Source organism: Phyllopteryx taeniolatus, chromosome 19 (assembly GCF_024500385.1).
Source record: "Phyllopteryx taeniolatus isolate TA_2022b chromosome 19, UOR_Ptae_1.2, whole genome shotgun sequence".
Taxonomy (NCBI): domain Eukaryota; kingdom Metazoa; phylum Chordata; class Actinopteri; order Syngnathiformes; family Syngnathidae; genus Phyllopteryx; species Phyllopteryx taeniolatus.
This window is the reverse complement of record NC_084520.1, coordinates 12,230,376-12,500,691: the sequence shown is the minus strand read 5'-3', so window position 1 is coordinate 12,500,691 and position 270,316 is coordinate 12,230,376. Positions and strand designations below refer to the sequence as shown.

General features: G+C 41.1%; 13 protein-coding genes and 2 long non-coding RNA genes across 39 annotated transcripts; 11 read left to right on the top strand and 4 right to left on the bottom strand.

Moving 5' to 3' along the window:
• Window positions 1-18,650: 18,650 nt before the first annotated feature.
• nog2 (noggin 2) lies at window positions 18,651-21,047 on the top strand. The gene has a single exon (XM_061756897.1). It carries the CDS (start codon window positions 19,679-19,681, stop codon window positions 20,309-20,311), a length of 633 nt encoding a protein of 210 aa, XP_061612881.1. The 5' UTR covers window positions 18,651-19,678; the 3' UTR covers window positions 20,312-21,047.
• Window positions 21,048-31,146: 10,099 nt separating this feature from the next.
• LOC133469303 (protein PFC0760c-like) lies at window positions 31,147-35,852 on the top strand. Of its 2 annotated transcripts, XM_061756197.1 has the most exons (4): window positions 31,147-31,823; window positions 31,934-33,251; window positions 34,784-34,828; window positions 34,931-35,852. In XM_061756197.1, the coding sequence occupies exons 1-2, from the start codon at window positions 31,784-31,786 to the stop codon at window positions 33,241-33,243; spliced, it is 1,350 nt and encodes a 449-aa protein (XP_061612181.1). In that variant the 5' UTR covers window positions 31,147-31,783; the 3' UTR covers window positions 33,244-33,251; window positions 34,784-34,828; window positions 34,931-35,852. The 2 variants fall into 2 exon arrangements, with proteins under 2 accessions (XP_061612181.1, XP_061612180.1); XM_061756196.1 differs by having other exon boundaries at window positions 31,934-34,828.
• A 9,043-nt stretch (window positions 35,853-44,895) lies between these two features.
• ntn2 (netrin 2) lies at window positions 44,896-93,824 on the top strand. Of its 2 annotated transcripts, none has more exons than XM_061756436.1 (7): window positions 44,896-45,034; window positions 61,168-62,432; window positions 73,468-73,656; window positions 78,818-78,967; window positions 82,547-82,600; window positions 88,151-88,225; window positions 88,300-93,824. In XM_061756436.1, exons 2-7 carry the CDS (start codon window positions 61,379-61,381, stop codon window positions 88,683-88,685), a joined length of 1,908 nt encoding a protein of 635 aa, XP_061612420.1. In that variant the 5' UTR covers window positions 44,896-45,034; window positions 61,168-61,378; the 3' UTR covers window positions 88,686-93,824. The 2 variants fall into 2 exon arrangements, with proteins under 2 accessions (XP_061612420.1, XP_061612419.1); XM_061756435.1 differs by lacking the exon at window positions 44,896-45,034 and adding an exon at window positions 46,945-47,162.
• Window positions 93,825-106,705: 12,881 nt separating this feature from the next.
• Window positions 106,706-108,890, top strand: LOC133469718 (uncharacterized). 2 transcript variants are annotated; one of them, XR_009785768.1, is made up of 4 exons: window positions 106,706-106,856; window positions 108,088-108,211; window positions 108,331-108,362; window positions 108,537-108,890. It is a non-coding gene; the product is annotated as an uncharacterized LOC133469718 (long non-coding RNA). The 2 variants fall into 2 exon arrangements; XR_009785767.1 differs by lacking the exon at window positions 106,706-106,856 and having other exon boundaries at window positions 107,627-108,211.
• Window positions 108,891-121,076: 12,186 nt separating this feature from the next.
• tbc1d24 (TBC1 domain family, member 24) lies at window positions 121,077-154,799 on the top strand. 6 transcript variants are annotated; one of them, XM_061756623.1, is made up of 9 exons: window positions 121,077-121,175; window positions 129,872-130,068; window positions 141,964-142,000; window positions 147,827-148,901; window positions 150,733-150,891; window positions 151,266-151,329; window positions 151,414-151,509; window positions 152,209-152,455; window positions 153,645-154,799. In XM_061756623.1, exons 4-9 carry the CDS (start codon window positions 147,916-147,918, stop codon window positions 153,797-153,799), a joined length of 1,707 nt encoding a protein of 568 aa, XP_061612607.1. In that variant the 5' UTR covers window positions 121,077-121,175; window positions 129,872-130,068; window positions 141,964-142,000; window positions 147,827-147,915; the 3' UTR covers window positions 153,800-154,799. The 6 variants fall into 6 exon arrangements, with proteins under 6 accessions (XP_061612607.1, XP_061612606.1, XP_061612608.1 ...); XM_061756622.1 differs by lacking the exons at window positions 121,077-121,175; window positions 129,872-130,068; window positions 141,964-142,000 and adding an exon at window positions 145,563-145,720; XM_061756624.1 differs by lacking the exons at window positions 121,077-121,175; window positions 129,872-130,068; window positions 141,964-142,000 and adding an exon at window positions 145,629-145,901.
• Window positions 128,616-142,427, bottom strand: LOC133469475 (alpha-1,6-mannosylglycoprotein 6-beta-N-acetylglucosaminyltransferase B-like). The gene is made up of 18 exons (XM_061756620.1): window positions 142,402-142,427; window positions 141,245-141,363; window positions 141,046-141,163; window positions 140,328-140,467; window positions 139,351-139,358; window positions 136,953-137,009; window positions 136,619-136,792; window positions 136,313-136,480; window positions 135,894-136,063; window positions 135,671-135,802; window positions 134,785-134,918; window positions 133,218-133,342; window positions 132,884-133,039; window positions 132,378-132,524; window positions 132,194-132,310; window positions 131,168-131,242; window positions 130,755-130,915; window positions 128,616-130,035 (listed from the first exon to the last, which is right to left on the bottom strand). Exons 1-18 carry the CDS (start codon window positions 142,425-142,427, stop codon window positions 129,828-129,830), a joined length of 2,235 nt encoding a protein of 744 aa, XP_061612604.1. The 3' UTR covers window positions 128,616-129,827.
• A 3,011-nt stretch (window positions 154,800-157,810) lies between the features above and the next one.
• On the top strand, window positions 157,811-164,788 carry atp6v0cb (ATPase H+ transporting V0 subunit cb). Its single transcript, XM_061755069.1, has 3 exons — window positions 157,811-158,089; window positions 162,678-162,861; window positions 163,801-164,788. Exons 1-3 carry the CDS (start codon window positions 158,017-158,019, stop codon window positions 164,003-164,005), a joined length of 462 nt encoding a protein of 153 aa, XP_061611053.1. The 5' UTR covers window positions 157,811-158,016; the 3' UTR covers window positions 164,006-164,788.
• A 993-nt stretch (window positions 164,789-165,781) lies between these two features.
• On the bottom strand, window positions 165,782-168,474 carry nubp2 (nucleotide binding protein 2 (MinD homolog, E. coli)). The gene is made up of 7 exons (XM_061755067.1): window positions 168,327-168,474; window positions 167,675-167,793; window positions 167,063-167,261; window positions 166,646-166,803; window positions 166,435-166,545; window positions 166,296-166,365; window positions 165,782-166,174 (listed from the first exon to the last, which is right to left on the bottom strand). Exons 1-7 carry the CDS (start codon window positions 168,340-168,342, stop codon window positions 166,035-166,037), a joined length of 813 nt encoding a protein of 270 aa, XP_061611051.1. The 5' UTR covers window positions 168,343-168,474; the 3' UTR covers window positions 165,782-166,034.
• spsb3b (splA/ryanodine receptor domain and SOCS box containing 3b) lies at window positions 167,685-176,313 on the top strand. Of its 2 annotated transcripts, none has more exons than XM_061755064.1 (8): window positions 167,685-167,827; window positions 168,676-168,900; window positions 171,293-171,431; window positions 172,047-172,230; window positions 172,657-172,844; window positions 174,081-174,183; window positions 174,563-174,688; window positions 175,433-176,313. In XM_061755064.1, exons 2-8 carry the CDS (start codon window positions 168,857-168,859, stop codon window positions 175,903-175,905), a joined length of 1,257 nt encoding a protein of 418 aa, XP_061611048.1. In that variant the 5' UTR covers window positions 167,685-167,827; window positions 168,676-168,856; the 3' UTR covers window positions 175,906-176,313. The 2 variants fall into 2 exon arrangements, with proteins under 2 accessions (XP_061611048.1, XP_061611049.1); XM_061755065.1 differs by having other exon boundaries at window positions 167,687-167,827; window positions 175,506-176,313.
• Window positions 176,298-180,489, bottom strand: LOC133468863 (probable crossover junction endonuclease EME2). Its single transcript, XM_061755066.1, has 8 exons — window positions 179,976-180,489; window positions 179,627-179,748; window positions 179,379-179,474; window positions 178,400-178,524; window positions 178,171-178,240; window positions 177,976-178,091; window positions 177,433-177,625; window positions 176,298-176,670 (listed from the first exon to the last, which is right to left on the bottom strand). The coding sequence occupies exons 1-8, from the start codon at window positions 180,334-180,336 to the stop codon at window positions 176,515-176,517; spliced, it is 1,239 nt and encodes a 412-aa protein (XP_061611050.1). The 5' UTR covers window positions 180,337-180,489; the 3' UTR covers window positions 176,298-176,514.
• mfsd1l (major facilitator superfamily domain containing 1-like) lies at window positions 180,490-190,310 on the top strand. Its single transcript, XM_061755063.1, has 13 exons — window positions 180,490-181,089; window positions 181,833-181,933; window positions 182,034-182,128; window positions 183,091-183,146; window positions 184,495-184,638; window positions 185,246-185,404; window positions 185,477-185,592; window positions 186,160-186,260; window positions 186,359-186,470; window positions 186,824-186,961; window positions 188,670-188,809; window positions 188,876-188,987; window positions 189,618-190,310. The coding sequence occupies exons 1-13, from the start codon at window positions 181,068-181,070 to the stop codon at window positions 189,765-189,767; spliced, it is 1,446 nt and encodes a 481-aa protein (XP_061611047.1). The 5' UTR covers window positions 180,490-181,067; the 3' UTR covers window positions 189,768-190,310.
• Window positions 190,311-192,783: 2,473 nt separating this feature from the next.
• On the top strand, window positions 192,784-210,894 carry LOC133468860 (actin-binding LIM protein 1-like). 5 transcript variants are annotated; one of them, XM_061755062.1, is made up of 20 exons: window positions 192,786-193,173; window positions 198,025-198,150; window positions 200,343-200,526; window positions 201,650-201,759; window positions 202,421-202,547; window positions 202,840-202,933; window positions 203,350-203,437; window positions 203,505-203,563; window positions 205,175-205,252; window positions 205,858-206,028; window positions 206,221-206,250; window positions 206,338-206,458; window positions 206,630-206,644; window positions 207,164-207,211; window positions 207,577-207,635; window positions 208,310-208,355; window positions 208,442-208,449; window positions 208,698-208,772; window positions 209,615-209,695; window positions 210,174-210,894. In XM_061755062.1, the coding sequence occupies exons 1-20, from the start codon at window positions 192,870-192,872 to the stop codon at window positions 210,285-210,287; spliced, it is 1,938 nt and encodes a 645-aa protein (XP_061611046.1). In that variant the 5' UTR covers window positions 192,786-192,869; the 3' UTR covers window positions 210,288-210,894. The 5 variants fall into 5 exon arrangements, 1 of the variants encoding a protein (XP_061611046.1); XR_009785575.1 differs by lacking the exon at window positions 208,698-208,772 and having other exon boundaries at window positions 206,573-206,644; window positions 208,442-208,538; window positions 210,174-210,208; XR_009785574.1 differs by having other exon boundaries at window positions 206,573-206,644; window positions 208,442-209,695; window positions 210,174-210,241.
• LOC133468866 (uncharacterized) lies at window positions 194,062-196,859 on the top strand. Its single transcript, XR_009785578.1, has 2 exons — window positions 194,062-194,273; window positions 196,478-196,859. It is a non-coding gene; the product is annotated as an uncharacterized LOC133468866 (long non-coding RNA).
• A 2,455-nt stretch (window positions 210,895-213,349) lies between the features above and the next one.
• si:ch73-103b11.2 (centrosome-associated protein CEP250) lies at window positions 213,350-261,184 on the top strand. 12 transcript variants are annotated; one of them, XR_009785583.1, is made up of 27 exons: window positions 213,352-214,046; window positions 218,644-218,721; window positions 221,072-221,137; window positions 233,495-233,646; window positions 234,006-234,090; window positions 235,069-235,122; window positions 237,070-237,373; window positions 237,894-238,434; window positions 241,275-241,416; window positions 241,519-241,638; window positions 242,949-243,005; window positions 243,112-243,180; window positions 243,256-243,345; window positions 246,537-246,646; window positions 246,788-246,826; window positions 247,713-248,445; window positions 249,179-249,295; window positions 250,017-253,715; window positions 254,367-254,514; window positions 254,670-254,775; window positions 255,529-255,688; window positions 255,768-255,875; window positions 255,961-256,047; window positions 257,115-257,277; window positions 257,677-257,762; window positions 257,939-258,024; window positions 259,910-261,184. XR_009785583.1 is itself a non-coding variant. In XM_061755217.1 (27 exons), exons 2-27 carry the CDS (start codon window positions 213,927-213,929, stop codon window positions 259,979-259,981), a joined length of 7,506 nt encoding a protein of 2,501 aa, XP_061611201.1. In that variant the 5' UTR covers window positions 213,352-213,761; window positions 213,897-213,926; the 3' UTR covers window positions 259,982-261,184. The 12 variants fall into 12 exon arrangements, 10 of the variants coding, with proteins under 10 accessions (XP_061611208.1, XP_061611201.1, XP_061611204.1 ...); XR_009785584.1 differs by having other exon boundaries at window positions 257,939-258,028; XM_061755217.1 differs by lacking the exon at window positions 257,939-258,024 and having other exon boundaries at window positions 213,352-213,761; window positions 213,897-214,046.
• Window positions 261,185-262,807: 1,623 nt separating this feature from the next.
• Window positions 262,808-270,008, bottom strand: prr35 (proline rich 35). The gene is made up of 4 exons (XM_061755228.1): window positions 269,882-270,008; window positions 268,984-269,037; window positions 265,270-266,752; window positions 262,808-265,042 (listed from the first exon to the last, which is right to left on the bottom strand). The coding sequence occupies exons 3-4, from the start codon at window positions 266,583-266,585 to the stop codon at window positions 264,277-264,279; spliced, it is 2,082 nt and encodes a 693-aa protein (XP_061611212.1). The 5' UTR covers window positions 266,586-266,752; window positions 268,984-269,037; window positions 269,882-270,008; the 3' UTR covers window positions 262,808-264,276.
• Window positions 270,009-270,316: the final 308 nt, after the last annotated feature.

Below are 270,316 nucleotides of genomic sequence, written 5' to 3'. Positions count from 1 at the left end.
TTGGCCGCACGGTCGATGAAAAGCGAATGGCAGGCAGCTGAAATGCGAAGCTACGAATGACCGCATGGATGCGTCAGCATTGACATAGGCCGTGTTCGGAATTGCTCACATTTCCTGCTTCCTAATCGCCGAACAGTGCTGCCTTGACTTATGATGTTTAATTCGTTCCCTGAACAAGCTCTGAATTTCCTTTTGAAAATCAATCAATTTGACTGATATGAGTATTTGAATTATTTGCAGTTGTTTATTTAAATGGTAATAATTGTTTCTAGGGGAAAAAAAATACTCAAAAGTAAACTAAAAGGAAGTTTTCTGAAGATGCTAATTACATTTTTGGATATATAGGATTTTTCTCCTATTGCTTAATATATATTTTCTATGAAAATGCATCTTAGTGTCTTCAGAGTTCCTTTTTTCGGTTCTTTTACAAATGATCCGTCTTTGCCACTCAAGCTGTCTTTCCCGCTTACGCCACTGGAGAGAGAGCTTCCTTATGTTGTTGCAATACGCTAGAGGGATCTGAGCTGAAGTGCCAGGATGAGGCAGCCATTTTACATTTACACAATAGCAGACAGCAAAATAAATGGTTATTTCTGACATATGCATGATTTTGTGAAAGTGTTGGAAATTGGTTTAATGAGTAGTTACAGTTATCGTTTGTCTTTACCATTATGCACTTTTGTCTTTACCATCATGCAAGAAGTGTATTTTAGTGGGCCACCACCATTTGCTTATGAAACCAAGGTGGCAAATTTAAAACAAAAAACAAAAACAAAAACATTGAAATTCTTATTTTTTGTGTGTCTTTGCTGTTATTTGAAAATGATCCATATAAACCCTGACAAGCAGTATGAAAAATAGATGGATGGACATATTTCTTAATTTTTTTTGTCATTATGAGACGACTCCTTGCACATGCACGACGCAGCGTGCATGTCTTTGCCGCACAGGCCCGCTACGCTGGAGTGTGTTAAAATGTTGATCCCAGGCCAGAGTCCTTAGCTGGCCAGCTTGCTTTCAGCAGGCTCATATCACAGCGCTCGTTTTCTCAGCTCCTGAGCAAATAAAATGTCGCATGCTTCCCTGTCAACAGACCCTACACACACACACACCACTGCACAAAGACGTGTAAATGCACATGTGTAGCAGGAGGAAGATTTTACAAGATTTGTCTTGTATCAAGGCAAAGGCAAACACACTATCTGAGGCAGCTTATCAAAGACACACACACAGCGGTCCTTCCCGACACACTGCGCCTTTAAGAGCAGCCCGTTGCTGTTTATTGACAGTAACTTAAGAATTGTACTGGAATTCTGGCACCTCCTAATTTTAAACCTTCTGACTCCCGAAGGACCCGGGCTAAATATAACCGCCTGGCATATATCTGAGCAGCTATAAAGCAAACCTTCTAAATAATAAAAAAAAAAAAAAAGGCCTTGAATAGTGTCATTCATGCCAGTCAAGGGAAGCATGCTCAGTTCAATGACTCATCACAATACACGCAGTATCAAAAAAGAAAAAAACAGAGACTGCAGGGACATGAATTTTAGTCAGCAATTACAGTACTGTACATGTAGTTGGAAAATGAATGCACGACTCTGTGGCTTCATGGTGTATCAGCAGCCAAAATATTTAGGTTCACCTGTGCAAACTAACGTGAAGGATATCAAAAGTTTTGAACAAAGATTATGCTAAATCTTGCTCAAAGGTATCAATGTTACAGCATCACAATGCTGTAGATGTAACAGCCAATCAAAAATACACAAGCTTTCAGACAAAAAAATAAATACATTTCTGGTTTACAGTTAATTAATGGGGTGACGCAGCCTCTTAAAATATCCAGTCTCTCCTTTATTCTCACCCACTTCCTCTCTTTGTGGAAACCTGCTTCTTCCTTGACAATAGCACCATGTTTCTATGGTTCAATAAAAGTAATACAGTACAATATACTGTATGTGGCGCCTCCAAACAGGATGCAACAAAGTTTTTCGTTGCAGCGCATCGGTAGATTTGTAGGGATTAATTGCTCAATGTGCGCGTGCGTCATCTTTTCCCACGATAGTCCACACCAGTTGAGTTCGCTCACGTCGCGCGGTGTGCGGCGGGCCGTAAACCTCCGAGTTCAGCTCAAAAAACAGAAAACTGGGAGTTGAAAAACAAAAATGTTGCATTTGTTTCTGTTGCAGTTCAACATTGAACTACTTTTCTTGACTACTGATTTTCAATAACTAGTTGTGCATCAATTTGTTGCGTGTATGTAATATGATGAGGTGATTCTACATTTACATGGTTAAACATCATAACAGCCATTTGAAACAAAGCATAACGTCATTGTGGCCCGTGACAAAAATGACACCCCTTTAAAAACACAGTAAAACAGATTGTTTAAAAAAAAAAAAAAAAAAAGAAGAAAAGTGGATTATCAGTCTGTGCAGGTGTACCTCATGGAATGTCCGATGAGTGTACACTTTCATGGAAAGTGCAGTGGGGCAAACCTCTCCATCTGCGTTGCACCTTCCAGCACGTGAGAGTGCAAATAGCATCGATATTGTAAATTTACTGTAGTTTAAATTTTACAGTATGGCTTCTTGGTGTTAAAACGACATTCCTTCACATACGGATCACCTGTTTCGCTCCCACATGTGACCCCGCCCTTTACCCTAACCTCGCTCTATCCTGCCTACCGCCGTCTGATTCCAGCCTGGTACTTACTGGCAGATTTGCGAGGCATATTTGTACGTGAGTGATGGCGTGCGTGTGTGTGTGTGTGTGTGTGTGTGTGTGTGTGTGTGCACTGGGTGGGAAAAGTGAAGGCTGCCACTGCGGCATCACTCATTTCTCTGCCCTCCCTCGCTCCCTCCCCAGGACCCATAAACCCTTAAAGCACCTATAAAACACTTGGCGAGGCCTTTTTGAAGTTTTTATGAAGATCTGGCTTCATTGTTCCCAAGAGATGAGCCCCGCTCCGCTGGCGCCTCCGAGCTTTCTGGAAGTGCCAGTGAATTCAGGAGGGGGGAGGGGGGCGGTTGGTCGGCTTGGGTGCGGGTCCCAGGGAAAGAGGGGATGGGGGGTGGGCACCGTGGAGCCTGTATTTTTATGTCCCACTGTGCATGTGTGTGCGTCAGGCGAGCAGATGAGCTGCAGATGCGACGTCAACAACAGTGACAACTTTATTTTCTGCCGCCAGAATCTTTGCCCCCTTAGGTTATTTTCTTTTTCTTTTTTTTTTTTACGTTTAAGACGGCTTTAATGAAATGAACGCAGGTTGTAACGAAAGCACGTGTTCCAACGCGACCGTGCATGTGTTGCTCAATGTGGGTGTCTGCGTATGCCTTTTGTGTGCGTTCGCAGACGACGGGGCCAGCAGGTTGCGTGGTTTGTTGTTTGAAGTGGGGCTCTGTTGTTCTCATAGAGCTAAATGAATGGAGCCGGACCCCCCTCCATCTGTCTGATCCAGCGGCACCGGGCCCTCCCTCCCAAATCCCGGCTCCGACAACCTGACGCACTGGCCCCCTCAAAGGAACAGTTGGCAAACGGGACGGCACATTAAACGGGCCGACGAGAAGGAGTGTGTGTGCGTGCGTGCGTGTGTGTGTTTGTATGCGTGCGTGCGTGCGTGCGTGCGTGTGTAGGCGACCTGATGGAAGTGTGTACCGATATCTGTGGCTGTGACTTTGACCGTGCCCTTCAACATCCTCAATGTCAGAAAGGTGCGTGAAGTCCCCAATGAAACTTCTAAGGAGCGACGCGAGCCGTCCCGCGACAGTGCTCGACATTCTCGCCTCAGTTTTGGCACGTTACGGTTTGGGACGCTCCTCGGTTTCACGATGCAATTCTGTTCTTACGATACAGCCTTACAGTGGTAGCTTGACTTTAATTCGTCAAGTCACTCAATCAATTATCAAATCAGTTTTCCCTGTTGACATGAAATGCCTTTCATTCCTTCCAGCCACCCAAAAAACACCACAACAAAACACTATCGTATAAAAAACGGCAACATGGTTTTGTTAAGTATAATTACTGTACATACTGTAGTATTCATTTGTTGGATGTGTGGCTTTAAGAGGTGTGGCCTAGTGAGTGGTGGATTTGGGATAGCTGGTTAGGCTGCGTGAGCGTCTGGGCGCGAGTTGCGGCTCACAGCAGCTCCTTGCGAGCTTTCTCCTTTCATATTTGTGTGTTCGACTGTCCCGTTCAATAAACGGCTGAAAGTGCATTGGCGACTGTGGGTCTCACGTACGAAGGGATTACAGTACCTTAATTGTTCCTTTTTTAAACATTTTTACTTCACTCAAGCAGCGGCGTGTCTGAAGCTCGCTCGTAAATACAATTTGGGCTCGCGAGCAAGCGACAGCTTGTAACCCAACGACTCGTAAGCTGGAGTGCGACTGTAACTTACAGTAGTAGCAGTAGTCGTATTTGTATGAAAAACTCGGGCATGAATGTCTCCTTAGCTTAACTCCTGTGGCTGGCTTTGGACACTGGAAGGGAGTCAAGACGAGACAACAGTCATTGGTCGAACCGATGACCCCGCATGTGACCTCCTCTGGTTTGTGTGTGAACCACTAATGTGTAAATAATGTCACGTGATCCTTCTTTCCTTCTCTCTTTGCATTTCGTGTTTAAAAAGGTGCCTTTTGTTTGCCCAGTACGTTTCTATTTGCCCCACCTTTTAGGTCCCCACTGTGGTTAGTACGCAAATGGAAGGTTTCAGAAAAAGGGGATAAAGATCAATGATTGTGGTACCATTCGCAAACGGTACATGCATCTTATACCCCAGTTGCTCTTTACAATATGGCGAGGACAGAATCAGCGTTCTCATATTGTTCATCTAAAAACAGCCTGAACTTGATTACCGAGACCAAGGAGGTTTTCGCCCGCTTTCACGTGATCCCGTAAAAACTACTACAAATTTCCGTAACAGTTTTTGCAAGGGTAGGGCATGGATCCAAGTGGAGCCCGTTCGATTTTGGTGGCGACTAGTCCAGGATGTATGCCACTTCTCGCTCCAAGTCAGCTGGGATAGTTTTCCACTTCACGGTAGAGAACCTGGACAGATGAGTTTTTAGCCACTTGCAGGAGGTTGTTGCAGTATCGCACGTCTTTTTATGGGATAACGCTGAAGAAGTGACACTTTGCTACAATGTAGTCAGTGTACAGCTTATATAACAGTATAAAATGACTGTCCCTTCAAAATGACTCAATACACAGCCATTAATGTCGAAACTGCTGGCAACCAAAGTGAGTACACCCCTATGTGAAAATGTCCACAATGTCAATATTGAGATGCCACCATTATTTTCTAGCACGAACTTAACCCTCTTGGGCATGAAGTTCCCCAGAGCTTCACAGATGTTGGTGCTGATCTAATTTGGGGTTGTAAATTTCATTAGATAGTCTGAATTCATTAGAATCTCAAGAAGGACAGCAGGAGAAGAGAGAGGAAGTCTTTCTTCATTCTTACAATGAAAGAGTTTGGACAGTTTGGAGCTGTAAACAGAAGTCTGTTAGCGGGAGCAAAACCGGAACGCTACATTCTGCGATTGACAGGTCTCATACACACACGCACACATCCATATTAACCCTAAACCGAGACCGCTTTGTGCAAAAGATGATGTCATGTCTTCTGAAAACATGCAGGGGTGGCGGCGTCGGGGGGTTTAAAGGGGGGATTCCTTTGGTACTTTCAAGTTTGCAGGGGGAGCCTTGGACCACGGCAGGATAGACGGTACCAGAGCAAGAGGCTCAACGCCTTCATCCGCACCGCCCCACATCACCCCACCCCGGCAAGCAGTCACATTAGGCACGCTCCGGCCACGCCATCAAAGGCCTGCCTCTCACACACGCACGCACACACACACAGAAAAACGCGTGCACGCAAACAGTTGCTTCACAAGTCAATGCAGGAGCCCACAGACAGCCTGACACAAGTTAAACAAGCATGTTCACACCCGGCCCCAAATAAACGCGTGCCTAAAAATAACAACACATAGCGCCAGTTCAAACACACACACTTCAACCCCCCCCCCCCCCCCCCCTCCGGCTGTGTTATTGTTTTGAAAATATGATTGCGGTGACGGATGGGGTGGGGAGAGAAGGGGACTCAGGCAAAAGGGGGCGAGTGGCAGGGCCCCTCCATTGTCCCCGAGCAGTGTGAGGCTGTGTCCATAGCTATAGAAACTGGGGCCACACTGGGAAGGCATGCTTTCATCTCCACCGCAGGCTCACCGCTGGCAATAAGGGGTCAAATAAATCCCCCTGGATGCAGTAAGGGGCCGTTGTGGGGCTTATACACACACGGAGCATGGTTACTGATAGATGGAGAAATTGGTATATAGCAGTGATTCTGGAAGGAGGAGGTGGGGATTCCCGGGACCCCCTCATAGTCCTCACATACAGTGACTAGCATGTGTACGCCTGAAATGCAATCAGAAATAAAACATTGACAGTGTCAGGCTGTCAGCATCAAATCTAGCTGCTAACCGGCACTGTATTTCCACATTTGAATCAATGACTGCAAAATTAGTGATGTGATTTATTTATTTTGTTAGTTTTTTTAGTCACAGTTACTTGAATTATGACTTTACCGCTGTTTTACTTTATATTAGTGATAGAGTATGACATTCTGTACAAATCTGGGTTACGCCGTAAACTTAGGATCCACAGTACAGTGAAATATGTAAAGTGCATTCCAGGTCGGATTTAACTTTTATTTGGATAATATAATTCTGACAACTATGTGTGAGAAATAGTTGTTAGTTTGGATCATTTAACATTGTTATGTTCATCCTCATTTTTTTTTTTATATATAAAGAGGCTCTTTGAACATTGTACGCAAGTGTAGTTATGGTTTTGGAAACATATGATATAAAGGGCTATTTTTGAAGTGCATTATCTTGTTCTTGTATAAAATTGATTTGTGGCTTGGCAACAATGGGAAAATGTGAGCAATACAAGCAATTATGTTGATGTTCATTCTGTTCTGGTCAATACTTGGTCATTTGTTGTACTACTTGAAGTTCTGGGATGTGGTTGAAAAACGGAATTGGGAAGAATCTTGAGCGAAAGTGTCCTTCATCTGATCAGGGAAAATACTGTACATCACTTGACCTGCATGTTAAAATTGATGCATGTCGCATCTCGCTAGTTATTAGATTTGAATGTTATAATGTTGTGTGCTTACTGTTCACGCTTTCCAAAATGTTCGCCGAGCCTTAGGTGGCATACGCGGTGCACCTCCGATGAAATGGACTTTGTGGTGCCTAATCAACCTCATAGAATAGTTGCTAGATTCATTTCAAATGGTTTTCCTTATGGGGACCTGATGTTTGGTCCCTATACCGCAAGGGAGCCGCATGACTTGACTGAAAACAGTTCTATTGTATGTCGCCCTATGATGAATACAAACAAGACACTTTTGCGCGCATACAAGCCAGCACGGCATGGAGATTTAGCCGGATGGCCCGGTAAACAGGACAGATAAACAGCATCCGGAGCCAGCAGGATCACTAATTTCAACACACAGAGCGTTTTTATGTTATGATCTCGGTGCGTCCAAAAGGACGCATTTTTTGCGTACGGTCGTATACGGCAGACGCACGCGTGGGGGGCGGGGGGGGGGGGTATCTTCTGGACAATAGCCAGCCGGCCCATTACAATGTATAGTGCAGAGGAAGAGGAGAAGAAGCGAAGAGGGGAGGAGAGGAGAGAGGGAGAAGGTCGGCAGCACCGCCGCATGCCACAGACAGACTGACGATACTTGTACTGGGCTCCACACCAGGAACCTGGCTGTAATTACACCACACACACACTGTTACCAGACAGACTGAGGTTCTTGAAGTGTGTCTTTATGCCTTTTAATCTGACCACACTTTTTGACTGCTCACCATAAATAACATCCTCTTTATCGCAGACACTTACCTAAGTACTTTAAGAAAGCCAGCGTGAGAATACCGTATCACAGGGCTTCTCAAAACGTTTTGCTTCCAAGGGCGCCTTACACGCGAGAGTTCATCATAATAATCCTCCTGTCATTTAAACAGAACTAGAATTTGTGCCCCTAAATGCCATCAAAATTTAAAAAGTTTAATTTTTGAGGGGGAGGAAATGTTGTAATAAATAATTTTGTAGAGGGACAATGTGTATTTTTATATAGGTGTAATATTACGATATAGTCAAAATTTAGTGAGAGGAGATGTGAAGAGTTCAAAGGCAAAAGCAGACATTTTTGGTTATTTGTCCAAAATGTTTTTTTTAATTGTTTCTGGTTCCGGGTTAAAGAAGCAATTTAAAACAAAATCAATTTCCCCACAATCAAACCAAACAAAGAGCAAATTCATACTTGCATATACACAAAAACAGTAATATAATGCTCATTTCACATGTGCATACATCAGTGTTGTGTTTCCATGATTTTGCAGCCAGAAAGTGGCGGAAAAATCAGAAAAGCACATTTAAGGGAAGGCAAAATAAACTATGAGTGAGGGTGTGCTTAAAGTAAATAAAGAAAACCCTTGGCTAAGGTTAAGGAATGATTGTGGTTTTGATTAATAAAAAAGGCAAATATTTCATGGCAGGTCTGCGGCCCAGATAGCCGGCATGCACGAAGATCTGACCACCCATCTCCCCGTCGCCCTCCATCCCTCCTCCGGATCTCCGCATGCTCACGTGATGAAACGTGAACAAACTTGGATTGACAATAATAGTCTCTTATTAGAATCAATGATGCTTCAGTGATTTTGTACCAAAAGTGCAAAACTGGTTTGGGTTAACGACAGGATGGGTTGATTGGTTGGTTGGTTGGATCTCATGGATTCGATGAATGCAGAGCGAAAGATTGGATGGATGGACGGACGGACGGACGGACTTTTGTAATTGTAACTGACCGAAAAGTCCCAACAATCAAATATTTATTCGGATTTTCTACAAAATGAAAGCACTGACTTTTGTATTTTTCTTTATAATTAATTCTAAAAAGATTGTTTTCCAATTAATAAATTTGATTAAAACAATATGGAATTAAGATTCTAATTAACCACAAAATAGTCCAGGTAGTTCCTAACACTTGGTAAAATTTCATATTAAATGTGTGATTTTTTTTTTTTTTTTTTTTTTTTTTTTTTTATAAACATATATTTCACATCAGTTTGAACACAAAATAATCTGAAATTGCATCCTTGTATGAACTTTTTTGTTTTGTTTTATGGGCGGTATCGATGAACAGGGCCCAAGGGTCCAGCGGCGTGTCAATAGTCATATTCATAGCACAAACATAGATTTCCCAATTTTCTTTTGTGAATGGACACGCTTGTTCTGGGAGCTCTCGACTGACCAAATCCAAGGTTAAATAAGGTCAACAAGGTTATTGGCACAAACCACAATTGTGATTCTGTTTGCCTTCTAGACTGACACCAACGCAGATCTCTGGTATCAATAGCTCCTTGTTGATCTACTTCGCTCTCTCTCAGTCTCGCTCTGTCTCTCTCTTTCTGTCCGGGACTTGTGAAAGTTATTGGAGTGTGAATGCGTTTAACAGCCTGTGTCTGCCTCCTGCCTCATAGGTCTCTTTTGTGTCCCGCTCCGTCGAGGTTTCCACTTCAGCCGCTTCTGTCGGGGATTGACAATGTCAAATTCGATCGATTGGTCAGAATTTCAGGGAAGAAATTTTGAAGGATCAACTTCTGTAACTACCACGTGTACCCCTAAATGCCATAGGAATTGAAGTTGCCTACTTGGGAGGAAAATAATGTTAAGAGACAAATTCATATCTTTTAGAGAAAATGTTGACAGGATAAGACTTCTTATTTTTCAAGACCTGCCATAACATTATGATTTAAGTAAAAGTTTCATTCGGTAAAAAGTCATATTGTACCAAGTGAATTTTAAAAACACATTATCCTCGTAATATTATGCCTTTTATTCTGGGGGGGGGCATGAATATATTCTTGAATAAATACACCCTTTGTTCTAGAATAAAAATAGGACTTTATCCCTGTAATGACATGTTTTTGATGTTCAGATTCCATGCACTGAAAAAATATTCATGCAAGGATGTTTGTTTTGTGATGATACTTTACAATTTAGTTCAGTATCAACTGCCTTTATGCAACTGCTGCCCCCCAACCACACACATTTCGCTTTGTGTCATAGCAAAGTGATATCAAATATTAGAGAGAGGAACAAGGTCTGCTTGGAGGGGGTTACATACAATGCATTTTACAATCTAGAAAATAGGACTATTCCCGAAAAAATACACTTTTTGCTCACGGAAAAATAGGATTTATTCCTGTAATAATACACAATCATATCAGAGCTTTCAATTCGCCAAAATATGCCCCATATAAGTGTACTTTTTGAATGATACGACATCCTAATTTATTGAAAATCATTTTCCCCACCATCTACTTTAGGGTCCGCGAGCCCCAGTTTGAGAAGCGCTGCTTTAGGTTATCGCCAATGTGTGATCCAACATGCTGTCAGCAAATGGGATATTTTCATGGAGTACGACAGGTGGGTGAGAATGGGTGTTCCCCGTTCCCACCGAGTTCCCATTAAAAAGAAAAGACGCATTAATCCTTCATTGAGACATAAGCAGCTTGAGGTCTGAGGGAGGCTTTTTTTTTTTTTTTTTTTAATTTTATTTCCAGAGTTCTGACTTAACCGCACTTTAGTACCCTTAAGTCTGTCCAATTTCTCATGACTTCATTACTCCTCTTCAGTGTTTAATGCGTACCTCATCCCAAATCTTTCTTCCCCCTCGGCCAGCGAGAGAAAGGCAGACGCTGGTGTTTGCTCGTGGCTCCGGGGGCTTGTGGCTCGCGATTAGCAAACCAGTATGAGTCAACATCTGCTACATCCCTTAGACAAACTATCTATCGGCGCACACTCGGCCTGTTGTCAGACCGCCGCGGTGTCCCGTCCGGTTCCCGAGCCCAGCGGCACCCCCCTGTGCAGCGGTGCGCGCTCACATGTTAGCGAGATATTTCCCAAAGGCTTCCCAGTTCTGCTGGCACCACGGCAAGCCGTCGCTGTCTCGGCCTCCCGCGTGCGCCGCTAACAGAGGGCCAGCGGTTGGTAGTAACAAAGTACGCAGTTGAGCTCTTGATTGATTGAGATCTAACAGTGACACGGAGGAACATGTTTTAAAGATTATTAAAGTATGAAAGATGACGACAACAGATGCGTGGGGAATGCGTTGTCCTGTGCTAGCCTAAGAACCAACAGCTTCTGCCGTACAGAAATTCTGTGGGAAAAAAACCCCACATAGGTTAAGGTGGGGTTTAGTTGTTATTTATCATTAGTTAATGTAGCAATTTTTGTTACTCACATCACACCGTTAGCAAAGCTATGGAAACAAGTTTTGATAGCATAAAATTCAAGCCAACGCTAGCTTGCTACCGTTTTAAAAACAACCAAATGAAATATGTAACAAGATTCACCGCCCCCCCCCCCTTTCATTCAGTACGAACACTATATAAGATAAAGAATGAGGGAAACTATTTTATTTTATGTTATCGAAAAGGGTCTTGTATATATATATATAATTGACTGTAAGAATTACTTGTTTACTTCAATACAGAGTAAGGGTTGAACAACTACAGATTTTGGTGGGCTGGTTTTCTTGTAAAGGCATATTTCAACAGTTTCAGTTTTCTGTTTCTATTCCACGTGCTTTTACTGTATTTGAGGATAGACTTACATAATTCGGGTCTCATTTTTGGTGAAATATTTCCATACGCTTGCCCTATTGTAGGCCTACAGTCATATGGCGTATTGTGATGTTGGTTGGTGCGTGAAGTTCTTGTTACCACACAGGTGTTGCCCCCGTGCATTATTGGACAATATTTTGGCGACGAAGATGGAGCTTCACTTCACGCCCCTGCCCTTGTTCGTCACCGCCAGTCCCGTGGTCCCGCTGGTATGAATATTTTAAAACTAGCGGCGATGGGAATAGCCAAAGCTAGTGAGGCTAACCATTATTCTCATCCAGCAGCAGCTTATTTTCATACTCTGTGATTCACACAGACATATGAAGACGTACCGTATGTGTCGCCTTGTTGCCCGGACAAGTCGACTTCAAGCTAAACGGCGATGTGGAGTAGTAAAATTGTCTCATCGACGATTCAACCCCTATTTCAGAGTCTGTACTTGTTTTACCAAAGCACTGGAGTTGAATCAATGCTTCAACTTCAACTTTGTCTTTTTTTTCCATCAGTACTGTATCTGTACTTCTACTTCAGAACAAAATGTGAGTACTTATTCTTTTCTGGAGAGGGCCAAAGGGCACCGGGGTCCGGCGCTCCACCTATTTGCTTGCTCAGGACCCTGGGAGGTGGCTTTCGTTGACGATGGGGCCCACTGCATCTTTGTGACCCGCGGTTCTCATTTGGCAGTGTCACGTACACGACAATGTGTTTAATGTGGTTTAACAGGCTCCCAGCCTTAAACAGAACCACCTCAATCCGCATGCCGCCGCAGACTCGCAAAGACGCCATCACCGAATTTCCTTCGCTTTGTTTTTGTTACGCAGTGCCAGTCTGTGAAGTATCTTGGCTCCAGACTCAACAGAACACACATGCTGCGGCCAGGGGCGGGCAAAGGCAACATCTGTTGCGGTCAGCGGCTGTGGGCGAACGCTTTCGTTTGGACACGATGGCCTGCGGCAGCACAATGGCTTAGCGGTCGCACGGAATGCCGGCACTTGCGGTCGGGGTTTACCTAGCTTGCCCTCGTCATTCACCAGACTACACTTTAATTAGCTGTAAAAGGCACTTATTGCATTGTCCTGATACAAATGAGACTGTGGCATTTACAGTAACTTTTTCCCCCCCTTTTAATTGCAGTGTACCTCTCAGATAAGAGCTACTGGATTAGAGTGAACACGCACAATAATGGACCTCATAGGACCACTTTTTGTACTTCTAAGTAACTCTTTTCCACTACCCAAAATCAACGGGGGCACTCAGCAACATTATCAGAAGCACTGACCAACATTTACAACCTAAATTCTAACATTTGTTTCATGAAATTGTATTCATTATTTTCCCAATGGTCTGTTCTCTTCCTTTCATAGAGTTTCTCTCGACTGCACTACTTCCAGTACGACTATGCGATGCTCCTTGTAATCAGATTTCAGCCTCTGTGTGCTGGCATTTCAAATGAATATGCCCGGGGCCTTCAGAATTAGAAGTGCTAGCCGAACTGATGAGCGATGACGTAAATACGCATAGGCTTGCGATTGGCTGTAAAGGAGATGACGCTACCTGCAGTAAAATTTCAATGGCACTTGTCAGTTTCTAAAATAAAACTTTTACATAGGAGTAGCTTGGTTTTGCAGGGTTAGGTAATATAATACCGAACGAAAACGTAATGGGAATTCTGCGAGCAGACGTGGCTTCATATTCATCTCAATGGTGCTTGTTGGGTTTTTTTGCGTTTGAACTCCACTAATCCCCCCAAAAATGAGTTGACTGAATGGGATAAGTGCAACTGAGTTCAACCTCTCAATAAACAGTGATCTCCAGGAGCATTTCATATTTCAGTCATGGCAAACATTTAAATAACACTTGATATCCTCAGCAATCCTGATTTGTCTCAAGTTGTCGTCGAAAGATGTTTGGGCACTGCTAGCATCTTTCCTTTTCTCACCCTTTTGCTTTCTATCTCTCTGTCTTGCTCGCTCTTCCCCTTTTGGCCGCTGTGCCACTGTGGAGACGGCAACAGTGACTCTATTGTGAACGATGGGAATTGGGCAACAGGCCAATGATGTCATCCTGCCATCGGGAAGACCAGCGGTAACGCCCTCCTGGCGTTTCGGAATGCACTATTTTTTCCTGTTGTTTTCCGGAAGGCGGTGATCAATTTAATTCCACCCTCATCACTCGGTGCTCCAGGGCGAGGGGTGAGGGGGGGGGGCGTGATGAGTAAAGGGATGGGGGGGGGGGGGGGGCACCCTCTTTGCTCCTTCAAAGCGGGATGCGACCACTGAAAGAACATGGCGAGGCTCGTTTTTTGTTGTTGTTTTATTTTCATTTTGTGAGATGTGAGTAATGGAATGCCGTGAGGTCACACCAGTTCGTAGTCGCCGGGTATCATTACAGAAGAAAAGCGGCAATTCATCAAGCAAAAGGGCGAATGGCCCACAAAACACTAATAGTCCTTCACTCAGAGTACAACCCTTCCGGCCAAAAGTAGATAATTGCTTTGTGCGCGTATACCTAATAAAGAACAAAGAGCGCTTATTGCTGATTAAATTAAAAGTAACAATATGAAGTCATTTGGCCTTAAACTAACTGCTAATTCTTTTTGGAGAATAGCTTGCCATGACAAAACCGAAAAAAACTATTTTAGTGCTTTAAGGACACTTCTTGTAATTTTTCAACACTTTGTAGCGCAACAAAACGATCGACGGCAGTTAAAATATATCATGTTATAATGTGAAATGATGTTAGCATTCGGCATCTTTTGGCATGCACAGTCAGTAGATTTTGAAGCTCTGAACAGTGGTGTAAACCGTGGAACGGTAACGGTCTGTGGAACATTTGGGCACAGGCTACACAGACAGACTTGCTCATCAGAGTCTGAAAAAAGATTGATTTGGGAAATCAGGTCCAACGGCTCTCTGTCAAACCGCTTGTCTCGGTCAAGTGATAAGGTAGTAAAAAAGTAACCCCACAAGCTAGCAAAAATGAGTAAAAAAGAAACAAAAGTAACACACTTTGGGTGACATTGTCTCCCATAACCGCAAGATGGGACCGGCTTGTTGAAAAGAAACAAGCGCAGGGCATCCAATGATTCCAACAACTACGTTCAGCTTCACAGTAAATTGTATTTTTAATCATTTTTTTGTCAGTAAATTTTGTTTGTTTGCCAGTCTGTCAAAATGCTGCTGTCTCTACCCAGATGTTGAGTTAATTCCTTCACATTTGCTTGGTTAATAGTACAAACTGGTACGTTTGTTCACTTTGTGTATCATGATGAACACGTCGTGTAGAATAGAGAGATTATCATTTTTCCCAACCTTTAAAAAACTGCAACTAAATGCGTCATTTGCAGGTAGAATGTTTTGTATTCAATTCGCACGCACACTGATCTCCCAAGTGATTGATTGCTCGTGAAATCTTAAGTGAAAATAAAAAGGACAACGCAAGTGCGCAAGCCAACGGAGCCGTCTAAGATGTGATTACTGGGAGTCGCAACTTGACGTTTTCCCCCATCACAACAGCATGGAAACTAAACAAACGATGCCATGCTTTGGAGACGATTGCATCAGGCTCGCGGAGGTCTTTCAATGAGTTGGACAAGCGTTTTAATCGCCTCCTTGTCATCGTAAAAAAATGGAAGACTTTGATGCTGTTTACTGGCTATTTCGCAAAAAAATAAAAAAATAAATAAATTAGGAGGAGACAAATATGTAGAAGGGGCTTCAAAAGTAGCGTTAACGGGAGACAGATTTTTGACATGCTTCCGAGCCATCTGCTTTGGGTTATAGCTCCGAGACGAAAATGGGGAGAGAGAGAAAAGAACTGAAGGAGGACTGGAGAACATGGCGAGGGCGATGGGGGGAATAGTGAGAATGCAATATTGACAGGCAATAGTGGAAGGATATTTCTTTGTGCTCTGACCCCTTTTTTTATGCTTGGAATTGTTGCGGTACGGGGGAGAAAGATGAAGAATTCCACCGCTGCCACAATACAGAAATATAGAAAAACGACTTGTGTTCCTGAATTTATAACAACAAAATCCTTCGAAAATATTTGTTTGTGCAGCACAGGAGAAGTTAGGAGACGTGATGATTTAAAGATAGATTGAACTATTTTCCATTAAGCACAGTAGAATTCCTTATCTTCTCATCTGGCATTCCCTCAAAGTGTTTTTTTCCCCCGTTTTTGTTTTTTTTTGCTGTTTATGTGACTCCTCCAAGCTGTCAGTCTCCCTCCCACGGCCCTGTGCCATTCTACCAATCCCCAGTGGGCATAGCCAGCCAGTCTGGCCAGGCCTGCCCCTTGCTGTGCCCCCGTGCTGCATAAGCCCCTGCCTGGACCTTGGGTAGAGCCCTTTGTATGGAGCCATAGGGGTGTTACTGTGTGTTTGTGTATGTGTTATGTGTGTGTAGCATTCACAAGCAAAGGGGAGAAGGGGGTCCTATCTGTGCCTAAGGGCTGCCCCACCTCCCCTCCAACGCACCCTCACCATGCGCCCTATTGAGACCTAAGGGAGCGTGAACAATCACTGCAAAACCAAAGAGCTAAGTCCTCTTGTTATACAAGCCCAATTTTCGGCGAACCTAACCCGCCGGCCTCCCACCCCCGCCGACCGGCAGCCCGGCCCCGCTCGTCAGAGTTTGACGGGCTTCGTTAAAGCGAGCCGGGCTCCTTTTATGGTCTTATTTAATTAGCCATTCCACAGTAAACTGCCATCCGCCCGGCACCAACACTGACCCCCCCCCCCCCCCAAACCCCCACCCCGATTCTCCTCCTCTTCGTCACCTTGTCTCCCAATTCTCCACAATCACTTTATCATAGTTTTTTTGTTCAATTTCAATTGGCAATCAGAAATTTGAAAAAGATATGCAAATGTGACGAAGTAAAAGAAGTTTGCCGCCACAATCAGTCTGCACCACGACCCTTCAAATGATCCAACAGTCATATTCTATCAAGGACAAACATGTTCGAAGCATTATCGTAATGGGTTTCAAATCACTTCTACAACACCGTTATTTTCGGTTCAGTGATACTCAACGAACAATGTGTATATGTCATGCTTGTGGTACGGACTGATTGTAGCGCTTAAGTCCACCGCACGATGTGATTTGAAATTTGAATCACAAGGGGTACGTCCTTGCAACGTCGCAGACGTAACGGCCAATCAAAAATGCCTTGTTCATATCACTATCTTTCACAAATTGCATTTCCAGGGCCGAAGCCAGATGTAGTTTGCAGCCGCCAAGACTACCGTTATAATATTATATATCTTGTTTTACAATAATAACTCTATAATTTCATATGTACCTGTGTCTAAAAAGCGAAGCATGGAGAGTCTCTGTTGCCGAAATGCGCAAAGGGTTTCACCACGAAAATAGTTTTTGAGTATGACGCGAGATCTAGCCGCCCGCCACCAATACAGTATATACAGTAGACATATACAGTGGAAGCCTGATCATGAATAGAAAAAAGCAGTGAATATTTAATGTACCCTGAATGTACGATATTGGGTAAAAAAACAAAAAACAAAAAAAAAGATGCAAATAAGCAGCGGTTTCCATAACTAATGAGGGATAGGTTCCAGAAAATTGGCATCTGTGCAAGGGTCAATCGCAAGGTGTGCGGGTGTGAGTCACTGACTGTAATTTGTCACCATTGTCCAGTTCAGTAACAAACTTCAGGTGAACGTAAATAATTACATATTCCAATCAAATTCATACCATGCCTTTTTTTTTTTTTTTTTTTTTTAATCTGAGTCTTAACTTGAAATAGAGAAGAAAAAAAAAATCACACATTTTTCATTTTGTGTTAGATTGCAAACTACAACAATTTCTTTTGAATTTCTGGACAGAACCAATGATACACAGATCCTCCACAGCAGTCTCCTGTCCCCTCGCTCACTGTGAGTTTCGCTGAGGAAGGGGGCGTGCCAGCGGCCCCCATGGGGTGGGCTCGCTTGCTCCGCGGACATCCTAAGGAGGCAAGACAATGCACGCGTCCTGCCCTACAGTAACCGGCTCAGCCCGCCTGTCCCCGTTGCCCGCTGAGCCGTCTACCCTAGCACCCTGATCATGGACCGCATGACCACAGAGACGCATGCAGAGAGGGGTAATCAGGAATTTCCTCAATGTCCTGAAACTCCGACAGCATGCAGGTTTTAGAATTACAGTGCATACAAACTCAAGGACACCACACGTCTGCTCTCTCGCTTAATAACTTTGATGTCACTTAATTGATCTGTAGCCAAAAATGTACCACTCAGAGCACTCTAGTCCAGAGTAGCAAGGATCAGGCAACATGCAGACTCTGCTGGATGAACGCCCTCTAGTGACCGATCCAAAAGACAGACGCACTAATTGAGAAAGAAAACTCATAATATTCAAAATGAAATAAATAGTCCAAAAAAAAAAAAAATATGTATTCATATTGGCCTCGTGTGATCTATGTACGGTGGCATGTTTTCAAGTGCAACAGGGCCTATAAATGAGTGCTTCGCATGGGAAAAATTCCCTTTAGTTATTCCTGGCCATTTATAGCCCTTAATTATGCGCCTATTTTGTGACCCCCGAGTTCAACGGGGCCAATTCCTGTGTAGACCCAAATCCTGATGAACAAAGGTGGAATGTGATGCCCCCTATTTTTTTCCCCCTCCTCTCCTAAACGTTTCCCATCCATCCCGAGCTCAACTGGTTGTATAGACAGCGTATTGAAACAATTAGTGCATCTCACTCACTCGCAAGGAGAGGAGAGGAGAGGAGAGTGGCTGCCGATGGAGTTCAATAAAAAGTGAAGCTCGAATCAATCTTTATAGTCCAAAAAATGTTCGCGTTAGGACCCAGTTGGGTCTGTGATTGTGGCTGACATTTTCCACGTTGCGAGGGGAGGGGTCGGTGCAGGGAGGGAGGGGGCGGCCCAAAGGGGGCACTGTCAATCAGTGAGAGTGGCCGAGGGTGGGCAGGCCCCTCTGACACTTTGTAACGTCGGAGGGGGATATTTAACTTGGGACCGAGCACCCACTCGCTTCCAGACACGCTCACCCACGCACCGTGTGCGCTTCCACTAACTCTTCTTTCTCACTCTCGCTCTCTTTTTGCTCTTTTTTTCTCTCTCGCTCTCTCTCTTCCTCTCTCTCTCTCTCTCTCTGTCTCTCTCTCTCTCTCTCTCTCTCTCTCTCTCTCTCTCGCTCCCCTGCTGCATACTCACGCACTCGCTCCTCCAGCAAGGAGCCACTCAAGTTGGGGAGCTTCTTGTGGCAGCCACCGGAGCAGAAGGAGAAGCAGGATTTTTTTTGTCTGCAGACCTTCCAGCACATTTTGGGGACTCTCTCGCCATGCGTGAGAAGGAGCTTCTCTGCGTGGGCACAACGCATTGAAAGGGAACTCGCAACTCTTTTTTTTTTTTCTTTCTTTTCTTCTTATTACATGGAATAATAAGAGCCTGAGAAAATAAGCTATTTGGAGCATTCTCTGGGGAGCTAAATGGCCTTTTGACGTGAGACACTTTCTGGAATACTACAACTTGTCTTCTTTCAAAAGAAATAATAAGCAAGTGCGTGGAGCGTGTCCTCCCCTCGAGTGTTCGAGGGCACGTTTGTGCGTAAAGAGGCAGCCCCCGCCGCCCCCGCCCCCATTGCCGGGCACCTTTTTCGGAAGCAGCCCGTCTGTTTCCGTGCAGCGCTGTCATCCAGTGTGACTGTTTCACCGTGGCTTCGGGTCGTCCCAGTGGTAACCATGACAACCGAGAGGAGCCCAAAGTGAATCCAAGAGGGGGAAGCTGCGGCGTCATCTTCTCGATTGAACACTTTTGTGGGGGGTTATTTTTAAAGAAGGCTGACGCACCCCTGGCCACCGGCAGGCTGCGAAGTGGTCTATTTAAAGTGTCGCCCGTGAGTGAACTTGTCAAATATATGAAGCGTCAGGCTTGCTCCTCTTGAGTAGAAGTGTCATTTACTGTGCGTAAAAGTCCCGAGAGGAACCATGGGCAGCTCTCACCCCCCAGTGCTCCTCTACATGCTGCTGTGCGTCCACGTCGGAGTGGGCCAGCACTTCCTCCGCCTCCGTCCATCCCCCAGCGACCACCTGCCCGTGCCCGACCTCAAGGAGGACCCCGACCCGGATTACGACCCCCGGGAGCAGGACTTGTCCGAGAGGACTCTGAGGAAAAAGCTGGGCAGCCACTTTGACCCCAACTTCATGTCCATCGGCCCGCCGGTGCTCAGCAACCACTCGGCGCCAGACTTCAAGCTGCAGGGGCCCATGCCCAACGAGATCAAGAAGCTGGAACTGACCGAGACCCCCTACGGCAAGCGCGTCAAGGTGGGCAAGAAGGCGCGCAGGAAATTCCTCCAGTGGCTGTGGACCTACACGCACTGTCCCGTGGTGTACACCTGGAAGGATTTGGGGGTGAGGTTCTGGCCGCGCTACATTAAGGAGAGCAACTGCTTCTCGGAGCGCTCCTGTTCATTCCCGGAGGGGATGTCTTGCAAACCCGTCAAGTCCATCAACAAGATTTTCCTGCGGTGGTACTGCCAAGGCTTTTTAAGACAAAAATACTGTACGTGGATACAGGTGCAGTACCCCATCATCTCAGAGTGCAAGTGTTCGTGCTGATCCCCGACGCGCTGCTGGGGGCTGTGTGGAGTGGACTGGTTTCTATTGCACTGTTAACTCTCTACAGAGGTGGGCACCATAGCAAATCTATTTTTTTATATAGCATTTTAAAGTGAAATACCAACATTGTACATATTTAAGAGGAATGCAGCTATTTTTTCTAATTGAACCAGGACCATATTTTATTGTCAACCCTGAGACGCTTTGGGTGGAAGGGGGCGGGGACAGCAGCACTTCATATGGAAGAGCTTTTTTTTTTTTTTTTTTCCCCCCCCCCCTAAGAGACATTGATGATGCATATGCTACACTTCTCCAAGAGGTGAACTCTTTTTTTTTTCCAACTGACTGTTATTTCACTGCAATGCTGCCTAGAGTTTTTTTGTATAATATTATCAATATTAAGTTGTAAAAAAAAAAAAAAAACCAAACAAAAAAATCACAGAAGTTGAGGTTAAAGATTATATATAAAGGCGTGAACTCAGCTTTTTTTTTCTTTTGGGAATACATAGTATTGTAGAAATAAACAAATCTGTACGTTTTATTTATTTTAACGATTGTGAGTATAGAACATAAGGACAGAGAATAGAGTATACCAGAAAAAAAAATATGGGAGATGTCTACTTGAATTATCAAAAAAAAAAAAAAAAAAGACACAAAAAATAAACAACTGAAAACAGCATCCAAGTGTACATGTTCTGGTCACATTTCTAGCAATAAAGTCTATGTTTTCATCATGCATGTGCTATAGTGTATGTCGAAATATGAACATGCTCATCCACGCTCCAGGGATTTCTGCGTGGACTGCCTGACACTCCACACACAGTGAATGAGGAAAGTTTGTGGTTTACTATGCTGTGTGATGCGCATAGCTTGACTACCACAAGCAGAACTGGCATGCATTTGTCTCAACCAGAAGGGAGTAGAAAGAGGGGAGGGGGAGTTGTATGACGAGGAAGAATGGGTGGTGGAGGGGGGGATCATGCACATTTACCCCCCCCCCTCCTATGTCCGTGCTGCCGAGGTGTTAACATAATGGCTCAAATATGATGCAGACGTTTCAAACGGTGTCTGTCTGCAGGCGCTGGACGCCGCACACAAGTTCCACTGAGGTATTTGGAGACCGGCGCCTATTCTAGTCTGACCACCCTGCACTGAGAGGGGGGGGGGGGGCTTAGGGGAGAGGGAGAGGGGAGAGAAAAACAAAACCCATAAAACATTGCTCAACTGTTTTATTACTTTTAATAGCCAAACATGAAAGAGATATAGCCCAATTCTGGATTCAAATGACTCACGTGTTTGTTTGTTTTAGTCCTAGCGATGCAATCATAGCTTGAAATAGACGCGTGACTAAGTCAGCTTTCAAAGTGCTACACGCCAATTACGTGCATAAAAATGCGCATTTGCGGGCTCGATTTGACACTTGCCGCCCAGCCATTGTGACAGGAGCCACTGAGGGGATTTGGTAAGCAGAGGAGGCTGGGAAGAGGGACGGCAGCATGCCAGTTTAAAAAAAAAAAAAAAAAAAAAAAAAGGGTGGGGGGCTGCTTTCCTTACTGTCAGCTTCTTTCTTGATGATGTCTCGGGGTTTTTTCGAAAGTGCGTCTCTGACTCGACGGCGCCACTCAGCCGCCCCCTCTCGACTGCGCAGAATGAAGCACTTTGGGAAACAGTAACCCTTTCAGCCTCTGCCCGGAGAGTATTTTAGAAGCGTGTGAAAGGCAATACGCCGCCCTGGCTCCAGCCACTGAGGTGCGCACCTTTTAGTCGCAAGAGGACCCCCCCCACCCCAGCCCCCCGGCTGCCTGTCCCATCGGGTCCTCCTCCCGAGTGGGGGTCTGAGGTGATCCCTGGGAGAACCAGCAACATGGTGAACAATCCAGTGTCACATTATTGACTCAATTAAGCCAACTTGGAATTAAATTTAGGTACACCTGCACAAGCTATGATCCCATAAAAGAGAAAGTGCTACACCGCAAAAAGTACAATATGTGATGATATTGAGTCATGGCACTGAAACAAAGTCAAACTAATAAAGAGCTGGCTTTTCCACCTCAAAATCCAGCCGTAAATTAATCCCAACCTAGAATTACATATAAATGTTAAGAATTTATGGAGATTAGAGACATGGGAGAAAAAAAAAAAAAAAAAGGAAAAAAAAGCTCCTCAGTTATATGCGTAGTGCGCGGCTTATTTGTCACAGCCGAAGACGGATCCAATCCTCAGCTATTAAGAGACGCCTGTCTTCACTTTGCGGAAACATGCCGACGTGGCCTAATTTACGACTTCGCGCCATTCGCTGAGGCTTAAACGCTCATTGGAAAATAACGACGCAAATGCGTTGAAAAGAACCACATCACAAGAAACACTGTCGTCTTCTTTGTGCATGGGAGCATGATACGGGTTTAAGATGGATTGAGGTTCACTTGGGACAGATTTGATTTGCACCGTCATATGAGCAAACATAAGGCCAAAGGTCACTTCTTCATCTTCCATGTCAGTGCTAATTCATGGAAATCATGCGCTACAAAATGTATCGCCCGCCCAGGCCGAGCACACTAACGCACAGCGCGGAGAGTAAACGGTGCGATAAAATATTACAGTTGTCCTGTCACCGTTTTATCTGATAACTGTTGCTGTTCTCAAGAAGCAGTCTCGTATTTCTTTGTACTCACTCTATTTTGTATTTAACACACAAGTAACATGGCATTCGATGTGTAGAACCACCTGACTCTACGTTCTTCTTCATCTCTTCTATTCCTTTGACATAGTGCCCCCTAGTGTTCCGACTGAGACACCACATAACTGAAATGCCTTGTGTTGCAGGCCACATTTAAGCGAAATGCGTGGTAAGACTGTTAAGAAAACATGCAGTTGGATGTTAAAAGGTCAGTAATGACAAGTTGTTACTCTAAAAGTTGTTTTTGAGCAATATTTGAACAAAACATTTTATCCAATAATTGCAAGACTTAATCAACTATCAGTACTATGTGAGGGGGGGGGGGGGGGGGGGGGGGGGGAAAGTGGTATAGGTGCACCCCTTAAAAAAAAATAAAAAAATGTTTTTGTTTTTTTTAAATGCGCAAAAGCACACTGACATACACACCAACGCAGACAGAGACGGAGACGAGGCTGCGTGGCTGTAACTAAGGCCCAAACCCCATGGTGGTAAAAGCCAGTGAGTCAGCAGAGTTGAGGTTATTGATGATGACAGGGTATTAGATGGAGCACTGAAGGGGAGTGGTGAGTGGATCTCTCTCTCACTCACACACACACACACACACACATTAGTGGTCTGACTGATGGAATGTTGGGTATCATCTGGTGTGTGTATGTGTCAAATATTAGTTCGCACTTATGAGAGCCAAAAAGCAAGGCGCAGGCCAAATTGAAATATGGACAAAATTGAGACACATTTATCAATCAGTCAGTCAATTAAGGGTTGTACAAGACCCCTTAACTATTAACTCTTCAGATAATAAGCAAGTCCACGCTCAGGTGCAACATCACAAACGTAACTCCACATTTTGTTCGGGGAGGCGAACTGGACAAGTGTCCCAAAACATTTGCAAATATAGAACTGTTATAGTCAGCCACTGCACCGCAACCATCCAATTTGACTTCATTGGTTGAAAATGTTATTTACGCCAATGACAGCAACATTTAGTGACGGGTAGACCAATCAAATGCTCTTAAACTGGATGGGAAAAACTGTTTGAGTGAATTGAGACGAGGTCCGCATTATTTTCAGATCGTGAGCTCCCGTTCATCACGAGTTCCAAAAACACCCACGATAGAGACTGTATAAAGCAAAAAAATATATATATTGTGTTCAAGCCTTAAAATACCACTCCTACATGAAAATGTATTAAAAATATATGTTTGAAAATAAACATTTTTGAAGACAAAAAATGGCATGCATGCAATTTATAGAAAATACGAAATGTAAGAAAAAAAAAATTGTTTAAGCTTGAAAATGGCCCTCCCACAAGCTGTAATCAAATCGAAACTTTAAATTTAAGCAGTTTCTAAACATAATTCAAAAATAAATAAAAACCAAGACCTATAGGTGAACAGTAATATATTGGTTTATTATATGTACGTGTTAAAACGCACCTTTTCAACCCATTCAAACGTATTTGAACATCCCAAACATTTACAAGCACCAAATGAAAATAGAAATATGCATTAGTGGTGCACCGATACATTTTCAGACCAGGTACAAGTACTTAGTAGTTGCCGATACAAAGTACCAAAACTTGATTATGCTATTATGTCTTGCAATTTTGAAGAAAAGGTTTTATTTTAATCACATAAAAACAAACTTTTCTTGAACATGGCATAAGTTTCAACAACTCATCATGACTAATATTTTAACCCTGAACACTTAAGTGATGATGTCATCCGTGTTTTGTTTACTTTAAAGTGTCTCCACAAGGTATATTTCAGGCTGGTAAAAGTGGTATCAGTGTCTTAGTATCGTAGCACGTTTTTCAAGTCCGAGCACTATTACAAACATACAGTATGAGCTTAGTAATAGTCAAATATAAACCAAAAGTGATAAAAGGATTTTATAGTTCAAGGCTTAAGAAGACCCCTACCAAAGACACTGCAATCAAATTTACACTTTAGAAATACAAATCTCACCGCAAAAAAAAAAGAAAAAGTACTCTTAACAGGAAACTTTGCTATATAGCGCGACCGCGATATGTGAAACACAATATAAAAGGGAACGTACTGAATATATTTTTTTGTTACATTTTTCTTTGGTAGTGTGCCATGCTTTTCTCATGTAAAATATGTGCCTTAGCTAAATAAAGGTTGGGAAATGTACTGCATGTGCAGTGCCAGTTTGTAGTTTTCTTACAGATCTGTTGGACTCTTCCTGGCGTGAGCTTCCAAGCACCACAAGGCAGCGATTGGTCAGTAAGACTAAAAGTCTATCAAGTTTACGTCTGCGAGTTCTTTTGTGAATGTTCTAAAAGCTCTTCTTTGTTGTCTCTTCCAGTGCTTTGATGCTGATCCAGGATCAGGAGCCCAGCATGATCTCAACACATCCATCATGTCCATGACTTGACCTGGATTTCAGTCTCAGTGGGCACGGGATTTATGACATGCCGTGACATCAACACGGCGGCCATGTTGGCCGCTGCACAACAGGTGACTGCGGTCGAAATAACAGGCGATGGAAATCGAACCCCCCAGTCATCACCATCAAGCAGGGCTTAGGACAATTAAGCAGACGGGCAGGAAATGCGTGCGATGCCGCGAGGACGTTCGACACGCTGTCTTGGTTTCCCCGACTCTGGTTGACACTTAGTTTAGGAGATCATTTATTACATGTGGCAAAGTGCGGCAGCTCACTGGAGAGTGCAACACATTCTTCAGTGGCTGAAGAGCGTAATGCAGCAAATGTACTGTAAAGGCTCTTCCACAGGATTAAAAAAAAAAAAAATACAAGACCTATGTCATAAACTCATGCGTGTGTAACGCTAATACTGCTCACACTTCCGTATTAATTTCACAAAATCTTGTGCTTTGTGATGGTGTTGAGTAGTCTGTTTGGCGCACATGCAATCATATTGAGAATAAATACAGTGGCCAACCAAAATTTCCTTCAATTAAACCACCAAAAAAACTAAACAAAACAAAAACAAGCTTATTGTTTTTGGCAGTAAAGAGGATTGCTGTTAGTAAATATCTAGAGTCACTCATTAAAACCAAAGACAAGCGTCCCAAACCTTGGTGTGCTGATTGATTCTGATTTGACTTTCAGCAGTTTTATCAAATCTGCTGAAAGTCAAATTCAGCAGATTTGACTTTCAGCAGATTGTTAAAATGTTTCTTCTACTAGCTAAAGAACACATCCACAATGAAGACTTGGATGTTCCAAGCAGACCAGGCGATGCTAATGCCTGCTTTTATCTCCAGTAGACTTGGTTATTGTAATGGTCTTCTAACTGGACTCCCAAAATAGCAATCGTCAATCTTTGTCAACTGTGGGCCTGTGAAGCCCTTTGACACTCTTTTGTGATGAAGGACTATACAAACTTGACTTGGCTATTAGGCCCATTATATAATCACTTTCAATAATATATTTTCATGATTATAGAAATAGTACAAATATGACCATACACTGTATTTACTACATGAAAATGCAACATCTTAATCATAGTCACTGAATAACTATACTGATTTAATGTATTGCGAAAGCACTCAAGTATAAGGCCATACTGTAAATAGAGTTGTGGGTGGCATGGCACTAACATGGTCGAGGAAATACAAAAAAAGAAAAAAAATCCTTAGTTCTGTTTCCATGGCAACGCCAGTAAGTGGCGCAAAGTTACAAGCAGTCCCGCTACATCAATGTTTTATAATCGTTAGCAAGCACTGCATTTTCCTTGTTTTTTTAAATCATGAATACGTCTAAAATAATTACTCATTTATGATAGTATTATTCATGGAGAACATTTAACTGCTGCGGTGCCACATATATAGCTAAAAATCAGCATTAAACTGTACACTATACACACACACACACACACAGTCTTGTATACTTCCTCACACAAACACCGAAAGTACCATGAGGGGAGCATAAATACATTATATAATAATAATTTGGTTCTTGGTCATCATAAGGATGTTGTGTTTAATTTCCTTAATTGACCACTTGACTTAAATATCCCTGCATCAATATACATGTTGGAATTTTCCCTCTAATTGGACCATACATTTTCAATAGCCATCTTCCTGACGACACACACACACACACACACACACACATCTCCCCCTCACAGCGTGTCCAGTGGCTGTCTCCGAGTACCCCTCTGTGCGTCTAGATGGCATGCTGAGAATGTTTACTTTCGCCACAGTGTGTATTTACAGAGCCTAATAGTTTTTAGGCCGCGATGGCGCCTTGCTTCGTAACGTGTGTACAACCCCGAGAGTCCTAAATCACGCACACACAGACAACATACATCAGCCCCGCTGAACAACGAATCAAACTTGTGCTATTTGGAGGTGGTTGTAATGATGCCAGGCGATGAGTGTCAAAATGTGGCGTTGGAGCGTCTGTGATGGGAAATAATGGCCCTGACGGCTTCATAAATACGGCAAAGGCCAGAGGGCGAGAGTGTAAGTGCACTCAGGGCTGGCGATGAATGGATACACGACGTCTTAAAAGGTGACATGAGGAACGGTGAAATTACTCATTGTGACAGTCCCTGACGGTGGTGTTTACAGTACATGGGGCACCAACCAGCTAGGAAGGCTGCATAACAGGAAAACTGTGCTCAAAGAACACGTGTACCGGTAATTCAATGTTAGATCGAAAACATATTTAGTTATGTCGTAGTGGTTCCGGTGGGCGGATGGTTAGCACATCTGCTTCAGTTCTGAGGTTGGGAATTCAAATCCAGGTTTGTGCCTTTGCCTGGGTTTTCTGCGGGTACTGACTTCAGAATTTCCCCAAAGTCCCACATGAATGCCTCGTGCACTTTACCGATTTTGCATTGCAAGTTTCTCGAAACACGATCTGTTCTTGACAAACCATGCAGCAGAAGGTGATGAAAATACCGAACTGCTATAGCAGGCGTTCGCGCAAAGCTAGGTAAAGACGGTACTATGCGTTGCAGCAGTATGATGACCAAAATTCTTCTCAAACTGGTCCTGAACTGCAGTTGGGGAGAGAGAAACTGAATGAAATGCTTACAGAAAGGTCAAAGCATAAGCTGTCAAATGATGACGGCCTCACATCTGTATGAATGATACCTGAAACGAAATAGAAAATAGCAAGTCCATAGTGACCGTTGGGACTATTCAGTCACGAGAATGTGCATTTTCATCTCTTCAAACCTTTGGGGACTATTAGTGCGTGAAACCAAAGAAACACTTCCTTTTCAATGGTGTTATTTTCCCCACTGCCGATCGGTGACTGCCTTCCCAGGACTACAGTGTTCAGTTTTTATATACGCACACACACACAAAAACTAACAAATAGCTTCACAGTTCCATTCGATTTACGAAACGAATGTCAGGTTTCTCATTTAAACACAAGATGCAGTAAAACATCACGCGGCGGTGTAACTGTCCTTTAACTGGCTGATTTGTCAGCGCTTCGTTCAGCTAATTGAAACAGCAGAACAGGCATTGAGTGCTGAATGGCTCTCAGCACACAATGAGGCCAAAGGAACAAAACAGGTGAAAATAACATGAGCGCATGACTTGGGCTGCTGAACCTGATGTTCCGACGCCTGCCTGTCTGTCGTATTCAGCCGAGGTGCTCTATTCACACCAAGGGACCCGGGGGACGCCGCCTCGGGGTTATGGACGCGTTTGTGTGTAAGAGGGGAGGGAACGCGCACAGCGAACAGCAGAGAATGCTTGGTGATGGGTTACCAAAAACAGAGCACCCAAGGGGACAATGGGACCCAGGAAATTCCTGACATAACCCCAACACACCGGAGAGGAAGTGGAAAAGGGGATTTATTGGTGTCACCCCCCCCGCCCCCTGCTTCCACAGGAGAAGGGGGTACCTCTTTTGTCCCCTCCGGCATTGGAGATGGACTGAAACGAGGCGCCTTGCACTCTTCGCAACACCTAATCACTCTTTGAAAGAAGAACCGCCAATTAGGGAATGGCCATATATGGCTTTTCAAGGTTTGGGCCATGCTGAAGTGTTGTTTGTGAGGCCTGAATGGAAAGATCGGGGTTTCGTTGACCCCATGGGAACGTCAATTCATTTTGGAAGAAAGTAAAGTTGAAGAACAAGACAATTGTCTAGAGAATTTTCAATAGTTTTAACCAAGAATGACGTTAGTTTGATCCATGTAAGCACGCGACAAAGCATAAATGTCCCATACATCCTAAACGAATTAGATTTTCCTATAGACACTCATTAAGCTCATTCCGTCTTTTTTTTTTTTTTTTTAAACCAAATGGAAGGAGTGGTTTAGTGTTGCATTCTAATTACTGACCTACACTGCCTGAGCCCATCTACACCTTGTGCAAACTATATTGAAGGTAAATACGCGGAAATGACCATTGGCAAGAAAGCGAGTGACAAAGAAAACCTTTTCACTATTAAGATACTTGAGACCTCACAGAAAACATAAGTACCAAATGTTAAAGCCTGCACTCGAGGCTGTTGATTTCAAAAATACTATTTTAATTACTTAAGCTCTATTTAAAAGAAAAACTCTTATTGGCAATTATTAGCCTTGGATTGAGGAATGTTTTTCTTTTTTTTTTTTTATTATTTTAATGGTTAACACACAACAGGAATGTGCTTCAGATGTACAAATCATAATCATCATCATCAAGTGTTTAGTGTGAAATAAAGTCTCATAAATGAATCACCCATTTATTATTCCAGATTCGTCCATAGTTGCAGGAATTTTGAATGGGTTCTATATAGTGAATGAAGCCAAAAGGGCAAACTAAACCAACACTGCCATCCAGTGGCAAATAGGCTTCTGTAGTCAACACATAATTCATGTGTTTATCAAGCTGTTCTACTTGGAATGTCAATGACGAGACGTGGGAGTTTTGTTCGGTTAGAATACTCATTGTTGCTCGTACTATACAGACAACATGGAAGAAGTGGGAATGATTGATTAATTCCAGGAACATTTTAAGAAGTTTGTATCAGAACAGAACTTTGCGAGTGTGTTACATATGTGAATCACTAATGTGATCTGATTCCATTTAGACATATTGAAAGTACAAAAAAAAGGGCCATTGCCCTAAACAGTAAAGGTATGTTTTTGGCTTCAATCTGTTTAATGTCACTCCCAGTGGCATTAAAAAACAAAGACTTACATGTTGCATATTTAAAACAACCACTTATAATTGCCTTAAAGTCTACTAGCGTCATGCTAACTCATAATGGGAAACGCCGTAGAAAGGCTTACGACTAGCATCTATATAGCGTGGTCATAATGCTAGCAACGGATATTTGAACACAGTGGAGCAACGCGTATAGCCAGACAATATAACCATACTCACAGGCATATATTCTTTATCCTCTGCGATGGACGATTAATAGTACTGCAGTATACTGAGTCACTTAATTGTGGAACTCTTCTTATTTTATAGCTGTATTATACTGCCCCCGGTGGCACAGTGTTTGAAGTTACGAGCGTGGTCAAGGAACAAATTAAGCTCATATTTTAAGGTACCACTGTAAAAAAAAAAAAAAAAAGTTACAGATTACATACTGCCCTTTTCTCCTCTCAATTGATTACTATTACCATTGACCTCTATTTCAATACTGAAAGCGGCAGTACCTGTACAATGATGCCAATATTGAACATAATGGTGCCCATAGTAAAGCTAGACAATTCCAACATTAAAGACGACGATATTAATGACGCGATATAAAATAATTAAAATTCACAGAAAATTACAACTGTGAAGACGTTGACATGAATAATAAAGACAACATTCTGAATAAAACCTCAATGATGCCAATAGAGACAATTTTAAAGAGACCAATATTGTATTGTTATAATACCAGAATTTATGATAATGCCAGTAATACCAGGATTGAAGAAAGTCAGCAAAAGCCAAAGAGCCTGGACCATACATGGTGAAAACTGTCAAATGTGAGATTAGTAGTTGTATCGCATGGTCGAGATGCCAACTTTCAATGTGACATCACACTCAAACATGTAATTATGTAAACGTCATGAAGTGTTTCGTTCAAAGCAATTTGATGGCAAGAAGCGATGATGTCACAGAGCAATAAAGCCGCCAGTGTTATTCCCACATACTGCTGGACTTCCCCTTCCCCGCCCCCACCCCCGCCCACCTGCAATGAACGGTGCTTGAAGTTGATATCTTTATGGCATAGCTTCACTTTAATTTCACAGCGTGCAACCCATTCCCTTCAGTCCACATCAGCATGACAAGGACTAAAATGCTGCCGAAGTTGCAAAAGAAGCCTCTATGTTACCGTCAACTACTAACAGCTTATTAAAGTGTCATTTTTCACGCCGCTTCCCCAAAGTTAAGGTAAGCTGATCCAACCACACGTTAAGCTTATGTCGCAAACACTCCTAATGACATATTGAAAAGTGATGTCATTGCCCGGGATGACATATGGTTTTGGGAGGCAGGGCCAAAATCTTTTACATTTCAAGAACATTGAATTTCTTTAGAAGCCAATCACAAGTTGAATATTTTGTTTATCGTGTGTGCTCGTTTTCTAAACCTTGCAATAAAAAGTCAACACCTTCCAGCTATCAAAAAATACACATGGTAAAAAAAAAACTGCAATAACACATAGGGGGGAAAAATATTTTGATTGTAAGAAACAATATAAATGTGAAAAAAGGTGTCATTTTAAATATAATTAATTTAAAAGAATTTTATAACCACTTTACCAGTCATCGCTAAATAAATTGTCCTCAGAAACATATCACCATAGTAAATTCCCATGTCTTATTTACTGACATTATCTTTATTGTAGACAAAATGGAAGGACAAGGGGACGGACGGCACAACGGTCCAAATTGTAAGTACTTGACATTTGGTTTCATCATTGGTCTCTGTTTGGGTAAAACTGACTTCTGTATGATTCTATGCTGATGATAATATCATCTACGCATGTCAACTGTGTTGCAGGCTACCGTATTCCACTGCCAATAGGAAACGGCGCACGGAATATGGAAACCCTTGGGCTAAGGGTTTTCATTTTAAATCAGGAGATCATCTTTTCCATACACGCCATGATAAGGCCACCCGATAATGACGTCATCGACAACGACGGCAACAACGAAGACAACGACGAGGACGACTATATTGAAGACAACGAGGACGATAACGATGACGAGGAACAGATCGATGACGACAATAACATCGAAGACAATGATCAGGAAGAAAACATCGAGGATAATGAGAATATTGAAGACGACGAAGAGGACGTTACCGAAGACAGCGACGGCGATGCCGACGTTGAAGACAACGACGCCGAAATGGAAGAGCATCACGAATACCACGCAGACAACAACAATATGAACGACATGCACATGAATGACGAGAATGCCGTGCTCCTCTTCAGAATCCGCGTAAGGCCGCTGCAACACGGCGACGTATTTGACGACATTTTCCTTGAATTGCGTTTGGTGAACAACGACGACTTTGACGAGATCGACAACAACGAAGACCAAAACGGCGAAGTCAACGAGGAGAACATCGAGGACGACCAGAATATTGATGAAGACGACGGTTTTGAAAATGTCGTCAATGCCGTCAATAATACAGACGATGAAGACAACAATTGTAATAACAATGAAGATCCTGAAGAGAATGACTGTAATAACGATGAAGGTTTTGAAGACTTTGACAATGAAATCGAAAATATTGAAGGTCGTAGTGTCATTGGCAATGTTGTCAATGAAAAGAGTAAACATTTCCACCCTGGAGTCTACCAAGACTTGGACGATCCTTTGCCAGGACCGTCAAGGGAGAGGTCTATAGAGGATGAAGATGATGAGACGAGCAGGGGCAAACAATTCCAGTGGTGGGATGATTGCAATTCGGACAGTTTTTCTGATAACATTCATGAAGACGATGACTACCACCGCTGTTGTACAGCCAAGCAAAGGTCAAGCGACGACGTAGATTCACAAGACGACAGATGGGGGAAAAAAACGCGGAAAAAAAACTTCATATCAAAATCGGAAGACGAGGACTTTGCCTTTTGTTCGAGTGATCATGATGCAGACGAGGACCTCCCGCCTGAATCCTCGAGGAAGAGGCCGCGAGGAGAAGGAGGACATCCGTCCGAAACAGGAAGACGGGAGAAGCGTTTTCGACACAGCAACACCTCCGGTAGCGACTTGGATGAAGTCCAACCAGATGTTCGGCCTGGATCGTCCTCAAACAGGTTGAGAGACAATCAAGATGAAGAAACTAAGGACAGCGAGAAATAATTCACGAGGTAGGGATGATAATTCATTAACTGATGATGGAGAATTCCGCCGATTGTTCGGAATAGTTGATTGGATCGTGTCTCGACGCAATTGAGGCGAAATGAAGTGCACTGCCTGACGGCAACCAGCAGAGGCGCTGTTGATTCAGTCTCGACTCGTTTGCTGGCTTAAGAGGAGCAGCATGACGTCCGCTGAGCTATATTCACACGATGGCACAACTCCAGGCAGCATTATTGTGCTGCTCTACAACAATGACACTGAAACAGGAGTTCAGAACATTCAGAGATTTAATTAAAACTAGAATCAAAACGAATAGGTAGTTGAATATGCATGTCTTGTACATGTTTATTCTTGATTACCCCTGCCAAGGGAATTAATGAATTATTGTGCACTGGTGGAGGATTACGATGTATATCTAAATCCAGATTTTGCTTTTTTTTTTTTTTTTCTACATTTTCCTAATGTAAGGAAAGTGCCACAGAATGTTTTCATCATTTCTGCAGATAAGACAACATAGTACTGATAGTTTTACTTGTAAAATGGTCATTGTGAAATTAATCCCAATATAACATTTGTACACATTATATCCAGTCAAAGCGAAAACTATTTTCCTCTTTTATGATCAGACTTGTAAACTAGTTTAAGAACAGTTAAGCAAACTGAAATAGCGACATCATACACATACGCACACGGTCATGTGTTGATGACATAAATTGCTTTGTTCAAAGCACCTGGAAAGGAGGTAACAAAAGATGTGGCGATGACACAGAGCATTAAAGCCAACATTGTTTTCCTGCATGCACTGAGCACCAGTTTTTGGTCCCAAAAAAATGTTAATGTTTGAAGTGTGTTTTTTTTACAAGTAAACAATCCCGAAAGTTCACCCCTAAATTGTTTAGTCACCTGAATGTTTTTGCTGTATACAAACTACAATTTTTCAGAGAAGGTCCCTGAAGTAAAGGTATGTCTACACAAAGCATCATTTAGAATAGCAGATTAATTGGGGAACGCATGAGTTCAGAATGATAGTTAATGGGATTCTTCTTTGGTGTCTTAACAAATTACAATCAAATATTGATCATTTTTGGTATTTTGTCAGTAACTTGTTGTGGATGTAGGATTAGATTTCTTTAGATAGGGCATGTGTTGAAATATTCAGAAAGTCCAAATTTGAGACTTTTAAAACTTGATATTTGATTTTACACCTTTTTCGTTACATTTTAGTAGGACTTTAAAAAAAATAATAATAATAATATAACATTGAAAATTATAGAGACTTACACTTTTGGACAATAATATTTTGAGATTATCATTGTCTTTGGTATCTTTGCTTATCTAGGAGACATTATGTGCTACTCTTGCCTAACAGTAAGGCACGTGGCCTTATTTCCAACGGTGGTATTTAATTACAATTAATAATTCTAACAGTAAATAAACACCTGTATTTTGGATTTGAATTAACTGTTATTTCATATGCACAGTTGAGACCCATGTCAACAATGAGGAAGACGTTTTATTATTGATTTTGGATTCCTTTTAGACAAAATGGAAGGACAAGGCGATGGATGGCACAATGGCCCGAGTAGTAAGTTCATGATTTCAAGCATGTTTCCCAGCAGCTATTTAGGGTCAAACTCGTTCTTTTCGATATTAACAGTTGCATCATCTATGTCTCAATGAATTTCAGGTTACCATATTCCGCTGCTTATAGGAAACAGACCACCCAACGACGACCCTAACATGGAGTACATTGTCGTACTTGATTTTATCGTGAATCAAGAGATTATCTTTGTGAACGAGGCGGAACCGTGGCCAAACGATGACATTGACATGAATGTCGATGAGAATGAAGAAAACATTGACATTATCATTGACAGTGACAATCAGTTGGAAGCAGCTGTTGGGGCTGAGGTTGAGATAGGTGTCATTCGAAGCGCGGAGGAAGAAGACCCTCTGCTCGGCTTGTCGAGGAATATCTGTAAAGATGATTATGAGGAGGAGGAGGAAGAGGAGGAAGACAGCAGCAGTTTCCGGTGGTGGGATGAGTTCGATGGCAACAGTTCTGACGGCAGTGCTGAGCAAGACGTCACTGATGTCGAAGCCCCACTAATGCTACAAACGCAGGCCAACGTGTATGTCATGAGCCTAAGCGGGCATCTGGCGCACAGCTCGGGCATCATTGTCTTGGCCGAGGGGGAGAGACCGTCAAAGGAGGGGGACGGTTTCTGGGACCAAGACATGGTGGACGACCCCCTGACCACACCGTCCGCAGAAAAATTCAAAGAAAACCACGAAGAACGAAATAGCAGCATCATGAACTGATTGAAAGGATGAGATTAAATTCATTGCAAACTGATGGATGCTTATGATGACTTTGAGCACAGTCATATAGTTCAACTATGTCCAGTGCTGTTTTTTCACCATCCAAATAAAATGCCCGTCATCGGCTGTGATCAATTTTTTTGCCTCTAACCGAGCGGAAAAAGAAACTAAAGCTGGAATATTGTTGGGTGGGATATTCAAAATCTGTCATATTGTTCTAGATATTGAAAGACCCTGTAAAGTTTGCATCAGCGGTTATCCTGCACAATTGTGAAGTGCAGTTAGCTATTTAGCCATGCCTACAACCCGATAAAATGCATCTTCCCTTCGGATAGTCCGCTACCGTGGACGCTTTAGAGTGCCTCGTTGTCAGCCATGAGTGCGCGCGTTTCACAGTGAGAAAGGCGGAGGTAGGAGGGGACAAGGGGAAAAAAGAAATCCGGCTTGGCAGACTGGGGGTTCTGCGCAGGTGTGGCCAATTTAGAGGGCCTCGTTTCGCTACCGCCTGGTGGGATATATTCCAACTGCCAGAAGCTTTAAGCGGAAATATGTTTGCGGTTCAAATTTTTTAAAAATGATTCTCACATTGTGTTAAAAGCCAAGGAATACAAATGGGTTTTTGAGCGGGTTTTAAAAATGGATAGAAGGGAGACGGGGGGGGGGGGGGAACCCACAGTACACCACCAATCAAAAGTGGCACGAAAAGTATACATACTTATAAACTTAAATAATAATGAGTACACAGGTTAATTGTACCTTCTTCTGCTAACTGACATCCATCATTCTAGAAAGGGTTACAAAGTCAGATATAAAGCTTTAGGACTCCAGCGAACCATAGTGAGAGCCATTATCCGCAAATGGACAAAGCATGGAACAGCGGTGAACCTTCTCAGGAGTGGCCGGCCTACAAAAATTACCCCAAGAGCACAGCGGTGACTCTTCCAAGAGGTCTTAAAGGAACCCAGGACAACATCTAAGAACTGCAGGTTTCCTGTGCCTCTATCAAGGTCAGTGTTCATGACTTTGAAATAAAGAAGAGACTGGGCACACACGGCATCCATGGCAGCATTCCAAGATGAAAACCACTGCTGACCAAAAAAGAATATACAGGTTTGTCTTATTTTTCCAAAAACAGAACAAAAAAAATCTGAATGACTCCCAAGACTTGGCAGTGCATAATATATATATATATATCCATCCATCCATCCATCCATCCATCCATCCATCCCCGTGCTTGCGTGGGTTTTCTCCGGGCACTCCGGTTTCCTCCCACATCCCAAAAACATGCATTAATTGGTGACTCTAAATTGCCCGTAGGTGTGACTGTGAGTGCGAATGGTTGTCTGTTTGTATGTGCCCTGCGATTGGCTGGCAACCAGTACAGGGTGTACCCCGCCTCTCGCCCGTAGATAGCTGGGATAGGCTCCGGCACGCTCGCGACCCTAGTGAGGAGAAGCGGCTCAGAAAATGGATGGATGGATATATGTATATATATATATAAATATATATATATATATATATATATATATATATATACATACACACACTGGGTGATTGAAAAGTAACTATTTTAAAATATTTATTCATATGTTGTAATAGTTTTCTCATTTTTTTTGTGTATGTTCCATGATTAAAGGAGCAAGTCAATTCTACCAAACCAACGACTCTGGAAGAATTTGAAGGACGAATACGAGAAGTTATGTCTTCCATCCCACAAGAGTTTCGTGTGAAATCAGTTAATGCGGTTCCCAGGCGGCTTGAAAAACCGGTGGCTCATGCTGGCGCCCATATCGAATTTTCAATAAAACTCAATGCTTCACACTTTCTTCTCATGTTCATTTCTTGTAAGAATTATAGTACAGAAATAAATTACAAGTACCTAAAAATAGGGAGTGACTTTTCAAACACCCGGTATAGATAGATAGATAGATAGATAGATAGATGAGACAAAAGTTGAACTTGTTTGAAGGTGTGTGTGTGTGTGTCTTGTTACATAGGGAATAACGGTATTTTAGAAAAAAAAATATGCCAACAGTCAAACATGGTAGTGGTAGTGTGATGGTCTGGGGCTGCTTCTACTTCAGCACCTGGACGACTTGCTATGATTGATGGAACCGTTAATTCTGCTCTCTACCATAAAATCCAAAAGGAGAATGTTCGACCATCATTTGGTGATCTCAAGCTGAAAGGTTCTTGGGTTCTGCAGCAGGACAACGATCCAGAACACAGCAATCAATTTCTGAATGGCTTGAGAAAAACTAAAACAAAAAAAGCTTTTGCAGTGGGCTAGTCAAAGTCCGGACTTTCATCTGATTGAAATGCTGTGGTCTGACCTTAAAAAGGACTGTTCTTGCTCAATGCCCCCCGTTGCTTAATTCAAACAATTCTGCAAGGAAGAGTGGGCCATATCTCTCCACAGATATGAGAAAGACTCATTGCCAGCTATAGAAAATCCTTGATTTCAGTTGTTGATGCTGAGGGTGCCGCAACCCGTCATTAGGTTGAGGGGGCAATTACTTTTCACAGTCAGGTAGGTTTGAATATTTTTTTTTCTCCTAAATATATCCAAAATAAATCACCATTTGAAAATTTTTTTTTTATATTGGGTTATCTCATATATATATATATATATATATATATATATGATGTTTGAAGATCTTACACATCAAAGTGGGCAAACTATCCGCCAAAAACATACAAATTTAAGGAGGGAGCAGATACTTCTTCAAAGCACTGCAAATGAACAATAATACATTATTTGTTGTAAATACTTTTTGAACCATTAAAGTCACATTGGATAATTTCACACCAAATGATCTCTCACAGCTTCCTCGGTCGGATATCTCGGCATGGCCGCTGCAACGAAAGCGACATCACATCAAATATTACGTATCATCACAATGATGTAATCACGTGCAATGTCATCAAGTGCTTTGGTCAAAGCACGTCCTATTAAATTTGTAGATACATGTTGCCATGACACAAAGCCACAACTGTTGTTTCTCCATGCACTGCTGGAGGAGCATTTTTTCCCCCCATCATCTTTTGTTTGAAATGCATGTCTTTGCATGGACACGACAATGAAACGCTCTCCACCTGTGATAGCAGAGTTTACTTTGATGTCACAACACGTTTAATTCAGGTCAGCATGATCAGGACTCAAATATTGCAGAAATTAAGCTGCTATTTTACACACCAATTCCCTGATAAAAGGTAAGCCTCCACTCAATTAATCATTTCAAACAATGATACCCAGCTGCTGTAATGTGCCGTGAGAGATCAACTCTTACTTGTAACAAGCGGGGGGAAACGGCCAGAAAGTTCAGTTGAAGCTTAGTTAAAAATGTTGACAAGTTGAAAGATGACAACAAACATACTGAATTAACCACCGACCTGACCTACATTACAAATCAGCGCTCATCTTGCTATGATAAAAGGACTGAGGTTATAATTGCAAAAGTGCCAAATTTCAAAGTATGTGAAATTGTAATACAACTAATTTATGGATGTCTTTTAGGCAAAATGGATGGACAAGGGGACGGATGGCACAATGGTCCAAATAGTAAGTTGTTTGACTTTTGATTTCAAACTGATTTTTGTATGAACTGCAATAGTAATAATACATATATGACAATGTTGTCGCAGGTGTCCGTTTGCCATTACCAAGAGGTCTCCGCCCACCAAACGATGAACCAAACATGGAGTTCATTGCCGTCCTCGATTTTATTGTTAATCAAGAGATCATCTTTGTGAATGAGCCCGAGCAATGGGATCTGGATGACAATAATCAGAATAATAATCCAATTCATATCAATAATGTGAATATGGAAGACAATAATGTCCTTAATGGACAGAATGTTGACAATGCAATTGTCAATCAACCACATTATGCTGTTGTTGAGCTTCAAATGGAAGCCAATCAGCGTATGGAAGCAGTAGAGCCTTTGTCTGAGCAATCACAGGACCATTCTAGAAACGATCACGAATATGATGAAGTTAGAATCAGTGAGCGTATAAGGAGGTCGTCCACTGTAGATGATACCTCTGATAGCAACACAGAACCTCGGCCGGGACCATCCTGGCAGGGGTCTGAAGATGAGGACGAGGATGAAGACGGAACGAGGCGCGACAGGCATTCCCCGTGGTGGCACGGCCTTCATCAGAGAGGTTCTGACAGTAGCACAGACTTTGATATTTATGAAGTAAATCCTCTACTTGGTGGATCAAACCAAAGCTTGGATTCGAAAGAGGAGAATGGAGAAATGGAATCAAAATCCTCGGGAGAGTTTTCCGCAATAGCTAAATGTACGGACGACCTTGCTCAAAGCATCATGAACAGTGATCCTGCTGAAGAAGTATCTGATTCTGAGGAGAGGTTAAAAGACTTTCTCGAACAAGAGACAGAGCACGAACCACCGCTCGTGCCGTTCAGGAAGAGTTTGAGAGGTAAAGCCAAACACCAGATTGAAAGAGGAAGCAGCAAGCGTTTCCAGTGGTGCCACGGATGTGACAATAACAGCTCTGAGAAAATCACAGACCAAGACAATCCTGAAGAAAACTCTCTGGCTCGTGGTTCTCACAAAAGTTCAAGAGATGACTTGGATTCAGATGAAACAACATTAGGACTCTGCAATGACTTTCCTGAAATCCTCGTACATGACTGCGAGCTTTCTCAAAGCATCAGAACTAGTTATATGTCTGAGAAAGAAGGAGTGTCTTCTGATGAAGACCCACAGCCTGGACCGTCCAGCCGCATGTCAAGAGACGAGACCGGACACCACTTTGAGATGATGAGCACCAAGCGTCTGCAGTGGTTGCACAAATTTTGCGCTAACAGTTCGGATACGGACGTGGAAGACACTGAGGGGGTCGCTGTGTCTGGAGCATCAAGGAAGAGGTGTGGAGAAGACGACGAAGAAGAAACTGAAACAAGAATCAGCAAACGTTTCCGGGTGGGGTACCATCGTAATCCTGATGATGTCAGTGATGGAAGTGAAGCTGAAGAAGACTGGAATGGATTGAAAGAAAAACTGGATTCCCATGATCCTAAAGGGAAGAAAATGTTAAGGTGGCAAGCCGACTTTTCTGAAAGACGCAAATGTAATTCTATTCCTTCTCACTGCGCCGTAAATGGTTCCCAGGAATTTGCTGCTAGTTGCAGTGACCAAGAGGCAGAGGATGACCCTCGGCCAGCACCAACCAAGGAGAGCTTGTTCCAACTTGAAAGTGTGAAAGATTTCCAGGTGAAGCACGGATGTCACCACAGCAGCTCTGATAGTGCCGACTCAGACGCTGCTGAAGCTGAACCTCTGAAATCAAGCCTGCGGGACAACCTGGCCCTGCTAAGTTTAAGCAGCCATCTTTCTCACAGCAAACAGAAAACAGTCAGGTTCCAGGAGGAAACAACTTCCCAAGAAAGTGATCAAGAGGCAGAAGAAGACCCGACACAAACGCAATCTCATGAGACCTTGAGTAAGGATGGAAACGGTCACAATGAGCGACAATGACTTCAGGATTAAAAAAATGTCATCCAAAGCGGATGCTAAAGGCGATCACACCATACTACAGATAAATGTAGTTAATCTATCAAATATTTAAATGGGAAAAGGTTAGATATCATTGCTAGCCAATTAAAAGCATGCATTCCTCCATTCTGTTGGGATCAAAGGGTTAGGAGATGCATGCTTTTCATTGGGCAGCAGCAATATGTGTAATGTGATTTTTTTTAAATTGATTTGGTCACTCTGTTATTGTGATCTGAAATAGATCTGACACTATGCAAATCTGTGTTTTGTCATTTGTGTGTACACAATACACATCCTCATTCAAAAGTTGACCACCAAGCAAGCATGTCTTTAATTATAAGTATTCTTTTTTAATTCATGGCTGATGGGCCACCATTCAAAGTGACATCACCCACAAAATATATACATCATCCCAATGATGTAATCATGTGTGATGACATGAAGTGTTTTGTTCAAAGCCTTTTGACTTCATGTTCTATGTTGCTGTGACACAGAAACAACCACGTCCTGTTACATGTACTACTAATTTCATATTGATAGCAAAATTAGGAATATATTTCACTCAGCATGATAACAACTAAAGCCCGCGAAGGAAATCTTCATATCACCAACTTCAGATTGCTTTGTAAACTGCAATTTTACAGACCTGTGCCCTGAAGTTAAGGTAAGTCAGTCACAACACAAAGAAACTAAATGATTGACACCCTTTTCATTGTCAGTATTTTTATTTCTGTTAAGCATTTTGTTTTATCTTGTCCTTAAACCTGATATGATAACAAATGTGCTGTATTTAACAATAGACGAGATTGTAATTGAATTTATTTGCCAATTATTATTATTATTTTTTTTTAATTTAGAATTCCTTTGGACGAAATGGAAGGACGGGGAGATGGCCGGTGCTTTGGTACTTGAGATTTGTTTTGCCATTTAGGTAAAACTGATTCAGTTTCAGTTGCATAGTTATAACGCCATTAACGCATCTTGAACTTGTTGCAGGCTACCGTATTCCGCTGGACTTGGGTAGAGGGGAACCAAATTTAAGATTTCGTCGATTCTGTATTTCCTTGCACAGTAATGAAATTTCCTTCATAATTGCGGCCGTGCCAAGGCAACCTCCTAACGAAAGTGACAACAATGACGATGAGGTCAATCTTGAAGACGTCGACGATGAGCCAAACACAGAAGACAATGACCGCGAGGCCAATATTGAAGACAATGATGACGACGTAGCTGAAGACAGTGACAGTGAGAACGATATCGGAGACGGCGACGGTGGTGAAAACAACGAAGACGGCGACAGCCAAAATGAAGACAGTGACAGTGATTTGATACTTGACAATGACGAACTGGACTATTTTAATGACCTTAATGACCAGTATGCATGGATCCGCTTCATTTGGCAGGTATGGCCATTTTCATGTGGCAATATATTTGAAGAAATTGTGTTTGAATTCCGGGGTATACGCGAAGAAGATTTGGCTATTCGTGATTATGATATCATCCAAGGAAATGTTGAAGATAATGACAATAATGCCAACGATCTGAATAACGAAGGCAGTGACAATGCTGATGTTGAGGAAGTAGCCAACGACAATGAAGTAGAAGTTGGCGTCAACCAAGCTTCGGCGCAAGTAGATGAGCCCCCTTTGCCTTTGCCTTTACCGACCATAGCAAACGTCAGATCGAAAGTTGAGGAAATCGATGAGGAAGCATTCCGATGGTGGCATGAGTTTGATTACAACTTTTCCGAGTGTACTGGCATAGATGTTGATGAAGATGATCTTCCAACTGCTGGATGTGAGAAAAAGTCACGAGATAACACGCAAGATGCAAAGAGAGAGAAAAAGTCAGGACTTCAGGTGGACTTGAACAATGAGCTGGATGGGGGCATCGGAAACAGCGATTTGGTTGAGGAGGAAGAGGCTTCAGAGGAAGGCGAGTTGGTCTCTTGCTTGAGTGAACTAGAGGCAGAGGTAGACCCTTTACCGGGACAATCCAGGAAGAGGTCAAGAGACGAGGCCGGACTCGACCAAGAAACGAGTAACAAACGTTCCTGTCGACGTTCTGAATGTGATGTTAAGACTTCTGACGGCAGTGCCGAAGACTCGCTTTCTCGTGGAGCTCCAAAAAGATCGTGAGATTAATTGCAGACCAAAACCTGCACAGTCCTCAGCTGTTGAGAGCACAATGTTGACAATAGTAGGGATGGAATACAATTTGCAAAAAATCAGTTTCTTGTAGTCCTCTCCCCCTCAATTTATAATGACCTGGCTGACTCTCATTGTTTTGTTTCTTTTAGTAAATTTTAAACGTGCAGTAAAAACATTTACAATATAAATATCACATACTGAAACTTTCACATACTGAAAGTCGTTTTTCCTACTGCCGTAGTCTTGTAGTTTCTTTTTGGCTTCGTACATTAGTTGTCCTCGTTTGATGTGATACAATAGCTGAATTACCATCTGATAGATTTGATTTAGAAAAATCAAATGACATGATTTGATTTCATTCATTTATTTATTTGCAAATCTGCAAGACAGTGAGTGCTGCTCTGGAATATCCAGTATGTCGAACCAAACTTTTAGTTATATTTTTCCAGGTTGCCGCTTGGTTCTCTATTTTCAGAAACCACACATTGAGTTCAAATAAGAACTCCCAAGCGCTTGCAGCTGGCAGCACTTTGAGATAATGATGCTGAATTCCACACAAATGAAGGGTCCAAATACCATACCTGTACACATGCATTCAATAGCAATCAGTTTAGTTGTTTTTTTTCCCCCCTTATGGCTTGATCACACATGTAGACACCAAGAAAAGAAGCTAAATTCTCACCACCATGGTCTTTTATCAAATGTTAACAGCAAATCCCCCAAAAATTATCCCGCAGCAATTCACCACTGTTACCATCCAGTTCCAAAACATCAGTCAAGTTCATGCTCGTTATTTCTAAATGTATACAAGAAATTATTAGGATAAGAAAAAATTAGAATGTTGAGAAAATTCAATGGAATGTAAATTAAATGTATGATTTTTTTTTAATGGATGCTGACCTCTTAAAAAGAACAAAACAAAATTGTCATATGCATGAAATGGGGAAAAATATTTAAAAAGTATTTATTTATTAATAATGAAAAAAATCGGTCCATCTTTATTCAATGTGAGTATTTGGTTCGTTCACATCATGCCAACTTCATTTTTTTTCAATGATGGGAAGCCTTTGGCTGTCTGATTTCAATTAGGGATATAATGAATGACCAAAAATGTAATTTGGAATGTTTTGGGTCGCTTATCTCTCTTTTTACATTGATGACGTGAGTTTGGAGGTGAGAGTTGTTGAGACGTGTGGCCAGCAGAGAGCGTCCATTCCCCGTTGAAAAGAAAAGCAACTCCTGGTCTTGTCGAGCTCAGCAATGGGCACAGGTGGAAGAAAAGCCTAAATGTACACTCAAGTAACAGTACTGTTACTTTAAAATAATAGAACTCAAGTAAAAGTGAAGTGTAAAGAATTCAAATAATTCCAACAAGACCGAGAATATGCCTCTTGAAAGTTCTTGTAGGCTGAAATGCTGACATTTTAGGCAGGGGACATACGGTAGCTGTTCTTTGTTGTACTCCGTCCTCCGTTATTTAAAAAAAAAATACAAATAGCGAGCAAAACAAAAAAAAAAAAATACTCCAGTAAAATGTATATTGCATTAAAACTACCCTGCCAAGTACAATTAATTCAAAAAGTTACTTGAGTAAATGTAGCTTGTGAGTACACACGCCTGCCAATGGGGGTGCCTAAAAGGAAGAAGAAGAAGAAGAAGAAGCGGGGGGAAAAATCCACAGAAGCTGCCATGAATTGTCTGACTGTGTGGGGGGTCTTCCATCTTGGAAAACAACGACCACCACCACCACCACTCACTCACTCGGGCTCCAAGTGTAAGAAGCTGGAATCCCATGTGAGTGTTTCTTCGACATTCCTTTTTGTGACAGTCACTTTGACCTTTCTCACGCCTAATTGAAGAGTTGATTTACATAAAGCAACCGCCGTGTCCCTTTGTGTCTCTCCCAATGCGTTTTTTTTTTTTTTTTTAACTCCATGGCGCGTGAGACAACCATGTCATTTGTCCTTTTTTTTTCCATGTTGCAAGAAACAATCAATTGAGCGTATGTTCATGTATTTATGTTATTTTAGGCCCGCTTTACAACACATTAAGAGACAAATGTAATGACAACGTAAATTGCTAGCAATTTAAAACACATCCGGGACATTTCACAACACATTTTCCGATTGAAGGGTGTCAAATAATTTAGGGGAGCGTGATTGGCGTGTCCGAGTCAGCTGGGAGTCTTGACTAATGAGCAGCTGATTGGCTCCAGACGTGTGGGCGGAGTCTGTCTGTAATTAGACCGCCGCTTTGAACCCATTGGCTGCTTGAATGACACAAGGCGAGCCCTCGGCCCAATCACAATGAGGGCCCTGTTCCCATCGGAGGATGCTACAGTGGCTTCAACAGGAATGTTGATCAGCTTAGAGGGATTTTTAATGCTGTAGGCAAGAAATACGGGGAAGTGGGTGTAATCCACACTATGAGCTCATTATTGGACTCCGAGGTAACCTTTTGAACTAATAAAATAAAAAAATAAAAAGTGTAAAAGCAATAGATTTACTCTGATTATATATAACACTTTTTCCAGGACTTAGAAGGTCCAGATGAAACATGGAAAAAAAGTGAAAAGCTGTTTTGTGCACCTAACTGTGTGTACAGTTCTTGTTTTCCCATATATTACAACAAAACCGGGCATATGCAGACATTTTGAAGGGCAAGTGCTCAAGCCCAAAAAAGGGCACCCATTGCCAAAATTATTCATGCAATAAGAAAAAGCATTAATATATATTTAAATCAATGTACAATATTACAGTCTATCTATATTAGAGAGGGGAAGTAAAAATAAACAACTTGGATAAATGGGATGTGGGTGTTCAGAATTAAACAATCACAATTAAACTCATGTTAAGTCGGAGTCCACACACAACTGTCACAATTTAAAGTGCCTCTGATTAACCCCCAATAAATATCAGCTGTTCAGGCTTCTCGTTACATTTTTCTAATCACATCTTACCACGCACGCCATCATCTGCAGAGAGCCTCCTCAGCATTAGAGGGTCTCATTGCATATATAATTGGAATTGATGACACAGAGGGTCATTTTTATTTTTCCAAATATTGATGAATGAAGACAATAATGGGCTGCAGGGAAAAGTGTACTTTTTCATTGCTTTTTCATCCATGTGCTTGATCACCACTTGGGGTCTATGTGTCCACGTGCCTGAACAAAATGCAATGTAAATGAACGAAAGTTCCTATAGAAGTGCAGTAAATAAAGTCATTTGGCCTTAGAAATGCACAAACACAAATATATTATGAATAACAGCCATCTCAATCATCACAAAATCCCTCTCTCTTTCTTTCTCTCCATCAACATGTTCAATGTTAAGTTCTCCTTACGACCTCCATATGTCAGGGACGAGTGCGTAAAAGCTGCAGAGGTATGTGTTGTAAAAAGTGAGAGCAGTTGTGTGGCGTTTGAGGTGGGAAAACAGGAGATTGATGCAATCGGTCGTTTTGGTTTTGGGTGGGTTTTTTTCGGGGGGGGGGGGGGTTGTAGCTTCTTCGCAACACTTTAATTAGTGTGCAATCAAGTTGAACACGGACAAAATGCATGTAGTGTGTAATTGGAATATTTGGTTCCCCTCCCCTTTGCACACACATACACACACACACACACACACACACCCGTCACTCCCTCCTCTCCCGCACACATGCTTGGAGAAAATGTGTGTTTGATTTGAATGGGGAGTAGCCTACTCCGGGCTCACTTTACAACATATGGAAGACTGCTCGCTTCTCAGTTGGGTCGAGGTGCGCATGAGAGAGAGGTGGTCCACATTTTCACGTGCCACGCCGTTCCCTTTAACGCTCTAAAACAAAACCAAGAAAGTCGCCTGTGAGAGAGATTTAAGGGACAGTTTTTGACTCAAGGACATCCTAAAGGCTAATTTGTGGAGCAAATACGGCTTGCCCGGTAAGTTTAATATGATTATTTATTATTTCAGCAAGCGTGTTTGCATGCAGTAGGAAATGACAGGTTACATGAACCTGTAATTAGTTTTAAATAAAGCCAGTGGCTGTCAGGACCTTATTATAAGCTGAGCTTGTGTATAGTGCGCGCACATTCACAGACAGGTGTCATTCTCAGCATTTGGGGAGGGGGGGGGGGTTGGGTAGCAGCAGAAAGAAGTCTGCATGAACTGCGCGAGAGGAGGTGGAAGCTTAAGGGGCGATTCCGAGCCAAGGGTGCATGCCAAAGCAAGCAACGCGGCTCGGCTGCCTTCTTCCTTCAACATGCGTGTGTCACTCCCAATATTTTCCCAGCTCGTACTCCATCTCCACCTGAAAAGCATTCTCTCCACAAGAAATGACATTGTAAAATTGCAAACGCGACACCGATGTTTTTACACTGTAAATAACTTGAGTTTATTTGAAAAATATGAACAAAACTAAGTAATGGAAGATATAGACTTCAGAGAGTTCATGGAGCTCAACATTTTAAGTAATTGCAATTATTATAGATGATCTTGAATTAAATAAATGTAATATAGGTGAAGTGGATTTAATTCAATTGAGTGAATTTCACTTAGAATGTTTTGTACAGCTAATGATTCCAAAAACTAATTCTCAATTTCATTTTTTTAAAGTGCATGCCGACATGGAATGTTTCCAACAAATAATTCTACTATTTTGATTTTTGTTTTACACCAAGTACCACCAAAAAAGTACTTTGCTCTCCAAGTAGCACTATAATGAGCAGCTTTCAAATAGTAGGCGTAGTAGTGTTCATAAAAAAAAATAATAATAATAATATTTAATATTGTAAGCCGCTGTAACATATGCAGTTTGGACATAAACACTGTGCTTAAATAAAAGTGATTAATAATGATTCAATTAAAATGTATTGCAGAAAAAAGTTGGACCTAATTAAATGTTTTAATAGACGTAGTTCTTAAAGATTGAATTAAAATGTATAAAAAAGTTAAATACAACTGAACTGCACTTGGGCAGCGGTTCTTCCGCATACCACTAGAGGGTGCTCGTGTACCACTAGTGGTACTTGTACCACACTTTCAGATCACTTCTCTAAGTGATTAAATTAGATAAAGACAAATTTAAAAATGTACATTTACACATTAGCATTAAATCCTGCCATCATTATCTTGATTATCGTAAAGTTTTTTGTTTACATACCTGTCCATTTTCTTTAGCTAATAATGAGCCTTATGAAGAATATTAGTGTCGATTCTGCATTGAGCCACTGTACCCCTATTCATGATAGTGTACATGTCGTTACTACATAGAACTAAAGTTGAAGTAAAAATGGACAAATTAGACCACTGTATAGAATGTGCAAAATCAGAAGATGAAATCAGAGTACACGTTTAACACCAGTGCCTTATTCAGACATTATACTATCAAAAAAATGCACATCATTGTATTTGCATTGGTATATCTTGGTGCCTTAAATGCACTGCTTTAGTACCATGAACATGTTTGAATCTTGGGAATTTAGCTGTATATCTTGGGTACTGGAAAAAGTCCAATAACTAGTCCTTTAGTGTGACTTGCTTGACTCCTATTGTACCTCCATTCGAGACTGTTTTGTGTTTTCTACGGCGCTTTAAGCGATTAACTCTTGAGTGTAATATCAAACCCTCTCAAACGATGAGCTCCACCCCCTCGAAGCTCACACAGTCTGCTCTCAAACGAGTCCGGAGCTGAAAGCGACAGTCCCGTCCAGCTCTTCTTATCTTAAATGCTTCAATGGCCTTAAAGTATGCACCTATTGCCCCTTGAAACAGTGTCAGCCACTTGACCTACTTCTCACCACGAACGACTGGATTCAATCCACCCAAGGAATCTCGGAATTTGAATCGGTCAAGGATGTGAGCAATGTTTGAACACAAAGCATCACTTGTGTGTGTGTGTTTGGCAATGAATCGTCATTATTTAATTGCAGTGCGCTGGGTCTCTACCATGAACAAAAACAGGAGAAAGTAGAGCCAGGAGCAGCTGCAGCCACATGATGTGTGCAAGCTAATCCAAGGCAACACTCTGCAGATTTTGGTCACTGTGTTGCGTATGCATGTGTGCTGGGGGTCAGAAGGGTGCTTGCATTGGCATTTGGCATTTTGGAGAACACAAAAACTGAAGCAGATCAATCGGAACAGTTTGAGTAACGTGGACCAGCCCAATTTTGTTTCTTCTTTGGCTTCGACGGCTCACTCGTGCAATCAGTTGTTTGTTCATTTTTAATGCCTAAAACTATCTTTCCACTTCTTAACACCTTGATTTTTTTCCTCCCACATTTTGCATACAGTAAATAGGCAATCTTTTTTTTTATCTGAACAATCACAATTCTAGCCACCAGCTACCTAACCCTTTCTTAATACAGTATGTTAAGCACTAACTTTAAATTCAAACGTGTCTATTTTCACTCAACAGAGAACGCCTTGAAGATGCTCTTTAGTTACTGTTATGTCACATGTTGCCTTAATGTAAGCCTTAAGGACAAATATGAATTCAAATTTGAATTACATTTATTAGTGCGCAGACCTCTACCAAGGCTGAACAATCTTTCCTGTACCTGATTTGTTTGTCATTTAGATTTCACAGCGAAATGGAAAATTGGTGGCTCGCAAACAGTGATGAATATAAACTTGGTAGGGGTAAAAATTCAAACTTAGCCCACAATAGAACACCTGTTTGTACAGTTTATTTGATTTGATTTGATTTTATTATTATTGTAAATAACTAATCTGCATCTGCACTAGATCTGACATGGAATATTTGTTAGTTCCTTGAATGTAAAAAAAAAAATAATAATAAATAAATACATCTGTTATGGCTAATAGATAGATAGTTCATGTGTGGCGCATAGTGGATAGAAAACTAGAATGACACTAAATTGAGCACAGACCAAAAACATAAGCACAACACTTTTGTTTTCACATTTTAGGGTGGCCTTTTATTGTGGGCAGCCCAGGGCATACCAGTGCAATATCATGCTGTCTAATCAGCATCTTGATACGGCACCCGTGTGAGGTGGGTGGCTTATCTCGGCAAAGGGGAAGTGCTCACTAACAAAGATTTAGCCAGATTTGTGAACAATATATGAGAAAAAGGCATTTTGAAATCTATTGAATCTCTTGAAAAATGGGAGCAAAAACAAAAGTGTTGCGTTTATATTTGTGTTCAGTGTCTATTCATTCATTTTTTCACAGAGGAATGAAGGCATGTTCTGGTCGAGAGCTTCACCGAATGCAATGTTGGGCTTCCTTGGACCGCACACCACCTCTTTACACATTTTTATGCAAATTGCTTGGTCACAGACAGTGATGAAACCAACCTTGGACGAGGTAAAAATCAAAGTTTAGTCGACAAAAAGAACACTGTTTGGATGTTTGTTTCTTTTTTAACTAGTGAATTCCAAGGATGTATGTTACAAGCTGATCCGACATGGACTAATTGTTCGTTCCTTGAGGACAAAAAAAACCAACAAGACATTGATGGCCAAATGATATTTCATGTGTGGAGTGCAGTGGATGGAACTGGAATGTGAAACTCATTCATAGGCTTGTAAGTTAGAAGTGAAAGTAAAGTCTTGACTTAAGTGGTTGTGCTTGTGTGTGTGTGTGTGTGTGTGTTTGCGTGTGGTGTGCATGCTTATGCCCTCACCTTGCCTGCTAAAGTGTTAAAATACCTGCCGTCCGTCGGCGTGACACTCAAGATGTGTCTGGCAGCGGGAAGACGATGCGCGGGCAAATATCGGCATGCTTCATCCTGCCTGCTCCCCGCGTCCCGCTTGGCCTGCATGCATGTGTCGGCCACACGTTTCCTCCAGGTGTTTGTGGCTGTGTGTGTGGGTGTGGGTGTGTGTGGGGGGGGGGGGTTGTGGTCTGGAGCATGTGTGCGTGTGCCCACCAACCACCTTGTTCATGTGAACATCTCGGATTGAATCTTAAACTATTCTATATATTATAGATATATGTTATATAGTATTTGTTTGAGAATGTAGTCTTATTTTTTTCTTTTTCTTTTCCAGAATAAAAGGCTTAACACCATGAGAATAATGTTGTTTTTGAAATTCCCTTAAAAAATGAAAACAATGAAATTTTCCCTTGTTTAACTTTGACTTGAATAGTATGACTTTTTTTTTCTCGAGAAAATATACAACTTTGTTCTCGTAATACATACATCTTTTTACACTACAAAATAATGTACATCTTTGTTTTTATAAAGATTGTGGCTGTTTTCTTGAAAAAAAAAATCTAACTTTAGTTTCATTTTATTTTCTGAAAACTATGAATTTCTTATCATCATAGCGCAACTTGTTCTTCGAAAATGGGCAACGCTTTAGTTGCTATGGTAATTTTGGGTACACTAGGTAGTTATGTTTAATTTGCGTTAGGATTATAACAGGGTTCTCGGAAAAAAACTAATTTCTCCCCTGGAAGGGGTTCTTGGACCCAAAAACTTTGAGAAGCCCTCATCTAAATATCGCGGCGGGAGCTTTAGCATCCTTAATAAAATGTGCTTCCATGATTTAACAAGGGCCACGCAACCGTCCAAGAATTCCAAACATTTGATTAACTTATTTTGTGAGCTCAAAGCGGAATCATTGCTCCTGACTACATGTTGCTCTTGAGCAATAAAGGAAAAAAGAAGACACTATTAAGTCGATTTTTGGGGGTGGGAAAAGGCTGCAGACTTTAACCTACAAAGTGTTTTAAAAGCGTGCTCACCTCTAATTTCCTTAAATCCTTCCATGCTTCGAAAGAAACCACTTCCTCTCATAGCCATGAACACCTAACTTGTCCAACATCCAAACTCACTGCTCCAAATTTTCCCACGCATTTAAAAGAGAAAACATTAAGCACCAGTAAGAAATAATCATGTACCTTCTCTTTTTTTGTGTGTTTTTGGCAAAAAGGCACAAACGTTTTGCATGTTAGTGCTTCTTTTATTAATTTGATGAATGACTCACTTTAGGCCCACCGCACACCGAACGCAATTGAACTGCGCAATCGCAAACAATTACAGTGAGCGTACACACATATTAACAGAAAAACAACCCCGGGTGTTGTGATTGTGAAATGTTTTGAGACTCCATCTGTACTGGACTATATTGTTTTTTTATTGAACCACAAACAACATGGCACGATTGTCAAAGAAGAAGCGAATTGGTCTCCGTAACTGAATTATAATACAAAGAGAGGAAACAGGCAAGAAATGAAGGAAAGTGTCTTGATATTTGAGAGACTGTTGGCATCGATAGCACTCGTGCATTTCGGTGACAAAAATTCTCCATGCTTCGCTTTTTAGCCAGCGGCATAATTGAAATTATAAATGTGAAGTATTATTGTAAAACTGAGTTGAAAACTAGTAACTACAACCAGCACGACAGTTTAGTTGTGTTCAGCCACGTCGCTCAGTGTGCGGTGGGCCTTAAGGATGTGAAAGCGAACATTGTCAAAAACTAAATGAGTGAAGCTAATGATTGTATATGTTAACTAACAAAACTGCGGCACGGTGGACGACAGCCTCACAGTTTTGAGGATCAGGGTTCAATTCCCGGCCCCGCCTGTGCGGAGTTTGCATCTTCTCCCCGTGCCTGCGTGGGTTTTCTCCGGGCACTCCGGTTTCCTCCCACATCCCAAAAACATGCATGGTAGGTTAATTGTAGACTCTAAATTGCCCGTAGGTGTGAATGTGAGTGAAAAGGGTTGTTTGTTTATATGTGCCCTGCGATTGGCTGGCGACCAGTTCAGGGTGTACCCCGCCTCCTGCCCGATGATAGCCGGGATAGGCTCAAAGTTCAAACATTGTTCACAACTCTTGAGTGGTGTCCAAGCCAGTCCACCAATGATAACAGACTGCAAAAATGGCTTGAGAATGACTTTGAGACTTCTCTTCGGATTACAAGCCAGTGTAGCATCACAAAGATTAAGTTACATCTTTGTAAGTTAAGAGAACTTTATGACCCTAAAGCAAATTCATGTTTCTTACCTCCCTTATTAGTAGTGTCGAGTAAAATCTGGGGGAAATTATGTTTAAAACACAGTATAGTAAGCTGTCATTGTTCCCCACTCCTTCATATAGTTCTGGCCAATTAACCCTTTTTAACCCTTCCGTCTAGCAGCTCAACTAATGCCTCAGACTCTTACCCTTCCTCATGTTTGTATGCCCTCCTCCTCCTTTACCCTACCATTTTCTCACCAAAACACTGACCTCACTGTACACCAGTAGACACAGAAAAACACGCTGTAGCTTGGCCTATAAACAATTTTGTCTGCTTTTGTGCAAAGGCTGTGAGAACTACCTTGACCTCGTTATACACCTGAAACCTTCTCTCCTTAAAGGTTCGACGCTGGATGGGATTGTGTTGATCTTGAGACCCTTGCTTGGAGTCTCGGCCAGAACCTGATACATTGTTTTGTGGGGCGTTCAACTTCAGCGTCTCATTTTCTTAGATGAGGAGATAGCAGCGATGGGATCGAGTCATATATGTGAAATTTGAAAGGAAGTCTCAAGTCTAAACCTTGACGTTTCAACTCTCAGGTTACTGTGGCAAAAATCAAACAAGTTGAATCCCCACTAAAGTTGAGTGAATATTTCTTAGTCACACATTAGCCACTTTGCGCTTAGAATCTATACTTGCTAGCTGTACTAACACATTCACAATCACATAGCTTTTTAAAACCAGTCGCCGTATCCGCCGTATGCTTTATTGTCTTCTCAATTAAAAGCACCACCAACTCAGCTATCGTGAGTTCACTTGTCAAGTTAATGTAGCTTACCTGCTTTTGGGGATTTTATACTGGGTTCAAATCTAAGTCAAGTCAGGTCTCATGAATATCAAATCAAATTCAAGTTGAGTCTTGCATAAGTTCTAAACAAGGAAGTCCCAAGTCCTAAAATTATAAATTTAAGCCATATGACTCAAGTCAAGTGCATTGCATTTTATTTTTATTTTTTTAGTGTGTGACTACTTTAAGTAATACTGTTAGTATATCATTATAATGGCAATTTGCATGACAGCTCAAAAATGAAATGTTCTGTTTGAAACCTCCAGGCATGCTTCCATGCCCCCTTCCTTCCCAGAGTAGACATGAGCAGGGTTTCAAAATTTGTCAGTGATCCCTCGACTAATGACGCCCTCAGCTGGGAAAGTCCACCCCCTCCTGCCCTGAACTCCCCACACCCCACTCACCTCGCTCCCAATCTCTGTCTCAGACACACACACGCTTACGCAAACACGAGGATTGTCGTCACCGCTGTGGAGATGGCCGTCATCAAGCAGGCCACTGATATCTGACCTCTGTTACCTGAGGCCTGTCAGTCATGTTGATTCATATGGACAGGTTTATTTGCCCTACTCTCTCTGTGTGTGCGTGCATGTATTTGTGTGTCTGGGTGTGTGCGTGTTGCATACAAGGCCTTTTCCTAGACCTCCATTGCTGAACAAAGATACGGTGCAACCTCTAAAGTCGAAATGAAGTCATGCATTTCGGAATTAAAATACTAACTTAAATGTTCCTAAAAATAAGCTTTATGAGTCACACAAAAGTCACAAGATCCAAGAGTGATCATATAAGTCATATGAGTCATATAAGATTTGTGAAGATCATCTAAGGATTAATTGTGCGTTTTGCCAATACTCTTTTTTTTTTTTTTTTTTTTTTTTTTTTAAATCTTTGATAATCTTATTTTTGTCCTATTACAATGAAGGCCCCGTCTATTCACAATTCACTATTCACAGTTCGCTATTCACAAACTCATTTGTTTTTTTTTCAGTTCAGCTATTTGCTTTTAAAAAAAAAAAAAAAACTCCTATTGCTGTTTTTTTGTGTGTGTGTGCTCTTTCTGTAACTCCCTAAAATCCCTCAGGATGATACCCAAGCCCTGGTTAATGAAGAATTAGTAATTGGTGTCAACAAAGTTTATTGAAGTGATACATCTCGATTGAAGGACTAATATCTTTTCTTTTTTTTCTTTTTTTTCAAGTTTAGCCTGGGTTGTTAGTGGCGAGCCTTTGTCGCATTTATGTTTTGCTATATGCGCACTTCTGGGGTATTTTCTTTTAAAATCAAATCATCTGTAAGCCATAGGGTAATGTTATAATACATGTTTGAAATGATATTAAAGTGTTTTGAGATCATAGTTTGTGGTGTATATATGATTGAATCATTATATGCAATTTTATCAATTTTGGGGGTGTCAATTACTAGCATTTTTCGCTACTCACAGCAGGGCTTGTTACAGGTCCCATATTTTACCAAACCAACTTTTTATAGTATTTGAGATGCAATATTGTCTCTATGGTGCCTCAGTAAACATGTGAAATATGAATTAATATCGTCCACGCGTTCCTGAAATCAGGTCATTCGAATTTCACAAGCTTATTTACGTCACTAGCGAAGATCTCCGTCTACCTCTCCGCTCCCAAGCCAGCGCTGTCAGCAAAACAAATAAATGTGCTCTCGCAAGTGAGTCTTCTACACGGAGGCAACCAATCAGAGGAAAGGGGGCAGTCTTTGCCAAATATGGACAAAACTGGGTTGAACAGAAGTAGCTGTCAGAGGGGCTTTTTCTGGACACTTGTATGACAAAACCAAGGTGTTTATCAAAATGAAATTGACACTTATATACTAAGTCCATATTAGAGAGTCACACTATGGAGGTCTAAATAGCCAAAATATGGGACCTTTAATTAAAAAAATTGCACTGTATTGTATAAAAACACAATGAAAGAGAATGTGAAGAAATAAACTGGTTTTGTAAGCGTACTGTAGTATTTGTGTGCTGGATGCGTGGCTCTAAGGGGCGTCGCCTAATGGATGACATCACAAGCTGGGTGTGACTTGTGTCCTACAGCTGTTCCTTATGAGGGAGCTCATTTTGTATTTGTGTTTTTGACTGTTTGTCCCATTCAATAAGCAGCTGAAAGTGCATCGGCGACTACTATTACTGTAGTTTTCATACAGTCCATCTTTTCGCATTTCTCGTGACAATGGAGGTGACTCCGTCGTCAGCATTGTTTAAAAACAAAAAAAAGCCTCAGTAGTTATAGAAAGCTGCTAATAACCCCACCAGGGATTACTGTACAGCAGACTGGAGGTACAGCAGGGCACCATATCGGGCCTCCACTCACTATTATATGAGAGAGGACCTCCCTTTGCGCACCATCTTCGAGAGGGTCAACCCGACCAGCGTGAGAGGCTCCCGCTTGGGATACAAAGCGGCTCAGCTGTCCCGCTCCTATTCCCCCCCGCCAACCCCCCATCAAAAAAAAAAACGCAACCTGGAGCCCTCCACTATACACCCAAGCCAAATAAAGCCTCTCAGCGACTTCTGTTTTCCTAATCTGTGAACTCTGACTGAGGCGCCCATGCTTGAAAGGGAGACAACTCAACATGGGATGATCTCCCAGTGACAGGGAGAAGCTGAAAAAACGAATCCCGGAATGTTTCTGCTGAAACCACAAGACCACCCTGTCGTCCTCCCGTTCTTGTCCTTCCCGCTCCCTTCCACCTCACCCCGCCTCTTTTTAATCTCATTTCCCTTCCCTTTTGCCCTACATCATCTACCTTGACTAATTGGTTGGCACCGGATGATTAAAACTATCAACCGTGTTCCAGTTGCCAAATTGCCTGAGTGCTCTTTGTGGCAATGCACAACTTGGATGTGGAAAACCTGATATTCTTATCATATTTTATCAGATGCCTAATGGCCAAATGAATCAACACCGCGCTAGTTTATACACTAAGGGTTGAAGTGCAATTCCATTGCCATCAATACATAGAGGAATGTTACACTGGCAACAAGCAATGCAGTATGTATTTACATTTGCACTCCTTTTTTTGTAACATGGTTTGCTAGATTTGATTATGTTTGTATAGATTTTTGTTTTCGATTTTGCAGCCTTATACAATGGACTATGCAACCAATTACTATGAAAACTATTCACTAATGGGCTAAAACCGATGGGGATAAAACAAAGGTTCTTTTTCAAATTCAAATCCTTATCAATTGCTCTTAGAAAAAAAAAACAGTCTTCAGAACAGGCCGTCATGGTGACTAAAAAGCCGGCCAATGGCGTGACAGTTTGTGGAGAAATTCCGTCCCAGTCTGTGGAAGAATGCATACAAAAGGTAATGAAAGACATTTTAAGATCCCCAAATACTGTACATATAAGCCTTAAAACTATTCTTTTTTTGGTTTCTTTTTTGCTTGCAGTTTATTAAAGACGCCAGCGTTAAAGTCCATTCAAATATTTTCTCAAATATTTTCTCAAAACAGTTTCAGCATCAACCACATCTAATAAAAAAAAATCCAAAAAAAACAATGCATGAGCACACCATCAGTGTTGAATGCTGAGGGGTTTTTTTTTATGTTGAGACACATTGTTAGTATTACAAATGTCAGCCATCTAGACCACATTGGCGAGCAAGAATATTGATCTTAAAAGATTACATGAAACCTGTGGTTTTTATTATGATATGGGAGATGTCATGAGGATTTTATTAAAAAGAAAAAAAAGCTAGCATCCCCTCCAGAGAGTGTGCTTTGTCACTGTTCCCACTCTGTTCCACCACCCGCTCATCTCCCAGGCCGCGCCATATTTAGTCATTCCAGGCACTGACACGCACCGTCGCAGTCATCCACCTTAATCTGTCTCCCTTCAGTGTCTCTCTCCATCCATCCATATTTTTATGCCCTAGTCACCTTCCTCCTGTCGCTGTCTCCCTCCTATTGCGTCCATTAATCTCTGTCTGCGCTCACCCTCCATGTCTGCGCACTGACTCTCCGTGTGATTATGTCTTTACTTTTAGCATCTTCCAGGCTCATCTCATTTACTCTCCCGGAGTTGTTAAATCTGGAAGCTTTTAACAACTTTTCCTACTTCCTTCTACCTCCCGTGTCTTCATTCCATCTCTGCAAACTTTCAACCACCTTTCTCCCCTCTCCAATCCTCTGCTTGCTTTTTTTTCTTGGATGAACTTGCTGCTATTGGAAGCTGGGCCCGCATGCTAATGATTTGCTAATTCCATCAGTCGTCCCAATGTGTCCTCCCTGCGGTACTGAGGCTTTTTGATGGAGTGCCTTGGCTGATGAACTCTCTCCACTTCAACCTCCTCCTACTCGGACACATATGCAATTGATCGATGTCCCATTCCCTCTCTAATCATTTATGGGCAGCCTCCTTCCTTAAAATCCATTTTTTATACAATGATTGCAACAGCAGGGGATGTTCCTTTTCAGTAATGTTTGCATGCCTTTCATTTCTTTGGGAAGAATCTTTTTTTTTGCTTTTTAAAGCTGATTCAAAAGCATGGCACGAAAGGGGATATGAACTCAATGATCCACTGCAACTGTGTCCAAACGTCTGCCTTTACAAAATAAATGCTGTTGACGTTGGTTTACTAATTTAGCAAAATGTTAGAAATGCCTCGCAGTATGAGCAGTGAGGTTCTTCAATAACAGGAATAAACAAACTTGCATACCCTGTAAAGTGAATTTGGATATTTGGTTTTAAATACATTATACGTTGCTGAAAACATATACAAAGACTGAGAACTATGTAGTCCTCAGTTGAGCAGATAAACACTGCAGGGTTTTTTTTTGGGTGGGGGGTATAGGGGGGGCAAAACACTGCAATATAAGAACTTGCGCGCCTTCATTTGCATCAGCAGTTATCCACCAAACTTGCAACGTGCAGTTAGCTAGTTAGCGATGCCTATACTACGAAAATGCATTTTCCCTTCGGATAGTCGGCTCCACTTCAGAGCGCCTCGTTGTCAGCCGTGAGTGCATGCACATAATAGAGAGAGAGGGGAAAGAGCGATGGTGGAGGAAAAAAAACATTTGACAGCCTGCATGTAGACAGGGGCTTCTTCACGCTGGCGTGGCCCCTTTAGAGTGCCTCGTTGTCAGCCGTGAGTGCACGCACATCACGAAGAGAAAGGCAAATGAGAATTGGGGGGGGGGAAGTCTGACGTGACGGCCCGGTGGGATATATTCCAGCCAACGGAGGCTTGAAACAAATGTAGTGATTTGTTGGCATAAGAAAGATGCTAGGCGAAGTAGCACCCCTTTTTCCAAGTAGTGGAATTCGTATTTGCTTAACAGTTGAGCGAGGCATGTTTTTGTTTTTAATTCATTCAAATTTGGCAGGGTTTTTAGAGACTTTAAATACATGCTTCTCTGAAAATGTCAAAATGAACATGATCATCTTTGTAAAGGAGAAATAATTGTTGTATTGAATGTCATTCGATTACACGAGGGTACCTAATGTGTTGGCCATTATATTCAAGCCAGGAATTTGGACACGGATTCTTGCACCATCCCAAGAGTTACAAATGATCCCATGATCCACATTTTCGAATACGCTTTCACATTGATGCACATTTTCGAATGAGTGTAATATTACCTTTCACACACCATAAGCAGCATTAATATATCCTATTTTCTTCCTACGTTGGGTAATTTTACTCTCTTTTAACACTAAGTCTTCACTTGAAGTGAGGCCAAATAGTGTGCAGATGAGTGCTTCCTTTTGGCAGTGCACTCATTTTTTGTTTTGTTTTTGAAGGGTTGCAATCCTTGGACCCTTCACACATAGGAAGAACAAAACTTTTGTCTTTCCGACTGCCCTTAAATCCATCTGTCTGCTTTCTGCGCTTGACTGAAGTGGATACAGAGGCCACCTTTTGTCCTTTCCCGATGAAGAGGGATGCTGTTGTATGAGGGAGAGAGTGCGGGCAGAAGGAGGTGGCGGCTGTGATTCATTGTAATTTAATAAATAGCGCACAAAGAGGGATGTGGTTCCCTTCTCAAAACCCCTTCAGCTGTCAGTTTTCAAATGAGGCACCTCTAGATTTGACACCCAGGGAAGGAAAAGGGGGATTAGGGAAGGAAAAGCCCCAGGCCTTATTCATCCCCTTTTCTGTCTTCCACCCCCCAATAGCTTTCTCACCCTGAACGCCTTGAAGATTTCTTTGGGACCAAGGGGCCCCTTGTCTATCTAAGGGCGTAGAAATGATGTCACTCAGGTACCAATCAATGAGGATTGAAAGCAAATCCTAAACAGTTATCACTTGTGGTGTATTCGCTTGTCATTGAATGATCCTAATGCTGCATTCTCCTCAATTAACCAAATATAGTGTCATGATTGTTTATCACCAATCCACGTTGAAGAACACCCTAAAATACACACCTTCAAAATAGTTTCTGCTCTTCGGCAATCATGTCTGTTTTGCTTTTTAAGCACTGAGTTTACATCTATCCGACGCAGCACACCATGACCAGGGATTTTGGGCTGCCATGCTACCGAAGCATGACCACAAGGTTATGCTGGTTTTGACACCAGTGGAAGAACAGAATGAGTGACCAGCATAGCAATTCAGGATCAAGGCACTAATATGATTCTATAAATGGTCACTTACTCTCTTTTTGGACAACCTTTCTGTCTAAGTTGTGGCTTTGACTTTTTTTTTTTTAGCAAAAAATAAATGTATAGTTAATTAGTTAGTAACTCACATACTTTGTGGAAGTAGGAGTTGCGGCTCAAGAAATTCCTTTTCCTCTTCATTGTTGGAGTCCAACGTCATAACTAACTGCGGACCTGACGGTCAGTTGCGACCGTAATAAGGAAAAGTGGGATGGAAAATGGATGGATGGGCGGATGGATGGATGGGCTGGATGGGCTGTTCGAGTGCAGTTTGGACTTCAGGTGAAAAAATGTTAGTGTTGCAGCTCTTTGTATTGCATATTGCCACAAGCTACAGGACTCGGGTGAAACTACGTGGCTCAACGTGTCAGAATTTTTGGTCAAAGGAGTCACACAGACATGTTTGTGATTGCTCAGCCTTGGCAGAGGCCTGCGCTTGACTGACTGATCTTTTAGTTATTTCCTTTTGTGGTAACAATATAAGTTTGACACTGACCTCTGTGTTTGTATCTGTCTCCTGCAGGAAGGGCCTTACGTGAAGGGTCACCGAGCACTGACAATCTCCTTCCTCTGGGCTGCAATTAAGCACGGCTAGAGAGATTTTAGTGAGAAGTCCGACACGTCTGCACGCACTCTCGCCGCTCGCATTTACTCACACTACTTCTCTGGTAGATTTGCACAGATTTACAGCTGAAGAAGCGTCCATTCATAGGTAGCCAGGCCCTCGGAGCAGAATGAGGGAACCCTGGTCGTACCTGCTGTGCTTGTGCCTCCTGGTGAGCTCAGCGTCCTCACACAGTGCCAACAACCCCTTCGCGGGGCAGCAGACCCCGGCGGACCCTTGCTACGACGACACCGGTGCGGCCCGCCGCTGCATACCCGAGTTTATCAACGCCGCCTTCGGCAAAGAGGTGACAGTGTCCAGCGTGTGCGGCCGGCCGCCGTCCCGTTCGTGCAGCGTGTTGGAGCGCGGCGATGACCGGCCGTCGGTGCGGACGTGCCAAATCTGCGACGCCGCCGACCCCCGTCGCTCCCACCCGGCTTCCTACCTCACCGATCTCAACTCGGCTCACAACTTGACTTGCTGGCAGTCGGAGAACCTCAACACCTCTCCGTACAATGTGACTCTAACTCTTTCCCTAGGTAAAAAGTTTGAAATCACTTATGTAAGCTTGCAGTTCTGCTCACCCAGACCTGAGTCACTAGCCATCTACAAGAGCATGGACTACGGCAAAACATGGATGCCCTACCAGTTCTACTCATCACAATGTCGACGCGTGTACAATCGGCCCAACAAAGCCACTATTACAAAACAGAATGAACAGGAGGCTCTGTGTACTGACGGCCACACTGACCTCTACCCACTCTCTGGAGGACTCATTGCGTTCAGCACCTTAGATGGACGACCGTCCGGCAAAGACTTTGACAACAGCCCGGTCCTTCAGGACTGGGTGACCGTCACTGATATCCGTGTGGTCTTCAGTCGGCCCCAGCAGTCGCGGGAGCTGGGACTGCCTGCCGGGAGCAACGGCGGAGGAGGGAGGGACGAAGACCCCGTGCCGGTCACCTCCACTCTGCCGGTGTACTTTTACGCAGCGGGGGACTTCCAGGTAGGCGGAAGATGCAAGTGCAACGGCCACGGATCACGCTGCCTGAAAGACAAGGAGGCCAAGCTGGTTTGCGACTGCAAGCACAACACGGAAGGGCCCGAATGTGACCGCTGTAAGCCCTTTCACTACGACCGGCCGTGGCAGAGGGCCAGCGCCCGCGAGGCCAACGAGTGTCTGCGTAAGTACGTTTTTCTCTTTAGGTTTCAATGAACTAAAAACAAATAGTCAGCGAGATAATCGCTTGTACGTGAACACTCACAAACTCATGCGGACCAGTGTAAAGTGAATAAATATGCCCGAATGCAGTGGCTCCCAACTACTGTGGCGAAATCATCCAATTTGTCTGAAAATGTATTACTTTCAAATAACTTTTTTCATCTGTCTATGCCACCGACATATAGTGACAGTCTCAGCTCTAAGTAAGTCTTCAGATTTGTTTGCTTAGCATGTGCAATGCTAAGCAAACAAGCGATTAAAGTAAAGCCCTTCCCCATCATGCAAAGAGTACACTTTGGTATCCAAGTGGAAAGAACATTTTATAAGTCTGTTTCATACAGGGTGTCCATTGTCTCCTCACAATTAGATTTGAACAAAAACAAATGATAGGTCCAACCTCAAATATCTATCCATCCATCCACCATTATCAACACCGCTTAACCTGGTTAGACTTTCACTCTTGAGGTGACATACTGCCACACGGATCCCGCAGAGCGAGGAAAAGGTGGAGTTCGGTGAATTCTCAGACATTTCAAGCGTCCAAGAGAGTTTATAGCATTGTTCCCATGCTATTTTCAACACTTTAAATGAGTTGATAATGCATAAAAACAGCAGACAAAGTGAGGATAGATAAATACCATACCATTGACCATACTTGGACATACAGGGTTTCCGCCCGACAGCGATGATATATGAAAAAGGGATAGGTTTGTAATGGCGTGCAACGTCTAAATAACTTAGAAACAACAACAACAGAAAACAGCAGATGTGGTTATGTTTTTGCAGCTTTTGGTAGCTGCCTGTTTGAGCTGGTAAACGTGGCGACGTCTTTCAAAACGCAGAGAATCCATCACTCGCCTGCTTTTCCCATCAGGCATGCGAATTAAGTGCGCCTCTTCAGGGAAACGGTCATGTTTTCTGGAAATGTCTAAATAGTAGATGACAAGTACTCAGCTCACTGGCACTCAGCGACAGCTAAATCATCCAAGTCATCATGCGACTGAGCAGTGTTTACGCTCTGGAAGCTTGCCACGTCAAATTGTTATTCTTATTTATGTGCCAATGTCTGTTAATGTAATTGTATAGCCCTTATGCAATTATGTTGATACGCTTTTTCGATTGACTCGCTTTTTCATGTGTGTAAATTTCATATTAGATTCGTACACCTGTTTTAAATACAAACAGACATTCAGTGAAATTTAATTCAGGTCAATTTTGCCTGTCATAAAAATGTGGAAGCGTGGCAAAGTAATACCGAATTAGTAAGCGCTGTCCCCATTTTCACCTCTGCCTTCTGATGAAGTCAAATTGCAGCCAGAAAGTGTGTGTGGGGGTTGGTGGAATGAAGTAAAACATTTGCAAAACAGTGTATATTTTTTTTAACATGTTGTAATTGCTCAGTGAGCTGGCCTGAGATCATATTTAACAATGCCAGATCTGTTGAAGGGTGACCGGGAGTGACAAAACCAAAACCAAAGCGAAGAATCCAACTCTCATTCATGCTAGCAATACCTTACCCTCTGCACCTTCTCTTACTCAATACGTGTTCTTCTGCAACAATATCCTGTAAATCCCTCTGTGCTTTCTCCAACGTGCCTCTGCATACGCCCTCTTTTAAATGTCCCCGTAGCGCTTTCCGAAATGTTACACCCGCTTCCTGTAGGTCTCTTCTCTGTGGGATGTACAACGTATATATGTCAACTTTATTTCTGGTCCCGAACAGCCCCGCTGCACCGTCCAACTCCGATGACCTAATCCCGGTGTTGATCGCGGGCCAATTAAAGCTCGCTGCACGCTATACCTTCTTTCACCAGGACACGCCAGAAAGTCAGGCCCAGATGTGTGAAATGTGAGGTTCAAAACAGTTATTCGGCTAGGACCTGTTCCAAATGATCCTCAGGGAACTTTAAAAAACCTTTAGTGTGTACTATGTCATCCAAAAAGCCCCTATATGCCCCATGTTGATTTCTTTGTGTGTTGTTTTCTGCAGAAAAAAATGGCTGCAGTGTGATAACTGGAAAGTGTTTAAACAGGACAAATGTGTTAAAAGGGGGGGCAAGTTACAGAGCGGGGAAGTCCCTTAGGTGTCACTGGAACCCAAACTGGGGCCTGAGGGTGTTTTGAGTGGAAGGGAAGGTCTGAAGAGAGCAGGGCGTAGGGTTGTGATCATTTTGCAGGGTGCTGACATGGTTAAGCTGACGACGAGATGTTGTAGGATGTCATGGAATATGAGCAGGGCTCGTGTGTAGACAAATGAGCAATTCTCACTTTGCTGGGCACAAAAAACAATGTGTCGACCACATTTAAGTTCTCGCCTCCCTGGAAAAAAATGGCAACAAAAACTGCAATGTGTATTTTAACAAGACAACTAGCACTCTTTGATATTTTACTTTATACAAACATACAGTAATGACATATTTAAATAAAATGTACAGTATTAAACTGCTTTGCCACATTTTTTTACATTGTGCTGCTCTGACTGGCATGCATGCTTTGGCATACCCAATTAATTGTCGTAAAAAACATGGCCTGCTATGATGCTGTGATTGGCTCTTGGCCTTAAATAATGCTGGTGTGATGACTGACAGTTCCAATGTGGTCACCTTGCATTGTTAAGCATGACACCATTTTAAGTTACTCAGGAGTTGTTTAAAAAAATAAATAAAAAATCAATGTTATACAGTTTGGAGACAAACTAACTTCATGTGTGGGGATCATTTAAATGGATTGTTGGCTACTGTCTGCCCTGTAATGTTAAGAAAGCAAAACCTTACGATGATGTTTAGTTTTGCCTCGCAAGTAGAGTCTGGACTCTTCTTTAGACTCATTGGCTGCCTCTACTAGTTTCTGGATCCCCACGCTAGAGGTTAGCGAGAACAATCTGTTCGTATTGATGAAGACGTGATGGAAAAAGCTGCGATTTATCTGCAAAGTGGAGAAGGAGAGAATGAGGAAACAGATGCAACGGTTCTGTTTGGTTGCTGCTTGTGATTGAGTATTGTTGTTTTTGCTGGCATGGTCCACGCCGGAATGTAAATACAGTTTGTTGACTTTAAAATTAAGTCTGCTAAAAGAGACTGTATAGGATGAGAGGCCTCTTGTGGAGTCATGTGACACGGGCCCACGATGATTTATGGTCGCGTAGTTGCCTCCAGTGTTGGTGGCAGGCAGCAAATTATTCTCCAGTCCTTCCTCTACCTCATTTGGAGCACAGGAATTGCAGCTCAGGGATGCTCCACGGCCAGAGCCAGGCACCATCCATCGCTAATGGAGCTTAGCTTAGCCAGATCCCACTGTGTTACACTGGTATGCATTCATAGCACTAACGCTGCGGGTCATTTACAGGCTGCTTGAATCCGTGGGGTTTATTTTTCAAGATTGCAGGTGAGCTGAGGTTGGCAGTAGAGCAGAGGGCGTGACGCTGAATATTTTATTATAGTACATCTGAATTATTGCGCTTGGCAAGCCATCACCGATATGCTGGTCTGGTTTTGCGCACTTTCAAATCAAATCAGTCGAATAAATAAGTACTCAGTGCAGACACGCATTACACATGAATACATGTCATCACCTGAAGGAAATACCCTCTATTTTTTATACTGCTAAAAAAAAAAAGTTCGTACGGGTTATGGAATGGATTCTTAACTCACTTAAAATAGTGTGTTTTATTAAAGGAGAAGTAGAGAATATTTTGTTTGGTTTTGTTTGTTTTTTTAAACTAAGTCTATTTTGGGGTTGGCACAGTCAACAAGTGGTGAGCATGTCCTTCGATGTCATTGTGAGTGTGATTGGCTGTTTAATGCCCTGCGACTGGACGTCATCCCGGCGCCACACTCTCCAGGCAAGACTCATCTAGTCACGCTAACTCCAACTCACAATCGCTGTTACATAAGCGCAATAGTTGCATTAAGGGTTGATTTGTAGGTCATGCCTGGAGAATGAGACAATGACGTAATAATTTTATTTTTTTTAAAACGTGACTATTGTTGTGTGACCGTCTCGGAGGCTGAAAGGAATCAATAAGCAGAATCGTCAGGCAAGCGAACAAACAGTTCCTAGGACTCAACTAGCGTTGAAAAAGAAGTGGTTTTTGATTCCCATCCCTGTCCGCAACCCTAATGAGAATACGTGGTATTAAAAAATGGATAGATGGTACTATTTTGGGACCTTTTGGTGTGCTCAGCCTGAGCTTCTTTGGAAACTATTAGCAGGAATTAAGGAGACATTGACAGACAGGTTCCTGAGGGAAAAGCAGTATGATACAACAGAAGCGTTTGTGTGTGTTTGTGCAATCGAGAGATGAAGAGGCCAGCCAAGAGGAACCCAGCTCGGAATAATCTCAGATGTACACAGCGCTGTGGAAACCCCGAGGACCACATAGTCATTTCATCAGTCTCTGGCCTCTGACAAGGGGCAGATGGTTCTTTGATGCTGATTAGAATTTCAAAATAGGCCCTCCATCCTTTCACTGCGTTTTTTTGTTGGGTTTTTTTTTCCCCACTGCACTTCTACCAGCCGAGGGCAAGTCGAGGTCATTCTGTGTTCCACTTGTAGAGCACATTCGTCAAGACACTCATGATTTGAAAAATGACTTCACTGCACAAATGGAAGCGGAGCAAAAGTTAAAACATGTCACTTCATCTCCGTTGTAACACAAGGAAAGAGCACACTGCGTTGGATTCTCTTCAAATGGAACGTGCAATTTTCAAACGTCTGTCGCCTGAGGGCAACATGGTATAAAAGACTGATGAGATACCAAATTTAGAAGGGGAAGAGAGCAGGGCTGCTTTGATAGCACTGCCCCAATGTGTCATTATCCTACTTTCACTAATCGACTTGAAGACCCCACCCCCGTAACTCCCATGCCGCTGGAGGCTAACAAGAGCTCATCACATCAATTACTTACAGGACCAAACTCTAAAACGAGCAGGATTATGTATTTTTGTGCATTGAGGAGGTGCATGTTCGTGAAAAGAAACCAGTTGTGCTTTTGAATAATTAAACAGCCGAAGAATTTTGTTGTAAAATCAACCTTCCTGTGCAATTACGCCTACCCCACTAAAGAGAAACTTAAGCGCCTTTATTTGCACCAGCGGTTATCCCGCGCAATTGTGGTGTGCAGTTAGCTCGCTAGCTATGCTCGCACCTCGAAAAGGCATCTTCCCTTCAGATAATCCACTGGTGTGGCATCTTTTAGAGCGCCTCATTGTTGGCCACAAGTGCACGCATGTCACGCAGAGAAAGACGGCGGGGGATGATCATTATTATTTATTTATTTTAAAAAATATTTTTAGAGTCAAGCTGGACAGCCACCGGCACGGTGACTGACTGGTTAGCACATCTGTTTCACAGTTCTGGGGACCGGGGTTCAAATCCCGGCCCTGCCTGTGTGGAGTTGGCATGTTTTCCCCGTGCCTGGGTAGGTTTTCTCCGGGCACTCCGGTTTCCTCCCACATCCCCAAAACATGCGTGGTAGGTTGATTGATCGGTTCAGGGTTCTACCCCGCCTCCCGCCCGAAGAAAGCTGGGATAGGCTCCAGCAGCCCGCAACCCTAGTGAGGATAAGCGGTAAAAGAAAATGGATGGATGGATGGAAGCTTGACAGCCAGCGTGTGGAACAGGGCTTCGGGCTGGCGTTGCCGCTTTAGAGTGCCTCATTGTCAGCCGTGAGTGCACGCATGTCGTCACAGAGAGAAGACGGAATAGCAAAGGTGGGAACGGGACAAAAAGCCCAACATGACACCCAGGTTGCAGCAGTTGTATTTGATTGACAGTTGAGCGGGGCATGGTTTCAGCAGACACGGCCACAGCAGTTGAGAGTGGCGCTATCGAATTGAAGCCTTTTAATATATTTGGTGACTTAATCATTTAAATTTGGCAGGGTTGTTAACAACACTCTTTGTGGTGTGTCAAATTTAAAAGACATTTATTTTCACTTTCAGGGACTTTAAAATAGCCAAAAACCAAAGGGCATATTTTTTTTCCTGTTTTTACTTAAAAAATTACTTTGCCAGCAGTGATGTCGCTTTACTGGTTAAGGCAAGGTTTGACCTGTTTGATTGACAGTCTTCCCATCAAGTAATTATAACGGGGTGAAGTAATGTTAATTGTCTTAATATGTGGTGCCCACACTGCTCTATCAAGTCACACGCCCACACCTGGTAGCAATCAACCTGACTTTCCCACCAGTGGCTTTTTCTATCAACTACCCCCTTCGGCTGAAATCAGACCCGCTTGCTTTTGTCGTTGAAATCTTGCAGTTTTTCTTCTTTTCAATATTGTTGCAAGCCTGCGGGCTCTGTTAACTGAGGAACGATGCGGTTTCCAGCCAACACGCTCGTGTTGTTGGTGGCTGCGAGAATTGAGGCTGTTAAGAGAGAACATGAGTGCAGGACTGTTCCATGAACTCTTCTGTCTTTACTTTTAATGAAATTGTGTCTGCCTGTTTGCGACTGAGACATCAAGCCCCTCTGTATTAATGTGCTTCAATTGTTTTTGACACATTGAGTGTATTTGTCTGTTGGTGTACAGCATGTGACTACAATTGTGGAAGTTGCATGAACACAAGTATGGGACGGTGTGTACTGTGTAGATCAACCAATTCTTGTCCTCTGTACAGAGCAGCTAAAGGTCCAATTTGTGAGGAGGCTATACCTCATATCTTGTATTGTATGAGTCGCTCCACATAGACTGCACCTTACCAGAAGTGGGACAAAGGCACATATGTGCAAGTCATAAGTCTCAAGTCTTAACCTTCAAGTTTCAAGCAAGTTCTAAACTATGCGGCAAAATTCAAGCAATTCAAGTTGAGTGAGTCAAGTCGGTTTTTTGGGGGGGAATAAGCGAGTCGTCATACAATCTTGCTCACTCACAACATACGGTATATTTGCACCAGAGCCACTTTGCACTCAGTAGCTGGACTCACAGTATGTTAGTTAGCTGCACTAGCAAATTCCAAATCCAATTGAAAATCAATCCAGGGACAGAAAAAATAAATAAAATGGCATTGAAAAAACAAAACAAAACTGTCAGTATGGAAACACATTTATAGACTTGCATTTGCATACCAGAACACGTGGTGACACTATAAGATCATCAGGCCATTTTAGTCCACAGAAAGAAAGAAAACAAAACTGTACAAATCTCTCATTACATAATTATTTGAATAATGTATTCAAGTACACGGGTTTTCTATATTTTGATCAGCGTTAGGCTATCCAAAACACTGATGTTTGTGTATCATGTGTTTCATGTCATTTGACCCTCCCCCCGCCCGTCCATGGATACATTTCCAATACATTCATATTTAGTGTGTGTGCGTGCGTGCTTGTGTGTGTTTCACCACACTGTGCCGATGCCATGGCTCCAACAAGGAGGTAATTAACCGGGTGTTCCCCCTGGTGTCCTGAGCAGGTGGCTGGAGCAGCCAGGCGCAGTTCACATATACACGCACATGCACATGCACACGCATGCACACACAACGAAAGCCAGTTTGGCCAGCCAGAGCGACATAGGGTGTGCTGCAGCATGTCTGGATCACAGCCCGGGCCTAGAAGGGAAAGATGGCGGTCAGAGAGTGGCCCTCCACTCTTCGAGGACCAATATGAGTCATTGGATTTTGGGGGGAGTTCCACATGCGTCCAAAATCAATTGGCTGTGCATACCACCTTGGCTTTGGTTGAGGTGAAGGAAAAATGAGGTTGGATTTATCCCTAACATATGGGCAGGGAAGAGCGCGGCTGTCTGGTCCACAAACACACTTGCGTTTTATTTGTTGAGAGTTGTCGTCAACAGGCCGATTTGTCACATAGAATCCCTGACAGAAGACTTTGTGAGCTGGAAAAAAAAGAAAACTGCGCTGTTCTTGAGTCAATATGTTACCTGGCGTGTTCCCTCTATTTAAAGCGCTTTCTCGATCGTTAACTCAGTAACATGTGCGGAGGAGGATGTTGGCTTCCTGTTGACTGAAGCAGTAAATCTGTCACACAATAACTCCAATTTGTTGCTCTTTATCTTAATGACATATAGTTATTTTCTTCTCACGTACTAAAAATGATTTGTCGTCGGTCTGTTTGCCAACCACAGCTTGTTTGTTGTGTGATTTCCTAGACAACATGCGGGGCATTTTTTACACTTCTCAACATTGGGCTTCATGCAAGAGGATCTTTATATATATATAGATATATAGATAGATAGATATATATTTGCTACATTTGGAAAATATGTAAGCTTTATACAATGAAACGTGGTCTTCCAAAAGCTTAAGTTAGGTGTCAGGGTTGTCCAAGTTTCAGGTTGGGGGGTGTCCGTGTGTATTTTTGTGCTAGTCAAAAACAAGTTTCCAGGATCCTTTGACAACTCCAGCTCAGGAGGTGAATTGTACAACAGAGGTGCCTTGAGGTACGAGTGACACAAGATTTGTGGGGTTTTTTTGGTGGCAGTGACTTGTCTCACTTCACAACAAGCGGCAGTTTGGCAGATTTAATTAGTAAATATTCTTCCAAAAAGAGTTTTCAAGCCACTCTCAGCGGAAGGTTACTGTCAAACTAAACATAAAACAAAGAGAATTACTCATTTCGTATTTCAAACAAACACACAGCCTCCACTAGCTTGATGCTAACATAGAATGGGGAAACTCCATAGCCACATGCTAACAATCAGCATCTATATTGAATTGTCACCCTTTAAGTAAACTATATCTGAACACAAATGGTTCATCAATACATGTAGACACAGGTGGCCAAGGCGCACACACCAGAATGAGCAGTACAATGTGCAATTAAGGATAAAGTGTGACTAAAACAAAGTCAATTTAATGATGTCATTACTGTGTTTTTATGAAGTATAATATTGTGGAGTGCTAATTTTCTCATTAAAACACATTATAAAGTGTTTTTTGGGGGGTGGGGGGGGTGGATTAATGGCATTTCCATTCATTTCAACGGGGAACGATTGTTTGAGGTATGTGTCTTGAGTTGCGAGCGTGTTCAAGTAACAAATTAAACTTGTATCTCAAGGCACCAATGTACATCACACGCAGTCAATGTTTTTGCATTATTACAGTCTTATAATTCTGCAAATAAGCTGTGACAAGCATCCCCGGCAACATATGTTAAAACACTCAAAAGGTTGGATTCATTACAATCTCCACATTTGAACGTGCCTCTCTGTTGGACGATACTGTTGCTTCACAGCAGTAAATCAACAAGATGCCGTAAGACGGCCGTCAGTCCTTCAGCTGCGCCCAAAACGTAATCCATCACTTTCATGTTCTACGACAAGGTGTTAATGGTCCCACATGCTCGCAGCTGTATGTGTATTTGAGATGGCAAAAACAGAATCCTACCGTGTTTTCTTCGTCGTTGCATGCATGATCGACATTCACATTCTCCACTTGCCTTATGGCCTCGATCGTGTTGGACGGAGCACCCCCAGGATCAGCAGCAGCAACTTGGCGCAATCCGTACCACCTCAGAATTGATTAATATTTGAGACTCTATTTGATTCGCGTCTGAATTCCAAACAAATTGGGCGGCATAGTAACCAGATGGAATTGGGAAACAGTCTGGGAATGTGCTTCCCCCTCCTTTTTTTCCAGGATCTGGGTTCGGGAAAAAACACAGCCGCATTTCCCTAGCCTGGTGACAGATTTCCTTTTCGAAGTGTGGATATCATGTACAGCTCTCGTGATTGCAGCAACACTATTTAGTAATTGTACCTTTAAAATAACAGCTTAAAAAACACTTTGATGGAACATTGGCTTGTTGTCTGGAGAATGGATTCGCTGACATTGCCATGGCAACCCTAGATCGGCATTTCCTCACCTATATTAAGCCAAAGCACATATTTTAAATTCGAAAAATCTCACGTCATACCACAAAACAAAATGTCACAAAAATTATACAATGGTACCCCCACTTACGAGTTTTTTAAGAGACGAGCCGTCGGTCAGCTGAAATATTCACAGGCATATATTATTTATCCTCTGTGAAAAAACATTAATATCACTGCAGCGTACTAAGCAGTTCTGACCGTCTTCTTATAGGAAGATAAACAAAGATGCAGTACATTATTTGTAGTAAATAAATCATAGCCTTTGGACCAATGAAGGGAAACATGATCATTGCGAACTTGATTACTTACTAAAATGATCGAAAGACGATAAATACATGATGTTATAACGCACAAATGTATATTTACCTTGTCAGGAGCTGATGTTTCAATGCGAATGTGTTCTGTTAATTTGAAGCATATACATCCATTGGCTTGGCATGAAGTTATGACAGTGGATTTATAGTAAAGTACAGACACTAAGGGGAGCCAAAGAACATAAAAAAACAAAAACAATTATTCCTTAGAGCTACTTTACCTCACTCAGGTCCTAAATCTAACTCTGCAACATAAACAAGACTAGCAGGCTTCGTAATAGGCTTTAATCTGAAATGTAAGACGAACCTTTTAAAGTTAGGAAGGCAACCTCAGTGATCCAGTCAGATTTTCAGTTTTAACTGAAAGAGCGCCTCACGTCTCATGTCCCATTATATCCTGGCTCACCTCATCTAGTAGCTCAAACGTCTTCCTTTATCTGAACCCGTTTTCCTTTAATAGGCCTTGGGAGCCTTTACTCATCAGTGACTCGCGGGATTAACGTGTCTCTTCTGCAGTGATTAATAACTTTTGGACCGAAGGAAGCCGGATTCATAAATTATGAAAGGGAGAAATGAGCGCTGCAAATATTATTTTGATGGATGAGGTCCAGAGCTGCAGCCAAGCTCGGAGCAGTAATTTAGTTGTAAACACTGACTCTTCCGAAAGCCTTCCTCACTTATACATAGTGGGGATGTAAGCATATATGAACAATATATCGTATAACGCGTCCAGAAATTCTTTTGACTTTTTCCACATATCTCAACTGTACGGAAGTAAATCTGAATGGTTTTGTCCAATTTATCGCTGTCATCTACTTACAACCTCATTAACCTGCTGTCCGTCTGCAGCGTGTAACTGCAATCTGCACGCCCGCCGCTGTCGCTTCAACATGGAGCTGTACAAGCTCTCCGGGAGGAAGAGCGGCGGCGTTTGCATGAACTGCCGCCACAACACCGCCGGCCGCCACTGCCACTACTGCAAGGAGGGCTTTTATCGAGACATGGCGCGAGCCATCACTCACCGCAGGGCTTGCAAAGGTAAGCCCTCCCATTATGCGCTGCATTAGCGTGGATTTGCTTGTGGCTGACAGGAATGTGTGATACTGTGGAGAATTGGTGTAATGTCTTTCTATTTTCAATTAGCAATCAAAAATGAAAAAGTGATTGTTTGTTTTTTTAAAGGCAAAACATATCACTACATAAACTTGCTGCTGCACCAAAGTGTCACTGGTTAGCCTCAATGCTACCAGAAACATAGTTTTGAGATGTGTTCCCCCTGTGAACATTGTTCCCTCATCTTTCATTTCCCGCAATATCTGGCTTTAACATTCTCTCTCTCACACACACACACACTCAATCCTCGTGACTGTGTAATTGTGTTTTATCAAAGCGAAGTAATGAGGACGTAAACAATGTATCGCCCTCTTTTTTTTTTCTTCCCATCTGTCCCAGATGTGACGGATATTAAAGCCTAAAACACTGAACGTCTTGCTCCATGACTGATCACAGCAATACCTCATACCCTTGCTTGCCCCCCTTGCTCCAATTTGAGTGTAAAACCTCTGTCTTTTCCCCTCGGCTGACCGTATTTTATTTTCTCCTATTGCCATATGTCTGGGTAAAATAGAGGTGAAAGGTGCGGTATGCTTGAGTGGGGTGAGTGTCACATCTGAAGTGGAATTACGACAATAAAGTACAGGTGTCTCCAAAATGGGGGGGGGGGCTAAAGAGGCAGCGTCTGTTACTAATCAGACCTGCTTTGTAAATGAGCGTCTATAACCGATTTGAGTGGGGGGATTAACCCACTGACAAACCAATTCTTGCCTCCGTCGCCACAATTTACCTCCCACGAACACATACTACCCAAATCAACCTACAGAGGATCCTGTAGCACTGATGGATTCCTGTCGTGGATTTAAAAAATGTCAGCAATGTGAAAGAAAAATCCCAATCAAGCCCAGCTGCTTCAAAACGAGGTCTTAAAAATACAAAAGAGTTATGTGTGAATCCAAGCCTTTGGCATACAGCTGTCATTCTATTGGCCACAAGAAACAATTAATAAAAGACAAATGTCTGTGTGAAGAACCACACAGGCAATAAAACCACATTGGTCACAATTATCTGTAACATCAGTCTTGATATACAATATGCTGTCAGAGATCACTGTGGGAAGAAATCTCATTCTTCAAGGCCTGTTGGGCAATAATGTCAGCATTTCTAACGAAGTTTCATTGAGTAGATTTTGTGTAGTTGAAGTGAAGTTTTGTCAATGTACCAACTCCGAGGTGGGTGGCTATACTGGAATTCAATTCATCAATCACAAAATTGCAGAAACCTGCGTGACATTCGCCAATGAGCTGTACCTGCAAAAGAGGAAATAACTGTCTGCAACGTTCCAAACAAACCTTGGAAGGTGATCAGACAAACGGTCAAATATATTACAGGTCAATCTGATCAATAAACTGCAGAGCCTAGCCCGACAAACCATGATATACTGAAGAAAGACAACCTTTCCTGTCATAGCCTGTGTTTTAGTTTCGAGGATATTTAGTTTTGTTTCATGTTTTCCGGTGTCCCATCTTGTTCATGTCTTGTGTGCTCGTTTGGTTATTGTCTCCAACTTCTCGTCAGCCCTCTACCTTGTGTCAACCAATCAGCTGCCTCCAGCCACTCGTGCCTTGTCCAGGTGTTCCTCATTGTCTCGTCAGTTTTCTTGTATTTAGTTCCCTGGTTCCTTTCAGTCCTTGTGGGTTCATTGTCATATGTCGATTGGCATCTGTTGTCATGTCTCCTTAGACCCATCATGTTTCTGTAGCGGTTAGTTCTTTGTTCTCTGGTGTTTCTTTGTTACTTTGTGTTTAGATTTTGGACTTTTTTTAATTTCACTTTTTGCCTCGATGCTCCTTGGTTGCCTTTTTTGATTTTATAACTAAATCCTTTTTTGAGATGCTTCCCTGCACTTTTTTCCCTCAACCTTTTTGCCTCCAACACCTCGAAGACCTAATACTGACACTTTTCATCGAAGAAAAGCCTTTTTAACATATTTTATGCAATCACATGCCTCACTTCGGACTGGAAGGAACATTCTTCCGCTTTGTGGTCTGCAGTTCAGGCATTGTAACAGAGTTGTTTACGGGAAATGTATCAAAGTAAAAATTGCCAGAAATCTAAATAACAAAGTAAAGTATAGATACGTGAAAATTATACTAAGTTATATTACAAGATTGGTTTTGTTTAAGTGACGTCTAAACCACAGTCCATCTCCATCCCCTTGATCCAAATAGCTACAACCGGTGGAAGGTGTATTTGCGATGGATGTACTCCATTTTACATACTCTACATCAACAGTATCCTCCAGGTGTCTTGAAACGTTTCTTGGTTGGTTGTGCATTTAAAGTTTACCCGCCATCCTCGTATAACACTTAGAAGCCCCGTTTTGAGTTTTTTTTCTTCATTCCCGATGGACATGTCCTGTGAAACCATTCAAGCATTGCATTGTCGGGATGAAGTCGTAAAACAAGAAGAGTGGCGAGAGCGTCTTAATGTGGCCCGTAACAGAGGACAAACATCCACTATTTGCACACGAGGGGCTCTGATCAGATAAACAAATGCCCGTTAAAAGGACTACAAATCCCAAGGCAATGTCTGTCACAGCTGCATTTGCACAGGCTTGAAAAGTCATCAGCATCTGAGGACTTTTTACTGCTTTTTAACTGGCCCGAGCCCCCCCCCCCCCCCCCCCCCCCCCCGCTCATAAAACTTCAGGGGAAAAAAATGTTTGAGGAGAAAGGGAGGGGGCAGAGTTTGACACCCCCACCCCCACCGTCCTGATCACCCTTACGACCTGCTCATATTTGCCAGGTTGTTTACTGAACACGGTGGACAAAGACTATAAACTCTGATGTCTTAACAATCTGAGTTTGTTTTGTTTAGAAGGTCTGCTCTCACTCATGTTCTTGTTCCTCCTCTAACTGGACGACTTGATGCTGTTCACTCACCAGCCAGCAAGTAGTGACGTCCATTTGCCACTCTTGCGTCCTGGCGGGCCCACAGACCCCAAACACCACATCAAATCGAAGGGTGTCTGCCGATTTAACGCAGGCGAAATCATTCCATAGGGTCAATCCAAGAAGGATTAGCTGTCGAATTCTTGATCAAGAACTTCAAAGATTCTTTATCATATGACAAATGATAAGTCACAGGCTCTTTTTAAATGATGTTCATATTCATAGCTATGTGTAAGTGGTCCAATCTGCTGGATTTCATTACCACAAATGAGGGCAGAACTCCAGGAATGCCAGAAATGTTGCTGCACCTGGTGATGTTGCCTCTGGCCGATGAATTAGGAGACACGGTTGGCACGGAGTGGCAAGGACCATCTTTTCTTTACAGCAGAAAGTCTTCCTGACTTGACCCTTGTGTCATGCGCCACCATATTTCTCTGCGGGTCAGTCGCTTAACCCATGCCATCAAAGCCCGACTGTTCCGGGTGAGCCGACGTGACCTGAATGGCGGGGATTTTGCACGGACTCTGAGGGCGTCAGATTTACGTCCGCTTCAAACGGACCACGAGCGCTTTGACACCTGTGGACTGGACTGGCCTTGCCCAGAAAAGGAGAGCGCATTTCTGAGGATCTAAGCTGTAGTTAATCCTCCACTGGCAGATCTTTCTTGGGTCAGTTTCAGCCTTTTAAAAGCTCCAGCCAACAGGTGGGCCCTCGTACGCCGCTCTGCTCTAGTGGCTCAAAAATGTCCGGTGCAAATAAACACATTCACACTTCCATCAAGTCACGGAAAGAAAGCGTGACGTGTTAGCAGCTGCCTGGCAAGCCTCGGAAAAAAAGTGGAGGGTTCCAGGGTTTTCTATGTCTGAGTCATTTTGTCTTTTCTAATCTTTTCTTGGTAAGGTCGACCTTTTCTAACTGTTCTGTTTGACAATAAGAGGTATGGCACACTCGTTATTAGGACTAGAAAGAAAAAGCAGGGACTAAAAGTGAAAGCCAAGGCAGTCAGTCAATCCCCACTTGGAATTCAAATGCTGTGTTTTTGTCATTGGTAAATAATCCATTTGATTGACTACAAATAAATAGTTTGCTCAATTTGGATCATTGTAAAGTCACATAATTGCACAAAAAATATTTAACTTTGTGGTCTGGTGGGACCAAAGAAGATCCCATAAAATGTTCTTTTTGCTTCTGTTAACATTGTGCCATTTCTTTAATATTTCCAAACTTAACGTGTAAATCTTAAAAATACAAGCAAATGCTAGAGGGTTCAGAATAGGATGGTTCACCTTTGGGCTTGGGGTTTACTTGGTGGTACATTATTTCAGTTGTCTTTCTTGCCCAAACATTTATAGGGCTTTAAAGCCAACCCAACATGGGTGCAGTTGGTTTACAAAGCACTCAATCAAAATGATCGCAGAAGGTTTAGATTCACTGTTGTTTACTCTTCTGAACACACCGGAAGTTCTCTTTGGAAGTCGCTCTGTCTCTCCCTCTCTTTCTCATCCTGAAATTCGCTGGTTCCATCCTGCATTCACCGCGATCCCTATGAACCGAGTGAACATCCTGTGTAACTAACTATAAGTGAATTGGACAAACATGTATTTAATAGCTCTTTAAACCAAAACCCATGTGAGAACAAGCTTACCAAGAGTTTTTGCTTGTTTATGTTGGCATTCGCCCAGGGTTTGCAACACTTTCGAGAAGTGATGTGTCACCAGACAGGCTCCAGAACAATCATCCCAGATGCAGACTGAGTCGCCTTACCCTTTTGCACTTATTTTTTACCTACCCTCTCACTTTGTTTGCTTTTTTTAAGTCAGGTTGATCTGCCGCGGCCACATGCTAGGACATTAGTTCGCTTCACAAATATGAATTAGTTTTCGAATCAGATGAGAAATGTGGAAGGATTGGACTGACAAAAAAAGTGGGTGGAATATTACAAATAAAGAATTTCGGTGCAGAATAATGTGCTCTTCAGGATTCACACGTGATACCTCTCTGACAGTGTCAGTGTCGCCTGAGCATTATCGTTAAGGAACGCGGCTATTTTTCATCTCGAATTGCATCTGAATATGTATGTGGGTGCTAGAAAGAATATAGGTGGCATCCAGTATGTGTTTCAGAAATCAATTCTAACTTCATTATCTCTGTTCTCCCAATTATCCCAACCAAATTACCCCCCACCCCCTCAGCCTGTGACTGCCACCCTGTGGGAGCAGCGGGTAAGACGTGCAACCAGACCACAGGTCAGTGCCCCTGCAAGGACGGCGTCACCGGCATCACCTGCAATCGCTGCGCCAAAGGCTACCAGCAGAGCCGATCCCCCGTCGCCCCCTGCATCAGTGAGTAAATGCACAAACGCGCTCGGCCCGCTAGTGGTTCAATTTCAGCTCGGAGCACATTATCTAATAAAAGATGCAATAGCCAGGAAAAGTTGTAACCTAAAGTAAAAGCAGCATTCGCTAAAGTCACGGATATTAGCGGACTTAATTTAAAGCACACGTCTCAAGTAGCCTCAAGTCACTTTTGGGCTTCTTACCGGCCAAGCCAATGTACATGTGTCTTGTGGGATTGGGCAGCCGCAGAAAATGCCACGATAATTTCATAAAGGAAAGACCAAAACATATGTGAGGATGTGCGCCAAGCTGATGCAAAGTCGTGATAAAGCGCAACGTGATCGTGGCTGAGAGCTCACTGAAAACTTCAAGTGAAGAGAGTCGTTTTTCAGGTGGAGAACTCTACAAAACGCAACATTGTGTGGTGGTTTTCCAGCTACATGGAAACATATTACTACAGTATTGCCTAGAGCAGGCATGCCCAAAGTCCGGCCCGCGGGCCAAATCCGGCCCGTGTCCAAATTTCCTCCGGCCCGAAGCATCATGTCATAAAATCAATAATATGTGGCCCTCCAGCACAGTTTACCTCAGTAAACAATACACACATACCAAAAAAAAGTCGTTTTATTTTGCCCATTTCTAAAATGGCAACTGAAACTAAAAAGAGGAAAGTTGACATCGAGGGCCGCCGTGTCCAGGAGGAGTGGATTTTTTCACTGACATACGAAACAACTGTGTCTGCCTAATTTGCCAAGTGACTGTGGCTGTTTTCAAAGAATTTAATATTAAGACGAAACATGCTAACTACGACAAGCTAACGCCGAACGAACGCGCCAAAAAACTGAAGCCACTGGATTTGGATGTGTTTTGATAGCACAGCAGCGCTTTTTCACAAGAGCCCGTGACTCAAATGAAAAGTCTACAAAGGCGAGCTACAAGTCTCAATGAATTGATTTTCTTGTGATGATCAAACCACATTTTTGGCAAATTTCTGTCATCTGATGTGACTATAGTATAGTCACATCAGATGACAGAAATTAGTACAGTCACTATACTATTCTTTGTCAAAATGCACTGGGATGTGATTTGTTAAAACAAAATCAATAAAGAAAAATGTCAGTCAACTTTCATAAAATAGTTCATTTGTATTTAATTTGTTATTATTTTAACCTTTAACTATCCTGGTAATGCAATCGAAAACAGATTCTCATTTGAAATATCAACCTAGCTGCAGACAGCACAGTGATATAGTTACATATTTACATGTTCATTTACAATGGTAATAGTTCGAGGAATGTCAGGCCGAATGATCGGCCCCCATATATTTTCATCTGACCAAATCTGGCCCTCTTTGCAAAAAGTTTGGACACGCCTGGCCTAGAGGCTTCTTCCGCCATTTTTCCTAGGATTGCTGCATGACAATATGAAAAGCCAATCAAGGTTAACAGGCTAATTTCTTACACAGGTTCAGTTGCTTAAGTTAGTTGATGATGGCAAGCCACTTCCGGTTTCAGGAGGATAGCAGTATCGTACCACTTTTGATTCTGGGGCTGTGCAAACTTAATGATGACATTCCTACATTCTGAAATTATGTACAGTGAACACTTGCTATTCTCAGGAGGTAGGGACCAAGACAAAAATAAAAATGTTCTCACCATTACGCTGAATGTAGTTGGGTAATTAGCGAAAGCCTTGCACTTGTTTCTCTTCAGAAAACCGGCCCACCAAATGTCTTCCTTCAGTCTGCACTCTGGTGGTTATGCCACAAAATTCTCGAGAATTTTGTGGTGAAGGGCAAGCAGACTGTACCAGGCGCACAAACTCTCTTAGAAACGACCTTTGTCGATGCAACATCACGCTGCGCCATGCCGCACGGCGCCACGTGGTGCCACATGGTGCAGTGTTGTTTCTCTCGCATTGCAGCTCCGGAGCAGATGGCCAACAGGCGAGGAGAAAGAACTATGATCATGGATGGCAGACCCCGACCATTTGTGTGCCACTGAACCGTCCAGGGACCAAAAGGAACTGTTTGTATGCGTGTGTATTAGGCACATGCATAAATTTAGGCTTATTGAAAACTTTGTGTGTGACAATATGGCCTCATGGGGAGCATCTTTGCTCCTGTTGAGCCCCAAAACAGAAGACGAGGTTGTTAAGCAGCCAATTAGTATTTTAGATGGCAGCATCGCTGATCACACTGATCCTCTCATTGTGTTTCACAAGATGTGGTGGAGTCAAATTAGCCACCAGAAATCCCCCCCCCGCCCCCCCTCATTCCCCCCACCACCACCTCCTTTTTAATATGCTGTAATGACCTTATTTGCTGTCATCCATGATTTTAATACTGATTTATAACAGTTCCTTGTGAGTCAAAACGGCCTTCGAAGAGCAACATGTGACACTGGCTTGGTTTGGAGCGTCTAATCACATCCAATCAAACGTCCGCAGCTAAAGAACTGTTTACAGTTGTTGTTAGTCGTTATTTTGGAATGTTGCATATAATTGGAAGAGGTCCTCGAGGGGTTCCATGAGGCTCTTTTGGGAGAGCCAGAGGACTGGAAGGGTGGGGGGGGGGGGGGGGGATTGAGGGCTGCATCTGTCTCAAGTTGATCCAAAACCAAATTGCCTCCTTGCCATCTGTCCATCTGTCTGTGCATGCTTGTGGTAGATTACACGATGTTGACTTTGCCAAACAACAGAAGAAGATGAGCTGTACCAAATATGGGATTTTACATGATCTGGATTGGATTCTTTTTGTCACATCTATTTTTTTACTGTTCTTTGTACGTCAAAGGAGCAAAACCATGCCATCGGTTCATTGTTACAATGCAGTTTCTTTAAACCTGTTTCCCTTTCATCGTCTTGGTTAATCTGTGTATTTTTATGTTTTGACCAGACTTGGATAGTCTCTCTTCCCGCCTCATACAATCAGGGTCCACAATATTAAGTACACCTGCACTGTTGTACGAGACCCAGCTATATCAATACTTCTGCCTTGAAGATAACTTTGCAAAGTTTACATCAGTGATTCCCAACCAGTGTCGCACCACATTAGTGTGCTGCGGTCTGAAATTATGATTTATTTTGTGCAAATATTCTATCTATCTATGACAGTCACATATCGTGACAGGCAGGATTATTAAATGCTTTACCATGTCAATCTGCTCAGGGGCTTCAGAATCAGGAGTCCTGTTCCACGTAACTTAAACTGTCAGTTAACTAAGATTGGGCCTAAACAATTAGATTTCAAATTTGTCATCATTCATCAGTATTTTTCTGTCTTCTGATTGGTCGATCAGAGCAAATCTTGTTACAGCCAACTTTGACAAGGAATGCACGTTTGTAGCAATCTGCACACATTAATACATTTAATAGTCAGCATCTCTAGGGGATATGATGTATTTTATTTCATCGTTTTGTTTTATCATGTTATTAAATTATTGATTCTGAACTGCTCCAGCTGACGTACATATCTTCAATCTCACCTGGTAATGTCATTCTGTTTGCCTGCTGACTGACAGCATCACTGAAAGGTGAGGATTTATGTTTCAGCAGAGAACCAAACGTTTTCCTTGTCTGTTTCAGAGATCCCCGTGGCGAACCCCACAGCTGTGGTGAGCAGCACAGAGGAGCCAGCAGGTTGGTGTACACTCGGTTGCACCCCGCCCCTCCACTACTTCACGAGAGGAACAAAATATATATATATTTTTTTCATATTTCTGGGCTCCAGTTTGAAGGTGTGGAATAAATATTAATGGAGGGTGGGGCGCCTCCTTTTTGAAGTGATTTGGCCCAGACAATTTTTTTCCCCCCTTTGTCTCGAAATCCCCAAGTCCTCGGCCAAGTTTCTTTGACCTCGAGCCCGGAGGCGCTCAAAGCATCGCCGCAGCTCCAATGACAAGGCCGGCCAACAAGCAGCAGAGGTGATTGGTTACAGCGTACGTGGTAGATAAAGTGGAAGGAAGCGTTTTGAGGCGTGAAAAGACTTTTGGCAACCGACTTGGGAGGAAATTGGTTCAGTTTCTCCCTTGAACCCCCCAAATTCTCCGCTCGAATACCCTTATTTTCCCTTCTTGATTCATGTTGATTTGGAAATGTTATTGATTTAATGGGCATAGGTTCCAATGTGGAAGGTTTTGTTTTTTCTTCTTCCTCAGTTTTCATTGAAAACGAGCAGTGGTACAAATCAATATTGGATACATCTTGTCATTCCATAAAAGACAACAACATGCTCTTGTCTAACAGTTCAAAAGGTTGATGATGATTTGTAATAAAAATACAGTGCAATCTCTGAGATCAAACTAAATACATTCTACTCACTGTGAGTCCTTATACAATGATGCATTAATTACTGTAGATATGACAAACAGATATAAAGTGATGCAAGAGTCATCAAGTCAGAGTCTCAGGGCTAGTTTACAAATGTGGATGCGGATCTACTCACTGGGCGCATCCAGGATTGTATCTGCCAAAACGAGCAAAATTGTCACGCAGTTCATTTTGTGTGTTCTTGAAGGAGTATATGCAAATAGTGAATTTAGCACGCGCAATGGGATTTATAAAACCTAAGACGAATTGCGCTGGCTGATTTTGCGTCTTTAGATACCGTGACTGAAAGGCGGTTGCAAACCAGCATGCTAAGCGATGTCAAATGCAAAATGGGAGACGGCACGAAGACCTTTTCAGTAAATATTTTTCAAATGCCAGAAACAAAAATATTCAGAACATATCGTCTATTAAGCAATGCATTTTGGAGCTTTTCAAAGGGCAAACTTGGAGCTAGTCACAAGAAGGAGTCATGCCATATCCCCTATGACAAAACTCCTTTCAACTCTGACTTTCTTTGTATCTGGGTCATTTCAGCACACTGACACCATTGGTGCTGGCCTTTTCCCAGAACAGTTTTTTCAGCATACTGTCCTAACTTTTAAATGCAATGTTATACAGGATTGGTTGAGGACTCTGATTGCCCTTTGGTGTGAATGTGTGCGCGAATGGTTGTTTGTTTATATGTGCCCTGCGATTGGCTGGCGACCGGTTCAGGGTGTACCCCGCCTCTCGCCCAAAGATAGCTGCGATAGGCTCTAGCACGCCCGCGACCCTAGTGAGAATAAGCGGTACAGAAAATGGATGGTTATACAGGATGGGCACTCGGGACGACATTTGCGGTGCTGTACCAAATTTTCTAAAGTGAAAACCATCAGAGCTACCGAAAGCGTAAAACCCTCTTTTACAGGCAGATGTCTCCACTACTTTTACATCTGTTGCTAACAGCATGTGCAAACTGCTCCAGAGAGTGAACATGCAATTTAGCGCTTGCTATTTGGGATCTTATCAAATAAGGCCTTAAGAGTTCTAACCGAAATAACTATGTGCTTCCATAACTGAATTGGAAACTGTAATCTCAAATGAACTGTAGAAAAACAACAATCACACAATAACATTGCATTGCTGTCTTCAGTCTCCTACATGGCCTACAGTCTCAGTATAAATTGCCATTGATTTTTCAGGATGTTCTTAAATAAGTTTTCATTTCCCCTTGAGTTTTTCAACATATCACAATTGAGCAATCAAAGTCTTTTGTGTTGTTTGCTGCCTCCCTGGGAAAATGTTCAAAATCCCATAGGCAATTCTCCTCAGGCACTCGAAAATACGCCATCCGTGTCTTTCTCTCTCTCCTTCAACTTGACTGTCCGAAATGTTGGTTTTGTGTGGAAGGGGAGGAGGATGCAATTTGTCCTTGTCGTAGCAGAGAAAAGGCTTCAAGGGGGCAAAAACATCGAAGCCCTCAGCCAATTGTGCATGTTTTCACTGGGTCAGTGGCCGATTTATTGATTTTTTTCTTTTCGCGAGAGCTTTTCCAGGTGAAAAGTGGCTCCTCATGGGAAAACGCGCTCTTGCTGTTCCCCTGCCAACGTTTCACCACCAATACCTCGGGGCCAACCGCAGTATACCTCGCATTATACAAGAAGCAACGCGCACATATTTGGCGTCGCTGTAATGAAATCCATGCACATCTCATACAAATGCATGCCTGTCACAGTTGCAGGCACACGTTCATGATAATGAGCTGCATATGAAACCACAAGTTCACCTATAATGAAAAGACTTTTCGAATGCTAAGATTTTGAAAGCAACAGTTGGGAATTTCTTCAGACCTTGTGTCTTCAAAATAATTTGCAATGAATTATTATGTTGTATCATTAAAAGAAAAAGAACAACAATTTGCATAGCTACATATGGGGACCAGCGTGCCAATAAAACAGATTTAATAAAGCAATTACTCCTCTCTTTGTAAGTTTAGGCCAATTAAAAGATCTGTTTGTGCCGTATTACATAAATCTGCCGTCCATCCATCCATTTTCTGAGCCGCTTATCCTCACAAGGCTCGCGGGAGTGCTGGAGCCTAACCCAGCTATCAACGGGCAGGAGGCCGGGTACACCCTGAACTGGTTGCCAGTCAATCGCAGATATATTTTCTTTATAACATTAAACACATGTTTTTTGCTTTAAAATATATGAACTTATCATAAAATTTGCGAACTTTTCCTCGAAAATCCTTTTGAATTCCTATGAAATTTAGGGGTACAGGTAGTCATGTTTAATTATCATTAATATTTAGGAAAATGTGCAGTCTAAGAACCATGTAGTAGTGAATTGCGAAGATATAGCGTTACACTGTTTTTCACCATTATTTATTTTTGGGGGGGGGTGGCTAAAACAGCACCCACGCAGTGACGCAGTTGGACATCCAACATGAGTCGTGGCCGCTTTCAGAGTGTCTCGTTGTTGGCCATGAGTGTGTGCAAGTCATAGAGCAAAGGCGGAAGAGCGAGGGGGGCTGAAAAAAGTCTCACTTGACAGCAAGCGTGTGGACCGGGGCGTCACACGGGTGTGGCCGCTTTAGAGTGCGTTTAAAAGCCTGGTGACCCAGCGGACTATACTCTATTCCAATTACCGGGAGCGGAAGCATAAGAAAAATGCCAGCTTAAGCAGCATTCATTTTTCCAGGTCGAAGTAGTGGTGTTTGATTGACAGTTGAGCAGGGCGTGGAAACACCATTCCAACATAGTTATTAAAGGTCTTTTTTTTTTCCCCCTTCCCTTTCTTTTCTCTCCTCTCCTCTATGTGCCTTATAAAATCTCCTGCTCATTGATAGACAGCCAAACCTGCCGAACATTTTTATGACTTCCTTGGTCTTCTGTTCCTTCCTGAACGCCTTCATTTGCTGCATCCATCTTTCCTCCCTACACCCAAAAAAAGAAAAACGATGCAACACCCTCACTCGCATGCAATTCGGGTGTTTTGTATGTGGTCACTTTTGAGTGATTTACTTTGGTAGGCGACGTGACTGGCTGGCTTTCCTTACAAAACCAGTGAGACCACAAGGACCCGGTCCAGTTTACCAGCATGCGGGTTCTCCGTTTCGTACTCTCGACATTCCAAGCAGGCAGCACAGTCAGTTTCCCGTGTCCCCTCAAGATGCCTGACTTCAAATGTGGGAAATGATTTTTGAATCGCCTTTTATCTTGCCACTCATCATTGTCAGGGGTCTTTTTTTAAAACCGCAAATACAATAATTCAGCATTGTTTCACATTTACAAAGTGATAGTGCTCATCTGTTTTGAATAGTTCATATAATCTCCCACCTCCTCCCTCTTTTCATCATCATGCAACAATTTGAATTTTGATCAAAATCAAACATAGAGAGGAGATGTGCGTTCCCTCCAGCTTGCCTGAGGGCTCTCCATATAAAATGAAATGATTGGCATTTTTTTCAATGCAGCTTTCAGGATGAGAAACTTGGTGGGAAGCGTGCATTTCCATTGTAGATTTACGAGCAGGATGACCGAGGCAAAGAAAAGTTTTTAATATGTATCTGGCCAATGTGTGGTCTCGGGCTTCGCACAGGCACCCAAGGCCCACTCGCCCCATCCAAGCACGACCTGCTTCCACCTCGCTCTGTCTTTTCTCAACAACCTAGAAAACATGTCAAGCTTAACACTTTGAGTCCTCTGCTATGGTTCACCTGCCTTTCAGCACTGCTTTTTGTCCATGTCAGATGTTGTTTTTCTTCCACACAAAATAGCCACGCTAATCTTAACATCATCGTTGGACTCCTTGCCATGTAATCCAATATGAGCTCTTTAAATTAATTTGTGTTTGGAAATGACATGCTTGCCATTATCTAATGAGAAAGAGCCAGAAACAAAGGAAGTTTTCTCTCAAATTAAAAATAACAACTGCTGGTTTTCACTTGAATCAGCACATTTGCCCTCAATTTATTAGTTCCGTCCTTGGCTTACTCCACAACTCCAGGTTCATGAGAATGTGACCTTTTGTATGTGTTGAGAGATATTAGATGATGCAGGTCATTTTCATAGAATATCTTTCCATTTTGGCAGTCAGGTACCTCGACGTATGAGTGACCCGACATCAGTTTTTCTAGATACAAGCCATCGCTCGGCCGATTTTCTGCTTTGATTCGCGAGTCGCTGGCGGCAAACTTTACAGCAAGCTGCAGTTTGACAGATAGTGACCAAATCTTCAAAAGAGGCCAAGTGCGTTCTAGGAGCTGTTTATTGCCGCTCTCAGTGGAAGATTACTGTGAAACTCATCATAAAACAAAGGGAAATACATGTGGTGTTTTTAACCAAACTGCATAACTTTGCCTTAAAAAAGACGAGTGGCTTTATACTAGCACTTAATGGGAAACGCCATTGGAAACTAGCATCGATACTGCGGTAGTTGTCAACCTTTCAACAGCTTATATTTGAACACAAAGGGCAGCAACACATGCAGACAGACAATACAACAATAATCATATATTCTTCATCCTCAGCGAATAACGACTATTACTGCAGGTCGGTTGCGACAGTCGTCTTCTGCGTTTTGTCATCAAATTTATGTGTAGCCGATATGTATGCGTTGCACAAATTGTTTAACTGTTCACATTGTATTTAATTACTTTTTCTTCTAAAGTACAAAATTATACAGTGCTATTTTTCTTTTTTTTTTTTTTTTTAAAAATGTGAAAAACATGTTAATGTGGGTCAAAGTTTCAAATGCTAAAACCTCAGAAGTATTTGACTTTAGAGCCTCCACGATCTAAATTGAGCCTTTTGTTGTTGTTGAGCTTTAATATATATATTTTTTTCTTTTTCTTTTTTATTCATGGTGTTTTTGTAGACTGTGAGTCCTACTGCAAACCGGTGAAGGGCAACCTGAAGATCAACATGAAGAAATACTGCAAAAAGGATTATGGTAAGAGTTCACTATCGTAATGTAATGTAGCAGTGGCATTGTTGACCTGAGGTTGTTGTCGAATGTGTCCTCAGCGGTGCAAGTGAACGTGCTGGACATGGAGACGGTCGGTGACTGGGCCAAATTTTCTGTCAACGTCATGTCAGTGTACAAGAGTCGAGGCGAGCCCTTAAAGCGAGGGGACAACATCCTTTGGGTGCACATGAAGGACCTGGCCTGCAAGTGTCCTAAGATCCAGATGAGCAAGCGCTTCCTGGTTATGGGCGGCAGTGACGGTGGGACGAGCCCGGGGGCGGCGCCTGGGGTCGGACCCGGCGGGGGAACCTCCAACCCGGGGGCGGAACGCGCGGGCCTGCTGGCTGATAAGAACAGCCTGGTGATCCAGTGGAGGGACGTTTGGACGAGACGACTGAGGAAGTTCCAGCGCAAAGAGAAGAAGGGGAAGTGCGGCAAAGCGTGATGGGGGAGTGCCGCGGAAACCTACCTCTTCCTCCACCTCCATGAACCCTGACCCAGTCCCTTCCATCACGGGAACGCTGCACATTACCAAGACTGCATGTACCCTACCAGTTTTAAGGACCACATATTGTGTATAATGTATAATTATTTTCCTTTTTATTTTTTTGTAATGTCACGTCTTTCTCGTCCTATGGTTTGCCTTAAAAAGGGACCGTTAAAAAGGGTATGAAGTGTAGACAAAAGCAGACAGCGTTCCCGCCATCGGTGATGACTGGCGCCAACCAACCGCTCCGTTTCCAACCACTACTCCTTCAAAAAGTCTTCCCAAAGGATTTTTAGAAGCAGCAATGAAGTCCAAGGAATCATCTCCAGTCGCAATGGGGTTGTTCAACCTTTTTTGGGTACCAGACATCAGCAGGAACTTCTTTGAATCGGGATTTTTTTTTTTTTTGGTAATACACTCTCTGGAATTTTCCACAAAAAACTTGCTGCTGCCACAAGACCGGACTCACGCAAGCTCACTGCTTATTTTCTTTTCCCGTTATCTCATCCAACTATATACTCTTGTCATAGCATCTGAGCATTCTGTTGGCATACGTGGGTCACATTTCTGAGGGTATTTTCGCACCTCTCCCTGGCTGGACCCTCTCATCGAAGGGTTAACATGCATGACACGTTGCTTTGGCGGGAAGAAGGACAACTGGTTAGTATTTCAGAAGGACACCACTCGACGGTGGTCTTGAGCGCATTCGTTTCTGATGTGTCATGTGACTGGCAGAATTTAATTACGTCAAAAGTGGGCTAAACGAGCCGACTATTTAGTCTGAATGAACGAGGCCGGAACGTTTTTAGCGTACTGTATTGTGACATGAGACTATCGCAATTCATTCCTCGTGTGTTTTGTCATGTTTGCGTTTTCGTGGTTTGTGCCGGTCCATCGAGCCCCTCACAGTGAGACGCTCAAGAACCAAACCAATGCGAGCACCTCCCAACTTATCTCCCCTGTCATCCTTTGCCAAATGAGCACAGTGGGGTTTTTAAATTTAATTAAGAGACTATGAAAGTCAGATTTGAAAATAAAATGTCTGGTAGCTCTCCAGCTTTTTATCCGCCTTTCATTCTGCACGTTGCAGTCTACAGTATAAGATAAACAAAAGTTTGAATCTGAGGTCCATGCTGACAGGCATGTCTTGAAAGTTAGCGGTTGTTTGGCTTCGGCCGAGGCTGCGTGTTTGGCTTGTCCTTCCTCCAAAAGACTCTCTCCTCTGCTGCGTATCAGCCAAGCGCCAGCCGAGCCCCCCCGAGCCATTTTTGCGTGTTGTGTATTGAGTGTCTTAGATAAGTGACAGCGCAGATCGAGGCTGCCAAATCTCCTGAGTGGCGCACTGTACTCCGCACTGTAAGCGCTCGTTTTCCTCTCCGAGAATGTACGTCAAACTGTGAAGGACTCACTCTAATGTATTGATTGTGTTAGGTCGCCCTAAGAACTTGGCTTCTTAATGTTTGATCCAAAAACAAACGTAACCAAAATAAGTTCCTGTCAACAATTGATGACTTCACAGCATCATGCCCAGGGCTCCAATGACAATTACAGTCGAACCTCCACATAGGAAATATAATGTAACGTGAAGGAATCCGTTCACAAAACATTAATTTGCTGTACAGATGATGCTGTAGGTAACATTTTAACATTCATGTCATACAAGTGTAAAGACGAGATAAAGTTGCTGTAACGTGACAATAAATGTCTTCTAAATTTGACAAAGCACTGAGAAGAGTGTTTTTAACAACCCTGCCAAATGTTATTGCTGGAAAAAAAAAACAACATACCAAGTATAAAAATGAGGCTTCAAAATGGATGCTATTTTGTCTAGCAACTTTCTTAATGCATGCGCATCCCTATATGTTTGAGCCCCAAAAATGTATCTGCTGAAAGCCTCTAGTGGATGAAAAATATCCTGAGAAAAGAGGCCGTGGCCAGCAGCTAGCTAGCGAGCTAACAGACTTTCGGGGCTCCTCTCGCCTGACGGACGGGCGGCGGGCTCGTCCTCGGCGTCACGTCCTTCCTTAGGAATTTCAATAACGATGCCAAGCTGTTCTGTAAATTGTGGCATTCAGGGAAGAGGCAGTTTCGGCGTGTTGGCATAGCTAGCTAGCTAACTGTGAGTAATTCGCAATTGCGCTGGATAACTGATGCGAACGAATGCACTCCAGTTCTTATATAGTACCGGAAAACCAAAGTGCATCACTGGACACCATTTTAGCCACGCCCAAAACAATCAGGAAAACTGAAATGGTGAGGAACATTTTAACGGTATTTCTCCACAATTCAGTACTGCGTAGTTCTCAGTCCTTGCACGTTTTCAGCAATCATCTTTAAACATGTATAATGTGTTCAGAAACAAATCTCTGAATTCGCTCTACAGGGTCAGTACGATAAAAGTCAAAGAAATTAAAATGACTTGGCCATTCAAGGCACCTGACAGACACGTAACGCACAAGAAAATCAATTGTCTGCAAGCTTCTCTGGTCATTCACATGCTAGTCTTACCCATTTATGTTGGCTTGTGATGGATAGATACATTTTTTGATGTAATTGATTGCCAACATTCCCCCCCAAAAATGCCTGTTAGGTTAATTGAAGACTCTCCATTGTCCATAGGTTTGAATGTGAGTGTGAATGGTTGTTTGTCTGTTTGTGCCCTGACATTGACTGCCGACAAGTCCAGCGATAGGCTTCATCTCACCTGCAACTCTAATGAGGATAAGTGGTATAGAAATAGATGATTGAATGGTTATCATCACACTTTTGCAATCACTGTTATATGCATCACACACACACACACAAAGCCAAAGAAAAATAGAAAAAAAAAACAGTTGTTGAGTTAATTCTTTAGATGCTCATTGACCTGAAGGCAATCATGCGTCATGTGATTTTTGATACGTGCAACTTTGGAGGTTCCACTGTAATTGCAGTTTCGTACAAACGGTAACTTGTTTGTATTTCTACTAATAACTGGTTAAGCAGAGCTATTTTACTCTGTATCTGGAGCTCATTTCGCAACAATATGACTGTGCCATATTTTGGCATCTCTCTTCACGTCTCTCTGGCTCTCGCTCAAGTGCCCACCCTGAACGTTGACGCGAAGATAAGAGTGTGCCAGATGTTTTCTCGTCTTTTTAGTCAGCCTCATAGGGAGAGCCGCCCTGTTGTTTTTCATTAACAAGGCCCAAAGCTTGGCAAAAGAAGCCAGCCACTTTCGTGCTTTTGCTTTGTTTCTTCTGCCACTGCTTTTTATAGCATTCACAGGTGTGTGTATGTGTGTGAGAATAGGTTCGTGTGTGTGTCTAATTATTCAACGCAAGTAAACAAGTGATATGCACATCACGCTCTGCGCCCTCATTGCTTTTTGTGCTCCAATTAGACGCTTTTGAAGCTATTTTGTATGTACGCTCACTAGCCGCAACATTACAGCGGGTACACTTGCACAATCTAATGTACAGGTGTCAAACTCAAGGCCCGGGGGACAGATCCGACCCACCACATATTTTTATGTGGCCCACGAAAGCAAGTCACGTGCATCAACTTCCATGATTATTGCTAAAATTTGCAGCAAAATAAAAAATTGTTATATGTAATTAAAAAAAAAATGTATTGTTTACCAAACCCCTTTTTTTACAGTAACTTGAGCAATAGTTGAACAAACTGTTACTGTATCCTTGGCTTCTGATTTTAAAACTATTTATCCATCAATTTATTGTGTATAAATTAGGTGCATAAACATTTATATGGTTTCACAGTCATACTGGCCCTCTTAGGAAATCTGTATTTGGCCTGTGACAAAAATGAGTTTGACACACTTGAGTGAGATTCAGTAGAAGAGGTGTCGCAAAGGTAGAATTTTTCAACACTTCTCAATAAAGAGATTTATTTTATTATTTTCAACAATTTAAAATGGATCATTACTGTTTAAAAAAAAGAACTGACAATGTGTGGACAGATCACTATTACTGATTCATGGAAAAATATTTAATTGATTGATAAAATGTTACCTAAAACATCATCTGTACAGTATTTGGACGTGCAAGTTTTGCACCCCACCGCAGCGAAACATGAAATTGCCCCTGCATTTGATTGTGGTAAAATACTGTATATTATATTAATAAAATGTAATTTTAAATCAGAAGTCATGGAAAATAGTAGTAGCAATAATCATGGCAAAACAAAAATTATAGTACATAACTTATCCAATTTACATTAAAAAACTGATTTGGTGAAAATAAATGCTTGTAAAACCAGTTGAAGTGAAGAAGAATTGCAATTTGGGTGCACATTTTTTGCCAACATGGAAAAAAAGTTCAAGAAGTATGAAGTAGACACAGGATTGGTTTTAGTGAGCCATATAAAATGATCGGGCGGCCCTTGAGTTTGCTTTTCACAGTATCACAAACTATTGGAGAATTAGCATCTAAATATTAGAAACCACTCTATGTGATTTATTTTTAAAGCACTGCAAACTACAACCACAATTATTAAATCAATCGAAAAGGCTGAAATTATCTTCCAAAAGCAGATTTGTGCAGGTGTACCGAATAAAGTATCCTCCTTGTTTTCCTCCCATTTTACCCACTTGTCATGCTGTAAATATGCGGCGGGCTGCCGTCTTCTGTTGCATCACGTGAGGCGTCACCTTATGACTGGCGTCCATGTATTGTACAAACAAACGTGATGATGTTTCACGGATGCCGAAAGCAGAAACATGTGCTTTTGTCATCGCTGCCTGGAGATGTTTCACATGGTACGCAGAATGTATTCCTTTAAGCTTCTACGACAAGCGCCCTATTGTAAATAACTCTGGGCGTAAAGATGACTAAGTAGTATGTGACACAGGGATGGTTGGACCCTTTGATTCCACCCGTGGAAGTACAGATGGGAATGGACCCCACCTCTTTCTGTTATATGAATGTCTGGAATAATGGCTCACTCATTCCATGAAGTATCCACGGCCTTTTGTTTTGGTGCATAGCCTGCTCCTTACTTCTATAACCAAGTCTTCCTTGTACTTTTTTCCCCTTGAGGCAATGAACCACTGAGTTTTTCATTTAAATGAAACAAAAAATAAATTATTAGTTAATGAGCTGTGTGCCTTGTTGATGGTCTGTCTCGTTAATAGCGGGCTGCGGAAATTAACATGAATACGGCTTTCCCGTAGGAAAGTATGCTCGCGAGTGCATCGGGCGGCGCTCCAGCGTTTCCTCTCACTGGGGATCGACTGGAAGGGAATGAGGGATAGAGTAGCTCCCCTCCTCTGTGAACGGAGCAAGACCAAAAGCTCTGTAAATAAACTTTGAGGCACACCAGTGTGCTTCACCTCTGTGGAAACCTAACCCTCCAATCAAAGTCTGGTCCAAAGCAGGAAGGTTTTTTTTTTTTTTTTTATCCCCTTGTATTTCACTCTGTCACCTATGTGGTCGTCGCTCCCCAAATTCCCAATTTCTATCCAAACAAAATCCTCCTCCTGCTGGAAAGCAACCATCTATCATTCAAATCCCCCCTTGGCCTAAGCTACCAAGTCTTGTCTGGATGTTTGTATACCTTAACCATCAAACGCATCTGTCTTGGACATCCTGTCCGCCATGTACTTGTTGTGCCAGCTTCTTTAACCGGTCAACATTTTTAACTTAATGGACAGTGCTTTATGGTCCTATGAGGGAGTCAGTGACAGGAACAGATTGTTAGAGATTGGACAGATAGCACCTGCATGCATTCAGTATTAGTGCTGTTCAGGGATTTTCCCACAAATCGGGTCACGTTGGTTGAAAAAACTTATTTTGTCTATTGTGGTTTTTTTACCCGCAGTTTAGTGTACAGTGTATGTGAATATTATGGCAAAACAGTGATTCTGGGGAGGAGTCAAGTTTTTAAATTGGGTGTGGAAATTATTGAAATGAAGTGACAGTAAATTTAACATTTGACCCACCACAGAAAAAAAAAAAAGTTTTGTTCAGAACCCTGCCAAATTTGAATGATTAAAAAAAATTGCAAAGCACTTAGAATGAGGCTTCAAAATTGCAAAAAAATCAAACTATGCTCTCAAACGCTGTGCGCATGTCCGCTAAATGCACGAAACCACACCCCACTGACAAATGGATGCTACTTGGTCTAGCATCTTTCCTATGCCTGCACTTAACTACATCTTTAAGCTGCAAAAATATATCTGCTTAAAGCCTCTGTTGACTGCGGTATATCTCACTGGGTCGCCATGCGGCTTTCCACGAGAGGCGCTAGCTTTGCGTTGAGCGCAACTGTCGCTGTCCCAGACGCTGATGTCACTCTGGAACTAATTATCTGAATGTACGAAAATGTGAATACATACTTGGCAGAAGGGGCGCCGTAAGGGGGAGAAAAGTGATGAAAATTCCAAAGGTCCTTGAAAATAGTATTCTCGACTCGCGGCATTGAAGTGAAATGTTTTTTCAAGCGGCCTAAAATTCCTGGCCGTGCCCCAGCTCGGCACACACGGCAAGTTATGTCTGAACGGCACCGGCAAATGAATCTTGGCTATACACAAAAGAAAAAAGTTACAAAATGTATATAAAACTGAAATAATGATGATCTCGTGCGGTGGTAATGTGGTGATCAGTGGTGGGGCAGCACCCTAGTGCCCTCTATTGACAAGCTGCCACTGATTTTTGTTGTTGTTGTTGTTGGAGTGAATAAAAACGAATTTTGGGACCAATTAACCAAATTTTACGTTTTCTTTTTTTCATTTTGCAAGATGACTCCCAACTAGAAAAGTATGAAAAACATTTGGAAAAAACATCACTGCCAAGCCTTTCAAACTTGGCACTGATTTCCTTTTTTTTTTTAAAAGAACAAAGTAAAACATAATGATAAAATGCGGTCCGGTGATTTATACAAAAGCTCAGGAAGTGGGTGTTAGTGTGTTTCTTTGACGGTGACACAGTGTAGCAGAGCTGGTATCTGGAAAGCGGCGAGCTGTTTTGAGGCTTTGGAAAAGTGGCCAAAGACGGTCCATTCTTCTCCACATTCTTCTTCCAGCACTCGCCGAATGCGCTTTCATAAGCTGCCAGCGCAGCTTCATTGGCTTTAAATGGAGCCTCATTACCACTCGGCTTTAAAGTTCAACAGCCTTTTCCAGCATAAGGTCTATTGTGTGTAAGTATACGTGCGTGTGTATAGGCCGTGCACTGTAAGTTTTTTATTTTTTTTTATTTTACGATCGCTCCCACTTGGTTTATTTCTTTATTCTCTTAGTTTTTTTCCCCCAGGGAGAGGTGTCTACATGTGTGAATATGTGGATACCTCAGCGAGCATGAGCGTGTGTGTGTTTGTATGTGTGTGTGGTTCACCACACATAGAGCCTCCCTCCCCTTTGAAAACCGCAAAAAATTGTGGCAAGAAATCTTTGTGAGGCTGCATCATAAATATTCAGCGCTGAAGGTCTGATCTGGAGCGCTCGTTTTTGGGCCGCATGTCTTCGCTGTGAGTGAAAGCAGCTGTCGTGTGAGGAGACAAAACTCCCTATGGATGTGAGCGTGCGTGACAATAGCCACACCTCTGCTCACACATCTGCCATGCTTCCATCTTTCCATTTGACAAAAGCATATTCCAGAATGCATGATAGCGACACCCATGTGTTTTCTCTGGCAGCGGCGGGCCATGCGTTTTGTACCTGGGCCTTTAGTGGGGACTTACCCAACTTAATACAAATCTTAATATTGCGTCATGAATATAGATACGGTCGATACTATACAAAAAACGTAATCAAAACAGCACGCAACTGGGACAGTTTTGAAGGAATCAATGTTGACGGTGGAACCTTAGTTTTTGTGCTTAATCCATTCTAGAAAGTGTGACTGAAAACAAATCGTACGAAATCCAAAGCAATTTTACCCGCAAGAAAAAATGTAAATCCAATTCATCTATTACAGACTTCCAAAAATCTTAATAAATAGATGATATAAGGATTACTGTAATTAAAGTTTTCCATATTGAAAAAAGTGACTATTGAAGGGGAACAACAACTCTCCCGGTCTACTCGGCAACACTTGGACAATTTTGGAGTAACAGTGGCATAAGTTCCTGTTAAAAGTCAGGCCTTTAAAATACAAGCTTAGCACACTTTCTTTGGTCCCATGGTGGCTGATTTAGCAGTTGCACTCAAGCTAGTTTGTGCTTGTTTATTGAGTGACACTGAATGACAACCGGTGCATCCTTTGACCATCTACAACTTGTCAGAAAAGTTCTATTTCAGTGATTTCTTGATTGAACAGGTCTGGAGATTATCAGGCTTGGGTGTGATCAGTGAAAATGAGCTCAGCTTTCCCCAAAATGTGATTAGCCCGTTAAATCATAGCATATGCTCTTTATCCTGTGCAAAGAATGACTATTATTACTACGGCTTATTGAGGAGTGACCTTCTCCTTGTATATCCGTATGTCAGCACAATGTCCATTGAATTGAAGCAAAAAATGTGGCAGTCTTTGCATTCCATTCAGTTAATTAATAGTACAATAGTAGAGAGTGATATTTGTTTGAATACAAAAATGATTTTAAAAATATGTCATTTTTTTGTGAGGCTGGACGGATGAATCAATATTCCGTAATACGTCCCCATCAATGTTGCAGTTTTGCAAAACTGTAAACATCGAAACAAAAGTCAAGTTATAAATTTAAAGTTAATTTTACACAATTACCTATGTAACATTTTAAGAGATAATCAGACAAGATCTAACGGTGGTATTGATATTTGTTTGCGCCGAATTATTTAGTGCCTGACCCGTCCCCGTCTTTGTCATAAAAAGCCTCAAAGTTAGAACGTACAGCCATGGAAAAAGCCACCTTTGACCTCCCAGCCCAGGCCGTACTGTATCATACTGTGCCGTTCTGACCCTGTCCTCTTCAAACCCCATCTGTTTCCGTTTAGCGCCAGCTTCCCCACCTTTTGCGCTGATCTCCGGTCCGCATTAACCGCCCTAATTTGTCTGCCAAAGCCCGGCTCTGATTGCTACCATGTGATGTCGTGTGAAAGGTGAGGTGATGCCTACTTATCTGTGCAGACGGACAGCTCGGGAAGGTCAGCACAGGCGAGGGTGACAAGGGTTCAGGTGGGGGCAAACCAAAAAGCCATGAGAAAGTGAAATATGGAGACCACATGACAGCATGGACATGGGGGGTGGGGGTGACTTGATGGTTTTTGCGAAAGCTGAAGAGTTTTTCCTTTGGGATTTCATCTGGCTCCACTTGTCCACCAAGACCTTTCCAGTTACGTTTCAACGTCTTCAGGCCCGGCAATAAAAGATATCCACTTCTTCCAATTCAACTTTTCTTTACAGGCTTCTTCTCCAGAGAAAGACCAGAAAACCTTCCTCATGCTAAGAGGGAATTGTGGTGTTTGTTTGCAAATCTAAGTGATGTCATGCTACGGTTTTAGGTGCTTTATACAGTCCTGCGGTGCTTTTCATCTGAACGCTGAAAGCTCAGGCAACCAACTAAACACCAGGTATTAATGATAAAATTTACAGCTTAACACCATGAATTTGGAAGAAAAGTTAACCACAATTTTGCAGTAAAGTCCCTCTATTGGCTTTCTCCACAGGTTGTATTATGGCAGTGCTCATTTTGTTTCTACCAGGATGGACAATCCAACTGCAGGATATCATGCCTTGCAATCACTGAATTCAGAGGTAATCCAGGATAATCACACTTTTAAATGTTGACAAACACTAAAGACAGTACAAAAGACTGACTTAATATGTTAAATATATTGTATTATGTGTGAGGTGTGTTTCAGCTGTAGCATGAAGGTGAAAAGTGTGCTTGTGTGCGTGTGGTAACACATAATGACAGCCAATCAAAATTCGCCATTATTAAAGGGAGAATATGCAGTTTTCTAATTGTTAGCAAGATTTCAATGAAGTCACATTTCAGTCGGTTCGTAAAGGATTGACAGAGTATTTGGTCAGAAATCGGATCAATGAGCAGTTTCGATAATGGAATTAGGAATCGCTAAAGTCTTATCCCTAAATATTAGAGACACGACATCTAAGGGCATCTGTCATAAAACCTACAAAAATGGTAATGACTTGAAATTTGAAGCTCAATGGACTTGACTAGCACTATGGGGCTTTCTTGTTCTTCAATTTCTAATTTGGCAATTTGCAGCCAAAACCGCTGCTGCATTTCGTATGAATGCTCCGAATGCAAGTGCTAGTAAGAGGTGTGGTGCGGCGTTAAGAGAGCACAACACTTTCTAAGGGAGCCGAGGCCCACATTCCCTCCAAGCCTCCTCCAGGGGAGAAGTTGTGGACAAGTGAAGCCCTTGTGTCAGCCGGGCAAAGAAACACGACTCGGGCTTCTAGTTTCAACAACAGCCGCACCTGTGAAAATACGGGTGCCGTATCCACGTATCAAACCAAATAAACTCACCTTGGCGTCGAGCGAGCGCACGCTCTGATGACAGGTGCCACTCGGCGGCCGAAACCGGTTGGCCAGTAAAACGCCCTGCTGGCACACTGCTTTTTTTGAACTTATAGAGGAGCTTTATGTGCGGAGTGACTGCGCCATGCCAACTGGTTGGGCAGTGCCAAATTACTGGTCTACATGGCAGAACTACTGAGCAATAAATGTTGGGAACCAGTAATTTTTAATAACACATTCCAAAGAGGGTATGTCACAGCTTAGCGGGCCAAACAGCACCCAAGCAGTAAAATCTGCGGAAACTTGACTTCCTGCACTCTGCTTCTGTTTCCTGTGCAGCAAGGCCTCAAGCCAAGCTCGAGCCAGGGCAGAACAAGCACTGGCAGCATGTGAGCCATCGCAGTTTATTTACTGGCAACAGAACCTCAGCGCATCGGTACCAATGCTGAGGGAGGTGGGAGTAAAGGTGGGAGTAAGCCGCATGTGGAAGTCCAAAGTAAGTCTCAATTCCTAACCTTTCAAGTTTCAAGCAAGTCCCAAGTTGTTGTTTTTTTTTTGTTTGTTTTTTGAGAAGTCGTAGCAAGGGGAGGGAAGGTACCTCATCATGCAGACATGTACTGCAAAAGCCATCGAGAAGTTGACCTGAAACCTTTTGTGTACCTCATGTACTGTACATCTGGGAAGATTAACTGCGCAGCCTTGAATGTTTGACATACATCATAATGTTCAAGTGAAGCCGTTTGAAGCTGTTTTTACAATGCATATGCTTAATCTTTACTCTTGTTTTCCACTGTCAAAGGACACCCACCGGACTCTTCTTTAAGTTCACCTGCCGCACATCAAATACTAGCGCTCTGTCAAAAATGTTGCTTTGACAACGGTAATGGTGTTTAGTTTTGGTATTTTGTATGTCTAGTCCGTTAAGCTAATTATTGAGGTTGTAGTTGCAGTTGCGGGGCTGACATGTTTACCTCCACCAAGGAAAGTTTGGATTCCGTGGTTTGAAAGGTTTTAAAGCGGGCACACTCACATTCGGTCATGTTGTTAGGTACATTTGCACATCTAAATATGTTTGTAATTGCAGTTGTGACAGAACTGCAATGGATCTGACAGCGAGGAATTTGTTACTGTAGCAACATGACAAATATTACAACCATATTACTTTATAATACAGTGCAGTTGTAAAACCAAGATAATTAACATGTTTTTTTTTTTTTTTTTCCTCTCAAGCGGGATAGTTTTGCTTGGAATGTGGCGCTCAGACCACAACACAAGTGCAATGTGGCTCTCTGTCGCCGCCATTCTTTCATTTTATTCCCTGGAGAGGTCATAAGGCTAAAAGAACTCTTTTGTCTGATTAATGGTGTTTGCTTCACTTGCGTATTTGCTGCCTGGCGTTGATGAATCCCAGTGTCCTCGTAAAGTACAAGCGCGCACAAGTTGTTTCTAAATGGCAATTGTTAACAGCTCGGTGGTCTCCATAAACGCGTATCAACTCAGATTGTGAACAAAAACAAGGCAGATTTAAAAAGTGACAGTGACTGAGCTATAAAGATGTCATATCCAGGTCCTCAACATGAAGCTTAGTTCATTTGACCTGCTTTTGGTTAGCTAAACTGTGACGTTAGCGTAACTTACCTGTCTTTGTTGGTTTTATAGTGGCGGATGTAGTTGTTGTGTCTCTTACCTTTGAGTTGCAAACCTTGCATGTTGCCCTTATGTTTTTTGTTTTTGTTTTTCCAGTTTTATCAAAAACATAATCCTTGAATCTAAATGAAATAATCTTCGGCACTCCCTCCATGATACTTGCTTCACAAAGTGGTCGCTGCACTCCGCATCGTCGCACACTGCCAGTTTTGCACGCACTACACTAAAATAAACTATATCTGATCTCAATAATATAATTATTTAGGTCATGTTTAACTTATTGTTAACAAATAATAATAAAAACAAAACACTGAAAGTTCAAATATGACTAGGCAACTGCTATTAGGTTAAGAAAATGTGTACACGCAAGGCTTGTCAAGTTATGTAGTTTAAGTCTAAGCCAAGTCATGTCTTATGAATACCTAATCAAGGTCAAGTTGAATCATTCATTAGTTTTGCAGTAGCTTCGCAAATCCCAAGTCCTAAAATTGGCGGCTTAAATTTGACTCAAGTCAAGTCATATGACTCAAGTCCCCACAACGTATTTAGCTTACTAACAACTGGCTATTCTTAAGGGTGAAATTTGCCCAAAAATATATATATATAGCTGGGCTAGGCTCCAGCAGCCCGCGACCCTAGTGACGATAAGCGGTAAAGAAAATGGATGGATGGATATATATATATATATATATATATATATATATATATATATATATATAATGTATGTTCCACTAGATGGCAGAAGGGACAATAAACCAGTGCATCCACCTGTTGTCATTTGTTAAACAATAACAACTTAGTGTTCATCTAAAGGGGTCCATCTGTATGTATATATATATATATATATATCATTAATTAATTAATTAATTATATTATTATATATTATTATTATTATTATATTATTAAGAATTAAATCTAAGCAATACCTTAAGTAAGTGACCAATATGACAACACATTTTTGGCTAATATTAATAATGTTAAAGCTGTTATTAATGATCCTAATTATGAACCAAAAGGTTTGTGGCAGGTCTTGAAAGCTTCTCACTCCATTTTGCTTATTTATTTATTCATCTTTCACACATGTTGGTTTGTGGTGCGCACAGCAGCACGGAACGACACATTCCACAGCTCCATTCGGACGTGTTGAGGTCCGACGCAACTAACACCAATCCTCCAATCAGCACTGCGGTCAGCACTTTTCAGCAGCGCTCGGTGACACCTACTGTGGACTTGGACTGACTATTGACCTCTTACCCCCAAAATACGGGACGTAAACTGTTGTCTCCAGGTAATATTCAGATCATTTGAAACAGATTTCTAGCTTGATTTATTCATTTTTTGCTTGTATATTCAAGTTATTGACAAGCTTCAGTACACCTGCACAGCCTAATGATCAACTCCATGAGCTGTATCTAAAATCTAAAATTAGCTTTATTTTCTTTTATCTCATTAAAATGTGCAGGGAATACTTCCTTGCCAGAGGTAAATCAATCTACAGTATTTGCTAGAAGTTGCAGCTGTGTACACTTCCAAAGTGAGGCATGTGCAGCATCAACATCTGGAGGTGAGATGTTGCGAGTTCCCCTGAGTCAGCATGTGATGGCTTCCTGTCAGCTCCCAAAGTGGTCCATGGCTGGTTTTTTTGCCACATGTGTGCCAAGGCTTCAACATCTCTCACAGCTGCTTTCTCACGTCCGTCTCCTCCTCGGCTTCAGGCCAGCGCGAAGATTCCTCACGCTTGCTTTTTGCCTGTTTGTCTTGACACCTTTTCACATGCGTGTCTACCCTGCAGCTTTTCTCCCACGAAGTCAGCACCCCCGCCTCAGATAAGAAACCCATCGTAAACAGTCGAAACCACGCTATACACAACTAAATCTACTTGTTTAACTGCAGTTTATAGTGGTGCCGTACCTCGACATACGAATGACCCGACTTGCAAGTTTTTCAAGATACAAGCCATTGCTCGGCTGATTTTCAGTCTTCAGTTGGGAGCAAAACATTTTTGTTCTTCACAGTTTTTATTTCCTGTCAAACTAAACAAAAAGAATTACATGAACAATTTAAACGAGCTTTGCATTAAAGCTGCTCAGCTTAACACTAACAAATAATGCAAAACACCCTAGGCACCATAGACATAGATAACAAAACTAGTATCCATGTCGCAGTAACCTTTAAATTACTCATATTTCAACAAAACATTTTTTTTTAGGTTCAAGCCAAAAAATACAATACCCCTCACACACGCTATAAACATGTGTAAAGTTATTAAAACACACTTACTTTAAACAATGTCTGCTCAGTTGTAACACACAACAAATTAATTTGCAGGGATAAAATGTATAGAAACTGTATTTACAAAATTGAAAACATTAGTTTGTTGATTCAGTCAAGTCACTTGTCCTCATTATTTTCTTCCTTATTGTTTTCAAACAATCAAGTCAGCATCTGCTATATGATTAAACATAACTGCTCTATGATTTATTTATTTATTGGCCTATGGGGCAGTTGTGATTGAGCCCCTTGGATTCTGCCTAGCAACAAGTGACCAAGGATGACCAGACAAAAGAATCAAAGCAATTTATTTACATTATTGCGTCTGCTGGATAGTTAACATTTTATTCCAGCTGAAGCTCACATTATTTTTTCCTTACCTTTTCTCTATATGACATTGACGTGGGACGATTTTATTACTTGATTCATGAAAAAAAAAGAAAACAAATTATTTACAATCCATGATTTCATATCATCCAATGTATTTCTGTAGTTGCTTGATTGCTTTAACTGTATCTACGCTAAAACAGTATTGTTGCATGACCCCGGACACAAGATGTATGGAGGTTTTCTCATAACACACAACTCTTAGAGACCCTATGTACTGTGTTTATTGTGCTGTAATTCCAATGTGCTTACATTCTACTGAACAGGCCCGTGGAATCCACATTGTGCAAGTGTTCTCACGACGAGTTGGAAATCATACGCAAAGGTAAGCACCACATTAGGGAGAGTTTGGAGTGTTGCATATTTTTTGTAGGTGCCAATCTATACGGCTTATTGCCCTGCCGGTTTTCTTTTCATTACTCTACCTGCGGGCTGAACCCCCGCTATCACAATAAGCTTTATTTTTATCGACGTGTCCAGACGGAAGCGGCATTCCTGGGAATTAGGCTCAATTTCATTTGGCCTCCAGTGTTTTTTGTTTTGAATACTCCCATAACTGCACCCCCTGATTGCTTTGTATAGCGCACATTATCTCCACCCGATATCAGATATTGTTGCCCCACATTCAAGTTTATTTATTCAATTTGTTTTCTGAAGTATTGCATTTCAGTTATTATTCACTGACCTCAGAATTGAACCACAACCTACACTGAAAATGTATGTTTTTTTTCATAGTACAGAAGAATAACAAAAAGTTGCCAGTAAAGCATGTCACTTTGTATTTGCCTGCAAAATTACCTGCACATTTTATTAGTGTTTTATCATCCATGCTTTGAGGTCAGGGGTGATGTTGACCTTGCACTATACAGCAACCCCACCGCCGCCCTCCCAAACTTCACTTTTAGTCTCCATATAAGAGCGACCTGCCTGTAATTATCTGGCGATTACCCCTTTATTATGAGCAAGCTTTATAGAGTCTAAAGGCACTTCCTGCTTCTCGACCCCCTGAAAAAAAAATCCTACAATAAATAGCCACCTCTGCCGAATCGCAGCAAGATGCTAGCCAATCAAAGCGCTGGCCCCACTGTTGGTTTTTTGGGGGGTTCATACGGAATGAGTTATAAAAATATGAGCACTTCATTTGCCACATTGATAGGCTTCTATATCGTGCGTGATGCGCATTTTTGCTTGGTTACAGAGTAGCGAAAGTCATCTAGAGCAGTGGTTCTCAAACTGGAGTACCCGGAATCCCCCCGGGTCAGTGGCTTGAAACTTGAAAAAAAGAACTCCAGGTCTACATCACAGACAAAAGCTGTGAGCCAGCAAACTTTTAGAGAGATTGTCCAGATGGTTAAGCATTTTAGTCCCAACTCTGTGTCGACTGATTCCAAGCCACCCTGGATGACAACAGGTGCACCCGCAGTAAAATCCATACTAAACCACCATGTTGCCCAGGATAGTTCCCAGTGTATTCGTTGTTGCACGCCGTTGTTGCCGACTGAAAGGTCCCCAAATCACACCGACAGCGGTGGGAAGAGCTGTGAACTTTGTGAATGGGAGAATGAAAAAGGGAAAATCCATTACGTGCAGCTTTGCCAATTGTAGGGCCAAATATTCAACCCATCAAAAATTTCAATCCTCATATAACTGGGCTGTTTTTTGGGCTGAAATGTACAAGAAAGTTTGGAAGCTTGCTCGCGAGTGAGCACAGGTGGCGTACAAAAAGGAAAGTGCAGGGAACAAGTATTTTTACAAGCTCCAAAAATCGAAATGTGTGCATTGCGTGCCTCGTTGTGGCTTGTTTTTCCCAACCCATTAAAAGCAGGCCAGTTTGCGGAGAAATGTGTGAGGCTGAAAGGTTTATGTGGTGTTCCCCCAAAAGAAAACTGACTTCCACTGGCAAAAGAATGGTTTGTTGAAACATTGGCACTTTGGAGTTCAGTCAGAAACAATCTTCTTTCCACACATGGCGTCAAATGTCTCACAATGTTCCAAGCGTCCTCCCATGTCGCCAAACATGCTGCCTGTTCTCCACTTGACTCCGGGAGTCCATTGGAGTGAGAAGTTCAATATTTACGTGCCCTAATCGCTGCCCCTTAAAGCTCCTCGGGTTCTTTTACCTGTCCAGTGTTTTGCGGTGTGTATAAAAAGTCTGCACACCCCTGTTCAAATTCCAGGTTTTTGTGATTAAAAAAAAAGATAAGACCAAGAAAAATCATTTCGCAACCTTTTCCGACATTGTGACCTACAACCTGTACACAAGCAAATAAACAACTAGTGTGGTTGCACAAGTGTGCACACCCTCTTTTGGCTGTGTTCAGAATTAATTGATGAATTAAATCACTTTCACAAACAAACTCATGTTAAATGGGAGTCAGCACACACCTTCCACCATTTAGACTGCCTCTCTGATGAACTCCAAATACATTTCAGATATTCTAATGGGCTTTTATTTACATGTTATTTTCTATTCCTAAATTTTGTGGTAAAACTGCATACTGTTTGAACTGTTCATGGTTCCCTCCTCATTGACTAAGGCCCCTGTTCCAAGCTGAAGAAAAACAAATTTAGGCCGATTTTGTCGTGGTCCAGCTGCTAGAAAGAGGAAGAAGAAGAAAAAAGTCCGGAAAAGCCTACTAGAACATCTGAAATAGATTTGGAGTTAAACAGACTGACTCCCATTTAACATGAGTTTGAATGTGTTTGGTTCGTCCTTGTTATAAGAGCAACGTGTTCCCATAGCTTTGCTAACATTCTGAACTAAATAAATAGCAAAAAAAAAAAAAGCCAAATTAAGTCGTATAATTAAGACTATATTTATTCTACCTTGGTAGCTAGCTATCTGTCTGTCTGTCATTTATCTATCTATCTATCTATCTAGGTAGGTAGCTCGCTATCAAGCTACCTAGCACTATAGCAATCTATCCATCCATATCCAAGCCTCAGAACTGTGAGGCAAACATGCCAACCACTGGGCCACTTGCTTGTTCTAACCCTAACCTGAAAATATTTTACTCAACATCAACGTTAGATTGTACACACCAGTGAGGTGCTTCCATTTAATTTTGAAAATAAAGTAGATTAGAATAATTCCATCACTCTTTGTGCTTCTGAATGTACCAAAACAGGTGTTCACATTCCTTCACCCTCCTCGCCATTACTTTTTATTCTCACACCCGCTCCCTTCCTTTTATTTAATTGTAGATATAAAAATGTCCAAATGTTGCCGCTTTGATGCAGAAGGGCATTCCTGGCATCTCTTAGATGTCGGTGCGGCTTTGTGGTAATCCAAGCCCTCTTGAAAGCATTTTCCTGGGGAAAAAAAAAAGAGGGCAGCCTGCTACGGACGGGGCAGTGGGGAACACCTGCAGCTCTGGAGCAGCAGCGACTACAGATGCCTCTTGGACAACATTCAACACCAGGGTAGAAGCACACACACATACACACACATGCGCTGACACTTGCGTTTACACAGATGAACGCTCGCTAGCCCTGGCCTCCACATCCACGTGTGTGGCAGAGGTTGGAGGAAGTCACATACAGTATGTGCAAGTCATAAGTAAGTCTCTAGTCTTAGCGTTCAAGTTTCAAGGAAGTCCCAAGTTACTGTGACAAAAATCAAACCAGTTTAGTCGAGTCCCCACAAATTTCAAGCAAGTCATTACTTGGGTTAAGCAAGTCATAAGTCAAGTCATAAAATCCTGCTCAGTCACAACTCGCTCATTAACTTGCATTAGTGAACACATTTATAATCAAATTTTTTGACGGTCCTACCAGTGTCTGTATTGTTTATTACTTTTTTTTGGTCTTCTCAATTAAACACATAACCAACCAACATGAAGCTTAGTATGTTTGATGAGCTATCGGTCAAATAAAGTAGGGCAAGTCAAATCATTTCTTTGGTTAAACAAGTCATCATAAGTCTAGTCTTACAATCACTCAATCATTATAGCAGAGGTGGGAGTTCATATATATGACAGTCATGACGACGTCTCAACCTTTAGGTTTCAAAAAAGTCCCAAGTGGCAAAAATCAAAGTCAGGTGACTGGAGTCCTCCAAATCTGATGGTATTCCACTCTGCTTTTCCCCCTTCAGTTAATTCCATGATGAGAGAAGCATGGTGAAAATTGGGACAGTTATTTCCACAAAACCCTATCATCAATTTGTCTCTCGTTGTTAAAATTAGCTGTAATTGGCCAAATTGTGGTCAATCGTGATTGCCAACCACGCAGAAAGGAGTAGGGTGTCCCTTCACGACAGGATCACATAGTTGGCGATTGTGCGCTCTTTGCCTAGTATTTGATAAACTGATTGAATGAAAATAGGACAAATGATGCACAAGCAGGGTTTGCAGTGGACTGGAAAGCTTTAAGGGTAGGACTTCAGAAGTGTTTTTTTTTTCAGACAGACAGACAGACTGATTGACTGACTGACTGGGCTATTCTTCAAATTTCCTCCACATCAAGATTTCTATCTGCACCAATTTGTCACAGCTTGACACAATTGTCCATTTCAAATCAGTTTATCATTTGATCTGTTGGAGCCCATCAGGAGAGGCGCGAGTGCATCACAGAATGACCGTCTTTAAGCATACATGGTGACATTTGAAGTGACAAAGCACTCCAAGCAAGTGTGAAACCAGATTCCTTCTAGGGGCCCCATCAACTGTCACTCTGAGCCGGAGATGATTGACTCAGCGGGCACTTTCTCCATTTGGAACATGGTATTCGTTACAAACACGGGCGTGTCAACCTTGAAGAGAATGGGACAACCAGAGGTGGGACACTCGAGTCACATGACCTGACTCAAGTCAGACTTAAGTCACCAATTTTGCTTGACTTGCTTGGCTAAAACTTGTGAAAGATTCGACTTAACTTTGACTTGCATCTTTTCCAGACACCAGTCCGGGAACTTTTCTGACACACCTCGTAAGTCACCGCCATCAACCAAACATGCTGAACAAAAACTCTGTTGGCCAGGTTGTGACTTAGTGGAGAAGGTTCCAGGGCAGCTTAGGTCAACCAGGACACATGGCTGCCCTGGGAAGAATTTGTATTAAATTCATCCCTACCTCCATCCCACCTCCTTGAAATTGTTTCCAGGCCGCTGCCATCACAATGCTGTCAACTGCTTCTCTCTTCTTTGGATTCTCCAATCACACACAATTCCATCCTCATTCCTTCTCTCCGCCTTGAGTCTTCACTTACACAAACAACTAGAAAAAAGGGGGGCAGGGGCAGGGGGTTCTGTCTGAGCGATGCAGTGTGGATGTATGAGCGCACGGCCTTGTTCTTGAACCGCCGTGAAACGTTGCCCCTCCAAAAAGGCAGCACTCGCCATAATTCCACTGTGACTGAAACTATGTCTCGTGATTTCGTGCATGCTTAGCTGAGGTAATCAATCTCTTTGAAGTAGTGGCCTGTCTCATTTGGAAACCAAATAAATGGACAATTTCACTGAGTTGTTTGACATCAGGTTTAACTGAATGTGGAAAATGGAGTGTGATTTCAGCTTCCTTTGCACATTTACTTCAACGTCCCCAAGTCTATCCAAGTGCTTCTTTGCATGCAGTATCCCCTCAAAACTCGAACGTTTTGACAATTAAACTATTCGGGATTTGCCGAGAAGAATACGTCAAAACAAGATTCCACTACCAGAACTAAATGGGGCGAGTCTAATAAAATAAAAGTTACTTGAGTGTTACTATGGAGCCTGTCACAAGGGTATCATAGACGAGTGATTCACAACCACTGTGCTGAAATTTGCTGATTTCACTTAATTATTCTGAAATAGATTATTTATTTATGACAAAAAAATATTATGTGTTCATCTATTTATGTCAGTGACGTAGAGTCTCAGGCAGAGCATTCAAAAATAACTTTGGATCATGAAACCACATGCTGCTTCACCATCTCTAAAGACAGACATACTTATCTGATCCAGTGTAGCACCTTTGTTAAATTTCCATTTTAGTGTTACTTTTATAGAGCACTCAGTTTTTTTAGGCAACAAAATCTCATTGGCATATGAGCAAGTTTGTCTGGAGCAGCACGTTGGTTAAGTGGTTGGCACGTCTGCCTCACAGTTCTGAGGATCAGTGTTTGAATCTTGTTTTTTTTCTGATGTGAAAGACGTGCCTTGGCTCAACAAATGTTAGGGGAAAACTGGTTTAGACAGATCCTACCTGTATTTAAAAGTGAAATGAAAGGGAAAGTTCCATCCCTGTAATCCTGTAATGGATTTATTCTGTTTGTAATATTTCCTGAATTTGAAATGAATTGTGTTCAATTTACGAGGGTCATTTTCTATGGATCGAAGGTTCTAGCTGTCATATTTATAGCCCACAGCTTTAGACATGAGTTCTAATGCGGCTCTGGAGAGGAAGTCTCCTTAGAGTTGTGGTCCTAGGTCATGGTTCTGGGTCCCAGCTGTGAACGCTTTGATGGTCGGTTAAGTTCTTACGTCAAAAAAAAGAAAAACTCTCGGGCCAAAGGGGCAAGGCTGCATATGTGTGAGGGGGAAGGTGGGAGAGTGAGAGCAGTCAAATTGCCACCCGGAGATCTGGAGATGCTGTGCGTGGCAAGGCCCGATACTGAGGAGGGTGGAGGTCAATGAGAAGCAAATGTCGTCCCATTGTGCCGGTTGTCTCAGCAGAGCGCTTGACGTGACCCAGAACATATCGCTATCAATAACCATCATCCATCTGAAAAAGTAAGACAAGCTTTTCAAGGAGCATCCCAACTCACTATTGTCCCTGTAATGATATCCCATTGTTGACAGTGGATGACCCGCTCTGCCGTGACCCGCACTTGGCTTTCAAAGATGTCCCAGAAGTGGACAGGAGGTCCTAATGAAAACCAATTACCAGAACGGAGAAATTTAAGGATGTGTTTTTCCCTTAGAGGTGTGAAAACATGAAGTGTTAGGAAATGTTCCATAGATGGATGGATGGATGGATGGGTGGGCAGGTGGGTGGTTGAAAAATCTTTCAAAAGATTTCCAAGGATGACTAGTTGGTGCCTTGAGAAAACACAAGGGCTTGAAAAAAGGGAGGGCAAGAAAACAAAAGAACATTCCAGAGGCGATAAAAGTACCCACACATTGTACTTAAACATTACGTACTATTCATTTTCCATAGTATGCCAAGAATATCCTCATCTATACCAAATAATGAACTACAGATTGTAGCCTGTCTGACATTATTATGTAAATGATTAAACCTTAATATTTTTTTCGGAGTAAATGGAAACATTATTTATTTTATTACCCCACAATATTTTTTTTTCAAATGTTGCTACGTCGCAGGTACTTGACTTACTTTGTTTAGTATGTATTGTATTTTTTTTCTCTCTCTTTTATTGTTTTGAGATTCCCCCATGTACCTTATTAACCAACAGGTCCAACAGGAACCTGTGCAAATGTTTCAGGCTCCCCTTTGAACAGTGTTAGTACTCCCCCATTAAAAATGCACACATTTATGGCATGCAGTTTCACAGTTTCAAGATTACCACCCTGTTCCTTGATTTAACACACACCATTTTAGTAGACATGGGTCAAATTGGACCCAGAAAAGCCTCAGTGTACATGAGCTTTGAAGCACCTGTATAAAAAAATGATGAATAATTTAAATTTTACATATTTTGGGTCACTTTGGGAAATGTCATGCAATTCCAGGACGAATGAATGACCTTGATGATATTTGTATTGATGTCAAATGTCAGACAGGGTAAAATTTGACCCGAACTGTATGTAGGTAGGAAGGTTAAAAAAAATGGTTTTCTTTTTTTTTTTTTAAAAGCAATAGCGGTGTTAAAGAAGTAGGAATGGAGCTCGGAGATTAGTGAAGAGACACAAGAGAATGGGGAAAAAAGGGATGCAGATGGAGCGAAGGAGTACATCCATGCACGGTGGATTAAAAGCACATGTGCTCGCCGGAGGTGAGGACACCACCGCAACACATGCGAGGAACAAATGGCGTCACTTGGCCCCACCGGGGACCACACGCCGCACGCTTGTTTCCACACGTTGTTTGCCCATGCTAGCTTTCATCTCTTCTCACAACTTTTCACGTCTCATCTTTTTTCACTTGTTTTGAAAAAAAAACAAATTAAAGTAGAAAAATATTATTTTTCATCCCTATCTTCCCTTTTAACTTCAGTCTGCTGATAGAACAATGCTTTGGTGAGCTATGAGTGGATGCTTCCAGAAGATACCTGTATGGCTGGAGAATCATTGCGACAAAGTGTTTGGGATGCCAAGGATGTTGTGGAGAACCAGGTACACAATTATGATTTTTGTATTCATCCAAATATTCTTGTCAAATACACACTGAATATCTTTAGTTCAAGTTTAAAATTGAATTTAATCTCATATAATATTCTGAAACAAATATATGAATTAAAATATACATGTATTTTCTTTTTCAAAAATATTTAATTTCATTCAATTTTCTGATTCAGATATGTGAAGTTCCAATAAACATTTATTTTCGCTGCCAAAATATTTATGAAATAACATTTTCTGATTTCAAATATCGGAAATTAATACATAGATGTACTTACATTTAAATTAATCTAAACATCAAAACATTCTACATTAAAGAGAAACAATTAAAATATATAAATACAGTAATTTACATCCAGTTTCTCGTTCTAGAATATTACATTTTGGACACCCCCAAAAAAATTTCTAAATCACTTTTCTGCTTTCAAATATATGAAATGAGAGCGAAAGAGCTGAAATATTGGGGACTTGGGGGTGCGAGACAGCCATGCTATGGGAAAGTGTTTTGGGGAAACCAAATTAAGGGGAAGAAAGGCTGGACACAAAGGCCTTTGAAAGAGGCAGACAGCTCCCTTGACGCGGGCCTTAAAAGAGATGCTGCTGCTCATGCCAAGGGGGAAACAACTTAGGAAAGAGAGATGGAAAGGAAGAAAGGAGGGAGGGCAAAGGAAAGTCAGGACTAGCATCAGAGAACTAAACTGCAATGAAAATCTTTGGATGTCATAAAAGGCAGTCAACAAGTGCAGCTCTATATTTTAATATCCTGTATGCATGCATGGAGTATACAGCATGACTGCATATATGCAATATGGCAGTGATTCTCACTGTGCATGCATAATATTAGTGTCTTGAACGTTTTTTGTTTGATACAGTACATTTTGTAGGTACACTCCAGTTGTATTTAACTTGTAATTACAACACACATTTAATCTTTTAGACGTGTTTGTATAGAAACATATGTTTAGGTACATTTTTAGTTAACTTTGATATGCAATACAATTGGATTTCACCATTATTTTAAGATACAGTTTTTTTTATTTTCCTATATCCAAGCACAGTGTTGATATTGTAACTGTGCATAACATTAGAGTTTCTGAAAAAAAAATTTAAACCAATACAGTACAGTTGTATTTAACTTTACAACCCCAATTCCAATGAAGTTGGGACATTGTGTTAAACATAAATAAAAACAGAATACAATGATTTGCAAATCATGTTCGACCTATATTAAATAGAATACACTACAAAGACAAGATATTTAATTTTCAAACTGATCAACATATTTGTTTTTTGCAAATAATCATTAACTTAGAATTTTATGGCTGCAACACGTTCCAAAAAAGCTGGGACAGGGTCATGTTTACCACTGTGTTACATCACCTTTTCTTTTAACAACATTCAATAAACGTTTGGGAACTGAGGACACTAATTGTTGAAGCTTTGTAGGTGGAATTCTTTCCAATTCTTGCTTGATGTACAGCTTCAGCTGTTCAACAGTCCGGGGTCTCCGTTGTCGTATTTTACGCTTCAAAATGCGACACACATTTTCAATGGGAGACAGGTCTGGACTGCAGGCAGGCCAGTCTTGTACCCGCACTCTTTTACTACGAAGCCACGCTGTTGTAACACGTGCAGAATGCGGTTTGGCATTGTCTTGCTGAAATAAGCAGGGGCGTCCATGAAAAAGACGTTGCTTGGATGGCAGCATATGTTTCTCCAAAACCTGTATGTACCTTTCAACATTAATGGTGCCTTCACAGATGTGTAAGTTACCCATGCCATTGGCACTAACACAGCCCCATACCATCACAGATGCTGGCTTTTGAACGTTGCGTCCATAACGGTCCGGATGGTTCTTTTACTCTTTGGCCCGGAGGACACAAGGTCCACAATTTCCAAAAACAATTTGAAATGTGGACTCGTCGGACCACAGAACACTTTTCCACTTTGCATCAGTCTATCTTAGATGAGCTCGGGCCCAGAGAAGCCGGCGGCATTTCTGGGTGTTGTTGATAAATGGCTTTTGCTTTGCATAGTAGAGTTTCAAGTTGCACTTACGGATGTAGCGCCAAACTGTATTTACTGACATTGGTTTTCTGAAGTGTTCCTAAGCCCAGTAAATAATATAACTACTTGTGTCTGTGTTTTTCTATTTAGATGCATGTGGACCATGAAATCCATTAATAATCTTTTCAGTGATATCAGTTTCAAAATATGCAGATTAATTTTCATGACGATTGTCTTGGAATTGGAATGTCCCTCAGTCAAAATAAAAATAAAGGGCGATTACAACGCATTTGTGGGGATAAACAAAATATACCCATCCAAATGACGTAGTTCTATTTCTAATATTTCTTGAACACATTAAAAATACCAACAAGGAAGAAAAAATACTGTTTTTGTAGTTGTAAGATCCCAAATAGCAAATATAAAATCATATCCTGTATGTATGAATTGTGGAAGTACACAAGACTTAAATGACTCAAGTCTGATGAAAAAGATCAAAACTTTGCATTGTAGTCATGGAGTCCCAAGATGTGGTGCGCACACCTCCACGGGGGGGCGTGACATTAAAAGTAAGTCAAAAGTAATGGTGGTCTGGTATGATAATTATACATGTTTATATAGTGAAACTTTGAAGTGGTGTTTCAATTAAACGTACATGGGAGAGTGTGTTGTTGATTTTTGTTTTTATTAGTTTGTCTCATGATTAATTGATTAAACATGGTGCCTTTGTTGGCTAGCCTTTTTTTCTTCTATGTACTATTACTGTAAGCCAACATTGTGCACTTTGAACATTAGGACTGAGCTATAAGTAAGTAAAAAACTGTATTTAAATAATGATTAAATGAAAATGTATTGCACATAAAAGTAAAATAAAAACTGTACAAAATAATTGTTTAAAAACTAAAGATTAAATGCAAATGTAACGAACTTAAAAGTTAAATACAACCGAACTGTACTATGGCAGCAATTCCGTAGCATGTAGTTGTTAAACTATTAGTTTAAAGGAGTTGCGAGGAATTGTAAACATCCGATTTACACGACAACAAAATGCTATTTCTCATGCGCCTCATCTCTATGATGCAAGTGGGCTGATCTTATTCCTTCTATTTGACCCCCACCCCCCACCCACCCCCACGCATTAAATCCACATTGGACTCTGTCTCATCCTCACACAAACAAACACACCCACTTTTTCTCCCTTCTTCCTTCTGTGTCCCGCTCTTCCATGAAATCGATTTCAGGTCCTTTTTTCTCCCATCAGAGAGCAAGACACTTTTCTGTGCCAGCCTCGGAATTACGCTCATCCGCCCCTCCACTTCTCATCTTCTGCGTCTGTTCTACAATCCTTCAGTGCTCATTCTGAATCATCTCTTCCGTCTTCTCTGTCAAGTCGTTCCTATTGGCAGGAGTCTCCCACTTTCCACTGTAAATCAGTTTTCATTTTTTTTTTTATATGACACTTTCAATCAAATTATCCCAATTATTAAATCAGTAAGACATGAAATTGTGGGTTGTAATTGAATAAAGCCTCTAAAATGCAAAATCTCTAAGGCAACCTTTGGAAAAGTTGTCAAACTCAAGGCCCAGGGCCCAGATCCGGTCCCATGCTATCATTTAAGTAGCCCACTAAGGCAAATAAAGTGTCTACTTCATGTTTCTTTCTAAATGGATTTGTTCTTTTCATTTTCGCAATTTTTTCTTCACTTGAATTGGTTTTACAAGCATTTATTTTCACCAAATCCCTTCTTAGCATAAATACTTGAAAACAAAAAATATTTGCTTGCAACTGTTTTGAATTCAATTGGTTGTTAAAAAATATACAACACTCCGATGCAGGGGCAATTGTGCATGTGTAATAATATGATGAGGTGACCATACTGTATTTTTATACGGTTTTCATATATTCAGTTTCATACAACCATTGTTCAGAAAATGAACAGAAATAGGCAAGTACATTGGTATTTTTCATAGGTAACAAAAAGTTAAAAATGACTGTGAGCTGGACATGTTAACCACTAGGAGACCATAAACATATATTTAAAAAATGTTTCAGTGCTTTGCTGAATAGTTAGTGGGAATTACCTATAGTATACCATTATTAATTATTAATAACAATTGCAATACAAATATAAAAAAAATATTTATAATGTAAAATAATATGAAATTATTATTTTAGTTAATTATTATATATTTATAGACAAATATTTGCATTTTTCTTTTATAATATTAAGCACTGTAAAAAATTACATTCCATGAAGCATTTAACTTTTGGTGTTTTCACCATTTTTCATTTTCTGCAATGACAATATTTTGTATTTGGAATTTGGGAGATGTGTTATCAGTAGTTTATCAAATATAACAAAAATGTCCATTTTACTCAAGCATATCTACCGGTATTAATAGTAAAATCTGAGTAAATGATCATTTTGTAGTGGTCTCTTCATTTTTTACCAGAATTTTACCAAATAAAATACATCATTTTTGAGTCAAAAACAAAATAATATGGATGAAACTTGAAATGTAATTATTATAGTAGCCCACAGTTTCATTGTTTCAGTTTAGGAGTTTGAGAATCCCTGCTCTAAAGCTAAAAAAAACACTTTATAATGGTATAATATTAACTATGAACAGAAATCAGAACTGGAACCCAAGTGAAATAACTTGGTTGATTCGCAGAATAAGTGGCCGAAGTGAAAGCAGTTGTAAAAAAAAAAACTTTTTTTTTTTTAAAGCACAAGTTAAAAAAGCCAAGTGGGTTTGTGAGGTTGCTGCAGAGCGCTGGGGCCCCGACGCCAAAGGCCCGTCTCTTGCTTTTAGCCTTGACCTGGGAATTACTACCAGACCTCAGCCCAACTATCCCAGCCTGCAATGGAGCCTTGTTACGCTCTCTAAGTCAGTGATGTAATCAGCCATTCAAATTTGAATACCAGGTGTAACCAAAGAGGTGGTGCTATATTCTGAGGCTTCCATTGGCGTGTGTATGCACTGATTAACTCGTTAAAGTCTTTGAGAGGTTCAATTGAGAGAGACAGGAATACGGCGAGTAGTTAAAGTGGGATGTCATAAAAGTCTAGATGACAGGTTCCAGATTCTTACAGGATGAAGAAGAATTTTCCAGATTTGACAAAGTTGCAGAAAAGCACGAAAACTGTCCTCGTAAATTACAATCAGGAAAGAATGAGAGTTGATGCTTTCCATATGATGAACGGTAGGTGGAAATAACACTACATAGACTCAAGTATTTGGAATAGGGTTTACAGATCCTAGGATAGCTCAGTGTTGTATGAGGAATATGTTTATTCTATTCACTCATCAGTTGTTCAATGCAAGAAATTGTTTTTAATCAATGAGAAGCAACACAAATTCCATAGAACGAGTAAATGTTTTCCCCACATTCTCCAGATTAAAGATTAAAGGGCAAAATCCCAAGAAGCAAACTCAGCAATGTTGTTTACATAGTGCAGTGTAATGAGGAGTATAATGACCTCTACATTGGAGAGACTAAGCAGCTGCTGCACAGGCTCATGGCGCAACATCGATGGGAGGCTTCTTTGGGTCCAGAAACCGTGGTTAATTTGCATCTCAAGAATACGGTACATTTCTTCGAGGACAACAATGTGCAAATTTTGGATAGGGAGGACCGCTTGAAAGAGGTGTAAAAGAAGTCCTCTATGTTAAACTGGAAAAGCCATCTCTAAACAGAAAAGGAGGTTTGAGGCATGACCTATCGTCTGCCTATAGCAATGTCCTGACATCTGTCCCTCCAAATTACGCCTCATTCAATGGGAAGAGTGGCCCTGTTTTGCCACAAGACGAGTAAACAACTGATTGTTTGCAGGACGGTCATTTCGATAACCACACTCAGCAACATCAACAACACCCTATTGTTGACTAACACCAGGGAACACATCCACCATGGAATAAATACAGGGACTCCACATCGAAAAGTTTAAGGTGAAACGTCTTCAAAAAACAAGAACAGGCCATTTGCCTCAAGTCAACCTTTGCGGCTCTCCAGATTAAATTTCCATTGAATGGCTATATCTTGGACTTCATTCAGATACACCTCGTAATCAATAATTTATCGAATCAATCAGAAGTTGCGCTACAACCCCTTAATCATCATGATTTTGGACAATTCTATGGTTCCAACTTTGGGCAATTTTCTATTCCAGTCTCCGCAATCTCCGTAAAGGCATGCTTGCATGAATTTAGTGTGGAAAATGCCCATCAAACCCCTTTGGGATGAACTCCTGTAGAATGGACCTGGTAAATGTTTTTCTGTATAAATGGACAAAAATTCCCACAGAGACTCTCCAACATCTTATAAAAAAGTCTTTCCAGACAAGTAGGAAGCTTTTATGGTTGCAAATGGGAGAAACAGCTCGATAATCGTCTCCATGTACCGGTAGGATACTACAATACTATCATATTGCATCCGTAACTATTGCATCATTAAGGCCACTGGAAAATATTAAGTTTCACTTAATTGGTCTCAAAATGATTATTCATTTAATACAAATAATATATCTTAGTGTAGTTATCTATGTCAGTGACATTTAGTGACGGGCAATGCACTTCCACTAGATGGCAGAAGGTGGAATGAACCTGCGTGTCCACTTTTTATTATTCATACAACAGAATAAAAGCTTTTGTTCAACTAAACACGTCCAGATTCACACTGAGTAAGTCAATTTGTTAATAAATTGAAACGAGATCGTCGTCATTCCAGTATTGAGTCGTACCTTGACCTCACTGATGTTCCTAACTGGACTTACTTCCACATCAAATCAATTTTCCCCATCAAAATTAATTGAAAAACATTAATCTGTTCACCCCCAAACCCCCGCCCAAAAAAATAAATAAATGTTTTGATTTGTTTTTAATCAAGAGAATGTAAATAAATAGTTTATCTAAGTGTAGTTACTGTATGTACTGCATTATCTACTGTACTGTAGTAGTACAAAAAAAAGTTGGTGTTTAGTGGGGGACTGGAACGGATTAATGGCATTTTCATTTGTTTTGATGGGGAACGCTGATTTCAGATACAAGTGGATCACTGTATATGCTTTTTGTGACATTTTTTTGTTTGGGGATGTGCTGTAAGAATTTTCAAATGTAAAATATATGCCTTGGCTCAGAAAAGGTTGGTGAAACACTGGTCCAGTAGTAACAAAACAGATATTTGCTCATTATTAGTTGATGACAGAAGATCATCAAGAAGTGTGTTATAGTTTCATTGCTATGAATGAAAGCTCATTCAATCTTCTCATCTGATTTCAAATCCCCAAATTACCCTCAAGTGACACAAGCTGAAGGCAAGATGGACATAGCACAGCTTATATTGCTGTCATTGCCCCAGGTGATGCCCACCACTCTTCCCTAATCCGCACTGACAGGGTTTTCATCATGTGGGAAGGTGGGAATGATGGAGGACTACTGGGAATCAGGACAAGTAGAGCAAAGGGAGGGGGAACGTTCCTCTTCTCGCTCCCCAGTGGCGGTGTACATCTTGTAGCCTCAGCCGGGGCCACCAAGGCCCCCATTGTGCCGGTTATCACCAAGTGGTGAGTGACGGCGCCTCAGCCTCCTGCTCCCGAGAGAGGGAACAGCTTCAGGTAGTACGGGATTGGAATGTTCCCAGGTGAGAATGCATGAGAATGGAAGAGGGAAGGAAATTACGAGGGCGGTGTAGCAGCATCTGTAGCGGTCTCACAGGTGCAGCGCAGGAGGAATGTGCTTTCTGTAGTGTGGAAGAGCAATAAAAACTTTAAAGTGTAATTTCTCTGGAAACTGCATAACAGTGCTGAAGTGGAAGGAGGAGGTATTTGTGTAAAATGTCAGCATTTATTTGGGAATGTTGATGTGAAAAATGTGGAGTAATTAAAGGTAGTTCCAAAGATGTCCTGGATGAGGTGAACACTTTCAAGTTGGAATGGTTTGAATCGGTCGAGAAATGTGGAAGGAGGTCAACGTTTAAAATGTCTGCATTAATTTGGGAATGCTGACATTGAACATTTTGAATAATGAAAAGTTTGGGAATTTGTGAAATGAGAAGAATAGTTCTCAAGATGTTCTAAATTAGCTGAATATTTCGAATGGGTGGAATTGGTCAAGAATGTGGAAGGAGGAGGTAAAAATGCAAAATATCTTTTAATTTGGGAATTTTATTGTGAAACTTAGGGAAGTTGGGGCATGTCATAGATACTCTCCAAGAAGTTGTTAATGAGCTGCAGATTGGGCTTTTTTTTTTTTTTAATCGATAGAGAAATGTGGAAGGAGGAGGTCAACATGTAAAATGCCTGCATTAATTTGGGAATGTCGACATGAAAAATGTGGAATAATTACGAATTTGGGGAGTGTGAAAAATCGTTCATAAGATGTCCTTAATAAGCTGAAAATTTTGAAGTTGGAATAGTTTGAATCGGGTGAGAAATGCGGAAGGAGGCGGTAAATATGTAAAATATGTCTTCATTTGGGAATTTTACTGTGAAAATTGGATAATTTGGGGAATGTGACAAATATTTCCATAGATGTTGGATCGAAGAAATGTGGAAGGATTGGAAAGACAAAAACGTGGGTGGAATTATTGTGTAAAAATAAAGAATTTGGTGCCGAATAACAATGTGGGGATAGTCAGGATCCCTCTCATTATCTTTCCAGTTTATGTTCTCTAATTTAACAATTAGCTGATGTCATCAATCTAGCAGGGCTGCTCTGCGATGATGTCATCTCCTACCTCAATTTGGCATGTTTAAACACAAATGACACACATTTTTCGATGATGAGCAGACGGCATTAGGCGTTGCAACCGCATCCTTATCGCCGTTGATCTCCCCTTCCGCTCCTTCTCGAACCTTCTCCCATGCCCTCGTCATCCTCGACACACCTGTGTGTTCAATAGCAGCTCTCTCGTGTCTGTCTACAGAGATACCAGCATCACAAACATCACACACACACACATTCCTTGACTTTCCAGCTGCCTGTGCACCTGGGCTGGCTGCTGTCATCACCATGGTAACCGGCCTACAGCTGCCTGTGTCACTATCATCCCCCTCATCTTTTTCTTTTTTGATTGGCAGCGGGAGACAAATAACAGCGAATTGTATGTAGAGAATGAAGGGAAGCTAACAAAAAACATTACAGTAAACCCTTGCTTATTCGCAGTCCACTATTCACAAATTGTGTTAAACCACTATTATGTAGATTTATAAGCAATCTTTTTTTATGGGTTTTTACAGTTATACAGTCAGCACTCAATTAACAAACGTGAATTGAGAACCTTCAAGTGTAGTACCAAGTTGTGCCACAACATGCCGGGCAGCACTGAGGTCTGCAGGAATAGAAGTGGTGTAATTAAGAGCAAAAAGAAGAAGCACTGCACTCTTAACACTAACCTCCACTAATAGTCCTTGTTCACAGTTCACGCAGAGCAGGGAGAATATATAGCTGTGAGTATCGTTGTCTGCCTTGTTTATAATATGTTGCTGCTCTGTGCGTGTGTCTCAAATTAGCACTTGGTTGAAGGTTTATATACAGTACATCTATGCTAATTTCCGTTAGCCTGTCCATAGCATTTTGCATCGTAAAATCACTTTAAGCTACACTGAAAAAAATAAACACTGCATGAGCTCAAGAAAAAACGTAAGTAGTCTATCACATTTAATATTTTAGCTTTGATTCAGTGAAAATTATTCATTTAGTGTATACTTTTTTCTTTTTTTCTTTTATGTAAACCGTCTTTGAATGTTGGAACACACATTACAAGTGTTAGCCAAAACGTTAGCTCTTGCCAACTTAACTTAGTTTAAAAACACTGCAGTGAGGCTCAGCGCTCATACACATTCACACACTTATAAATGTGTCAGACGAGGCACAGGCTCTTACCTTTTATTTGGAGAACTGTGCAAGCAAGAGAATGAGACCAGGCTCTATAGAAGAGTTTAAAAAGTGTGTTTCAGTAAGTTTGTTTGTGTTTTGATGCATTTAAACTTGAATGAAGGGATAGAACTATTCAAGATGTTTTTTTTTTTTTTTGGTATTATCTACCTATATTGCAGGTTCTCACCTATTGCAGGTGGGTGTGGAACATATCTGAAGAAATGTATTATTCTGTTGTATGAATGGCAACAAGTGGGTACATGCAGGTTAATTGTCCCTTTTGTTCTGCCTGTCACTACATATCGCTTATTTACTGGAGTAAATAAATTCTAATTTTCTTTCTAAGTTGTCTGCCTTTCACCCAGTCAAGTCAGCAGGGAACGGCTCTAGCTCCCCTGACCCTCAACAGGAAAATGAGGGTTGGGAGGGACAAAGGAAGGAAAGAGTATTTTATTTATATTCTGAACACTTCACCTAATTAGGAGAAATCCACTGGCCTAGAGTGGCGTTTCATAGAACCACCTCAGCAATAATGCCAGTCAAGCTCTTTATTTATTTATTTATTTATTTTTTAATACCCGCAAATGAAAAAAAATAGTAGCTCAATTTTCCCATTGTGTTTTCTTTTTGTGCTCATTTCCAATTTAAATATTCCTGTTTTGACTCACAGCAACTGTCCAGAAGGCATTAAAGTCAAAATCCAACACACACTAGCTTTGCGTTAGAAGTCCTGGGGAGGACCACCTTCCTAGTAGCAACTTTTTCCTTCAGTTTGTCATCCAACTCTGACGGGCTTTTACAGCATGTCAAAGTGACATCGCTGTTAATCATTTCGCTAATGAAATCTGCTCAGATGGCGTGCATGTATAATAAAATCCACATGAAGAAAAAAAGTGCATGACCACCCAGATTAAAACATCGGGCCGTGTTATTCCGTCTTAATACCAGAAAAAAAAGACCTCATTCTCTCCTTTTTAAAAGGTCATTATCAGACGCGGGGTCGGGGGAACAAGACTTTTAAAGACCCCCTGCATGGGCGGCTTTAATTACATCAGAGGAAGTGGCAGCCACCCTGCTCGGCTGTTCCATCCCATGACTCTGACTGAAAGCAGAAATGCCGTTTATATCTTTTAATGCGCCCGTGCACGCTAGCAGTGGTTCAGCATATGTGCAGGCATGTCTGCAGCGCCTCTTAAGTAGAGAGGACATCAAAAGGTGGGCTTTATGCCCCACCCCCCACCACCACCACCCCACTGCACACCCCATTGCCACTCCTCACTATAAATGCCACCCCAAAAGGAGCCATTTATGGGACAATAAGAGTGGATTTATGGGCCTCTAGTAAATGAAGGCAGTTTAGAGGTGTGGGATGAAAGATGACAAAAGCTATCGTGGGAGGAAAGTTGCACAGCGTTTTGTTACAATTGCCTCCTCCATCCTGGAGATCAGGGTTGGGAGAAGCCACATGTGGCCCCCCCGGGCACTCCCAATATATTTAACATGTATTTAGTATGGTTTTTTTGTTAGTTTGTATTCATTTATTTAATGAATTAAATGGTTAATGTAGCTATTTGAACCCAAAACAATTTTATATTCACATTTAACTAGACTTTACGCCGATCTGATCGGTGTGATCGGTATCGGCCGATAATTAGCACTTTATGCTGATCGGCTCATTGATCTGCTCCGCACAAGACATTTAACTCTGCGTCGCCGTTATGTATGAATCCAAAAGCGAGTTTATTTTTAGCCTTGTTACCTGTCTTGTGGCGCAGTACTGTAACTATCTGACGGCCAATAACGTTTTTTTCAATCTTGTCGGTTAAAAACATGTCATTGGTGTGGGAATAGTTTGCGGTGTCTCAGACAAACAACACGTAAGTTATTTGCAGTCTGTGCACAACTGAAGTACGTCATGGGGAACGTCATCTAAATGCTTCAACACAAATTTGATCGGGCACCTGAAGAATGTACACAAGAAGGAGCATGGCGCGTTCAAACAATGCAGCGTGGGAAAAAAAAAACAAAAAGAAAAGCTAAATGGACGCAAACTCTGGACAACACACGTCCATAAAGCTGGGACAGTGAGAAAGTTAGAGTAAGCATGTCATTAACAGTATTTATTAAAGTAATTTAATTGCAAAAAAGTAATTTAATTACAGTAAGTTAGCACCCATTATTTCTGTCATGTTGTAATGTTGATCTGACCTAAATTTATGTCAGTGGCCAATCCTTGAATGCCCCCTAGAGGTCATTGATGTTTTAACTTTTGTCTCAAATGCATAGAGAATAATAATTTTGAGAATAATTTTGAGCTGGGATGGGCTCCAGCACGCCCGCGGCCCTAGTGAGGACAAGCGGTACGGAAAATGGATGGATACAGGACTCAGTATACAGTACACAAGTATATACAATAAATGAACAAGTCATGTCAAGGGACACATTGCTTCATCTTGTGATCGGATCGGTGATCGGTTATCGTTTTTTTAAACTTGCTGATCGGTGATCGGTCCCAAAATTCCTGATCGTCATCATTTAACAAATTACAACTAAATTAATTGTAAATAATAAAATTTTAAAATGAGAATGAATTATTATCCTATTATTAGGATAAACTACTTTATGTACATTTTAACTTTTTTTTTTTTATGTGTGAAAGTCAAGTCTATCTTTGTTTTGCAAAATTAAACTTTTTTCGGTGTGGCTCCAAAACTACAAATCTAATCTTCAAGAAACCATGCATGTTCTTCCATCCATTTATATTCTATTCAGTTTATCCTGCCTATTATGATGGATAGCCAGTCAATCTGCAGATTCATTAAAAAAAAAAAAAATTCCCAACCTTTATTGAGCCTCACCAAAGGCACACATTTTAAATTGCCAACAGACAAAAATGTCACAAAAATATGAGATACTGAATTCTCTATCCATTCATTTTCGGGGGTGGGGGTGCGCTGGAGCACCCTGGACTGGTCACCTTCAATCAGTATAGGAGTTCTTTTGCGCTCCTTTCTCCCTCATGTTCTCACCCATTCTTCTCTTTGTTTTATTGATTCTTATTAACTGTCTTTAATAGTTACCAAGTATTAAGGCCGGCCTCTGTGGCTTTCAGAGGCGCTGTCGGCATGCCAGGCGTTTGTTGTCGGCATTTTATTGGCTTCCAGCGCGGAGCTTTTTAGTTGTTCGATGCAATCTTGGCACGTCACTAACGGGTTTTAATAAAGGCAGCTGCTTTTTATGGTAGTTAAAAACACTCTCTTCCCTCACTGTCTCCTTTTAGGAAGTGCATTGTTTAAAGAACAGACAGGAAGTCACTCAGCTTTTGTCCTATAGTCAGCATTTCTCTTTTATTGCTATTGTGTGATTGTTGTACATCTTATCCCAGTCAATTTAAGAGCATGCGCCAGCATTGCCATTACTCCATAGATATGAACAAAATGTGCGGTTGAATTTCATTTTATTTTTAGTTTAACAAAAAATTTTTTTGGGTGAGGCTGGAACAGATTAATGATATTTCAAAGGTGAAAGATTAATTGCAAGGTACCACTTACAAATTTTAAATAATAAAATTTCAAACCCCACATTTAAAGGAAATAACCAAAAAGTGTGAATAAAAAATGTTCAAATGTCCAAATTCTAATAAAATATAAAAACAAAAATGTAAAAAAACATCTAATAAAATAGTAAAAAGAGGACAAATTTAAGTATATTAGAAAAGTACAAATTCTAATAAATGGTTAAAAATTGAACCGTTCAAGCAAAATAGTAAAGATGCAAAAGAAATAGAGTACAATTTTTCTTTTACTATTTTATTAGAATTTTGACTATCTATGGAGAAATGGAATGGATTCCACAATAACTTAATCTTTAGTTTTTTTTGTTTTTTTTTTTTTGTTTGTTTTTTGTCCGTCAACCAATCAGACAATCCCGCTCAAGCACCATTGTCCTGTTGGTCTAGTTGGAGATCTTTCATTTTTCTTGGCCGTGAAGTCTGACCTTGCCACCACATTCCAGTTCATAAAGGTAAAGGAAAATTCATCCCTTTGAGGCTTGAAGAGTTCCTTTCCCGCATGTAAAATTCACATTATTGAACCTCGACCAGAGCGTGAACATTCCACGATGTCTGTCAGCGTGTGACCCCAGTTCGTGTTTCCTTTTCGGGTTGCTCCATCAATCATCTCTTATTTTCACACCGTCTAATGGTTATTTCAACATGGAAGAGGTGGCATGCAGCTGGCACTTCAAGAGCAAGCATGGCTATGAGTGCCCCATTCAAGCAAAAGGAGACCATCGGTTGGTTATGGGTCTGCAGGATGGGGTAGGAAGGTCCATTTTAGTCGACTGATGGGCAGAATGAAGATATTTTATTCGTTTGATACCGGTCCCAAGAGGACAGTTTGGAGAGTTACTGCTTGAGTTTGTCATTTGAGTTGTGCGCATGAATTTATGCCATCATCTCAAGAGCTGCATTTTGACACCTTTTTATGTTCTGTAAAAGAGGTGGGCAAAGTTTTGTGCAAAGAACCCAAATGAATTGACCACAATCCACCAAAGTCATCAGAAACATTGTTTACACGGGCCCTTTCAATCCCAGTGACATCATCCACTTTTGCAGCACGGCCCGATCCCGCAGCGACAACATATTCCGGTCACACGGAGCGCATCGGAGTGAAAACCTTCTCCCTTTTTGCCAATAAACGTCAGCCAGCGGGTCAATTCCGAGAAACGCCTCTCATCCGTTCCAGTTTGAAACAGCCACATTTGTTGACGCCACATTGGCTAACACAGCTGCAGCATATATCAATCACTTAAAGGGTTTATTAGGGCCTGGATCTTGGGCCTTAGTCCTTATCATTTGTTTCTTTAATGAGCAGTGAATGATAACCCATTCACGCTTCAAAGTTGCTAATTCACGCTTGAGTATTTTTGAGTGCGCCACATTGCTGCATATATGCTTTAGCTTCAATGCTTGTTGGTATAAACCAGGGGTGGGCAAACTTGTGTTCAAGGGCCACATTTGAATTTTAAAATGGACAGATGGGTCAGGTCATTCATATACTGTAGATGAGCTTAATAAAAACAGTTAAACCAGTTTGTAAAATAGTTTATTTTAATAATAAATTAATACTTAACTGTAATTCATTCTTGTGTTTGTACTTTGCATTGTACAGTTTGTCTATGTATTTATTTGTATTTTCTTTTTTTATGTTTTGTTTTACTCTGCTGTATGGGGAAAAGAGAATGTTCTCCATTGCCTTGACTGGACAAATAAAGGTTAAATAAAAATAAATTCTCCTTTGTTGGCTGCATTCCTTATAATTAACCAAGTATCGAATAAATTGTTAAATTTCTATGGATTTTCTTTATTTTGCTAAAAACAATTGTCTATATAAAATCAATTAACCAAAATTCGAATTGATCAACCAATTAAAAAATGTGTATATTGTTGTTTTTTGCAATTGTTCATTTTAATTTATTTTTAAGAATTCGATTTTAATTACAAAATAGTATTTTATTCTTTATTTATTGTTATTCTGTTGTTTTATTTTATATTTTATGTTCAGTCTTTATAAGGTAAAGTACTGTTTTTGTTTTTTTAAATTAAATAAATTTATTATTTATTGTGATACATGAATTAGAATTAATACATTTTAACTATCCAATTTTGGGGAACAGACTACAAAATCAGTGAAGCAAACATTACTTTTCATTATCTAAATATCCATCCATTTTCTGAGCCGCTTCTCCTCACTAGGGTCGCGGGCGTGCTGGAGCCTATCCCAGCTATCATCGGGCAGGAGGCGGGGTACACCCTGAACTGGTTTCCAGGGCACATACAAACAAACAACCATTCGCACTCACATTCACACCTACGGGCAATTTGGAGTTGTCAATTCAGAATCAGAATCAGAATCATCTTTATTTGCCAAGTATGTCCAAAACACACAAGGAATTTGTCTCCGGTAGTTGGAGCCGCTCTAGTACAACAGACAGTCAATTTACAGAACACTTTGGAGACATAAAGACATTAACAAAAAACAACAACAAACAACAATTGTGCAAAAAGATGCAGAGTCCTCAGTTCGAATGGCTAATATCGCAATAGTCCGGTGCAATGACCATTGTGCAAAGGGCACTGAGACTTCAAGGAGTGTATGCGGTTTAAAGTGACGAGTAGTGCGATAATCTGGGACAATGGTTGTGCAAATGTTACAGATACTCCTCAATTAACCTACCATGCATGTTTTTGGGATGTGGGAGGAAAGCGGAGTGCCCGGAGAAAACCCACGCAGGCCACCGTGCCGCCATTATCTAAATACTCTGGGCCTAATTAAAGAACAGTGGTCCATATGTGGCCCCCGAGCCATACTTTGCCCACACCTGGTATAAACCTAAAACCGAGCCTTTAAAAGTGTAATTTCTTGTCATGTGAGTCAAGAAAACATCATTAATCCTGCCTATAGTGACAGAATGTGTTTGAAAGACAAACAGTGTGGGCCAGCCTCCGCTCATGGGGACTATGAAGTTAAACAAAGCCAAACAGTTGGGAAGTGGCGGTTTATATGACGATATAATCACGCTCATATGGCAGTGACCACCCAAAGGCACCCAGAGGTTATCCATGATTCACTGCGATAATGAGCCTCATCACTTAGGCTGTCACACTATCTCCTAAGAGGCCCTGGCCCATCATTTACATCCCACAAGGAATCAAGGAACCATGCAAATGTGACCCGTATGATCCATTTCTAGTTGTGTGTGATCCAGAACCCCAAAAGAGGGGCTTCACTTTCAGCGTAATTAAGAGACAGTGAAATAGAGACGAGTTTAATAGATGAATCCATCATCCTTCCATCAAGTACGAGCAGATAATGATTTTGTTAGTTGAAGAAGATGGCCAATTATCCTGACTGCACAGCAAAAACTGGGCTTAAAAAACAAGGGGGTAACGTTATGAAATAAAGAGTAGTCTCCTTCATTTAACTCATTCATTCCCAGTTAACATGGATATTTGACCTCTCACAACATGAGTGGCAGTGAATGAAAATTGTCTGCTAATAGAACATGAAATTTTGACTTGGCAAAATTACTTAAAACAAGTAAACAGTTGCCCTTAAAGCAACACAGCGATTTCTTTAAAGTAGTGTATTTATTCGACTTACACCCATAGAATTATGGTACAGTGGCATCTTGATTTAAGCTTAATTTGTTCTGTGAGCACACTCGTAGCCATTAATCCGTTCCAGCCCCACATTAGACTCATTTTGGTGTGCACACCTTGGCCAACAAGGGGCAGTATAATAGACACAAACAAAGAAGAGTTTCACAACTAAGTGACTGACTAAGCTGCAGTCATGGCCTTTTTTTTGCAGAGAATAAATGTTGCTATCATTTGTGATCAAATATCTGTTGCTTAAATGTGTGTTAGCATTAAGCTAGCAGACATTCCTAAGGCAAAGGTGTGTGGTTGCTTAAAAGACACAAAGTGTAATTCTCTTTGTTTTATGTTTAGTATGACAAACATCAACTGAAAGTTGAAGCCTCTTTTTTCTTTTTTTTTCTTTTTTGAAGACTGTAGTAGGGTCACTCACAAGTCAAGGTAGCACTCCGTTTCTTATTTTAAGCTAAACTTTACTCATAACCGGTAACAAAAAACTCAATAAGATGTTATAATACCTTATCAAGCTCTTTCAGGGAAAAATGGTGGAAGTGAAATAATCTTACACACAAAAAAAAAATGGTCAGAGGAAACATCTTGGCAGACAAAGAAGAACAAGCATATTTTGTCTTGATTTGAGATCTTTAAGCTTGGTTAGAGTTTAGTTCTTTGCAGTATATAGTGTTGTAGGCCTGGGTACATTTGCATCTCATGAAGGCACAAGAACCAAAATGCATGATAATTGGACACAGCATCTGTTAACTTCCTGTTGTCCAATTTAGCAGTGATTACCATGAGAGATTCCTGTGGGAAATTATCAAATTTCACCTAATTGCTCCCAATTATATTTACTACAATATATGTATCTTTGTTCGTCTTTCTATGCCAGCTACGAATAGTGACAAGCAGAACAATAAGATGCTGTTCCACTTGGTGGCAGAAGGTGCATAATTAACCGGTGTAGCCACTTTTAATGACATTTTTGTTTGGTGATGTGCCGTGACAATTTTCCAATGTAAAATAATATGTATATTAGCTCAGTAAATGTTGGGTAAAAACTGTTCTACAAGTCCGGGATTGAGTCAGGACTGAGTGCCACCTGTCCAGGTTGGTAAATTCTGCACGGACACAGGCGGCGGTGAGAAGGGTCTGAGCCGGCACAGCTGAACAACAGCGGTTCCTGCTGGAGGCGACAGTGTCGACCCCACGGTGTGTAAGCGGGGAAGATGTGATTGACTTCCTTGGTCATGCTGGAACAACCGATTGCAAGCCTGCAAAATTGGAAAGAATGTGACCGACTTTAAGTAAGTAATATCCCGGCAAAAATGTAATACAGTGGTCCCTGTTAATTTATTTCATGACCACAGTCATGGGAAGCATGTTTTAAGGCTTGAACTATAAATCGATTGTTTTAATTTTTCATTATATTTTGTATTTTCTATACACTTATTTTATGCTTTAAATTCTTGTTTGTTTGTGTGGTCTAATACATTTGCAAAAACATTTACAACATTTAAAAAGTGTGTTTTATTATGTTTAAATGTGTTTAAAGCATGTGGGGAAGGTTATTTTAAGCTCCTAAACTTTTTAAAAAATGATTTTGAATATTTTACAGTTGAGCACTGTACAGATTTGAAAGGTATGTATGGGGCGGTGTGGCCCAGACGGTAAGTGTATGCCCTGCAACCGGAGGGTTGGCGGTTTGTATTCCCGCCCGTGCGCATGTTGTTGTTCTTTCCCTGGTAAAGACACTTAACCCACATTGCCTACGAATGAATGTGGTTGGATTTTTGGTGGTGGTCGGAGGGGCCGTAGGCACAGAATGGCAGCCACGCTTCTGTCAGACTACCCCAGGGCACAAATAGCTTACCACCACCAGGGTGTGACTAAGGAGTGAATCCATGAAATTGTAAAGCGTCTTTGAGTGCCTAGAAAAGCGCTATATATGTGTAATACATTATTATTGCACATAATAAGGTTCATCTCTCACCTTGCGAACACGTCGGGATTGTTGAGGTGGTGAAACTGCGAGGGTTCACACACCAGCGAGGCGCGCTTACACACGCTTACACATGACTGACCGAGGGGACCCATGTGCAGCCTTAGCACACTTTCGGGAGGCCACGTGGCGACTGATGGAGTGCAGAAACTCTGGAGGGAGAAAGTTCATAAAAATCGGATTATTAATGATATGTAAACATTTCAGTTGAATATAGTTTTAATGAATGCTGGGACTCATTTATCCTGCTCATCTAAAAAGAAATGTACATATATTTTGAAGTATTTTATTATAATTTTTCATTGTCATTATTTATTTAAGGTAACTCAGTTGAGCGGTAGGTCACCGTCCTAACTCCCTCTATTGACCAGCTATGGCAGCTATATGTAGCGAAGCGCATTTACCTGCTGAGTGATATAATGATGAACCCGGTCCAGCATTCCCTCACAAGAGAACTCTCGAGGAGTTAGAGGCTTCACCTGCAAATGTACAACTGCCTTAGTTGTTGGCTTTTTAATATGAATCAAATTGGTGGGGCACTACCACTTAGGTATGCTATTCAGCTGCAGACCAAAATAAAAATACCAAAAAAAAGGGTATACAAACTTTATGGCTCCAGATACCCCCTAAAAGGGAGTTTTTTTTTTTTTTGCATAACAAATTAATATTGTTTTAGAGAAAAAAAAGTTGTAATGTTGAATGTATATAGTCTTATTTTTTTCAAGAAAAAGTCGTAAGATGACATTTTGTCGAGGTAAAAAGTCTTAATTTTATAAGAATAAAGTTTTATTTCTCCAAAATATAGGCTGAATATTATATATATTATTGTTAAGTAGTTCACTTTAATGATTAAGTAGTTAATTTTAATGAGAATAATTGATCAATTTAATCATTTTAAAATATTTGAAATATTTTAGAAAATGTCATATACATTATCTACATAATGTATATTATCATTAATCATAATTAAAATTAACAAATGTATGTAGAAAAGTGTTATTGGATTATTTACTATTAATAAATCAACCAAATATATGAGATAAATTATGTAAAAAAAAAAAAATGAATAGTTTAACCAATTTGAGGGTCAATAGAATAATAAATAAATGCATCCCCTATTACAGGACTCTTGATTATATACTATAAATGTTCAGTGGCAAAATGCGCTTTTACAAAAAAGTAGTGTTAATAATGCTCGGTTTAGAATTTAATATTTGTTCATCTTTAGAATTCCATTGCAACCTATTAAGAAGTGTTTCATATGTTGGTTTCCTTATTTAGCTCCATGATCTGATCTCTTGGTTGGATGTCATTAGATTGCACCTCATGAAGTTTGGTTTCCTTATTTAGCTCCATCACCTGATCTCTTGGTTGGACGTCATTAGATTGCACCAAATGAAGTAAGTGTGCATCAATACAATCAGGCTTACCTCCGTGCGTAGAATTTCTTTGACTGCTGCCCGTACTTGCGTCTTGTTGGTCACATCCACAGTCCACACGTGAGGTCTGCCAATGGATTTTTCAGCGTACGGGTGCTGGGAGGAGATCTGTGACCGAAGTTAATCACTGCTATTAAATCTAAAATTAATATGAACTATTTACTCTAATATTTACCTTTCTAGTTGTGGGTTTTCCTTTGTAGAAGTTGTTATTGTCTGAGGAGTGAGGCGGGTTCAGCCGTGGCTGTAGGAAGACGCAACCAAGAGCAATGGCCTCGATGGGAGCTGGACCCTCATAGGGGAAACCGAGACCTACGAAAACCTGATGGGGGCAGTATTTAAAAGGATTCTATAAATCCAGTTCTTTAATCTAACAATAATCATATGAAACATTATCCAACATAAAAATCGTGGCTATTGAAAATGCTGAGTGGCTAGTACCTCTGGGAAACCACTAGCCACAGTGGCTGGTGAGCAAAAAAGTTAATGTCAAGCCCTTTAAGACTTTTTTGTCATTAGGGGCTGTTGTTTGTTTGAGCCCTACGATTGACTGGCAACCAGTGTACCCTGCCTGTCATCCCAAAGTCAGCTAGGATACGCTCCAGCTCACTTGGGAGTCTGACGATAAGCGCTATGGAAAATGAATGAATGAATGGAAGTTGTGATGCGTTCGTGTCTGACCTTAGCTCTGCGGAGGAGTCTCAGGAAGTGTCGCTGAGAGAGCAGGCCGTGGTTTCTTACGAAGCTGGGTAAGGTGGAGACGTGTCCGGGTGGCTGGTAGACAGTGGCATGGGTCTCCAGCTCTTCGCTGATCACCTTGACATACTCTGAAAGTCCCTAAAATATTCACACACAAGTACAGATACTTGTGTTAAAACAAAAAAAGACTGGTAAAAGTAGAAGCACTGATACGACTCGTTCAGTATAAATGTACAGAATCTGAAATGTACAAAAGTACAATTTAATTACTTGCAATACCACTGTTTACATGCATGAAACTTCTACTTGACGTTACCTGCCACATGTATTCCTGTTTGCCATAGATGACGGCAATCTTCTCCTTCCTGTTGAGGTCGGACTCCTGCGCCCTCACTGCATCCTCACTTACAAAGCCCAGGAAGGAGTTATCAGGTGTATGCGCTACATCCAAAAAGACACATATTACTAAAAAAAATTTGATGATTTAAATGGATGAAACTGCAGATGAATAACATTAAAACGCTAGCCATGCCATATTCACGTTGTGTGTTAAAATAACAACTGTTGGAGGAAATGAGAGCTCTCCACAAATAAGAAGTCCACCGCTGACTGTTTGGATAGGCAGCTGCCCTCCGACACACTGAGCGAGGTGTGAGGGATGAGTATTTACCTAAGAGATGCAGGAATGTGCCAGGATAGGTGTAAGTGCCATTTTAGTTTAAAAAACATTTGTGGTGTGTGGGCTTTTGTGTCCGTGCAGAACAGCAGCAGAGTTGAGCTTTTTACACATACATTTATCGCCGCTAAACAAAAACAACTCAAGCACCTACAGTATCTTCTATCTTTTATTCTATCTTTATTTGCAATCTGATACTCTTCATCCCCTTGGCTCACTATACAAATGAAAGGGGCAGGGGTGGGCAAAGTATGGTTCAAGGGCCACACATGGCCCACTCTGTACTTTTTTTCAAGGCACTATATCGCTCTCTCTGTCCTCCTCCGGCAGGACAAATAAACACGTTCCCGGCGGAGGAATGAAGAGCGGCTCTCATCTCGGCGCATCCAGCCTTAGTCCATCCGCCGGCAGGACGGGAAATGTGACAGGGAGAGGTGTTTGAAAGTTCTGTCTGGGCCGGCAGTTTATTTAACCTGGCTATTAATCCTCACAAGGAGAACACCTTAAAAGTATGTGAGAGATCATCATGGATAAATACAATCGTGTATCATGTTTCATTAGGCTTTTATTTAATGCGGAGAGTAAAAGGCTTCGATAAGGGGTGGGCAAACATTTGTGCTCAATTAGATTTTTTTAAACAGATGAACCCCATCATTATTAGATGACGTTTAAATTATAATAAAAAAAATGTGTAAAATTTAAAATGTGTAAAATAGTTAAATATAATAAAATAATTCGTCAATTGTTTATTGTAATGCAATAAAATGTACTTAGAATTCATTATAATTGATGAATTTATTAATTATAATGTAAATAAATCTAAGAAATATATATAAAATATAAATACATTTTAATTAACCAATTTATTTGAAAGAAAATTGAAAAATTAATTATTGCAACAAATATTACAGGACTCCTGATTTTGTAAATGCTCAGTGAGGGGGATTCAAGAACTAAGTGTGCTATTTGTAGATCATGGACCACTTTAGATTACAATTGCATGTTTCAATTAAAATAAACTTCAGCTTTACAGATGCCATGTCTTCACTGCAGCTGGCACGCATCTATGTATGGCGTCTGTTTGACGTGCGACGCTAATAAATGAGGCATATTAAATACTCTTACGCAGTAAGGCATGATCCTAAACAATGTTTATACAATAAAAATATAGAAATAATGCATGCACTATTGATCATACAACACTCACGGAACATGGTCATGTACTGCAGAGGTTGGAGGCCCCAGCTACCCCAAAGTGTTTTAAATCCATGGGGCTGAGCATAACTGCCCAAGTTAAAGGCTGGTTCAGTGCCAAACGAGTCCAGAATTCTGAAGCGGCACCTATAGAACAAATTTGCAAAGTTAATGTTAAAATTGGACAGAACCTACATATATATGATCAGAAACCATGCATGTCATAGGAGAGTTATTCCCAACCACTGTGCTGCGGGAAATTATCCAATTTCACTTAAGTGGTCCGAAAATTATTATTTAATTACTACGCATAATGTATCTTTGTTCATCTACCGATCCCTGCGATGTATAGTGACAGGCAGAACAAATAAATGCTCTTCCACTAGATGGCAGAACACAGTTAAACTGTGTATCCACCGTTTGCTATTCATACAGCAAAATAATTCCTTTGTGTTCAACTAAACAGGACCAGATTTCACACTAAGTACATTTGTAAGTCAGTTGAGGCGACATCCTGATTACTTTAGTATATATTCTTTTTGTTACATTTTTGTTTGGTGGTGTGCCGTGAGCTCTTGTGCCAATAGAGGTTGGGAGAAACTGCTAGGAGATCTTCAGATTTTCTCATGCCTTCTAGTGCACAAGTGGATGAAAGCACTGAAGAGAAGTGTAGTTGCTCTACCTAGTGGTGAAGCTGGTAAATTACAGTTTCTTCAATGCAATTCAAATGCAAATTTGAATCAGAATGAACCAAAAATGACGACAAAGGGTCACCGGTGTGCCGGACCCTATCCCATCTGATTTTGGCTGAGAGTCGGGGTACACACTCAACTAGTTGCCAGCCAGTCGCAGACATTTCCAATAATATTACATTAACAAAAATTATTACTTAGACTCACTGGTAATATTGGAAAGCCAGTCCCATGGCCCCTCGAAGGTGAGCAAGACCGTGATAGTCAGTATAGATGAGGTCAAACGACAAGGGACCCTTGATCGGACAGCTGCCTCGGCCAGGAGCAGCACCTATAAGTCTGGAGCGTTCTCAACAAAGTCAGTCGATTCGGATCATTTTTGCACCAAAGCTACTACCTAAATTATATCTCTCAGATAGGGGTTGCCCACCTGTGGAGGTGATACTGCGAAGTGGTGAGGCTCACATTGTGGCCCAGTATGGTCAAACAGGCACTAAGGTCTGCCCACTGAACCAGCTCTCCAAGAGGACCACCTCTTTCCAGCATAGCTTCAAAATGTTGGCCTGCACCCCCAGCGAGAGCGCCGGGATAAAGCAGTACCTACAGGTCCAGAGAAAAACTGCATAAAATTTACCAAAGAAAACCAAAATAGTAAGCTTAAATACAGTACAGAGCTTCACTTTTTTGACATTTTGTGTCACAATTCCATTACGGGGCATTGTGTGTAGAATTTTAAGAGAAAAAAACATCCGTTTTGTTATGTTAAAGCTGTAATATAACAAAATGTGAAAAAGTGAAGAACTGTGAGTACTTTCCAGATACACATGTAAATAAATTGCGAGTTCTAACCCTCATGAGAGATGAATGTGTCTTGTTGTTTTGCTGTCTCATCGTGAGAGCAGCCTGTCTCCAGCACTCTGACATCATTTCCACTCTGGAGCGCATGAATCTGACTGCAGGGCCGCTGCTGTTGTTGATGACTTCATAGAGTGAACTCATGCTTGTGCGTATCGCCGCCTGTGTAAGAAAGTGGTGTGAGCATGCAAGTGCAAGTCCAGTCTCATGAATACAAAGTCAAGTCGACTGTCGACTTAAGTCTGACTCAAGTTATGTCACTCAAGTTCCCCACCTCTGCTACTTTGTAATACTTGATACCTTCTTTGTGTCGGGCTGAGCTCTCTGATGCCAAGTGGGAGTAGAGTGGTTCCGGCCAGGTTGAGGGGGGCAGAAGTTCTCTATTTGGCTGAGGTAAGTTAGTATGGAGCAGGCGGTGCCATCCACGTCGTAAAAGGCATAGCAGGGGTCTGACTGCCATTTGGCCTGCAAGAACTACAACATAAATGATAAATGATAGTATGTTTAGGAACAACACAAGTCTTTATAAAGCAGTTTTACAATAGGATAACATTAACTAAACTTATGCAAATACTGTATTGAAGTTGCACCTAGTGCAGTGCACCATGAAAGTTCTACAAAAATACTTTCTCACCGCAACTTTCTCTGCACACACTGGATATGCAGTATCCACGGGCACCACACACGTCTCCTTGGGCTCTATGAGAATTAATTACATATGAATTTACTGGACTCTTCATTGGATACATCTGCACAGTCTAAGGGGAGGGGGGGGGGGGGTCAATACAGTGTGTGTGTGTGTTTAATAGAATTTAAGAGTACAGGCAGTGTGTAGACTTCCCATAAGCCACACCCACCCCACAACAAGCTCTTGCCAATGTCAATTATATGTAACTAACACCCACATACACACCCACCTGATCCACCTGCGTCCTACCAAATTATTATTATTTTTTTTTTTATATACAATGCTGGCCCTTGCCAAAATAAACACTCCTTTGCTGTGTAAAACAACCTAGTAAAAGGCAAAAAGAGGGGATAAGAAAAACAACAGGTATAGCCATACCCTTAAGAACAGCAAACGGCGCATGGTAGAGGTGAAAAAGCTCCATTTTCAAAAATATGAGTGGGCAAGTTTTATGAAAACGCTAATGCGTACTTCATGAGTCATATTTTATGGGCGCAAGGCAGGTGTCGGTAAAGTTCGGGCTAGGGCAGGGGCAACATTTGGCCCACTGAGCAGGTATTCAATCAGAGTCCTGTAGTAATGTTTGCGTTAATTGTGCCATTTGTATCCCTAATATTGGCTAGTTAAAATGTATTTGTTCATTTTTATTCATTAAATTGACATTTCTTTAATATCAATTTAATAATTAGTTTTATTTATTTATTCCTTAATCGATTTATTGTCAGTAAAAACTATATACAGTGGACCCTCTCATTTGCAGTTTTGCTTCCGCGATATCACCAATTTGTGGAATTTTTGGGAATCTATACCCCGTTATCGGTATTTTTTTAACCTAGTCCCCTGCTTATTTGCAGAAACCCCCGTTTATTCATGCATTGATGGGTTTTTTGCTTTTTTTATTTTCATGGCAATTATAAGGCAGCGTCAATTATTCACTGACTGACTTAATGTGAAATACATAAGTAAAATTTTAAAAATTACACATTTCACATGTATGCATTTAAATTCAATTGTTACTCTCTTTGTTGTATTAAAAAATCTTAATTCTAATTGCATTAATTAGAAGTAACACAATTGAAAAATAAGAATGAATTATGATTTTATGACTTTTAACTATTTCACATATTTTACATATCGCTGGTGTTGGGCCGAAACTTCCTAAGTCCAATTCGGTAGATTTCTTATTTTTTCACAAATCAATACTATTGGTCAGTCCCCATGTGCGTATGTTATTTTCATAAATTATTGACCAATCTTAAATCTTGAAAATGTCTTTCTGTCATTGATGATGCAATGGTAATGGTTCGGTTTTTTTGGTTTCTTGTAAAGTGATGGTTTTGGAGATGCAAGGCTTCTGCCCAACACCAGCAGTATCACATTTTCACTTGATGATGAATGACCTGGCCCCATCTGTTTATTTTAAAAATCAAATGTGCCCCTTGAGCGCATAGGTTTGTCCACCCCTGGTGTAAGGGGAGACGAGGTGTGTGTTTTTGTTTTGTGCATGCGGGTGGCTTGCGTGCACTGTAAGCGTGTCGACAAGCGTGTCTGTGTGGCCCAGCTTTCATGAATTGTTCAAACAAGGAGGTGAGAGTGCACCCGCACATCTCCATGGCCAACACACACACATTGCATGCCAACTATGGTGTGCGTAACCTAATTCTCACCTGACACCTCTCAGGTGGGTCGTGGTGGGTGTTGTTAAAGTTCTATTCAAAGGACTTCATTCCCCTTAACACCCTGCACTCGTTGCCCTTTAACCAGCATCCCCTTGCATTCACATCCATTATCACAGCTTGTTAATTTGGCCCTGTGGGTAACCTCTCTAGCACTGAAGACTTTGAACTGAGGTTTTGGCTCACAATGACACACTCCAGGGTGACCGCAAAGGCGCTAGCAATTGGCCAATTAGTCAATTAGAACTGGAGCAAACCACAAACTCTGATGTGAGCAAGTGTTGCTTTTAGGAGCTTATATGGTTGAAATTAAGGATTGGCCAAGCAGGATCTTTATCTAGCAGCAACATCTGAGCAATTTGCCAGTCACTTCTTATACAGTAGATATAAAAAGTCTACACACCCCTGTTCTAATGCCAGGTTGTTGTGACGTTAAAACAAATGAAACCGAGATCAATCATTTCAAAACTTTTGACACCAGTAATGTGGCCTATAAACTGTGCAACTCATCCATCCAGCCATCCATTTCCTGAACCGCTTATCCTCACAAGGGTCGCGGGAGTGCTGCAGCCTATCACAGCCATCATCGGGCAGCAGGCGGGGTACACCCTCAACCGGTAGCCAGCCAATCGCAGGGCACACATAAACAAACAACCATTCACACTCACATTCACACCTACGGGCAATTTAGAGTCTTCAATTAACCTACCGTGCATGTTTTTGGGATGTGGGAGGAAACCGCAATGCCCAGAGAAAACACACGCTGGCACGGGGAGAACATGCAAACTACACACAGGAGGGGCTGGAGATTGAACCCCGGTCCTCAGAACTGTGAGGCAGACGCTCTAACCAGTAGTACACCGTGCCGCCTGTGCAACTCAATTAAATGTTTTTTAAATATCTTTTCATTAGGGGAAATTAAAAATGAACAACTGAAATAATGTGGTTGCACAAGTGTGCACACCCACTTAACTGGGATGTTGCCTGTGTTCAGCATTAACCCATCACATTTATACACATTTTGAGTGTGAGTCAGGAAACCTGTCACCATTAAAAGTGCCTTTGATTAACCTCAAATAATTGTTTTATTTTTATTTTTTGCTTTGTAGCAGAAGCCTGAAGGTTTCATACGCACACTGACTGCTATTTTGAACTGTTCATAATTCCCTCTGCTTTGTGTAAGGCCTGGTGCCTTTCAACTGAAGCAAAACAGCCCCAAAGCATGATGCTGCTGCTACCATGCTTAATTGTAGATATAACAGTTCAAGTCTTCTGGTGAGGCTTTACCACAAGGTTTAAGCGCATGTTTATGGGACTTTCTGACCATTCTTCCAGAAGCGCTTTTGTGAGTTCCTGCAGTGATGTGGGACGAGAGGGTCTTGCTCTGAGTCTCCGCTCTAATTCATGAGTGAGGTCAGGACTCTTTGCAGGACAGTCCAGTTCATCCACAGAAAACTCTTTCATAGTTGTCTTTATGGACCTTGCTTTGTGCACTGGTGCACAGTCATGTTGGGACAGGAAGGGGCCATCCCCAAATTCTTCCCACAAAGTTGGGAACATGTAATTCTCCAAAATCTTTTGGTATGCTGAAGCATTCAGAGTTCCTTTCTCTGGAAATAAAAGGCCAATATTTTTGTTCAAATACCTGTGTGCTTTCCTTGATTCTCACGTGTCGGCGGGGTGTGAGGCTGGCGCTGATGATGATTGAACTGGTCCAGTCTCTGGGAAACCCTGTTCAGCTCCTTCTCCACCAAGCGGGCCAAGCCTTGCTGGTCCTGTCTAAAGCTGGCAAACCAAGATCAATCGATGATCGCAATCAAAATCATGCATATTAACATATACCCCTTATATTGTATCCATATTTATATATCTCAATTTGTGCTTATTTTTCAAATGTGACTGCAGCATGTCTTTACATTATTTTAATGTCTATAGTCTCTTTAACGTTTCAATGTACAATACATAGAACTATTATACAAGTATGCATATCAGCAGTTTAATACACGCTACATACTATTGGGTGTATTATAATTGATCATTATATTATTATATATCACTTTTAACAGTATACTTCCCACGATGCAGTAATTGTACAAATATTACTATAGCATAATCAGATAATATTAATTACCACATACCAAGATGAGACATCGTTTTTTTTTTTCAGGTTTGACTAGATTCACATTTCTTTTAAGTCCTTCTCAATGCTGGTTTTTATTTATATTTGTACTTTGTGGGTTGTTTCTATTTATTGCTTCTATCTAGCTGTCTGTCTGTCTATGATGTGTATAATTTATAGTTTTATGCGTGCTATACGTATTCCAAACCTTATTATTCCAGTATTCCAGGTGTTGTATTAGTACCTCTGCAGAAGCATATGGAGATCCTCTGAGGTCCTCTTAGCATCTCGCTCTCTGCTCAGCCTCTGCACTTGAGTACTAAGAGCCTCTAAGCGAAGAGCCAGCCTGCGAAAACCCAGACCTGAAAATAACATTACACACATCTACATGTAGTGTCACACCACTATGATCATGTTTAAGATTGTTTCTTGGTTTTTTTTACCCCGATCCTCAGCAGGGGACCTCCCAACAGGGTCATCTTTGGATATTTCCAGTGGCACCCAGAGGCTCTGCAGCAGTAGCGAGAAGGCAGACAGACCCAGGCAGAGCACCAAGCAACCACTAGAGGGTGCAATAGACATGGGGAAATGAGCTATTTAGTATTTTTTTGCCCAGTGACCACCTTATGACTCCAAACATTCCTATCTCAAATCATATTTCCCCACTGAAATGAAAGGAAATTCCATTGATCTGTTCAAACCCCACAAAAATGTTTTTTAAACAAGAAAAATAGCACTCTACAGTATTATGCTGGCTAAAAACATGCAGTAATAGCATAATTAAATAGAATGTAAATGTGCATCATGATTTCATGGTTCAATGCCCATTGACATTGTGCTCACACCAATTAAATAGAATGTAAATGTGCATCATGATTTCATGGTTCAATGCCCATTGACATTGTGCTCACACCTACTAAGTGACTCAGTAAGCTACTGTAATGTCTTTTCACAGAGGTTAAAAGATATATGCCTGTGAGTATTGTTATTGTCATGTCTACATGTGTTGCTACACCATTTGTGTCCAATTATCTGTCGCTTATTAGACCATCTTTGGCATTTTGCATTGCTTGTTAGCGTTAAGCTAGCGGACATTTGTAAATTACGTGTTTTGATAAAATACACAACACATAATTCTCCTTGTTTTATGTTTGCATTGCAGGGAGGTGGAGTCTAGCCAAGATGACTTCAGGAGAAAGGTGCACTACACCGTAGACTGGTCCCCAGTCAGTCATTGGGCACATATAGAGACAGACAACCTTATCTACACACACTCACACTGTCACTGAGTGGAAAATTAACCCACGCTGCCTGCACCAAAGTCAGACATACAACACCATCAGTGACTAAAGATTAATCAAATATATTTTTTTAAGAATAAGTGTTACCCGATGACAGCTGGGATAGGCTCCAGCACGCCCGCGACCCTAGTGAGGAGAAGCGGCTCAGAAAATGGATGGATGGATGGTTTTAAATTACAAATGTCAAAGAAATTCTTGATGCATGTGCGTAACAAGTCATTCAGCTATAGTAATAGTCCACAGCTAAATCTGTTGCATCTGAAAACTGTGACTGTTAATCTGATGATGCTCAGTCTTACCTGCGTGGTCGCAGTGCAACACGCATGACCTCTTTTTTGTTGTCGTCGTTGTCGCAGCTGTCGGATCTCACTGCCAAACACAGAATGAATCAAACTGTACAACATGGTGAGTAATCATTGTGCAACACTGGCTCTGCCGTAATATCGTTTTAGACTCAAATTGTAATTGAATTATATATTTGGGTAATGCAAAAGTCATCATGTCTGGCCAATAATGTGGCCTTAGGTGTTTGCGCAGAAGGTTCAGCAAGCTGATATAATACTGAAGCCATGTCACCACTGTGGGATGCACACTATATAGAATCTATATAGTCTATCTATCTATATTATAGATGTCAACAATTGTGTTAAAATAGACAAGGCATATGCAGACACTCCTCACCTCCTGATATCTTCTTACCCACTGCCAGGCTCCATCAGGCCTGTTTAGAAAACAAACTTTTTAAAAGGCTTTTTAAAAAGAAAAGAAATGAAGTCTAGGCTGAAAACTCCTTTTTTGTCTGCTTTCGCTCTTTACATCCTTCTGTTTCTGCGCCCTTTCTGTCTCGCGACCCATGGGTGGGCATCCTGTGGTTGCCATGGTAACTTGACTCCCCTTTTTTAAGGAAAACAATACCCACGGTGGCGCCGGGGCCATTCACGGACACAATGGAACCCACGCTATAGGGTGACAGAGTTTCTTTTTAGGACTGCTAGACACACACAAGCTTGGGCTGTAAATGGATGCCACAATGCTTATTTAAATTGCTGTGTATGTGTACATACACTTTAGTATTTAAAAAAATTTTACAGACAGAAAATACTCATCCAAACAACCAAGATAGTGATGTGAGAAATGTGGGAATGGAAACATTTATTTCAGGAGAGGTTTACTTTAGTGGTAAATAAAGAGACTGAACCAGCACTAAAACAGCAGAGGTAATTCCTCTTAATCCCAATTGTAACTGTAATAAATTGTGCCTTATTTAATACCATAATATCCCTCCAAAATATTTGACACCATAAAAAATGGCTGGGCTGGATTAATGGCATTTCCATTCAATTAAATGAGGAAGGATGAATTAAGATACAAGTGTTTTGAGTTGCGAGGATGGCCACGGAATGAATTAGATTCCTATCTTAAGGCACCTCTTAAAAGTAAAACAAACAAAAAAAACCTGCTACATAGTGTAATTATACTGTAAATGTCTGGCAATTGGCATATCTGCCATTTGGAAAACACAAGTTGGATTGAAAATTGTTCTGTATTGTGTTTGTTGTTGTTTTTTGTATTACTGCCTCTATGTGATAATTCTCACTGTCATTCAGCATGTCATGGAAATGGCGGTACATTTGAACAGCGCAGTAAAGCAAACACTGTTTATCCATCCAAACAGGACTTTCCAGCTCAACTGTGCCAGAAATAGAAAGTGTTAAAATATACTGTCTATCATGACTACAAATAACAGATCACTTCTGAGCCCATTTGTCACACCTTTCCTTCTTGGAATTAAGCAGCAGTACGTATGCTGAACTCTGATTGGCTGAGCGCACCAACTCATGTAAGTCAATTGAGGTAAAGCTGTTGAGCTAATGAGGAAACAATGAATAAACTGTATTTTAAACACAGGGTTCCAAAAGAGTTCAATACTTTGTGGCCACTAAAGATCTTCAACAAAAGCTTAAACGCCATCCATATCCATATTTTGGTTTTGTGTTTGTGCACCCCTTCATGAAACTGTGCACGCAGTGATGTCACGCGATGTGTGGGAGCGCAAAGATTTGACGACCATAAACCTCCATAAGCTAGGCCCTGAAGGCTTACTGGCTTTAGACCCATCTGTCTCTCGCTTTCCCTCACACACATACACGTGCACAATCATGGCATTTTGCCACAAATGCCTAGTAATTCATGTACATACTGTACTCCGATGCGATCCCAGTCATCTGGTTGCACTGCACAAGTCTCACTGTCATCCAAATTGAAATATTTTATAAATCTGACATTACGTGGCATGTAGAATTATATTGTCTTCAACCAACAACCTTCTCATGCTACATCGATCAGCATAAGCCTTTTAGAGTAGGTGGAAGCTGTGGACACAAAAGAAGCCTCAGTCGTAGTAGTAGTAGTTGTTGTTGTAGTATAGTAGAAAGTGTAGTTGGTGGTTAGGAAACAGCCAAATCCATCTCGGGCCCAATTTTTCCTGCTCTGTTTTAAAAGGCCGACCATGCGATAGAAATAAAAAGTATCCACACCCATGTTCAAATACCAGGTTTTTGTGATATAAAAAAAAAAGAGAAAAATGTGTGATGATGGGTCACTTCCATTTAACATGAGTTTAAATTTAATTGGTTCATTCAGAACACAGCCCCATCTTATTTATAAGAGCGTGTGCACAGTTGTGCAACCGCATTATTTCAGTTGTTTATTTCTACTTGCCCTCTCGAAAACATTTCAAAACAAATTCAAATGAGTTGCACAGTTTATAATTCAAATTAATGGTGCTTTTGAAATGGTCTGTGTTCTATTACGTTTTATTAACCTCTTAGTTCCCAAAATACGCACAAATTTTGGTCGATCTGCTTTCTTAATTTTCTGCCTCAAATGACTGAAACACTCAGCAACAAATAATCAAAATAATGCCATTTGAACAGGGGGGTGAAGAATTTTTTATAACCACTTGATTTGACAAACATCTGTAGTTCAGGACACTGTAACACGATAGGATAGGTTCCAGCTGTGGAAAATGGATGGCTTGATATAACATATGTATGCATTTAAAGTTTTTGTCCAGATGAGATACCCAGAGCCTTTGAAGTACTGTACTGTATTAGAAAATGAATTACATAATATATTTGTGTCTCAGAGAGACAACATGACTGGAAGAAAAAGAAATAAAAGTTGTTGTAAAAGGCACGCAGGTTTTCCACAATTTAATCATCAGTAATAAGTGTCATGTGTTGGGCGGCTGTGTCTTGGTGCTGACTTTGACCACAGCACAAAGGAAGGTTTTGTTTCCCTGTTAGGGTGCTTGCTGTCCAACTGTCATCCACTTTGACAGTCTGGATGTAAACAAGTAGCCTGTATGTGTTGCATTATGCGTGGGAAAAAAATACTAATAGTGTGTATATGATCTTGGGAGAAAGAGGAGAGGGATTTTAGTCTTAACGTTAAGAAAATATGTCTATTTTTAATCAGTTCATTTGAGCTGTTGTGCTTGCCGTGCAGCAGCAAATTGAGTTTGCGGCTGAGCCGCTTTGGAGCAAATGCGCATGCGCGAGGCGACTTCCCCTCTTGAATGCCGCTTGACGTCTCAAGACATCTCTCCCTCTCCAGGTAGGAGCAACATCTGCATTGTTTTTCGCACCAAGACACGCTCTCACTCACTTTTGGCGATCTAAGGAAGCGTACCTGCTCCTTTTTGACAAAGGCGTTGAGATGTCCACGCGTTGCTTTCTCACCAGTTCACAGTGAAAAGGAGAAAAGACGACTGCCCTGCAAATTTATGCGGAGGTAGGTGAGATTTATGCTAGCCCATGGCAAACCGTTAGCCGACGTTTTTTGGTTTTTTTTCTCACGAAGTTATTTTAATTGATGTCTGTCGAGTTGGACTGTTTGTGCCTATGTGATTCGTAGGTAGCTGTTTGTTTTTAAATGGTGGGAGATTGTGTCAGTGGGACATGGGCAGCTGGCGGCTAGGTCATGCTAACAATGCTAACTTGGCGAGAATGAATGGGAGAGGTTGAGACAGATTTGTTTGCATTTCTTTTCGATGCACCTTGTGAATTTACTTTGCCTACCTCTCTGAGGATCACGTTTATGTTTGCCTCAATTATTGTTTTCAATGCATTTGCAGCTGCATGTTGGTAGAACGAGGTGGCAGACACTTTGACTTTTTGCAGGACACAAAGATTATTGAGGTCAGATTATCATAAAAGAAGCCTGTAATTATGCTCTGAGATTATTTCTCCATAGACCTAGATGAACTCGTGCAAGTGAGAGGTTTGTAAGTGCGAGAGGTAATACTTTACATGCCATTCTAAGAAATCTGAGGTATAAATTTATCTGCCGGATAAATGACGTGTTGAGGTGTTTTAGCAAATCTATACACTTCTGCTTCAATCGTTGAAAATGTATATTTGTATTCCATCCATCCATGGATTTTCTGAGCCGCTTCTCCTCACTAGGGTCGCGGGCGTGCTGGAGCCTATCCCAGCTATCATCGGGCAGGAGGCGGGGTACACCCTGAACTGGTTTTCCAGCCAATCGCAGGGCGCATACAAACAAACAACCATTCTCACTCACATTCACACCTACGGGCAATTTAGAGTTGTCAATTAACCTACCACGCATGTTTTGGGGATGTGGGAGGAAACCGGAGAAAACCCACGCAGGCACGGGGTGAACATGCAAACTCCACACCGGCGGAGCCGAGGATTGAACCCCAGTCCTCAGAACTGTGAGGCAGACGCTCTAACCAGTCGTCCACTGTGCCGCCTATATTTGTATTATTATTACTATTATAATAAGTTGTCATTTGTATATATGAGGCATATTTAATTACAAGTTGACCCCCTTGACTGCAGATTCACATTAGCCTAAAGTCTCCCTTGCCTTTCTTTACATACAATTGATATGCTGTGTGGATAGATGTTTTTGGGAATTGGATCATGGGGAAAATATGCTATTTAAGTGGATAAAATGCTAGAAATTAGTTAAATCAGGATCAGTGTGTGCAGAGATTAACTATGAGTGAGTCGCAAATGTTCTGTGTGTCTGACTGTTGTGTAAAATGAGCACTTTGAAAAGAGTGTTTATGAAGACACACCTTTTTCAGTATGTTGCAACTGATCTTTGGACATGCTCTTTAGCCCTCCATGTGACACGCACTAAACCAGTGTTAAATAATCTTCTTTGAGTATGCCACTTTTAGAACCTTTTGGCCAAATGTCGTTCACACTTCTGGAAAGTCTTACGTTAACATGAGCTTGGCTGATTAAGATGTTTTGTTGACCAGCGAGTCCGGTGAGAACTTGCATTCCCGTCACGTCACAGATTTACTTGATCTAGTTTTCAGATGTTTTTCAGCTCTGAAGAGATAATGGATTGGATCATGCTGTTTCATAGCAAACATTTACTGTGACCAGCCAGTACTGAGAAGCAAAGGGAAAAAAAATCTTTTAACACAAATCTATTCTGTTTTATGAATGGCAAGAGGTGGATACCGAGGTATCTTCTGCCATCAAGTGGGAGGGCTTTTAATTGTTCTGCTTGTCACGATACGTGGCTGCCATAGATAGAGGAACAAAGATACATTATTTCTGCTAAATGGAAAATAATTCTAGGACAGGCACAGTGGTTGGGAATGTCCGCATTATTTTATGCCTAATTCTTTCCTCAAAATGTCTGCTAATTTCTCCCTTTTTCCTGTTATCTTTGCAGTGACAGTCATGGGCTGTTCAGTAGAATAGGCCAGTGATTAGTTGTGTGGAGGAGTAATACTGTCAGAGAGCCCCATTCAGTTTCCCACCATGGCTGAAGAGGACTATGCCACCTTTGTGGACACGAACCAGATGGGGGATCTGGCGAAGAGCAGCGGGCCCACCAAGGTAGACTGCAAGGACCTGAGAGAGTTTAAGCAGATGGCTCGTCAGGGTTACTGGGCCAAGAATCACAAACTTCGGGCGCAAGTGTACCAGCAGCTGATCAAAACCATCCCCTGTCGCACGGTGACGCCCGATGCAGAAGTCTATCGAGACCTCATGGGAAGTGAGGTCACTAAGAAGCCGTCCTCCAACATCCCGCTGCCTGACTTTGTGGACGGGAGCCCCGTGCCGCGCTACTGCCTGAAGGCCGATGCAGTTGGCTCCGCCCACCGCATAATCAGCTGCCTGTCTGGTCAGTTTCCTGATATTTCCCACTGCCCCTCCCTCCCAGCCATCACTTCTTTGCTCCTGCACTTTAGCGGCGACGAGGCTCAGTGTTTCGAGCACGTGAGCCGCATACTCGCTTGTAACGAGCCGGGAAAACGGCTCTTGGATCAGACCTTTCTAGCCTATGAGTCGGGCTGCATGACTTTCGGGGATCTGGCCACCAAGTACTGTGCGCCAGCTCATAAACTGATCGTGGCCACGGCCCAGGATGTTCTGGAGGTCTACTCGGACTGGCAGCGCTGGGTGCTCGGCGACTTGCCCTTCAGCCACATAGTCCGCGTCATGGATGTCTACCTGGTGGAGGGCTACAAGATTCTGTACCGCATGGCCATTGCTTTACTCAAGTTCTACCGGAAGCACAAGGCGGGAGCCGCAGGGGCGCAAGCCGACCAGCAGCAGGATTCCGGGAAAGTCAGGTCGGACATTCAGGCTTTCGTCAAAGGAATCGCTTCGGTGGTCACGCCTGATAAGCTGCTGGAGAAGGCCTTCTCCATTCGCCTGCTGAGCCGCAAGGAGATCACTTTGTTGCAGCTCACCAATGAGAAGTCCCTTCAACAAAAGGGCATCACTGTCAAGCAGAAGAGGTAGAATTAATGCATTTCATCAATCAAAAATGCACTAAAACGTCACTGCAGTAAACCCGTTTATCGCGTGGGATACATTCCTGACCCACCCGCAAGAGTTGAAAATCTGCGATATTGCGAGTTAGTTATTTTTAATTAGTTTTACTCTTCCCACACACTATAAACACATTTAAATTTATTAATTCACACTTAACCTAATTAAACACACTTTTTAAAAAAAGAAAAGGCAACGCGTGCTTGCTTCAAGCTTTTTATTTGTCACTCACAGTTGACGTTAACTGTAAAACTGACTGAAACAAAGGATAATTAAAAATATATTTAAACACCGTAATGTTCAACCATACCATATAATTTCATTTTATGAGTGTCGGCTATTGCTACCATATAATGTGAAACCCCATAGATGGGCTAACGGAAATTTAATGCACGGGGGGTGGGCCGGAAACACTAATAGGTGAGTTTGTTAACTGCGAATACGGAGGGTTTCGCTATATTTATTTATTTTTTTGTCCCCATGAGATGGTTTCTCTTGTATCTTTGTCTCACTTTCTGTCCTTGTTTCCTCATTTGTTTTTTGCAACGTTCTTCCATCAATCTTCCATCTCATCTTCACTCTCTTCCACTTTTGGTTCAGATTTAGGTGGGTTCTCGCCTATCATCTATGATCTCCATTCATTGCTTTCCATTTTATGCCACAATTGTAGATATATGGATAAAAGTGTTGCCACCACCCGGTGATTACACCTACAGAAACTTCAGTAAAACTAGAAGAAAATCTAGCCAATCCTGCATTTGTCAGCTACAACAAATCAAATCTACTCTGCTTTGTTGTATGGCAAACATGTTTGATTGGCTTGAGTTGAGGACTCCATTCAAGTTCTTTAATATCAACCTCCTTGTTTCCCAAACTGTACCCACAAAGTTGGAATAAAAGTGTCCAAAATGTTTTAGAATGAATAATTCAGAAATAAGTAATTTAGCCCAACACCAAATTGGCCGTTTAGGTGTCGCAATACTTTTGTCCATATACTGTAGTCCAGTGCTTCCAGGCTTTATTGATCCAAGGCACATATATTTTAGAAAGAACACACAGCACACCACCAAACAAAAATGTCACACATTTATTTACTGAAAATGATGCTGATGTCTCAATTTACTAAAATAATTTACTGGTTGTGAAATCTGGGGCTGTTTAGTTGAACACAAAGCTGATAGTTAATTGTTTGCTTGTCACAATAAATTGCTGGCATATACAGATAAACAAAGATGTTATTTGAATTAAATAATCATCAATCAGACCGTCCATCCATCCATTTTCTGAGCCGCTTATCCTCACAAGGGTCGCGGGAGTGCTGGAGCCTATCCCAGCTATCATCGGCCCTGAACTGGTCGCCAGCCAATCGCAGGGCACACATAAACAAACAACCATTAGCACTCACATTCACACCTACGGGCAATTTAGAGTCTTCAATTAACCTACCACGCATGTTTTTGGGATGTGGGAGGAAACCGGAGTGCCCGGAGAAAACCCACGCAGGCACGGGGAGAACATGCAAACTCCACACAGGCGGGGTCGGGGATTGACCCCGCTCCTCAGAACTGTGAGGCAGACGCTCTAATCAGTCGCCCACCGTGCCGCACTCAATCAGACCGATTAAGTTAAATTGGATAGTTTCTCACACCCGGCAGTCTCTCACGACATATTATATTAATGTGCCTTGGCACAATTGCTGGGAATCACTGCTGTACTGTCTATTCAAACCACTCACCAACCTTAGAAGTGGATGATTAACCATCCCTTCCTGTGTGTTTCTTCCTGCGGCATCTCCAGGAGGAACGTACAGCTGGCACTTAACCCGGACACTTTCTCCTCTGAGATTGTCAGCGCTAAGGAGATGCGGGACATCTGGTCGTGGATTCCCGAGCGCTTTGCCTTGTGCCAACCGCAGCTCCTCTTCACCACCTCCACACATGGCTGCAGCCTCAACAGGTACTGTACATTCTACTTGTTTTAGTATTTATTCTTCAAACGACTTTTCACTTTTACTCCCTAATTGAGAAAATGGGTATTTGTAATTTCTATTCCCTATTTTATCAATGTAGTCTTCTTACTTTTTTAATTTATCCAAATGGGTTTTGAATGTAATTGACAGTGCAAATTAATATTTTGTACTCAAGTACGTTTCAGAGACCTTTTTACTTTAACTACACGCGTTGAATCAGTTATTCTATAGTAAACTACGGTCAGTCTTTTGTTCAACCCGAGCCACCCTAGTTGACAAGCATGTGTGCCTTGAATTAATTTTGTGTTGAATGTACATTGGATTCTTTGCAGCAAGTTAACTGTGGAACTTCTTCACCCAGATTCTACGAGCATTGTGAAGGCTACGAGCCCACGCTGCTCCTTATCCGAACCACAGACGGAGATGTAAGGCAGCAAATTTAAAAACAAATGTCAAACATGATTAAGGATGGAGCCTAATGAATCATGACAACACTCGTTTGGGCTCAGGTATGCGGAGCCTTCCTGTCTACTGATTGGGAAGAACGCAAGAGGGGAGGCAACAAGCTAAGTTTCTTTGGCACAGGGGAGTGCTTCGTCTTCAGGGTTAGTTGAGTTTTTTTAATTTATATTTATGTTTTTTTTTTTTTTCTGGTGCTTCATATTATATCGCCAATAAAAAAGCTTTCATTCACTGCGTTATCGCATTATAGCCAGCAGAGGATGCTGTTCACTCTAATTTCACATGCTCTTGAGTTCAGCGTCATTCGCTTCAATTTGCAGAACCAATTTACCATGTTGTCATGTTGAAAAAAAAACAAAAAAACTAACTAACCAGTCTGTGTGGTGCGTAGGTGAGTTTCCTGCGCTGATAATAGAAATGAGATATCTTCTATGTGTGAATTATTTGCTTGCCACTGATCTCTGCACAAAACACTCATCGTACGCACACATGTTCAAGCACGGTGTGATCCGAAACTGCTGTAACCTTATCCAGATGTAATTCGTCGGGTCGTAAGTTCGTAACATGACACCAAAGTAGAGGGACTGAACTGATGTCAGGAATTGGCAACCTAAAGATGATGTGTACAGCGAACGTGTGGTTTATTTTACTTTTCCTCTAGTTATGGCTAGGTTATTTATTTGTTATATTGATTTAATTAAATGTTTTTGCATTTTCTGCTTCCGTAATTCAAAGCGCATCCTCGCTGACTACATGGCAGTTTAGGATCTCATGAGTCGTGCAGGTGTTTCTAGTGCAGTGTCCGGTTAATGCCTGACCGAATCCTAATTGTTTGTTGTCAGCTGAAGCCGGAGATGGAGCGCTATGAGTGGGTGGTGATCCGCCACCCAGAATTAGCCTCCGCCGTCAAGACTCAGGGTCAGGAGGATGCGGAACCCTCCGAGGGCCAAAACTCTGTCGTAAGTAGTTTGCAGCAGACAGAGAAGGCGGCCGGTGAGCTGTCACCCTTCCTGTCCGCCCGCCACTTCAACCTCAACTCAAGGAACACTTCCATGTTCATGGCTGGGAACTTTGACTCTATCATCATAGGTAAGTGGCAGAAAGAACACTCTTTGATGCAGTGATTTCCAATCATTGTGAGCAATGATCCAATTTCACCTAGTGACATGTAGTGACAGGCAGAACAGTTCAATGCTTATCCACTAGATGACAGAAGGTACAGTTAACCTGCATATCCACCTGTTTCCATACATACAACAAGGTAATAGCTCTGTGTTCAGCTAAACAAGCCCAGATTAACATGTAGTGGTCTCATTTAATTTAAGACTAAGTCCAAGTTTAGGCCACTATCAAGAAAAGTGCAACAAAGACTAACTGAAAAACTAAGATAAGTAGGTCTCAGAGTAGTCTAAATCCAAGACTAATCTCAAAGTAATCTAAATCCAAAACTAAATCCAAGACCATGTCTGAAAGTAATCTACTCAACACCCAAGTGTAAGAGTAGTTAAACTAAGTCCAGTTCTACAGTAGTCTAAATCCAACACTAGTCTATTTCTAAAAGTAATCTAAGTAGGTCTCAGACTAGTATAAATCCAAGAGTAAGTCTAAAATTAATTTTAGCCAATCAAATCCAAGGCGAAGTGTAAGAGTAGTCAAACTAAGTCTACGGCTACAGTAGTCATAGGTTAAGACTAGTCTAAATCCAAGGTTAAGTCTCAGAGAAATCTAAAAAGGTTGGGTCCAAGATTTAATTAGGTCCAAGACTTAATTAGTGTAAAAGTATTAAAACTAAGGCTATGTTTTGGCTTTTTGTTTTTTGCCCATATGAGACATGTACCTGATATTTTTGTGTCAATGTGAACAGTATAACAGTATAATTCCGATTTTTCCCCCACCGACCCCCAAATCCAACGTAGGCCTCTTTCGTATGTGGCTATAAATCAGATCCAATCTGACTGCAGTCTCACACTCAGGTGGCGCTCATCTGACCTATATGTCACGAAAAGGCGAAAAAAATCACAATTGTTTGACAAAACAGACAAAAACAAGCCTACTAAAATGTTTCACTATCACTATTTTCACTCCTTATTGTCTTAAAAAAAAAAAAAAAAAAAAAAAAAACATCCAAACTTTAAATCATCAAAAATTATAGCAGAATATGTAGTAGTTCAATGAGGAAGTGCCATTACCTCATATGTGACCAAAATGTGGGCGGGCCAAAATCTTGCTGAAAAATAAATATTTCTGAAATACCACCAACTCTGCGTTCCCTGGTCAGGTGGCGGTGAAGGCAACGCTCTGTACATTGACTCAGAGCTGAACCACGGGCGCACCGGCTGCTGCACCACGTTCGACAACCTGCCACTGTGTGCCGAGAGCTTCCAAGTGGCCCTGCTGGAAACGTGGGGCTTCCAGGATGCCATGGCCACATAATGCTACGTCCACTTTAAACAACCCAACAGCGTGAAGCGTTTAATCTAACGCACATTACTCACAAAAAGTTGGAGATATTCAGCTTTCGGGTAAAATTTCATATGAACCTAAAATGCACTATAACGTTTAGAGGTGAAACTAATTCGGCCTTCTCTAAACATCTGAATGCACGTCCAACTTTAGGTGAAAACATTTCCTGCAAAATACAGCCGTCCTGCAAATTAACTCTTGATTGTATTTATGGACCTTATTTCATCATGAACAAAATGTCATGTTTTTCAGTTTTGTCTATTTTTATGTATAAATGTTCATAACTAGCCTGATAATGTGTACAGTTTCATGTCATGTCGTCTGTGTTGCATTCATATCCATACTGAGGAGCAATTAAATTTGTAAATCTGAATGTAAATTTGTTTTTATGTGAAGTTGTTCATTTCAAGACTACCAAATTCACACTAAAACTAAGTGCAGTCCTAAAGAAACATCAGTGACCACATCTGATGTTGCTGGTATATTGTTCCTGAAATATGTGCCGCCATAAAGTGTTTTTAAATCTTGGATAAACAGGATTCAAATGTGATAATAATAAGTGGATTTGTTAGCTGAAGTTTTGGTCATATAGCTGTACGAGCTCTAACGAAATTAATGTGATTTGTGCTTGTGACTAGTATCTGTGATGCATTTCAGTGTTGCCATTTTGCACTATGTTTATGCCAGAGCTGCCAAGTGAGTGACAGCTAAGCAGGCCATTTTTTTTTTTTTTTTTTTTTTTTTTTTAAATAAATAAAGGAATGTGAATTGTGAGAAATGCTTATGTGGTTGAAAAGTAATGGTGGCTCTCGTGTTTTACCATTTGAGTTTTCCGTCCTCTAATGACAATGGTAACAAAAAGTCCAGAATAGTGGTCACTTTGGCAATATGTTCTCCCACTTATGCAACCTTTTGATATTTGTACATCTGTATGGTTAAATGTGTATTAAAAGGTCAAGAGTGTAATACATGTGATAATGCGGCTCTATCCTTTCATCGACTCATGTCTTGACTTTTTTCTTTACTTCATTCACCTACGCCAGATGTGTTTTAATGTCAGCTGACCTTGAATTTAAACCTCTAATTCCATCTCCTTGTGTGTGTCGTCGTCGGCGCCCCCCCCCCCCCCCACTAATGAATCATTCTCTAGGTTGCTACTCCAATTTTATTTCCTTTAACACCAGAGATAATCTTTGTTGGTGCAGTCAGTTGCTATTTAATTCAATGATGCTTGTAAATTCTTTTAAATGCACTTAAAAGTTCATAAAAATAGATACATGAGGGAAAGAAATAACTCACATATACCTCTATTTTTGTTGTATTTTGAGGAAGTGTCTGTCTAAACTGCATGACTGGAATTTTTTTCCACAGACATCCACACCTATTTGTAATATACAGTTATTTAGTTAGTTATTTATTTTAAAATGAGTTTTTTTTTTTTTTTTTTTTTTTTTTAAATCTGTTTGACCTCAGTTGAAAAATCAGCCATTGTTTTGGTAGACACTGTGTAGTATTAAATGTGGGTTTTAAAGCATTCATATTGTAAATCATTGTTAAAACAGCCAATCCATTTGGAGTGGGTGTTGCAGCGTAATGCCTGCCCGCAAGATGTAATATCTCGGATGGCAAAGTGGCACAGTAATTCCCTCTTTACGATAAGTGCCGTTGACTTCAGCCTGCCAAGGCTGCACTGTTTGTTCATTGAGGATTCTGCTAATCACATGTGCTTTCTATATTTAGCCTGCTGCTTTGGGGTTTGGTCAGGAGCATCACTTGAAGACCACGCTTTCCAGCCCCTGCAATAAGATGCTTATGTCTTAACCCTGTACTGTGACAGGCCTCTTTTCCACCAGCCCCCCTTTTTAAAAGAAAAAATTAAGCAGACTATAGGAGACAATCTAATAGGATGTTTCAATGTTTCTGTCATGTGAGGGGGGGAAACATGTTGCATTTAGAGTAGCAATGTGACCTCATCATGGCCTTGTGAGAATTTGTCACATTTCCCCTTTACAGAGGCTCTCAACAAGGACAATGATACTACAAATGTCAGCTTGTCTGTCTATACCTGATTGTTGTAACTTAACATTGTCACCCAAATGTAATTTTGTAGGATACTGGTTGAAAAAGCCACTTAAGGCTTAAGGCCTGTGGTGGCGGTATAGAAATGACATCACGTGTGAAGGCGCTTCAGTGTTACACAGAGGGGGAGGGGGGCCTTCTCTAGTGCTGACTGGACTGCGGAGGAGGAAGGATGGAGGATGAGGAGGCGCAGGGAGCGCACCAGCGATTTCTGACGCACACACTAGCTCCCCATCCCCTCACGTGCCTGGAGGAGCGGGGATTTCTCAGCAGCCACCCCCCTCTCATGCACTCCACCATGCACACACTGCCTCAAATTTTCTCACTCCTGTGCCCCATGTTGCAGCATGTCACAGCTCACCGGAAAGCACCCGCTGCTGCACTGTAGGGTCATGGTGCAAAATGCTGGAATAGGTGTGAACACATGCAATGTAGTGACACAGATACTCTCTCATTGAGCACAGCCAATGGTGCCTTGAGATATGAGTGATTGGACTTGCGTGTTTTTCGAGACGCGAGCTTTCGTTCGGACGATTTATTTTTGCTTTGACTTGCGAGCAGAAATTTGAGATATGAGCGCTGAATAGTAGCAGTGAACTCAACTCACTTCACAACAAGCAGCACTTTGAAAAAGAGACTTTAAGCTGTTTAATGCCACTCCCACTTTAAGCTTACTGTCAAACACAAAGAGAAGTTAAAACAACCACATAACTTTGCCTTAAAGTCTGCTAACTTGATGCTAACACAATGGGAAACGACATGGACGGACTAATGAAAAGCATCTTTGTGGCAGTGTTATAATACTTTAAGCAATGGCTATTTGAACACAAATGATGCAGCAGCACATTTAGGCACTTTATAATATTGTACTTTATAAAAAACAGAGTAATAACATCGTCAAATAGAATGTAAAGAATTAAACAGCTTGTGCATTATGCTTTAATGCTTGAACTCAATTCATCGTGACGCTCCTTCTGGTGTTCCTGCCTTGGCCAACGGGGGTGCAGTATAATACAGGCATACAGACACAAATGAAGAAGAGTCACCACTACTCTCAGTGATTCAGTAATCTACAATAATAGTCATTTTTCACAGATGATATTGTATGTCTACTTGTGTTGCTCCACCGTTTGTGTTAAAATATCAGTTCATTAAATGGCATTAAATCCTATGTAACCTACTTACAATGTTCATAAGTGTAGGCTGTTTTTTGGTTCAGATTATGAGTTTTTTTAAGACACTACAAACTATCAAGTGCATTGCATTATTCGGTTGTTAAATGATATGCCAATAAAAATGTTAAACAAATAAAATTACAGTATGTGTTTATAAGACACTGCAAACACAGACATTAAATCCTGCATAACATACTTTCAGTGTTTGGTAGTATGTTTTTTTTTTAGATTTCATTTTTAGGTCTTTATAAGACTGCCAAATCAGTGTCATTGCATGAATAGCTTCTTTACAGGGCTATACCGATGAAGGCGTTAAATCATGCATAACATAATTCCAATGTTTGTTTTTTTCGTTCTCATTATGTGCTTATAAGACACTGCAAACTAAGAATATAATGCATTAATATCGGCGTTAAATCCTTGAATCCTGCTGCTGCTGCCTCCAAAGGGTCACTATACATCAAAAGGGAGCCTGCAGCGGACTATACCAATTCCACTCCTTTATAGGGGTGACCTTCAAGAAATGAGTGACGAAAATCAGCAATTTACACAAAATAAAATAAAGCTTTTCGTATAATTTTTACGTCAAAGCTGTTTATAGTATTTTAATATAGAAGAGTAGCTTAATTGTCAATGTTCGCTAAATGTAAACATAAATAGCCGTGTTTGATGGCTTCTACGCTGGTCAGGTGATATTTTCCGCTTCGCCATTTTGTGCCTCTGCGCCGGGTATTTATCGCAAGAGTCGTGACTGAGTCGTTACACCATAGACTGCTAGCTTAGGTACAAACATCTCCCCTTCCCTTCGTCATCAGCCTCAAACCCGAGCTTGCGGGCTTTTGCCTGGGATCCCTTTTGTCACTCGACGTCGTCAACTCCCACATTTTTTTTTTAGTTATTATTATTATTTAAATATATATCTTGTGTGGAACAATGTCGACCGAAGGTCCCGAATACTCTCCGTTCTTCGCAGTGATGGGTGCCTCTGCGGCGATGGTGTTTAGCGGTAATTATCACTCAATCTTTTCTTTATTTCGTTTTTTAAAATTTTATATTATTCTTCTTAACAAAATGGCGACTTTTTTTTATGTCATTATACGCCAACAGTTTCGAGCAAGTTCTTTCAAAATGACAAACCCTAAGTTGGCCATGAAGCTACCTCGCAAATGTCGTTGTTGATTCCTTAATTCTTCTTATAAATTCATTTCTTTGCTTTCGGTTTAGTCCTTTAGTCGTTTTATCACATTATTACATGCTCCAACACGACAGGCATTTGAGCTAAGAGTGCTAAAGCTAACGTCCACTAACTTAGCCTCAACCTGAGCCAGACAGACAGATACTTCATTAAAATAAATTCTCAGAGCAGCAGTATTCACATATTTGAACACAAGTACTAATAATGTACTACAACCAACAAAGTAGAAAATGGGATCAAGACTGACACACAGACTGACCAAAAATAAACGTGTGAGATTATAATAATGGTCTCGCTAAACAGAAGTTTCAAATTGGGTCTTATTAATTACATTTGTATTCTAGTAGTAGTGTTACTTGCTACATATACCAAAAAGAGTACAGGATTGCTTGAACTGCAGCCCATCTTTTATCTTAAATATGCACAATTGCAGCATAGTTTGTGTTATGTATCAATGTAGATGATACGCTGGATATCGTTCAATAGAAGTATATCTAAAATACAATCTGGCCATGAAGTCTGTTTTTTTTTCTTCTGTCGGACTGGAATCAATCTGAAAAGGAACCTATTTCATCAACAAGTGTAGTGTGATTAAAAACCTTCATCATCATAAAGTATGTAATGTAACAACTGTCATTTCTTTTGCAAACGCTTAGGAACTGTGCTCAGAGGGGTAACTTCCTTATTGTTCAAAGGAATGATACCAAGTCACATGACAATCACATGACGAGCCTTCTGACTGCACTGGCCGTCTGACTGGTCTTCTGAAATGTCGATATAAACGCATACCTTAGTACTACGTCTCTGAACGTGACTTAATAATGACTTAAAATATATTTGAATATGTAAGATCAACCTACTAGAGCTTTAGGCTGGCTCATGTATGCTGTTTGGTGTTTTATAGGTTGTTTTATTTTCTGCTGATGGATCCGATCCCTCCCTTTTTTAAAATTAATTTATTTATTTATTTCAACCCCCCAAGGATATTATTGACACAACAAGAGGCTGCATGGCTCTTCGGACTAGTTATTAAACCTCAAGGTAGTGTTAGTGTTCGGCATGGTGAATGACTGGATAGAGTGTCTGCCTCACACTTCTGAGGACCGGGGTTCAATCCCCGGCCCCGCCTGTGTGGAGTTTGCATGTTCTCCCTGTGGGTTTTCTCAGGGCACTCCGGTTTCCTCCCTCCCACATCCCAAAAACATGCTTGGTAGGTTAATTGACAACTCTAAATTGCCCATAGGTGTGAATGTGAGTGCAAATGGTTGTTTGTTTGTATGTACCCTGCGATTGGCTGGCAACCAGTTCAGGGTGTACCCCGCCTCCTGCCCGATAATAGCTGGGATAGGCTCCAGAACGCCCGCGACCCTAGGAGAAGCGGCTCAGAAAATGGATGGATAGATGCTACAAGATGGCAGCAAAGCACTTAAAACTGAGAGGATCATAAAGCACCAACAGCATACATTTAGCCTGTACGCAATCATGAACGCATGTTGCATACAACAACAGTATTGAGTAGTTAAATTATTCAAAACAAAAAAACAAACAACCTTCGCATGAGGCCCATCAATAGTATCAGCTAACATCCTAGCCTAAATGACACTCTAGCCCAAACTGATGTGACATCACATATCAGTAAATAAATATGCACACTAGCATTTTACACAAACATTATTAAATCATTGAACTCACCTTTTGGCATCTACACAAAATAATACATTGTGAAGAAAGAAATTCTGAATGTTTTGAACTTGTCTTTTCATGCCAATATTGTATTGAGCAGAATACACTAGTAATCAACTCCACACAGTTGCCAGAATAATTGATGATCTTCACGACTGATCCCGATATTGGACCAGTATTTCCTTGTCTCCCTCCTCTGCAGAACAGTCTAATCTACTACGCCTGAGCATTTTGCTTTCAACATCTTTTGTTGCTCTGACATCACAAGACGTCACTGGAGCTTCTCATCAAACAAATCATTAGTAGGGAGGAAAAAAAATGTAAAAGCTTTTAGCCAGATCTGAGTGGATTAGGAATAAAATCTAGGGGTTTTCGGTACACACCGCACCAGCTGCAGGAGCTGCCACACATGACATATTTCATAGTCTGAATTGAATGCTTATGTTTGAGGACTCCATTGTGTCTTGTCACGCTCTACTGATGATGACGCACACGCCCAGAAATAATGGAGTTGCTACTGGATAATGTTACTTGATCTTATTTATTACCTTGTTGGGTAATAATGGATATCGGAGCACTGTGGTACCTGGATTTATCCATCCATTTTCAACACCGCTTATCCTGGTTAGGGTCGCAGGGTGCTGGAGCCTATCGCAGCTGACTTCAGGCGAAAGGCAGACTACACCCTGAACTGGTCGCCAGTCAGTTGCAGGGCACATATAGACACGGACATTTAATTTATCCCATGAACCAAGTTCATAAACAGCAAAACGTGCCTTTGAAGTGCATATATTGTTGTCCACTTGATCACAATCCTAACATTCCACTCTTTATCTGTGGTTTTGAGTGTGTGTGGCTTGGTGGTGGGGCCTGGCCTGGTGAGTGACATGGAAGTCGGCAAATGGGAGTGTAGATTAATCATTTTAGCGGTAGAAAAGTCAAAGTACCACTATATAAGCTTTTATAGCTTCTGTTTTGAAATGAACATGTACATCAGGGAAGTTGTTGGTAGTGTTTTTATTCTTGGCCCAAAGTGCTCAGTTCTGCTCCAGTTCAACAATGATTTAACCTTGTATTGACCAAATCAGTCATATAACTTGGCGGATGCCTCTGTGTGCACAGTTAAGTGATTGCCCCGTGTCTATATCCATTTCCCAGAAAGCCTCACTGCTAATCATTACATGGCGCTGCGCAGTCCACCATTGTCTCTCAACACATTGCCACGAGAAATTAGTTAAGAGAGCATCCCAAAGATGTCTCTTGAGGCCTTTCAGATGCTATTAAGAGTTCTGCGAAGAACACTGTGCACATCTGTGTCTTTTGGTCACAGGCCGAGTATACAATTTGGTGTGTATTGATTAATAGAAAGACGTGCTTGACTGAAGAAGATGGAAAGCATAGTAATCTTCATCTTACGATGCTGTTAAGCCTCACCTGGGAGTCATTTCACAACCTGTTTAGCCAAATTCTCACCAGCTCTGTTTGGTTGCTAATTTTGAATCTATGTAATTGTCCTTCTCTTGTGCTTGCACATGTATGTGTGGCATTGTGGTATTTTCTGTGTCAAAGTCTGACTCTACACTGATGGCGAATAAGCTGTTTACTTGCTGCCCAAAAAGCGAAATGAAAGGTTTGAAGCTGCCAAGTCAAGGGCTGAATTTAAATCCAATTGAGATGCTGTGGAATGATTGATTTTTTCCTTTTACAGCAAGTTCATGCTCAAACTGTCAAGGGGGGAAAATGTTAACCCTTTAGTAGACGAGACAAGCCAAGCACTTTAGGAATAATCAGAGATACAATTTAATAAAAACTAGCATGCAAGGAGACATTTCAAATACAACCTGATGGCTGCTTTCTAAGAAGTATCTGCCCATTTCTACTTTGGCGAGGCCATCTATACACATGAATGAGCTGTTATCATCTGCCTCATGCAACTAGCACCCCCAACCACAGACATCTGGCTTTGTCACGCAGCAAAGTGGAAATGAAATATCAAAGAGAGAGAGGAATAAGGTTTATTTTCTTATCCTTGCACTAAAACAAAAGATTATATGAAGTGATGATTAACATGGAATACATTTTATAAGTGAAAATAAAAAAAAAACCTCCAATATAACTGAGCTAAAACAATTCTGCAAAGAAGCCTGGGCCAACATTTCTCCTCATTGATAGCAGACTCATCACTAGTTATCGCAAACGCTTGATTTCAGTTATTGCTGGCGAGGGTGGTACAACCAGTTACTACATTCAGGGGGGCATTTAGCTTTTCATGCTGGGCCAGATAGGTTTGGATTTTTTTCAACCTTCTAAATTCATTTAGAAACTGCATTTTTTTATTTACTTGGGCTTTCTTTGTCAAATAAATAAAATTGGTGTGATGATCTGAAGCATTTGTGGTAAATATGCCCCCCCAAAAAATCATTCATCACAAAAGGGGTAAGTAGTTTTTCACAGCAATGTACTTGCCGTCTTCTCACATCGGCTTCTATTCAATATTGAATGTATAATTAATTAAACCATTTCAGAAAGAGGGACTTAAAGTGAAGTGTAGAAAAGTGTTTCTGTTTAAATGGAAGCAGATATTCCCCAGTGTCAGCATATTGGACTTTTAGGAGGAACTGAAAGTGTCATGACTATTTTACATCTGTTTTTATTCATGCGTGATGTCCAGTCTGTGCAAATCTAACCCGTCTCGTTCCGTCCTCTCCTCCGACAGCTTTGGGAGCGGCCTACGGCACGGCCAAGAGCGGCACGGGCATCGCCGCCATGTCTGTGATGAGGCCGGAGCTCATCATGAAGTCCATCATCCCCGTGGTCATGGCTGGTATCATCGCCATTTATGGCCTCGTTGTAGCGGTGCTCATTGCCAACAACATTACAGAGCGGGTCAGCCTTTACAAGTGAGTTGGCTTCCACCACGCTCCTTACATTCTTTTTTTGTAGTGCTGTGCCATATGGACAAAACTTTATATCCTGATAACTACTGTGTGTGTGTGTACATATATCCCGGACCTGAAATGAATAGCAGTTTTTGCTTACCTTTTCTCCATTTATTTGATGGTTGCAAGACCGGCGGAGCATCCATAAAAGACAGAATGTCCAATGTTTGGGATTATTTCACACTTTTATTTAATGAAAAAAACTAAAGTCCAATGTGTACAACCACATGTATACAATTGCCAACACATAAGGCAATATATCACTGTTAGATCATTTAATATAGCCTATCATCACTAGCTAGAATGTATTTTAATGCCCCTGCAAGTGGTCAAAAATATACAGTGATACCAGTGCACTTTCAGTCGCTTTATTGAACAAAACTGTAAGAAAACAAACGAGTAGTAAGCACATTTATTCATGAGCTGCCGGTGACCACAACGGATTCAGTTACTCAACAGGCAGTCAACTCTTTACAATCATCCGTTGGCGCCCACATCACTCACCAGGCCAAGTCACGACTTTTATAACCATACAAACGTCACAATACTACGATGTGATAATAGCGCCTCCAAATGGCCAAAAATAATAACGGCACCTTACACTCTGTTGTTTAAGAATGCAAAATCTATTTTTCCAAATAATCGATGGAATATTCAATTTTAAAAATATTCATATTATTATTTGTGTGTGTGTGTGTGTATATATATATATATATATATACATATGTGTGTCTGTGTAATTATTTTTTTGCACACCACAGTAACTTTTGGTTGAAACTTAAAGGTTAAGACTTGAGACTTATAATTTACACATGTGCGACTTACTCCTAACCTCTGCTAATCGAACACAATTTATATTTCATCATGTGCTGACCAAGACTTTCTGTCCCCGTGTTCAAGGAGCTTCCTCCACCTGGGAGCCGGCCTGAGCGTGGGCCTGAGCGGGCTGGCGGCCGGCTTCGCTATCGGCATAGTGGGCGACGCGGGTGTGAGGGGCACGGCTCAGCAGCCGCGGCTTTTCGTGGGCATGATCCTCATCTTGATTTTCGCTGAGGTCTTGGGTCTCTATGGGCTCATCGTCGCCCTCATTCTTTCCACGAAATAAATGCACCCCGGCAGCACATTTCCACTACAAGATATGTCCTACATGTCGCTGCTAGACATGGGGTGTAAATTCTGTGCGTGGGTGTGGGGGGACATTTGTAAAATTTCCGCAAAACAAAGTGAAAGATGTTAAAAAAAATAAATAAATATTAAAATGGCTCCATGATAGGGTCTCGTCTCAACAATGTGTACAAATTCGATAGTTGACTTGTAAATGCGCAATGTAGTGATTCGTCTGTCGTGTGTGTATATGCGTGTGTGTGTTTCAAAACAATTGTATGATAGAGATACCACCCCCCACCCCCACTTATTTGGGGTCTGCAGCTCTGGTCTTGGAGAGCTGACCAAAGGGCCGCACAGCTTTTTGTTCTCCTGCAGGATTGCATTCATCTTGAGGATCTGTTTGTAAAATGGACTTCTTCCTCTCCACTGATTTTAGTTATAAGAAATTGTCCATTAAACTGTTGAAATGCATCAAGTCTTTTAACTTTCCAGGATATATATTTACATATACACATCATGTATACACAGACTTATAGATATTGCTATCGATAAGTTAAATGCACTATGGGTTGATTGTGCTAAGTGGTTGGAAGTCTTCTGGATGTAATTGTCGGTTTCCTCATTGAAGACTGCCCGGACCGTGTCGCTTTCGGGCCCGGAGTTGTCGTGTGTAGCTGTATTCTAATCATGACCGCAAAAATTCTCAATGTTTTCCTGTAGAACTGCTATTTGCATTAAAGGTTTGTGCGTGTGCCCAGTGTCGGGTCTCAAACGCTCCCCATCTGCTCGTCGTCGCCCCCTCATCTGTGGCTGTACCTTGTCTTTTCCTCACATTCCAGCTGTTTAAGTCCTGCATGGATTTTTCAAAAGTGTTTTGTTACTGTTTGATTATTGAGCCGGAGGGTTTCAGAAGACTTATTCCAGCTCAAAACCTCTCTGACTTGTTTATCACAATCGAGCCACTGAGAGCTAGAGTGGGCTAACTTCATTCTGGTCATTTTGCAGGAGAGTGGTTATAAGTTTTATAGCTGCAATAAAATGTGGGTTATTTAGATAAGAATTCATTTTTCGATTTGAAAAAAGTTTTGCACATTTGTGGTCTAAGTCAAACCTATCTATTTATTTCATCACATTCACTTATACTAACATGCAGATGCACTGACACCCAAGCAAAAGAAAATGTACTTTCTAAGTCTTAATTTTTTAGTCTCACCTTCTGGGATGTGTTTGCGGGAGGTGAACCCTAGTTTCATGAGCAAGGCCATCTTAGAAACTGGAGTTGACCCAGTTGCACTGATGAATAAGAAAAAGTGTTGAGTGCAATAAGGGACTGCCCCCTAAGTGTCAAAATTTGAACAAAACCTTGACTTTGACCAATATGAAAGAGAGGTATTTTCTCTATTCATTCTGCACTTAACTAAAAAAAAAAAAAAAAATGAAAGAAATTGAGTTAGCCCATTCTAGTTCTCTGTTGCTCAATCGGTCCAGGTCGACTGAATGAAATCATTGGAAGCATGAAGTCCAATTCAGTTGTGGTGTAACCTTTTGACAATTTGACCTAAAGTAGGTTTCCTGAAACTACTCCTGATCAGTTTACTGACACGTCAACCTTACAATCCTGTATTACCACTGCTATTATCCTAATGTGTCGACATGAGTGTTTCCACAAGCAAATTAAAGATTCCATCTTAGATTTGAGTGGCTTCCCGTCAACGGCAATCAGTTACGCCTCTTCCACCTTTCCTGACTTATGCTGAAAAGATGACAAATAGAATTGTGTTGTTTAAACATAGTGATCATCACCTTTAGAATTCAAATTTATATTCACTCACAAGAAAATGAACACTGAACTAAGAAATACTCCTTGCCGGATATTATGGGCAACATGACTACAGTCAGAAACGGCTTAATAACTAATACATTTCATGTTTAGATTTCTTAGGAACACTGACATGAACGTGTCTGCAAAATACTTCCTTTTGTTGTAGTGGTCCCTTTTGTACTTTATATTTTTTACACTTTGTCATTCAGGCAGTTAAGAGGTTGTCGAGGAGAGTTTTTGTAATGCCGCTAATGGCACTGAAGGTGGCGCTGTCCGGGAATGACTTGAGGAAGTCTTTGCCTTGCTCGACACTGGCGCTCAACTGAGGATCCAAGGGCACAGAACCTGGATGAGAGACAACATCAGTTACTTATGACAAACTATTAGTTTCTCACTGGACCATTACTTATATAGTTTTAACTATTTTGAAAATTAAATTACGCACCGATTTTTTTAATAAACTCACCGAGGAAAGATGATCCTGTAAGTTTGGCCAACTCCTCACCACCGCCTTTGGAAAATATATTGCTGCATTCCTGAAAAGAGGGCATATTATTCAAAATAGATTAAAGCAAGCAGTGACAAAAGGACGAAGTTCCACTCACTGAGCAGTGCGGGCAAACAAAGCCACTCATGTTTTCTACAATGCCGAGGATGCGCACTCCCGTTTTCTTGCAGAAAGTCGCCTCTCTCCTGACATCGCCCGTGGAAACCGCCTGAAAGATAACCCAAGGGGATTTTAAGAAACTAGTTTTAAAAGTCTAAATTCAACTTTCCACAGAGGAACCGCTGAAGCTCTCTGTTGTTTTCTTGTACCTGGGGTGTGGTGACCAAAATAGCCCCGTCCACTACTTTGTGCTTCTTGAGGTTCTCCAATATGGCCAAATGCTCGTCAGATGTCCCTGGCGGCGTGTCCACCAGCAGCACGTCCAGCTCTCCCCACGCCACGTCTGACACAAACTGAGCAATCATCGCTGAGAGGAACAAAAAAGAGGACGATGAGTCTCAGAGAGGGTTCCTACACACAACATTATGTACTTTTACCAGACCATAAATATATACCAGACTTTATGAAAAAAATATCTGATAATTATATTACTGTTTTTTGTGCTCAGATCAAGGCCAAATGGTTTTATTTTTTCAATTTCTGATACTTTTCCAGACTAGGAAATGTATAGAACCAAATTCCCTACTTTTCCATACAGTGTAGAAACTCTGGTAGATGTACGCCACCTGTTTTCTTGGGTCCCCTCCACACCACGGCTTCATCCGGGTCGTCCAGCAGGAAGCCGATGGACATGAGCGCGAGGTTTTTCTCCGCGTCGGCGTAGACGGGCACCCAGCCCGAGTCGCACTGGTGCACGTCTGGACGACCCACGCTCAGCATGCGCGGGATACTGGGCCCACACAGGTCTACGTCCAGGATGCCAACCTGATGGAACACAAAACTAAAGTGTAAATTATCTTTACCCATCTCCTTCCTTCTCTCATTCCTCGCTTACTTCCTTCAACTACTTCTTTCCTATCATCCTTCCTCGCTACCTTCTGCCCCTTCCTTGCTGCCTTCTTTCCATCATTCTTCTTCCCTTCCTTCCATCCATATTACATCCTTCCTCACTTCATCTTTTGTTCGTTCATTGCTCCTATTCTTCCATTTAGTATTCCTTCTTTTTTTCATCCCTTTCATTCTTTGCTCTCTTTCCCTTCCATTAATTTAAAACAGTGCACACCTACTTTGGGCCCGCCTTGTGTACATAATATATTGGAAAAATACAAATAATACAACTAAAGGACCCCAAACAAGCTGTGATTTATTTGCCCAATGATTTATGAAGTATCACTGGCCTTTTTCCCAGCATGCCTCAGTGCCAGAGCAAGCTCGGCAGTGATGGTACTCTTCCCCACACCTCCTTTTCCGGACAGAACCAAGATGACATGCTGCACTTGGGACAGGCTGCTGCTATCTAGGAAGAAAGGAAAAACACCTTTAATTCACTGGTACTTTGTTACTGCAATTAAGTAGATTATTTCAGGTATCTGTACTTGAGTATTTTTCTCACGACTTTTTCATTTTACTCCCTACATTTGAAAACAAATCTTTAGTTTCTACACCTTACTTTGTCAAAATAGGCTAGTCACTTTTTTTTAACATTTGTTTTATTCTTGAAAAGGGTTTAAATGTTTTAGAACAGTGAACTACCACCGCGTCGCGTTTTGTCACCTGACACCACAAGTTCGACAAAAGTAGGCTAGAGTTTCTTTTGGGTGCTTTTTCCAAAAGTGTGGCACGTTTTTTGTTTTTGTTTTTTTTTGACCAGCTAATAATACGTTTTCATTATGAAAAACTACCACGCATTTTAGGTACGGTACTAAACGCGTTTCCTGTTATCTAATCTAGCCATTTGTTGGATTATAAAACGTTTGATCCGTTTTTGTTATTCATCACGATACTCTAGCTATAAACAAGCGCTAAATGGTAAACTAACAGAAAACTCACAATTTTTCTGTTCCATAACTGCTATTTGGCAAATTTAAGCAGCATCCGTGCGGAATGGGTGCCGAAAACACTTCCGTAAAATGGCCACCTGACTAGTGTCAGCCAATCAGATGCCCATGCAACGCCCAGTGTCCAATAGCAAAGCACGTGGTGTTCATGTTACCCATATATGCTCGGATTTAAAACAACTGTACAGGATATTCATTCAAATAGCAGACGTTTTGTCCTCCATTAGCAAGTTGTTTTACGTATTACACCTAAATTTAGTTTTAAATATCATTCGGTATTTGTCATAGATGTGTAGTAAAGTAAAGATTTCCAAAGTCCATAAATATACTTTAATTCACAGGCTTGAGGCTAAAGCCACATAGTCCCTCCTCCTTCTTCGGTGTTATCCAATGAGCGGAGAGCGGAGGCGTGATCAGGGTCATGTTTACGTCTGGCTTTCCGGGCGCGAGAGAACAAGAAGTGGGCCACAGTGTGAAGTGCACCTGTCGCATACTCGGATATAGTGGCAGGCTGACACTCAAATGAGCCACTGCTGCTGGGCAGGGCACCAGAAGATTCCAGTAAGGTAAGAGCACAAACCTCTTTTTTTAATATAACATTCATCGACAAAAAAATGAAACAACAAAGGAAATACTGTGCACATTTGTAGTGTAATGTCATATAGTGTAACATTTAAGAACGGGACAATTCAAACAGTTTAGCTACTGCACTGGCATTGATGTACCTATTTAATTGCAGTTATCAATGGTGTTTAAATCCCTATTTCTATTCCAAAATCTTAAATAAGCATCATGGTAACTCATTGCAACTGTGCACACCACATTACTTTCTGCTCACGAGTCCAGATGATGCATTTCCACTATTTAGGCCAAAGAGCACTTAAAGCTAACAAATCTAAATTGTTGGCAATTATCTGGTGCACCTGCTCGGAAAAGTAGTGACCAGCTGCTGTGCTCACTGGTGACTTGAGCCCAGACATACTAACGCTGATCTACAGTACTATTGTAATTTCTCTCCTTTTGAATGTATTTTTTTTAAAGCGAAGGTGTCTTTACAAAAAGGTACTTTTCTTTATCGACATGATAATCTGCTGCAATAAATTGCTCAACTGTTCTAAGTATATTTTTTTATTGCTATAATGACATGATTTTCCATTGTATTCGTCATACATTATAATGTAATATCATGCTTTTGTGGGGAAACATTTTTTTTTTAAAAGAATGTTCCAGAAACTGCAAAGTGAGCTTGACATACATGTGACCTCATTTTGTGCCACAAGTGCAGATGCGACTTGCTGTGGCAGAAATCTCGGCACAGCGTCAGAACAGAAGGCTGGCTTTAAACATGGCACGTATACGCGCATGCCAATTGTGGCATATGGGAGTGGTGGAAAATGGGCACGCCAGAACTCAAGCTGTTCCCCTCACATTCGCTGACTGCGAGGGACCCAAGAACCTGAAACAAAACGCATAGCAACGCACCATATTGGGATTAAAAGTCGTGTTTGTTTTATTGATTCCCGAGCCCTTCTCAAAGCTGAATGCTGGTTTGAGGAAGCTGTAATTGCTTCACAAGTGAGTCTGTTTCCCCATCGGTTTGCAGAATGGAGTTTAAAAAATGGGAACTCAACTACAGTGGAAGCCAAAACATCCCAACACAACTTGGAGTCCAAACCATTGTCATGCATGGTGCCAGCAAATCTTGGTCGACTTCAGATCAGTGAGGATCGAGTGGTTGTGGGGATGAGGGCAGAGCATTTATGTTAGCGAGACTCCAGTAATATTTGGTGTAATAAATTAGCTATTACACCCCCCCCAACCCCCAACCCCTAAACTTGGTTAGCTAAACTGTATTTTAATGTTTTTTTATTCATTCATCTCATTATATAATTGGTTTGGTGATTCAGTATAAATAATTTATTTAGTAAATTAGAAAACACACTGTTGTGCTCATATGTTTGATTACCCAGGCAGAATTTGTAATTCTTTAAAGAAAACATGAAGGACCAGGCGAAACACATTTAATTTTATTTTAATGGGATTCAAATTAAACGGTCAAGCATTTCAGAAAGCATTATGATTAAACAAAACATAACCATAAAGAGGCAGCACGGTGGATGACTGGTTAGAGCATCAGCCTCACAGTTCTGAAGAGCGGGGTTCAATCCCCGGCCCCGCCTGTGTGGAGTTTGCATCTTCTCCCTGTGCCTGCGTGGGTTTTCTCCGGGCACCCCGGTTTCCTCCAAAAACATGGACGTTAATTGAACACTCTAAATTGCCCGTAGGTGTGAATGTGAGTGTGAATGGTTGTTTGTTTGTATGTGTCCTGCGATTGGCTGGCGAACAGTTCAGGGTGTACCCCGCCTCCTGCCCGATGATAGCTGGGATAGGCTCCAGAAGCGGCTCAGAAAATGGATGGATAACCATAAATAAATTAATGGTGATTGTTGTTCAGTCAGTCATATTTAAAAAAACAAAACAATATTTCACAAATTCTTACCAGGGTATGTAAACTTACGAGCACAACTCTACATATATGCAGTCATACGTACACCTGTCATATTGGAATGAAAGTGTAGGCTACACTTTTTTATAACCACTAGGTGGCGGTGGCGTTTTGGAATGAAAGGGTACAGCTTTTTCATAACCACTAGATGGTGTCATACTTTTATAAAATGTGAACGTTTTTGCCCATTTGCCCCTGTACCCATGTATAATGCGCACTATTGACTTTTGACAATTTTTTGGGGGGAAAGAATGCACATTATACATGAGAAATTACGGTATTTCCTACTGGAAAAATGACTTGAAAATTATGGAATTAGAATGACTGTGTTCAACTTCGGGGGTTCCGCTGTTCATAAAAGATTCAATTCATCAAACAATAAAAACAGAATGAAGAAGAAGCTCAGTTTTGCATTACAGTAACTGGGGCCTTCTGGGAACTCTCGATTGCAGATCATCCATGCTGAGAAGGGGAAGGAGCGGCCGCCCTCGACATTTGGCCTGGAGCGAAACGCGGCGCGGGACGGATTCTGTGACGGGGATGTCCATATCGGCCGAAGCCGAAGAATGGGATAGGCAGACAACAACGCAGGTACGGACTGTGTTCTCCCACTTTCTTAAACACTTAAGAATAGTCGCGTAGGAGCTGCTGTTGATCACAGCTCACACCCAGATTCTCAGATCTGTCAAGTACACCACAGGAAGGAATTTCTCTTCTGGTTCACTGCAAAAACTGGGCTTAAAAAAAAACAAAAAAACGAAAATGAAAAGGGAAACACATTAAGCAAAATTTAACTTTTCAAGATTTCTTTACACAAGTAAACATAGCTGGCCTAAAAAAAAAAAACAAACAGCGATGTCTTAAAACTAGTGTATTTATACTACCTACACCCATAGAAAATTGTATCTGATTTTAAGCCAACTCATAACCAGTAATAAAATCTCAACAAGATACAATACCTTTCTTAAAATTCTTAAGGAAAAAATGCTGGAAGTAAGTGAAATGCTACAACAATAAAACAAAAAACTGCCTGGTAAGAAATATATTGGCACACAAACAACATTGTCTTGATTTGAGATATTCCATTTTGGTTGGATTCTTAGTTTTTGCAGTGATTTAATTGCTTTTCCAGCTCCGGGGTCAACCTTCGCGGATCACATTCATGGAGCTGCAAGATACTGTAGTACTGTTGTTTTCGTCACGCAGATCACTGAGGAGGTGGTGGAGTCTGAGGTGGATCACCTGGGGAGCTCTGAGCCGACAGAAGCGGCGGCCCCGTCCAGCTTGGCGCCCGTGCTCGGAGAGTCTTTCTGCCAGTGTGTCTGGGGAGACGAGCCGAACGCGGGCTTCGGGATCGGCGCCGACTGCCTCTGTGGAGAGGACGACGACAGTGAGATCAACAATAATACAATGGTTGCAATCCATTCGGTAGCCTACAGTAGATATACAGTCTACACACCCATGTTCAAATGCCAGGTTTTTGTGATAGAAAAAGAAACCAAGATAAATTAATTCTAAACTTTTTTTTCACCATTAATTTGACCTATAACCTATTCAACTCAATTTTTTTTTTTTGGAGAGGGGAAATGAAAATAAACAACTGAGAGACTTTTGTAACTGTAACTAATTTTACACGTGTTTGTTGTCCCAGGGGCTCAGAGACAGTGGGTGGATGAGAGGGACGTGTTTGTGTCTTTTATCATTTGTTTTGTGAAGTACCTTGTGTTGCCTTTTAAGTATAAAAGGTGCTGGGGTATACACAAAAAGTTTTAACTGACTGATTGATTGATTGATATGTTAAACCTGCCGCTGTCAGACTTTGCCTGGGTGTGGGACCAGCGCCTTAAGTCGTCGGGCGCCTTCCTCAGCTGCGACGACCGCAAAGTGAGCTTCCACTCGGACTACAGCTGCGGCACCGCCGCCATCCGGGGCACCAGAGAGCTCGCCGACGGGCAACACTTCTGGGAAGTCAAGATGACCTCGCCGGTCTACGGAACAGACATGGTATGTGCAATGCAAATCTACTTATAAAATCAGATATACAGTATGTACACAGAGTCCATAAAGTCTCTTCACACTGCAGCCACTGAGGACTAGAGAGGGCTAACTCCATTTTGTCATTTCTCAGGAGAGTGACTTTAAAGTATTTTGGCTGCAATAAAATCTCTGGGCTTTATTTCTTGGTGATTGATATGCCAATAATTATTTCTTCTAGATATTTACCACAGATCTTATAATTTTGCCAAACATAATGATTTTGTTGTTGATGAGTTGTAATGACACTTTTATCCACAAGTGAGGTACTGTCATAATCTTTAGTTCCGTGGGTCGGATAATGGTCAGCATCTTCTAAGTTGCCTGGATGAAAAGAAACAAAAGTTTTTTTTTATTTATTTTTATTTTTTTTACACAATAGTGGTCTAAGCCATTGGTTCTTTTTACCCCAAGTACCACCCAAAAATATACCCAGCTTTCCAAGTACCACCATCATGTGTAATATTAAAAAATAGTTGCATAGTAAGTGTTTATCAAAAGCAAGTTGTTTTGAATATTATTGTTAGCCACTGTAACATTATGTACTGGTTGAACATAAACACTGTGCTTAAAAATAGGAGAATAAAAAAACTGCACTTAAAAATGACATTCAAATGAAATTTACATAATACTATATGAAAAGTGAACTTAAATTATTGTTTAAAAACAAACAGTTCAAGATTAAATGTAAATATATTAACTTAAAATACAACTAAACTGTACTTCGGCTTCTTCTTTCATTTGCCACCAGAGGGAGCCAGTGCACCACTAGTGGTACCACTATTGGTCCGTCGATCAATATTTTATGAAAGATGATAATTAATATTGACTTGTACTAACATACAAATGTACTGGCACACAAGCCAAAGCACTACTTACCGAACTACCAGTACTTACTTTATGAGTCTTCTATCAAGCTCACTCTCTGGGGTGTTGGCCCAGTGTTGCACTGATAAATCAGGAAAAGTGTGGAATACAAGAATTGACTGCCCCCTACATGTCAATATTGGAAAAAGACCAGTATTAATTTATTTCTATAAATGACATAAAATGGAGTTAGCCCACTCTACTTTCTAAATTGAACTAGTGGTGGGCGGTCAAAATTGCTTTAGTGGAGGCTTTGCGGACGGCGTGTATAACTCGCGCCGTGTCGTGGATGTTTCCCTTGTGCGATGCCGAGTTTCCACGGTGATTTGTCTACTCTAGATGGTTGGAATTGGAACTGCGGAGGTGAACCTGGAGAAATTCAAGTATAACTTTGGCAGCCTATTGGGTCACGACGAGGACAGCTGGGGGCTCTCCTACACAGGTTAGCGCTTTGGAGGTGTCCGTGAATGTGATTACAAACAATACAATTTACTAAAGTAATGAGACGCTGGAATTGTCGCTAGGCGATCGCAGGGCACATATAGACAAACAAGTTACTGATTCACACTTATGGGCAATTTAGAGTCGTCAGTGAAGTTAAAATGCATGTTTATGGATTGTAGGAACTGACGGGAGGAATTCATTTAGTCAGGCCGTAGCCTTGTCTCTTAGGAAAGATGTGATTTCCTGCCATCTTGTGGCATATATAGGAAATTACAACCCTTTTTGAGTGGGCGTTAACTATACTTGTACCGTTTGCGTGCCTTATCTTGTATGTGAAGCATGGCCTGAAGAAATGTTTCTTATGTCTATTCATGAAGGTCTCCTCCAGCATAAAGGTGAGAAAGTGAACTTCTCCTCACGGTTCGGTCAAGGATCCATCATCGGATTGCACTTGGACACCTGGCACGGTACCTTGACCGTCTACAAGAATCGACGCTGCGTAGGTGTGTTCTCAAATGTGTGTGGCCTTTCAAATAAAAGAAGACTCCCCTCCCGCCGGGGACATTGCATGTTACAGAAGAATGATGTAAAAAAAATAAAATAAAAAAATATATATATATATAATTATAATATCGTTTTTAGTTTTTATTTGGCCAATTACAAAAACACTGCGGCTCAAGGAAAGGCAAAAAAAGAATGAGCAACTGTGAAAACTATTTTAATAGATGTGCAAAATGTATGTAATGTCAAATATACAGATGTTAAACAATATATTTACACTAATTTCAAAATGTTTCAATTGTATTACTTATAATAAATTTGATCAACCATTTGTTTATTATAATAAATACAAATATTTAAATGTATATGTAAATTGTTTATTGGTAGTAACAATAAATTAACTAATTATTTGATCAAATAGACAAAAAATATTAAATGTTTATGTGAAATTGTTTATTTTGAGTTATGAACCAACTTTTCTTAATCAATTATTTAATACAATTAATACAAAGTATGTAAATGTGTATATATGAAATGTTACTTTTTATTTAATTTACAATCAATAATTTTATAAAACAAAATGTAAAAAAATATTACATGTAATTTTTTTAATTGTACTAATATTTCTTATTTGATTATTTACAATAAATACATTTAACAATTATTTAATGAGATAAATGAATAAAATCCTGTATCCAGTAGTTGAATAAATGATTCCTTTTTTTTTTGCAATGGTGTCACATAAGTGTGTTGCAGGAGTGGCAAAGAAGAAAAGTGTGATTGTCACCGTAGAACAAAATCCCTCTCTGACGTCATTAGGTGTCGCTGCCAGCAGGCTGCAGAGCAAGAAGCTGTACCCGATGTTGTGCTCCACAGCGGCCAAGAGCAGCATGAAGGTGATCCGCGCCTGTTACACGCCCACCTCCCTGCAGTACCTCTGCTGTACGCGCCTCCGCAAAATCCTCCCGGCCCGCCCGGACGTGTTGACCGCCCTGGAGCTGCCTCCGGGCCTGCTGGCTCTCCTACACCGGCGGCTCGGCTGGCTGTTCTCCGTCACCGAAGCCGAGGGGGACGCCGACGCCGGCCCCCCGGCGAGCCGCGACCTCGGTGGCCGCGGCTCCCCGAGTCCCCGCGCCAGTCCCGTCCCCAGACCTCGTTTCTGCCCCCCGACGCCCCCCGACGGCGACGACGGCCCCGAGCCGGACGATTATCGGAGTAAAAGATGCCGCTGGACATGATGCGTGCGTAAGTCTGTGGCAAACGTTCAACTGTTCCCGAATAAGATGAGCAAACATTCACTTTTTTTTTTTTTTTTTTTTTAATTAAAGTGGATAGTGCTCGACTTATCCGACTTCAAATAATGTGACGGCGTCATGTCCAGCAGAGAGCTTATTGAATTGCTTTCTTTATAATGAATGTAAAAGTGATAATCAGCAGATTAGACCAAAAAGAAACGTGTGAAAAACTCACACTGGGAATGTCGTATGAGGAATATAAACCAGGAAAGAACGGAATTACTTTTTGATACTGTGGAAAAAACTTTTTGTAACATTTCACTTTCTTACTGGGATAATCTGAAAAAAAATAAAAACCAAAAGACAAAAGCTCTGCTGCAGATTTGATTATTTATTCTTTATAGACTCATTATTATTAAGAAAAAATTCATGCATTCTAAATTGAATGCGTTATGTCATGATCTAGTGTCATTTGGACCATACTGAAATACCACAAGCATACGTTTACCTTATCGACACAATCGATCAACCGTCACATGATAAATGATGGATGGAACTTTCAACGCGAGGTAATCTTTATTGACCGTTTCAAGTTAGTCCAGGACCAGTTCAGGGTTCTGAGCAGTGAGGCAGCGGTAAACTCTGGTGGAAATGTCCGGTCCAACCCGCCTTTCTCTGCCTTCGCCTTTCACGACCAGATCGGCCAGCAGCTTCTTTTTGTCCTCCTCTGAACTCAAGGCCTCGTACGCCTGGAACAAAAAGTTGGACTAATTCATTCACTAAAAAAAACTAAGCGTGATGAGAATTATTTTGAGACCCAACACAAAATTCAATAATTCAATTCAATAAGAACTCGTTGTGAAAAAAAAATATTTCAATGAATTATAACTGGATTTAATTTGAAGTAATTTGGAAAATTTCCAAAATATTTATATTTCCTACATTTTACATGCACATTTGTTTTTTTTCATTTGTTAAATAATTGTTTCATTGATTTATTGTGAATAATAGAATTAAGACATTTAATTGATCAATAAAAATGATAAAACACAAGTAAATTAAACTGCACATATACAAACATACCTTTTTCCCATTAAATATAACCTAAATTATAAAATTGAAAAGTGAGAATGTATTGTAAAATGAATATTTTGTTTTACTATTTTTAATTTTTCAGTTTTTTCCCCCTTATTAAATAATTGGTTGACTTATTGTAAATAAAATATTAGTAAAAACAATATATCTTTTTTATAGTTATAATTGGTTATTTCATTAAAACTAAAGTAATAATAATTATAATACAAAGTGAGAATTACTTAAATGTTTTTCTTATATTTTACATCCACATTATCGCTATTCCCAGCCCCCCAATTCATCTTCACATGATCTGTCAGTTTTAAAAATCAAATATGGCCCTTGATCACAAAAGTTTGCCCACCCACACCTGTTTTAAGGTTGCCTATGCACGCACGCACGCACGCACGCACCTCATGAAGGCCACTAAGATGTACCTGCAGCAGCAGTTGAGGTGATTGGTAGGCTGCGGTCACGCAGGAGGCGGTGGCCTGACTGACTCTGTTGAGCTGCTGGATCTGCTTGCTCCAGACCCGTTTGAGCCCGGAGCCGTCCTTCTCCACCCGGACCCCGCTGGCCCACGAGCCGTCCACGCAGAAGGGCAGCTGCTCCGGTTGCTCCGTCAGCAGCCTGCCGGGAGGTCAGAAAATGCTTGCTTTGTCAAGGAGGAACAAATATGGAGAGCCTGAAGCTAAATGTTTGTAGGGGGGAGGGGGGGGGGGGGGGATGCGCAGACATAGGAGCAAGTCTCAAATCTTAAGCTTCAAGTTTCAAGCAAGACTTAAGTTACTGCGGGAAAAAAAAAAAAAAGTCATCACTTGGTATAAGGAAGTCCTAAAAAAAAGTCAAGTTGAGTTTCACGAATGTCAAGTCGAGGCGTCCATAATTTCTAGCCCAAGTCTCAATTCCTAAACTTGCCGACTTAAACTCGAGTCAAGTCCTGCGACTCGAGTCCCCCCCCCACCTTTGGAGATGCGTACTTATAAGGGCGTTTGGACAAGGACTTTGTGACGGCGCACACGTGGTCTGTGACTTCCTGCCAGCCGTCCACGAAGAGCACGGCTATGTTTTTATGCAGCTGCAGATACACAAGAACCTGAATGGAGTGCAAAGGGCACATTTAGTTTTGGTCATTTTAAGCAACCGCGGGACAGCAAATGCGATGGACGACTGACCTCCTCGATATCCACATTCTCGCCGCCATATTTGGACTGGATTGTTTCATCTAATGCATAAGCATGTTTCCTGTTGGTCAGAAGCAGAAGTGTGTATACACAGGTGTAACACTTGTTTTTTGGCGCACGTTTTATTTCTATAACTGGTAACCCTGAGGGAAACCATAACAAAAACAAGGCCTGCGATGAAAACGTTATGATGAAGTTATTGTATGAGAAATATGCGCACTTGTAATCTGGCTGGGACTCTGTTACTAAGACAGTGGCCACCTTCACCGCATCCCGATTGCAGCCCAACTTGAAAAGACCGTGAGCAGAATCCGCCGCTGGCTCCTCCCCTTCATTGTCAATCATCTGTAGTAAGCAACATAAACAGTGTAACATTTTTTTTACCATCAAATTTGTAATGCTGATTATTTTTACCATCAAATTTCAGATGTTTTTTTTTCATCATCCAAAAAAAATAAAAATAAATCTCTGCAATATTCAGGTTCAAAAATACAATTGTCTAATTGAGCATAAAATTCAAAATTCAATGTCAAGCATACAGCATACTCCGCTTACAATTTAACATTTGTCGTCACAAATTCTTCACCCTGGTGACTTGGAAGTCGTATTTTGACACAGAATTTGTGAAGGTGGATTTTTAAGTGAATGTTGCATTTACGCAGAATTGTAACAAGAAGTTTTGGAACTGAATATTGAGAAATTTAATATTAATTTAAAAAAAAAATAATCTGTCACTAATTCACAGATATACTTTTACACACACCACCACTAAAAAGATTTATATTGTACTGTAATTGCCTATAGATGCCACCAGATGGCGGCAACGGACAATTGTGTAAATGAAGTTCCTCAACTCACTTCTGCGCCAAGATGCCACCAGACCGCTCCGAAGCAATATTGCGTTTGCCCGAAAAGGTGAGTTTTTCAGCGACTAACGGAGGATAAGTTAAAAAAAATGAATAAATAAATAAAATCCACGAATGGGCGAACTTGCGACTGCTGAACGCTTTGTGTTCAACCAAACAGGCCCAGATTCCACACTAAATAAGTACATTTATGAGTAAATTGAGACACGATTATCATTATTTCTGAAAATATGTACACTTTAAAAATTTTTTTTTTACATTTTAGTTGGGTGGTGTGCCGTGAGATTTGTTTTCAAATCTAAAATATCAACCACACGGTGAACGGCAACGTACTTTTTTCACACAGATGACCGTGTCTAAGAATTCCGATGGACCGAGCACCTGCACCAGCTGGTCCTCTGCCACCGGTCCTGCGCCATCCTCGTCCAGCTGATCATAGAAATGCAATGCAAAACGGTGAAAACAATTGCCAGCCACAGATATTATGCAGTGCATCTGTTCACTCCCCCCTCCCCACACATTTTGTATTGTTATTACACATATAGAGAGGAGCTCTTTTGGAAACAAACCTAAGTGCCCACCTCAGGTAAATCCTTGGTCCATGTGATGCTGTTGGGAAGCGCCTGTGGTTGGATGCTGTACCTCCATTCAAAAGAAGACAGAGTGCCCAGCAAGATGTCCGAGCCCTGCTGTTGCAGGAGAGCTGGAGATGTGGGAGTGGAGCAGATAAGTGTTAAAAATCCTGACATTCGCTAACTATACTCTCCAAATCCCACTCAAAATTCGCAATATTCAAACATGGCGGCCCCAAAATCAAACACATTCCCCCCCCCCCCACCACCACCATTTTTTTATTATTATTATTTTTTTGATGCCCTTTATAATTTTCGATATGCATTGGTTTTAATGTACTAATGTGGAACATCAGACCTGGATCTATGCAGACAGTCAAAGTCTTGAGGAAGTTTTCTGGCTTGAGACTGTTGAGATGTTGTGCAGCTTCTTTCCTCCTCTGCAGCTCCTTCCTCTTCTCCTGCTTCTCTTGCTCCTTTGCAGCTCGGCTCTCCTCTCGAGCCTCCCTCCGCTTTCTCGCTTTCTGCTTGTCCGCCTCGATCTCCTCCTTAGAACGGCGTTTTCTCGTCGGACTCGGCCGTCCGTCTTCATCGGGTGGCGGTGGAACTAAAACGTCTTTCGCACTTCTGTCACCTTGAAAAAAGCCTTTTGCTTCCACGCCGCCTTCGGAATCGGAATCGGATATTTCCCATATTGTAGACTGATGCAACGTGCTCATGTTACTTGTAAACAACTTTCGAGAAATACGTAAAATTCGGCCGATCGGTTAAAAGAAGGATCATTTAAATCCTGCTTGCGACGGAGTCTGACGAGGGTCAATTAGATGAAACGATGCCACGGTGTCTGTTGAGGGCCAAATAAACATATTTAGAAAAAACGCGTTGGAATTATTGTGTTGAAATTTTTGCAAACAGGCTAAATGAGGAATCACTTTAAGACGAAAATCAGCCACTCATAAATACATATTATTACACTGTTATTATTTGACGAAGACGTGGGGCAAAGTCTTTAATGCTGTATAATACGGTTGAAACAGCGTGTGCTGAAGGCCATAATGACGAAATCCGTTGTAAATAATTGAATGACTCTCCCTTTTACGAAAAGGACACCTTAAATAATCACTACTATCATAAAAACGTGTTACTAATGGTTAAAAATGTGTATTTCGACGAAGGAATATAGGTAAACCTTGTGAAAACACTGTCGATAAAGTTATATATCGAAGAGCACGTGAGGGCGGCAGCAAAATTACGCATGCGCACTTGTGTGCACTGACTTGTAAACACAACGCTCCGCCATGACTGTGAATCAGTCGCATCCACGTTGTTGTAAGATTTGATTTGTTTGGCCACTTGCAAATGTCCATGTAAACAACACTACTACTACTACTCGCTCCTGTGAGTTGGACTTTTCCCTCTTTTCCAATCAGTCGTCTTTTATCCTCTCACTATGGCACAACCGGCAGAGAAAGGTACGTTTGGAAAAAATACACGATTTTGCTTCGTTAGTCGCCTGACCAGATTTCGGTCTTGTCTCGTGAAACCGAGCCACTAAAATGGCCAACTCAGCATGTTTGACTTTGGTGCCGAAAAATCCGAATGGGATTATTGTTTAATCCATTTTTAAATGGAGGAATGAATGAATGAATGAATGAATGAATGGCCAGTGAAATTATGCCTGTTTTGCGTTGGGATCTGATGATTCGGTAAATCAGACAGGCTTGGATCTCAAAAGCTAAACTAGTCAAGGTCTTTGTAGACAAAGATACCTTTCATGCATAACTGATTATATAAAGAGTGATTTTTATGTAATACAATTGTTATATATTACGAGCAGAGGTGGGTAGAGTAGACAAAATGTACTCCAAAGCACCGTTACTTGGAAATAATATGACTGAAGTCAAAGTAAAAACAATGTGAAAATTATTCTGCTCATGTTGTGTGTTTCTTAGTAGGAATTAAAGTTGCTAGTCGCTTTTTTTGAAAAAATAGTCACGGGGGTGGATCAGAAAAGTTGCTAAATTGGTAACACCGACTCCTCTCCATTCGCAGCCATGTTGTCAATGTAAGCTGTTGATGTCAGCGAAGATGCACTTTGGACTACAAAAAAAAAACAAACACAAAAAAACCCCACCCTGAGCACTGAACTCCAATTAATTGATCAAATCCACGAGTGCCCCTAATGCAGTGCTACATTGACCCTTCTCTTTTCCAGATTACTATCGCTTCGTGGTGCTTTTCTTCAACTGCCTGTTGACGTTCGGCTCCTATTTCTGCTTCGACATGCCCAGCGTTTTGCAAAACCAGTTTCAAGGAGTATGTAAAACTTTGATGAGTAGAATTATGGCCTAGAGATAGGTCTGATCTGTCAAATTAATCACATGATAACCTCCATCACGGTCTTGTACCCCCCCAGAACCTGACATGCTCCAATGGGACGGTGGACTGTGTGGAGGGCTTGGGGATGACCCCTCAGGAGTACAATCTTCTTTATGCGATCTATGCGTGGACGTAAGTGAGCTGACACATGAAAGCAGACGGGGAGTTTTTTTTTTTTTCATTCCCCCCCCCCCGCCTCATAATCCTCACACCAATTAAATATAACTACCATGTGTACCCTTCAATTCCATAGGAAGTCATAATATTACGATGACAAAGTTCCGTGTGTTGCTAGCCTAATGGCATAATGGGCGTAGTGTAATTTTTAAGTTACCTTCACAATATCGATTAAAAAAAATACCAACGTGTTGGCTAAAAATTGTGTTTTGTCTTCATTTGTGTGTGGATTCTCAGTCATCCGGGTCATGGTAATCCACAAAAGTTCAATTGAGGAAAGTGGACTGTTCTTGTTGATTGAATTTGTTTCTTGTTTTCCGAAAACAAAACAAAAAATGGCCTAGGCAATTATGCTATTAGGTGAACCAAGTCATATTTTTACAAGGAAAAACAACTTGTATTCTTTTCAAGAACAATGGCGTATTAAGTCAGGATGGAAAGTCATAATCTTACAAGAATAAAGTTATATTTTTCCAAGATAAAGTTGTAGTATTACAAAGTTACAAAGTTTCATGAAGAACACAAAAATACTACTTTACTGTTGTAATATTACACATTTTATTCTGGAAAAGACAACTGTTTTTCCCTCTATAAAGTAGGAGTGTTAATTCTTGAAAAAATATGCCTTAAAAATGGGAACTTGAGATAAAAATAAAAAATAAATTTTATTCATGTCATATTTATGTGATGGTCACAATCATATCATAGCTTTGATTTGCTCCAAAAGCTAAGGTGGGTAGGGGTAAGAGGTTTATGTTCATATGTGTTTATTAATATTATGTCGGTATTCGCTTTTCAAAATGATACGACATAATAATGCATTGCAATTGAAATGAAATGCGGACCCCATCTTGCGGACCCCAGTTTGAGAAGATGTTCAGCATAAACATGGCTGATCCTCTTTCTCTCATCCTCAGGAATGCCGTCGTGGTGATCCTGGCTGGCTTCCTGATTGACAAATTGGGCAACCGATGTAAGACCATGTCAATCTTACTGGATCAGATTGGATTTTTCTTACGCATTCAAACAAAACCATTGAAGGAAATTGGTGCAGGAAAGGTGCGCTCTTACCTTCCTTCCAAATCGTTAGTTCCAAATGATTGGACTTTTCCTGAGAGGATCAAGGCACTTCTCCCTCACTGTTCTGAGGTTCTGGGTTCAAATCTCGCTTCTGGCTTTCCTGTGTGAACTTTGCATATTTTCCCAGAGCTTGTGTGTTTTTTTTTTTTTTTTTTTTTTTTCCCCCCCCCCCCCCCTCAGGGTCCTAAGAATTCCTCACACATTCCAAAAACATGCATGTTAGGTTCATTGAAGACTCTAAATTGTCCTCGGGTGTGAATGTGATTGCGAATGCTCATTTTCGTGCCTTGGACTGGTGACGAAGCCTTATCTTGATTACATCCCCAGCTGATCACAGCATTTATGAGGCACTCAATCAATTTGCTCTGATATCATCATCGACAATATGCTGCTCACAGTCTCTAGGCGCCATATTTGCATATTGTCATTGATTACCACTGTTGTGATCTGGCCTTAAATTAAAATGTTAGATTATTATTATTATTATTATTTTTCCCACCAAAATTAGATTTCAATATTTAAATCATTTTTCCCCAAAATGCAAATTGCAATCAAATTATTCAATTGTTTTTTGTTCCTTCTGGAATTTGCTTTATTTCTCCGGATACCAAATGACCTTTAAAACCGTTGTTTTCCCTTGAGCATTAACTTCCACAGAAAAAATATAAATATATTTTCTTGACAGATGTAAAAATGTGTGTTTTCTTTTGGGGGAAAAAAATGTGTGTTAACCTCAATAAATTAGCATTTTAAATGTTCAACATGTAACATGAAGCTTTGTGGATCAAAGAGTAACTTCTTATGGTCTTTTCTCATGTACATCAGCACAATGTTTGCAATTTATTATAGCCTATCCTTCGGATCAAACGTTTCCAACAGGTTGATAAATCACTGCTTTTGCAACAAAAATTGGGCATATGAAAAACTAAGTGAAAATGATTCTGATTATTCTATTTTTGAAATAGGCATTTGAAAAGTCTGTAAATGTAGCAACCAAATCACGAAGACGTTACTGCTAGTGAGGAGTGTACATAAAAAATAAAAAAAAAGAAGAAGAAAGATCACCCTGACAAATACATATAAATTAATAGTCACAGATTAATTGTTCAGTTCTAGTTGTGATTTAATAATAACCCATGTTCAATTATTTAGTTGTTTTACATGTGCTGACAACATTCACATTCGAATTGGGAATAAATTGCAATTTCTGTTCGGATCGTTTGTGTCTTATCGCTCTACAGTCGGAGTCTTCCTCTTCTCCTTCTTGTGCGTTTTGGGTTCCTCCCTGTTCGCACTGGGCTCCCACTTTAAAGGAACTCCGTACCTGATGCCGCTAATGCTCACGGGACGACTCCTGTTCGGATCAGGCAACGGATCTCTGACCAGTAAGTGCCGTGCATCAAAACTGCAATCTGAAACAATTCATTTGAGTGTTTTTTTTTTTTTTTGGTTAACATATCCTGTGTTTTTTTGTTTTTTTTTGTTAACATATCCTCTGTTACTCGCTGAAAAATTCTTCTCCCACTTTCGGGTTTTTGTGCTCTTTCCATAATACAGTAGATGGCGCGAAACCCCGTCTAAATAGCAATTGGTCGTTGAAGTGGTATAGCTCAACCGAGAGTCGAAGATCTTTGTATGTCGGGGACGAGCTACGTTTAGCCTGGGTTGTGAAAGGAAGTTAGGAGAGTCTTCCACGCATGTTTATGGATGCGTACTTCAGTTGTATTTTTTTTTCGGAATCAATTAATCTGTGAGCCATTTATTTTTAAGGTTGATGTCAAATGAGTTTGAATTGATATTAAACTGTTTTGGGATAATAGTTTAGGCTATGTTTACGGGCTTGGTCAGTGGTCACACAATATATTATACTTCTAAGTCAAGGCTCCACTAAGTAGAAAAATGTAGGGGCTATTCGCTGTTGGGCTGGGTCTGTATTTCTTTCTTCCAAATAACACTATTCGCCATTTACGGTATAATGCTCTTCTCCTTCAGTCGTTCAGAACCGGATCACTGCCTTCTGGTTCAAGGGGAAGGAACTGGCCTTAGCCTTTGGCCTGACCTTGGCCTTCTCTCGCCTGGGCTCAGTCCTCAATTTCTTCCTCACGCAGCGGTTTGAGGAAAGATTTGGCATGCAGTGGACCCTCTGGGGTGGTAAGCGGAAAGGAAATGTGATATATCTTTGGGACTCTTACTGCATGTTCATATGACTTTTGGGTTTTATAGGCGCCGTCTTGTGTGTGCTGGGTTTTACATCGGCTATCGTAGTCAGCTCCCTGGACAAGGTGGGAATGAGGCAGCTCGGTCTTGAAGGGGTCATCCAAGAGGAATCTCGCAAAGTGGTATAAAAATATTCTCTGTACCTATACTCTTCAAACATCATCGACCTTGTGAAAGACCGTATCTTGAGTCTTATTTCTGTATACGGAGCCCCAGACATAACATGGATGGGGGGATATTAGGTGCACACAAAATACTTATTTAATTTGTGGCAACAAGTTAGGTAGAAAGTCCAAATAAATATTAATCTCTGGCCATGAAATACAAATTTGTAACCACAAATTAGGTATAACATACGGATGTAATACTAATTTACGGCCACAAATTAAGTGTAACGTGTGCAGGAAATTCTAATTTGTAAATTAGAAATTCCGTATAACGTGCACACAAAATACTAATTTGTGTCCATAAAGTAGATATAATGCTCGCACAAAATACAAATTAATAATATTAATATAATACTTGGACAGTTGTTCATAGGAATGATGTTAAACCTGCAAATTTGTGTTTTGTGCACATGTTAATACCTATTTAGTGGCCACAAATTAGTGTATTATGTGCACGTTATATGTATATATTGTCACCATAAATATGTTGTTCCCTTTGTCACGTCTTTTCTGTTTCTATAGAGAATTCAGGATGTGAAGCAGCTGTCCCTGAGATACTGGCTGCTGGTTCTCACTATCATGTTCTTCTATAACGGAATCTTCCCGTTCATTGCTGATGCCAGGTACGGTTAAAAAAGAATATAGGGAAAAAGACGTATGCAGCCTTCTATATGAATAAGAATGCTTTATAAAAATCCTTGCATTGTGATTTCCCGTGCAGTAAATTCATTCAGGATAAGTACGACGACTACACTCAGAAGGAGGCGGCCTATATCGCCGGCGCTGTTTACGACAGCTCACTCGTCCTCTCCGCCAGCGTGGGCATTCTCATAGTAAGTTATCTCTTCCCTTATTATTAAAGTGATGTTTTAATGTAACCCTGAAAAGCCTGCACAATCAAAAGGGAATTCAGAGATTTGTTTTTAAATGCAATATACATGCTGGAAAAAAATGTGAAAAGACTGAAAACTAAGTAGTACTCACCTGGGTTCAGGGGAAGTTTTAAACTGTTTTTCACCCTTTTAAGTTTTCCAGATTTAAAACAATTTTTTTTTTGGAGTGGGCTTGTGTCAAAAACGATTGCTTGCTTTTCACGACGATACAATATCATCATGACAATGTACAGTGTCACGTATTTGGCGTTCCAAGGCAAAATGAATTGATGTTGTGATGTTGTGTTTTTCAGGATTACGTGGGTCTGCGAGGGATTTTCGCCGTGTCCTGCGCCGTACTCACGCTGCCCGTGTTTGGGCTTCTGGCCTTCACGTTCGTGGCTCCTCTGGTCTCCACCATCTGGCTGGGAGTCACCTACTCCTTTGCTGCGGTGAGTCTGGCTCAGGTGTATGAGGCAATTTTATTCCTAAAAAGTAATATTATTGAAAGCCGCTGTAACATTATGTATAGGACAATTAAAAACTGACGAAGTTAAATAAAACAATTGTACCTAAATGTTTGAAAAGTAACAGTTCTAAAAGATTAAATGAAAAATGTTTTTGCACTTTAAAGTTAAATACAACTGCACTGTACTTAATACATGTACTTTACTAGATTGAAAAAAAGGTTTAAAGCGCTGTAACATACGCAGTATGAACATTTAATTCAGTTTTTCCTTCTTGTGCCACTAAAGGGAGCCTGCGTACCACCAGTGGTACATTGACCACACTGAGAACCATTGGCCCTAAAAGTATATGGTCCTTCCCGAAAAACGGGAAAAAAACAACAAATTCAACAAAGAAGAAGAATCCAGTTGTCTTGAGACAAAACACAATTTTTAGCAAGCATATTGGTATTTTTTTTTCAATGATATAATGAGAGTGAGTCAAAATGACTTGGGCAATAATGCTATTAGACTAACGATAGACATGAATCAGAATCCGAATCATCTTTATTTCCCAAGTATGTCCAAAAACACAGAAGGAATTTGTCTCCGGTAGTTGGAGCCGCTCTAGCACGACAACAGTCAGTCAATTGACAGAGAACACTTTGGAGACATAAAGACATTGACAAAAACAGTCGCTGAGCAATAAAGGGTTGCTAGTTATCTGGTAATGCCGGTACAACTATTTCTTGATTTTTTTGGCAATTGTACAAAAAGATGAGAGCAATTTGAAAGACTAATCTCGCAATAGTCCGGTGCAATGACAATTGTGCAAAGGGCGCCGAGACTTCAAGGAGTGTATGCAGTTTAAAGGGACAAGTAGCGCGATAATCTGGGACAATGTTGATTGTGCAAATGTTGCAGATACTCCTCAGTCAGTGTGGCTTGAGTGGCCAGTATTGGTCAACAACAGATATGCAAATAGTGCAGCGTGGCGAGACTACTACAGTGAGTGCACGAGTGGTATATAATCGGCGCGACAGAAATGTGACAACAAACTCAAGACAAAAAAAAAAAGAAAACATTTAAATTTTACTAAATAACAACATATTACTGTGTAACAATCTTACAAATATATTTATCAATTTTATTAAGATTGGTTAATTATAGAGAAAAATAATGAATTATTTTCTTATTTAAATAATTGCAATAAAAACAAAGAAATACACATTAAAAATGTAAAGATTTATGTAATATATTTTTCTATTTTGTGTATTTTCCATCCACATTTTAACTTTTAACTTTTTTTTTTTTTTAATTATTATTATTTTTTTTTATTCCATCATTATATAACCACCTGAGGACTCCACAATCATAAGCGGCCAATTTTCAAATTTTCAAAAAGCTGAAAGACCGTCTTTTTTTAAATGGGCTTTTTGCAAATTGACTTTGTCTTTTTGGATCTTCTTGTTTTATGATGCATTTCTGGTTTTACTGCTCATATTGCTCCCCCGTGACCCTAATGAGTCAATAATTGATGAGTAATTGATGCTCCCCAAAAGTACACTACTTTTCTATTAGACAGGAGTTTTGTGCTATCTTGCGACCAAAGCGATTTGTCAGTAGGTGGGCGAGCACTTTATAGAAAATGGAGGGCTCGATTATAATGTTCCAAATTGGTGTTGGAATTCTAATAGTTTGTGCTTTGTTGCAGGCGAGCATGTGGCCGTCCATCCCTCTCGTGGTGCCTCAAGCGACCATCGGCACGGCCATGGGCCTCGCGACCTCCGTCCAGATGATCGGGATCGGTATCGCCAATCTGGTTGTCGGGCAGATTTTGGGCACTAAAAACAGGTAGGAAATCCAGCATCGATGCTTCTTTTTGGTGCGTAACGACCCTCGCTGTTCCCGTTCACGCAGCGACACGAAGATTCCGCTATGGCGGTGGCAGAGGATGATGATCTTCATGTTGGCCAACACCATCGCCTGCATCGTCACCTCGGTGCTGCTCAACGTCGTCGATAACAGACAGGTAACACATCTTTTTCCCTACCCCATCTATTGGAAACGTTTTTGATTTGGGAGAGGTGAGGGAGTGTTAAGTCGCTGAGTTTAGAACTTGGGACTTGCTTGGCTAAAACTTGGAAAGAATCGACTTGACCTTGACTTGATATTCACGAGACTCGTCTTGAATTACATGCCGTTTGCAGTTGAAAATCTGCATTTTCAAGATAGTGCCCCTTCGTTTTTGCTTTTGAAAGGGTTTATTTTTTATTTTTTATTTTTTGCTTGAAGTTGTGCAAACATACCTCGCAACCCGCTAGTATGTATCGAACCCACGTGACCACAGTCCTTACCGGCTTCAGAGTTTTGTAGCTTTGGCTAAATGCTTGGGCTGACCACCGACACACACACAAAAAAGCAGTTACTCAGAGAAAGACATTACTAACATTTTAGTCCTATTTACAGTGTTTTGTAATAACCTTAATTAAACAAGCGCAATAGTGACATCTTCACTCGTTTGTATTAATAAACTCGACCACACCAAGTTAGCATGATAGCAAGCTAGCGACCAATAATAGCAAATTTACCTTCAAAATTCCAGGCTGTGTGACTTCCTCCCCCCTCTGATATTCTGGACTAACTAAGTCTTTTATTTTAGGGTGGGACACTGAACAAGCTGACCAAAAGATCGGCACAGGCGGAGCGAGAGTCTGACACGGAGTCGCTCTTCCGTGGAGAGGAAGTGGGGAGCGATGATGAGAGCGATGCCGTGCCGCCGTCACACTCCATCAACTCTGTCAGCGCCTGACTTCTCCAAGTGTCCTCAAGTTTGAACATTTCTCTCAACCTCCTTTTCGAGCAATTTGATTTGGATGACGATTTTGGAGAGACTTTTTAATTGAATTTCAAGGATTTTTACAAGACGCTAAATGCAGATCGAGGATGTATTTTTTTTTTCCTTTTGCCTAAAATGTGTTGTATGATTTTACTGTATAGTTAAATACAAAAAAGATAGTTTCTCTATATAAAATAATCAAAACATATGGTATTGATTATAACAACACTACCGTGACTGTTACACTTTTGATGTTTTCACAGCAGTGTAATTGATCTTTTTTTTAAATTATTATTTTGAACTATTTATCGCCAGTGGTTTTAAGGTCTTCTTGAAGAAGGGAATTAGAAAAAGTCATAGCACAATTAAAAAAAGGTTAAGCAAAAGTGAACACACTTCAAAATGCACACAGTCAGATATGACGTGAATGTTATGTACAGATGATTTGAAATCCCTGCAGAAGTTCTTGCAAGCTAAACCATAAAATATGTTTAAAATAAAACATTTAAAAAAGTATACATTTCTCTTCTTCATGAGTGAACTGAAATTATTTTTGTGGAAAGGCTATTTTAGGTACTAGTTAGTGTTCAGGCATTTGTGTGTCTTTTTGGGGAGGTAAATGTTGCTGGAGCATATGTTTTATGCATGACAGCGCATAGGTGGCGCTATGGTATTTATTTAGGCTATGCTCCGTTTTTAAATCCTCCCTACAATACTGGATTAAGAGTCCTACAATATTTGTTGCATTAATTTAGGTTGTCCCCCCCTCCCAAAAAAACCCCAACAATCTGTTAGTTTAAAGGTATTTGTTTTATTCGTCTCGTTAAATATTTGGTCAATTTATTTATTGGCAACAACAAAATATAAAAAAATAGTTAAGTGTTCAAATGTGTTTTAACAATTTATTTGTTTCATCTATCTTGTAAAATAATAGGTTAATTAATCATAATTAAGTAATCTGTTATGTGAATCTGAATCGAAATGCATATGCCCATCCCAATCCAACCAAGAGGAAAAATAGATACTCCAGTACTAATAAATAGACCGCCACTGCCTTCAATAAAAACACTAAGAATTTGAAGTTCCATGTTTTGTCCTGTATTCCACTTTTATTGATCTTTTAGGTTTTTCCTTTCAGTATCGATATTGCGATACTTTATGCGGGGCTAGTATCAAAATCACAATTGTGGTATTGTGACAACACACTAAGAGGGAATAACATTTTAAGCTCTTATTATTATAACAGAAAATACAGACTATTTAATGTAGCATGATTGTGCATCTTTATATTAACCTTTTTATAGAAACACAAGGTAGAGTTGTGTTATGTTGAAATGCCTTCAAAAAATCATTTACCACAATGACTATCTTTGTTCGCCTATCTAAGCCAACGGCAGAAAATGAAAACATTTTTCCACTATATAGCAGAAGGTCAAGTTAACCTAACTTGTTGCCATTCGAACAACAGAATAGGTCTTTGCAAACACTCACAGTGTGAGTAAATGTGTCAGTAAATAGAGAGAAGAGCATCATTATTTCAGTATTGTGACAAGTTTTGTTCGGTGGTGTGCCCTGAGATTTTTGTAATGTAAAACATGTGCCTCAGCGCTACAAAGGTTGGGAAACACTGCATGAGAGGAATTGTTTTTGTGCAATGTCATCGCTGTACGTATTTAGTCCTACTGTATGCTGAAACATTACGAATGATTACTCTGAGTCAAGGCTGAATAGTGGCCATGTTGTGGATGCTAAACAACAGTTGATTTAGAATGACAGCGTGGATTAGTCACAAAACAAAAAACAATTACAAATTGTGTTTTCATCTGATAGTTGAAAAGGTTCTTTGGGATACATTATTTAAATGGGCCATGTTCTTTTTAATCTGACAAAAGATCAGGCAGAAAAAGCTTACAAAATGATTACATCAGTGTAAACCCAGCCTTTATTGAACCAAAGCACATTCAGTATTGTGAGGAAAAATTTCATGGCACATCACTTAGCAAAAATGTCACAAAAAGTATATACTGTATACCAAAACAAAGATCTCGTCTCACTTATTGACTTATTCAGCGTATGCCTGCCATGATTTATTATGTTGTATGAAAGGGAACTGGTGGAACAAAGGTTAATTATGTACCTTCTGCCATCTAGAGGAAGCGCATTTAATTGTTCCGCCTGTCAATGTACAATGGCGCCACAGATGTTTGGCAGATGGTGAACAATTCTTAAAAAAAAAAAAAACAACACACTTTTGCTTTAGATTAGTATGTTTAGCTTTATGCTGACAAATAGTGCAAACCACCATAGACGGTGTTGTGTTATTATGAGCCTTATTCACTGTCAGCCCTCCCAGTTAACATGGATATTTGACTTCTAAAGCCGTCATTGGCAGTGAATGTGTTAGCAATGGATATTTGAATACAAACGAGGACAGAAAATACGAACAATACTCACAAGCATATATTCTTTATCCTCTGTGAATACCAACTAATTTTACTGCGGTAGTATATCCGTATGTCTGAGTTATACTGCCACCAGGTGGCCAAGGTGCACACACCAGAAGGAGCAGCACAATGTCCATTGAATTGAAGCCAAAAATGTATCAAAATAGTTTAAATTCTTTCCATTCTGTTTGTCTTTACTGCATGTTTATTTTATTTTATTTGTTTTATTTTATTTGTTTAAACTGGACAAGATGAACAGATTACTGAACAGATGAATGGCATTTTCATTCATTTCAATGGGGAAAAAATATTCGTGTTTTGCGTTACGAGTGGGGTCAGGGAACAAATTCAAGTCGTATCTCAACGCGCCACTGTATTACAACAACATAGAGTATTTCATCTGCTACAATTATGGGATTGTGGCAAGTTACTTGGAGGAATGTTACCTGCGAGACTTGTAAAAATCCTCTGTTCACTGTGAAGATAAACACTATAAATACACCTGCCTTAATCTTCTTACAGTACCTATGCTGCTTGATGGACCACACACACATGAGCGCACACACAGACAGGGATTGATCCTTGGGAGCAACCTAATTCCGAGCGTCATCCCCATCCAGGGTCTCCTCTTATGGTTTCTCGCCTGGAGGGGTTGTGCAGCCCGGACTGCCTGGACAAGATGAGCACGTCGAGCCGCCTCAGCCTCAACAGCTTGGGCCGGATCTGCGGAACCGGCCAAAGCAACGACATGGTGGTCCTGGACCGGGTCAAGAGGAAGAACTCGGTCAGGCGCATGTCCATCATCGAGGACGGCCAGATAGCTGAGGTTCTCTACTTGATCCCCAAGCAGTGCATGATGGACCAGCTGCCTTTCCTCAACCCCAGTGACTACATCTTATGTGAGAAGCTGGCGTCCATACCTGCGGATGTGTCAGGTACACACACGCACACCCACGCACACACACACACACACACTGCTTCTTTGTACATGGAGGGGGGGGCAACAGAATATTGACACCTCGTAAATCATGCCTTGTCTCGATTTGTTTTTTCCTCGGGCACAGTGGTTTCTTGTATATCAAATTAGAGGTACAATAAGAAGCCAAATCACAGGTCATATTTATCTTGTACTCCTCTTAAGTCATGTTGAATGTTTGAACAAACACAAACAAAAAATATATATATTTTTTTTTATTTATTTTTTTTAAATTGCTAGCTCCAATTTCAGCTTTGCTCAAAACTACCAAATATATGATTTCTTTTAGGAATGCAGTCTTTAAAAATGACAATTTTGTGATTTTTTTTTTTTTTTTTTTTTTTTTTTTCCCCAAATAAATCAGAACAAGTAAATTGTTTTTCATATAGTAGTTAATGTGGTGGGGAAAAAGTTCTCACATTTCTGAGGTCGGGGGTTCGATTGGACATTCTCAGCGTAGTACGGCTGAAGATGACGGTTTGGAGATGTGAGGATTCTGCCCGACGCCGGCAATAAAATAAATAGTAGGGTGATGGGGCTTTGGTGGTGATTAGAGTCTTGGATATGCCACTGATTAGCAAAAAATATATATATATATCCTGATGCCAAAAATGCCTTGATAAATTTCAGCCATGACAGTCGAAAAAAAAGAATTTTCCAATGTCTGTATTTCATTGAGAAGAAAAGCAGTGATATTTGATTTTTTTTTTACTTTTTAATTTTTTTTTACTGTTTTCCACCAGATTGAGCCATTTTCCAATTGTAGGTTGACTCATGAAATCAGTATCCGTATTTGTACGTACAGTACGTGCAGGCTGAAGGAATGAGACTCATACTTACCAGTGAGTGGATGATGTCATGGCTCAGAAGCACATTTGCTGAAAAAACACACACACACACACACACACATGCGCCAGCCCTCGGCCTGCTCGGACCGCCCCTCTCCCCTTTTATCATGAAGCAATAGTCCAGCTTGTTCCCATCCTCGCGCTGATCCTCTGCAGTCAGAGCTCTCCTCTCCAAAAGACGTGCACAGAGTCAGCGCCATGAAAGAGAAAGGTAGCGTGTGAACATGTGTACGCATCCTTAAGACTTTTTCCCGTTTCTATTCAGTAGCAAAGTTACATCGTGCAGTTATGCTTTATTGTTTCGTGTAGTAGCATCTAATTATGAGTACAGTACAAAGAATATATTCCATATTCGTATTTGTAGCACTATATGTGCCGATTTTAAATGATAAAAGCAATGTTAGTGATGAATTTGGAAAACTCTTAGCATTTATTAAATATTTACATTTATTTGTGGTGAGACTGATTGATGCTTTATTTTAAGTCGTCCTTTGAGTTCATCTGTAAAACTGCAACGTTTCAAAAAACTGTTAAACTTACTGCATGTCAAAAAAGTCAAACTTGGAACGTGTACGGAAGTAAAGAAATGAGGGGGGAAAAAGCCATTTGTCATTTTCTGCTCCAATATGTTTCACTCTCAACCTCTCAGTGCATCGCTCCAGAAATATTTTTAACTGACAGATGGAGAAAATATTCAGGAAGTGACCAGAACAAAATGAAGGGATACAAACTTTTGTTGCCAAGTGCGGCAAAGAAAAAGCTCAGCTGTTGCAGTTAAACATAGAGCAACATGTGAATTTGCCATGACCCTTTTAAAAAAATAAAAAAATAAAAAAAGGCTCCATTATTATTTTCTTTTTTAGACCGGGAAGGCAGGAGCGTGTTCTTTTGTGAGTTATCTGCTTAGTCAGGGTGAGGCTACTTTCACTTGCAGTGATAAGTGGGGGAAAAACAGTGCTCTCCTTCCACGTGCCTTCCTGATGCATTCCACAAAAATCTCCTGAGCCTGACTCCCATCTTTCCTCACAATTATGAGATCATCGTTTTGGTATATATTTGTGACTCACAGCCAAACTGCCTCCCTTCTTCTCTGTAAAAGAATGCAATGTCGTTCAATAAGTTCACACTTCCTGTCTGCGACATAAAAACGAATTGTGATGCTTTAAATAGGTTCGCCGTTGCTCAGCCGCACTTTGACGATTAAGTGGTCATCTCGGGTTTCTAACCATTTGCCGTCTCTCTAAATCCACCGTTTGCTAATACTTGACAGCAGATCATCTTCACATTCAGGGAGAGATGTTTAAACTGTGCAGTGTAGTCCGTGTTGTCTAATATACTTAATTTTTTACTCCTTTACATCATATGTATCGGTGATTCTGCTGCCTCTAGCGGTGCACGAAATAACCACCGCCCAAGTACAGCTCGATTGTATTTAACTTTGAAGGTCAATGCTGCTTGGAACAAAAACGGTATGGTGGCAGTGAAGTTAACTCAAGTTACTTCACAACGAGCAGAATGTTTTATTGCCACTCCCAGTTGATGTTTACTGTCAAACATAAAGCAAAGAGAATGACACTTTGGTTATTTAAAACAACTGCATGCCTTTGCCTTAGTAAAGTCCGCTTAGCTTAATGCTAACGAACAATGCAAAACGCCATAGAATAGCTTTAAGTGACGCAAATGGTGTCCCAACGCATGTAGACAGACAATATAACAGCACTCTCAGGCATATATTCTTGATCATCTGTGAAAAATGACTAATATTACTGCAGCGTACTCAGTCACTTAGAGTAGTTGTAAAACCTTTCTTCGTTTGTGTCTGCAAGACTGTTCTATACTGCCACCCGGTGGCCAAGTCACATACAATCTGATGGAGCTTTGATTTTGACAGTAATTTTTTTTATTTAAATTTTTTTTTGGGACGTGGTACAGAAAAATAAAATGTTGAAAAAATACCAGATAGGTTCAGCATCAAAATGGATTGAGGTTTCAGTGTATTCCTGCAATGTTGAAAACATGAGGTAGTAATTGTCCCAGCCCCTCTCTCAAAATGGCTTAATCAGTTAACGTCAACCTTTGGAAAGCATGTTCTCGTAACCTTGTTTGTTACGATGCACATGCCTGTTACCATGGCGACAAATCTCTCCTGTTGCGGGGCAGATGTGGGGCCACATGCCGATGTCTCAATTTTATTAGCTTTCATGAGTCGTGCAGTCACTTTAGTTTTTGTGTCCACTGGGATATATTAAAAAAAAAAAAAAAGGAGTAACCTCTATTCTGGCAACATTAACAACAAAGAAAAGCTTAAAGTGTCTTTTAGAGGAACAAAAAAAAAAAAAAGAAGGTGTCTATACACACAGAGTTGGGAGAGGCAATGCTCTCAATGTGTCACATTCTTTCCTCTGCCAATCACAGGCGGGACCTTTCCAGTGGCCTGTGATTAGATTGTACAGGCATCCTCTCTTTCTGGCTGCCAGTGTGACACGGACAGATAGATAGAAGAATGGGGCCCCGAGCACATGCTGCACTGTGACATAACTCGGGTCCGACCTGTGTGGCGAGCCGCTACGTCTCTGCGGGGAAAACGCATTACGTTCACAAGCGTCAATTGGCCTCGCCTTTGCGCTGCGGTGTTTGCACACAACTCTGACCAATTAGTAATGAAAGTACCTTGAAAATGTCTTTATTTATGGGTTATTCCAGAATTGGAGGACAATTTAAGTATTTTTGAAAAACTGACCATTTATTTCATTTTTTTTTTTCTGTCACGTTTTGAAAATAAACCGGTAATAAATCATCTTGTCAGTTTGTTTTGGGACACGAGTGTAGTTCCAGTCACTGATTCCATGGGCACTTATGTCAGGGACAAAATGTCTTAAGTGAAAACAATCTGTCAGTTGAACCAGTCATTGAGATTCTTAAAATAAAACAAATAAAATAAAATAAAACAAGTATTTTTGTATTGCTAAAAAATGGTGAAAAATATCAAAATGGCCTTGAAATAAGTACAGTAAGATGTTTTCACTTGAAATAAGTCACCTTGGTATACCTTTTATGAGACATTCATTAGAATATATTTATTTATTTATTGATTTGGTGCAAACCGGTTGTAGATCCTGAATCACCTGAAAAAACATTTAAAAAGTATTGCTGAATAAATCATTTACAATTAAATAAAAATGGTACAATTTTATTTTAATACCAATTTAATTTTGGTATCATTCTAATGACAGTAACAGAGTTGCTAATCAATGCTCATCTTAAGAGTTTTTGAGTTTTTGCTCAAAAGTACGTGCTAGCTGTGTTAGCTGCTGTGCTAATTGAGCAGAACAAACTTAGCTACAGCGTTTATTATAAAAATAAAAATAAAAATGTAGATGTTTATTGCTTTTCGGATAATATGAGTGATGATGTCGCATTGGTTTGAGTGACCCACTCCATGACAGCTAAAAACCATGAAAATAATAAGAAACTCCTTAGCAATTACATTGATTATGTGATTTCTGCTGAGTTATGTGGCCCACTATTTTTTTCTCTTCCTCCAAACGGCTAAAGAGGTTTAGTAACAGGCTTGCGTCTATATTGAAAGACACAAATAGACGCATCTGTGGAAATTATGACAAAATGAGGAGCAGATATTTATTTATTTTTCACTTGTTTGTTCAGTTTTGTTGTCGTTGTTAATTTGGTCATCCGGTCCTTTTGTCCCGCTCCGTCCTGTCTACGTACATTTCTTGTGCCATGTACAAATTGATGGACGTTACGGCGGATGTCGTCCTCGCTTAATCCCGTGTGGAAGAAACAAAGTGATTCTCTCTTCACAAGGGACAAAATAGACATGAACTGCATTTGATTCTGTTTACCGCCAAGTGACCACAAGTCACCTTTTCCATGACATGCTGACGACAAACAAATGATTGAAGGGTCGCCTTCTGCTCCCCCCCCCCCCGCCCCCCACGCAGTGCTTCAAACTCACCCTCCAGTGGCCAAGCAGGTCATCAGATGCGTCAAATGCGGGGAGGTCTGCAAAGGGGAGGTGCTGCGAGTCCAGTCCAATCACTTCCACATCAAATGCTTCACCTGCAAGGGTGGGTATACCGTTCCTATGACACCGAGCAACCAATGTGAGCAGGTGGAAATACTGCAATAATGTTGCCAAATAATTCCTGAGAAAATGGGGCAAGAGTTGAAGTCAGTTACATCAGTGTTTCCCTACCTTTATAGAGCCTAGGAAATTTTATTTTATATCAGAAAAATCTCACGGCACTCCACCAAACCAAAATAAAGTCACAAAAAAGTATATACAGTATACTAAAATAATGATGATCTTGTTTCTCAGTTTACAAATTTACATAGCGAGCGCGTGCCATGACTTATTTTGTTGTATGAATGGCAACAGGTGGCTGGATTAATTGTACCTTCTGCCATCTAGTGGAAAAGGATTAAATTTTTCTGATTTTCACTATATGACGTTGGCATAGTTAGAACAAATATGCATTATTTATAGTAAATAAATAATATTTTTCAGCTCACTTAAGGGAATTGAATAATGAAAGAGGTTGATTCAGTCAATGTGGCATTAAATGTAAACATATTCCACTTTTTAAAAAGGCCGGTATATCGTCCCAACTCATTTTGAAGTTGTTATTTTACGGTCACGTGACTCCAAATTGTGTTTTCAATTTGAGCACGTGTTGCTGCCACTCATGCATTATTCAAACTCAATTTATTGCAAAATCTTCCCTTTTCAGTGGGCTCTTGTGGTTGCCAGACAACCACACACAGGAGGTACTGCTTCATGGGATTCGTGTTTACCCAGCAGGCCATTGTCTTCACCTAATTGACCCTGACAGGCTTCTCGTGTTAGTGCCCTTGTTGTGTTCTTGTGCTGTGTTTACCTCGCAGGGGGGGAACAAAAAATAGAGCAGAGAAGCTTACAGAATTTTAATCTACAATAAGCACGTGGTTTGCTTTGTCGAATGGGAATCGCCTTGAATTGTTTTGTTAAAATGCTATCGAAGCAAAGTTGAGGTAAGTTGTGTTATGAATTTGAATTTCTCAGTTTGACTTTGTAACACAGATTTTTTTTATTTTTACCAAGAGCTTAATTAAAAAAAAAAAAAGCATGAAGCAAAAAATCATTGCAAAAAAAATATCAACATCTCCAGAAATGTAATTTAAAAAACTAAAGATTCTTTGTACAAAAAAAATACAAATAAAATAACATAAAATAAATTAATGGTTTAAAAAAAAAATAATCAACAACTACAAGAATTTGGTGTAAAAAAAATTCAACATCCCCACAAATCCAGTGTGATATAAATTTGACATCTAAAAAGAATTCTGTGTAAAAAAAAAAAAAAAAAAAAAAAGAAAAAAAAGTCTATATTCAAATTCAAACTGAGGTGGCACAAAATATACCATACAACATCACGTCAAAGGTTATGTGATACAGACACTGGAAACGTAAACATATGGCACAGATATCCTTTGGTAGATTCTAAACTATCCAAAAATAGAATTAACAAATAATAGGTCAGTACTGTATTGTTGTTTTGGTAATCCATGAAACCTTGACCAGTTATCAGTTCGAGGCAATATATTATACTCTGATGCAGATGCATGTTTTCATTGTAGCAAACAATGCTCATGTACATAGTGAGTGACTCCCCGGACAGAAATAGACAGCCCTTGGCATTTGAATGCATTCTGCTGCGGTGCAACTGTTACAGCCTCATATAGACTCAAATAATTGGTTACTGTACTACAGCAGATTCTTCAGTATTTATTTTTCAGTTTTCTTCTAGCATTCAAAAATTCTCTGTGTAATCTGAAAAAACAAAAAAACAAAACACTTTTTAGCATATTTTGTTAGTCATTTCACAAAGCTAAGCTATGGGAAAACGTTATTTGCATCAAAGTCGAGCTAAGCTAACTTAGCGCTTACAACGTGCGACGTAAAGTTTTTTTCCCCCCCTTTTCTTTTCAGTATAAGCACTATTGTTAATATAAGAGGGAAACTATTTTGTGTGTTGGGAACTATCATTTTTCCATTGTGCCAAGTTATCGAAACGGTTACTGTATATAAATACTTTTATTCTTAGTACATTTCAGAGTTTGTAGGCTACATAGGCAAAGGATGGGAATCTGTACTTCTTAAGTCATTTTGTCACATTCACACATGACGACCAATGAATGCCCTGTCTTTTTTTTTTTTTTTTTTCTTCAGAATTTAAGGTGATGGATGGATTGCTTTTCTTTTTTTGCCGTGTTTGTGCAGTGTGTGGCTGCGACTTGGCACGGTCCGGCTTCTTCATAAAAAGCGGAGACTGCCTCTGTCCGCTGGACTACCAGAGGCTTCATGGCACCGTCTGCAACAGCTGCGGAGGATTTGTGGAGGGAGACGTGGTCGCCGTCTTGGGAAAGACTTACCACCCGACCTGCTTTGTGTGCACCATTTGCAAGTAATATTAAAAAACAAACCCACACATGCTGTAATCTAAGGCCTGACACAAATAGCTCCCCCTAGTTTGAACCGTCAATACTGTGTGATGTCTGTACCGCAAACTATGATCAGAAAAGCACTTTCATATACTGTAATTTCAAACTAATTTTGTGCTATAACATTCCCTTGGAATAAATAAATAGCTTAAATGTTATAAGATTTTGGAAAAAAAAAATGCACCAGAAGTACGTCATTTCGTGAAAGTACATGTATCTGTTGTGCTTTGTGCTTGCGTTTTCCATTTTTTGTGCAGGTATTTTTCCAAATTTCTTTTTTCTAAACGTGTCCTAAGAATGTGAATGCTGAGGAAAAAGAAGTGGATGACGTCCATTTAATTAAATCTTGAAATCATTGAAAAATAGCAAAAGGCTTTCAAATAATTGCTAAAATGTCCATGAAAAGATGGAGAAGCTGCTGAAAGTGAGCAAAGTGTGGCAAAAAAACAAACCAACAAAAAACAGTAAATAATATTAAGTTCAGTGAAAGTAAAGTACAAAAATGTTGCAGTTAAGAAAAAAAAACAGTTGCTTTCTTTACATTCTATTTTTTCTTGTTATTACTGTGTAATTGTATACAGTACAATACATTTCAGTGCTATTTTTTTTAATTCAATAACAGGTTATAAAAAAGGCAAAAACAAACTAGGGAAGATGATGACGTTATGCATTGTAGATTTTTTTGGAGGTCAGTTTTAGGAGGCTGCAACGGATTAATGGCATTGCTCTTCATTTCAGTGGGGAAAGTTGACTTGAGATACGAGTAACTCACGAGATGAATTAAACACTTAAGTCAAGGTACTTCTGCACTTCCTTGCTGATTTACCACTTTCCTATTAGTATAGCAATATAGGCAGAGAAACGTGAATTTTTCAGCAAATCACAAAGGGTAGATTCCAAAGAAAAATGCAATTCGGGGACTTTGAGAATAGTGAACCGCAAATATGCTGTAGCACACACACACACACACACACACACACACACATATATATATATATATATATATATATATACACACACACACACACACACACACACACACAAACAAGCTCAAACAGAGATTTTTTTTTTTCTGTTGCTCCTCAGGCAACCTTTTCCTGCTGGTGATTGCGTCACCTTCAGTGGGAAAGAGTGCATCTGTCAGCGGTGCGTTAGCCCCTTGACTCCTCCACCAACTGGCATCAGATACTCCAACAGTAGGTGCATCTTTGTGTCATTTTCAGGGGGACTTTGTAGAACGTATTTGAAAGACCCAAGCGTGCATATTTCGTGATATTGTTTTGTAGACACAGCTGCTATTAAGATACATGGATAAATAGGTGTGCGCTAACTTTCTCTCGATGCACAACATGACTTTTAACACACAGCTGTCCTCTTTGGGAGTGTGTCAAAACAATGACTTAGCACAGGCTGACCTGAACTTGACTCTACCTCACTTGGACTTCTTCATACTGCGGGGATGGAGCCAGGTCTCGAGATTAAGAGGACAACTGTGCACGACACAATGGGACGAGACAAACTCGTGTTCACTTTTTTGCTGGTAGAATACGCTCATGTACTTTGTCAAATACAGTACACTGTACTTTTGAGCATTTACTTGTACACAACATGCAAAGGGGTTTAGGATATTTCATTCACAATTTAGCTACAATAGCTAGCTGTCTACCTACCTACATCCAATTGGATTTTTTTTCCCCCCAAAAAATATTAATATTATGAATCAACAATTTGACAGTAAACCAATAAAAAAACAACAAAAGGTAAAACTCCATGGAATCCATATTGCAAATGTCTGCATAGTTGACAATGGTGTGTGTGTGTGTGTGTGTGTGTGTGTGTGTTTCGATGTGCTCTTAGACTGCAACGGCTGCGGTCGCGACATCAAGAATGGTCAGGCTTTGTTAGCCTTGGGCAGCCAGTGGCACCTCGGCTGCTTCAAGTGCAACATCTGCAGAAAAATGCTGAGTGGAGAATACATCAGCAAGTAAATACAAATGGTTTTTATGACACCTTTCTCCACCGATCGTGGTCCCGTTTAGCGGCGTTTGCCAGCAATTATTGAGCCAAGGCACACATTTGACATTGGGAAAAAATCTCACGGCACACCACCAAGCAAAAATGTCACAAAAAGTACGGAAATATACTGAAATAATGATGATCTCTCACAAATGTACTTAGTGTGCAATCTGTTTAGGTGAACACAAAGTGTATTAATTGTACCCTTTGTCATTTACTGTATGAACATTTAATTGTATTTGGTCATGTCCACCTTCCAGGGATGGCATTCCATATTGTGAGAGGGACTACCAGCTTCAGTTTGGGGTGCAGTGTGACGCATGTCAGAAGTTCATAACGGGGAAAGTCCTTGAGGTGAGGCAATGACATATGTAGCTTGGATTTACACTCGGGAAAATGAGCACTGATTTGAGATTTGAGACCATTTTCATTGCTTTTCGTACACAAGAGGATGTTTCAAAAGGTAAATAATAATAAATTAAGTGTCGATATACAGCAAAAACTATAAGGTTAAATATCTCAGATCTAGACAAAATATGCTTGGGAAAAGATATTTGTTCTTACCAGGCGGTTTTTGTGTAAATTTCACTCACTTCAAGCTTTTTTTCCCCCCCTTAAATATTTTTAACATCTTTTTTTCTTTTCTTGATTTTTAAGTCCAGTTTTTCCAATGTAGGATTTTGATATCTAAACTGTAATGTGATATTATTATTATTATTATTATTATTTTGAACTGCGTCTTGAGAGTGATTCTTTCTGATTTGCAAAAGGCAGGGGACAAACACTATCACCCGGAATGTTCAAGATGCAGCCGCTGTGACAAAATGTTCACAGAGGGCGAAGAAATGTATTTGCAAGGTCAGTGTGAGCATTTACGATTTCGGCACATGTGAACACATAAGTGCAAATTGTCTCTGTTCAACAGGATCGACCGTGTGGCACCCGGACTGCAGGGAGAGCAGCGGAAACCATGAAAGCAACAGGGTAAGAGCCCTCATTTAACACTCAGCTTGTCTTGAAATGATTGATGAGATGCAAGTTTTAGAGAATTGGATCTACTTCTTCTCAGGTCCGACGACCCAAAACACCTTGTCTTGATTTCTTTTATCCCCCAAGTGAACTGAAGGTTAATATCGTGAGCGGCCTATGCAGTTTGATGTTTTTTTTTTTTTTTTTGGGGGGGGGGGGGGGGAAGAGAGTGCGCTGTGTAATTTTATAGTTTGAGGTGAAGCAGCACTGGCTTGTTTCACATACCTCCTAACTCTTTGCCGATTACGCTCATGTCATTATACTTCATGTGCTACAGTGCGTCTGGAAAGTATTCACAGCACTTCACTTCATACACATTTTGTATGTAACAGCCTTATTTCACAATATTTCACCCCCCCCCCACCCTTTACACTACATAATGACAACATGAAACAATTTTTTTGTAAATGTATTTAAAAATACAACTCATCACATCATTGTTCTAAACATTACTACAAAATTGAAAACTGCAAAAATCATGTTTGATGTATAGCATTGACCAAGGTTCCATCGAAGTTTTGCACGATTAGGGTAGATCACATAACTTGTGTGTGCATTATTAGCTCATATTTAGCTCGTATTCAATAATCAGTCACCATATTAGATTACAGTACACCTGCACAATCTAATGAGATCCAAGATGAGACAATTCTGCCTAATGTCATTCGCATGTAGCTAAATTAGCTAACCTAACTACAAGAAACCCCATATGCTGTTTTAAAACTATTGTAATGAACATAGTCAAATGAGTGCCAATCAAAACCGAGCGTTATTGCCTTTGTAAAACGACATTTTGGATCTCAGTGCATGACTTGGTTTGATACCATCGTCATACTTTTGTACACCCATCCATTGGAAGCTATAGCAGTGATTCCCAACAACTGTGAAATGATCCATTAGCACTTGATTGTCATGAAAAGTATTATTTATTTCATATAAATAATGTCTTTGTTCGTCTATCTATGCCAGTGACATATAGTGACAGGTAGAGCAATTACACAAGATGGCAAACGGTACAATTAACCGGTGTATCCAACGTGTCCCATTCATACAACCGAATACAGGTAAAAGTTTTGTGTTCAACGAAACAGGCCTAGATTTTACACTGACTAAGTACATTTGTCAGTAAATTGACATTACCATTATTTCAGTATAGTTACGATCCAGACACACAGCGATGAAAAGCCGCGATACAGAGAGACCATATAAAAGAAATTATAGTTCAAGCCTTATAATACCACTGCCAAATGCTTTAAACACATTTATACTTCTATACTATGGACCGTGATAGCTGAAAATGTATTTGATATAGGATTCAGTATTTCTTGTGACAGATTAGTTTGGTGGTGTTCCATGAGATTTTTCTAATGTAAAATATGTGCCGTAGCTCAAGAAACCTTGGGAAACACTTCGCTATAGATGTGTGCAATACTGCAATAGCGTTTCCATGAGTGTTATTAATGCACACGATGAGCAGATTGCTTCATGTGGACCTCATGATGTGTGAAATAAGAAAATGGAAGAATATGCATGTTTTTTTTTTGTTTTTTTTTCTCTCTCCCTTAGTCGACTTTAACTTCTTCTGAAAGCTCCTGCTCGAGACCAGGCTCATGCACACCTGGAAGCCCCGGTCGCTCCCTCTGTGTAAGTCACACGCATGGTGTATACATTTAGTTCCAGCATTGTTTCCAGAGGTGGGAGTATGCACATACAGTATGCGCAAGTCAAAAAGAAATCGAAAATCTTAATCTTCAAGTTTCAAGCGCGTCCCAAGTTACCGTTCAAAATATAATAGAAAGTATTAAGTCAAGAGAGAGTCAAGTTACTCATGGTCAAAGCAAAAACGACGAGGCAATAAGGTCAGGGGCAGACGGGGTCGGCAACAGAAAATCAAGAACTAGTCCCAAGTCCTGCAATTTAGTTTGACTCCAGTCAAGTCATTTGACTCGAGTCCCCCACCTGCGGTTAAGTTCAATTATAAGATCTATTGACGTTGTTTTCTGAATGTAGTTTTGTGTTATTCAATGAACTTTAAGACCACCAAAACACCCAAATCACAATACAAAACATCAGCAGTGTGGTGTCGTGGGATTAAAGTCTCATTCCTCCCAGTCGTGCAAACTTTGAACTTTCACCTGACTCAACCCATCCTATCTCCTCCCATTTCAACCCACCGTGTCCTTCTCCTATTCCCCCCGGCCCTCCCCCCCACCCGCCACCCACTTTCCCACTCTCACTGTCCCACCCAGGCTAAAGTAGACGATGAGATCATTGATTACCGAGACTTAGCAGCGATTCCCAGAGTCAAGGCTATTTATGACATAGAGCATCCTGATATGATGTCCTATAAGAGTGACAACATCACCTCAGCTGCTTTGGACAGCAGAGGCAACACACAGGACAGACAAAGCTCTGCAGAGGTAACATGCTTCAGTGGTCAAGTCATTCACTGGAATTTAGTCTCCAAAATGTGCTAAAGAAAAAAAAAAAAAATCTCCATTTTATACCTCATCTGTTTTTTCGTTTAACAAACTAGATGTAAAAAAAAATATTCTGTGGTGCATAGAAGTTGAGGTAACGTTGCTAATACTGTACATTTTGTCTTTTTTTAGTCTCTGGCAAATGTCTCCGAGACCACAGAGGTAAAATTGCGTGCTTGCTGGCCTGTTCAATCATCAATGTGACATCATTTCTCCTAATCTGCCATTTGCGTCCTGTTGTTTGTCAAGGAGAGTTACGAGTTGAGAAAATGCATTCCAAAATCGGCGAGCCACGGATCTTTCGGCGTTCAGTCGTACGGCCGTCACAGCTACACGCCGACTCGATCGCCGCAACACTTCCACCGGCCTGGTAAAACTCACAAAATTCTTTCCACTGTAGCGACCCCTCTGCTCACCCGTTCTCCACCTTGCCGCCTTTCCACTTCTCTCTTTCATCCTTTTTTTTTTCTGGAATAACAAATAGGCTCTTTACTTTCTTCCAACGACACCTTGCTCAATCCCTCTTCCTGTCCGCGCTCAGTCCCTGACACAACAGGTAAGATCACAATAGCCTCTGCTCGTGTACTTTCCTTTTTCACCTATTTCTACTCCCTAACCTACCTGTAGTTTATCTAATTTACATGGCAAGCTGATTTTCTAATCCGGGTCTTGTGTTGAAACACTGTAATTTCCATCTTCCTTTTACCTTAATGAATGCATACCTTTTGTACATACGATGAGCAAAGTTGTTGTTGTTGTTGTTTTAATGAATAAGCATTCACAATACAATACATTGATGAATACAAAAAGGAAATTATTTATGTTATCTCCATGGAAACATTGAGCCATCTAGTGGTCAAAGTTAGCTGTTAATTTTAACTTTCATTTTCAAGAATGGTGTGACGGTGATACTGCATCGATATGTGCTCATTGCACTGGATTATTGATCAAATAATGTCTTTGGATTATATCACACTGTGCATGCTGTCAAATGACTGGACTGAAGAATCTTTTTTGTGGCACGGCTGCATTTTGCGATAAAAGAATCATTCACCTAATGCATGTCCACCTACAGATCAAGGTTTCAACATGTACAGAAGACCTCCAATTTTCAAACAGCAAGGTACTTTATTTATTTATTTTATTCTCTAATAAAACAGCAACCAAACAACATGACAGTCTGTTTCCAATGTCCTCTGACTTCATTGGCTGACGTCACAACCTCAGCTGAATCATCTTGACCTTTCATCCGCACTCATACAGTCTTGTCAAGCTTTACAATGCTGTGCCTAGTTTTTACAGCAGAGACATGTACACATATGACTTTGGCTGTAGCTGAAAGCACAGAAGAGAAATCCTTTAAAAGCCTCTAAAACGCACATCATTTTCGTAATTAAAAGAGGGTCATGTCAGGTCATTCAATCAATCAAAGGGAGAGAGGCAGCCAATGCATAGAGATAATCTATCTGCTATTTTATATTGATATAGATCCAAGCTCCACCCAAACTTCCTCTTTGCCTGGATATGGTTGCAATGGCCTCAGTCCGGTAAGTGAATTTCAGGACACTATATTCACATTTACATTCAGGCAGTGGGCTTTCATTACATGTCTTACAGCAGGGGCTGTCAAACTTTTTGGCTACAGGGACAGACATTTTTCCAAGTACCCCCTCAAAAATCGGAATGCCACCACGTGTATCCCAAAAATGTTAGTTTGGAGGGAAAAAAAAGTCTATGAGAATGAAGGGACATTTTTTTCAAGACAAAGTCGTAATATTGTGATATTAAAGTCAAAGTCGAAATGTGAAGAATGTCATATTTTAACATGAATTATTTGCTTAAAAAATAGCACTACAGTCTTTAAAAATACAGGTTTTGTTAAAAATGACGTTATACCTGTAATAATAGGCCTTTTGTCCTTAAAAAATAAAACAGAAAACTTCATTCATGCAGGGATGTGAAATTTAAGTGACATAGTGATATCACATATCAGAGCTTTTAATTGGACCTAAGCTATGGTAGCGATGAGTGATTGCTTTACTAGGTTTGGTTTATAATTTCTTAATTTTTTTAATTATCATGCCGGTCACTACATGTAGGTATACACTTTTTTTAAAATGATATGACACAATATTTTTTGTGGAACTTATTTGGCAACCCTGAGGGCCTGGGGACCCCAACGTTAGAACCACTGACCAACATAACGTTTTCTTCTATTCAGCCACGATCCACTGATTTCCTCCGGAGCAGCGGTGACACATTAAGAGGTATGCGTAGCAATGCTCTATTTCTTTATCTTAATAATTTTTTTGTTTTCTGTTAATCGTCCTAAATCAAGTGTTTTCCCCTTCAGATTTCAAGGTATGTGAGAGGATTTTGCAGGAGTTGAGTCCATGACGCTTTCTTGTATCCTCCTTGAAGCATCCATGCAACTCAAACTCGAAAACCAAGTAACTATTCAGCTCCTGGTGACATAATTGCCTCTTTATTAACAGCGCAACCTTTACTGCAAATGTCTGTGTTGCTGGTAGTAATTGTGTCATTTGTCTGCTTGCTGATTAACCGTGTTGAGATCTCTTACTGCTGCAAGTGTTTGCTTGTGTCTGTAGCTCCTCCGTGACAGCCCGCATCCATTTGCACGAATGGACAGAGGAGTGTCAATGCCTAATTTGCTGGAGCCAAAAGCAAGTATTGCATTCATGTTTAGTTCTTCTCTCTAAATTGTGTGCTTGAAGACTATTTGCTTACTTTGCGAATACTAACCTTGCACGTATCTCAGTGGTGGGAAGTAACAAAGTACAAATACTTCATTAGTGTACTTTAGTTGCGTATGTATATTTCTGACGTTTTACTTTTACTCCATTTATTTGTAAACAGATATCTGGACTTTGTACTCCTTACTTTGTCAAAATTGGCTTGCTACTTTTTTAACTTCCCCAGATGCCAACATAATGTGGAGAAGATATAAATAGAGAGAGGTATTGTCAACCGTGGTTCAAATATTCTCTGTGTAAAAAGACATAGTAAGGTGTATTTTTTTCAGTTGTTATCATGAACTACATTAGTATTTTTTTTAGATCAGTTCGCAACATTAGCTAAGGGAACACAATTTTTGAAAAGCCAACACTATCTAGCTCTTCGTTTAAAAAAAAACATGAAACGTACTGTGATATTATTTTATTATTTCCCCCCTCCATTCAGTATTTTGCAAGTTAGCATAACGACATTATTGTCTGCAGACTTGATTTTGGTAGAGCCAAGTTGTCAAAACTGATATGGTATATAATTGACAGTAAAAATTCATTTTTCCTTGTTCATTTCAGTCTTACTTTTTTGTTTACATTTACTTAAGTACAAGGGTTGGATCAATACTTTTACTTTAACTAGAGTCGTCATCTTTTTTCCCCCCCCAAGTATCTGTACTTCTACTTCTACTAAGTACTGAGTGTGAGTACTTTTGTCACCTCTGATGTATTTGCACATACATTTCACATTTGGGCTTTAACCCAGTCTTTGCTGTGTCAAGGTCTACCCATATGAAATGCTTACGGTTGCAAACAGGGGACGTGTGAAGCTTCCCAGAGAGGTTGACAGAACGAGACTGGAGGTAATGACATCATTTATATAAAGAAATCAAATAAAGAATAACGCTATAAGTAACAATGCAAAACATTGCGATGTGCATATTGCGCCACAAGCGTTTTGCTAGTTGAACAGTTTTGCTTTGACCAACCAACCAGAGAACGGAAAAAAACGCTTACGTTATTGTGAGCTTTTGTGAGGCAAATTTAAATTCTGATTGGTTAAAGAAATAGACCTATTGCTAATATACTTTAAGTTACGTGGGCAAGCACCACTGATTCTGAAGGCTGGTGGGCCGATTAGATTGACATGGCAGCACATGGATCCTAAAATCTGATTGGACCAAGAATCTAATATCTACATACTGGAAGCAGAAACGCTACAAAATGAAGAGAATAGACTGTTGGGATTAATTAATCCAATGCACATATATTCTAATTTTGGTTGTAAATGTAGGTCATGTGCTTTTCTGATAGTGATGCTTTGGTACGCTTTTATTTCAGCGTCATCTGTCCCCAGATTCCTTCTTTGACATCTTCCGCATGTCGATAAAAGAATTTGACAGACTTCCGCTTTGGAAACGAAACGAGATGAAGAAAAAGGCTAATCTCTTCTAAATGCATCTTTTTATTCATCGCTGTCTTTTATTTATTGTCAGATTGCTATGATTTCAATTTACTGATGGGGGCACCAGAGCAGCAAAAAGAAAAGTACACTTTTTTTTTTTTCAGTCTGTGCTCATATTGAAGGATTCTGAAGACTAAATTATTTGAGCTAAAAGCTGAAACATGGGAATTTTTGTGCATGGAATGTTATGTTAAAGCAATCTGGAGGATCTCAAAGTGGGGCTTCCAATGTTAAGCTTAGCATTATACCATTGCGACGTGCTCACTAATGCCTCAATTTGCACTTGCCTTCACAAAATGATTGAAAAAAGACTTAAGAGGATATTTAAATGGTTTTTTTTCTAAAATTGTTGCAATGATAATCACACAAAATTACTTAAAGCACAAGGGAGGAAACTAAGTGCGTTAGCTGCCATAACAAATGAATCTGTTATTGCGTGACGATATATAATGCAATACTATATTTGTATAGTGTTTTAAACCTGAATCTTCATGTAAATGGGATTTAAAGGAAGAAAAAAAAAACCAAGTTGTTTCACACAAGTATGCTTTGCTGCCTCATCATCAAGCGCTGTGAAATAAAATGAGTTGAAGTGGATATTCATGCCTATGTGTGTATGTTTGTGTGCACATTTTAGTCATATTTTTGGCTCACGTCCCCGAGGAGGCCTCACAAGGTTGCACATGAACTCCTAAAATGAAAAGCATGTCATTTTTTGACTTTCATCTGGACCTCAAAGAGCCAGTTTATGATGACAGATGATGACTTGATCTGCTTATCTGTACTGTGCGTAGAGCGAGAGATACCTTTGTTGCCATTATCCTGTCTGCAGATTATTTTAGCAAATTTCAATTACAGTCAGTCTATGAAGAAAGCAGTCGAAAAGGCATCTCGACTCTCAAAAGGCTGGAATTCTAATGGGACCACTCGACTTTTATGTTGTCAAAGTTGGGCGAACACGCGGATATTTTTGGATAAACTACTTCAAAGAGGCCGTCTGTGTCATCACGCTCACTGACAATTCTGCTTTTATACTTTTTGACTATTAATATCGATCCATTCCCTTCAACTCACAGCTTCTGTATATTACAGTAATACTTATTTGCAGTTTGTTTTGTTTCCTGGCATCTTTTCCTTCCTTCCTTCTTGACCTCCTTCTTTCCTTCCCCTAGAGTTGCATTTCATTCTTGAATCCTTCCTTCCTTCCTTCCTTGAAACCTTCTACTTTTCAACCATCATTCCCTTTTGACCTCTTTCCTGCCAATCAACCATCAGACCTTTTTTATGCATCCTTACATCTGTCGCTTAAACCTACTTTTCTGCCTTTCTTCCTTTATGCTTTCCTGTCTTTTTTTCACGCATTCTTAACATCCTTCCTTCGTCACTTAAACCTGGTTTGCTGCCTTCCTTCCTTACCTGCTTCCTCTACCTCAGACCTGCTTTTTCTCGTTTCCTTCCTTCCCCCCTACCTTCCTTTCTTTGTTCTTCCTTCCTTTATTCCCTCTTTTTATTTTGCATCCTTCCTTTGCTTAAAACTACTTTTCTGCCTTCCTTACTTGGTTACCTGTCCAGTAATCTGCATTTTTTTTCCCCGTCATTCTTGACTCAAATTATTTGCCATTATTCCCAGTATAGAAGTTAATGTAAAAATAATAAACCAGTTTTGGCCCACCCTGTTGACTAGTGCACTTTTTTTAAATTAGTGAATGCACTTTACTGTTCTCATATCTATTTGGTCTGGTGATTTTTTTTTTTTTTTTTTTTTTCCTTGGGACGCTTCAGTCCTCATCTTGGAGATGTATAAGGTCAAATAATCAAGGTTTGCACCTTTAATTCAATCCCTACGTCGGTTGTCTCACCCCCTGCATGAAGTCATATGTTTTGACTCTGTTTCGATGAAGCTGCCAACATTTTGCAAATGTTTTGACACACTGTCACCTTTCCTGTGTCTCCTTGTCCTGTTATTGTGGACTTTCAAAGGTTTACGCAGCAGACAACTAAACAAATTATCGGCTCAAGAAATAACCTTGACTGATAACGAGACAAAGCTGAACAAACGCAGAAGAGAAAGAATGAAAAATATTTTCTCAGGTTGACATGGAAATTATTTTATTTTTTACTTTGTCGTCATGAGCTTTTTAAAGCAGCGGTCCTCAGCCTTGTTTTGTGCCGTATAGCGGTTTCAAAGCAATATTTTAATCGACCCACATGAAAACAAATCAGAACAAATGATTAAAAATCTTGCTTCACAAACGTAAACCTGTATTTGAAGTATAGCGCTGCCGATGTTGTCTCTTAAATGCAGCTTTCTTTTCTTGGAAGTGGTATAAGCTCTTCTTTTGAAAGAAAAAGATGATTTCTATGATGAATATTTCTACAGCTGCTTTCCTGGTCTTCTGCGATAGGGCTCTGCCTTTCTAAACCGGATGCAAGGGCATCGACCCGTTTTGAAGCAGACGTTGGTTGTGCATAATCCCTTTTTGGAACTTCATGATTCCCTCCACAGCCCCAAAGCGTGACGCTACCACCATCACGATTCAGTGTGCATATGGTGTTCTTTTTTTCAGTACAGTTGAACAGGTTATTTCACGTTAATGGGGGGAAATTTTAGTTTTCTTGGTCTAGTTGTTTTATATCACAAAAACCTGGCATTTGAACAGGGGTGTGTAAACTCTTTATATCCACAGTAAATTGAAAAGTCTGTACTTTTTAAAAAAACTTGAGTACAGGAGTTTAAGCAGTAATTGTATTTTTTTTTTTTTTACCTTTACCAGAGTCGTTTTTTATGTATCTGTACTTTTAGTTAATCACAAAGTGACTATTCCCCCCCGTCCAGTACCAAATGTCCCACGGGTCGGTTCCGGTCCGCGGCCCGATGATTGGGGACCCAACTTTAAAGGGCACCTATCTTGAGGGAGGTGGGACTTTTGTGGCGCGTGATTGGTCAATCTAAGGAGCGCTCTCAATCGTAGGCGCCTGAAAGGCCAGTATTACAGTCAGTCAGCAGCTCCCACAGAGTTAGCCCCGCCCCTTGTTTGCAGCGTCTGCTTATCCGGCCAAAGCGAAACATTTTGACGAAAACATCCAACTCGGCGGCACTCGTGCAGCCAGCAGCCGCGTCGATGGCGTGTTTTTAAACGTTGAACATGTACGGGCCGGAAGCCAAACACGTTTGAACGCGCTATCACTCGTTCGATAGGAGCCCGGAGGAGGAGGAGGAGGAGGACAAGGAGGCGGAGGCGGAGGCGGAGGCGGGTCGGACTCCCCTTCGCTGTTTCGGTAAATTGGCGTCGTTCCCCCCGCGATGGAGGCTGCTGACGGGACCCGCCAGGACCACCGCAGTGTCGGCCACCAGACGTCGACGCCTCGTTGAGCCGCGCAATTAAGGGCCAAAAATTGCACACACCTGTCTCCGCTAGTCGACAACCTCGGAATCAGAGCGAGAAAGAGAGAGAAGTTAACGGGTAAACGTTAACCGCCCCTCCCCGGAGCATGATGACCAGCGTAGACGTGACCTAACGAGTCCAACATTCGTCTTAACCTCTAACCAGGAGTTGTTCGCGAAAGACATTTTTTTTGTTTTTTTTGTTTTTTTATAGCTAGCACATACCGTCTTCCATTCGACCACCATGTCATTCAAAGAGAACCCCTGTCGGAAATTCCAAGCCAACATTTTCAACAAGAGCAAATGTCAGAATTGTTTTAAACCTCGAGAATCTCACCTGCTCAACGACGAAGACCTCAACCAGGTGAGTACTTCGTTGTCCTACTATTGCTGTGTTTCCTATGAAAAACAACACAAAATATCCTTTAGAAATTCAAACTTACATACACTGGTGGCAAAAGTACTCACATGTTGTGGATAAATAAATACATAAAAGACTGATGAAAGTAAAAATAGAACCACTGAAATGTACCTCAGTACAAAAGTAGTAAGTAAACATTTATTGTCAATCAGAGGGTAGCCAAAGGTTCTACTCAAGTAAGAGCATGTCCAATTATTAAAAAAGAAAAAAAACTCAAGTACTGAGTAACTGGTTAGGTACTTCTCATTTATTTTTTTTGAATGAATGTCATAGACAAAAATAGAAAATGGCAATAAATATGCAAATTCAAATATTGCCCAAAAATATCACTTAAAATGTGCTATTTATAAAATAACTCAATTAAGCCAAATTCATCTTAATTCAATAAATGGTTTTAAATGAACTTTGTTGACACACATGAAACATCACAATAGGCTCACCAGGCAAAAAATTCATTTTTATGCTTATATATTTCATTACACAGTGGAACCCTATGTGCAGGCTATAAGGGATGGGGCCTGACTGCGAATAGTGAAATTCTGTGGAAAAATTGCATGAAAAATTGATAATCATTATAATTGGCATGCCAATCTGCATTAGTGTAGAATAAAAAATCCCGCTAATGAGCGGGGGTTAGGGGAAAAAATACCGCTTATAAGCAGGGGTTTCCTCAAAAACTGGGAGATAGGTTACCCAGAAAATCCGCCAATAGGTGAATCTGCTAATTGAATCCATCCGTTGAAGTTAATTACAAACTACTACGACAGGTGGATTCACTCACATTTATCAGTAATGTTGAGATCTGTTTTATTACTCTAAAACAAGGTGAGTTCTGCCAACCTCAATCGTTATCTTCAGCGCTGTGCATACATTGCTGATTGCAGAGGAAACTCTGCCCCCTTTAAATGTGCACAACCCTTTGTACAGCGAGGAACACAGAACTCCAATGGGTCAGAGTGTGTCGGACAAATTGCAATTTGCTGTGGTTGACCCGCTGGTTTTATTCCACAGAACATTACATTGAGACCGCCTCAAACGTCGATTCTCAAACGAGAATCAAACGTCACTAGTAGTTACATTGTATTTGTGAAACAGTCATGTGACACCAGTCTCTCTGATGAACCAAAATCGCGCAAGCAATAATAAATACTGTACATCCAGATACCAAATACAAGTATCGAGTGTTACTTAACTCAATATAACGAAGTAAAAGCCTTAACGGCCCACGCTCAGAGTTACAGATATTACAGTATGTTGCATGAAAATGCTCTGACAAGTAAATTTTTATTTTCCAAACGGTTACGTGAGTAAATGTAATGTGCCATGCGACACAGTAGTTGGGAATCACTGCCGTATTGTTTGGTGTAATGTTAACATTAGCTCAACACTAGAAGGAATGGCCATGCGGTCGGTAGGTTGGTTTCTGCTTCGTGTCAACGGAGCCTAAAAGTGCAAAGGTTTGTTTCATTGAGCTCAATTAGTGTTCAGCCCAGCGGCCCTTATTGACCTTAATTTCATGCTGAACTAGGCCTCCACCAAAGCTTTCCAGCTCACTTGCTATTATTTACTGCTTTTGCTGATTAATTGGGTCAAAAACCATGCAAAAAAACAATCACCAGCTTCATCCTCTTTTATTTGTCACACTGTCCAAACAAACTCTTATGTGGATTCCCCTTAGGATAGGCTCTCCGCAAATGTCATTACTGTATGTTCCATTTGTTGATTAATCACAAGTGGTAATATTCCAACAGTACTTCCCAGCTGGTCACAGAGTGACGGCTCTGGAAAACTAACAGCACACTTTCCTTCCTCATCATCTAAAAAAATATGATGGAAAATATCTCTTCTTTCCCTGCAGAGCACCGGCTGTCAACCTCCAACCTAGCCAGTCATGTCTTAGTTGTAAAGTTTTCCTACAGTGAAGTGCTTGAAGGTGCGCTGGTGTCATTCGCTTCATGTTTGTAGCCCAGTTGAAGCTCTAAAGTCGGGTACAATCTGTTCTGGGAAGCTGAATGACATTTTCAAAATATTGTTTTCCTGTAAGAAACATCCATTTTAGGAAGTAAAATCTATTTTAGTGTTTAACTGTAGCCATCAGAAGGTCTTTTTTTTCTTTAACTACAGGTAATATTTTTACATTTCTGTAGTAGAAGTGTAAAAAGAAAAACTACATAAAAACAATTTTTGACTCACCACAACTCTGACGTTGACGGTATTACAGCTTTTCAAGCCTCTTCACAACTTTGTGGTGTGCATTTTATTGCTATGCTAATTCTACAGCGTGGTAAATCCCGTTGATGCTCACTGAATTGAAGTGTGATGATTCGACTTTGGGATGCACTGATGCACTCGTACGCTGTACTCATAAAAATGCTTCAATACTACAACACCGATACCACTTCAATAGCCCGACACATATATGCCGAGTTGGAGCCATGTCAACTGTGTGGAGATACTTGAAGGAGATGGATGACCACACTTTTAGGCGACTGCAAGTTATGCTCTGCAAAATGTATGATGAAGTCCGCTTTGGGCGGCGATGGAGGCGGGCGCCGTCCGGCAAGCACTGAGTTTCGCCAGCCCCGTCACTCGCTACACCCTTCTCTGCTCGGCTCTTCAAGTAAAGCAAAGTAGACGATCACTTTGTGATAGTGTATCACTACAGTTGTCCTGTCCCAGTTTTATTTGTATTATTTTTTTTAAAAACTTGTGGCATTATCAAGAAGCAGTCCTGTATTTATTTTTACTCCCTTTATTTTGAAGTTAACACACATGGGTAATTTCGTCTCTTATCTATGTACTCCTTTTACGTAGTACCCCTTGTGTTCAGACTGAGATACTACATAACTAAATTGGCTTGTTATTGGCTACATTGAAGTGAAATATGTGGCAAGACTGTTTAAACAAAAAACAAAAAAAAACAAATATGGAGTTGGATGTAAAGTCAGTAATGACAAGTTGTTACTCAAAAAAGTGTTATCTTTTGAGTGCAACTCATGCCATGTTCAAGAAATGTTTGTGCTGTGTTTTTTCCCCACAATATTTGTTTAAAATGAAACATTTTTATCACAATTGCGAGACGTAATGGCATGATCAAATATCGACGATTAATCAAATGTAGGTTTTGGTATTTGGTCAGGAAAAAAAATGGTATTGGTGCATCCCTAATTCGACCTTTTTCATTATGCGACTTTTGAGACAATTTTATCCCAGTAATTTAGATCATGTCCAAATGTTAAGTCTTTTTTCTTAGACTGGGGAACGCCGGCTGTCAACCTATGAGTTGAGCCAGTCACGTCTGAGTTGAGTTGCTTGAAGGCCCTTGCGTTTGATTCTTTTAGTTCTTCCATTGGCCTCACTATCCAGAGCTCACATGAAGACCCAGACTCTTGAGTTGCGTTATGGGTCAAGAGCTGTTGCAGCACATGCACAGATTTCACAAACCACTAAAACCACTGAAGAGGAAAACTTGACCTGGAATTATCAGTGTATTTTTCAAATAGGGCTGCTGTCAGGTCATGTGAGGAAAGACAAGATATTTCTTTTCTTTTTTTTTTTTTTTTTCTCTTCCTGAACTCTGCACAGTCTCCTTGGGTTTCAGGCATATTTTTACAGGCTTAGACGCAGCCAGAATCAGTGTGATTCCTTCCTGCAGACAAGCCCATTATCAGATAGCTTTGGCTGCAAACCGCTGACAGTCCGAGACGGTTGTGTTGGGGACTTGAGATTGAAAATTGCTGTTATGTCATTTTGTTTACCGAGTCACAGTGCAGAGAAATGCTCCGTACCTTTTGCAATCAAAACAAAAGCGGATTTTAGGGGGGATTATACGTGGCTTTACATGGGATGAAGTTATGACTGTAATCAAAACCCCTGACGGAGGAGCCGGTGGCTATAAACGTCCAAGCTTTTCAACTTGATTTCTAGTCCACTGTTTCATGGAATTTTGAGTGCACCGTCTTATCATTTGAGCGCAAACATTTCTTGCCATTCACACTTAAAGCCAGCTGTGGTTAGGCAGGGCTTGTTTGACTCGAAATAACTGCTGACTACTCAAGTGGTAGGAGTTCAAGTATGTGGCAGAACTATTTAAAAAAGCACACCAGGCCAACTCGCATTTCTTAAGTTTATACGGCAAATTCGTAGCCGCAAATGCTCCCAGCATCTGAACTAGCGCTCTGAAAGTTTCGTATCCACCTCACTGTTTTTCTTGCCGCCCCCCCTTTGCCCACTTGTAAACTCTCTTTAGAGGATCAGAGAGAAAATCACGTGTTGGCCTTTTCCCTTTCCCTCTCTCTGAGAGCAGCATGGTGCACTGGAATAAAGCCAGCGGGGAAAAGTAGCCTGCATTCAACTCAAGACAAGCAAGTGAATTTGACTACCCTGGCAGAAATCTAAACTGTACTTGTGTTTAGCTTAACAATGTGGTCACTGAGAGGGAGCTGTCTAAATCTGCTGCCACTTTAATAAGCGTTTAATTGTACTGTTAAAGTTTCTGTTTCATGGTTTGGGCCTCATAATTATGTTTTGTCATTAACAGGCAAAACCTATTTATGGAGGATGGTTGCTCCTTGCACCAGAGGGAACCAATTTTGACAATCCCTTACACAGATCAAGGGTAAGTGGACAAAAAATATTCAGTCGTTCAACCCCTAGGTTTGACGTGATCAATTCTGTTACGGATTATCCGATCTATGTCTTATCCGATGAATTAAAAATAAATAAATAAATAAAAATCTGACCTTGGACATGGCAGATAAGAATCGACATTGTCACTTGAACCATGTTGTGTAAATGTAAATCTTTAGTTTAATATTGTGTGTTTTCATTTTGGTACCCATACTTGCAGTCTTTGGGGAAAAACAGGACTTCAGCTTCCTGTGGGAGTTTTTACCCAGAGTGATAACTGTAGTTCACAAGCAATAATGAGCCTGATATTGACTTGATTCCTTGAACCCTGCTCCCTTGGCATCGTGTAACGTGAGCCTCACGCCGTTGCACCGCCTTCTTTATCAACCCCCAGATAAAACCGTGGCAGCGCATCCCAAAAGTGGAGCTGGGAGAATGTGGGGGAGGTGATGGAAAAGTCCCAGTTCTCACAGCCGCTCTGATGGCTTCCATATGGTTTTTTTTTTTTTTGAGGGGGGGTACACATCCAGATCATTCAACCCTGCTATTGTCAAAAGCCTTCTGCTTGCACTGACAGCACTGATATGTTCGACCTAGTCTGATTGTCTGTGCTGAAGCAAGCAGCTTAAACTGTGACCATATTAGTTAAATAAACATTTTCGATTGACTATTTCCTAGAAGGACTGCAATGTATTTGCATGTGACAACAACTACAAGGGAGAGGCAGACCTGTCTGGTGCACCTTAGAAAGAGCTGCTCAATATTTCATGGATTATATTGGAATTTGAGCCCAGCAAAAGTAATGTAACACTGTCTGAGACAAAGTACAAAATATCGCAGCTCACAACCCAACAATAATGTCACAAAAAGTAGATACACAGGTCAATTATGCACCTTCTGCCATCTTGTGGAAACACATTTGATTGTTCTGCCTGTCTGGCATAGATAAACGAACAAAGGTAAAGTTTTTGTGGTAAATACATTTTCGGACCAATTAAGTGAAATTGGATAATTTTCCATGACAGACTTGATCTTTAACATCACACTGATTGGGAATGCCTGTACCTCATATGATTTTTACTTGCTTTTTGGGAAACAATCTTTCAAAATCAGTTTTCTGCCTGAAGTCATGTTTCCGTATACATATCTGAATAAATAAAACTTGCAGTACAGTAAAAGGTGTACAGTAATGCAAGAAGGATAAAAATGATGCTCCACGTGCTTCAAAACGTGATGTGCTCCATGCTAAAAAGTTTTCCAAGAATTCACTTGCCAACACATGGTAAATGTTTACCAAAGGTTGGCTAGTGTATTTACTCTTTGTATGTGTGTGCAGTAGAGTGCATCGATCTGGGTTCCCCCCTAAACTTGGAATGTTATTGCAGGGCAGCACAGTGTAATAGTGGTTAGCACATGTGCCTCACAGTCCTGAGGTTGTGGGTTCAAATCCAGACTCCGGCCTTCCTGTGTTGAGTTTTCTTGCATGTTCTCGCCGTGCTTGTGTGGATCATCTGTGGGTATTCTGGCCACCCCCCCCCCCCCCCCCCCCCCCCCCCCCCCCAGCATTCCAAAAACATGCATTTTGCGTTCACTGAATATTCATTAATGTCCTTATGTGTGAATGTGTGTGTGTGTGTGTGTGTGTCCCCCTATATCTGCCTGTAGGCCTGATTCAAAATTGGTTACCCATTCTGGGAGTGTGTTACTTGGAGTGACAACTCCCACAATTCCTGACATGCAAAAAATGTTTAAGTGAAAGGGTTTTTCTGTTTTGCGGCTTACATTCTCCCGACTGTGTCCGAAGGCGTCCTTGACTTTTATGTCGGGGATAAAGAATCAAGTTGTTGGGAGCCAAATGTGGCTAGAAGGGCGGGGAGCGACAAATATACTCGTGCGGCCAAAAAACATTCACACTTTCAACAGTTGTGCCAGTTGCACGTTGTTAGTTCCAAAAACGATCTGAATCTTTGATAGTCTGGCAGGAGGAGATGAGTGTGTGGTACTTTTTTTTTTTTTGGGCTATATTTCTACTGAAGGGTCACTCTGACCTTCGTTGATAAGGATCTCCAATATCATTCAAAACTCTTTGACTTTGGTTCATGACTTCATTGTCTTATGCTTTTTGGAGAATTCGACAGGTTTGACACGTTTTAACTTGTTCAATGAGATCATTCATGTTGTTAAATTTAAAACCTCTCAATAAATGTTTTTGTTTCATTTTTGGCTGCCATATGAAATGCTAATCTGATTTTAAATGTTACTCATCCTGATGTTGTTCATCTGTCAATGTTAATAATGCAAGGGTTTTTAAAAAAATTATTATTGTTTTTTACATGCAGAAATGGCAAAGGAGATTTTTCATTCTTTACGAACATGGCTTACTCCGCTACGCTCTGGACGAAATGGTGAGTGAAAGCAGCCTTTTCTTTACTTGGAAATTTATAGAATGGTCTGGGGTTAAATGCTAGCAAACGTTGCTGGCCCAAATAAGTCTTCCACTTAATACTTTTCTTGCATGCTCTGTGAAGTTGATTCACAAAACCTCACATATCTTCTGCATTATCCTTATTTTTAACATTTTTGTATCACCAAATGTAATGGTTTCTAACTTTGGCAATTTTTTTATTTTTTTACCTGCTGGTAATTAAAACTTTCACTGTATCAAACAATATAAAGGAAGGTACTGTGGCCCTTGACTCCTCAAAGGGGTCCGTTGGAAACTGAAGCACCAAGCTTGCGTTACAGCCAAATGTCAGTCCAAGGGCAATTCTCAACTAAAACACACTTCAAAAATCAGGTTAATCAGGTGATGATTTGAAATTGGCTTCAGTCACTTGCCACGTAAATATTTTCATTACTGATAAAACAAAAGTGAACAATTAGTTGAGACATTGCTCAGTGCTGCTTTGCACTATTTTGTTAATGTGTTAAACGTCCAAACTAGCATTGCGGTGTCAGGAGGAATGAAGTCACACCACACACGGTGTTGTTGCAGAGAGCGCTGTCTGTTTGGGTTGTGGCTTGTTCAAATATTGTGCAAGATCCTCATAATTCCTTTGGGTTCCGAAAGGAAAACGAGAAAAACCACCCCGGTGCCAGCAAGATCGATGTCGTTTTACAGTGCCACAAGTTCCCTATCAAATGGCTGGTGTTTTTATAAGTCTTCTGTTCATGTTTGGTTCTAGTTGCAGCGTGTCATGTGATTGAGCAGTGACTGACCCAGAAGCAGCGCATGGGATACACAGTGTATTATGGTGAAGCATCAGCACATCCTTTATTTGACCCTTTCTCTCTACACGTGGCATGTTCTGGCAGAAGAGACGCTGAGTGTTTGTATAATGCGGATGGAACGGATTTGAGTTTAAACCTTCAGGGGAAATTGCATTTTCCCCACAGATTGACTCTGACGCTGAGTGCTTTTTGTATTCATGGTGCATCCTTACACAGGGTGGATATTTCTTCAGCAAGGTGCCACAACATAAGACACATTGTGAGAAATATTGCACAATGTCCTGTCAACACTGGAGGCCAATCAATGGAGAGGTTGAAGGATGGTGTCAGCGGAAGAACAATTCATGGTTTGAAGAAAAAAAGCTTGTTCTTGTCCTCTGTTCTTTGTTCGCTGGATGTCAATCATTCTCTTTTAATCTCCTTACTGAATGTAGGATCAAAAGGGAAGGAGGTTAGCGAGGGTCTGGAGCTGGAAATATCAAGTGACTCTAAATGCAGAGCCGCATAGTAATCATTCGTATTTCATTTGTTGGCTCATTTTCCACCTTGAGCTCTGCTTTCAAAGATAAAATATTGAGGGGTGGCTTTCGATCCAACTGTGTGGCGTCACCAGATGCTTTTTATCGCTTACAGTTTATAGCTAATGAAGTGGACAATGTCAATATAACCAAGATGAGTTCTAATATTTTATGCAAAGGTCACATACTCCTGTTGGTTTGTTCAGTGGGTTATTGAAGTCAATAGCATGATGTGTCCGTTGGCTCTTCTCAGAATGAAGTCTACCATTTTAAATGGTGTTTTGTGTGTGACATCAGGTCCAATTTAAAGACCGCTATCTTTTGCCAGTGTCATGTTGCTCCAGACCACATCGCATGTCCCATCTGAGAGAATGTTAGGCTTGTAGATGAGGTGGTGCCCCTCTGTTTTCCTCTCGGCCCACTTTTATAGCTTTGTATCTTGACTTTTAACCAAAGCCAGATGGGCTGCGGTCCCGACCTGCAGGATGTGGACCGGCTGAAGGGGGAAGAGAGCAATTTGAGCAAAGGCCTTGGATGTCACAATTCTCCGTGACATCGACTTGGAGTTTGCCCACCTGTGGTGAACACCCACCGTGACTCGCAACCATGATTGATCTTTGTGCAAGAAACACTTTGTAAATAGAAGAATGCCGAGCAAAGAAAATGAATTCTGTTACAGGATGGATAAATAGCTGCAGAAGGCAAGGGCTCCCATGCAGGAATAATGGGTCACTACAACTTGTATTTGGTATTGGAAATGTCAAGCGTGTAATGTAATTTGTTGCTGTTTTAGTGCACATAAATACATTCACTTACAGTGAACAACTGCGAACAATTCAAGTCTCCTGTACTAGACTATAAAAGCTGGTTTCCCAGGGTAACGGCGCAGTTATTTCAGGGGGACTGTGTTGCCAAGGGCAACATGTTTTGTCACTTATTCCAGCAATAAATGCCCAAGGCATGTATAACAATGGACAGAGTTATTTTTTTTTAAGGGAAGCTCTTTCTTTATATGTCCAGACTAAAGGCAAACAGAACAAAACAGAGCAGAGGAGAACAAAACGCTCTGGCAGCATCATTAGAGCTTGTTTTAAGTTCTTCTGCGACTGACAGGAAACAGCAGCCATGCACATTTGTGTACTGCGTTTGTATGTCTGACTGATTTCAGTGCGTTTTTGTACCTTCATTAGTGAATCCCAACACTTGGGACTACTTCAATTATTCAAGCATGACTCCAGTGAAAGTGTGAAACTGACGATTCTTTTCCCCCTTCAGACTTCCCTTGAATCCTATCATGCTTTTTTTCCATCCGACCTATTGTCCGCTTTTGCATTGTTTATTGGTCTGAACTATTTACATGTAGGAAGGTATACAAATCTGTCTGAAACCTCCTTGGTCAGACATTCGAGAAGCTGCATGTCGAATTGTGTAAGATCTTTGAAAAGATAATAAAAAGCGCAAGGAACTTTGTCTTCAAGCTTTGGTTTCGGGTGTTCTCTAATTCTTTTTTCCCACAACACGGCGTAAACAGAATTGGCACATGGACGCAAACATGATTGCTGATTAAGCTGCTTTGAGCAACTGGTTCAGGGTCTATCAATCAAGTATGAACCAAACCTTGACTCCTGCTTTTCATGTTTGTTTAAAGAGTAAAAGTAAATGCGTTGGCAGCGTTCAAATTTTCAACTTGATGAAATGGAATGCCTTTTTACTTAAATTGTCATGCTTCAAAATGTCACTTTTGAAAAGTGGCTGTTGTGTGCAAGGCAGGGTGGGACACAGTCATATTTTGTGCTGACTTGCAGGTGTTTTTGTGTGAGGTGCACCTGTGATCAAGGGCGCTTGACAGCATAGGTCGTGTCACGAACAGGTGCTGTGAACAGGGTTCAGGAACTTCAGTCTTGAGCCGACTTGTTGTGCTCCTTTCCATCAATGAGGTGTCATGCAGAAGCATACAATATGGGTGGCGATAGGTTGGAATATGAAACTAATAAATCGTAACAATCAAATAGAATGCAGATGTTTCAATGCTCAACAACGAGATTGTCAATGACTTTATTAATGGAGTAAATGAATCAAGTTAATGATGTTGCCGTGTCTTCACTGTCAGATCTTGAACACTTGTAGGAGAATTTGGAGTAGCGTGTTAACCACTGCCACTAATCAGTAACACACCACAGCAAGAAGTAGTGTATGTTCATCTGTCCAATATTACTCTGTGGTTTTACTAAGACTTTTTATCCCTTTAACATATCTTAAATCTACACAGTTTAATGATTAAACCATTCAAACCCTTCAAGGTACATTTTATAAAAAATAAAAAAGTTGCGTAAATTGGTTATGTGGTGCTGAGGACTTTTCAGGTGGGTGTTAAGAACCCTCCAGGCCAGCTTCAGTTATGCCAGGATTAGGGCAAATGATCAACACCCACACTCTAATAACCGCTGTACATTGCTTATGTAATGATTTTCTGCCACTGACTGCACTTTCGTCCAGTTAACACGTATATGGAAGGAGGTACAATATTGACTTGTCTTGCTGGATTATGTACCAAATTCTGGTTAATTTGGAATTGTCTGCATTCCTAATGTCAAACACATTTCAACTTGGGGGTTGAACCAATTAATCGACCAGTCGATGCATCAACGTATAATGCTTGAAGTTGACTCATCGCTAATCGGCTGTTTTTGGGCACCTCATCTTCCAATCGGCCAATTTACAGAGGATTTACGACTCGCTTGTCTGCTGCCGTTGCCGGACTGTCACACGCTGTGGCGCGATGAAATTTCCGACCAACAAGGTGACAGTCTGCATACATCTGCGTGGGTCAGAGTTCAAAAATAAGATGATTGTGGAAGAGAATAGCAGTCAGGCTGGCTTGAGGTGCGTCGAAATACGTCCTTGCGTGAAATTGCTCTGGGGTGGAAAAAAAGGTTGGGGACCGCTGTATTGTGCTGAAAAATATCAAAGATGCCATTGACTAATCGACTTCGAATACACTTTCATCACATTATAGTCGACTACCAAAAAATCTTAAATTGTTCAACTCCTAATCCAAACATTGTTTTCAAATAAAAAGGTTTACAATAGTAGAAGCAGCTAGCTAAACATGTATTCCAACTGACACATCCCTTATTATTCTCCACATGTTCTCATGACGTTTTTGCTGTTGAAGTCCTGCTCACTTCATGACAGCTCCATTAATTTCCTTTTGTTTACTGGAATTCAAAATCGTGGACCTCTGCCCTGTAGCACTGTCAAAGATTGGAGTTTTTGGAAACTTCCTATTCTCATTTTGTGCATTCTTCGTTAATTTGAGACACACCATTCTGCTTTCTCCTCCAAATCTTGCAGACACAAGCCTATGCAGCCCTAACGAGTGTTTACATTCAGAATTGTAAGCCCTGTGGTATGCTTAAACATTGCATGGACTCTCTTCCCTCTGTATCCTGAGGAGTTTAACAATGCGGCCTCTTTTGATTGGCTTTTGTCTTATGTTGGACTGGGACTGAGTTTGTAGGATGTCAGGCGTTGCTTCCAGACTTTCCATCCAGGGAATTAGTGGAGACCGACCACCAAGGGACACTTAAAGTCTTAAAGTCACTTCAGTCTTCCTCTCATAGCTTACAACGGCGATGGAAGTCAAGTGTGGAAGTCAACTAGTGAGTTGTTGAATAGACTGTAAGATTATTGTAGCGTTAAATGAAAACAATTGGAAGAAAAGCAGATGAAAAGCATGTATTTGACGTTTACCTTGACAAGACCATGTATGCAATCCATATTGAATCATTATCGCTGGGTTAGTTAGTCTGCATGTGTGTGCGGGTCGTGTGGGTGAAGCATCCGCTGGCTTTGCAGAGGGGATTGTGCTTCTTTAACCCTTGCCCTTCCTTCCTTGTGAATCCGGTAGTAACCGATCTGCTGGAATGTAAACAACCATAGATTACAGTGGGGTCAGTGTTCGCATCGCACAAGGGCACAAAACCATGGGAATAGTCTGCTTTACGGCTTGTAATCATCAGGCTCTGCGGAACTGCCATGCAACCTAATGACAGGCCCGCGTTACAAATGATCCCACCAAAGCTTATGTACACTCGACACAGACAATGCATCAATTTATTCTATTGACGTGGCTCAGTTTATTTCACAGCATGAAGCTGTGTCATTTTTAATGTCGGAATCGTGAGTCAGGGAACCATTTGTAGTGAGCAACCCAAAGTTTTCGATATAATGTTCGTCATGAAAAGGTTGGAAAGTAAATCCCTTCAGCATTATTGTATGATTTAAACACTCAAAACTTTTCGTATGTACTTAATTAGGTTCTTTGCGGGTTTGATGGTAGAGTTTTCCAGATTCTTCGTGCTTCATTTTTTTTTTTTTTCCTCCCAAGCTATTCATCATGCAGCCCCACAAGGCTTTGGCTAAAGCCAGCGACCACGACTCTAGCTGACATAGCCGTCACCTTTGCTTATCCCATTACTCCCTCTGGTTCACTTTCCCATCATTGTCTGCTCACTCTCGCTCTCGCTCCCTGCCAGCCTCTTGTATGTCCGTCTTTCATTCTAGTTTGCTCTGGCCAATAAATCTTTGGTGTCGGAGAAAGCAGCCCGCAACCTTGTGCAACTTCTCCCTCTCGCTTTCTCCAGAGCCTGTTTAGCTTCAAAACTAGACTAGAATGCTAAGAAAAAGTTTTATTTAAAGTGCCGGAGTGAGGGGTTAGCAAGCACTGAGAAAGGGATTTATAAAACAGTGGGGTAGACAGGCGTGTGGGTGTGTGTGAAGGTGGGGTAGCTGTAGGCCACGAGGTAAGAAAAATTGTAGCTATTGATACAATCACTATGATCCCCCTTGAAATTGTTGTCTTTTGGTTTATGACTATAATCCATCCTTCCATCTTCTGTACCGCTTTATATTACCAAAATAGTGACTCTTACGTTTGATTGGGTATGTCTTTACCCTAAGACACAGGTGTCAAACTTAAGGCCTACTGTGAAAGATTGCCGCTATTTTTTTTTCCTGGATTTCTGTTCAAAAATAGCCATAAAAATTATAGTAACCAAATGCAGGGGCAATTACAGTATGTAATATGATGCGCAGATTATAGTTTTTATACAGAACATATTTGGTAAGGGAAAATAACTGTACCTGCCTTACTCTCTAGCCACCAGCCTAGCCTGTAAATAAACACCATGCAGCTCAAATTCTGCCTAATAGACGTTTCGTCAGATGTTTTAAAAAAATAAATAAATTAATTAATTAATTAATTAATTAACACAGTACCATTGTGGTTTTTAGCGTATAATAATAAAGCATAGTAATTCACAAAATCTCCCATTTGAACAAGGGTGTGTAAAGTTTTTTTATTTTTTATTATTATTTTTTTATAACCACTGCAGCTTGCTTCCCTTCAACTCCTTTGTTGATAGTTATATAATTGACTTTGTTGATTGTTTTAAGAGAAGTAAGTTAAATATATGCTGTTGTTTTTTTAAATTTATGAATAATTTTGGCAATGAGCGTCCTCTTTTTGGCTTGAGCACCTGCCCCCAAAAATGTCTGCGTACGTGCCTGCTTATGTGTTTACACTGTCATAACCGGCCCCCTGAGGGCAACCAAAACTACAATGTAGCCTGCGATGAAAACAAACTGGACAACCCTGCACTGGACTGCACTGTTTCTCGCTTTAGATTGCTTATTTCGTTTCCCTAAGATTTCTTGGTTGAATTGAGGTCCAGTTGTAACCCAGCCTGCTACTGATGTCTCAAAACGGACCGCAGGCGCAGCAGCTGCAGCAAAATGTCTTTTCGAGTTGCGACAGGTGTATTGACTGACCTTAAACCCTTCACCTCAGCCAGTCCAACCATCTGTTCAGCCCAGGGCCTTGTAGCCATGATATTATTGGAAACTAAAGTTCAGCTTTGGTTTTAATCCTGATTTTTCATATGAAGCAAGTATGAATGTAGCAAGAATATAAGATATAAGAGACTCAGAAATGATTATCTGTAGCTTGGCAAAGAGCCTCAACAAAAAATTGTTTGTTTCTAACCTTGGCCTACTTTTAAATATGACAGAGCAATGTGGGATGCTGTGGGTGGTTGCGTTAGTTGCAGTGAAGAGTGAATTTGATGGTGGTTCTGGAGTTGTCTTCAGAGCTACGATTCAAATAGTTACTGCTACGTCAGTGAGTCACAGTAAGTGGTTCTGATGGTTGTTCTGGAGTCATCCTCAGGGTTACAATTTTAATATTTACTGCTCTGTCAGTGAGTCACAGTACTTTAAGAAAATACTGTAATTGGCTACACTGGAGAAGAAAACTGGATCAGATGTATCTCGTTTGCGTAGACTGCTGATTCCACCTGGGAAACTCGAGAGACCAGAAGATTAAAATGCATAACCCCGAAGAGGCTTTACAACTGGAATATAAATGGCAAGTAAAATGTATTGTAGGGCAACTTTTTACAATGGCCATTAATGTTCAGGCGAATTCTCAGTTCCCCTCAGGCTCAGGGAGATAGACTGTAGCTCCAGCCCTGGTTTTCTGGACAGGGACCACCTGTTGGTATTGGTCTGAAGGAAGGCGTGGTAACAATTGCATAGTAAAAGGAACAGCAGACGAGTAATACAAGACACTATCTTTAAACAGATGCTTGCCGGATAATTTGTTGTTGTGGTACCGCTGTAACCTACAAGCTTTCCCAAATCAAATTGTTGGCTGTTGTGCCAGATGAATGTGCGATTATGTCATTCCTTGCGTTTAACCACACTTGATTCTGGATGAGCACTGAATGCTTGGTAGAAAGGGTGACCTGATAAGCAAGGCTGTGAAAAGAAATACATTGTTGTTGTATTAATAAGAGCTGGACAGCACAAGAGAAATGTTATCAGTCTGGGAAAGCGCACACCCACTTTGACTAATTCTGCTAAGACGTGAGCGTGAACAGGCCACATGACACGAGTTCAGTGTAGCACCTGTTTAGGTCCATTTCCCAGCCAATCTGTCACCATCTTAAATGATTTCTCACAGTCAACTGATGATGCATGTATCATTTATAGACATTACATAAATCCCGTGACCAAAGCTTGCACTTTTAATAGGGTGTGTTTGCTTTGGCCCACACACATCTAACTATACAGTACATCTATTTTACTGGGGTTCATCTGGGTTGGAATGCAATTTTTTAAACAACAGCAATTTTGGAAATTGTGATGATGGACTCTTCATCCTCCAACACTTCCCTCCTCTTCCTCCTCCTCTGCATCCCCATCTCTGACGATGTTGGGCTCATAACAGGCCGCGTGAAACCACCCACACTCCTCTCGCTATTTGCCATATGAGGAACAACACTCTGGCTTCCCACGTTCTCTGAATTACCTGCTTGGAAATGTGTGAAGTGAGTTTGCAGCTGCCCATTTGATGTCATTGTGGCTATGTAACCATGGCTGGAGCAGATACATGCACTGAATGTTTGTGACAATGACAGGACGACTGTGTGAAGATCTCTAACATCCACTATGAGACAGCATAATATTGTAAATCACAGCGGGGACATGTTTACATTTGTCATAATACTGCTGTCAAAGGAAATGCACTATCATAACCTTGTTCACAGCTCGCCTATCAAATGAAGGTGCTTATTCACATTACTTTAAATGTCTGTTTGGATACGGGGACTGTTAGAGGGAGGCTTGGCCTAGCAACTTTAGAGGTGACTCCAGTTATCTGGCACCTGAGGACAATCCCCCCCGCAGCAGCTTGTGAGTTCACTTGTATCTAAAAAATGTGTTTACCTCTATTGTCCCAGGTTGCTAAGGAAAGTTTTATTGCACATTTTCTGTTATCCGTAATGAGCAGGATGTTGGACCCACCAAGAGACCTGACTGCTTGCCATATTCGTGAGTCAGGATGATGCAGTGCCAGCTCATCATCGTTACTTCACACTGCATGTCTTTTAGAACAAAGATGAGTGACTGTGGGTGCTGGGTGCTGACTTTGGAACTTGTTCGAGGAGTCCTGTTGTTACATGCCTTGCAAAAGACTCTAATACAGAGTGAAGGAGTAGCATTTCAATATGTCAAGCTCAAAGTTGGCCGACAATTGACACCTAATACCAGACAGATGTTTACAATCATTTTACAGGTGTTTGTAACCAAATAACCCGGGCAGTGAGCAATATTTGTGCAGGAAGCGTGCGTCTGATTTAGAAAGAATGTCGTGAAAAAGATGTGATGTCTGTGACTCAATCACAGGTCACATTCCATTTTGTTCTCTCATGCTATCTTTTTTTAACTGAATGAGATTATCCACATGTTTTTCAGGACTACAAATGGGTCTGTCTAAACAAAATGTTGATGCACAGGATGAAAATGTGCTTCACAACCCAAAAATGTAAGAAAATATTAAGCCAGCTGCCAATGTAAGTAGACACTTTAGTTCTTGGCTGTGTCACAAGGAAGAATGAGATACTTAATCGCACTTGCTTAGTGACTCACGAGTCAGTATTTTCCACTATTGTTTGACTTCAACAGAAATCTGTGTTGTATTCCCAATTTCCATGCACTGATCCCAAAATCTGTTGTCTCTCCATCATTTCCTTGTGTGATGGTTACGGGTAGGAGAGCTTCTATGGACTGTAGTGGCTTACAGTCCCACATTATGTGAACTGGCGCCGTTGCACAAAGAGCCCATTGTGGTCGGACATTGCCCAGAGAGAGGGGACAGGGTCTGGGATAGGTGACAGAGTTGTAGGTTCAAGGGGGCTTGGTCTGGGGGCTACTGTGGCCCTGGCTGGACCAAAATAGGGTTGGGTCTATATTGTGCTGGGAGGGTCCACACGTGTGAGTGGAGTCTCGTGCTGCGTTCCTCACAAACCCACTATTACAAATATGAACTGTAACCGCTACACAGCCATCTTATTAATGCAGCAGCCTTATTGGTGGAATTGTTGGTATTGAACTGTAATCGGTTCTTGATTTACTTGTGATTGTGATGTGAATTAAAATCTCAGTGCTTAAGATGCTTTAAGAACTGTTCCCAGAATTAGAACTTTTAAAAAAAAATCCTGTTTGACTCAAAATCAAGGACAAGGCTTGCATGAGCAGTGTACGCTCGATTTGTTTATACAGACAGATGGGGCCAAACAGTCAACAGTCAGTCCACTAAACCATTTATTTCCCGGGATCCCATTGACCACCAGCTAGAGATCCTTAATCCGCCTCGCCACTTCCCCTTCTCTCAGTCGCCAAAGCTCTCGCCTCTCGCCAAGTCTGAGAGTGACGGGGCTCTCAGGTCAAGCTGACGCAAGTTTCTCCTTTGCGATCTGAAGCAGGCCCACCAGGCCCTCGCCCAGCTGTCCCAGGGTCTGTTTGTCAGTCTACCTGTCAAGCACAGCTGTGGCGTCGACCCCTCACCCTGTCGAGGGCCCTTCATTGAGTTTTAATCCATGGGCACAAGCGTTTGCCCCCACCGTGGCACTCCTTGACTGGCACACCATTCTGCCTAGATTCTTCCTCTTTAAAGTAATCCCCTGCTATTGGCTGTATTGGGACACTGTATTGGGCCCTGCCACGAAGAGCAAAAAAACAGGAGTAATTGAACACCCCCCACCCCCTCTTGATTTTTCTTTTGTAGTGACTGGTTATTCGAACAGTTTAAACCGCTGGTGTCAAATTTAAGGCCGGGGGGCCAGATCCACTAAAGCATCATATGCATCTACTTCTTTTCTTGCTCAAATCTGTACCAAACTTTTTCACTTTTGATGGCGTCTATGTATTGTGTGACCTGACACCTTTTTAATATGAATTGAACAATAGCTGAACAAACCGTTTTCCATGAATTCATATTTTAATATTATCTATCAATTTGTTGTGTATATGTTATAATATGATGATTCATTTATCAGTCATATTAGAAGTACAATGTGGCCTGTGACAAAAAAAAAATGTAAATATACCACAAACTGTGATTCCTAAACATTTTGATATCATTTTTACAGCACTACCCTTAAAAAGAAATACCCTACAGATGATTTGATTTCAGTAAAGTAAAAACGTACCCATGCGGTGAAGACTCTGAAGGAATTCCACTAACAACCCAGGCCACAACCATGTTGTGGCATCTTAGCATAGGACAAAAATTCATCTTAAAACAAGGATAGGTTAAAAAAAAAAAAAAGAGAGTTGAATTTGTCAATGATGAACTGTTAATATGCGGTGGATTACTGTACTTGAATGTCACTACATCAGCAGTTTAACCCAGTATATAACGTGAAAGAGCTTCAGCGTTGAACGTGACATTTTACAGGGACACATTTCAACGCAGCTAGTCACCCGCCCTCAGGGTGGATTAACATCAAGTATTGACTTCTCCATCCACATCAGAGGCTATCCACGGGATTTAATTGCTCTGGTACTGTCATGGCACGGTAACGCTGCACAAATAAGTTTCGTGAATATGATTTATTGGGTCACCGGCCAAGTTGAGTGTGATGCCTTTTAATCTTGTCTCGCGCTCATACGCCAGTGCACAGAGGGCTGTAATTTATCATTTGTGGCTGGTACTTAAAGACACCAAAACACTACAGTGGTTGCGTGCTCTAATTTTTTCCGTATGTGTAGTGTCGTGATGGCAGAACCCAAATGTTGTTCAAAGAACGCTTGTTCTGCTTTGCATTACGCATGTTACTTTATTCAACAACTATTTAAAAAAAAAATCAACATTAAAAAGAAAAATGTCACAAAGCTTACTTTACCCTAATAATTTGAAGTTTGTGTATTTTGGTCATTCTGAGGTCATCAAAAATCATATTTACGGATTTGGAATCGACTGGCTTGTAAATGCTCTCAGAGGAACATGTTGCTCTGCACAGACTGTTGATGTCTGCCGTGCAAATTCTGGCACCATGTTGATGTTTGGGCGGATTATGTGAGAAAATTATGTGGCTGGATATGCGTCTGTTCAATTGAGTTTCCGCCCTCTCTCGCTCTTCCTACATGTCCTTCTGTTGTGTCTTCCAGCCCAGTACTCTTCCTCAGGGTACAATCAATATGAACCAGTGCTCCGATGTCATCGATGGCGAGTGCAGGACCAGTCAGAAGAACTCCTTGTGCATCCTAACCCCTGAAAAGGAGCACTTCATTCGGGCTGAGTGTAAAGAAATTATTAACGGGTAAGTAGGATTGTGGCTGACAACCTGATATACTGTTTGTAAGAACTGGTTCAGGTGAGCAGTGCAGTGTTATGGGCCAAGTTTAAAAGATTAGACCAATGTGTAATTTCCTTTCCTACTAAAACTATTCTGCCCTCTGGTGGCTTCTTTAGACTGTTTGTCATTGAGGACTCAAATGCACATTGCTATTTTCTATTGGTAATTCTGCATACGGTCAGGTTTACCAGCTTTATGGTGCATTTTGAGGCTGAATTAAGTGTTGTCTTGGTGAGTACATGTCCAGCAGCAGCAGTGAAGGGCATTTGACTGTCAGTTTAATGTTACAGGAACATGAAATGTACTCTCTTCAATGTTCACAGATGGCATGAGGCTCTGAGTGTGTACCCCAGAACAAACAAGCAGAATCAGAAGAAGAAGCGAAAGGTTGATAGACCCACTCACCAGGTAAGGTGTTTCAAATATTGTTCTTTAAAAAAAAAAAAAAAAAAAAAAAAAAGTTTAACCTTGCTCACATTGGTCACTGTTAAAGAAAGAAGACAGCAGTTATGTTCTTCCATTGTGTTCCAGGCAGACTGTAGTATATATATACATATCTGGGTGGAAGAACAATTATGCTTCCTTTACTTCTATCCTATATCGGTACGATAAAAGTGGCCTATGCTGCAGTATTACACAGTGTAAAGGGTTTTCAGTCCACCCACAATGCAATACTGTGTCTTCAGTCTGTAGTGGGTGCCCACAAAGTTCCCTCTCAGGTCCATTGTCTGGTTCCCCTAATGATGATGCCATAAATTAGGCTGAGTTTACTGACATAACAACTCATTTGCAGAGAGAAAGTGGTGACACTGTGCAGTCTTCCGAGATTTCATGGACTGTTTTAAGGATTGTTGTTGCCCTAGAAAGCCTGAATTTGCAGCAGACTTTCTAAAAAGTTGCAAAAAAGTATTATCTAACACCATAGAAAAGGATCAGGATTACCAAAAGATCCTAACAGTGATTTTTGTCAGTACGTGAGTTATCACGTCAGCATTTGTAAACAAGGAAGTGAGTACGTAGGCGTTTGAGACAGGGACACATAAGAGGATCGAAATTGTGGGAAAATGACAAGTTGCAGTAATTGCACAGTGTTATGAGTCATGCACAATTTGTGGAGATTGATAGAATTTGCAATGGAAACATTGTGAAGTGTACCGAGTGTCCCACGGGACTTGAGCATTACACCACATGTAACAGCACATTTGCCTTCTGGTTTGTCACTCTTAAGTTAAATGACACAACAAAGTGTGGGTAATCTCCACGTCTTTGACACTTTGTAAAATAGACATAAAGAAGACAGTGGTGCTAACCTTTTTCAAAAAATGGTAATTTTATTCAACACCACATAGCTTATATTTAACAATGAAAGTTTTCTTTGATTGGCAGGGTGGAGTAACTACAATCCAGTGTTTTTCCACAAAGGACATGAATGGACACCCAGTGAGTTTAGTTCAGCCGAACTTTCTATACTGCTTCACCTCTAAAAATGCAGAAATAGATTATCTATTTTACTCTCTATCAAGATCAAGGCTACTGGACATTAATTTTCCTTCTCTTAGCATGGAAATCCTCAATTGGAACAACTGCATGTTGGTGGTGATGGAAAACAATGGGGCTAATAGTTGTCGAGCCGCTTCAATTCTAAATCTTTGTCTTCTAAATACTTTACATGAAGGGGACTTCTATCATTTACTTGTGATGTCAAAACTTTGAATGCCATGGTGATTACAATCTGTACACTTATTTGGGCAGTCGGACCAACCTCCAATCAGTTAATCAATCAGAGGTTTTGCTGTTCTTCTATGGCTCTTAATGAAGTTTTGTATATTTCCACAGTTTGTGAAAAGTTACGTGGGAGACCCTTTTTCTGTTTCAGCTCCATCCAGTGATCCTTAATGAAAATAATTTGTTCCAAAAGGCAAATAACATATTGTTACTGTCGGGCAGGAATCCTCGCATCTCCAAACTCACTACTTTTCAGGAAATTTAAAAAAGAAAAACACCATCTTGCGTGCGTCACTGAACACTGCATTGTTCAAGTTGCTAGCTGATATTGCTATGCACTGTGGCACACCAACATCAAAGAAACACCACCCTGAAATCATGTTCAATCGCTGATTGAAGTTAATACGCTGTCATTGATTAAAATGGTAGGACGCGATGCCTGCGATGCGGTCGTCCACATCAAAAGCTGCACTCACGTTGACCTCCCACCCGAACAAACAGAAAGCCTTTAATACTTCACAAAAGCAAAGGACTGTGGATACATCATCTTACTTTTTTTCAAAGGCCTAAGAGCCATGAATGATGCAATAAATAAAATAAGATGACTAAGCAGTGTAATCGGCGTAAAGGAATCTGCACGCCAATTTACCTGAGGATTCCTTCTGCGCTGAAGCATTGCAGCTACCCATTTTTAACAAAACCTGCTTATCCAAATGTTTGTAGTATCAATATTTTCACTTATTGTCTAAAATAACACCCAGACTTTCAATTTTGAGGAGACATTAATACCACTGTCTTCTGTGGCGTGAAGAAGAGACTGGAGTATTTTTTTTGACACTGCACAGACCAAGTGTTCAAGAGAGTTAATAGAGTTCTTCTCAAGCTATTCGCAACACAATTTGGTTAATAATGCATAAAAATAACATATGATGTGGAGACAAGGCAATATCAATTTTGAAAAAATATCAACTTGACCATATTTAGACATACCTAACCTCGATAGGGGCGGGGGGGGGGTGTCATCTGATATAGCCGATTTTCCGTTACAGTGAAGCTTTTTTTTTTGTTTTAGTTTTTTTGAGACCCTATGCACCCGTATTACTGTACAGTAAAAAATTATTGTTTTGTAGGTTTTTTTGTGGTCTGAAACACACAGCACAGTACAAAGTTGTTGTAAATATAAAAAAAGCTTGAAAATGTTTGAAAGTTTGAGATTTTATCAAAACATATCACGCTGGTGTGCTTGGTCAGGGTGACGTTGTTGACGTACAGTACTCCTCGGAGGAGAGTCGCTTTCATGAGCCGCGAGGAATTTGTGCGCTTCCCACTTCCAAATCCGTTGCCAAAGGCAAACGGCTTAACAAGAACAAAATTTACTGTACCAAAAGTAGCATGTTCCAGACTCCAGAAACCTGTTTATGTGCCTTAGAGGTAACACTGCCGCCTCTCGCTTGCTCAATAGATAAAGCCATCATGACATGTATCTCAGTATTTTCGTCTTTATAGTTGCTTTTATTAAGAATGTCACCAAAGGAATTTTAATCTGTTCATCTGCATGATGGCAATGTTTTTCTTATTGTAGTACTATAGATGACGTTTATTTCTAATGTTGTCTTCATTCATAGCATTTTTCACTTCTGTTTTTTTTCCTTTTTTCTCTAGTCTCGTTGTGACCTTGCCTCCCATTTTGTCCTCTCCTCCTCCCTCCCACTCCTTCCATCCCAAACCCCGATCCAGGAACCGGGCCCCGCCAAGGTGACGGTGACCAGCAGCAGCAGCAGTGGCGGCAGCATCCCATGTCTGCCCAGCAGCATCGCCAGCGCCGAGCGTGTCCCAATGAGCCGCGCCACTTTGTGGCAGGAGGAGAACCGCTGGAGTCGGGCCACCATCCCCTGTAGCCGCAGCGCCTCCTGTCTCAGCCAACTGGGCCAGAGCCAACCAGACTCCACTATCCCGACTCAAGATGGTTAGGATTGATGCCCTTCATGTCAAACTGGGGTCCCAATTCCAAAATTAGCTTTGGACCAATTTAAAGCTCTAACATGATTGTGACGTAACACATACTGGTAAAACAAATATTTAAAAAAAAATTATTATTTTTTTTTTGACAGCATAGATTTTGTTTCTTTATTTTTGGAGAAAAGTTGTTTTTTCTTGAATAAAAGCCTTGCTATGAAAAGTTTGTATTTTTGAAATTAAGTTGTTAGAATGACTGTTTGAACTTTGACTTTAATAAATTACGACTATCTTGGAAAAATACAATTTTATTTCTTTAAGATTAGAGTTTATGACCCCAGCAGTCTTGTGTTTTCTAGTAAAGATTAGTTTCATTCAAAAAACTTTGTGATGTTTTTTTTTTTTTTCCTCCTCAAAATTCAGAATTTCTCCCCTGTAAGTTTGAGAAGCCTTGCATTCACAGTCTCCAACATTTGTGTACAAAATGTTCGATGAGGAAAAACACAAAAACTATATTATTTGTATTACAGACGGTGGCACTATGAGCACTGGGCGCAAAGTACGCGTGGAGAGTGGTTACTTTTCCCTGGAGAAGACTAAGTCTGAGCCCTCTCCAAAACCTGCACAGCATTCCCAAGCACTGCAGCCACCCCAGCATCTACCCCTGTCCTCTTCAACATCCTCCTGTTCTTTAGGAGCTCCCAGTCCCAGGTACAATTCTGACCTCGAACCCCCAATTTCCTCCTATGCTCCCTCCTCAGGAACCCTTGCGTCCCCCAGCTACTCCACCATCAGTTCCTCCCAGAGCTCACTGGACTCTGAACCCAGCGGTGCTACACCCACCTGGGAGGGTCACAGTGGAGGTGGAGGGAACAGCACTAGTGTGAATAGTACAGGAAGTAGAGTGGGTCATTCAGGCAGGCAGTATGCAGCACTTTCAGACGTGCCACGAGCTCGCAGGATGACTTACCACGAAGCCTTTCATTCTGAGAAAAAGCGACAAGAGCTCAGAGCGCGCGCACGGAGTCCTGGGCGTGAAGAGGTGGCGCGGCTGTTTGGAGAGGAGCGCAGGTGAGAGCAGACGGATGCCAGTCTTTGCATGGCATCTTACATCACAAATATGAGACAACGATGGCAACAAATCATTAAAGACCCTGTGAAGTGAATTCAGAGATTTCTTTCTAAAACGATTATACATGTGGAAAGACTGAGAACTATAGTAGTAATACTCACTTGTATAGATCTAGCGTTAAACTGTTCTTATCAGGTTTCCTGATTTTTATTTTTTATTGTTTTTGGGTGGCATGGCACGTTCGAGTTCATTGGAGACCTTTTGGATACTCTTCTACACGCTCACTATAGAGAAAAAGCTTAACATAGCTTTATGTCACAAAACTGTTAAAGCATGTGATGTTAAAGCATTTTGCGCTCCATATGCTCACTTATATAGAAAAGGCTTAACGTTGCTTTATGTGCAATCATCATACTGCCATTAATCATCACCAAAATGTATGGAGATCTCTACTAATGCCCACTTCAATATCAGAACGATCGCCCAACTATTTTGGATTTTATGGCTGAACAGTGTTTTCCTCATTGTGGAGGACTGCTGGTGTCCGTGCTCAGGCCGCCGCCACTGAAGCTTGGGGACGCGCCACCCATGTGAGAGTTCGATGGTAAATTATTTTCTTCTGCCGTCGAACTCTCAACTGGGCGGTGGGCAGCAAGCTACAGCTGCACCTGCGCACAACAACCACTGCACCTGCTGCACATTCCTCGTTTTTCTTCGATTATGTTTTTATAATTGTGATTAGCCCAAATTTAAATCATGATTACAATTTGATTAATTGCCCATTCCATTCGCTAAAAGTGTAAACGGTTTTGTCTGAAGTGCGAGCTGTTGTTAAGCCTCTGTTTGCATTAGTAAATTACATCTGGAAACCGATGTCTCACCTCTGTAGGCGATCAATCGATATTTACTTTCCATCTCCGTATTTGAAAAAACACGCACTTTAGCACACGATATACGTTCTATTTGTCTCAAGAATATACTGTTTATAGGACTATATCAGCGACTTCTGGGTGAATTGGTTGTCACCTTTTCTGGAGATGTCTCCCAGACATCGTCCTGGTGAGAGCGCAAGCAATATTTTGGTCTCCTGGGTCCCAGAGTCGCCACGACTGATCAGCCTTGGCAGTCAGTGTGTGGGTGGGGGAGTCCGACTTGACAGCCATTGTGTGGACCAGTTCTTCCGTTTGGTGTGGCCACGTTAGAGCGCCATATTGTCACTGCGTGAAAAGCCTAGCGGGATATATTCCAGCCACCAGAAGCTTTTTGTGGATATATTTTCGCAACCCAGTCATGTAGTTATGTTTAGGAATAATAAAAGATGCTTGACACAGTAACATAGAAGCCGTATTTGATAGACAGTTAACTGTTGCGCACGGCATGGTTTCAACATGTTCAATGGCCATGCCCACAGCGTTTGACAGTGGACAGAATGCTTTGACTTTTCATAATTTTGAATCCTCATTTTATATACTTGCCAAATTGTTAAAAATTGTTAGGGTTATTAACAACACTCTTTATAGTATTTCAAATTTAGAAGACATTTATTGTTGCTTTACCAGGACTTTAATGATTTGGTACAAAAACAAACAGCATGTCAAGTAATATAAAGCAGTGTTTCCCAACCTTTATTAACCAAAGCACATATTTTACATTACGGAAATCTCACAGACCAACACCCAAAAAATGTAGCAAAAAGTATAAAGATACATATACTGAAATCTTGTCTGTTTACTCCCAAATGTAAATTACTCAGTAGCAAATCTGTGCTATCTATTTGAACACAAAGATGATATATTCACAGGAATTGATGAAAGACACACGGAGAACTTTGAATTTGTTTTTTGTTTTTTTAAATCATTTCCCATGGCACACTAAACAATCTCTCATGGGCACAATGCTTGGCAATCACTGGTTTAAAGTAGTTTAAAGTAGTACGACAGCATTTATATACTATCTTAGCTCTACCCAGGGTTGTACTCGCTGTGTCCTGAATGATTTGGGGCGTTAAGTGCAGATGTTATTTTCTTTGCTGTGGGCCCTTTCACTCTTGCTGCCTTTGCTAGCTGGTTTTGTTGTTTTGATCTTTTCCAGGGGCTTCTGAACAGAGCTCTGTTGAGCTCATGCTCAACCAACCCCTCCACCTCTGTCCCAATGCTGTTCCCTGCTGGTCACCGTTGATTCCTGCTTTCTATCATTTCATCTCTTCTCTGCCTGGGAGCACACACGAACACTATGATTTTAATACACATGCTCATGTTACTGTAATCACACTTGTGCTGGTACATTGGTTTCTTCTCTTTTCTGATGCAACATTCACACATTAACCGATTTTCTCAAGGTAATCCCGCTCTAAGTTGTCATTACTGCTACTTCTGCAAATTGTTAGATTCGCCATCCTAGACATTTCATTCCTTTAAATTTAACTGCAGCATACAATTTAACAATATACCCTTTGATGTATCTTCAGGTTCATCTCTTGGGGAGAGACCTCATTAAGTTGCACATTGTTTTCCATGAAAGGGGCTTTGAGTCAAATGATTTCACCAGTCAAATTGTCACTGTGTATAAATGTAGCAACACTTTTTGTACACAAGTTTAAACTCTGTTGATCATGGGCACAGATTTTTGGCTCAAATTTCCTTATGGTCCTTTCATTTTTTTATAAACATTCTTACTTTTTAATAGCAATTCTGCCAGCATGGTAATCAATGTATTTTTCATGCAGAACTTTGTTGGAATGTAAGACTTTTAACAACGGATGGTTATTGTATTTAACATACTGTAAGTGTTGTGTTTTTTATTTTTACTGATCAGAGAAATGGTCTTCTCTCTTTCTCAGGCGTTCGCAAGTAATCGGAAGATTTGAGGAGAGTCCAAATGTGGAGCGCATGGACACTAGCAGCTCTAGTGAGCTGTCATCAAACGTCAATAATGTCCAGCGACAAGGCCGCAGTGAGAGACGCTATCTGGCAGACAAACATGTACTGAAATGTTCAAAATATTTTTACCGAGTGGTTTATTTATTTGGATTGTGATGCACTGACCTCCCTGAGGGATCATTCTGTGTGTGTATGATGTTGTAGGACATGACATCATTGGATACAGGAAAAGACCGCTCAGTCCCGGATGTGTCCACCTCCACTTTTGCAAACTTAAGAAGAGCCAAATCACTTGACCGCAGAGCCACAGAGTCCTCAATGACGGTGAGTTCCTGCAGCGCTTCCCAAGTATACGCAGTTAAACCAGTGGGATACACTGTTTTCATGTAAAGTAAATGAAGAAAACATTAATTGTACATGACCTGAGCCATCTGGATCCACTATGGCAAGTGAATGTGGCCTGATGTCTGTCTTGCTTAAACAATGAAAAATGGTAGATTTATGACACTGAGGGTTAGACCAAGACAATAGAATAAAAAATAGATTGCACATTTCTTGCTGTCAAAAGACTGTTAAATGGCCTGGTTGGCATATTTTGTTAATCCCTGGAAGTGTGCCAAGGGTGAAGGACAAGGTGATTGGGATGACAGCTTTAACAGATCATGTGTTGTCAGCAGATCAACAGACCAAAATATACTGTTGACATTATTGTTGGATAAAGAAGCATGACAATATGTGTTGGTGGTCATAAAAAGCTCTAATGAAAAAAAATTGTCATATCGTTTCAAGTAAAATAAACATATGGGGAACAGCACGGCAATAAAACAAACATCTGACTTCCCAGCATGAATTTTCCTTACCTTAGCGTTGGGACAATTAAAAGTTCTAGTATGATTGTGAAGTATCATCCGACACATTTTATTTTTATTATTATAAAGTGATTATAAAGTGTTCACCGCCAAGCTGCTTAAGGTTGCAAAGGTGTACTCCTGAGACCCGACTCTTGCACGTCAGCTACTGATCCCGGGTCTGCTCGGAGACTACCGGTAATCACTGTGGTTGGTCTCTGCGATTGAGTTGCAGCTGCCAGGAACCCCACCCACCCACCCGCTCACTCCCACACACTGACAGCACTGCCGCCACCGCTACTGGTGTTTTATAAATAGCCGACACAGAGGCAGTCGCAGTCGAGCGTTGTGTTCCCCCCGGGGTAGAGGGAGAGCAGCGGATTGTCAACACATGAAGTGAAGGCAATTAAGTGTGACAATGACTCTCTGCCAGACGGTGACTCCGCACCTGATGAAGCTAAACAAAACCAAGGTACCGTAGATTGCACAGACATAGGCTTAGTTTGGACGTGCGTGTTTTTAAGTTATAGCTTGGTTTTTGGTGTGTAGCAGTTTATGCAACAGTCAGTCACCTGTCGTCACCTTTTGGCAGATCTGCTGGCTTGGCAAAGGCGGTGAACTGAATGTTGCACACGGATTAAAGCAGTTTAGTGTAAAGTCAATTGCATTTGCCTGTGTCACACAAACAAGGGGTCTTGTTGCACTAACCGTAACCCACAACAGAATTAATGGCCATTGGGATTTCGACCAGATGGTATTTATTAAATGACTCCATCTTTACTGCAGCCTGATCTGCTGAACTTCAAAAAAGGATGGATGACCAAGCTGTACGAAGACGGAATGGTAATCATCGTGTCATCGTGTCATGACATCTGTGTCTCCACCACTACATCATTTATATGCATAGCTAAATGCTGAAGTCACGTAACTGTTTCCCCCCCGCTTACAGTGGAAGAAACACTGGTTTGTTCTCACAGATCAGAGTCTGCGGTACTACAAGGACTCAATAGCTGAGGAGGTAAGAAGTCTTTAAATATGTCTCACATACATTTCAAATTGTACATGTTGTGCATTTATGTTATGCTTTTTCCAGGCTTCAGAACTGGACGGTGATATCGATCTTTCCACTTGTTATGATGTGAAAGAGTTCCCAGTCCAAAGGAATTATGGCTTCCAAATCCTGGTCAGTGTCGATTCACGACATCAATTGTGTCGCGTCATTTATCACCAGTAAGGATTGAGCGCATTGTCGACTCGGTTAGCTCTGCTGTCTGTTGCCAGTCTATAAACAACTTTTAGACGCCATGTGGTGCAACTTAAGGTATCAGGTTTTGCTGTTTCTCTTTTTGAAGTGATTCTTTGTCTGTCATGAAGGATGCCACTTGACTTGTCATCTCTGTATGACATCACAGTCTAAATCCGCCTCAGTCGTTACTAGCCTTCGCTTGCCTCTGTGAACCCACGTACTCCCCTCATCCTACATAATCGTTATACAGTATAACATGTCTACTATAGGATGTTCTCTTCTTGGCTGTTAAACATTTTAAGCTCTTTGGCCGTATATAGTATGACATATGGAATGTCTATAGTATCCTCTTTATGACAGTATTTTATTTCAGCCTATTTGAGAACACTAGCAATGAGTTCATTACCTTTTGTTTACATTTACTTTGACGATCTTCCTTGGCTATTTTTTGGCGGATGTCAAAAATAGAGTAGTCAAGGGGATCGTCATGTCTTTGGCGAAGAACAACATGGGTTTGGTGTCAAGAAATGAATAACTCCAGTATTTATATCCACAATTCCTCACCACAGCGAGGCTGAAAGAGGCTGCACTGTAGAATTCAGTCTGACATTTCACATGTTAATGTAGGAATTGAAGTTCACTGCTGTATGTTGGTCTTTTTGAAAATTAAACAGTTACCGCTCGAAGTTACTGAGGTTTATACTCTCATGGCACAGGAAGTGAAGCCAAGACTGCATCAGTTGGAAGAGTGTCTTAGTTTCCTGCTCTTTTCTTTTAATACACAATTATATTGTCTCTTGCAAGTGAAATTTGACATGACATTCCTGAATAAACGGTGATTTAGGCTGTCAATATCATTCCATGTGGTATAAGCTGAGTTACTATGAATGCAACCCTTGTAATTGCTTAACTGTCAATTAAGTATAATGGTACCTTGAGATAAGTTTGATTTGTTTTGTGACCATTCTCGTAACTTAAAGCACTGGTATCTCAAATCATATTTCCCAATTGCCGCATTTTTCTTTTGTGCTACTTCTCTGGAGTGCGCTTCTTGGCCACCTCAGTAAGTCGCATATTAGTTGTTCTTCATAGAGGATAAAGAATATATGCCTGAGTATTGTTATATTACCTTTCTACATGTGTTGCTCCACCATTTGTGTTCAAATATCCCTTGGCTAAAGGGATGCGAAGTTATTCGTTAGCGCATCTATGGCATTTCCCTTTATATGTTAGCATTAAGCGAGCAGACTTCAAGGAAATTTTTTTTAAGTACACATGTAATTTTCTTTGTTTGATAGTAAACTTAAACTGGAAGTGGCAGAAGTATTGTTGACTATCTGCCAAAGTGGTGCTTGATGTGAAGTGAGTTGAGTCGTATAGCCGGTATCAAGTTTTTGCTCACAAGTCAAAGCAAAAAATAAAATAAAAAAATAACGGCCAATTGACAGCTCTTATCTCAAAAAGCTCATAAATCGGGTCACTATCTCAACGCACCACTTTATATTTTGCGCCTCAACATAACCAGTTGGTCTTGCTATGAAAATAGTTGTATTATTCATCCAGATATTTCTATTGCATGAGCAGGCCTGAGCAATGCATAGTCTTGAAATTGGGTATGATTTATTGGAAGCAGACGCACACAGCGCATTCAGTCAACAATTTTTATTCTTTAGTTATTAGTTATAAGTTATTTAGCACTGTCAAAAAATAGCCAGCTGCCAATGCAAATGGTTTAGTTGGACAAAGGGGTACAGGTAAGGTTGTGTTGATTGCCTTGATAATAGTCCTTCGAATCATATCAAAAGTAATAGTAGGACCACGGGCTATATACGACAGTGTCTCTATTGCTACTAAGAGATTGCTTACTGACTCCCTGTTCCCCCTCAGAATTTTGTGAAGTTTCTCTGAAAAAAATCACTAAAGCCCCAGTTGCTCCACATTATGTGATGTCCAATGTGAATTTTCCCACTCTTGGACATTAAGGAATTATCATCTAGAGCTTGCGTGGGACATCTAATAGCGCCACACTGTAACCCACACAGCAGCTGTTTCACACCCATTGTAAACTGTAATCAGGTTACTGGTGATCGTGATGCTAGAGCCCTGCATGGTCCAATGTATTTGCTAAATAAGTGTCAAATAAAGGGTTGGGCACATCTTGAGTTCACCAAAGCATGTCTGACTCACAGTAGAGAGCTTCTGGGTTCTAATCTTGGCTCAGGTCTTGTGGAGTTTGTACATCCTCCCTGTGCTTCTGTGGGTTTTTGTCTGGGTACTACAACTTCCTCCCACATTCAAAGACTCAAAATTTTCCATGTGTGTAAGTTTGCCTATGTGCGCCTTTTGCCTGATTGACTGGCCAGCAGTCCAGGGTGTATCCGCCTCTCACCTCAAAGTCAGCAACCCTGATGAGGAAAAGAGGTATAGAAAATGGATGGTTCTTCGAAAGCTGCAAAGGTTCTTCTTGGTGGTCCGTACTTTGGCCGAAATGATTTGCAATAAATTGGCATATTTTTTAAGCGCATACCTGTGGGGACCGACGTGCCAATAAAACAAACATACTGAATCAATTACCCCTCCCTAGCTTAATTCTGGGCCAATTGAAAACTCTATGATTGTGACATACCAGTATTATGTAAATCTGTCATCCCTGCATCAATTGCTTTACTCGTGAATCACTTCCTGCAGCATTTCTAGCCAATGGATAAAGATTTAAATATGTCAAATGGTGCTAAACCTGCGAAGCTGATGAAATTTGAGTATGTAAATTGAAACAAAAAAACTTCCTATGGTCTTCAGGAGTACACATGATAGTTATCGTATGTTTATTGGTATTGTAATTATGAGGGAGTCCCTGGAAAGAAATTCTCCTCTGTAGGGGGTCACCAAATCCAAAACGTTTGACAACTCCACATCTAGTTTACACAGCACAGCCATGTGGTGTTAATTTGCATTATACTGGATTACATTGAATGTAATGTGCATGACGTACAAATGAAGTTTGCATTACATACCGTGTTACAAGTGCATGAAGACGACACTGCAATGTGATTTCATTAACAGTCTCAGTTGAATTTGTTGCGTCCTCCTTGTCATTCATTTGTCAGCCATGTCCATTCTGTTGTCAGTGTAAAGAAGGCGCGTGCACGCTTTCAGCCATGACCTCCGGAATCCGCCGCAACTGGATCCAGGCCATCATGAAGAACGCTCGACCCACCATCGCCCCTGATGTCACTCGGTAATACCCAGAGAGATTGAACACTTGACCGCTGGCAGATGCAAACGCCGCTCTTCTCACCTACTTGAACTTAATCCCTCTCTCCTCATTACCCTCTGTTTCCTCCTCCTCCCTCAACCGGTGTTTACAACTTGCTTCCAGGAAAAACATCTCACTGAAACTATCCGTTCTGAAGCCCAGGTTGGAAAACTTGTGTTGAATATCGCCTGCCCTCCACCGCCTTTCTCCTTAAAAGTGATGTCATTGCCCCACAATGTCTGCCCTGACATGTTTGTCGTGCTGCCCTATGTCATTTGACGTTGAGTCATGTCTCCTTGTCCGTTGGGCCGCTGTATAGCCAAACAGTAATCAAATCAACAAACTCTAATAACCCTGCTCGCTCACCTTGATCAACAGCAACTAACTTTTAGGAATAAAGATGTAAACCTTCCTTGTATCTCATGTTAAGCATGCCAGTATTCTTTTAGTTTATGTGTTAATATGAACACACTGGCCGGCATAAACAGGGTCACAGCCTGCCTGTGCATCTTTAAGGTTGATCTCTCCAAGATGTGGTATATTTGGCATTTCTACATAGACACGCGCTCACCTCAGATACCTCTCTCATTATTGAGCGCTGTTCCTTCTCAATTTCCCTCACTGACCCAACCTAATGCCTCAACGAGATGTGATGGAAATATATTAGTCGCTTGTGAAACTTTTTAAAAACTGTCCTGCCTGTCAACTCTAAACATGGCAATCCATCCAGTTTACCGCAAATACATTCTTCACATTGAGCCACCGTATAAATGGCATTAACATAGCGGCTGAAAGCAGGCGTCTGCCATCGGGCTTATTTTAGCTTATGTGTGTAAAGACTAAAGCTGCTTTCAGCCCTACACGTAGTGTGCCTTACAAGTGCTTGGATTTTCATGTGTCTAACCATGCGTCTGTTTTTTTAAAAACACAATTGAATAATGCTCCACTGTCAAGCACTGTGTGTTCTCTTTGACAGCAAAGCTTCAGCTTCCATGGATATAAATACATCGGTAAAGTCTTATGAGTAACTTTTTTTCCCCCCATTCAGATCTGTTCCTGAGGAGAAGATAAAAACACAGGTGCTGCTAGAGCCATGTCACCAGGTCAAGCCTGAGCCAAGCCCCTGTTCCGAGCCCCCCAAGACCGATGGCCACAGGCCCACCGGCAACGGGGGCGCCACCCCTCCCTCTGAGCCTCGGAAAAGCAGGGTTCGTGAACGCCGACGGGAGGGCCGCTCAAAGACTTGTGACTGGTCCGAGTTCAAAATGGAAAAGCCAGACAAGCCGACGAAGGAACGAGCCGACACTGTTGACCTCAGCTCGTCACTTTCCACCACCACACCCTGCTGCTCTATTTCCTCCTCTCTTTCCTCGTCGTCATCCTCTCCTGTCTCTACCTCTGCCCTGCAAGCCCCCTGCGTATCAGAAGCCCACCCGCCCTTGACAATAGACGATAACATCATGGGGGGCACCCCGAGCCACTTGACAAATGCCGCTCTTATCACCTCCACATTGAACACGATATCTCCCGTGCAGCCATCCTTACCTGAATGTCAAGAGCAAGGAAGGATGGAGGTAGACCACCCTACAGCCTCGCACAATGTCGAGGAGGATAACTTCAACATAACTTCAGGCGTGAAGGAGGAGATCGAGCAGCGGTGGCATCAGGTGGAAATGACGCCACTAAGGGAAGAAAAACAAGTGCCCATCAGTACGGCTCCAGATAACTCCAGCGCTGACAGACTCCCTGCACATGAGCTCGCTGCACTGCTAGACAAAGAGGCATGAGTTGTGAATTTGAAAACTCTATACACACTACTGACAAAAAGTTAGGGATATAAGGCTTTCAGGTGAAATTTTAGGAAAAACCTATGACACTGTAACCTTTACAGGTGAACTTTGACTTTTGAATGCATTTATCCAACTGTTCAGTGTTTCAGTACTTTTCGCACAACTTTCTGTTCTCAAACAAAGAGCTTCACGTCAAAATTCACAACACGTTTTTGATCCATGAATCAACCAACAAATGTCCTGTTTCAATTAGAATTAGTATTAAAACATCCCTAGTCATCGTGCTGGGCACATTTTGACATCATGAGACCAAGACAAAACCTAGCGACTGGTCGATTTTACCTCGACAATGCCAGGCTTCAAACAGGATTTTCTCAGAGGGTAGTGGCCACTGAGCGTAGTCTCATAGTGTCATCAGCAGAGATACAGAGAGACTGGAAGAGTGACGGAAATGCATAGAAGTGGACATCCTTGTAAAATTGAATGCATCACACACCTGTTGTGAATTTTGCTGTTCGGCTCCTTGAACAAAACTGCAAGTGGTGCAAAAAGTTCTGAAGTTGTTCAGTTCACCTATGAATTCCAGCTTTGTCCTAAAATTTTACCTGAAAGCTCAATATCCCTTTTTCTTTTCTCTCTCTCTCTCTCTCTGTCGCTGTCTCTCTCTCTGTGAGTTGTGTAAAATCTTAGTGTGTCAATGGAATTTTCCCATTTCTGTTGTCAGTTGGGACAGAAGCAAAAAGAGCTGGACCAACTTCAGAGACAGAACAGTATGTTAAAGGAGCAGCTGGATGATGCACTCGGAAGAGAAAAAAGTGCCAGAGATGGCTATGTCCTGCAGGTAAGACCTTGGGTGAAGTAAAATGGCAGACACTATAGCGCCACTGGTCACAGTTTGAGGGTAGAAATGTTGGGGTTTTGTATTGCAGTCGACTTTCTCAATATGTCTAATGTAACGTATGGAATTCTACTAACTGGTGTGGGTTCTCCTCTGGAACTTATATGCATGGTTGTGGTGTTTAGCATGTGTTTTACTAATGTTTTGTTACGGAGTTTCACATCTCCTGGGAATAATAATTTGATATGCTCGAGGTAAGAAACTTGATCGAAGGGCCTTGCGCTGTGCTTTTTCTTGGTTTCATCTGTGCTTTGTGTGTCCTTTTTTCAGCCTGGTTTTGGTGTATTTTGCATGTATTCTGCTGGTCTTGTAGAATGCGTTCCTGACCTAATGGCTCTTTGGGAACTACTGGCATGTTCAACAGTTATTTTTTTTGTTTTTGTTTTATCACATCACAAAAGTCTTAAAAAAAAATAGTAATACATTAGTTTGGTTCACTATATTCGTCACCCCTTTTTATGGTATACATTGGGCAAACCTGATGTAGTGTGTGTTCTCTTATAGCTTTTATATCACCTCTGAAAAAGCACAGTGGAAGCTTTGGAGAAAAAAGAAATCTTGACATGAGATTGGTATCAAGAAACTTGAGATGTGGTTCTCCGTATCAGAGAGGGAAAGTGAGGCAATGCAATTAATCAAACTTGTTTCATCAATCTCTTTCAAGAGTGCAACACCCCCTTCCTCCTCACCACACAGAGTCCCATGCCAACACTTGCACAAGCTGAACCAAGACTTGCAGGGCGAATTAGAGTCCCAAAAGCGCAAGCAAGACCTCACTCAGCAGCAGATTCAAAAACTAAAAAGAAGCTACACTGAAGCCCAGACTGCTGTAGACTGCCATGAGGCTGATATCCAGGCCCTGCAGTGTAAGCTGGCATCTGCATTGGCTGAAATCTTAGCAAGTGAACAAGCTGTGGCCCGTATGCGCAACGAGCTCAAGCTGGAGCAAGACCGTTCAAAGGAGCAAGAGGAGGAATACGGACGCAGTGAGGCCACCTTACGAGCCCAGCTAAAGGACAGTGAAACTAGACTCCGTGAGGTCGAGGCCAGCCTTTTAGAGAGGAACCAGGCCCTTAGGAATCTAGAGCACCAGCAGGCCCTTCAGCGAGACCATATGAGAGAGATCCAGAGGCTACAGGAAAGACTGCAAGAGGTGACTGCGCGACTGGTCGCTACAGAAGAAGGTCAGGCGCTGAAGGAGGAACGCCTGAGAAAGGAGCAGCATAGTATTCAGGAGAGTCATGAAAGAGAGAGACAAAATCTGTGTAGAAGAATAACCGAAGCGGAGACTGCACAGAAGGAAATGGAGGACAGACTACTAGAGGCCGAAGAGCAGGTGGAGGCCCTGTTAAGAGGGCGGCAGGCCTCAGCAGGAATAGAGCACAGTGAGGAATTGCAGAACTTGCAAGAGGAACTTGCCCAAAAGATCAACATGTTGGAGTCACTCAGGGAGAGTGTGCGTATGCTAGAAGAAGAAAGAGGTCTGCTCACTTGCCGTTGCCAGGAGCTCCAAAACCAGATTGCAGAGGCAGACCGAGAGGTAACCAAGCTTCGCAATCGCCTTGAAACAGAGGAGGCAGATTATTGCTCTCTGGAAAACTCGTATGAGAGGGCCACCCAAGAGTTTCAGAGATTGAGCCAATTCCTCAGAGAGAAAGACGAAGAGATTCGTCAGACAAAAGAAATGTACGAAAGGCTGATGGAACGCAAGGAGGAGGACTTGAAAGAGGCTCTTGTTAAAATGACTATACTTGGCAACAGCTTGGAGGAAACTGAACAGAAGTTGCAAGCTAAGGAAGACCTTCTTTGTCGAATGAGTCAAAGTCTGTTATATCAAGTTGAGCCCGGCAGTGCGGAACAAAATCTAAAAGCCAAGCTTGTGGTCGCAGAGAACCGCATTGTAGAGCTTGAGCAGCACCTTAATGCACTGCAGCTGGGATATGCTGATCTGCACTTAAGGAGGAAACAAGTCCAAGAACAGAGCAAACGGGAACATGTTAAAACCTCAGCTGCTTTTACTTCAAATGTGGAGTCCCCAATGTCATTCACCAATCCATCTAAAATTGAAGACTCCACAGATTCTCAAGCTAAGAGACCAAGAATCTGTTTTGCCAATATTCAGTGCCAAAAATATAACAACCTGGATTACCTGGGTGATTGCCATACCTTAGATGACTCAAGACAAGATGTTAACCAGAAAGACCTTGATCTAGCTGAAGCACTTTCCTCCCCTGATGCTGCGTTCCCACACGCTAGTGACTCTGAGAAATTTATCTCCATTGTACATGCCCTAGAAACTAAACTGCTCGCTACTGAGGAAAAACTAAAAAATCTCACTCGAAATTTACAGGAACAGCGTTCCACACATGCTGAAGACGTGTCCAAGAAAGATATGGTGATGGTTGAAAACAAGCCTTTAGGATGTGACAGTGGGCCCCAGATAACTGATGTAAATAATCCTTATGCCAAGGCCCTCCTTTGTGTGGAATCAAGTCGAGAGAGAGTCAAGGCTATTCTGTCTGGCTCTCTTGATAACACTGATTCACAGCTTCAGTCATTGTCAGAGGTGGAAAATGAGCTATTCAGTGCATCAGTGTATATCCGCCATGGACATAAGACCTTTGAGGAACAATCACCGTATCGAGCTCAAACTCAAATGTCAGAACCTTTAGATAAAGAAGCAATTCATCTCTTTGCCAAAACACTTTCTTTTGAAGCACTTGTTTTGAATAAAATGGCTATGCTGGTACAGACATCAGAGTCTGACCTCCTCCAAACGCTTTCTGCAATATGGGAAGATATAGAGAACATGACGCGTGACAAAGATTGTTTAGCAATAGTTTATGCAGATGTCTTGACCAGAAAGTTAATCTTAGAGAATGCATTCTGGAAAAACCTGGAAAGAGAGGCAACACCCTGTGACGATTCAAACACTGCTGGATCGCTAGAAGCCAGTGTTACAGCTCATGCGGACATAAATACATCAGCTATATTCAATACTTTAATCAAAGCGGAACTGTCCTACTCTATTCAGAACCTCAAGCTTGGCTACGAAGAGAAATTCAGGCTTCTTGAAGCGGAACTGGCTGAAGCACACCACAAACTCCATCAAAGGGAAACAGCTTTGAAAGCAATTATTGAAGCGTCCAAGAGGTCTGATTTGAAAAGTGTGATAAAAGAAGTTAAAACCAACTTTGGGTTGAGTAAACAAAAGTTAGCTGATATATGCCCACCTGAACTTGCTCCGTACACGGAGCAGATAGAATTGCAAGAAGCCCGGGATCTCGCCGAAAAAATCATCGAACGGCATTTGGTTGAGAAAATGCCATGTTGTGGTGTTGACTCTGTTGAGTCTCTTCCAACTGCACGTGACAGCCTGGCTACTGAGCTTCAACAACAGGCAGCAAAGCTCCACAAGTATGCTCAAGAAATACAAAGCACTGGGAACCATTCTGAACTGGCTAAAATGGTCAATGCACTTTTAGTGCCACAGACATCACATATATACACACGTACATCTCTTTGTATGCGGGAAGCCCTAATCCAGGCTCAGGTGGTTTATGTGGCATGTAGATTACGATCCACGCATGAGCGAAACTTGGGTTGGTGTAAGCAGACCCACCAGAGTATGGACGCTCTCGTGCAGCAGCATGCCTGCAGTGTCAGGGCGATTCAAGAGAAGTATGAAGCATCCTTTCAGGAGGAGCGTCAGAACTTCACGGAAACACTGGCCAATCTCCAGAAGGAGAACAAAACTCTCAAGACTGAAATAGGCCAACGTTCTAACCAACTCTCACAGCAACAAGAGCAACTGGCCATCCTGGAGGAACATTTCCGGATGCAAATTGAAGAGCTGAAGCAGAAGCACCAGCATGAGTTATGCCTCGCTGAGAAAGACCGTGCTTCAACGGAACTGGCCTTCTTGGAGACTGCAACGGACAGCCAGCGGAAGCTGAAGGATCTGCTCCTGGATGTGGACACCATGAAGGAGCAGCACAAGAGTCATGTGAAAAAACTAGAGGAAGACTTTGAGCAGAGAATCTCTCAGCTTCAATGTATCTACGAAGACGAGATTGTCAAATTGCATTCCCGACATAAGGAAGACATCCGGAATATCCAAGAGCCACAAGTGAATGAGAGAGACTGCGAAGTGGTCTCGGCACCAATGGAAGAGGAGGAACAAGGCAGGGAGGGGGATGTGCACACCATGTCTGAGGGGGACACAATGGTGCTTCTAAAAGACAGGATTCAGGAGCTGGAGACTCAGATGAACAGCATGAGGGACGAACTGGAGAACAAGCCCCTAGGAGGAGATGTGGCCAGCCTGAGGGAGAAATACCAGAGAGACTTTGAAAGTCTTAAGGTTTTTGTTTTTCACTTTTACCTTAGCAATCGCATGCGTAGATAGATAGATAGATAGATTCGACCTTTCATTAATATTAATATTTGAAATGGGAAATTGTGCAACTTCACAGACGTTTTACCAAAACGGCAATGACCTTTTTTTCTATTGCAGGACTGCAGACGTCAGAATGTAGATGACTTACAGTATTACTAAATTCTGCAGCAGACACTGTGCTAGTGATTCAAATACTCTTTTCTATTATTTTAATTGAGGAGTCTATTGACAAAAAACATTTTGATCCTGCCTGTCATACCAGTATAGAAAGAGGTTAATCGCGTTTAATCAAACTTAAGAATACTCACTCTTTGTTTTTGTCCAGTTATCCAAAATGTCTAAAATGGAGCTCTAAAATATGTAATTTATCATTTAAATGTAATCATTTCCCACTCTCATGAGTGGAATATTAATTTCTCGCCTGTGCTGACTTGCTGCAACTTAATTTTAACTCTTCAACTAGGCTAGCTGGGCTTGAGGTGTTCTGCTACCAATGCTGTTGCATGACTGCATATAGCCTAGACATGTGCATATAGTGTACTGAATTAGATAAATATTAGAATTCAGTGCAATGTTTTTTTAGAACTCAACTGAGTTGCCCGTCTCTTTTGCCAGGCCACATGCGAGCGTGGCTTTGCAGCAATGGAGGAAACCCATCACAAGGTGGTTGAGGACCTCCAAAGGCACCACCAGAGGGAGATTTCCAAACTTATGGAGGAGCGAGAGAGGCTCCTTGCTGAGGAGACTGCTGCTACTATTGCTGGTACAGAAACTATTTTCACCCCAAATTGTTTTGACGAAAACTTGTCGTAACTGCTATGCTCGTGCCCATTAGCGTGTATATGGTGTTTGACATAATATGTTAACTGGCTTTCATCTCCAAGTTAAATACGTATCATCTCTTCTTTTACTATGTAGCTATTGAAGCTATGAAGAATGCCCACAAAGAGGAACTGGAGAAGAACCAGCGCTCCCAGCTCAGCGGCCTGAACTCTGATATCGATGAACTTCGATTACAATACGAGTATGTTTTCTAGTAGCAGAGGTGGGAGTAAGTCACATAAGCGTTAGCCTAATCGGTTAATTGCCTAAGTCATTTTTGAACGCTTTCAGAAAACAAGTACAAACACAACAAATGCAACAAACGAGTCCAGTTGCCTGGATTCAACCTTTGTGGATTATCATGAACCTCGATGACTGAGAACCTACAAGCACATTGCTATTTTTTATTGATATTGTGACAAAAAAAATGACTTGGGCAATTATGCTAGGAAGTAAAAATAGTCCCAAGTTAGTACCATCTCCCCGCTGACCGGCAGAAATCAAGCAACTCCACTGAATTTCCAGCAAGTTGAGCCAAATCATTACTTGGGTTGTAAGTCAAGTCATACAATCTTGCTCAGCCACAATGTATATTCACACTACAACCACTTGGCACTCAGTTTTGCACTCTACTAACACACTCACAATAGCATAGTTTTTAATGGTCCCACACAAGTCTCCAGTGTAACTCACAACCGACGGTGAGCTAAACTATCTCGTTAACATAGTTTACCTGTCTTAGAGTTTTATAGTGTCGGATGAAGTTTGATATCGTCGTTGTCTCTTTCAGTTGCAAACATTGCATCTTGCCATCCTCATTTCCCCAATTTTATGAAAAATATAATATTTGAATCCAAATTTAATCATCCTCCATTGATACTTATCATAATAAAATGGGAATGCTTATACTTTCTTCCACACAATGCTTCAACACTGCATGCACTTGACTGTCCAGGGAGGAGCTGCAGTCCATCCAAAGGGAGCTGGAGGTTTTGTCCGAGCAGTATTCTCAGAAATGTCTGGAGAACGCCCACCTGGCTCAGGCCCTGGAGGCCGAGAGGCAGGCCCTCAGGCAGTGTCAGCGAGAGAACCAGGAGCTCAACACTCACAACCAGGTTAGAATCCACGCGCACGTGCACTTGGACATGCAAGGGCATCCGCTTTGCTCCCCCTTAACTTCGTGCGGTCCAACAGGAATTAAATAACCGTCTGAGTGCGGAGATCACACGGATGCGCTCATGTTTCAGTGGGGAGACGGCGCTGTCGCCTGTTACGCAAGGCAAAGATGTGTATGAACTGGAGGTACGTAAGCAGGCTCGCACACAAACGCATAAAAAGACTTTTTACTGCATCTCAACTTTCCCCTTCCTCTCTGACCATCTTGAAGGTGTTGCTTCGAATCAAGGAGTCAGAGATTCAGTATCTTAAACAGGAAATCCACTCTTTGAAGGATGAGCTTCAGTCAGCCCTGCGGGTGAGTAGATGGAGTTTGACTGTTTTTAAACCACTATACAAGAACTTGAACTTTGTTCACATCAGCGGTTATCCGGCACGGTTGCGACATGCAGTTAGCTAATTAGCCATGCATACACCCCGGGGGAAAAAAAAGTATAGATATCCTTCGGATAGTCCGCTGGCGGGGCCGCTTTAGAGCGTGTCATTGTTGGCTGTGACTGCTCGCACGTTGCACAAAGAAAGATGGGCGAGCAAAGAGGAGGGAATTTTTATTGTTTTTAAAGAAGTCCTACTTCACATCCAGCGTGTGGGCAGGGGCTTCACGCTGGATGACCGCTTTAGAGCGCCTCGTTGTCGCGGCGTGGAAAAGTCCCGCGACGACCTGCTGGGATATTCCAGCCACTGGAGGATATAATTTTGCGGCTCAAACATGGAGTCATGTGTAAGTATAAGAAAAATGCTAAATGAAGTAGCATCCATTTTTCCTGGTCAGAGTAGTGGTATTTTATTAACGGTTGAGCGTTGAGAGGGGCGTGTCTTCAGCACGTTCCGCGGACACACCCATAGATAGCATTTGAGAGCAGAGACAATGGATTGATTTTTCACAATTTTGAAGCATTATCTTTATATACTTGACAGTTTTTTTTAATCATTCAAATTTGGCAGGGTTGTTGACAACATTCTTCTCTGGTGTCAAATTTAGAAGACATATTCATTTTCACTTTGCAGGGACAAGTAAGCAAGTTAACAAGTAAACATGGCTAGCCTCAAAAACCCCACCAATGTCTTAAAACTGATCGATTTATACTCCATACACATATAGAATTATGGTACCCGGTACTTCTAATTTTAAGCTTACTTACTCATGACCAGTAATAACATAAAAGCTCTAATACCTTAAGATTTGTAATTTAAAAAAATGCTTGAAGCAAATGAAATGCGCTGACACAAAAGGTTCTTGGTGAGAAGAACAAGCATAGTTTGTCTTGATTTGAGATATTTAATCGTGGTTAGAGTTAAGATTGTGTAGTGTATGAATCACTGCTGTAAAGGATACAAGATATAATTCGTGTGTCATCCAAACAGGACAAGAAATACGCCACAGACAAATATAAAGACATCTACACGGAGCTGAGCATTGTGAAAGCGAAGGCCGACTGCGATATCGGCAAACTGAAGGAGAAGCTGCTTATTGCCACGGAAGCGTTAGGCGAGAGGACCGTCGATGGAACGGTCACGTCCGGATATGGTAAATGTGATAGTATACTTGACATTCTTTCATCTCTCCGCCTCCATGCAAGATGTTTTACATTGAACTGGAACCACCCTAAAATAGTGGAATGGATTAATAGAGCACTTTGTTTGCCCATTTGTGATGCCACGTCACTTTGTGCTTGTGTGTTAGTTACACTAGTATGCATGTGAAGGTTTATGTTGAATCATTTAATTACTGAATAAAGTTGATTATGCAACCAGGGTTCATACGATAAAATGCTCGATGTACGGGGTTGGTGCTTTATGATCATTTCTGTTTTAAGGGTTTTGTTGCTATGTTGAGGCATCTATATGCAATTACGAACCCTTTTAGAGGAGCGTCAGTTATGATTCAACGAATGATGTAACACTGTGCTCATTTTGTCTTTGGAAGACATCATGAAATCCAAAAGTAACCCTGACTTCACGAAAAAAGAACAATCACTAACCTCCAAGCCATCCAGAGGTGTCAGGTCAAAGGCAAGTGTCATTCTTTTTTTTTTTTTTTTTTTTTTTTTTTTTTTTTTTTTGTTCCCATACACATTTTGTCTTTGTTTTCCCATGTGGTCAAATTCATTCACTTGTCAAGTTTGTGCCAGCACATTCGACACGTGTCGAGTCCTGCGTGTTTGTCATGTGTGTGTTTTGTCCACCAGTCTGTCACTGAACAGGTCTCACGGGACAGCTGACACTTCCCGTGTGGGTCTTAGACCCTCCCCCAAAACCCGCCGCGAGATACGCCGTAGGTATATAACAGTATAAGCATGATGTAGAGCAAAGTGTTCTTTGCATGACCTCACCTCCCTCCTACCTCCTTTATTCACCCACTCACAAACAGCTAATTGAAGTAAATCAGGCTAGTTTATAGCAGCTGTTTTCCAATGACTGGCCAAAGGAATTTGGACTTGCACTGGACATGAGAACTAGGCTGGAGTACTGGAGTCTTTTATCATCATACTTTCCTGTCAAGGATTTTAGGGCCACAGGCAAAATAAACTCAATAATAATACAGTGGTGCTTGACTTGACTTACAAGTTGACTTCGTTCCAAATGAAACATTTTGCGAGGTTAAAAAAAAACCTCATATTGCGGCTTAGTACAACCGTCTTTTTCTTTGGCATCAACAAATCTATGGTATCATACAAATTTTTTTGTATGATACTGCCCCTGGTAGCCAAAGTGTGCACACTCGAAGCAGCAGCACAGAGCCCGCCTCATTAACACGATGCACAAACTGTTTAATGCTTCACATTATTTAAATCTGTTTTTACTCTATCTTTATAAAGTACAATACTGTAGGATGCTGTTCTGATTAAAAAGGAATATTTCAAAAACCTTTGGGGTTTTGGGCCGCTGGAACGAATTAATTCCATTGCCATTCAGTTCAATGGGGAAAGATGATTTGAAATACGTATTTTGAGTTTTTATGAGTAAAATCACCATACAGTACTGAACCTTTACCACACTAATTAAATTTTTCCTGCCACTCACCCACCACTTTGAATTTTGCTGTTCACTTGTAAAAATTGTCATTACTTTTTGTTGTTGTATTATAGGATCCTGTATTTGTATCTACTGACATTTGGAATTCATAGTGGTGCCTTGAGATACGAGTGACCAGACGTGCGGGGTTTTCGAGCTACAAGCTGTTGATTGGCCAAATTTTTTTGCTTTGACTTGCGAGCACACACTTGACATACGAGGGCTGTATGGTGGCAGTGAACTCAAAAGCAGCACTTAGCTTAGGATGGTGAACAATTCTTCAAAAAAAAAGTTTTCAAGCTGTTTAATGTCACTCTCAGCTGAAGATTACTAACAATGTCTAACTAAATATAAAACCATGAGAATTACACGTTGTGTATTTAAAACTACATAGCCTCCTAGCTTAATGCTAACATTCAGTGGGAAACACCATAGGGCTAACAATTAGCATCTATATGGTGGCATTGCCTTTTAAGTAAAGGATATGTGGACACAAAAAGTGGAGCACATGTAAAAAGATAATATAAGCATATATTCTTTATCCGCGACAAAGAATAAGCCAAGAGATGAGCTGAGTCACCAGGAGAGTATATCCGTATGTCTTATACTGCCCCCAGGTGGCCAAGGTGTGCACACCGGAAGGAGCGGCACAATGTGCATTGAAGGAGAAAGCGTGACAAAAACTGTTTCTGTCCAACCATTAACTGTACTGGTCGTACAGGAACCGAACAACCCGTATTAAGGGGTCTGGTACCTTATAATTTAATTCTTTTTAATTCTATTTCTGTGTTTTTATAAAGTATAATATTATAGAATGCTATTTTTCTCTAAAAGACACATTCCGATTTTTTTTATTTTTTTTTATTTTATATTTTGTGGAAGGGGGAGATGGAGCGGATTAATGGCGTTTCTATTCTTCTCAACGGGAAACGATGATACGAGATCTTTGAGAGCTCAAGGCACCACTACATATTATATTGTCTTCTCAGTGGCTCTAATATTTGTCAGACCTTCAGCGCTAGAATGTTTTGTTTGTTTTTTTGCATGTCACACCCCCCTGCCAAACCACTTGTTTGTAATGCTTTGTTGTTGTTGGTCTTCTTCTATGCTCACACGTTGTCCTCGTCCTGTGTTGTCCTTGGCAGAGCCTGAAAGAGGGACTGACCGTGCAAGAGCGCATGAAGCTGTTTGAGGGAAAAGATTCCAAAAAGATCTGAATGTCAAGACCCCCGAAACTTCGCTTCTCTTTACTGGCCTTTGTGTTTCATTGTATTTTAGTTTTTTGCTGTGACTACGCACTCATCATTGGAAGGGTCCGTTTTGAACACAAAACCGTCTGCTTCCACGCATTGCAAGGTTTTGCATGTTCAATTAACGGACTGAACATAAAAAATGTCATTTAAAAAAAAAAATGGAAAAAACAAATGTATTTAATGTTCTTGCTGAAATTGGAGATGTGTGTAATAAGCTGTGAGAGGGATACATGACAGCGTTTTTAATTTTCCCAAATGCCAAAATAGACAACATTTATACAGTCTGAATAATATATATACCTGTATAGTATATGTATTTCCTGATATGAAGTATTTGTCTGCTGTATTTTATTATTATTGTTACAATTTCTATATCGGAATGATTTTACTGTGTTTTGTGTACATAACTACTGGACGTACAGTGTGTAAGAGCATGGTTTGTTGATGTGTTGGGCATCTGCTGTACTATAAACTAGTTTGACTGATGGTGGGTGGAATTTATGTGATGATGCTTACGTAAGATTCTTTTTTTTTTTTTTAATTTTTATATAAAAGTACATTGTGTGTTGGGGGAGTGAAAGGTTGGGATTGCACTTATCACTTGACTACTTGAGGAACCTTTTTTTTTTTCTTTCTCTGTCTCTCTCTCGTCCAATCGATGTGATTTTCGATTATTGCAGTGCAACCGAACACGGTGATTGGCTGATAACTTCAATCTGGCATTTGTCTTAATTTGAATTTAGTGAGACAAATTCCTCTTAGGACTTTACATGATTCTGTTTGTGCATGTGGCCTGCTTTTCCTGTTTTGACGCTTGAGTGTGGAGTTCTCCTACATAAGCTTTGCCTTGCGAGTCCTACTGTTTCACCGTTACTGTGAGCGGCAATTCCCCGACCCCTGACCTCTCGCTTCCAATTCTAGTTGTGCCTCAACCCAGTGAAGAACACAAACCACTTGCAATAAAATCAAATTTAAAAACTAACTGCAGCTATGGAAACACACTGTATAGTATTCAAAACGCTTTGGAAATGTACATATATAGTATATATGTGCCACATGGAACACTTGTGCTCTTGTTTTAAACTTTGCTCATTAGCTCTTTATGAAATATATATTATTTTTTATTTGAATGTATAAAATTAAATAAATGTTTGGAAAATATGTAAATATTTGTCTCCTGTAATATGTCCGCTGCTTTCTTCCCAACAGGGCTTTAAAGTCAAAGCAATGGGGAGAAAATATTTATTTATCAGAACCGCATACCCGAGGTAGTAAATAGTCATAAAGCATTCATCATAATTGAAGTGTTGGAAATTGACATCTGGTCATGGCCAAAGATGTTAAGTTGCTTTTTAAAATGACTGTAACATTTAAGCTGTTGTCCACAAGAGGGCGTTATTAGCTCGCTTTCATAATTGGGCCTCCCGAGAAGGCCTCTTCCATACTTACTTACTTACACCCTTAGTTTATCACTTTAACTTCTGGATAAACATGCACTTTCACACTTATGCACTTAGGTACGTATGCGCTTACATATGTACAAATTTGGTCATTCATATTTTTCACAAATCGATGGTTTTGGTCAGTCCTCAGGTGGGTCTGTGATTTTTACAAATTATTGACAAAGTGTTGAAAATGACTTTGTCTTTGACGATGCAATGTTAATGGCTCAACTCAAATGGCTTTTATTTTGTATTATTATTTTTCGTTTCCTGAAAAGTGATGCTTTTGGTAAATTTGATTAAAAAATATGTACTCCATTTCAGAATAAGGCAAAATGTGGAGAATAGTGAAGCGCTTGTGAATAAGTCCAGACAATTGGACTTGTTCAACATCACGCCAGGCTTTTGCCGTTATGGCAGCTGACCTTTCGCTTGGTGTTGAAGAGGCCACAGCAAATAGAGCCACCCGTTGTTGGGTGCCCTCTGTACTCCCCTTGTCTCCTGTCATTGTAGAACTTGAACTTGGTTCGATGACCTTTGCAGGAGGAGATTGAGGTGACCCTCCTGATGGTGATTTTGCTTGAGGAGCTGCTTGACTTTTAAGAACCTGTCCGGCCTCATAGTAGCGAGTGCTGATAAACTTTAAATTGGTCACTTTGTTAGCTCAGCATTTCCTAACCTTTATTGAGCCAAGGCACATATTTCACATAAAAAAAATAAATAAATGTGTATAAACTGTTGATCTCGTCTCGTTTTACTTGGAAATTCACTTAACTCAGAGTGAAATTTGGGCCTATAAGCTATTACAAACCTTTTCGAATGGGCATCACTTGTTGAATTTTATTATTATTATTAATTATTATTTTATTATATAGGTCTTGGTCCCTGACCCCCACAAACAGGGGGGGGCGGGGTTCATTGTATTTTGTAAACAAGCTTGAAGTTGCGCCCCAATTTCGTTGTGTCTGCAACATATACTAATAATATAGGCTGTCTATTCTATTCTGTTATTTCTTCTGTTCTGTTCTATTCTATTGAAGAATGGTAACATGCACAGGTTAATTGGACCTTCTGCCACGGAGTGGAAAATCATGTAATAGTTCTGCCGGTCACTATATGTCACTGGCATAGAAAGATGCATTATTTTTACGAAATAAAATTGAATTTGACAATTTTCCCGCAGCAAACAAAAAAATCAAAATATGGTTATTATTACGGTTGAGTCCACGGTGTACCACCACACAATTTATCTCGATTATTACCAAAAATTTGAATTGCATGCATAATGATGAATAATTAAATGCAGTGGCACACTGCAAACAACACTCGATTAAATTAATACCTCTGATTGGAGTTTATAGCACATTTAATTAACCAGGACTTAATGATGTGAGACATGCTACATGAATAAAATCTACTTACAAAATCTTGGTATGTTTGTATTTATCATTTCGCTGTAATATAATGCTCGTCATTGTTTTTTATTTTTTTGAATTTTTGCTTTATTATTGGGTTTATTCCAAGAAATGTGTGTACAATACAATTTTATTTTTCAGTGAACTGACAACAGACATAAAGCTGTCTTTATAAAACCATTTACCCTTTTAAACCCTGTACATGGTTTTATTTTTTTTCCACATCATTTACAAACTGGTGGAAACAATTGTTCCTTGAACTGATTGCTCCAATTTTTCAAATGACAACAGTGTGACAATCAAAATGTAATAGTGCATCTGTGAAACGTGTCTTTTTGTCTTTTATCGGAAAGGATGACATGACATGGGAATTACATTTTTAAAATGAATATCAATATGACATGCTCACGAAATGCTAATTTGTGGCCAGGAGACAAGGAGTACACGAAATACCAATTTATTGGTTTAATATTATTTCCATGAAAAACTACATCTGGGTAAGACAAATGGAGCACACCTTCGCTTGTAAAAGCAATACCATTTGTCATTAATTTGTGCGCACAAATTCGCATTTTGTGCACACGCTATACCTAGTTCGTCATTTGTGGCCATAAATTTGTATTTCCCGGCCACAAATTAGCATTCTGTGCACTCGTTGTACCTATATTTCAGCCACAATTTACTTTTGTTCCCTCCCCCCCCCCATGTCATGTCTGGGCCTCCATATAAAAGTGTTGAATGTCCTTTTGAACTACAAAAAAAGACAATAATGGTGACGGTGGTTCTGCTGTAGTCTGAAAAATTCAAAGACAAGCCTTCAAAATTGAAGACTGTGTGTTTATAAGAAGAATCTGCAAAAGTTGAATGGAGGCAAGTGGACTCCTTTGCTGACGATGACATTTCACATTTAGTCCAAACAGTTTCTTTTGGTTCTAAATTTTACTCACCAGATGCTTATTATTAAATATCAGAATGTGTGCAGATGTTTTGCAAAATCTTGGCTTGCTCTGACCAACAAATCAGAAGATGGAAAAATTCTGGGCCAGCCAATTGGCCCTCTGAGGCAAATTTGAAATCCAATTGGTTAAAGAAACAGTTCCATAGCTAATATTGTTGAAGTTACATGGACCAGCAATACTGATTCTGAAGGCCCAAGGCGGATTAGATTGACATGGCAACACATAGAGACTGAAACCTGTTTGGACAAAAAAAATCTGACTTCCATATTCCCGTAGTGGAAGCAGCGCAGCCAAAAGATGAGCTACGAAATGAAGAGAATAGATGGCCCAGCACTGTTGAAACATCTTTCGCAACCAAGAAGAGTCCATTTTCCCCGATTCTGCTTTCGCAGATTGCTATGATCTATTCTGGATGATCGACGATCTCCGTAGACAACCAAGCTTTAATTGTCTGTAGCTGTTAATGGACTTTGGGGGCACTGCATGGACGACGGCCTTTTGGCCACTTTGGCGGAGGACGGGATGTCTGCAAACGTGACCGATCTGCCATCGGGGCACAGCAGCACGCTGGAGTCGGCTTCGCACTTTGTGGTTCTGCTGTGCCACAAGGCCCCCGGAGCCAGGACTTCCGCCGTCACCGCCGATGCTCCGGCGTTACTCATCTTGATCAGCATGTCCAGCGACTGCTTACGAGTCTCCAGCGAGGCCCTTGTGGCTTTCCTCTCCTCTTCCTCCCTGTCCTCCTCCTCCTCCTCCTCCTCCTCCTCCTCTTGCTCCTCGTCCGTCTCTGCCATATTGTCCTTTTGGCCAAAATCCTTGGAGTCGGTGGACTCTCTCTTGAACGAAAGGTCCAGCGGGCCGTCGCTCTGGCGAGCAGTCCTCTCCAGCGCTTGATGGATGTGCGAGAGCTCGTTTCGGATTTTGCTCAGGTGCTCCCAAAGGTGGTGCTGGACGGGGAGGTCTTCCTTCTCCAGGTGGGAGATGTTGCGCTCCGCTTCCTGGTACTCCTGTAAGGCTTTCGACAGGTCATTGAGGAGAGCAGCCACCGAATCCGAGGCCCCGCCCCCTTCGGGACGCGTGGTCGTCAGGTCCTGGCTCCCGTGCCCCCCGGTAGAAGCTGCCCGAGAGGATGCTTCACTTTTTGGACTGGTGAGGTGATCGGTGTACAAGGATTCTGAGGATCTTGTCTTTCGGTGAAAATTCTGTGAACTAAAAAGTGGAGAAATGTTCAGTATCAGTCTGTTTAACAAGCAACCAATGACAGAAAAGAAAAAAATCTGACTTCTCATAGATTGATTTCTGTACATTTTGAAATTCTAAAATAAAAAACTTTCTTCTTGCTGTTTGGTTGCTGTTCATTCTTAAATACTAAATGATCTTTAAGTTTATCCAGTTCTTCTCGATATTATTTGAGTAATTGTAACACTAGCACTTACCTAAGTTTGTCTGACGCTATATTTAGAGTTGGACTTGTCTTGATGTTCTTCGGAGGGTCCAAAGTGAAGCCCGCCGTCGGCTTCTTTTCGACGGGACCGTCGTGGTTTATTATGGGGCCGCCAGTCCGCTTGAGACTCCAACTCGTTTTACCTTCCTTGACTGAAGCTTGCACTTTATGCCCCAGCCTGTAGGCTGGGTCGGAAGAACCTCCCTGAGGTGACGACCGACCAACGGGGGAAACCGGAGTAGCCCCGGGTCTCAAAGCTGGCACTTTCCACAGGTTAACTTTGGGCTGGAAGCCAGACAATGAAAATGTATCGGCAGTGTTTAGGGATGTTTTGTGTCCTTTTGCAGTATCACTCTGACCGGAGGCCGATCCGAAGCTGTGCTCGCACAGGAACGGGTAGTAGAGCCGCGGGGGGATGAGAGTTCTGTCCGCGTGGTTGCCGGAGGCCGGATGGATCAGCTGGGCGGCTGACGCCAGGAAGGGGAGTTGGGCGAGCTGCGCGTGGGTTTGAGTGGCGGGGAGCGTAGAATTCATGTAGGAGAAAAGACCGGGGCCAATGGGATAGCCCACCCCGAGCACGGAAAGGTTGAGCCCAGCCGGATCCTGGTAATCCACCAGGTTTGGCGGGGGAGGATAGCAGGGGATTGAAGTGTTCATTCGGGCCTGAGCGCCTTCGCTTTTGGCCTTGCTGGCAGTCAGGAGACGCCACTGGTCTGAGAGCAACGCGGGAGCTGTCATGCAGGTCTTGGATAGGGTCTTGTAGTGTTTCAACTGGGCCTCCACCTCCACGGAGCGCGCTCGCAGGAGCTGGTCCTCCAGGGAAAGCATGTCTGCCATCAACAATTCGGAATCTGCTTTGCACTCCGCAGTGTCTCCTTTTTCAGACCTCTCCTTCACCAACGTCTGGCCCTCCTCTCCCTCCTCTTCCTGTCGGCGGTTTTCCCGATCTTCCCCGTCTTCCTCCGCGCTCCTCTGCTGCCCCTCCTCAGTCCGAGTCGCCCGGTCCTGGGCGTCTTTCCCAGCCCCACGGAGGACCTGCTGTGACGGTCGCAGCTGGTCCTGGTGCAGGACGTTGTTGCCCTTTTTGTAGGGCCATTCGGACTCTATGAGTAGCGAGAGGGAGTTCTTGCACAGGCTGTACTTCATGTGGTTGTACAGGTGGGACTTCTCCATGCAGGTGAAGGGGCACTGGAAGCATTTGTAGTTGTAGGGCTTTCCCCACGGACGAGGGATGTAGTGAGGCTTCTTGGGTTTGCGCTCCTTGTGCTTCCCGCCAGACGTCACTTTGCAAGCGTCGTCCTTGGACATGATTGGTCCTGATACTTCGGAAGACGCCGCGATTGCGTTCAGGCCAGGATCGTTCACGAGAGTGCCGCTAGGAGTCGCAGCTTTTTGATCTTTGTGATTGCTCGTCGGAGGTTCTGTCCGTCAGCTTTGAGCGTGGCTGCTGACGTGAAGCTGCATTTTCTCAGTACCTGTGAACAGACAAGAGGGTTTTCTTCTCTGTTATATTTAACTTGTTTTTTAACCTCATCAATGGCTCTCCAGTCCATTTTCAAAATCGAATGTGGCCTTTAGCACAAAAGTTTGCCCACCCCTGCCCTACAGGTGCAATGATCCCGGTCCCTTTTTTTCGATACTCCGAGACTGCATGCGTTGTCTACCTGAGCTAAAGGTCACTTCACCACTAACCTAACTTGAGCTTCTCACTGTACCTGCCACTCCTCATTAGTTCCAGCACAGTACCAGGCCCAGGCGAGGGCTAAGGCTCGGGGGCAAATAGGCCACGACAGGGGGGCTGTGCACCTGTGCGGGGTTAGGGATGGCCCCCAGTCTTTGGGACCACAAACCTTTAAGGCCAACTAGCAGGCAGGACAAGGCCAGGCTGGCAAAGAAGCGCATGGCAAAGAAGAGAAAGTGGTGGTGGTTGGAGGCTGGTTACTAATGAGGGCCTGGCGTCAGGCCTGGGGGGCATCATTAGTGGCAGGACTCGGATCTGGGTCAAGACACGATGCATAAGTTCAAGAGCTCTCCTTGAACTAGGTCTCATCTCGCTACTCAAGAACTTTCACGTCCTCATATGCTTTATTTCCATCGCCTACATTTACTAGAGAGGGGGTGAAAAATGTAGAATTAACATCCCTCTCGTTATGAACAATAAAAGCAACTTTTATCTTGTTCCACTTCAGGGGGGGCCCTGCGGTGAATGAGGATGCGAGGAGCCCCCGTTGAAAATGCTTTATTTCTTCGCTTTCCTCAGGTTATTCAAAGATAAAAGAGTGCAGCTGAAGATAAATGATGCTTTTAAAAACGTTTCAAATAGATGGTAATTAAAGCCAAACATGGGCAGCGCGGTGAGCTAGTGGTTAGCACGTCCGCCTCGCAGTTCAGAGTTTTGGGGGTGGAATTTGGCTCTTTTGCATGTTGTCCTCGTGCTTGCGTGAGTTTTCTCCAGAAACTCCAAAAACATGAATGTTAGCTTCATTGAGTCAAACTTATTTTATGTTTGTTATGACCGAAAATAAGTGTAGGGTTAAGTGTAAGATGTCAATCATAATATCTATATACAATTGCCGCTGCATTTCATTGTTATTATATTTTTAACAAGACATTTAATTTTGGCGAGCAAATATTGTAGTGTACAGCTATTGTCCAATTTATGTTAAGGATGGATTCGGTGAAAAGAACTGGTCGTAATGAAGAAAAACGGCATCGTCGATGCAGATTTTCTGCTCAAATGAATAGAAAATGTCAATTTAGCAAGAAACACGAGGTACTGGCTTCCGTGGCCCACATATCAGGATCTGGCCCCTGGGACTTGAGCTCGCAAGCAGTCCAGGGTCTACCCTGCTTAAGACCAACCGGGACTGAGTCCAGCTCACTCGTGAACCTGACCAAGACAAGCTGAATACAGAATGGATGGATGGATGAAGCGGAAGGCAAGGCCTGTAGACAATCGTGGGATGTAGCATTACAAAGTACCAAAACTTCGTTAGAGTACTTAAGTAGATTCTTCAGGACTACGTACTTTACTTGAATATCTTTTTTTCTGGCAACGTTTGACTTTTACTTCCTCATCCACAGATCGCTGTACTTTCTACTCCTCACTTTGTCAAAATAGGCTGGTTGCTTTTTTGAAAGGAGATTTTTTATTTTTTCGATGACTTTTTAACACTACAATCTGTACTTGTACTTCAGTAAAGAGAGCGAGTACTTCTGGCTTCTCTGCCGGTAGATGCTGCCGACTTTCGTTATCCCGTCGGAGCCCGATGACCATCCCATCGACTCCCTTGTCGGCCTCGGGGCCCTGCCCCCCCCCCCCCCCTTTTGAGCTCATAATGGAGCCTAACAGCTGCTGTTACCAGACAATCAATAAAAAAATGTTTTTGTTTTTACAGGCCAGATTTCCTCCTCTTCTGGCCACTGTATCTGGATCACTCGCTGCTGACTGTGCACTTTGGGGCCTTCTCCACCCCACCCTCATATTCAAAGCCTGCGGTCTTGTTTTGGCCTTTTAGAGTTGATGATCCGACAAGCTGAACCACTTGAATATCCATTGTTACAATTACGGCTGGATTAACCACACCAGAAATACTTTGGCATGCATCAGCAATCACAAAAGTGACACTCGATGGGATGGCATTCTATATTCCTATATATGTACAGTACATACTGTATTTCTTTATGTATTAATTTATTGACTTACTTTTTGGATGATTTCAGGGGCGGCGTGTTGTCACCCTCCAAGAACAGAGCAGCCCTGGTACAGAAAAACAAACAAACAAACAGAAAACTGTTAAATCATTTCTTTTGACAGTTTTAATTTGCAGCTTTTCCCCAAAATACATAAGAATAATAATTAGCATTATTATTAAAAAGTATTAATAGTACAAAAACATTTAGTGAATTGTTCATGAGTTAAAAAAAATATTTGGTGGCAGTTTCTTAATTACATTTAAATTGCAGCAAGATGTCTGAATTTACGTATATCAAATAAATATATGCCTTTAATTAATATTACATATTGTAATATTTATTCCAGTCATCCATCCATCGCTTCTCGGGTCGCGGGGACAGCAGCCCAAGCACAAGCGTAGCTTTATTTGATTTTATTTGTTTTACTATATTCCACTTTCTAACCTTTCCGCGTGAACTTTTATAACATTTTCCCATTCACTACACATGCATTTGTTACAAGTAAATTCAATACAGTTCAATATATGAAATGCATTATTTGCATTCAATGATACAAAAAATAAACCCACAATGAAGCTGTTGAAATAACAAATTCTTTCAGTTGAAATTAAACAGAAGTGAAAGAAAATAATAAAGAATGAAAATCAGGTTTTTAAATGTCTCCAAAGCCACTTTTTTTTTTAGACCATGCAAGATGACTTATAATTAAAATGTGACCAATAATAAGGATAGAACCGCAACAAAGTTGTCCTAATAATTTGTTTCCACTCAAATTGCATTTAAGTGAAATGTGAAAAAAGAAGAAATGAACAGAAATCGACTTTTTAATGTCAAGTTATCAGACACTCCACGCAAGACCACTTATCCTAAAACCAGCAGCGATAGAGCTGCGCCATGTCCTGCGTTACCTGCAAACAGAAGCGGGAAGTATCTGTCAGCGTAAGTCGTGCAGTGCAGTTGCATCCCGGTGCTGTGTGTCTGCCTCCCGTCCGTCCCCAGCGCTCGAATGGTAGCGCAGCAGGAGCGAGCGTGCACATTTATATTGACTGGGAGCGTCGCCCTCAGGAGGCGCTACAGTACAGCAGCCCACCCTATACGCCGCCCTTCCGCCCCTTTACCCGGCAACCGCCTCCCTCCCCTTTGGATTGTCAAACGTGCTCTCTACCTTGCAGCCGAGATGAACTTAAAGGTTACACGAAGAGTGAGTGATGGCATCTTCATATTTGATATGACTCTCTTCGCTCGACCGTGACGACGAGGAGTTTTGAAACAATGGTTATTTTCTTTCGCACGCACACATTTAATCAGTGATGAGGTGTTTTCAGTGAAATGAAAGGCATAAC

Excerpts from the sequence above, each read along its gene's own strand:
- nog2 (XM_061756897.1), top strand. The coding sequence starts at position 19,679 with ATGGGCAGCTCTCACCCCCCAGTGCTCCTCTACATGCTGCTGTGCGTC.
- LOC133469303 (XM_061756197.1), top strand. The coding sequence starts at position 31,784 with ATGGAAGGACAAGGGGACGGACGGCACAACGGTCCAAATT. Across the intron at positions 31,824-31,933 it reads ACGGCACAACGGTCCAAATT|GCTACCGTATTCCACTGCCA; the intron begins GTAAGTACTTGA and ends ACTGTGTTGCAG.
- ntn2 (XM_061756436.1), top strand. The coding sequence starts at position 61,379 with ATGAGGGAACCCTGGTCGTACCTGCTGTGCTTGTGCCTCCTGGTGAGC. Across the intron at positions 73,657-78,817 it reads TCACCGCAGGGCTTGCAAAG|CCTGTGACTGCCACCCTGTG; the intron begins GTAAGCCCTCCC and ends CCACCCCCTCAG. Across the intron at positions 88,226-88,299 it reads ATACTGCAAAAAGGATTATG|CGGTGCAAGTGAACGTGCTG; the intron begins GTAAGAGTTCAC and ends ATGTGTCCTCAG.
- LOC133469475 (XM_061756620.1), bottom strand. The coding sequence starts at position 142,427 with ATGCGTGTTGCACTGCGACCACGCAG. Across the intron at positions 133,343-134,784 it reads GCAGTACATGACCATGTTCC|CGCATACACCTGATAACTCC; the intron begins GTGAGTGTTGTA and ends TTTTGGATGTAG. Across the intron at positions 131,243-132,193 it reads AAGAAATTCTACGCACGGAG|GTGAAGCCTCTAACTCCTCG; the intron begins GTAAGCCTGATT and ends GTACATTTGCAG.
- tbc1d24 (XM_061756623.1), top strand. The coding sequence starts at position 147,916 with ATGGCTGAAGAGGACTATGCCACCTTTGTGGACACGAACCAGATGGGG. Across the intron at positions 148,902-150,732 it reads ATCACTGTCAAGCAGAAGAG|GAGGAACGTACAGCTGGCAC; the intron begins GTAGAATTAATG and ends CGGCATCTCCAG. Across the intron at positions 151,510-152,208 it reads GGGAGTGCTTCGTCTTCAGG|CTGAAGCCGGAGATGGAGCG; the intron begins GTTAGTTGAGTT and ends GTTTGTTGTCAG.
- atp6v0cb (XM_061755069.1), top strand. The coding sequence starts at position 158,017 with ATGTCGACCGAAGGTCCCGAATACTCTCCGTTCTTCGCAGTGATGGGT. Across the intron at positions 158,090-162,677 it reads TGCGGCGATGGTGTTTAGCG|CTTTGGGAGCGGCCTACGGC; the intron begins GTAATTATCACT and ends CTCCTCCGACAG. Across the intron at positions 162,862-163,800 it reads GAGCGGGTCAGCCTTTACAA|GAGCTTCCTCCACCTGGGAG; the intron begins GTGAGTTGGCTT and ends CCCGTGTTCAAG.
- nubp2 (XM_061755067.1), bottom strand. Across the intron at positions 167,262-167,674 it reads TGAGGCATGCTGGGAAAAAG|GTTGGCATCCTGGACGTAGA; the intron begins GCCAGTGATACT and ends GTGTTCCATCAG. Across the intron at positions 166,546-166,645 it reads TTTTGGTCACCACACCCCAG|GCGGTTTCCACGGGCGATGT; the intron begins GTACAAGAAAAC and ends GTTATCTTTCAG.
- spsb3b (XM_061755064.1), top strand. The coding sequence starts at position 168,857 with ATGAGCCACTGCTGCTGGGCAGGGCACCAGAAGATTCCAGTAAG. Across the intron at positions 168,901-171,292 it reads CACCAGAAGATTCCAGTAAG|ATCATCCATGCTGAGAAGGG; the intron begins GTAAGAGCACAA and ends TCTCGATTGCAG. Across the intron at positions 174,689-175,432 it reads CAAGAATCGACGCTGCGTAG|TGTGTTGCAGGAGTGGCAAA; the intron begins GTGTGTTCTCAA and ends GTGTCACATAAG.
- LOC133468863 (XM_061755066.1), bottom strand. The coding sequence starts at position 180,336 with ATGAGCACGTTGCATCAGTCTACAATATGGGAAATATCCGATTCCGAT. Across the intron at positions 179,749-179,975 it reads GACTGTCTGCATAGATCCAG|CTCTCCTGCAACAGCAGGGC; the intron begins GTCTGATGTTCC and ends CCACATCTCCAG. Across the intron at positions 178,241-178,399 it reads GAGTCCCAGCCAGATTACAA|GAAACATGCTTATGCATTAG; the intron begins GTGCGCATATTT and ends TCTGACCAACAG.
- mfsd1l (XM_061755063.1), top strand. The coding sequence starts at position 181,068 with ATGGCACAACCGGCAGAGAAAG. Across the intron at positions 182,129-183,090 it reads TATGCGATCTATGCGTGGAC|GAATGCCGTCGTGGTGATCC; the intron begins GTAAGTGAGCTG and ends TCTCATCCTCAG. Across the intron at positions 185,405-185,476 it reads GCAGTGGACCCTCTGGGGTG|GCGCCGTCTTGTGTGTGCTG; the intron begins GTAAGCGGAAAG and ends TGGGTTTTATAG.
- LOC133468860 (XM_061755062.1), top strand. The coding sequence starts at position 192,870 with ATGGTTTCTCGCCTGGAGGGGTTGTGCAGCCCGGACTGCCTGGACAAG. Across the intron at positions 202,934-203,349 it reads TAACGGGGAAAGTCCTTGAG|GCAGGGGACAAACACTATCA; the intron begins GTGAGGCAATGA and ends GATTTGCAAAAG. Across the intron at positions 207,636-208,309 it reads GTTGCAATGGCCTCAGTCCG|CCACGATCCACTGATTTCCT; the intron begins GTAAGTGAATTT and ends TCTTCTATTCAG.
- si:ch73-103b11.2 (XM_061755217.1), top strand. The coding sequence starts at position 213,927 with ATGTCATTCAAAGAGAACCCCTGTCGGAAATTCCAAGCCAACATTTTC. Across the intron at positions 233,647-234,005 it reads TGTAAAGAAATTATTAACGG|ATGGCATGAGGCTCTGAGTG; the intron begins GTAAGTAGGATT and ends CAATGTTCACAG. Across the intron at positions 257,278-257,676 it reads AACGGTCACGTCCGGATATG|ACATCATGAAATCCAAAAGT; the intron begins GTAAATGTGATA and ends TGTCTTTGGAAG.
- prr35 (XM_061755228.1), bottom strand. The coding sequence starts at position 266,585 with ATGTCCAAGGACGACGCTTGCAAAGTGACGTCTGGCGGGAAGCACAAG. Across the intron at positions 265,043-265,269 it reads ATAGCGTCAGACAAACTTAG|TTCACAGAATTTTCACCGAA; the intron begins GTAAGTGCTAGT and ends TCCACTTTTTAG.